This window comes from Pelodiscus sinensis, chromosome 24 (genome assembly GCF_049634645.1).
Source record: "Pelodiscus sinensis isolate JC-2024 chromosome 24, ASM4963464v1, whole genome shotgun sequence".
Lineage (NCBI taxonomy): Eukaryota > Metazoa > Chordata > Testudines > Trionychidae > Pelodiscus > Pelodiscus sinensis.
In genome coordinates this window covers 17,490,292-17,732,921 of record NC_134734.1, presented here as the reverse complement: position 1 = coordinate 17,732,921, position 242,630 = coordinate 17,490,292, and the positions used below count along the sequence as shown (strand labels likewise).

At 52.3% G+C, this 242,630-nt stretch overlaps 4 protein-coding genes across 7 annotated transcripts; 2 read left to right on the top strand and 2 right to left on the bottom strand.

The window, feature by feature from the left end:
• Positions 1 to 33,119: 33,119 nt before the first annotated feature.
• On the bottom strand, positions 33,120 to 55,975 carry NES (nestin). Its single transcript, XM_075908384.1, has 4 exons — positions 55,079 to 55,975; positions 44,865 to 44,989; positions 41,617 to 41,690; positions 33,120 to 39,546 (listed from the first exon to the last, which is right to left on the bottom strand). The coding sequence occupies exons 1-4, from the start codon at positions 55,880 to 55,882 to the stop codon at positions 35,282 to 35,284; spliced, it is 5,268 nt and encodes a 1,755-aa protein (XP_075764499.1). The 5' UTR covers positions 55,883 to 55,975; the 3' UTR covers positions 33,120 to 35,281.
• A 31,864-nt stretch (positions 55,976 to 87,839) lies between these two features.
• Positions 87,840 to 154,172, top strand: BCAN (brevican). The gene is made up of 15 exons (XM_006113895.4): positions 87,840 to 87,962; positions 88,661 to 88,801; positions 106,138 to 106,224; positions 111,096 to 111,488; positions 116,478 to 116,652; positions 119,363 to 119,490; positions 122,576 to 122,869; positions 124,047 to 124,469; positions 127,663 to 128,985; positions 140,236 to 140,343; positions 143,204 to 143,362; positions 145,905 to 145,987; positions 148,990 to 149,134; positions 151,316 to 151,498; positions 153,714 to 154,172. The coding sequence occupies exons 3-15, from the start codon at positions 106,146 to 106,148 to the stop codon at positions 153,737 to 153,739; spliced, it is 3,519 nt and encodes a 1,172-aa protein (XP_006113957.2). The 5' UTR covers positions 87,840 to 87,962; positions 88,661 to 88,801; positions 106,138 to 106,145; the 3' UTR covers positions 153,740 to 154,172.
• Positions 154,173 to 154,710: 538 nt separating this feature from the next.
• Positions 154,711 to 186,812, bottom strand: HAPLN2 (hyaluronan and proteoglycan link protein 2). Of its 3 annotated transcripts, XM_075907012.1 has the most exons (9): positions 186,589 to 186,812; positions 172,147 to 172,212; positions 170,501 to 170,611; positions 164,778 to 164,822; positions 162,236 to 162,349; positions 161,234 to 161,587; positions 158,445 to 158,561; positions 157,235 to 157,420; positions 154,711 to 156,204 (listed from the first exon to the last, which is right to left on the bottom strand). In XM_075907012.1, the coding sequence occupies exons 5-9, from the start codon at positions 162,321 to 162,323 to the stop codon at positions 155,921 to 155,923; spliced, it is 1,029 nt and encodes a 342-aa protein (XP_075763127.1). In that variant the 5' UTR covers positions 162,324 to 162,349; positions 164,778 to 164,822; positions 170,501 to 170,611; positions 172,147 to 172,212; positions 186,589 to 186,812; the 3' UTR covers positions 154,711 to 155,920. The 3 variants fall into 3 exon arrangements, with proteins under 3 accessions (XP_075763127.1, XP_075763128.1, XP_075763126.1); XM_075907013.1 differs by lacking the exon at positions 172,147 to 172,212; XM_075907011.1 differs by lacking the exon at positions 186,589 to 186,812 and having other exon boundaries at positions 172,147 to 173,161.
• RHBG (Rh family B glycoprotein) lies at positions 186,808 to 233,422 on the top strand. 2 transcript variants are annotated; one of them, XM_075907009.1, is made up of 10 exons: positions 186,808 to 187,074; positions 206,251 to 206,437; positions 207,782 to 207,932; positions 209,660 to 209,807; positions 211,971 to 212,137; positions 214,242 to 214,379; positions 217,633 to 217,766; positions 221,418 to 221,539; positions 223,827 to 223,900; positions 225,013 to 227,053. In XM_075907009.1, the coding sequence occupies exons 1-10, from the start codon at positions 186,885 to 186,887 to the stop codon at positions 225,085 to 225,087; spliced, it is 1,386 nt and encodes a 461-aa protein (XP_075763124.1). In that variant the 5' UTR covers positions 186,808 to 186,884; the 3' UTR covers positions 225,088 to 227,053. The 2 variants fall into 2 exon arrangements, with proteins under 2 accessions (XP_075763124.1, XP_075763125.1); XM_075907010.1 differs by lacking the exons at positions 223,827 to 223,900; positions 225,013 to 227,053 and adding an exon at positions 231,178 to 233,422.
• The last annotated feature ends 9,208 nt before the right edge of the window (positions 233,423 to 242,630 follow it).

Here is a 242,630-nt window from a genome sequence, read left to right as displayed (position 1 = left end):
AACAAACTGCAGCTTTAAAGCGAAACCCAGAAGGATCTCCCAGGGAGAGGCACTAGGTCAGATCTTTTAAAGGAGATCGGGGAGGAGGAGGCTAAGGAGGAAGGAGGTGATGATGGCGGAGAGATAGATGTGTAGCTTTTTATTTCAATTTAAAGTGAATTTAGTGATGTTGTGTTACACCGTTGTGGGTAAAACTTAACAAACAACAATTACTCTTGCAGCACCGTAGAGGCTAACAAACATTGTAGAAGCGACGAGGAGTCCTGTGGCACCTTATAGACTAACTGAAGTGTTGGAGCATAAGCTTTCGTGGGCAAAGACCCACTTCGTCAGATGCAGGAGATTGTAGATGGTACCATGAGCTTTCGTAGGCACAACCCACTTCTTCAGATGAGGGCCGGCTCGAGCCTTTCATGCGCCCCGGGCAGTGGGTGCGCGACGCATGTGCGGCTCCGCCCCCAGGCGCACAGTGCATGCATGGCTCCGCCCACGGCGCTGCGCCCTTTAGAATTGCCATCAGGTGCCATGTGGGCCCCGGACACGCGACGCCTGATGGCAGCTCTATGGGGTGCCGCACGGCCCCTGGCCCCGTGCGCATGGCACCCCTTACAGCTGCCATCAGGTACCCCCCATAGGTTGGCGCCCCGGACAGCTGCCTGGCTAGCTCCCCCCTTAATCCGGCCCTGCTTCAGATGAATGGAGTTATTAAAGGACCAGTTTCGAAATAAATAAGGGATGGGGGAGGAGAGAGAAGGGGAAAAAAGGGAAGAAATAGTCAATTAGGGTATGTCTACGCCACAAAGTTAGTTCGAACTAACTTTCCTAGGCGCTACACTAGCGCTCCGTTAGTTCGAATTTAATTCGAACTAACGGAGCGCTTAGTTCGAACTAGGAAAACCTCATTTTACGAGGATTAACGCCTAGTTCGAACTAGCTAGTTCAAATTAAGGGGTGTGTAGCCCCTTAATTCGAACTAGTGGGAGGCTAGCCCTCCCCAGGTTTCCCTGGTGGCCACTCTGGCCAACACCAGGGAAACTCCTCTGCCCCCCTCCCGGCCCCGGACCCTTTAAAGGGGCACGGGCTGGCTACGGTGCCCATGCCAGGTGCAAGCCTGCCAGCACCCAGCCAGCAGACCCTGCACCTGGCACAGATCGAGCCAACCACTCGATGCCCCCCAGCCCTCCCCCTCTTCCCGGGACCAGGCTGGCGGCTCCTGGGAGCTTGCCCGGGACCGCAAGAGGCGGGCACCCGCCTGGGCTAGTGCGGACATCGTGGACCTCGTCCACGATCTCCACACTAGGCACAGGAAAGTGGCCGGCTAGGGCAGGAGAGCTGCCAGCCTGGCCACCCAGGAGCAGGTTTGCATGAAAATCAAGGTGGTCCACTGAGACCCCCGACCCTGAGCCCTGAGCTTAGAATGGCCGTACTGGGTCAGACCAAAGGTCCATCTAGCCCAGTAGCCTGTCTGCCGACAGTGGCCAACACTAGGTACCCTGGAGGGGATTGACCAAAGACAATGACCAAGCCATTTGTCTCATGCCATCCCTCTCCAGCCTTCCACAAACAGAGGCCAGGGACACCATTTCTACCCCCTGGCTAATACCACTCCATGGACCCAACCTCCATGACTTTATCTCACTTCTCTTTAAACTCTGCTATAGTTCTAGCCTTCACAGCCTCCTGCAGCAAGGAGTTCCACGGGTTGACTATTTGCTTGGTGAAGAACAACTTTCTGTTGTTAGTTTGAAGCCTGCTACCTATTCATTTCATCTGGTGTCCTCGGGTACGTCTAGGCTACAGGCTTCTGTTGACAGAAGTTTTGTCGACAGATACTGTCGACAAAACTTCTGTCGACAAAGCGCGTCTACACTACATTGAGTTCTGTCGACAAAGCAAGCTGCTTTGTCGACATGGTAGTGTAGACGCAAAGGACAGTTTACATTCAATAACACCTTCTGTCGACAGAAACTCTGTCGACAGAAGGCGTTATGCCTCGTAAAATGAGGTTTACCAGCGTCGACAAAACTGCTGAGTTCTGTCGACGTTATGTCGACAGAACTCAGCGGTAGTGTAGACGCAGGTATAGTTTTCTCGACAAAAGTCCACTTTTGTCGACAAAACTCTGTAGTCTAGACACACCCCTCTAGTCCTTCTATTATGGGAACTAATGAAGAACTTTTCTTTATGCACCCTCTCCACACCACTCATGCTTTTATAGACCTCTATCATATCCCCCCTCAGTCTCCTCTTTTCTAAGCTGAAAAGTCCCAGTCTCTTTTGCCTCTCTTCATATGGGACCTGTTCCAAACCCCTCATCATTTTAGTTGCCCTCCCCTCTCCCAGCCTCTCTCTTCCCCTCTCCCACCTCCTTTTCCCAGTCTCCCCGAGTTTTGTTCAATAAAGAGAGTTTCTATTTTTGAACACACGTGTCCTTTATTTTGTACTTGAGGAAGGGGGGCTAGGGAGGGGTAAGTGGAAGGAGGTGAGGGAGGAATGGGGTACGAGCCCCCAGTGGGGAGGACTGGGCTGGCTCTGCGGGCTCCTCGGGGAGGAAGCTCTCCTGAAGCCCCTCGATTGACCCCCCTTCCGGAAGGCAGCCTGCGGCAAGTGCAGCCGGGCTGATGGCCGAGTGCTGTGATGTGCCGAGTGTGGGCATTCAGGGCACTCCAAGCCAGGACTGCTTTGCTGACCCTCATGGAGTTAGACAAGCGAGCGGGGAACCCCTGAGAACTGTCTGTCGGGGGTGGGGGTCGGGTCCCTTTAAGCACAGCCCTCGGCTAGCCTGAGACAGCAGCTCCACGCTCTAAGTCCTAACCTGATGCCCTGCCGGCACTGCTTCCGGCCATCCTTAACCCCGGTTCAGGGTCCACTCAATGTGGACATGCTAGTTCGAATTAGCAAAATGCTAATTCGAACTAGTTTTTAGGTCTAGATGCACTAGTTCAAATTAGCTTAGTTCGAATTAACTAATTCGAATTAAGTTAGTTCGAATTAGTGCTGTAGTGTAGACATACCCTAAGATACTTAATACATACTTATCCTTTCTAACCACTGATGAATTTCTTTTGCTATAATCCTGCCATCACACCACACACAAATGATAAACTGAAGTCATTGGGCCACAGAAGGGAATGGATCCCATCTGAACCAGGTAGAAAGAAGCACGTTTGCGCACAACGCACAGTTAGCCAGTGGAACTCACTGCCACAGGATATTGCTAAGAACCTAGCAGGCTGCAGAAAAGCTTGGGCACTTATATGGCTAATGAGAGCATCCAGGGTTAGAACAGCGAGGGTGTGAAACATAACCGAGAGCTTGGTGCTCCTTGGCAGAGCGGTGTCAAGGGACCTCAGTGTCAAAGGCCCCCAGGGATCTTCCTTCTCCATTTCCAGACCATCAATCAACCTCTCGCTAATGTGTTTTAGAAAGAAACTTCCCCGGAGGAGGAGGGGGTAGTTGCACAATTGCCCCAGGGGAGTTTCTTGCACCTTCCTCCGAAGCAGCTGGCCCCAAAGTTTTCCAGACTTGCCTAGTGATTTCTGAGGGGCCGCCTTGTGACATCTGACAATGCCAAGCGCCTCCTCTCGGAAACCCTGGCTCCCTTTATGGTGGTTTTAAGTTGGGGGCACCCAAAAATGATCAGGCATTTGGAGATGCTAGGCCCAGGATCCTGGCCACTGTGGCGGAGCTGAGGGGCTTTGATGTGTCTCATGGGAAGGAAAATCAGGAGAAAAGCAAGTGACTTGTCTTTGCTCCTACAGCCCCTCCCCATCCTGCTCACCGTCCCTCATTCCTTATCGAAATGTCCCCTCCATCTCTGATTGGCGACGGCTTCCATCGCCTACAGGCAGAGCTGTCCCGTCCATAGGACGAATCGGGGTGGCCGCCCCAGACCCTGCACTTTTGGGGGCCCCCTGGTGGCTGCCCCAACCGTCCTATGTTTGAGAGGTACTTGGGGGATTACAGGTTCTTGGCATGGGGCAGAAGCAGGGGTGGGGCGTGGTGCCAGGGGGCCCTCTGCACTCTGTTTTACTGCAGTGACAGGAAGCAGACAGCCCCAGCCCTCGGGATGGAGTGAGGGTAGGGTGGGGCCTGTGCTGGGGGGGGTTTGCCCTGGGCTCCATGGGGGGAGTTGCCCCAGATCCCCTTCGGGACAGCCCTGCCTACTGGTTACTTTTTCAAACAGGTCCTTTCATGCTCCCCCCGCCCCACTGCCCCTCAATCTCCCTGCCAAGCCCCCTCCTTAGCTTCCAAACCGCTCCTTAGCCCTCTCCCTGGCCAGGAAGCCCGAGGGAAGCCGTAACAGTGGTTAGACAGGGGTGTCCTTGCTCTCCATCTGTCAGTCTCTCTCTCGCTTCACATTTTGCTTGGAAGCGCTTTGGGGCGGGGACCGACTTTCTGTCTGCGTCCGTGCAGCGCCTAGCACGTCGTGGGCCTGATCCGTGACTCAGGCCCCCCTGATCGACCACGGGCCTGATCCGTGACTCAGGCCCCCCGATTGACCAAACCACGACGGCGAGGGGGTCGTGGGGGATTCAGACAGGCTGCGCTCATCTGGCAGCCGCCCCAGCAGCTGTAAATTGGACCCCCCCTCCGGGGAAAGGGAGATGATGAATCTCTATTTCCTGACACTCCTGATCTGAAATCCAACCCAGCCCCGCAGTTGTCAGCCAACTGGCCCCTTCTCCCATTTGCTAAATGGGGCAGCGGGGCGGGGAGAGGGCTGGAATCCGTCCGCTGGGATGCTTCTGCCGGCTTGTGATATATGGCAAGGGGGCTGGGAATGCCATTACCCGCCCCATCCCCCAGCCTCCCCTGGCAGGGCTGAGCTGGGCTGTAAAGCCCAATTGTTACTGGGATGTGAGAGGATGGGGTTACTCACCGCATGGGTATTGCACAGTGCATGCCAGAAATCCCATAAAAATCCACTTCCCCCCTGACATTTCTGGGGGTCAGTTCCTCTCATTGGGGTTCGGAGACGCAGCTGAGTTTGGGGGGTTTGGAGATGCAGCCTTCTGCATCACCGGAGGAGAGGCAGCCCCCCAGCTCCCCAAACGTATTTAGGGGCCCAACTCCCATAGGAGTTAGGCGCCTAAGTATTTTCAAAGTTCTGGGCCAATGGGCTTTAGTGGCGAGGGAATTGGCTTCATTTTCAGAAAAACTGGGTTCTAGTCCTGTTTTTGCCACTGATTTGCTGGGTGCCCTTGGACCCTCTCTCACTCTGTGCCTCAGTTTCCCCCTCTCTGCCTTGTCTGTTTAGACACTGAGTTTTTCTGGGACTGTCATCCTGCTGTCCCGGATTAAACATGAACCTGGCCTGCTGGACCTCATTTGGCTGTGCGTTCTCACTCAGTCTCCACCGCTCTCCTTCACTTCCCGTCCTAAACTGTGCGGCGGTTCAGAGTCATGTTGCAGAGACATCTCGGGCCACGGTGCTGGGGGCTGTGCTCAGCTAAATCACAGAAGACACTTGGGCTACATCTAGACTGGCATGATTTTCCGGAAATGCTTTTAACGGAAAAGTTTTCCGTTAAAAGCATTTTCAGAAAAGAGCATCTAGATTGGCACGGACGCGTTTCTGCAAAAGCACTTTTTAAGGAAAAGCGTCCGTGGCCAATCTAGACGCGCTTTTCTGCAAAAAAGCCCCGATTGCCATTTTCGTGATCGGGGCTTTTTTGCTCAAAACAAATCTGAGTTGTCTACACTGGCCCTTTTGCACAAAAGTTTTGCGCAAGAGGGACTTTTGCCCGAATGGGAGCAGCATAGTATTTCCGCAAAAAGCACTGATTTCTTACAGTAGGAAGTCAGTGCTTTTGCGGAAATTCAAGCGGCCAGTGTAGACAGCTGGCAAGTTTTTCCGGAAAAGCGGATGATTTTCCGGAAAAACTGGCCAGTCTAGACACAGCCTTGAAGTTTGGCCAGTGGGTGCCCCCTCACATTTGAGGCATGGAAGCTGGCCTGCCCTGGGTCATCCGTGAGACCTTCTGCACTAACACCCTGGCCTGCCCCCACTTGAGCGAAGGGAGCAGCTCCCCTAGGCATCAGCAGTAGTAGGCTCCCTATCTTCTGTCTGTACCTGCTGCAGCACTCAGCCAGCATGCGCTGGGTTCTCCGGAACTAACTGAGGTTCACCGAGATGCTCAGGGATCCTGCTCCACCCTGAAAAGCACAGTCCTCAATACCGCTCGGCTAAGGGGGTGATGCCAGGGGGCCGACGTCTTATTTATCTCATGCCACCTGTGTGTGTGTGTAGTGGGGGGCGGGGGGGGGCGGGGTGCAGAGAACAGCTGAATGGCTAGGAAGGAAAAGCAAGAGCTTTGTCTCAGCTTCCTCTGGCAGATGCTGCGGCCGCTGAGTCAGTTCCCTGCATAGAAATCTCCGGCTGCTCCCTGCCCCATGTCAGTTTCACATCTAACCCATCTCAGGCCTGGCCTGGTTAACCCTTCGGATGCTGCGCCGGGGTCACCACCCGACTGCCATTCCGGGTTCGCTTCAAAGCCGTTCACATCTGGCAGAGATGATCCAGCCTTTGCCCTGCACCGGGCCCCCCAGGGCCTCTGTCATGGTGCATGATAACCAGGGGGCATGGACCACCCGCCTCTCGCCCCCTTCTTGCTCTGCCACTGGGGAATCGGCTCCATGCCTGGCGTAGGGGTAGGGGGCCGCCCAGCTGTTGCACACGGCAGTGGTGGGTCCGGTGCCTTGTGCCTCGGCCCAGCAAACTCAAGCCACTGCCCCGGGCCTGCGCTGTCTGTCTCGAGTCGGATTCACTCTCCCAGCCGCGTGTGCGGAGGGAGGCTGCTGCACCTGGCCCATCCCGGGAGGGAGGACAAGGGCTCCGGAGCCACATTCCCTTTTGTCCCATCCCGGCCCCACGTGGCGCCTGCTCCCTGACCTCTGGGCGGCAGCCCCACCCCAGACTCTGGGAACCGTCAGACCCGGGGGAGAGGGGAGCAATCAAAGGGCACCAACTGTCCTGTTATCCGCCTCTCCCCCCACCCGCCTCACTTCTCCAGCTGGCCCAGATCATCTGCAGCGACTGATGGACAAATGCGACCGAGCCGGGCACTGAGAGAGACAAGAACAGCATGGGGGGAGGTGGGAGGGGGAGGACAGGACAGCCCAAGATAGCTGGAGCCCAACATGCTCCAGCCATGCCCCCCAGACACCGCTTAAGTCCATGCTGGTGCAGGGCCCTTGTGCCATCTGGGACCCCCGCTAGCCCAGAGGAGGGGACCATTTAAGGCTCCTTCACACTGCCACAGGGCCTTGAAGTGTAAGAGATTCAGGACAAAGGGAGGGAGAGTCGGGACTCCAGGTCACTAAGCCCAGCTCTTGGGAGGAGCAGAGCGGGTGGGTAGAACAAGGAACCGGGAAGCTGGAGATAAGCAGACCTGCTATTCATCTTCCATGGCTCTGGGTGTGAACGCCACGGAAATCATTCAGAGTCGCTCTGGATTGACCACCCGAGAAAGCGGAACCTGGTCGGGAGACGCCAGCACCGGATTTACCTGTTTAAGACTTGAAGGTCTCATTTGGGGGGTGGCTTGTTTTAGTGCCGGGGATCGGGCACTAACCTCCCAGGGCCTTTCGGGGGGCTGCCGTCAGAGACTGGGGTTGATTCCCTCAGGCAGGGTGCAGACGGCAGAATAAGAAGCAAGATCAAATCCAGGTGTCATTGATACCTGCAGTGCACAGGGACCCAGCCCACTGCCAGATGTGGGGGGGGGGGGGGGAGGAGGCGGAATGAGCTACTTGGCCAGATGTCAGGATTCTGAAAGTTCCAACAGCTGCCAAAGCTCCTTGGGTCAGAGCCTCTTAACCTTTGTGGGCGTGAGCAGCGGGGATCAAATTCATTGCCTGTAAGCTCTGTACCTGCAGGAGTCCCAGGGCCGGCCTTACCCATATGCCGAATACACAGCTGGGTAGGGCATCAGAAAATTTGGGGCACCCCTAGGTTTCAATGTCCATCCAGCTGCCTCTTCCTGCCCCTGTTCTGTGGCTGCGGCAGCCCGGGGAGTCTAAATCCAGAGAGGATCTAGTACTATTAGCAAAGAGCTATTAGCAAAACCCTGAACGTGTGAAACAGCCATTCAAGGGGCAATGAGGCCAATTGACAAGCATGTGCCGGGTAGACACGGTCAGTTTCTGAATTGACTGTGTTAGTCGACAGGACGTGAGTTTAAATTCGGCATTAAAGCTATTTCATTGGTGTGTGGCTGAAGATGATAAAACCACAGCTCTAAAAAATCATTCCTCCCCCTAGCTGCCATCAGGCACAGGGCATCAGTTTAATAGTGCTGCATAGGGCCCCATAAATCCTAACGACAGACCTGGGTAGTCATTGTGCTGGAAGTTGAAACTCCTCTAGTCCCAGCTCCGTGCCTCAGTTTCCCTTCCTCTCCCTTTATTAGCCTTGTGTATATAGTGTAAGTAGGGGGCAGGGACTGTCTCCCCTCGTGTCTGTGTAGCACCTACCACAACCTGGTTTTGGTTAGGTGCTATTGTAACACAACCAATTATAATCCCACCATGCACTACATCCATGGGGGCAATACATTAAAATTCTAATAATATATAATGATATAGTCCCATCCTCAAACTTCAGGGTGTTAATGGAAGGTCAGGAGGAAACGGCAATAAATTATAATTCATCCTATGGGGGCAGTTTCCTCCTGACCTTTCATTAATGCCCTGAAGCTTGAGGATAGGTAGCCTGGGTAGTTTTGAATCCTAACTTGCATGGTGCAGGCACAGCTTTTATTCACACAATCCTTAATATTATGGTATGTTTAGAGAATAAGAATAAGCATTCTGGGTCAGACCAATAGTCCATTTGCCCAGTACCCTGTCTTCCTACAGGGGACAGTACCTGGTGCCCCAGCAGGAAGGAACAGAACAGGGAATTATCAAGTGATCCCTCCCTGATTGCTCATTCCCAGCTTCTGATAGAGGTTAGGGACATCTTTTCTGCCCATTCTAATAGCCATGGATGAACCTACCCTGCATGAATTTATCTAGATCTTTTTTGAACCCTGTTATAGACTTGGTCTTTACAATATCCTGTGGCAAGGAGTTCCACAGGTTGAGTAAGCATTTTGTGAAACATGATTATGTGTTCTAAACAAAACCATCCTGGGATCTGAGCAACATGGGAAGTCCAGGTGGACCCCTGCACTGACCTCATCGCGTCAGATTCTGTCTCCCACGCCAGCAGCTCAGAGGGGCTGTCAAAGGCTCTGTAAGGGGCAAAGGGGAAAAATTCTCCCGCTGCAGAGAACAGGGCCACCAGGGGAGCTCGCTCATTAAATCAGTAGCTTTTAAACCTGCGATCTTCAGACTCCCCCAGGAGTCCCCAAAATATGTCTAAGGTTTCCCAAGAGATGTGCACTTCCATTCCAAATGCTGTAGGGGCCTGCAAATGAAAGAGACCTGGAGAGCCACTGGTTTAACCCCTCTTTAACCCATGTCTGTGCTCCCCCTCCCCCAAATTTGGGCCACCCAGCCTGTCCCAGCCTGTGGGATAATATAGAGCAGCCTCCGGGCTGCTATAACTTACACTGTGCTCCGCATGGCCCCTGGGAACAGCCACAGAGCAGTGCTCATCAGCCACACCCCCGAGACACCCCATTTGTGGGTTGCTGGGAGCAGAGCCCTTCTGCCAGCTCCGTATGGGTCTGGGGTGCCCTCTGCGGTATGAGGATTCTCAAGGGCTTCTTCCCACCCCCTGCATGGCTGGAGCGGCCTCCGCATTGCTGAGAGCCAGACTCCAAGACTCGCTGCTGCCAAAGCGCCGTGCCCCATAGAATGGGGAGGGCAATGGGGGAGGACGGAGGATTCCAGGGGGCTTGGCTGCAGCCAGGGGATGATGTCATTTTTTCTCAGGCTTGGGATGAGAGCTGCTGTTTCCCTCGTTAATTACCGACTTGACGGAGAGTGGTTGACCGCAGGCCAAGGTAAGGGGGCAGGCGGCAGGGGGAGCCGCATGATGTCATTCCTTTGCCGCCTCCCCCTCCCCCCGCTAATTAAAATGAGACCTTTTGGGAGGCTAGGAAGAAAGTTAATAGAGAAGGGCTCATCAGCGGCTCTTGCATTATTTGGGTTTTCCAGCAGCAGCAGCTGCTGCAACCGCTCGGTGGCTACTTGGGGAAAACTGGATGCACCCCCCTGCGCCGGAGAAACTGCCTGGGACCCTGAGATGCAGCAGCCCCGGCTGGGGTGGGGCATGGTGGCTGTTTATACAGGGCTCGCGCAGCACGAGGGGGCTGCTTCCTAGCTTTGTGGTGCCGTCAAGCTTGTTTTCTACTCCCCAGCCGTAGCTGCACCATACTGCCTTTCACCCTCCCACTGATCCATTATCTGCCTGCAGCTTTCCCATCCGTGTCTTCCTTGCACCCCGAACGGCCACACCAGGTCAGACCAAAGGTCCATCCAGCTCAGTGTCCTGTCTTCCCACAGTGGCCAATTCCAGACACCCCAGAGGGAATGAACAGAGCAGGGAATCATTAAGTGATCTCTCCCCTATCGCGCATTCCCAGCTTCTGACAAACAGAGGCCAGGGACTCCATCACTACCCATCCTGGCTAATCGCCATGGATGGACCTAACCTCCCTGAATTCATCTAGCTCTTTCTTGAACCCTGTTATAGTCTTGGCCTTCACAACATCCTCTGGCGAGGAGTTCCACAGGCTGACTGTGCATTGGGTGAAGACATGCTGCCCTTTGTTTGTTTGAAACCTGCTGCCTGTTAATTTCATCTGGCAACCCCTTGTTCTTGTGTTATGGGAACAAGTCAATAACTTTTCCTTGTTGACTTTCTCCACACCAGTCATGATTTGATAGACCTCTCTCCTATTCGCCGCTGGTTGTCTCTTTTCCAAGCTGAAAAGTCCCAGTCTTATTAATCTCTCAGCATATGGAAGCCGTTCCAAACCCTTCATCATTTTTGTTGCCCTTTTCTGAACTTTTTCCAATGCCAATTTATCTTTTTCGAGCTGAGGCAACCACATCTGCAGGCACTCTGAGATGTGGGCGGGCTGTGGATTTAGACAGAGACAATACGCTATTCTCTGTCTTATTCTCCATCCTTTTCTTCATGATCCCTCTACTCTGCATCCTCCCCCCCACACACACTCTCCCCGGCTTCCGTTCCTGCTCTTAGCAAGCTCCAGGCAGCTCCTAGCCCGGGGGCCCCTTCTGCTGTTATGTGTCCTGGCGTTCTCTTCTTTGGAAATGGCTATTCACAGAGGCCAGGGTCAGGCTGGGTCCTAGGCGGGCTCATTCCAGCCTGATTCCCAGGATCTCTTCCTAGATGGAAAAGGTTTGCAGGGAGCAGGGTCATTCTTCACATGCTGGTAGCACCTCGAGGCTCCATCTGTGAGCCGGGCCCCAGCGTGCCAGGTGCTGCACAGTCTAAGGAAGGAAGTCGCAGGCTAACAATTTGTTTTTCCTATGCGGCGCCACTGTCAGTCCTGAATCCATTGTCCATGTGGGGTGCTTTCCAGAGTAGTTTAATGAGATCCATTTTCTCTTCTCAACAACCCCTTCATTGGCAGAGAGCGGGCAGGGAAACTGAGGCAGAGAATTCACTCCCCCGCCCCCCCAAAAAATCACACTGGGCCTTGCTACCTCTTGTTTCCCCCTTTCTTAATATCATCCTCACTCACTTACAGTTTCAACTTCTGTCCTAATTAACCCTCTGCCTTTGGGTTTATCGCTTCCAGAAAGTCCCGTACACACGTCTCCCCTCAGAACCACCCGTGAGCCACACAGTAGAAATATCTAGTTGTTTAAAGCTGATCCTACACCCGCCCCTGCTTGGATCCCGCCCCCTCCCCCCCCTCGGCTCTGTTAAATGCACTGGCCTGCTGCAGCCATTAAGCACAATCTGCAACGGGGGATGTGCTGTCTAATGGGTAGAAATCAACATTAGGAGCCAGGATGTCTGGATTTTATATTCCCTGCTCTGCTGACCTTGGCCAAGTTGTTGTGCCTCAGTTTCCCCATGTGGAAAAGGGGCCAAGAGGTCCCTACCCCCTCTGCTTAGCTCGTTGGTGAACAGAAAGTTCCATGAGACCTTTCTGCAGAAGGGCAAGGTGGATTTTATATTCCCTGCTCTGCTGACCTTGGCCAAGTTGTTGTGCCTCAGTTTCCCCATGTGGAAAAGGGGCCAAAGGGTCCCTACCCCCTCTGCTTAGCTCATTGGTGAACAGAAAATTCCATGAGACCTTTCTGCAGAAGGGCAAGGTGTCATGTATCCTCCTATCCAACAGGGCTGTGCTCACCAGCCTGGTATCATTAAAATCCATCAGGTTACTCATGCTTCCAGGGGTGAGGCGGAAATCAATTAGCTCCTACACAGGGTGGCAAGGAGGGGGTGGGGTGGGTTTTCCTATTTAATCTCTATCCGAATGAAGAAGGGCATTTGCCAGCAAGAGCTGGCCAGGCCTGGAGAAGAGTTATAGGACTGGGCGAGGCTGCCTCGGTTTCCCAATTGCTTCTCCTTGTACATGAGCATCACAGAGCCAGAGACCCATTAGGGGGAGGGTGTTGCTGGAATATTCTGTGCTCTGGTTACTGCTGGCCAACTCTACCCCGAGGGGTCTGTGCTGACTTATGCCAGGGGCTTCCTTAGCTCCCAAGGAGCAGCCCTGACTTGGCTGGGCAGGAAGACCGGACGTGGCCCTATGGCAGAGGTTTCTTGGGGGGCTGGAGGGAAGGGGTGAAGGGCCTGGGATCCCACCACCCCTGGCCTGTGCTGTGAAATCCAGCAGCAGCGTCTTGGCATGCAGGAGCGGCAGCCGACATGGCTGGTTTTGGTGTAACACGAGCCGTCGTTGGCCAGAAACTCCCCTCGGTTACTCCCGATCCCCCCCCTCCCCTCGCTCCGTGGGTCCCCCCCTGCATCCCAACTCTGACGGATGGCTCCAAACACACATTCCAGCCGCTGCCCCCTCCTCCAGCTGACAAATTTAATCTGCCTCCGGTCAAAGGTCCCACCGTCTGCATTCTGGGGCTAGAGCAGGAAAATCCCAGGTTGCTTTTTTCAGACACGTGCTGGCAACAGCTGCCAAGGTCGGGGCGCAGGGGTCTGCACTGAACAGGAGTATTGCAGAACAGCTGGTGCTGCCTGGAAAGGGTCCTGAGTAAGGGGAGATCTTATTATAGACTATAGAGAGCTGCCTTTCCTGGCTCCGACATGGGTTATTCTCAGCCGTGTCTGTGGGGCACGTGCCCAGCCAGGGAAGCACTGAGGCAGGGGGCTGGGGGTGCAGGCAGAAGGAGGGCTGAGTGCCAAGCTGGAGCTGGGAACCAATGAACACAGAATGTAGGCTGGATAGAATTTCTCCCCATCCTGATTTCCAGGGGCATGGGCAGTTCTCAAATGACGCAGGCCCAGGGGTATGCATCAGTGTTCCCTGTAACTTGAGCACCTGGACAGTCTCCCCCTCCCACCCCAGAGAGATTCAGGTGCTGCCCAGATGATTTGAGGAGCACCCACAGCCACTCACATCTAGCAACATGTGTGTCTACGGGTGGTGCACATCTGCACATGCCTTGGTGCACCCGACAAAATGTATTCCGCACATGGGTGGAAACTGTTCGTGGGAACACTGGGGTGTGTGTGTCAGACTGGTGTCATCAGGGTAGGACATGGCTGTGACACAATACAACGGGATTGCGACAGGAGGGGACATACCAGGAGGACTGGGGGGTGACATGATGACACACAGAAAGGCAGCCACCGGGCCTCACCGCCCCATGGGGCAGGAGCACCATCGGACGGGTTGGCACCATCGGACGGGATGGCTCCCTGTGGGAGGGTGATAAACCAACTCAGGGACTAGGCCGCCCCCTTGTGGCGGGGTGTGGCACAGCAGGGTCTCCCACTCACCATACCTGGCTGACAGCCACTCCCGTCCCGCCACTGTCTGGTCATTGTGGCTTGACCCAGCCACTTGGTGGCTTCACGTCCTACCCCTTCTGGGGTAAACTGAGTCCTGTATGGCAGGAGCAGCACCCCAGATCTTCTGCCAACTTTGGAGTCACGCTTCCTTTCTCGCCTGTGACTTCCACCCTCCCTTTGTCCGCAACCTCTTGTCCATCTTATACCCCAGGTTCCAGATAAAGATCTGTCTACTCAGGCCCCCTGCTTCCTCTCTGACCTGTCTCTAGGCCTTTCCATCACCCCCTACCTGGCACACTGCTCCACAGAGCCCCAGAGGAAAATCCAGCAATCCCAGGGAACAAAGCACACAGACCAGACCTGGGCCAGGCCGACCTGCCCCAAGGAAGCGCTGACAGTCTCTGGCTGTTCTCTGATGGCAGCCAAGCCTTCTTCCGAGGGCTTAGTGTGAGGTCCTGTCCTAGCCTCCTCCCATTCACCCCCTATTGAGCTTGGAGTCCCCCACTCCCTTTTAGCCCCTCTCTGCAGGCCGGTGAAGCAGGCTGCGGCTAAGGGACCCCACAGTCTGTCATTAACCCTGTGATGGATGGGAGGGGTGCTGTCCGCTTAATAGCCTGAGGTTCTGTGGTGCTGGTTCAAAATCATCCCACCGCTGCCACCATGTCAAGACTGTCCCCCACTTTGGCACTTTGAGTGCAGAAGTTGAGGGCCCTGCAAGAGACCTTAAAAATATCTTGCAGAGGAGCAGGGCCACAGTGCGGTCATGCTGCGCTGGCCAGTCAAGGTATCCTGAGACCTTCAGGACAAGGTAGGGCAGCCCACAATGTCGGGGGGGGGGGGGTCAGAGCTGGGTTACCATGTGGCGATGTGGCACATTGATGTGGCTGCCTGGTGTCGCTATTTGCTGGCATTCCCTGGTACCCTGAGGGGATGTAACCAAAGCTGTCATGCTGGGGATGGCTCAGGATTGGAGTGCTGGAAAACCCCTTGAAAATGGCCTGTTTTTTGCAGTGTTTCCTCTAATTATTTCAATATGTGTGCAGAATAAATGTTGTTTGGTGCACCGATGCAGATGTGGATGTGCACCACCTTAGAAACCCAGGCTGCCAGCTGTGGGTACTCTGCTAATTAGCTGTGTGGCAGTGGACTCTCTCCTGGGTGGCCGCCCAAGTGCTCAGCTGACAAGCAATATTGCCAGCAACTGTTTCAAGGTCTGAGCTCCCAGGAACCATGCTTGGTGCCTTGCCCACGTGGCCTCTCTCAGTACAAGGCAGAAAGCTGAGGCCCCATAGCTAGCGCCATTGGACCCTGACCTCAGGCATAGGGTCCGGAAGAGACTTGCCCAAGCTCACCCAGTAAGCCAGAGCTAGGATGAGACTCCAGGGCTGAGTGCTCTATCCACTAGGCCACACTGCTGCCATGTGTTTTGCTTAGCTGATCCCTTCTTTCTGCTACCACTGAAGCTGAATGGAAATCCCCTAACATGGCTTCATAGGGTGAACTCCTAGCTCCAGAGAAGTTTTGGGAATTTTCAGCAGGGTTACGATTTCACCCATCAGGGCCACAGGGGCCGTGCGAGAGCTTTTCATTACAGGCTCTCCTCCCATCACTTAATGATTCATTCATGATCCTCCATCACTGCGTGAGAGGACAAAGAGCTCCGTCAACCTGTGGAACTCCTTGCCAGAGGATGTGGTGAAGACTAGGACTTTAACAGGGTTTAAAAAAGAGATAGACAAATTCATGGAGGTTATGTCCATCAATGGTTATTAGCCAGGATGGGTAGGAACGGTGTCCCTAGCCTCTGTTTATCTGGAAATGGATAACAGGAGAAGGATCACGTGAGGATTACCTGTTGTGTTTACTTCCTCTGGGGCATTTGTCATTGGCCACTGTTGGCAGACAGGACACTGGGCTAGAAGGACCTTTGGTCTTACTCAGTATGGCCATTCTTATGTACTTATGCTCTCTCTCCTGTATTTTGAAGTTGAGGAAACTGAGGCACAGAGAAGAAAAAAAAAATGACTTGCCCGGTGCTGTGCAGTGAGCTAGCACCGGAAGCACTTCTCCTACTCCCCCTGCTTCTCTAACCACCCAACCACGCTCCCTTCCCAAGTCAGGCCTGGCATCCAGGACTCCCAGATCCACTCTACCCATGAAATGGGGCTAGAAGAAGGGATCTGGATTCCCATCTGCCCCTGCTCTAGCCGGGAGGCTCCCCGTCCTCGCCCCTCCATTTGGAAAAAAGCAGCCAAAGGACTGAATTGAGAGAAAAAAAAATAAAGTGGCTGGGTTTTTGGGTTACTATTATTTGTATCGATTCTTCCCCTTGCTGCACATTCCTGCAGGGCCACGAGACGCCGCCAGCGCATTCTGCGTTTCCTCGCATTCCAGCCAGGGCCTTCCATTGTCTGCGGGAACACAGAGACGCTTTTGGAGCCCGGACAAAGCGCTGGCGCATAAATAGAAGGGTGACATACACGCATGATGCATGCAAAAAAAAATTGGTCAGTTTCATTCAGTTGCATCAGGGCCTGAGCGGAGCAGCTTATATTTAGCATCCCCTGGGAGACGGGGGCTTTTTTGGTTGGCGGGCGCGGGTGATAAGATATTTTTTGGTCCTTCCCTTATAAGGCTCATGTATATGGGGAGCCATGCAGGGTGAGGTCACCCGGCTGAGGTCATCCTAGCCCCCCCCCCACTTCCCTATTGGCCCCACAGCCAGGCTTTGTCTAGCCTCCAATGGAGCAGCCATCTCAGCCCAGCCGAAAAGGAAACAAACCCCTTAATTGTCTGGCTGGGAGCCAAAGGGCTGCAGAAAGACACAGAGCAGCGAGAGGCAGCTGTCTGTGGGCCCTTAAAGGGGCAGCATGAAGGCAAGCTTGCTTCCTTGGGGTCTGTAGGGGGCCGCAGTGTGGACGCTTCCCACATCAATGGAAGGGGTTTCATTAGTCTGCCTCCCTTAGGAGCCGTAAGTTGGAGGATGGGAAGCATTTGGCCATTGACCTAACTGCATCCATGCTAGGGATGGGATAGCGTAGCCGATGAACCGATAAGCAAAAGCTTATAAGTGAATGCTATAGACCAGTGGTCTCCAACCTTTTGACACCCAAGATCACTTTTTAAATGACAGACCAAGCCAAGATCTACCGCCCCGCCCCTTCCTTGAAGCCCCGCTCTCTCTCTTCTCCTCCTCTCCATCACTTGCTATCCCCAATCCTTATACTGCTACTTTAAAAAAAAAATTCCCACCATTTCTCGCAGCTACTCACCTGTGCTGTTGCTCGGTGAGTAGCTGCTCCTCAAATGAGGAAATCTAATGTAAATGTACTGCGCAGGCGCGCAGTTCAGAGAGGGCTCAAGAGCTACTCTTAGAGCCTCCGAGATCTACTGGTAGATTGCGATCTACTGGTTGGTGATCATGGCTATAGACTATACACATTCCCCCCCCGCCCCCCTTTGCCAGTACACTTTTTAGCAGGCTGGCCAGCAGCCCAGCTCAATCCCAGCTTGCACTGGGTCCGGGACCTACCGCTGCTGCGGCTCTCCATGTAAAGTGTATTAGGAGCCAAGCAGGCAGCCTGGCTCAGTTCCGGCTTGTACAAGGTCCAGGAGCTCAGCCCCTTACCCCCTGGACAGGGCCTGCCCAGGGACTATAGAACAGTCGACTAACCGATAAGAATTCATGAGGTTCATCGACTATTCAATGAGCTGATATTTAACATCCCTAATCTACGCTCGAGGCGTGACGTTTCCCACAGGGCTGAGTGCCGTGATGGTGGGGGGCAGGGGGTCTTGATCTACTTTTTAAGTGTGGACCAAGCCACCGGGAAGGGCTTGCTTAGAGCAGCGGGTTTCTAACTTTTTTTCTCGCAAGCCAGTTGAAGAAAATCATTGCTGCCACGACCCAACAGAATTTGACTGGAGCACGAGCTTCTGGAGAAGGGCTGAGAGCTTTGGGGTGTAGTTGGGGGCTCTGGCTTTGAGGGTGGGCAGGGCTGGGGCAGGAGGGTCAGCTCCCGGTCAGCGGTGCAGCGGTGGGGGCTAAGGCAGCTTCCTGCCTCTCCTGGCACCACAGACCATGCTGCCCCCAGAAGCAGCCTGCAGCAGGTTCCAGCCAGTGGGGGTACGGAGCTCGTGCTCAGGGCAGGGGCACTGTGTGGAGCCCTGGGCGTTCCCCACCACCAGCTAGGAGCCGGGACTGCTGCCTGCGGCTTCTGGGGTGCACCAGGACAGGTAGGGAGCTGCCTTAGCTCCCCCACTGCTCACCTGATCCCCCTGCAGCAATAAGACCCAGAGCCGGACATTCCACCCCCCAGTCCTGGAGCTCTGTCTCTAGTTTGAAATCCACTGGCCTATGTGAAAAGTGGCGCTGGTGTAAATAGAGTGTGAGTTACCGCCTTAGCCCCGAGCCCCGAGGAGGGAGAGTTCTCCCGAGAGGCCTCGCATCGACCAGTGTTACTTTGGTTTGTTTCGTGCAGGTGGAGAGTGCTGGAAATATTCACCCTCTGCGTGTGCACAGTTGTGCGAGGGAGGCGGCATTTGTGACTGGGCTAGTGCGTGCGTGCGAGAGAGACCGCCTCCGAGTGACGACACAGGAGTGCCTGTGGACATAAGCAACTGGGAGACTGCGTGACTGTGCGCTTGTGTGGACTGGCCTGGGACAGCGTGGGTGGGTGCGACAGGGTGTAGTAATCCGTGTGTGGTAATCCAACTGTGCTCCCGTGTTGGATCTGTGTGACTCTGCGCCCAGCGTGCAAAGGTGGGTGTGTGAGAACTGTCACAATCTGGGAACGTGTGTGCATAGGAGTGTGTGTGTCCCTTGGAGAGTGGACAACCCCAATTCTCTGTCCTAAACGTACCATTCCTCCCCCCTCCCCCCGAAAGAACCGAGAGTCCCCACAATTGGATTACATGTGCTCCACTGACTAGATTTAACAAGGCCGGATAATTACTGCTAAAGGACGGGGCTTAGATGAGAGCTGCTGACTTCTTGTCAGTTACAAGTTTGGGGTTTGTTTTGAGTTTCTTTCAGCGGCTTCTGGAGACAGCCTGGGTGCCCGGTGTCAGGTGCGGAAAGAGCCGCTGTTGGGTCTTATTTCACCCTTCCCAGAAATAGATCTCCAAGTGCTTTGACAAGGAGGCTGATCGAATTATCCCCATTTCACAGATGGGCTAGCGGGGAGTGCCTGGAATAGAGGGGTATGGGAGAGGGACACGTTCAAGGTGGTGGGTATAAGAGGCAAGGGCCTGCCCCCCTCAGACTCCGCCCCCCAGAATGCCTACTGTATGCCTAGTAGGGGTGGAGCATTTCTGCCCCCAAGCGCCTGCCTCTGGGGTCGGGGAAGCTTGGATCGTGCATCTCCCTCCTTCCCCATGGAGATACAGGTAAGGAGGCGGGGCTTGGTTCCTATGGGGGCGGGGCCTAGGCAGAAGGGGCGGGGTTGGGGGCTAGCTTGCGCCAGCCCTACCTTCACCTACTGCCCACAGGTACACAGCATGATTGAGTGGGATATGGAAGGCTGCCCAGAGCCCCTGGGGTGTGACCTCCGTGCCGCCTGCAAGCTCTGCGTCACTGGCCTAAGGCTCAGGGTGCACAACACCTCAGGGGAAAATCACGAGGCCTAGGCGGTATCCCCTGCGCTGCCTCGCAAAGCCCGAAAGGAAGAAAGCAAAGGAGCTGAAGGGGGAGGTGGCCCTGGGGAACCTAGAGCAAAAAAGAGGCACCAATTCCGGGGGAAATGAAACACATTCCTGGCTGCCCCAGTGTTGACAAAGTGGGGGGCAGATGGTGTAAGTGGAGCTGCATCTCCCAGGAGAGGGGGACCAGCAATCGAAGGGATCCCTGAATTGGGGGTGGCTGGTACCTCGAGGTGAAGAACAGACAAGAGGGGTGGGGCGGATGTGGCTGGCAACCAACATGAGCCAAGAAATTCAGCATGGTCCTCTGGGCCACGAGTGCATTGCTACTGCTGCAGCTGGTGCTTCCTGGCCCCCAAGGGGGCGTGGTTGAGCAGGCAGGGGGCGTGGCTAGTTTTCCATCTAAGGGCACACGTCCTTCTACACACGGAAAGCACGCTACAATACGCAGAATCCCTTCCCTCACCACAAGCACATTTCCTCAGCAGATCTCAATGCTCTTTACAAACAGGTCGGTCTCATCACCTGCCCTTTTCTGGATGAGGAAACCGAGGCACTGAGCAGGCATGTGAGGTGACCAAGGTCACCCAGCAGGCCAGTGGCAGAGCCGGGACTAGAAGCTGAGTCCAAAAGCATAAAATCGTTACCCACAAAGGATGCAAGTAGCACAAAGATGGGGGGTGGGGTGGAAAATAGAGACGAGGGCAGGTTGCTGGTTCAGTGGGATTTGGATCGACGGGGCTGCAAGCCAACAATGTGTGTTCCGAGCCAGCCAGATGCAGAATGAAACATCTAGGAACAAAAGAGCGCAGGCCCCGCTGCCAGGAAGAGGGCTCGCTCCCGGGAGGCGGCGATGCTGAAAACGACTCAGGCGTCCTGGCAGATTATCAGCTGACCCCGAGCTAGGAGCTGGGAGGTTATGTTACCACCATGCTTGGCCCAGGTGACAATGCCATTGGAAACCTCTCTCCAGTCCTGGCATCCACCATTCAAGAAGGATGTTGATACACGGGGGAGGGTTCAGAGGCTAGCCAGTCCCCCCGGCTCAGACCACTAGACCCCACTTCCCTAGCAGAGCTGGGCCTAGAATCCAGACTCCCAGTCTGCTGGCTCAAACCCCTAAGCTCTGTTGCATGTTGGGGCAGGATATCTGCAAGCGATGAGAGGTGAGATAAGTTCGTTTCTGCTTTCAGGGATTGAAGAAGCCTGGTTTTCAGGCAATGCTGGGCCATCAACCCAGCTAGATCCCTTGAAGGCATCTCAAGCGCCCCAGATCAGTAGCTGCTGGGGTAAATCTTGGCCTGGCAGCCTGGCTGGCCAGCTTGTGCTGCCCAAAGGTGGCCGGTTTTTGCCTTCTGTGGCCGGTGAGGTGCCAAGTGCCGAAGGCAGGTTCATGGCTGGTGCCATGGGTGGCGGGTGAAGTCCCAGCTGAGGAAGGCGAGCCGAAGTCCCGCCCCTTCCCACCCAACCCTACCTGGCTGGGCAGTGTAGGCAGTTTTGGAAAAGCAATGCCTTCCCTTGCCAATATCACCCGCTGCCCATGGCCGGCTGGAAGCATGGGGACCCGCAGGGAGGGGTAAGGCAGGCAGGGGCCCCTGGGACCAGGGGACAGCGGTGTCAGGGCAGAGCCATAGGATGGTCCAGGCCCTATGCTTTGGGGGGCCGTCTCAACCGTCCTGCAGGCAGGTCCCAGGGCAGCCTGGGAGGGCTACCTGGGGGCCTGGTGTGGGGCAGCAGCAGGGGTCAGCCCCCCTCCCGCACTCACTACGGTGGCGGGAGCTCCAGGGACCCGACACCTCCTCCCAGCCTGCTGCGCCGGCTTCCCCACAGCAGGAAACAGAGCGCCCCCGCTCCCGGTTGAGAAGTGGGGTGCAGCAGGCTGGAAGAGGGCGGCAGCGTGCAGCGGAGTAGGCTGCCCTGTCACTCTGGCTCCTGCCACAGCGGGGAGTGTACGGCGGGGGCCCTGCTGCTGCCGTACGCCGGGCCGCCCCGGTCATCCCCTGGCTCCCGTTGCTCGGGGGAGGGGCTTCGGGGAAGTGGGAGGGACAAGGGCAGCAAGGGGCGGGGCAGAGAAGGGAGAGAGCGGGGGCAAGGCATGGAGGGCCCTGGGGAACTGGAGGGGGGGGGGGTCCCTTCAGGACAGCCCTGTGGCAGGAAATCGCCAGGGGCTGTTTTTTCCACCTTTCTGCCCCGTTGACCCTCCACGGCCTCCGCGAGACGCGCTATGAACCGTGGCCCTGCAGCCAGACATCGGCGTGACCTCCTGCTCTCAGGCGTCCGGACAGCAGCCAGCAGCCAGAAACCCAGCGGGGCTCGCGGAGGGCCAGCTTGTGACTCAATGCAGGCCGTGTGCCTGAATAAACGGCCGAGGGCTCATTTGTAACTCTCATCCTCACGCTTTGGTCCCCATCCCAAAAAGCGAGTTTGCCCTTAAAAGGAAACGGCGGCTTCTTCCCGGGGCTGCAAAGGCTGGCAAAATATTAGCCCTTCTCAGCCTTTGACTCCAGCGTTGCCCACAACAGCTGGAAGGAGCTGTTGTTGGTTTAGGCCTCTGGCTGCCTCCAAACTAAATTACAAGCGTGGGCAAGGAGGGGGAGAGACAGCCGGGCAGCGGGCAGGCGGCCAAGGTTGACAGCAGCCAGGCACTGCCTGTGCCCCTCGTGGGACGGGGAGACTGGCCGAGGGATCTGCTAGGATGGGGCACAGGCTGGAGAAGTCAAAATGTGGAGGTTGGAGAGAGGCTCATCTGAAAACTGGACCTGTGGGCCGAGCTGCGGACTGGAAGTCAGGATTCTGGGTTCTTTAGCCAGCTCCGGGTGCGCGGTGTGGTCTAGGGGTTACAGCAAGCAGGCTGGACTCTTGACATCTTTCTTCTGCTCTGCCGGGCTCACCTTGGGCAAGTCCCAGCTGTGCCGAATGCCTCAGTTTCCCCGTGACGACACGGAGGGCGCTCGTCTGTTAACCATCCTAAAACCGGACGGCGGCGCCTTGTAAGATTTGATGCTCAGACGCCAGGGGCCAATCCAATCGGGCACGTTGACTGGCGTCGGATGGGAAGGACTCGTTTCGGTTGCCCAGGGCTTTTCGGCCACCGGAGCCTCGTGTTCTTGCTTCATTCCCTGCCCCTTCACTAGTGTCCTCAAGAAAACAGGCACTTTGCCTGGCTCGCTGAAAGGACTGCTCCCTGCAGGGTCAGATTTTCAAAGGCTCCACGCCCCATGGCACAGTCACCGCGGCGTCTGCTCTGCTCGGACCCCGTGCCCCATCTGCCTCCTACAAAGCAAAGACTAATCCCCCAAGGGCAGGGCCTTCTGGGCACACCCCAGATCCACCCCCATGCCAGGAACTGGGAGCCAAGGGTAGGGCAGGGCAGAGGTTCCCTTCCCCTCCAGCATGGAGAACAGCCTGGACAAAGACAGGGGGATCTGTGGTCAACTCACAACCCAACTGGGAGGGTCCTGGGTGATGCCCACACATCGGTTCCCGCTAGGGGGCGCACCAGTGCACACAAAGAATTTGAATCCCGCCCACTTCCTCAGCAGAGCCCCACAGCGGCCCCCCCCATCCTGGAAGGTGAGCTGGTGGTGGTGGGTCGATGGGGGGCCAGGGCCAGATGGTAGCTGCTCAGCTGCTCAGCTGCTCTTGGGGTGCTGGAGCTGGACCCGGGCTGGGGTGCAGCTGCTCCTGGGACCAGTGTCCCCTGCATCCCTGTTTCCCCTGCTTCTCCCCTCACTGTTCCCTTCAGCCCCCTGCTGGCTCCCCACTTGTTGCTGCTCCACCTCCAGCCCCCCACTCCCTGCAAAGCCTGGGGGCTGGCAGCAGCTTCCCTCTGCCCCAGACACAGCCTCACAGCAGCCCCTCGGGGAGCAGCCCCTGCCCTGCACACAGGCTGCCCCGGGAGCAGCGCTCCCTGCGGGGCGGGGGGGGGGGGGGGACAGGTCTCCCCTTCTCCCCATGACGGGGGTGGGGCGTTGCGTGGGAGCTGGGGTCCCAGCAAGGGGGGCCAGGCTGGGGTGTCGGCGCTGGGAGAGTCTCTTGGGGAGCAGCGCCACCGGTGGGACACGTCTCAACAAGCGCCCATGAACTCAATAGCGGTGCCCCAGACAAATCTCACTCCACTCACGGATGGAAAATCCTAGAGGGAACTCGGGCCCTCACGGGCCCCTCTCCGCACATCTGGGACCCGGGCACCACCCCAGCCCATGCGTGCGGGTGCCCATCAAGCCGTCGCGCCCGTGGGGACCACCCGGCCTGCCAATGACTCAGCTCTCTCCTGCTGGCTGCCCTCTTCCCCTGGCACAAAGAGCTCCATTCTCCGCCCATGCCGGGGTGGATTTTTCATGGCATCCACCACCCTGTGTGTGGCGGCTTAGCAGATAATGTACAAAGGCCCGATTGATGGGATCATACCCAAGGCTTGGCAGTTCCAGCCCTGGCGTGCCAGTGGGATGCAGGCGTGAGGGGTTGGCGCCGCAAAGAAAACAGCTCTGGGCTCAAGGGGGCCAGACACTGCAGGGCCATCCCCCGAATCTGCCACAGACTGCCTGTGTGATCTTTGGGCATGTCACTTAAAAATAAATCCCATCGTGCCTCAGTTTCCTCCTCCTGCAGAATAGGGGAAACGAACTCTGAGCCACCCTTTTGCACAAGGGGCTTCGCCCCTCGAGCCTGCCACAGACTGCCTGTGTGATCTTCGGGCATGTCACTTAAAAATAAATCCCATCGTGCCTCAGTTTCCCCCTGCTGTAGAATAGGGGAAACGAACTCTGAGCTACCCTTATGCACAAGGGGCTTCGCCCCTCGAGTCTGCCACAGACTGCCTGTGTGATCTTCGGGTATGTCACTTAAAAATAAAATCCCATTCTGCCTCAGTTTCCCCCTGCTGTAGAATAGGGAAAACAAACTCTGAGCCACCCTTTTGCACAAGGGTCTTTGATAGAGTCAGGGCCGCCCCTCAAATCTGGTGCCAACCCTTCCATAAAACCTGGCCTTGTGCCATCCACTCGGCATCCAGGCAGGAGTTTACCAGCCACCCTTGAAGATCTGTGAGGCAGCCACATGCACTAATAACCCAGGGCGCCACTGTCACAAACCGTTCTGCAAAAGATTTTGTTTTCCCCATGCTGCAGGAGGGGGAAACTGAGGCACAGTGGGATTATTTTTTTAAGTGACATGACCGAAACTCATGCAGGCCGTCTGTGGCAGAGCTGGAAGCTGAACCAAGCAGCCCCAAGCACATCTCCACTGCGCAGAGGGGAAAACTGAGGCCTGGGGCAGTGGAAGGCAACATCTTTCAAACACATGTGCCACTTGCTTAGTCGCCTGAATCCAACCCCTCACTGGGCTGAGCACCTTCAGGTTCCCTTAAGTGCCTCATTCCTGGGATCGCCAGCCACGTCTTCGCCTCTCTGCACTGGGCACAGCAGGCCCCTGGTGACCAGATCATTTCAATCGTGTCCTGCGAGGCGCCCGCCCTCAGCTGTTAGAGGGGCTCCAACTGCCCTCCATGTATTTCTAGTTGCTGGACTCACCGCGGGAGCCCTGTCCTGCTGTGACAAAGCAGGGAGTGTATTCGCTCCGTTCGCCTTGTTACGTTGCATGTGATTTCTACTGTCCTGTAGTAACCCTGTTCGTGTGCCTCAGTTTCCCAAGGCACTGAACCAATAGCTAGATGGCAATGGGAAGCTCGGGGTGACAGTCTTCCTCACCTACACTGATGCTTTCTGTAATCTGAATTGTGTGTGTGTGTGTGTGCGCGTGCACGAGACACACACACCCACACACACTGACTGACCTACCAACCAACCAGGGGGGGAGGGATAGCTCAGTGGTTTGAGTATTGGCCCAGGGCTGCCCAGGGGATTCAGGAGGCCTGGGGCAAAGCAATTTCGGGGGCCCCTTCCTGGAACTCCCTGTCTCAGACTGCAGACATTCTCATGGGGGGGGGGCCCAGGGTCTGGGGCAAATTGCCCCACTTGCCCCCCCCCCCGGTGGCCCTGCATTGGCCCCAGGGTTGTGAGTTCAATCCTTGAGGGGGCAATTTAGGGATCTGGGGTAAATCTGCCAGGGATGGTACTTGGTCCTGCCATGAGAGCAGAGGACTGGACTAGATGACCTCTCAAGGTCCCTTCCAGCTCTATGAGATAGGTATCTGTGTTCCTCCCCCTGGGGAGCTGGGGAGCTGGACACGGCTGGCTGTAGGGGAGACAGGCTGCTGTGTGTGTGTGGGGGGGGGTCCGTGAGGCTTGCTGGCTTAGGGTGCAGGGACGGGCCTTAGGGGCCCCCATTTCCCCAAGATGGATTGTACCAATTATTTCTGTGCTGACAAGTCTGTTCTATGCTGTGTCCCTGCTGTTCTCCCTGCCGGCTGAGAGCCGTGGACGGGGGTGCAGGGCCTGGTGACTCCTCACCCCTCAGTTCTCCCTGCCGGCTGAGAGCCGTGGACGGGGGTGCAGGGCCTGGTGACTCCTCACCCCTCAGTGACACCTGCCCCCCATTAAAGAAAGTGACGCTTTGCTCCCGGCTGCTGCCCTGCAGTCTGGGGTCCACCCCACGGATGCCTACTCCCCTCTAGCCACCTGGGCAGTTCCTTTCTGTCCCTGGGGGCAGGCCACTGTCTGTACAGCCCCCCTCTCCGCCCAGCCTCAGGCTGGTGCTAAAATCAGCATGTAGATCTTACGGATCAGGCTTTGTCACCCTCTGTCTCTGTCCCCTGCCCCCTAGCCTCAGAATCCTGCCCCAGCCTGAGCCTAGCTCTCTGGTCAGCTGCTTTTTGGAGCTGCAGCTTGGGTGGTCTCCCAAGGAGCGATTTGAATGCTGCCCAACTGATTAGCAGAGCGCCCACAACTGGCAGCAGGTGGTGGTGCACATCCACACCTGCTTTGGTGCACAAACAACATTTATTCTGCACAGGGATGAAAAAACTTAGGGGGAAAGCTTGCCCAAGACTCAGGGATACGTGCCATGCCAGCCTCTCCGCTCGTGTGGATGTGTAAGGACGTTTGCTGAGCAAGCCTGGGCAGGAGGATACCCGCCGCCAGCTCCTGGTGTGGCCTCAGAATTCACTGAGCCAGGGAGAACGAAAAAGCGGTAGAACCTTCCTTCCTGTGAGTGATCTCTCTCCCATTATCTGAGCCTCTCTCTGACATTAATAAAGCCACCGTCCCGCCTCCGCTACGGGGAAGGAAACATCACAATTGCCATTTTATAGCGGAGGGAAACTGAGGCAAGGCACGGAAAAGGGCCTGGCCAGGAGTCCCCCAGCAAGTCAGCAGCTGAGCCAGGAATAAAACCCAGGAGTTCTGCGGGACTGCAGAGACGCTGGCTAACCCGGGTGACTCTGGGATAACGGTGGCAGACACTGGGTGCCCCAACTGCCAGCTTGGAGGGGCGGCGGTTCAATCCCCTCCTCCAGGAGATTGTGGCAGGATGTGACCCTCCCCGCCCACAGCTGCAGTCTCCCGTGGCTGGCTTGCAGGAGGAAATGGTGCAAGCCACCGCTGGGGAGAAAGCCTCTGGGAATATATTGCAGGGACCATGGGAGGAGCAGCAGGGGAGGGATAGCGTGGAGGATAGCCCTGTCCCCTGGGGTGTGGTGGGCGGAGCTGGAGGCAGGTTCATCCACCCAGCACACAGCTCCCAAGGCCCAGCTGTTCATGGTATTTAGGTGCCTACCTCCCACTGAAGGCACCTGAAGCCGCTGGGAGATCTAGGCATGAGTCAGTTTCCCAGCGCGAGGTAGCTAAACCGGGCTTTGTGTGGGCCCTTGGCTCCCACGGCACAGCTGGATCACAGGCACAGCTGGATCCCAGGGATCCTACAATTGGGATGCTGATGGGAGTGGAGAGGCAGACACTGCACCAGCTGCCGGCCAGAGGCAGTGTTCTCTGGAAGCTGGGTGCTTGTGGGGCCGCTCAGGAGAGGGTCCAATTAGGGATGTGAACGTTAACTGGTTAACCAGTGAGGGGGCAGGAAGCAGCCCCTGCCCATGGCAGTTTAATCAGTTCACTAATGAAATTTTACATCCCTAATTCCAGTGCCACCCAGCAGATTAGCAGAGCGCCCACAGCTAGGTTTTTGTGTTTCTGCGGGTGGTGCACATCCGCACATGCCTTGGCGCACCTAAAATTTATTCCGCACATAGATGGAAAAAAAGCCACATAGGGTGGAAAAGCTGAGCGGGAACGTTGGCCCTGACCCAGTCTCTCTTCTTCTGCGCCCTCCCCTCCTGCAGCATCATCTTATCTCTTGCCAGGGGCCTGGCGGCGTGGAGAGGAAGGAATGGAAGCTCAGTTGTCTTCCTCTTAAAATACATCCCCGCTCATAGGGGAGTTGCATCAGCCCATCCCAGATGGCCCATCTTGCAGGCAGCCGGCCAGGCGCCCTTTCCCGGTCTCCCTAGAAAGAGCAGCTGCCTTCTGCTGTCTCATGGCTAAATGCGCCCGTCGCGGCGCCTGCCAACAGCTGGTTTTGGAATCTCACGCCCGCCAGGCTTGGCTGACTTTGCGTTCGATGACACCGAGGGTGATTCTGCCGGAATCGGTTCAGCTCAGGGATCAGGGAGGGAGCTTCCAGGTCCAAGCGGCCCCCCTTGATCAGTAGAGGGAATCGACAACATAGCTGAGAGCTTCTCAAAGGATTCCCTGGCCTCACCCCAGAGCGGTGGGACCTTCAACGCTGCTATTCTACAGCAAGGAAACAGTGGCCTGGCTTCTCACTTACTGTCTGGCAGGCGTCTACGGCCTGGGGACCAGATCCGGCCCCCAGCTTGCCTGGATCTGGCTCAGGGCTGGTCCACAACATTTAGTCACCTGAGGCAGGGAGCCCCATGCCCCCTCTCTTGGGCCAAAACTTTGAAAGCTCTCAATTCTCTGGGTCCTAGTGGCGCCCCCCCCTCTCCCTCCCCCGGTCTGGCAACTGAGGCGGCCGTCTGAGTTTGTCTCATGATAAGGCCAGCCCTGATCTGGCTCCCAAAGCTCAGGGCTCCCCCCTCCAGCACTGGGAAGCTGGGGTGCCAGCCCTGTGGTCCCCCTCCTGCCCAGATCCTGCACCCCCACTCTGCTCCTTCACCCTCCCAGGACCACCAACCCCCTCACCCACTCTGTCACCCTCCCTCCTGCCCAGACCCCGTACCCCAGGCCTGCTTCCTAATATCTCCCTCCCGCACACTGCACCCCTCAGTTTTGGGCCACAAATATCTACTGGCCTGCCCCCACCCGCCGGCTCTGGTTTGTTTTGCTTCTCACCTATGTACAGCCCCTGACTGATTTTTCTGTGGGTCAGCGGCCCCCGACCCGAAAAAGTTCCTCACCTCTGCACTATGGGCTTGTCTACATGGGCAGCGACTTTGGATTTAACTCCACGATTAACTCCAAATGCGCTTCATTGGCTTGGGGAGCGAGGGGGACGTTAATGCCAGGCGGGGGCCAGATCCCGAGCTGCGACCTGCCTCCCGAAGACCCTGCTATTAGCTGCATGAGCTGCACGGTCTCTCTCCTGGTTCCCTGACGGAAACCTGGTTCAGTGCCTTGCCCGCCGCCCCACCTCCGAGCGGGTTCAAGTCCCTGTTCTAGCACATGCTTCCAGCATGAGCCGGGGCATGTCATAGGCAGCCCACAGGAATCAGGCCCCTTAATACATTTGAGGATCCGGGCTTTAATTGCGCCGTGCCTCAGTTTCCCATCTATAAAAGGGGGAGGCTGGCTGGGTGTTGGGGTGGGGGGATGGAGTGAGTCACTGCAGCAGAAGCCAGGATGGATCAGCTGGATGGATGGAGCGTACCATTCCCTCTTCTGCTGTGGGGGAGGTTACAAGGAGGGCAGAACTCTTAGTGGGGCGATGGCCTCTGGGCAGGGGATGTTTTCCTGGTTTTCGGGCCAATGCAATGAGCGCACGAAGAGGGTGTAATCCACCTACTCCTCCTTCTCCTGCCCCGGCATGGATCTGCTCAGGCGCTGGCCCGCTGCAATAACACATACCCGGGGCGTCGGGCCAGGTGTCTTGCTCTGCCCGCTCTCACCTGGGCTCACTATAGCCACTGCCCCAGCCTCCCTACGTGCAGAACAGCTCTTGGCCTGCCTGTAAATCCCACCGGCCCTGAGAAATTAAGCCGAGTCTCGGAATTGTAGCATCCCAAAGGGATGGTCCTCTTGGCCGGTGAGGACAGGACGAGAAGCAAAGGGCTTAAACTGCAGCAAGGGAGGTTTAGGCAGGACGTTAGGAAAAACGTCCTACCTGTCCGGGTGGATAAGCACTGGAATAAATTGCCCAGGGAGGTTGTGGAATCCCCATCTCTGGAGATTTTTAAGAGCAGGTTGGATAGACCTCAGGGATGGTCTAGATCAGTGTTTCTCTACCTTTTTTCTTTATAAAGTACCCCTTTAAAAATTATAAGTACCCCCAGAGCCAGGCACCCGCATCCCCCCCTCTAACCCAATGCACCCACCCCTCCCCCAGAGCCAGGCACCCGTATCCCCCCCTCTAACCCAATGCACCCACCCCTCCCCCAGAGCCAAGCACCCGTATCCCCCCCCTCTAACCCAATGCACCCACCCCTCCCCCAGAGCCAGGCACCCGTATCCCCCCCTCTAACCTAATGCACCCACCCCTCCCCCAGAGCCAGGCACCCGTATCCCCCCCTAACCCAATGCACCCACCCCTCCCCCAGAGCCAGGCACCCGTATCCCCCCCCTCTAACCCAATGCACCCACCCCTCCCCCAGAGCCAGGCACCCGTATCCCCCCCCTCTAACCCAATGCACCCACCCCTCCCCCAGAGCCAGGCACCCGCATCCCCCCCCCTCTAACCCAATGCACCCATCCCTCCCCCAGAGCCAGGCACCCGTATCCCCCCCTCTAACCCAATGCACCCACCCCTCCCCCAGAGCCAGGCACCCGTATGCCCCCCCTCTAACCCAATGCACCCACCCCTCCCCCAGAGCCAGGCACCCGCATCCCCCCCCTCTAATCCAATGCACCCATCCCTCCCCCAGAGCCAGGCACCCGTATCCCCCCCCCTAACCCAATGCACCCACCCCTCCCCCAGAGCCAGGCACCCGTATCCCCCCCTCTAACCCAATGCACCCATCCCTCCCCCAGAGCCAGGCACCCGCATCCCCCCCTCTAACCCAATGCACCCACCCCTCCCCCAGAGCCAGGCACCCGTATCCCCCCCTCTAACTCAATGCACCCACCCCTCCCCCAGAGCCAAGCACCCGTATCCCCCCCTCTAACCCAATGCACCCACCCCTCCTTCAGAGCCAGGTACCCACCAGCCCTCCCCCCCCCACTCTAACCCAATGCACCCATCCCTCCCCCAGAGCCAGGTACCCCCTGCCCTCCCCCCCCCCCCCGCTCTAACCCAATGCCCATCCTCTCCCCCAGAGTCAGGCACCCCTAGCCCCCCCCCCGCTTTAATCCAGTGCCCCTCCCCCAGAGCCAGGCACCAGATGTATGGTAACCCTGCTTTTGAAGTGCCTGCTCCAGCCACCCAGCCCTGCCTTGGTGGCTTGTCTGCAGGGAGCCAGTGTCCCGACAGCACCGGGCTCGCCGCATGAGCCTGTGCACTCCCACCCCAGCCCGGCGCCCCCCCTAGCATGATGCCGCCCCTCACTACACCACTGATGCGGGAGAGTCCTTTAGAGCAAAGCATACTGTGCCGCTTCACCGTCTTTTCGCTCCTCTCCGCAGCGCACGGGGCAGGGGCGATGGGGATGCCTTGTACTGAGCTGCTGGTGGGGGTGGGGGTAATGCGCATCTCCAGGTTCAGCCGCCCTCCCCTCTGGAGCACCCCGGGGAGGCTGCCGGAGAGGAAACGAACTAGGAGAAGCGGCCGTGAAAGTGATTTTTTTTCTCCCCACCCAAACCCGCCCCCCAACTTGGAACTGCCCTTGGTCTCACCGGAGCTGCGTCCACAGCCACAGAGCAGCTGTTAACGTCTGGGCGTGTGGCTCCGACACATTCCACCGCCCTCTCCCCGATCCCCTTTGCAGGGCAAAATCCCGGACATTTTTTGCCAAATTTCACTTGTGTTGAGGTACCCCCCCCCTGACTTCTCTTGCGTACCCCTAAGGGGTACGCCTACCACTAGTTGAGAAACTGGTCTAGACAGTGCTTGGTCCTACCATGCGGGAAGAGACTGGACTTGACCTCTCGAGGTCCCTTCCAGCTCTAGCATTCTAGGATTGTGCAGGGATGTCAAAACCCACCCCGTTGCCTCTGCTTCCTCAACACAGTAAATGTCTCAGGACTGTGGAGGTGGCTGAACAGTGGCTGCTGCGAGAGGGGATGTGGCGGAAGGATTACTAAGACTCTCAGGAGCTGTCTCTTGCAGATCAAAAGAGCGAGATGACTTCACCCCAGATGTTAGTCACGCTCCATTCAAACTCTGCGGTGCTTTTCCCAGGCCTCTTAGCACAGAGAAGGGAATCCCAGTTTCTTTTCCTCCCTGCCCACACAGAACAGCTTTTCCTCTTGCTGGGCTGGTGATGATGCCACAGACTCGTTTGTGACTTTCACTCCACTTCGCCAGCAGCAGTTTTACTGAGGGTTTGTCTAGGCTAGAGTTTTCGCTGCTCTTTTAGCTCAATGAATTGATTGCCATGTAACTCAACTTTAGCTTACTGCAAATCATTATGGTTGGCACCCTTTTCCGGAAAAGGGATGCTAATGAGACACTTCGGAATTGCAGATGCCGCGTGGGATTTAAATATCCCCCGCGGCATTTGCATGAACATGGCTGCCGCTTTTTTCCAGCTCAGGGTTTTGCCGGAGAAAAGCGCCAGTCTAGACGGGATCTTGCGGAAAATAAACCCTTTTCCGGAAGATCCCTTATTCCCGGAGAAAAGCGCCAGTCTAGACAGAATCTTGCGGAAAATAAACCCTTTTCCAGAAGATCCCTTATTCCTACTTTCAAGTAGGAATAAGGAATCTTGCGGAAAAGGGTTTATTTTCCACAAGATCCCGTCTAGACTGGCGCTTTTCTCCGGCAAAACCCCGAGCCGGAAAAAAGCGGCAGCCATGTTCATGCAAATGCCGCAGGGGATATTTAAATCCCCCGCGGCATCTGCAATTCCGAAGTGTCTCATTAGCATCCTTTTTCCGGAAAAGGGTGCCAATGTAGACACAGCCTATTTGTATGGTACCAGTGCCCAGTCATGGGGTAGGACCGGTCGTCTTCTAATTTTTTCCATCCAGGTGTGGAATACATTTTGTTATGTGCACCAAGGCATGTGCAGATGTGCACCACCTGGAGAAACACATGCTGTGGGCGCTCTGCTCATCAGCTGGGTGGCATTGGAATCTTTCCTGGAGGGCTGCCCAAGCACTCTGCTTACAGGGAATTCTAGCCAAGACCTCGGGGCACTAGGTGCTGTATAAACACTGAATAAAAAAACCCAAACCCTGCTCCAGAGAAGTCACCAATCCAGCCACGCTTCAAATGTGCGCAGTTAAGGCTCAGCCTCTGTCCTCTGGAACAAATATTTGTGCCGTGTCTGGATGAGCTAAGCAGCTTGGGATATTGCTCTGAAATGACATGGGACAGGTGGCCAATGAGAAGGCAAGACACTGAATCATTGAGGTGGGAAGAAAATTGCTTTATTAAATTACAGACGAGGCACAGAATACATTGTGCAACTCATCCGGCACATCCCAGACGGCTTCACGAGCTTAGAAGACACGGCAGCCGAGCAGAAAGTTCAGTGGGAGAGGCAGGTTGACACATCCGCTTCAAAGCTGTTTGTCAGGATTCAAAGCAACCAGAATGCATGCGGACGCCCAGACAGGAGTCTGTTCATCTTTGGGTTACACTGTGTCATCTTCACACACCTTCCAGAACCGACAACAGCCCTGCACGCTCACTAATTGCTCCGCACGGGGAAGAGGAATAAAAAAGATCTCATTCTTGGATCAGGAATAGCAGTGAAGGAGTTAGACAAAGTCCACAAGAATATTTCCCTTCGTGGGTGAAGAATCAGAGTGGCCACCATCCGTTCATAATTGGTGGGATGGAAGGATGTTAGGAGGTGGTTTCTTCCAGGGTCTTTGTTAGATCAACCGGAGGGGAGGTAATGAACCATTTTGAACCTCTGGCTTGCTCTGATGGAGCAATGGCCCACATCAACCTGTGGAACTCCCTGCCAAAGGATGTTGTGGAGGCCAGGACTTTAGCAGGGTTCAAAAAAGAGCTAAATAAATTCATGGAGGATAGGGCCATGGCTGTTAGCTAGGATGGGCAGGAATGGTGTCCCTAGCCTTTGTTTGTCAGAAGCTGGGTGACAGGGAATGGATCAATTGATGGTTCCCTGTTTTGTTCATTCCCTTTGGGGCACCTGCCATCAGCCACTGTTGGAAGACAGGGCACTGGCCTAGATGGACCTTTGGTCTGACTCAGCTTGGCCGTTCTTATGTTGCTATCCACCCACTGGCGATGTGGTCCATCGACTTCAAAGGTGTGGGATATGCGACCGAGGACCCAACCCTGTGTGTCAATGTGCAGACCTCACCAGCATGCAATGTGTCCTCTCCCCCCGCAAGGCAGACAGGGCATAGCTGATCGCTGCCGATAAGGGGTTCAGCTCTATAGATCTAGCAAGGCGTTATGAACCAGGAGGCACAAGCCCTAGAAAGAGTTTGCCTTCAAGCTCAGCTGAGTTCCTGACCTCCTCCCTCCCTCCCTCAAACTAGTGGCAAAGACACAAGTGGTTGTCTCGGCTGTAGTCTGTATTGTTGTCTTGGCCACTACCCAACTACAACTGCTGGGAACACTCTTTTTGGCATCGTCTGTTTCAAGGGGAAAAAAGGACCCTGTGGGAAAAAGCCCTATTTTACTCTGCATGGTGATTTCTCTCGGGCTGGTGCATTTCACGTCTAAAGTTGGAAGTAGAGAAGACATCCCCCGCTCAGAGGAGACCTTCCTTGCTCTATGAGGAGAGCTGTCCTAAAGAGGTGTCAGCCAGACGTGGCGGGCGAAAACTCAGTAACCACTGAAAGTGCGGTGAGCATATATTTCACCGTGGATCGAGGTCATCTTCCCCATTCACAAGCTACCAGCCCGTCGCCGTTTAGATGGAAAGAAAAGGCATTGAAGGTCTCAGAAAGCCACACAATGTAAATGAAACACCTCGGTACGCAAAGCAGACAAACGAACCCGACGACTGAAGTTAAAAAGCCACAGAGGATGAAAAATGCTCCTAAGACTTGCTTGTGTAATGGGGACTTTCCATGCATGTGAAGTATCCTTACGGAGTGCTAGAAAGGGGCTGTAGTATAATTGAAAGCCACGTCCAATGTGAAATTTGTTGTATGAAAAAAATAATTAGAACCCCCTTCCCTGGCTGGAGCATTCCTCCCGATCCTAAATTGCTCTTAAAAGGCTGAATTTTCCCAGTTACTTTCCATGAACTTTGTACCCCACCGGGACACAACTGAACCCTAAGTCTTGGAGTCTCTTTTGCTACATTCTACAGGACACTGGGGTTTAATTCTCAAGTGTTTAAAAAGAAAATCCAAATAAGCGTGTTAAAAATCATTTAAAAAATGGTGTTAGGAGGGTAAACTTTCTACATGCTGCTTCTGATTGTCAACAGAAAATTGCCTACCATACGTTTAGAAGAGGGCCAGCTATTAGAGGAGAACAGGGGTGAAGATCCCTCATCTGCCCTACAATTATATGGTTTCATTTGAGCAGAAGTAACAGCTGTAATGTGTCTGTGGTTAGAGTGTCTTCCATATCCCTTCAGTCTTCTTCTGAAGACCAGGATTCTTGTTCATCTTTGAGCTGGAATTTCAGATGCTGGCTGGGTCCCAGGTGAAAGGCATCATCTCCGAAAGGGGATAAGACAGAGATGGTTTGACCCTCAAGGTCCTGTCTTTGCATGCAAGTGCTCTGCATTATGTCAGCGAATTTGCTGTTGTCGGTTTCACTGGAGACCTGAGCTTTCTTGGAGTGTTCTTCTCCAGGTCTGTGGCCTTCTTCATAGTCTGGCGTTTGCAATGGGCTCTGGCTTCGCAGAGTTTCGGAGAGGGGTTCCTCTTCATGGAATTCCTGGATGAAGGGGACCTTCCCAAAGAATTCCTCCCCTGAAGAGCTCATCTCATGCTCTCTGGATTTTGCACAGTCGTTCTGATCGGCTACTAGCTGCAGGTCGGCGATCCCATTCAATATCTGCTCTTCATGCAGCCCATTCAGTTCCCCGTTGGTGTTGCTCTCCGTCCAAATGTGGCTGGATATTGTCAGGTCCTTGGCATGCGGTGAGGAGGTCACAAGAGTCTCCTGCAAAGCCTCAGTCTCACTCGTCTCGGATAACGCAGGAGAGGAGTCGCCGCCGCCTCTCCCAACCTCCTGAGTCTGGTTGGACGCTTCACCCCCACCTGGAGCCGGCTGTTCCCCTTCAGCATGCAGCTCTGAAAGCCTCACACCCAACATCAGCTCTTGGTTAAACTCCAGAGCTTGCTCTACAATCTCCAGAATGTCTGAGTCTTTCATGACCTCTGCCGGAATCTTTGCTACCACCTCCACGGCGTGGTCCATGCCGCTTTGATTCACCTCTGGAGCATCCTTTGGCTGTCCGGGGTCAACTCCTTCGCTGAGTTCTGGATCAGAAGCCGGATGAGATTGGGTGACGTTGGGGGACTCCTCATCCTCGGAGGAAAGAGGGCTGCTGGAATTTGGGCTTCCTTTCGGGCTAAGAGGCAGCTGCCCTTCCAAACCAGCGTCTCCTAGGTCAGCCGTGCTGCTCAACGGAGAAACCTTCTGAGCCTCTTCAGGTTGTAGGTCACCTGACTCGATAGCATCCAGCGTACCGTCGCTCTCTGTTTGAGCACCACCTGAAATGCTACGGCAGCCGTTTTCTTCTGTTGGGAAATCACCATCCTTTTCCGGCTCCCAGGTGAAATCTGAGCTGCGGGGCTCACTCTCCTCTTGAGGAAACCCTCTCCCCTCGCTTTCTTTGCCGGTGTCGCGCTCCTGTTCGAAGGTCCCTTCAGCCTCCTCCTCCGATTGAGCAGCGAAGAGCCGTTCCTCCCTTGGCCTTTCAGACAGCGCCGGGTGCATTTTTGGATCTGCTCTGGGCAGATTCGAGGTTCCGACATCGCTTTCTTCAAAGTCCTCCAGAACCTCGGCTTCCTCCAAACGGGGTGTCTTTTGGGCGGGTGCCGAAACCATGAAATAACCTTCTACCGCTGCCCTCTCTGGTGTGCCTGCCAATGCCGTGTCAGATGCATCCTCCTCGTGGCTTTCCTCCTCTTGGGAGCTTGTGGGTGTGGCCCTGCCCTCTAACTGTCCTTCGTCCTCTGGAGGAACCTCAGGGCTTTCGGGGGCTGGCGATGCATCTCCACCAGCATCACTTACTGGAGGCTGTTGATTGGCCGTGGCTTCGTCCAGCATCTCCTTTTCATAGAAGCGCAGGGGTGTGCTGTCTGGCAGCGTTTCCTCCAACATAATCCTCTTGCCACTTTCCAATTCCTCCTCCATCCCTTCTGCTGTCTGGGAGGCATTAGGGGAGACATCTTCCAGGGAGTCCTCAGATTCCGAAGAGCCGTCTGGTGCCTTGGAAGCCACGTTTATGTTCTCTGGCCTTTCAGGTTCTTCACGGAGTTCTCCCTCCACAACCCCCCCATCATCTACCTTTACCTTCATCTCCCAAGCCTCCTCCAGCACCTTGGTCTGCTCATCATTGGTTTCATGGCCCGGGGAGTCTCCAAGCTGCAAAGTAGATTGGCTCTGGATGTCCTCTGGCTCTATTTCACTGCTGTCATGGTCTTCTTCCATCAGCTCCGTGCCAGGACTGGTCTCCTGCTCTGCTTTGCTGTCTAGCATCGGATGCGCACTGCCTATAAAGTGACCGGCATCATCATCTTCCATTGTTTCTTCCATCTCTGTACCCAAACTGCCCTTTATCTGCTCCCCTTCACTTTCTGTTTCTCCAGTGCTGGTCATTAAAGTGTCCGTCCATGCTGGCTCTTGCAGAGCGATGTCAGCTGTTTCCTCCATCTCTGGATGTCCCACCCCATCTTCCGGACCCTCCCCTTCCTGTGCCTTCGGCAGTTGGCTTTGATAGTCCTCCTCTTCTACTCTTTCCTCTTTGCCCAGGGACTCCGGTCTCTGACCATTCTCCAGATCCTCATCCATCAGCATAATGTCTTGCTCAAAGCCATTCTCTTCCAGATCCCCATCCTCGTCCTCCAAGGTGTCCTTCTCCTGCTTTAAGTTCTCATCTCTCAGGGTGTTCTCATCTGCGCTGAGATCCTCGTATCCCATAGTTTCCACGTCCAGCTTTCCTTTGTGTCCTTCACTGTCCTCTCTTCTGTCCATGGTCTCATCCACTAGGATGTTTTCTTCAGCCTTTGACATCATCTCATCCCCAAGGATGGCCTCTTTGAGGCTCCGATCTTTCCTGTCCTCCTCTCCTACTGCTGCCTCAGCCTCGGGAAGCAACATTTCCTCCTCCTCAAACTTGTCCTGCTCAGCTCCACCACGATGTTGTTCTTGGTGGCTTTCCACGACCAAAGTCGGTTGACTTTCCATGGGAAAAGCTTGAGTCACTTGTATTTCCGTGTGCAGAAACTCACTTCCCTGCCTCTCTGCTTGGAAGTTGCATTCTTCCGTCTCTCCAGAAAGGTTCCAGAGTTCTCGCCTTTCCTCGTCTTCTGACGGATGCCACGCGGCTAGGCTCCCCCCCTCCAGGTCTTCTTCTCCTCGGTCAGGCTCTTCCAAATTCCCTTCTGCAACAGCGAGGTTGCCAGGGCCACAGATGCCAGCCTCCCCGCTCTTTCCCTCTGCCCCCGATAACACCAGCTCGCCTTCGTTTAATGGGCTTCCCGGCTCCGTGCCGTTGCAAACCGCGGCTGGCTCCCCATGCATTTCTGTGCTCTGTGATCTTGATGTCTCCTCTTTTTCACTCTCATGCTGCTCCCAAAAGCTGACTTCTTCCTGGGTCTCTATTTCAGGCCTTCCCTTGGTGGCTAGATTGTCAGGGATCCTTGCTTCACTCTGCATGATGGAAGGACTTGACTGAGACCCGTCTCCGTCCTGTTGAGAGGAGCTTTTCACAGCCGGGAACTTCTGCAGGTCTCCTTCACTGGTCGCCTCTTCAAAATTGTCCTCTAGGCCACCTTCCATTTCATCTGTGGGCGCAGAGCCCTTGGCTACCTCGAGCTGCTCTGCTGGATGACTGGCTTCTATCTGGCTGACATGCTCAGTCGCCTGTCCTTCTTCCAATCCCACCGTGCCAGGAGAAGCAGCTAGCCCGGAAGCCTCTTCCAGGCGACTCATGTCATAAGAATGCACGTCATTCGGGGCCCTAGCTACTTCAGGAGAGCTGGAGTCGGAGCGATCTATTACTTCCTTCAGTGCATCCTCCAAGGCTTCATTGACCACCTGGCCGGGACAAAGTGATTTCTTGGGAGCCAGCTTGCCAGGTGGTTCTTCGCTGGGATCTTTCTCAACCTCTTTCCCGGCTTCCTCCTGACATTCATCTTCCTGATCAATCTCTGCTATTCCCACCTGGCTCGCAGCTGGATTCTCACCTTCTGCTCCCGGGCTCCTGCCTTCCGTGTCTGAATCGGACCCTCCCAGCGGCTGTGGCTCCGTCACCGCGGAGCGCATGGAGTCCAGCCTCTCCAATGGCTCCTGGGAGAAAGAGTTGGCCACTCTCTTTACTTCAGCAGCTGCGATCGCCTCTTCAGGGTGAGATGAGTCCTGCAGGTTGGGGATTGAGTTGCCAGGGGCCGTGGTATCCCTCACAGCATGGGAGCTTTTCAGGAGCGGGGACTGAAGGACGGAGTTTATTTTCTGGAACTCTTTAGCAGCAGGGCCGTCGCTCTTGGTCAGCCCGGCGGCAGCTCGTAGCTGGGGGGAATCGTTCGGGTTTCTTGATAGCGGTGCCTTGCTCTCTCCCTTCTGGAAGGTGGTGGGGCTCAGTCTGTGGTCCCAGGAAACCAGTCTCCTGCTCTCCGGCGTCATGGCTTGGAGTTTGCTGGTACTCACTTCCAGCTTGGCATCTGTGAAGAGTACAGAGGAAAACAAGCCTCATGAGTATCCAGAAGGATATCACCCAGGAGAAAACACCAGCTACGCAAGGGCTAAAGATCTAGCAAAGAAAAGCAGACCAGGAACTGAGATCTGGAGGCTGAAGTCAGACCAATTCCAATGATAAGCCTAAAAAATGAGGGTGATTAACTGTCGCGACAGACTATCAAAGAAGTGGTGTATCTGCCATCCCTGAATGTTTCCTGGCTAAGACTGGCTCTCGTCCTGGAAAGATGCTTCAGTCAAATGCATGACTCCATACAGAGTCATAGAACACTAGAACTGGAAGGGACCTTGAGAGGTCAAGTCCAGTCCCCTGCCCTCACGGAAGGACCAAGCACTGTCTAGATCAGTGGTCTCCAACCTTTTTACACCCAAGATCACTTTTTAAGTCTCAGAACAGGCGAAGATCTACTGCCCCGCCCCTTCCTTGAAGCCCCGCCTACATTAGATGAGGAAATCTAATGTAAATGTACTGCGCAGGTGCACAGTTCAGAGAGGGCTCAACAGCTACTCTTAGAGCCCCTGAGATCTACCGGTAGATCGCGATCTACTGGTTGGTGACCACGGGTCTAGATCATCCCTGATAGATGTCTGTCCAGCCTGCTCTTAAATATCTCCAGAGATTCTACAACCTACGAAGGCAATTTATTCCAGTGCTTAACCTCCCTGACAGGAAGTTTTTCCGAATGTCCAACCTGAATCTCCCTTGCTGCAATTTAAGCTCATTGCTTCTTGTCCTGTCCTCGAAGGTCAAGGAGAACAATTTTTTCCTCTCCTCCTTGTCAGACCCTTTTAGGTCCTTGAAAGCTGCTCTCACGTCCCCCTCTCAGTCTTCTCTTCTCCAGACTAAACAAAGCCAATTCTTTCAGTCTTCCCTCACAGGTCATGTTTTTAGACCTTTAATCATTTTTGTTGCTTTTCTCTGGACCTTCTCCAGTTTCTCCACATCTTTCCTGAAATGGGATGCCCAGAACTGGACACAATACTCTGACTGAGGCCTAATCAGCACAGAGCAGAGCGCTGATTTTCTTACCTAGAGCTGCAGCTGCCTTATGCCACAGGGAAATGGTCTAATTTTGATATAGCGTCTTTCCTCTAAGCGGTGGGTGAAATTCACACGCCCTCCCCCAGCAGTGGGCCCACACAGCTCAAGTCTCAGCTTAACTGAGTGGTGGAAAAGACTCTGGAAACAGGGTACCGGGATCCATTGTGCCCCATGTGCCTCCAGGAATCACCCAACATTGGACTGCAGTCATCTCTGGGGTGGAACACAGCAGCTGTGTGACAGCGCACCAGAACGGTACTCAAGCTGTTAATGATGGGAGGGGAGGAGGAAGAGCCAAACTCTATCTCCCTTGCAAGTCTATTGACATTTAACAGGGGTGTGCAGTTGCAGTCAAAGCAAAATATCATTATTGGGGGAAGCAGTTATGGTCATTTTTCTATACACAAGGAAGATGACTATCCTAATCCACAGGGGCAGATGAGAGTTTTGCGGGGCCCAGGGCAGCACAATTTCGTGCATACGCCACGGCCACAGCCAACAGGTAGTAGCATGTGCACGGGGCCTTTTGAAGCACGGGACCTGGGGCAGATGCCTCACTCGCCCTGCCCTATATCCGCCGCTGCTAATCCACCTCCAGGAATATGCTGGCAGCTTCCTGCTTCACAATAACTGAAAACAAAATGGCATAAGATCTTTTCAAGATCTGAATGATGCCTCTTCGGGGTGTTTAGAATTCACTCTGCAATTTTCCCTCTAGGCTATGTCTAGACTGTTGGCTTCTTTCAGAAGAAGCTTTTCCGGAAGAAATTTTCCAACGTCTTCCAAAAAAGAGTGTCCACACAGCAAAAGCACATTGAAAAAGCGATCTGCTTTTTCAACAGGTGGTGTCCACACTGCATGGACAGTGTCTCACATGTCAGCTGTGATTATGGTGGGTGGAATGGCCACCAGGGCACCTGTGCTTTTTCCTCTTTCCTCTTCTTGCGAAAGAACTCCCTCTTCCCGGTCCACACAAACCTTTTTTCCATCTTACCTCTGAAGCCATTGGCCAGTTTGTACTCTGCTGGAGGCATCTGCAGCCTGCTGCTCTCCGCTTCCAGGAGCGTCCTGCAAGGATCAATCAGATGCCGTATTGTTTACACAGATGGCGCCCAGCAGCTCCCCAAAGCCCCACCAGAGACCAGGGCCCCATTGTGCCAGGTGCTATATGTAGACACTGTGAGGGCGATCACTGGCTTGCATACATTGTACTCTACACACCCCTTTGTACACTTGGGCGGTGGGGAGGAGGTGCTGTCAACTCTTCAGCCATCCCAGGGATGTGGGGCAGGGTTCCCCCTAAGCTGAGCGCTTGGGCGGCCACCCAGGAGAGATTCCAGTGCCACCCAGCTGATTAGCAGAGCCCCCACTGCCGGCAGTCGGTGTTTCTATGGATGGTGCACACCTGCACATGCATTGGTGCATATAACAACATTTATTCTGCACATGGACGGAAAAAAATTAGAGGGAACATTGGTGTGGATTCAGCAATCAGAAGCAGTCAATAGCAGTAGAACCTTCCTGCCCTTCCAGAAAAATAAGTACGGAGCTTGTCTTAAGGAGGAAAAACCATCGGGCGGGTATGGGGGTGGGACTGGGAGTGTCCAATACAGAATTGCCCAGACACCACTAAAATTCAAAGGGATGCGGGGTGAACCATTCCATTCCAGCGTTGCTCCCTTTTATCCGGGAAGAAACTGAAGCCCACAGAGGGCCAGTAACTGGGGGACGTTGAGTGAGCGGAGGGGCTGCAAAGAGAACAAAGTAAACTGAGGCAGGGGTCGGCAGCCCTCTCCCTGCTGCTGTCTGTTCTATTGGCTGTCTGCGTGTGGCCTCCCAGCCTGGCCTTGGCCTTAGATGCTTCTGAAGAAGGAGGAACTCAAAAAACCCTCAGCGCGGAAGAGCAGTGCGCCACACAAGGAAACTGAGGCACACGGTGGCTTCGTGATTCGGGCAAGGTCACACGCGGAGCCAGACATTGCACCCGGGCTCCAGCATGAAGGCTCTCACCACTAGCCCATCCTTCCTGCTCACTAGAGCATGCCCTTTTGCTGCTCCCCTCCCCCAGATTTTACGTGCCAGGTTGGGAGCTGAAGGGACCTTCTTACAGGGACCTTGAACCCAGCAGCTTTTCTGGAGGGACACACTGGGTAATGCTGCATTCGCTTCGCTGCTCCCTTTTTCCTTTGCAAAGGAGAGCCCTTCCTTCCAACCACCCGCTCCCCTGCCCCCTGTTCGTCCCCCGCCCTCCCAGACCTGCACACAACACTTCCCTGCTCGGCTTCCAGGGGGACGGAGGCGCAGGCCCTCGATGACATAATGCCGAGTCCCGAGGGGCTCCCCCTCTCCACAGAAGATGCTATTCTCATGCTAATCCCTCCCCCCAACTCGACTTTTGTCTGGGAGCCATCTGGATAGGAAGGGGGGGCGGGAATGTAGCTGGGCAGCAGGTTCCCAGGGACTGTCCTTTGGGGAGGGAGGGAGAAGAGAAATGGACAAGAAAGCCCCAAGGCGCCAAATCCCACGTTTTATTTATTTATTAATCCCTTTGCAAAAGAGGCTTTTCCAAACAAAACAAAACAAAACACCCGAGCTCCGGTGAGGTCGGGCGGCTCCGTATCCGCTCACGCTGCATTCTCATCCCCGGGGGGAGTTTCTTTTCCACAAGGCAAAAGTATCTAAGGACACGGGAGCATTTTTTCAGTATGATCATAGATGGTGCGGAATGTTTACCTTGACATTCCCCCACCTTTCCACGCCCCCACGGCCTGCGGGGATAGGCTTGTTCCAATGTCAGGATATGCAGTAGGAGGAGGCAGTGAGGCCTTGTGGATAGAACCCTGGGTCGGGACTCAGGAGATGTAGATTCTAGTTCCTGCTCTGCGAGGTGATCAGGGGCAAGTCATTTTTCCTCCCTGTGCCTTAACGTCCCCATCTGTCAAATAAGGTTACTTTATACAAATGAAAAGGTCTAGGAATTGCTATTGGGGTTAGCTTCTGATCAGTGTTGACACCAATGTTCCCTCGAATCGTTTCCATGCATGTGTGGAATAATTGTGGTATGTGCACCGTGAATGTGCACCACCAGTAGGAACAAAAACCTAGCTGGGAGCAATCTGCTAATCACAGGAGCCTGTGATCCTCTACTTCCTTACCCACCTGATTCCTGACACCGCCTGGCCAGCTGCAGAAAGGGGCAGAGAGCAGCAAAAAACACGTGCCGCGCCACACACGTCCTTGCTGAGCTGTCTCAGCCGTCAGAGCTTGCTGGCCATGTTAACGAGCCGTGTACTCGTTAGCAGGTGGCACAGCCTTTCGACCGCACAGCAACGAGAGGAAAGCTGGTGGGAAGCAAACCGGCTTTGGCCCACCCCCAAATCCGTTCTCTGCCAAGAGCTGGCTCCACTCTTCACCCAGCTCCCCCCACCCTGAGCCCACACACTCGGGCTGGGCCAAAGCATCCTCCAGGGAGGTGAAGATTTCAAGAGTGGGAGATCCCTGAAGACCAGGAAGATGGGCTGGGAGACGGGTGCGCTGAGGACGGTTTGGGGGGCCACCCCAGGCCCGCATTTTTGGGGAGCCCGTGGCTGCAGCACCAACCGCCCTATGGGGAAAAGGGCAAGGGGGCAGAGTGGAGGAGGAGCAAGGCAGGGTTTGGGGAAGGGGTGGAGCGGGGGCAGGGCCTGATGCGAGGGGGTGTGTGGGTGAGGGTCAGCACAGGCTTTGATGGCGCCCCCTATTAATCCACCCACTCTGCTCCCTGCAGCATGGCGCCCCCTAGTGCCATGCTGGGGTGTTGTGGTCAGCAGGGGCTCCAATGGGAGAGCGTCCCCTACAGAGCCACCCACACTGCTCCCTGCAGCACAGTGCCCCCTATTGCCACGCTGCGGTGTTGTGGTCAGCATGGGCTCCAATGGGAGAGCGCCCCCTACAGAGCCACCCACTCTGCTCCCTGCAGCACAGTGCCCCCTAGTGCCACGCTGCGGTGTTGTGGTCAGCATGGGCTCCAATGGGAGAGCGCCCCCTACAGAGCCACCCACCCTGCTCCCTGCAGCACAGCGCCCCCTAGTGCCACGCTGGGTTATTGTGGTCAGCCCAGGCTCCAAAGGGAGAGCGCCCCTTACTGAGCCGCCTGCACGAGTCTCTGCAGTACAGCGGCCCCTAGTGCCATGCTCTGGGATGTTTTGGTCAGCCCGGGCTCTGAGGAGGGCACTGCCAGGGGCTGAGGAGGGAATGACTCACCTGTACGTTGCCACCTCCAGGCTGAGGGACATCTTCAGGTGCATGAGCTGCTGTCTCTCCTCCAGGACGTGAGCAATCTGGACTCTCAGGGCCTCTTTCTCCTGCTCCAGAGACTCCAGGGCCAGCTGGGAATGACAAGCAGGAGACAGCCAGGGTCAGGATGCGGGCAGGTGACCCCAGCAGCACCCACCAGCTCCAAAGACCGAAGCCTCCCTTTGCAGCCACTACCAAAGAGCTGCTCACTTGGGATCTAAGGAACCCACCCAGCTCCCCTTCCGGCAGTGCCTGGGCCTCCCACTCTGCAATGCCCTTAGCGCCCCTCCCTGCCGTGGGAGCCAGGGCTATGCGGCTGACGCCAGTGGGCAAAGGGGAACAGAGGTGTGGGGAGGTGAAGGGACATGCCCAAGGTCACACAGGGAGTCTGTGGCAAAGCAAGGACTTCCACTCAGCTCTCCTTGGATGCTAGGCTACCGCCCCCACTGCTGCCCCAGACTTCTTGGGGTGCTCTGAGGAAGCACTTAGCAATGGCGCCGGGACTCGGCACCCTCCATCTTCGGCCCAGGGCCACCTGGCAATAGGAGGAGGCGGCACATTGGGACCTTCCTCCTGACTGCAGGGGTGCTATAGGGACCCCATCCAGCCCACCCACAGTCCTAGAAGCCAAGGCCAGAAGGGACCCCTGTGATCAGCTGGCTGGTGGATAGCATGGCCCAGAGACTTGCCCCAAAGTATTCCCTAGGGCAGATCTAGATGAGTTGAGGTACCCCTTTGGACGATCTCTGTGCACACCCTCAGGGTTACAGGTACTCCTGGCTGGGATCCCCCCCCCCCAAGAAAACAGTGTAGTCTAGTAAATAAAGGCATCTACCTGGGATGTCACAGAACTGGGATTGTTCTGCTGTTGATTTGCAGTGGGGCCTCCTCGAAGCCCCTCCACTCCCCTGTGCCTCAGTTTCCCCAGCTGTACAATGCGAGGGGAGGCTAATTCTACTCATATGCCCCTTGTGGAATGTGCTTGGTGATCTCCAGACACCAGGCGCGAGGGATAATTTATTATTACAAAAGCCACGGGCTGTGGCGGGTGAGGGGTTCAGGCTGATAAGGTGCATTACGGCATTCTCCCGGACGTGGGGTGCAGGCCTGGGAGAAGAATCTGTGGGGTGGGGAATGTTGAAACTGTCTTTTGTAGCCACCCAGGGCTAATTAGCATCTAAATCAGAAGGCAGGGAGTGAAAGGATCAAAAGGTCAGTTCGGCTCCGTGCATGCCTCACTGGGCGGCTTGGCGCCTGGCGACACTCATGGGAGACCGCGAGGAAACAGGACTAAAGAGTCCGGAGAAACACAAAGGCCTTCTCCTCAAGCGTCCCCAGGTCAGGATGGGGTTCCCCCAGCTTAGATCTCTAGTGTGGGGGAGTCATTCCCCCATCTCAGGTAATTTACCCAGCCTCCGGCTGTGTAGTATCAGAGCAATTTACACTCATGAATGAATTCTTCCCTCCACACTGGAGTCTTGCAATATCTCATTTCATAGCTGTGAAATTGAAGTGCAGAGAGACAAGTTTAGAAAGCAACTTTGGTGCGGAAAGACACTAATCCCTGGCTCCCAACTGGTGCGTCTCCTCCAGAGATCTCTGAGCACTTGACAAAGGAGGTCAGTGTCACAATCCCCATTTTACAGATGGGGGAAACTGAGGCACGGGTCAGGACCGTGACTTGACCAAAGACCCTCAGCAGCATTAAAATGGGACCCAGGTGTGCTGGTTTCTTGAAGGGTGCCTCTACACTGCACCGTAGATTGAAAGAAGATCCGCGATTTGAACTATGCAAATGGCACATCTTATTTCAATATTATTCTGACATAGCTTATTTTGAAATTTGGCGCAGTCTGCCCAGCACTTATTTTGAAATAAATCGCTATTCTGAAATGTCCTTTACTCCTCGTGGTATGAGGTTTACAGGGACATTGGATTAGCGAGCCCGTTATAGTTCGAAATAATGGGTGCACTCAAAAGATGCGGAGTAGCTATTTCGGGACACCTCTGGTATCCCAAAATAGTGCTGCAGTGCAGACGTAGCCAAAGTGCCCAAACCCGGAGAGACATTAGCAGGTACTAAACTTGGGTGATAATTCCCTGTCACCCCAATCGATTAGCTACCCAGACAAACTTTGCAGGGCTGTATCAGACTCACTTTGCCTTGCAGGTAACAGTGCACCCCAGTTCCTGAACCCCATGAAAAAGCATCCCTCTGGAGCCCCCATCACTGGACACTCACAGCAATTAACCAAACTCCTTCTCCAAAGAGAGAGTGCGCACACCGATTCAACCTCACCTGTGGCTTAATATTACAGCATGAGATCTCTGTGATAAAACAAAGATTGTTGTACGTGTTACTGAGAAAGGGCCGTGGAAACAGAGCTGGTGACAATAAAATACAAGTGTATCACGTTTCTAAGAGGATAAACGTAACTTTAGGAAGCTCCACTCCTTCGCAAAAGGGCTTTGAGGGAGAGGAAACTGCTCTAGTGAGAGTTTGATTTCTGATTTGACTAAAAAAAAAAAGTCACAGATTTTTCATGCGTGACTCAGCCCGCAGTGCTCCTCGGGGAAATGGATAACAAATCCCTTTTTGTTTCTCTTATTTTCCCCCAAACTCACAGTTTGGACCCAGAAGTGAGACAACCCCGCTGTGGTTATATTTGTCTACCCTGGGAAGATTTGGCACCAAAAGTGCTGTCGACATGCAAACGTCACCAAAAGTGAAAACCAGTTTTTCTGCCTCTGATTGTTGACATTTCACGGCCACATTGCTAGCACCCCTGTCGACTGATAGAGCAAAGCATTGTGGGAAGGCATCCCACAGTGCAGTGCTCTGGGAAGCAGAGCTGATCCCTGCGCTTCTTGGGATCCCTCGTATCTCTGTGAGCTCTCCCTGCTGAGGAATATCAAAGCAGCATAGCCGTCTCTCCAGCCCCTCCCCCTGCAGCAGCAGTCTGCCTGCTGCTGTGTTCCCAGCAGGGCAGAACAGGAGCATGCCAATGATTTGCTTTTTATTTGTTCCCCACATGGAGCAGCTCACTCAGCTGTGAGATGCTTCCTGGAGTTTTGAAAGGGGAGGGGCACATGCCTGCAGGGCAGCAGAGATCACAAAACACTGAGTGCAGCCATCAGGGCAGGCATTGTGGGATACTGGGGGAAGCCAGTTCTCTTGACAAAACAAACAGCAGAGTCCTCACTGGCTCTTTGTCAACAATGAAGGGAAGGAAAAGACAAAAGTCTCTCATGGGTCTGGAATTTCTTTTGTCGCCAAAACTGGTTGTTTTTCCCAACAAAAGTGCCATTGCAGTGTAAACACTCTCAGTGTTTTTCACCCAAAGGCAGGTTTTGGTGACAAAACATGCCAGTATAGACAAGACCAGAGTCTTCCCATGCTAATTTCACATTCTTCCCTCAGAGAAATCTGGCTTTTGCTGTTGACTTCCATGCAAATAGAGTTTCCTCTGTGTTGGTTTCCCAAAGTTTAATTTAGAGTTGATGCAACCCCCGGTGACCTATGCCTCCAGCTAGTAGAAGCTGCAACTGGATGAGAGGGACAGATCACTCCAAATCACCTTGTTACACTTATTCCCTCTGATGCATCTGGGGTGGCTATCATCAAAGACAGGATACTGGGCAAGATGGACCTTGTGTCTGACCATTATGTTCTTATAGCTACCGTCCCAGTACCGACCCAGTATGGCCGTTCTTATGTTCCCTCTTGTCTGGAAAAAAGCCCTTTTTTATCCAGTGTTTGGCCACAGACTTCACAGCATAACGCCAGGACGTCACCATAATTCCTCAGACAGCATCAGTACATAATTTCGCAATGATATTAGTGACCAGTGTGTCTCCAGCTTTCATTTGATACCTTGCATAGCACTTTCTGGGTAAACGCGGGGTGTGTGGTGGGTGTAGCGAGTTTGTCAGGCCTGATATGAGTAGTGAGCATCATTGGGTCTGTGTGTCCCACAGACTCTCCCGAGGCCCAAGCCTTTGCACTGTCCCTGCATTTCTACGTAGACGCATCTGCGCATCCCCCTAGGAACCTAAGTGCCTTCAAACAACCAACCCATCTAGGTTAAGTGACTTGCCCTAGGCCACATGGGAAATCAGTGGGGGTATGTCTACACTAGCCTCCTAGTTCGAACTAGGGAGGCTAATGTAGGCATTCGAAGTTGCAAATCAAGCCCGGGATTTAAATATCCTGGGCTTCATTTGCATCTTGCCGGGCACCGCCATTTTTAAATCCCCCTTAGTCCGAACTCCATACCCGTGGCTACACATGGCACGGAGTAGGTTGTTCAAATTAGGATCTCTAATTCGAACTACTGGTACACCTCGTTCCACGAGGAGTAACGGTAGTTCGAATTAGAGATCCTAATTCGAACCTAATTCGAACTACCTACTCTGTGCTGTGTGTAGTTGCAGGCATGGAGTTCGGACTAAGGGGGATTTAAAAATGGCGGCGCCCGGCAAGGTGCAAATGAAGCCCGGGATATTTAAATCCCGGGCTTGATTTGCAACTTCGAATGCCTACATTAGCCTCCCGAGTTCGAACTAGGGGGCTAGTGTAGACATACCCTTGCAGAGCAGAGAATGGAAACCAGGGAGCTAGGGCACCACCGCGGCACCATCCTTCCACCTGGGGCTGGGTTCTCTCCCTTCTCCCTGGATGTTTTCATACTCAGCCTTCCAGGCCTTTCCTTTCCCTGCCAACTCGAGGCCCTACCGCGAGTCACAGCCATCGACACAGCTGTCCTTAGAGAGGAAGCCCAGAGTGTAGCTAGGCAGAGCTGCTGCCAAGATAGTTTGCAGCCGTGCAGTCTATGGTCTCAAGCACAGGGGAGGCTGCGCTGGCAGACATCAAAGGAGGCTGGTGTAATTTTGTCCATTTGTCAGGTGGAGAAACTGAGGCACAGAATGAGAAAGTGACTTGCCTGTGGTTAGGTTGGTGAATGGCAGAGCTGGGAATACAAGCCAGGAGTCCCGGCCTCTCCCCCCCCCCCCCCCCCGTATTCCACTGGCAAATCCAAGCACCTTCTGGGAAAAATGTGTTATGGGAGTGGGAGGAATAAAAGCCATTTCCATTATGAACCCTGCAAAATATAAACAACTCCAAAGTTTGGACCACCCCCAGGTTATATACACAGTGTGAGAGGCAGCCCTGCCCCCAAAGAGCTTCCAGTGGACAGAGGCAAGAGCTGGGGAAACTGAGGCACCGAGCCAGTGACAGAGCTGGGTGTAGGTGTTTCGGTGCCTGTGGTAGCCAGACCTTTCAGTCTCAGTGCCTGCAGCCAGGGCCGTCCCTGGAGGAGGCGGGGCCTGAGGCAAATCCTCCAGTAATTTAGGCCCAGGGCAACCCCACTGCTGCAGGCCCCGCCCTGCTCCTGCTCCATTCTGCCCCACCCCTTCTCCAAGCCCTGCCCCGGCCCTGCCTTGCATCCTTGCCCAAAGCCCCCTCCCCTGAGCAACACGAGCGAGGGGCTTTACCGGGGGCCTGGAGCAGGGTGGCAGCAGGGGCCACCGCCTTCCCCCTCACCATGGTTTGGGAGGCAGCCTGCTCCACCCCACACTCATCTCCCAGCTCTCCGTGCTCCGCTTCCCCATGGGACCCGGGGTGCTCTGCTTCCTCCAGTTGGTGAATCTGACCGAGCACCGTGGGCTGGGAGAGGGTGGCAGAGTGGAGCAGGGGGCTGGCGTCTGGGCTGCCCTGAGCGGTCCTACGGACGGGATGGTTCTGCCTGCAGCTGCTGGAGCTCCTGTGCCCTGAAACATCTCCAGCGAGCCCCCAGCTCAGTTCCCCCCTGCTCTGCCTCCAACAGCTGCTTCCCATGTGCCGCTTTGCTTGCACTAGACTAGGCCCTCCTGCGCGCCCTGGGAGGCAGTTTGCAGGCGAGCGGCTGGTCCAAAGCCAAGTTCTCCTCTCACATTTCTCCCCATCCTCTCCCAGCCTTTTGCCCAGACAGGAAATCATCACTCAGCCTCCCTTCCCGAGGGATGGGAACGAGAGGACCATAACTCAGCACTATGAGCAATTTTCCCTCCCCAAATCAATGGGGCACAGAAGAGATTTGCTGCCTGGTTTAATCAGGTTCTGCCCCAAGAGTGAAACTGACCAGGCTGCTGGATCCAGTATCACTGAGACTGACAGCTTGCCCATGGGTGTCGGGGCAAAACACAGAGCCTCTGGTTTCCTGCTCAGCATTAGAAAGAAAAGTACTATTGCAGGAGATTTAGGAGCACCTGAAATAAATTCACCCATGGATTAGGGGCAGGAAGAAGAGGTGTGAAGGATGAAAGTGAAGAAAGAAAGAAAGAAAGAAAGAAAGAAAGAAAGAAAGAAAGAAAGAAAGAAAGAAAGGCCGTGTCCAGACTCAGGGGTTTTTTCGGGAAAAGTAGCCTTTTCCCGAAAAAACTTCCCCTGCGTCCAGACTCAAGCCGTGTTCTTTCGAAATTATTTCGAAAGAACGCGGCTTTTCTTTCAATGGCGGTAAAGCTCGTTTCACGAGGAAGAACGCCTTCCTTCGAAAGTTCCTCTTTCGAAGGAAGGCGTTCTTCAATGTAAAGAGGCCGTCTTCGAAAGAGAGCATCCAGACTCGCTGGGTGCTCTCTTTCGAAAAAGCGGATTTCTCTTTCGAAAGATCCGCCTGCAGTCTAGACGCGATCTTTCGAAAGAGGCTCTTTCAAAAGATGCTTTCGAAAGAGCCTCTTTCGAAAGAAGCCTGCAGTCTAGACATAGCGAAAGAAAGAAAGAAAGAAAGAAAGAAAGAAAGAAAGAAAGAAAGAAAGAAAGAAAGAAAATTGTGAAAATGAAAAAGTAAAAAAACCAGAAGAGAAGGATGAGTGTGAATGAAAAAGGACAGAACAAGATAAGAGAAAGACATGGATTGTTGTGCTAAGTGGCTGAGGAAGTTGGTCTGAATTACTTCTCTGGGGAGGGGTTCAGGTATGTTTTGGGGGCCCCAGAGATCCCCCTGGGGAGATGAGAGTGAGGAGGGTAGAAATCCGCTACTACAAACCCAACAGGATGAAGGCTATAACCCCCCCCCCCCCAAGCCAGCTTCCCCCTTTGCTCTGTTCTAACCCCATTCCTCAGGCATGAAACCGCCTCCCAGCCCTGATCTCTTTTGATTCCTCTAACACAACCAGGCTGAAGGCGGCAGGGGGTGGGGTGAATTCCTGGCTGTTCACATCAGCAGCCCTGGTAAAATTTAGCCCTGAACTTTCACAGCATTCCTCGACCCTTTTCCGTGCTGATAAAACCCAGCGACATCCCTGCCCCATTGAATTATTTTTGCAGCTGTTCAGAGGCAACGGGACAAAGCCATCTGAGATTTCTGCCCTTCCTTAGTCCCATTTGGCTCCCTGGCCCTCAGTTACCTGAACCAAACAGCTGTTGGGACAACTGGGACTATGAGATGATGGGGGCACATAGAGGCCATGGGCAACTCAATCTCTTTTCTAAATGAGGACTGGGCTCTTTTGACAGGTCTCATTTTGCAGCATTCTCCACTGGGGTGCAGGAGATCAAAGAGATCAAAGAGCTGAGCCAGTTCTTGGTTGCAGTGGCGTGAATCGGGAGAAACTCCATGGAAGTCCACAGGGGTTACTCCGGATTTACCCCAGTGTATCTGAGATGCGAATCCGACCCCACTCGCCGAATAGCTACTCCCGCTTTACACGGATGTGAGATCACAGTCTAGCCCTGGCTCTGTGAAAGGCAGTAGAATCCCTGCAGAGTTACACAAGTCAATTCGAAACCACCATTTGGCTTACAAACCGGAAAGGAACCCGCCTGAAATCCTTGCAGGCCAAACACACCTGAGAGCGTTGAGGCGGCTAGAAATCTGCTCCAAGAGTTGAATTTTGGAAATGGCCCCAGAGATTCAGCCAGCGACCTTGCCCCAAAGCCTGATGTGTTAGGCCCAGTTCGGATCCCAGTTCATAGAAGAGTAGGGTTGGAAGCGACCCCGGGAGGGCTTTAAGTCCAACCACCTGCTCCAACGTGGACCAATACCAAATAAATCAGCCCCTCTGAGACTTTAAAACCTCTAGGGATGGAGATTCCACCCCCTCTCTAGGGAACTCATCCCTGGGCTTCACCCTCCCTCCCCCCGCAGGGAATTCATTTTTCAAAATATCCAACCTAGACCTCCCCCACTGCAACTTGAGACCATTGCTCCTTGTTCTGCCATCTGTCGCCACTGAGAACAGCCTCTCTCCATCCTTTCTGGAACTCCCTTCAGGTAGCTGAAGGCTGCTCTCAAATTCCCCCTCCCTCTTCTCTTCCTCAGCCTAAATAAGCCCAGTTCCCTCATCCTCTCCGCATCACTCATGTGTTCCAGCCCCCTCATCATTTTTGTTGCCTTCTGCTGGACCCTCTCCAGTTTGTCCACGTCCTTTCTGTAGTGGAGAGCCCCAAACTGGTTGTTACACCGGGATCAATGCAACAGCCTCATTCCTGCTCTCTAGCCAGTCAGATTTTGGCTCCCGCTCCAATACCCCAGAAACCTGAGATTCTCCCTGCCTCCTGGAGCTTCCTTTGCTTCACAGAGGTTTCGTGGTGGGAGGAATTTTTTTTCTCGACAGCAGCTCTAAGCGCTTGGCACATCTCCCGTTTCAGAAAGCCTGGAAAACCGATCCCTCCGGTCTGGACCCTCTGTCTCATTCCGAAAGGGGTGAACCCAATAACGGGGAGCAAGGTCTGTTCCGGGGTGTGAGAGCTTCACTCCCCCAGGGCGGTGACGAGGGGCGGACGGACAGAAGGACGGGACTGATCAGCGGCGTCTGTGAACAAGGCAGTGCGGGGTGCACAGGCTCCGCAGTGATGCTGACTCATTTAGGGTCCCACTCCCGGTGGATGGGGGTGAGCCAAGGTTTTCACGCAGGCTGCATAATGCCCCTGTCGGGTTCGCAGTTCCGTTAAACGTCTCCCTCGCCCCAGATACGGAGAGCCGCAAAGCTGGGGCGGGGCAGGGGGCTTGTCTCTGATTCCAGGACTTGCTGGGAGTCCCCTCCCCATGCTGAACAAGTCCCATGTTCACACCCTAAGCAAGCCCTGATGCCTGGCTGAATTGATCGCTTGCTCTTGATTTCAGAGCTCCACCGACTGCGTCCCGTTCCCAGCTCCATCAGACCCAGGCCGGGCACCTGAACTGGACCCCAGGGAGTTAAGTTTCATAGTCCCACTGTGAGGGAAGGAGAAGCAGAAGCACAGAAGGGGCAGGACTTGCAGAGAGGGCCAGGTGCAGCACCCCACAGTCTAGGCCTCCAGGCCTGTCCCTTAGCCACCGACCCACACATCCTGCCCTAAGCTGGTGCAAAGTGCTGATCACCAGGGCTGGTTTTGCAGCTGAGGCATGGAGAGGTGGGGGTAGAACCCAGGAGTCCTGGCTCCCAATCCCCCCCGGCCCTAACCCAGGGGTGGGAAACATACAGCCTGGGGGCTGGATACGGCCCCCAGCTTGCCTGCATCTGGCCCCTGAGGCTCAGGGCTCCCCCCAGCATTGGGGAACTGGTGCTCCTGCCTGGCATCCCACCTCCTGCTTAGACCCTGCACCCCACTCTGCTCCTGCACCTTCCCTCCAGCCCTGCCCTCCCACCCCCGGCTTGCTCCTGCAGCCTCCCACTCTCCCAGACTCCCCAATCCCCCTCCACTCCTGCACCCTCCCTCCCGCCCGCCCAGACCCAGGATGGAACAGAACGCTTCCCTCCCACACACCGAACTCCTCATTTTGGCCCCACCCCAGAGCCTGCCCCCCCCCCCCAACATTTACTAGCCTGGCCCCCAGGCTCTGTTGTGCAAAGGGAATGTAGAAGCTTTTTTGCTTCTCCCTTTTGTGTGGCCCCCGACTGATTTTTCTGTGGGTCAGTGGCCCCCGATCCAAAAAAGGTTCCCCACTCCTGCTCTAACCACTAGACAACATTCCCTTTCCCTGCAGGAGAGCCCAGGAGTCCTGTCTCCCGCGCCCCCTGGATCTAACCCCTGGAGAGCTGTCCCAGCCCCCGATGGGGTGTGGAGGGGACCTGCAGTCTCCCTGATTCTAATGCTTTACAGAGCGCTCCTGCGCCAGGACCTGATCCTGGGCACACCAAGCTGCCTGTCGGAAGTGAATGGCTCTGCAAGCCCCACTGTGTTTCCACCGCCCGCCTGCCCGCCTGCCCCCCTGACCCACCTGGAACTTCTCAGCCTCCCCTCTCTGGTCCTGCCACTGCCTGGAGAGGTTCTCTTCCAGCATCCCCTTCCGAGCTTTCAGCCCAGCCAGCTCCTTCTCCAGTTGCTGCAACTGCAGCTGGTTCTGCCGGTTGCCTTCCACCGCCTTCCAGAGGTTCTCCTTGGCCTGGCAGAAGGAGCTCTCCAGCTGGGAGACCTCGCTCTTGTAGGTCTCCACCGCTCCTCTCCAGATCTCCGAGAGCCTCTTGGAATAGTCCTCCACCTCCACGGGCTGGAAAGCCACCGGCACGGCGCGGAAGCTCTCCAGGCTCTGGGAGAAGCTCGCCAGCTCCTGCTCCAGCCCAGCTTTCTCCTCCTCGTGAACTTCCACCAGCACCTCCACTTCTTTCTCCAGCTGGGCGGCCTTCTCCCTCAGCCAGATCTGAGCCCGTCTCTCCTCCTCCAGCTCCTTCTTGCTCAGGGCCAGCTGCCGTTTGGCTTCTTCCTGGGCCGCCCGCTCCTTCTGGCAGCGGGTCTTCACGTGCTCGATCTCCTCCGACAGGTTGTCCCTGGCCAGCTCCGCCGCGTGCTTCTCTCTGAAGGCGTCGTCCAAGGTCGCCCTCAAGGTGCTCAGCTCCTCCTCATACTTGCCCCGCCAGGAGCTCTCCACCGGGCTGTCCTTGGCGCTCTGGATCTCCGCTCTCAGCAGCTCGTTCTCCTCTTCCAGGAACTTGACCCGGGCCAAGTAGGCTTCCAGGCGCTTGTTGAGGTCCCACATCTGGAGGGATTCCTCCCCGAGGGCTCGGGCGGCCAGGAAGACCTCCATGCTGTGGTCCACACTGAGGCACTGCTTGCCAAGAACGGGGGCTGCTGGCCGGAGCGGAAAAGCCAGGAGCAAGTGGCCGGGAAGGGAACAGAGCGGAGCTATTCATACTCCCGGCTACAGAGTGGGAGGCCCTTGAGAGTCAGCGAAGGGGGGTTAACCCTTCACTGGCTCCGCCGCAGAGCAGCAAGCTGGACAGAGCTGGCTGGGGAGGGCGAAAAATCCTTTTGGTGCTTGGGAGGGAGTTATTTTAACCACTGATGGAGAGGGGCAAGCCAGGCCCCAGCTCTGATTTCACTGCCAGGGTATCCCAGGCAGGAGAGAAGGCTCAGGAGGAGGGGGGGGGGGGGGAGGAAAATCAATATGAAAAGAGGCAATGCACAAAGCAGTGGGTGTGAGTCAGGACCCGGGGGTGCCTATGTGCAAGCCCCCTCTGTGCCTGCTTCCCCTCCCACCCTTCGATTGGCTTGTCTGCTTAGGCGGCATGTTCTCTGGAGCAGGGAAGGTCTCTCTCGTGATGTGTACGTACAGCGCCTAGCACACCGGCGCCCCGATCACAGGCGCTAGACTAACGCTAATCACCATAACCGGTTACTTATGCCTCTGTCAGTTCCCTTAATCCGCTGTCCGCTAGAGGCCAGGAGCAATTGAAACTCACCCCTCGGCAGAGGAGTTGATAGGAGATGTGGACACCGCTGACTCCCCATTAAAGGCTGGGATACTGGTGGCCTTGCCTGGGGTCTTTTCACATGGCTCAGTGGCGGATTTGGTTAGTGGGGCCCTGGGCTCAGTTTACATTTTGGGCCCCCCTCTCCCGGACCCCGCCAAGAGAAAGAACCTTCACTCTTTCTGCCCCCTCTCCCATTTTTCATTCTTTTTTCTTCCTCTTCCTCTTCTATTAGAAGTGTAACCCCCAAGGAGATTGCTTGGATTCCCGGGGCCTTGTCTGCTGGCAGCTCAGGGAGAGGCTCTGAGTTTGCCTTGGCTCCCCCTCCCTACCAGGGCCAGAGTCTGCCCGGCAACCCATGGGGAGTGAGATGCCCCCCAGGGGGAAGGAGAGACCATTGTTGGAGGAGTCTGGAGCCAGCCAGGGAAAGGGGAGGACTGACTGTGTGGGAGCTAGTAAGCCCCAGGCCTGCAGGCAGGGATCCCCCTGAGAACTGGCCTCTAGGGACCTGAAGGCAGGATCCCTCCGCTGGGTTTATGTCTCCCCTGTTGATTCCCAGTTGTGGAGTTTGCTGGGAGGCTTCCCCAGCCAGGCTGAGTAGGCTCCAGCTCCCTGGGTGAGAGGAGTCACCACATGGTGAGCTCGGCTCTAGCAGCAAGTTCAGGGCTGCTGCCTGCTGGGTGGGTCTGAATGCTGGGAGGCTGTAGTTTTGAATTTTGGTGCAGTTGTGTGGTCTGCATCTTGAGCCCTGCACCCCTTCGCGGGGAGGGGAAATTCTGGGACTGAAGCAGCCTATTTCCTGCGTGAAGAGGACCCCTGTGAGAAGAGAGCAGCCCTTTGCAGTGACGGAGTCATCTCTCAACCTGAGGCTCATTCATGGAGTGTGTAAGTGCACCAATTTTTAGTTAGTAAGTCAGGGAATTTGTTTGGGGATTTTATTACCTGCAGCATATTAAACTGTGGAGGGATTTACCATCTTCTCCCATTTGTGAGTCCTTTGGGCTGTACTGGACCTAGTCAGCCCCACTGCTAAACCACTGCAGAGAAGGATTGTGTGGTCAACAGTCATCAAGGGCCCCAACAAAGTACGCGTACCAACAGGACACTAACCTCACAGTCGCTGGGCACCGGTGACCCTAAAAATAGTGTTTTACCCTGTTCTGTTCTAATTGTCTCCTGTTTAATATCATTGTGTTTATTATAGTGCATGTGTTTGTGTTATTTTCTGGGAGTCTCCAACTATCTGGCAAATATGTGGGGATTATCCTGGGCTAGAATTTTCCTCCCAAGCTGCCCTGGTGACCCTGCTAGGAAGGAGTGAGGGGGGTGGAGGCACCGCCAAGTACATCAATCAGAAAGAATAAAATTGAGTAGGTGGCGGGATCCAGAAGAACCCAGACCGATCCATCCGAACCTGAAAGGAGATTGGCTCTAAAAGAAGGTAACCAGGTGGAGAGGGGGCGCTACAGAAGTAATAAGAAGTAAATGAAAATCAAGGGAGGTGCTTGGATCGTTTTATAGTCCGACTTTTTTTTTTTTTCACAGACCACTTGAAAATTGCAGAGTGGTGGACGGCTTAATGGCCTTTCCAAATGTTCTTTGTCCCATTCGCTGACTTTTGGACAGTTCTTTGGATAAGAGCAGTTTAAACCACGCCCCCCCCCCATAATCTCCATGGCCGCGGAGGACAGCGTCAGGTGCCCCAAGCTACATCTACACTGAATTTTCTCGAGAAAAAAATATGCGAACGAGGGACTCATTTGCACGAGTCACTATCTCATTTGCATATTTTCTGCCGATCCATTTTTGCGCTAGGGGTTTTTGCGCAAACATGACCAGTGTGGACTTTTTCTTTTTGCACAACCCCCCCCCTTTTTTCCACAAGATCCTTATGCCCCCCAAAAGGAGGTCTACCGATCTTGCGGGAAAAGGGGGTTTTGCGCAAAAAGAAAACAGCCACACTGCTCCTTTTTTGCGCAAAAAATCCTAGCGCAAAAACGGGTCGGCAGAAAATATGCAGATGAGATTGCGACTCATGCAAATGAGTCCCTCATTAGCATATTTTTGCGGAGAAAACTGGCAGTGTAGACGTAGCCTCTGTGGCCCTGCTGGAGAAGTGGGCATGTGCTCTACCTAAAAATGAGGGGGGGGGGCACAGATCCATCGGCCACCTGAGTGCCCCCCTTTTCCGCCCCGGGCTTCCCAGCCCCTCTCCCCCTCACCCACAGGCAGCAGCAGGGACACAGGCTGGAAGGTGTCAGAGGAGCATGGACAGCGGCCAGGGAGAAGCGACGCTTTTCGCCGGCCGGCTGTGCAGCTGCCCTGGGCTCCTCTGATACCTTCCAGCCTGGGTTCACACTGCTCGCCGCCTCCCGTTGGCTCTCCTGAGGCTGCAGCCTGCAGGTGAGGCTCCCTGCTCTCCTGCTCCCACGCAGCCCTCTCTGTAGAGCAGTGGTCCCCAACGTGGTGCCCGTGGGTGCCAAGGTGCCCACAGGGCCATTTCAGTGTGCCTGCCAAGTGATCAGGGCTGGCCCCACCCCCCGGCGCGCGGAGCATGGGCAGCCCTGCCCCTGGGTGCACAGAGCATGAGTAGCCCCCCCAGCTGGGTGTGCAGCACAGGGGTGGCACCGGCCCCTGGTGCGCAGCACATGGGCGGTGGCGGCCCTGCCCCCGGGCGTGCGGCACATGGGATGTTCCAGACCTGGGCGCACGGCATATGGGCAGCCCCCTGCCCTGGGCGCACGGCGCAGGAGCGCATAGTGCATGGGTGGCCCCAGCTCCATGTGTGTATGTGTGTGTCCCCGCCTCCGTGCGCCCGGTGCATGAGCGGCCCGGCCTCCAGGCGCCCAGCAACCCCAAAAGGTTGGGGACCACTGCTGTAGAGGGACTGGCTCTCCCCACCCACAGAGCAGCTGCATCCTGCATGGTGGGGGTGGGGGTGCTGGACCTGGTGCTGGACTGCCCAGCCCCACAGGGCCCCATGTCACTAAGGGGGCCCTGTGCCAGAGCCCGGTATGTTTCCTTGTAAATCCGTCCCTGCCTGGGCTTGTTACAGTGAAATTAAAGGGAGAAAAAGTCAGGGGGAAGTTCTCAGCAGAAGTGTTAGGATTCAGTTGATGCCTATCTCACAAAATCCTTAATGCTGGAAACCAGGCTGAGAACCCAGCAAACTCATGTTACACAGGGCTCTGGAAAAGGAATGAATCATGTGTCCCTCCTCCGGAGATAAAGAGAAAAACAATATCCAGGGAAACAAAAGTGGGAGGAAATTCAGACACATTTTCCAAGTTGTTCCCTTCATTTATTTATCTTTTAAAATCAACGTTTCAATTCATTTTGAATTCTTTTTGAAATTAAAAAGATTGCCAGGGGAAAACTTCAAAGTTCTTATCAATGATTTTCCTGATTTTTTTTCCCAAAAGTCTCCTGTTTCATTCAGCCCAACCAATAGCAAATCCGTCTCCTTCTCAGATACTTTTATGGCCTCGTTGCCACAATGCTTAAGATGTTTATATCTGCACAACACCTCTCTGAGGCAGCGCACTGGGGTTACCTCTATTGCATAGATGGGGAAACCGAGGCACAGAACGACTACGTGACTTGGCCAGGCCCACACAGGGATACCAAATCTCCCAAGACCTAGGCTAGGAATCCAGGCATAGGACCACCCTCCTTGTTAATTTGGCTCCAATCTCTATACTTAGCCCTGGGTTGAATTCCTGCTTTTGCTACTAGCTCACTAGCCTCTCCATGCCTCAGTTTCCCCACCTGTAAAGGGAGGACAACGTGAGCTGCTAGACAAGCTAGGGCAAACCGGTAAAGTTTTTGAGAGATGTAAATTCCTATGCATCCTGATTCTTCCCCCAACTCAAAAAAATCTTTATAGCCGAAAAAATGCATTTGGCTTGCAAACCACACAGGGGATTCTTCTCCCGATAAAGCTGGATCTCTGGATATTGTTCTTGAGCACCTTCCCCTCCAAATGTCCAGCCAGCCCTGGGACTCTCCGCTCTGCACTGCCAAGTCTCTCTGTGACTTAGAGCCACGCTGGCTAGAAAGAGCGCTGCGGAGCCTTTGAAATTCTAGTCTTGCCTGTGCCGCCTGGGGCCTCTGGAGCGGAGAGCCCCTCCCCCCACCAGCCCCCCACTTCCCAAGGCGACAGAGAGAGGCCTCTTACAACAAGGAACTCCCCAGCCCTCAGGATCCTAGAGCGTTTGCCTGTCTCCGGGCCCACGGAGATCAAAGGGGGTTGCTTGGAAACAGTCGTTGGGAGTGGTGGGGAGAGGTAGGGGGAAAGAAAGAAAGAAAGAAAGAAAGAAAGAAAGAAAGAAAGAAAGAAAGAAAGAAAGAAAGAAAGAAAGAAGAGAGGTAGGAAGGGGAAAGAGAAAATAAAATTGTGAGAATGAAAAAGAAAAAAACAGAAGAGAAGGATGAGTGTGAATGAAAAAGGACAGAACAAGGGCTTAAACTGCAGCAAGGGAGGTTTAGGTTGGACATTAGGAAAAACTTCCTAACTGTCCGGGTGGTCAAACACTGGAATAAATTGCCCAGGGAGGTTGTGGAATCCCCATCTCTGGAGATATTTCAGAGTAGGTTAGATAACTGTCTATCAGGGATGGTCTAGACAGTATTTGGTCCTGCCATGAGGGCAGGGGACTGGACTCTATGACCTCTCGAGGTCCCTTCCAGTCCTGAAGCAAAATGCAGGACAATGTAGCACTTTAAAGACTAACAAGATGGTTTATTAGATGATGAGCTTTCGTGGGCCAGACCCACTTCCTCAGATTTCGTGGGTCTGGCCCACGAAAGCTCATCATCTAATAAACCATCTTGTTAGTCTTTAAAGTGCTACATTGTCCTGCATTTTGCTTCAGCTACCCCAGACTCACACGGCTACATTTCTATCACTATTCTTCCAGTCCTAGTATTCTATGATTCTATAAGAATGAAAAGAGAAAGAACTGGATTGTGCTAGGTGGCTGAGGAAGTTGGTCTGAATTACTTCTCTGGGGAGGGGTTCAGGTGTGTTTTGGGGGCCCCAGAGATCTCCCTGGGGAGATGAGAGTGAGGAGGGTAGAAATCCGCTACTACAAACCCACAGGATGAAGGCTATAACCCCCCCCCCAAGCCAGCTTCCCCTTCGCTCTGTTCTAACCCCATTCCCGATTGCGGTAGAATCCTCACTCTGCCCTGCCGGGCCAGGCTGGCGTAAACCAGCTCCCATCTCACCTCCCTGTGCTTACCTTGCCTTCATGCCATGCCGCGCTCTCCCTCCCAGCCACCGCCTGCTTCTTCAGACCCTGTCTCCTCAGCCGTGGCGCTGGCAGCAGCAGAGTCTGGGACGCACGGAGGTGCCAGAAAGAACCTGGCAGACTGTGCTCCCGGGAACACCCAACGTTGCCGCTACGAGCACCCAAGCAGAGGCGCCAACGGCAGTGTGAGCCGGGGCAGCCCAGCTTGCCACGGGACGGCGTTCCCTAGGGGAGGGAGGCGGATGCCGCTGGGAGAGCCGCAGCTGTAGATGGGTGAAAATGGTCCCTTCTGTCCTGGGGCCTGGAGCATGGCGAGCGACGTGCGTTGGGATTATTCGGGAGGTCTCTGCACAGTAGAGATGGGAGAATCTTGGCCTGTACTGTCTCAGGCAAACCAGGCATGACCTAGGGGTGGGCGAGATACGGTCCACAGGCCGAACCCAGCCCACCAAGCCTGGGCCGCAGCCCACCTTGCTGGGACCCTCAGGGATGGAGCCATTTTGGGCCTGGGGCTTCTGGCAGGGAGCCTTTTAGGTAAGGGCCTCCTGGCCAGAGCCTGTCTCTGGCACCCCACCTTCTCCTGCCCCCCAAACCCTTACCTCAGGCCACCACCCCATTTCACCCAAACTCCCTCTCAGACTCCACGCCCTCTCCTGCACCCCAGTCACCTACCCTGAGCTCCCTTCTGCACCCAAGCTCCACCCCAGCCCCCTCCATAGAAAAGCGCTGCCCTTGACCAATTTCCAAAATCTATTGCCCGCCCTTGACCTAGGGCCTCCTGGCCCGGTGCTGACATGGCTAGATTGCAAACTGCTGGTGCACTTGAAGCAAGAGGGGCGGGGGTTAGCGTCTCATCCATCCATGGTAAAAGCCTGTCCCTGCCCATTCTGGGCATCCCAGCCACATCCAGGGCTGCACTGAGGCATGGGCGAGCCAGGCAGCTGCCCAGGGCGCCAACCGATGGGGGGCACCTGATGGCAGATGTAAGGGGCATGCGGCGTCCCTTATAGCTGCCATCAGGCGCCGCGCGCCCAGCTCCCGCCACGCCGGCCCTATCCCCATCCCCGTGGCGCCGGCCAGCAGAGCCCTTCCCCCCATGGCTGCAGGGCCCTGCACGGCCCGGCGCATGTGCCAGCAGTGCTGGCCGGGCCAGGCTGGGCAGTACATGCACCGTGCTCACCAGTGGGCAGGCCCCGGGCAGCACGCCAGAGGCCGTGGCAGGCCCGTGCATGCGCCGTGTGCCCACGGTCGGCGCTGCGTGCCTGGGTCCGGGGTGCCAAAAGGGCTCGAGCCAGTCCTGGCCACATCCAGCTGCAAATTCCTCTCCTTCCAGATGTTCCACTTCTGGTAGCACCAAGACAGAATCTAGCGTTATCAGGAAATTAGACCAGTCTACACGGCTCTTTGAAAACCAGGAAGAAATGGTGGTTTTTGGCAACCAAGAACATGAAGTTTTACCCCACATTTTCTCAAAACATTCCAGGTTTCATGCGCCAAAAACCAACCCATGGGTTTTGTTTTTCAACTAGTTCATTTTGCTGAAAACAGAAAAGTAGCACGTTTTCAGTTTTGCCAAGTCTGGAGGATTCTGTTAGATGTCCCACAGATATTTCCATACGCTTCAGAGGGGTAGCCGAGTTAGTCTGTAACAGGAAAAACTTAAAAAACAACAGTCTAGTACCGTGGTCCTCAACACGGTGCCCACGGGCGCCATGGTGCCCGCGGGGGCATTTGTATGCGCCCGCCAAGTGCTCGGGGCTGGCCTGGCCCCGGGCACATGGCACACGGTGAGCGCCGGCCCCGGGAGCGCCGTGGATTGGCCGCCCATGCTCTGGGCGCAGGGTGCTTGCAGGGGGCGCCGGCCCCGGGTGTGCGGCGCTTGGGGGGGAGAGCGCTGGCCCCGGGCACGCGGCGCTTGGCGGGGGGAGCGCCGGCCCCGGGTGCGTGGCTATGGGGGGGCCCTGCCCCCGGGCATGCGACTATGGGAGGGGGCCGCCCCCGGGCGTGCAAGTGTCCCCGCCCCCTGGCGCCCGGCGGGCGAACGGCCACGCCCCCTGGCGCCCGGCAACCTCAAATGGTTGGGGACCACTGGTCTAGTAGCACCTTAAAGACTAACAAAACATGTGGATGGCATCATGAGCTTTAGGGGGGAAAAATCCACTTTTTCAGATGACTCATTTGAGGAAGTGGGTTTTCCCCCCAAAAGCTCATGATGCCAGCTACATGTTTTGTTAGTCTTTAAGGTGCTACTAGACTATTTGGGTTTTTTAGATATTTCCATATCAGTCAAACTCTCTAAATCCCCTCCCACAGCAAATGCAGCCCATTGACAATTTCACAGCCGTGAACCAATTGCAGAACCCGTTGGGAGGTGTGTCTGCCAATCCCCCATGGTGAAGATTCAAGAACACCCAAATTGGCATATGGAGTCTGGAAAGAGAAGCTTTGGGTCCTTGCTTTCCCATTGGCAATCAACACCGCCCTCTGCTGGGACGGATAAGGCAAAGCAGCAGACAGCGCTGCTGGAAGAACCCACCAACCACTTAAAACTCGCATTATTTCAAAATAACTCACGTTAATTCGAAATAACAAGGTGAGCGTCCACACAGCAAGCCCATTATTTTGAAATTATTTCGAAATAACTGGCTTCTTCTTCCGGAATAATAAACCCTCATTCCACGAGGAATAACGCCTGTTTTTGAATTTCGGAATCGCGGTAGTGTGGACCCTCCACTGCTGCTATTTGGAAATAGCAGCTCCCCAGGGCCATTCAAAGGAATTCCTCCCCAGTGCTTCCTGGGGCTCTAAATCGAGGTAGCGTGTCCCCATTAGGGGAGCCTGCCTTGGAAAAATTTTGAGTCTTCCCTGTAAGGTGGACGTGCTATTTTGAAATAGTTATTTTGGGAATTATTATTCCAAAAATAATTGATTTTGAAATACCCTTGGGCTACATCTACATTGCGCTCTCTTGTGCAAGAACATATGCAAATGAGCAGCAGCGATGAATATTGCCGTGCCTCATTTGCATACTTAACGAGCCACCATTTTTGCGCAAGGAGCTTTTGCACAAGAAGGAGCTGTCTACACCGCTCCTTCTTGCGCAAAACCCCCTTCTAGTGCAAGAGCCGTTCTGCCTGAAAAGAAGCAGTAGAACGACTCTTGTGCAAGAGGGGGTTTTTGCACAAGAAGGAGCAGCGTAGACTGCTCCTTCTTGTGCAAAAGCCCCTTGCGCAAAAATGGTGGCTCATTAAGTATGCAAATGAGGCACGGCAATATTCATCACCGCGGCTCATTTGCATATGTTCTTGCACAAGAGAGCGCAATGTAGACGTAATCCGGGCAGCCTGCTCCACCCCACTGCCCTGCACCACCCTCTCCCAGACCTGCTCCCACGCCACCCTCTCTTCACCCAGCTGCACCCAGCGTGCTCCACTTCTTGCTGCCCATGGAGAAGCAAGGCACATGGTGCAGCAGGCCAGGAGCAATGTGTCCTCTATTCTTTCCATCCATGTGCGGATTTTTTTTTCCATTCTTGTGTGGAATAAATTTTGTTCTGTGCACCAAGGCATGTGTGAATGTGAACCACCAGGAGAAACACAAAGCTAGTTAATCAGATGGGTGCCACTGGAATCTCTCCTGAGCAGCCACACAAGCCCCCAGCTTACAGGGAACATCAGCCGGAAGGGCGGCATGGCAGGGCAGAGCAGGCTTCTGGGTGGCTCCAGCTCCCAGTGCCTGAGTGGTGAGTGTGTGGGGACCCCTGCTGCTGCTGCACCAATCCTCCGTATATCCCCAGATGGTGTTGCTTAGGGGAGAGGGTGGAGTGAGGATGGAACGGGGGCAGAGTTTGGGGAGGGGAGTTTGGTGGATGGGTGCAGCTTGCAATGGGTCGTTTCTCCAGGCCCTGCCCCTGGGGCACTGTGGGGGGGAGTGCTGCCCCATATCCCCCCTTGGGACAGTCCATGTAAACCTGAAGGACATGGTGTCTCACCAAGATTTGTAGCATGCTCGCCTCAAAAAAATTAGAGAAATGAAAATGACCCTCCCCACAAAACTCTTGTTTGATCAGGGGATGAAGCCCAAACCTGGGTACTAACTCCATGCTGGCTCCACAGCTGTTCAAACATCTGGATTTGCGCCCTGGTCTCCCATCAGGTTGCATCTAGAGTCCATTATTTGCTGACGTGCTTTACAATTGAACTAAAGTCTCCAGCCGCACTCAGGCACTGCACATACATATGCTGAGAGACAGTCCCTGGCCCAAAGAGCGTTCAGCCTGAGGAGACAGAGTATGTGGGGGAAACTGAGGCACGGGGCGGGGATGCCGCAAGCGGAACCAGTGATTTCTGACAGGTGAACTGCCCAGTCCAATTTTTTAAATGGTCTAAAATGATCACGTTTTGCCATTTCTCGCTGATTGCAGCTTCTTAGAATAGCGAAATAAACATGAAAAGATCGTGACGCGCTTTGAGATCTACGGATGAAAAGTGCTAAGAGCTAGGGAATTTTATGCTTGTTTTGTCGTTGGTGAATGTCACCCAATACACCTCATTCATTCACTCTGCAGATCTCTTGGGGCTGTTCTCAAAGCATCCCATCTTAGCCACGCTACACAACTTTCTCTCTCTTAGTTCAGCGGCATTATCCGCTGTCTGGTTCCTCCAGCTTTTCTTTTTTTGGTCCACCTCCCCCGTTTCACTCCCCCCACGCCCAACTTTGCAGCAGCCTTCTGCTGCCAAGTGATCCAAAGAGACCGGCCTGGAAGGAGAACAGAATTTCAGGAAACCAGCAGCGATTCCTACCAAGAAAAGTTTGAATCTTTTCTCCTGGCTAAAGTACGGGCCTCTCCAGCAGGAGCAAGAGGAAAGTACACAGCACGCCAGCATCCCTGATAGTGACGGAAGGGGAACAGCAAGCAACAAACAGAGTTGGTAGACCCCACCCGATTTCTGAACCCCTCTACTCCCAGAACCCTATGTCCTGAGCCCCTTCATATACCCCAACCCTGACTCCTAGACCCCTGACACTCACAGCCCCTTGCCCTGATTCCTGCAACCCCCATATCCCATCCCCTATCCTGAGCCCCCTGCGCTCCATCCCACATGTAAATTTCTTACAGGTACTGTCACATTGGACCCCTCCAACTCCCTGTACTGAGCCTCCCATGACGCGGCAGCGGTGGGGAGAAGAGGGTAATACAACAGTACCTGTAAGAAATGTAAATTACTTTCACCCTTGCCTGGCTTCAAGAAGAGGAGGCTATAACAGGTAGGGTGTCATAGTTCACAAACTTTGGGAAGCTAGCAGGTCCATGGGGACACTGTGCCCCTCCGGTACCGGACTTGACTCATTTTTCAGTCTGATCTCTGTCCCTGAATTAATTCTGTTTGAACCAGTGCAAACCTTCCAGACAGGGCATCCCATCTTCACTTTAAAATGGCCTGGAATGGAAAATCCACCCCAGTCCTTGGCGTGCTGTTCCCACGATTAATTGCCCTCCCGCTTCAAAACCTGCACCTTAACGTGCCTAGCTCTCTGGCTTCCAGCGGGGGGATCCGGGGAGGCCTTTGGCTGCTCGACGGAAGGGTCTGTTTTTAAATAGCAGCCCCCGCCGAGGGCAATTAGAGGCTGCGTCCAGTCATCCCTTCGCCTTCTCAGCATTACAATAAACAGAGTCAGCTGCTTGGGCCTGGCGCAGTAAGGTCGGTTTCCCAGTCCCTTATTCATTCTCACAGCTCTTCTCCGAGACCTCTCTCAGTTATCCGTATCCTGCTGGTTCCGGTGATCGAGTGGCGGCACCGCCCTTTTAGGCTGCTTTGATGGCATCAAGGAGCCTTCCAATTGGTTGAAAACAGTCCCCTCCCCACCATGCAGGGGTCCTCATTGGCTGGTGCAGTGGAGGCGGGATGGGGGGGCGTGGCTGGAGAGAGTGTGCTGCATTGGGGCTATTCTCTTCCTAGGAGCCATCTCTGAAATGTACAAAGCCAGTCCCTGGATGGGTTTCCGCTTCCGTGCCCTTGGGCAGAGGCAGCCTCAGGGAAGGATCCTCTTTAAATAGGGCAAAGACTTTTCCCTGCAACACCCAACCTGCTCCCTTGAGAAAATGTTTCTCTGGGCACCCCCTGCTCCCTGGCCACGCTCCTTCCAGCCGCTTGAATTTCTACCAAATCTCCTGCCAGACATCCTGTCTGGCTGCCCGGCTCCCTCTCCACCCCCACCCCTCCAGTTTCTGGTCTCTTTCAGTGAGTCAGTCTGGAAATGCCATTAAGCGATAGGGATGGCTCTGACCAGCACAAAGGGCCTGGAATTCATCTCCGGCGCTCCAGATGTCAAGAGAGGGGTCTGTGCAGTGCTTTCGAGGAGGAAGATCAGGGGCAGGAGAGACGGAAGGCGGGGGACAGGACTGTGGAAGCAAAATGCAATAGCTGGCATGCACCGAGGGTGGCTGGCTCAGGTGACATACAACAAGAGGCTCTGCCTTTCGCTGCTGGTTCAACTTCCGCCCGAGGCAATGAGCCTGGGGACTTCCCAGAGACAATCCCTTCAGTCCCCAGCTCTTCCCATCCAGAGATCTCAAAGCACTTCCCAAAGGAGGACAAATATGACCGCCGCCCCTCTGTCACAGAGGGGGAAACCGAGGCACAGAGCAGGGGGTGACTCCCCGCAAGGTCACCCAGCAGCAGAGTTGGAAAGAGACCCAGATTTTCCAGCTCCCTGACCAGAATGCTATCCCCTGGGCCCAGGGATTGCCTGCTCTGCCAAAGACAAGAGACAATGGGCGGAGAAAGGCAGATGGGGTCAGCTACTCAGTGACCGATGGGAGTCTCCCCCCAGCTAACACACTGGGCAGATGAAGTGAATTGACCATGGTCACTCCAGGAATCTGTTGCGGAGCTGGGATCTGAACCCGGCTCTCCCAGCCTTGTGCCTGCAGCAATAAAAGGGGCCAATAACTCAGCCTTCCTCTGGCATGTCGATTCAGATTGTAACTTGGTTGGGGTTGGGGCAGGGACTGTCTCTAACGCTGTTTGGGACAACGGGCCCCAATGCCAGTCAGGGCTTCTGGGTGTTTGCTTCGGGCCAATAATAACAGCGCAGGGCCTGATGCTGATCCAAATGGAGTGACTCCCGTTTACATTAACTGAGGACCCAGCTTGCCTTGAGAGCAGGACATAAACCGGATTATGGCAACGAGCGGGTGCAGAGAAGGAGTCTCCCGTTTGCTCTATGAAGTATTCAGCGAGGAATGTAACCCCGTGGCCAGCCGCCTCTGCCAGGGGCTGACATCATGTGGCTTCCTCGGAAAGGCGAGCGGAGCTTTGGATGTGGAGCCATTGATCGTGAGGCCAGGGGCGCACAGAGACAGGCCGCCCGAGGCAGCAAGTTACACAGACAACTGACAGAGATGCAGCTTAAGTCTCTTCTGTCCTCATGCCAGCTCGAGTCTGTTCCACTAGGCATGTTCGTAAACCAGGCATGCAGCTGGGGGGGGCCGATTGCCCAAGGTATTTAGGCACCTAACTCCTAAGGGAGTTAGGCTCCTGTCTTTGAGGATCTCAGGCTGAGCTCCCTATTTCACACCCCTGGAGTTATCTGCATCTCTTAGCTGCAGAAGTCCTTCCCAAACGCAGGTCCCCACTTTGCTAGCATGGATTTTGAAACACAGCCACTTGGCCCTACAACACGGACAGGCTAAGCAAACAAGGAGGTGGAGGGGAAACTGAGTCAAAGGAGGCTGGCAGGGCAGGGGCAGAGCCAAGATGGGAACCCAGGTCTCAAAGCAGTAAGTGCTGTATCCTCTCCTGCCCAGACTTAGTGACTCCCCGCTTACACCAGCAGAGGGGCGAGTGCAATTAGCCCCCAGTGGGTTCTTTACATCCACACTTTTGCTGTTGGTCGGAGCGCTTTGATCCCCCTGCCCTGCAGTTTGTGGGGTCAGTTACACCTCGGCTAAGCCGCCCTTGAGCCGTTACATTGATGCCAAGGTGCAGGGCAGGGCAAATCGGGCTCCGGGCGTGGCAGGGGCATCCTGTTACCCAGCGAGTAATGGGAGGGAACAGAATCCTTCTCCCTCCTTTCCTCTGTTTCATCCAAGCACCCGGGGGCCCTGTTAGGAGGCAGGTTTTACCCACATTTCACAGATGGCGCTGCCCAAGAGGTGATGGAGACGGCAGACTGCGAGCCGCCTTGTCTACCAACCCACACGCACAGACTCAAAAGCACCACACGCTCCGCAATTCTGATCCTTGCCCTCCCCATATCCTTGGCTGCGCAGGGACCCTGCCTCATGGAGGGGCTCTGGACCGCATGCTCCTGGAGTAGTAGGCTGTTATCCTCTATGGGCCAGCAGTGCGGGACACAGAACGCTTTGCAAGCATGGGAAGCGGGTCAGCCTATAACCCCATCCTACACTTTACCTCCCCCAAGTGGTCGCTCCACATAAGCAGTTCAGGAATCTCCTCCAAGTACAGGGGTGGGCAGTAATTTTTGAGGGGGGGCACTCCAAGAATTTGGTAAGTGGTCGAGGGTTGCACCCTTCCATGATATTCATGGGGGTCTGGGATGGAGGTTGGGTGCAAAAGGGAATTTGCGATAAGCAATTGGGGGCTAAGATCTGGGAGGGAGTTTAGGCGAAGGGGGGGATTGTGACTTGGGCAGGAGACTGGGGTGCAGAGGGGGTGCAGGGTCTGGGAGGGGAGTGTGACCTGGGGTAGGGGTGCAGGAATTTGGGTTGTGACCTGGGGCAGAGATTTGGAGTGCAGGGTGCGGGAGAAGATTCTGGCCTAGCGGAGGGGAGTAGGAGGAGGGGGTGCAAGGCCTGGGAGGAGGCTGTGACCTGAGGAGGGGCGTAGGAGGGGATGCAGTGTCTGGGGAGGTGTATGGGGGCTGAAGCAGGGATACAGAAGGTTTGGGTTACACGGGGTAAGGGTGCAAGAGAGGGGCAGAGATTGGGGGAGGGAGGGGCTGGGGTGCCAGTAGCAGGCTCTGGCTGGGAGATCTTACCTGGGTGGCTCCCAGCCAGCAGCCCAGCAGGTTCCTTAGCCAGGGTCCCTGCCTTCCAAACCCCTGTACATGCTCAGAGCAGCTGCAGGGGCCATGTACGCTGCTCTGAATGCAACGCTGTGAGCCCAGGGGATGGGAGGGAGGGATACGTCACATGCTGCCTGCCCTGCCAACAGGCAGCTGCTATTGGCTGGAAACTGGCCAATGGGAGCAATGTGGGTGGGGGCAGTGTGAGAAGCCTCTTGTTCCCTCCCCAGGCGCTCAGCATTCAGAAACCCACACATGGCCCCACGGCTGCCTTTACTGAGTGCTGAGTGGAGGTGGGGGCAGGCAGGGAGCTGAGACCCTTGTGGGCCAGATTCGACCCACAGACCATATTTTGTCCTAGTATAATTTGCTCGGGGGGTTAGTATTTCAGTGCAAGTGGTACAAGATTGTCCTTTGCTGGCAGAAGGACCAGGGTTCAGATCCTGCTGTGGGCTCAAGTGGAAGCAGTTACACAAGCAATTTCACATTTTATTTTTTAGATCGGGGCAATTTTGTTTTTGACACGAGCCAGACGTGTCAGCTCAGAGACACGCTGCAATATGAATCTGTGCCGTGCGAGGCAAACAGCGGCACATTCTTCATCCTCCCTGTGGTCTACTTCTTATGCCATCTCCCCTTGGCTGAACCATTCCATGGGGCTGCAGACAGCTCTGAGGTGGGCAGAGTTAAGGTTACACTGCAGGTATGGGGAGACAACTTGGCATTTAACTTGGCAGTTGGAATAATTGTCTCTCCCAGGCCTGGCCAGCTCTGTCTTTACCCAAGTAACTTTCCAAGTTTTTTTTATTTTTAAAATAAACTCCCATTTTCCCCTTCTCTAGAAATTCTGGTGACACACCAGCTGGGCACTTTCATAAGTGCAGCCACACTGATTCAGACCAAAGGCCCATCTAGCTCAATCGCCTGTCTTCTGACAGTGGCCAATGCCAGGTGCCCCAGAGGGAATGAACAGAGCAGGGAACCTTCAAGTAATCCATCCTCTGTCCCCCATTCCCAGTTTCTGGCAAACAGAGGCTGCGGACACCATCCCTGTCTATCCCGGCTAATAGCCATTGATGGACCTAACCTCCAGGAATTTATTTGAACCATGCTATAGTCTTGGCCTTCACAACATCCTGTGGCAAGGAGTTCCACAAGTTGACCTGCCTCACCAAAGGCTGTGCAAAAGCCTGCAGTTGGGCATCTTGGCTAGCAGGAGGTATCCAGGAAGTAGTGAATATACGGAGAGTTGCAGCACATTTTCTCAGGGGCTATCTCAGGGCTGGCATAAAGGGACATCTGGGTGGAAAGGCCAGAGCCTCCAAGAGTTTTAGAAGCCTGAATAGTTTTGAGGCTCTGGATCAGTGTCACTAGCGACGGGCCTGTGTGTGCTGGGTTGATATTGCTCAGAAAGGATTGTGCAGTCTCACACACACACACACACTTACAGGACACACTAAGCTACCCCAATTCCGTGGTGCTTCACACCCTCATTTTGTGCTGGCGTAAATGATTTCCCAAGGTAGAAAGGGATGGGAAATTCAGGCCTTGAATATTCCTCTCTGCCACCAGGAGGCCCCAGACTCTCACAGCTGAGCGAGCAGACCCGCAGCAGGGTTGTATCAATTTCTGCCTAGGCGGTAGATCAGTCTCTCTGGCCTCTCCTCCACTGCCCCTCTTCCTTTGCTGCTTTCCTGGGCCCTTTCTCCTTGCTTCTCTCCACTTCGCTTTCTGCAAGTCCCCTGCCAGAGAACGACCCAGACTCTTAAGAGCTGGACCATTACACGGAGGTTCAAATCCCCCTTTGGGATAAAGGGTGAGAGAGACCCAGCTGATCCCAAAACCCAGCTGGCAAAGGAACACGGACAAATGCTTCACCACCTGCAATGACCCCTGGGCTTTCCCTGCCTGGAGGGGCCAGGGAACCCAGTGTTCCCTGTAAGCTGCCTGCTTGGGTGGCTGCTCAGGAGAGAATCAAATGCCACCCAGCCAATTAGCAGAGCACCAGCTGCATGTGTTTTTCTGGGTGGTGCACATTCACATGTGCCTGGGTGCACCGAACAAAATTTATTCTGCACCTGGATGGGAAAATGAGAGGGAACACTGACAGGGACCCACAGGCTGGGTGTGGTAGGGGAAGCTGAGAGCAGGGGATGTTTTATGGGAGGCCAGGAGTCTGGTGCCTGCTACAGATCCACGGGGGAGACAACAACATGCACTTAGATGCTGTGCCTGCCATAGAAACTGAAGGCCAGATCCAACCCTTGGCACCAGTGGTCAATGCACCTGCTTACCCCACGACTAGATTGGGGCACCAGGGGCTGATTCTCCATCAGCCTGCAGCTTGTTTACATCGGTGCAAGATGGGTGTGATTTTACACCCACTGTGGTCCTTTACTTGATTCTCTTGCTGCTCAGCAGTGTAAAGGCATCTTAAAAAGGGACCATTTGTAGGCCTGAGAATCCCCCTCTCCTCCGCCCCACAGGCCCAAGTGGCATGGATCAGGCCTACAGGCCCTGCTCCCAGCCCCTGGCGTGAGGCAGACCGCAGGGGTGGCTGGAGCGTATGGCCCTATGGGCAGTCACCACTTTGCAAGGGGCAGGAAGCACAACACCAGGCCCACGATGCAGGGAAAGGGCATCTCAGACCCCCCGTTCCACCTGCCAAGGGTTTGCTCAGCAGCTGGGAGTCTGGGCTGACCGAGGCCGAGGAGCGAGGAGTTATTTCACCCCAGCCCCCAGCGTGCTGGTTTCATGTTGGGGCGCAGCGGCACTGGCACTGGGAGGTCTGTTTTCACTCCTCCTTCCCCTGCTGGAGAATGGCTGACTCATTGCACCAGCCCAGGGCTGCTTAACCTTCTAGGTGGGGCCTGGAGCAGAGCAACGCTGAGCCGACCCCGTGAGGCAGGTCAGAATCCTTACCTCCCGCTTTTTCTACGTGGGGAAACTGAGGCACAGCGACTTGCCCCGGCTCACCCCAGGAGCCCGTGGCCAAGCCAGGCATCTGCATCCAGCTATCCCGGGCCCGATCCCCAGCAGGAACGAGGCAGCTCCGTGCCGTTGTGAAGCCAACGCGGCTGCTATGATGGGCGCCAGCCAAGGAGCTGGCCTGGCATTCCAAGGGGCCGCGCTTGGCAGGGGCGCTGCGGACGTGGAGCTGAGCAGGGGCCGAGGGAACAGAGAGGAAGGGTTCGCGAGCCAGCGATCTCGGCCAGCAGGCGGCCCCTTTTCAGCTGCTCGGTGAAAGCTCCAATTCAGCGGAGAGAGGAGGGGGCATGGGACAGACCCTACCCCTGTGTAGCTGTGTCTGGGGAGCGAACCACTCTGGGGCAGGCCTGGGCAGGCGGATGTGAATCCTGCAGAGGGGTTCTGGTGGCCGTGGGTTGCTGCAGCTGCGCCGGGGGCTCTGTACAGCCATGAGTCCCAGTGAAGACCACAGAGGGGTCTGGAGTCACCTATGTCCATGCAGCCCCCTCCGGAGGGGACATGCGCTTTGCAGGGGACGCCTCACCATGCTGGGTCAGCTGGGCACGATGCTGGGGGTGTAGGTGCGGTGGGAACCTCACAGGGCCAAGATGGGGGTGGCAGGGAGAGAAGGGACTTGCCATGGGTGAGGTGGTGGTGGGGGAGCTGAATTTCTGAGGAGGATCAGAGCAGCTTGGTGTTGGGGGGGGAGTTGGGCGGAGTGCGTAGGGAACGGGGAGGCTTCCCAAATGTGAGACCTTGCCAATATCAAAATGTCTTTCCCCATCTCCGGCGCTTCCCCATCTCCAGGTGAGCCAAGCCCTCTGCAGAGAAGACCCACCGCATCTCAGAGAGGCAAGGGAAACTGAGGCATGGTTGTGCATAAAATTCCTTTCCAAAGAAAATCCAAAGCCCAACTACTGCATTGCTCACACAATTTTCCCCCAGGGGAGAGAAAGCCAGACCCAAGGACAGCCACTCCAGCAGAGAGAGCAGTGACCTCAGGCCAGCAGCGTAACTCCACAGGGACTTGAACCTCCCCAGCTCGGGGACAGCAGTGTAAAACTGGAGGGAAGGGGGTTCACACTGGCATGACTGAGGCCTGCTTTTAAATTAAATTAAAGGAGATTGCCTATCTCCTAGAACTGGAAGGGACCTTGAAAGATCATCAAGTCCAGCCCCCTGCCTTCATAGCAGAACCAAATACCATCCCTGACAAATTTTTGCCCCAAATGGCCTCTGCAAGGATTGAACTCACAACCCTGGGTTTAGCAGGCCAATGCACAAACCACTGAGATATCCCTCCCTCCTTGACATCCTGATTGACAACTCCTTTGAGATCCGTTAGTCACCGTGTTCTTAATCTGTCAAACTCGTGACTGAGGTTTCAGCATAGATCTCAAGGGCAAGAGCAATTCGGGGCAGACACTTCCACTAGGCATCGCTGCCGCTGCATCACTGTAGCGTTCAAGTGAAAGCGCCTCCGTGCTGAGGGAAGAGCGAGCGAGACCTCTCCCCTTGGCGCCGTTAATCTGCCTCCCCGAGAAGAATCCTAGACCTTTAAGGGACCTCCAGAGGTCATCCCGTCCAGTCCCTGCCCTCACGGCAGGACCAAGCACCATCTAACGTAGATCATCCCCAATAAACGTCTGACCAACCCGGGGGATGGGCAATCGTTTTTGATGGGGGGCCACTCCAAGATTTTGGAAAGTGGTCAGGGGCCACACTTCTCTGTGGAGGGGGCGTGGGGTCTAGGATGGAGGGTGGGTGCAAAAGGGCACACAGGGTAAGGGACTGGGGTGCAGGAGACGGTGTGACGTCTGAGAGGGAGTTTGGGTGAGGGACGGGGTTGTGACCTGGCTCAGAGGATTGGGGTGCAGGCTAAGGGAGGGTGTATGGGGGTACAGGGCTGGGAGGGAGTGGTGACGTGGTGCAGAGGGTTTGGATGGTGACCTGGGGGAGGGAATTGGGGTGCAGGAGGGGCAGAGGTGCCAGAGGCAGGCTCTGGCTGGGAGGCACTTACTTAAGCATCTCCCGGCCAGCAGCCCTGCAGCGCCCAAAGGCAGGCTTGGCTCCCTGCCTACTTCAGCCCCAGACCACTTGAAAATGCAGGCTCCTCCCCCCATGTGGCTCTCAGCTTCAGAAGAGGAGAGAGGCTTGTGCTGCCCCACCCCTTGCCCCAGGCCAATCACTCTGCTCCTGTTGGCTGGCTGTTTCCGGCCAATGGGAGCTTAGAGATTGGCTGGGGTCAGTTCCTATTGGCCAGTTGTTTCGGGCCGATAGGAGCTGAGGATTGGACGGGGTGCAGGGAGCTCACATGACGTTTCCCTTTCCCTCTCCGCATGGAATAGCCCTGCACTTAAAACAGCAGCTGCTGCGTTTTAACCACCCTGGCAGTCTTGCCAGGGGAGGGGGAGAAAGGGGGCCTGTCAAGACACAGGGAGCCTAGTCCCCACTTACTCCACTCTCCTGCAAGGAGTTACAAGCCCCCTTTGTACTCCCTGGGCTCCAGGGCCATGTAGGATCCTTGCTGGCTACTGGTGTCAGTTAGAGCAGCCTCAGGGCTGCTCTAACATTACACTGTGCTCTTTGAGAGCAGACAGTAGCTATAGCGCCATGTGCGTCAGCCATGCCCCCAATCCCCTCCTCTTACACCAGCTTCGCCCTGGCCAGATAGGCCCCCCACAAGCAAGAGTGATTCTCAGGAGGATGTTTCCAGCCCCTTGGCTTTCCCTTTGTGCCTCTATCGGCACAGGGGTGAATTTAACCCCAGAGAAGCAAAAAAGCCAGGAGTCAGGGCCAAGCAGGGAACATTTGCTACCAATTATGGTTTAACATCCCTTGCTGAACACGCAGTTCAGGTTTCCCATCTTTTGAGCGTTTTGCCACAAATGTACCGACTCAGGATGTGATCTCATGACTTGAGCTGAGCAGAGACGGGCTGGGTTGGGGCTTGGATGGGAGACCTGCTGGTCGTTGCTGATTCAGGAGATGGCAGAGAATCAGTGCAGAATGAACAGGCCACTGTGGAGGTTTCTTATTTGGGCGGGGTTGGGAGAGGGAGAAAGCTGGATGTCAGGTGAGATGCAATCCCAAGTCACCGGCCACTTGTGGATGGGACTGTGAAATGTGGCTTTGTGGCTCTGTTGCATTCGGGGAATCACAGGCTGCAAACTCCCTGTCCGGTTTCAACTGGACACGGTATTTTCTTCCCTCCCTTCCTGTCCTAATGTCTTGGGCAGTGTTGCTGCACAGCAGTTCAAAAGCTGCCATGCCCCAGAGGTGGCTGCATTTCAGAAGCTCCCTGTACAGCATTGCTGTAGGATGTTCAGCAACTACCACCCTCCACTCCAGAGGTGGCTGCATTTCAGAAGCTCCCTGTACAGCATTGCTGTAGGATGTTCAGCAACTACCACCCTCCATTCCAGAGGTGGCTGCATTTCAGAAGCTCCCTGTACAGCATTGCTGTAGGATGTTCAGCAACTACCACCCTCCACTCCAGAGGTGGCTGCATTTCAGAAGCTCCCTGTACAGCATTGCTGTAGGATGTTCAGCAACTACCACCCTCCACTCCAGAGGTGGCCGCATTTCATTGCTTTTGGAGTGATCCTTGAGTGGTGTTGTGTGATGTTCAACAGCTGCCGTGTTCCTCCACAGGGATGTGTGAAACAACGTCTTATACACACATATCCCTTGCCTATCTGTCTGGGGCAGTGTTCCCTCTAATGTTTCTCATCCATGTGCAGAATAAATTTTATGTGCACCAAATTTTGGTATGTGCAGATGTGCACCACCTGTAGAAACACATGGTGCCGGCTATGGGTGCTCTGTTAATCAGCTGCGTGGCATGTGAATCTTTCCTGGGTGGCCACCCAAGCACTCCGCTTACAGGGAACCCTGGTCCACGGTGTTTAATGCTTCTTTAGCACTTTGAGATCAGCAGATGTTGCAGGAGCTTAGGGTACAATCATCATCATCAGATGAAAACGGAGGCCAGCAATTAACTTATATGGTAGGAAAACCCTTCCAACTCTGGGGGGAAAAACCAGAGAGCTGCCAAAGGAACTGGTAGAATTGCTGGCCTGGCGAATATTCCAGGCCAGAATAGACACACATCTATTTCGGATGGGTTAGGAAAATATTAAGTTGCTTTCGCTGTGACTCAGGATGGGGACAGAATTAGACTTAACATGTGCTGGTCTAGCTAGACTCATGCTGGTAGCATCCTTGGCCCTAAAAGAGAGGGGCTGCAGGAGAAAAAGGAGCTCATCTGTGTCAGAAAAGGAGATAAGTGAAGTGGTAATTTCCAACTGGCAAGGAAAGATGGCAGCATCTTCCAACCTCCACCCACTCCAGGGTATTTTCCACTTCCTTCCCTGATCTGCACAGGAGGCAAGGTCTAGTCACGGTAGAGAGATGGGACATTTCTAAGGGATACCAATAGTGAAAGGTTGGGGCTAAAATTGATTAACCCCAGAGATGGGGTGACCCCCCAAAAAGCTTTGCAGGTTCATGTCAGTTTAGCTGAACTGTTCTGATTAAAAAGAGCCTCCCCTCTCCCCCAGTGCCCCCAGAATTGGGGAAAAAAATCTTAGCGTTTTGTTTGGACATTTTCTAAACAAAATGTTTTGATTTTGGGGGGGAGGGGGGGGGAGGCTCAAAGCAGTTATTTGGTTCAATATTTCCTTTCATTGAATTTTTAAACCCCAAAGAAAAGGGTTAACATCAAACCAAAATGTCCCAAAATGTGACCTGAAAAAGGGTTTTGTTGTTGTTGTTGCCTGATTCATCAAAAATTGTGAAAAATAGTCTCTTTGACCTGAAACATTTTTCCCCCCTGGAATTGCCAGCGATTGAAAAAAAAATCCATTATTTGCACCAATTTAAATGAAAATCCTCATGCTTCAGGGCAAAACCCTGGCTGGGGTCAGGAAGATTCATCCCCTATTGGCTAACTATTGTCCCATCTGGTGGTTTTGCAGTGGTCCCTTAAAGATGACAGTGGTTGCCACTGGAGACAAAACGGACTATTGCCTGATCCAGAAGGCTGAATCCTTGGTCCGTATGCTGCTATTTGCTTTGATCCAAGACACGTTTGCTGGAAATTGAGCTTCTGTACAGCTCTGGATGCAAACCACACCCTTGGGTTTATTTTTAGAGCTGGTTAAAAAAAAAAGGAATTTCCATTCAATGATTAAGCCCTGGTTTGGGTTGAAATCTCAACATTTTTTGCAAAGTGAAATATGCCAACAGGGTTTTTATATGCTACATACAACATAACATCAATGAAAGTCCATAATAGATTCTAACATATAATTTAAATATGGAAGACGATGGTGAACTTGAACGTTAGATGCAAGCCACATTGGGGAGTGCTGGAAGAGTGTGGGGTAACATCTCAGGGGGAGTGTCTGACAAGTATAGGCTGCTGACATTACACAGCCTAACAGTTTGGGCTCCAACAGTGCTGTATGGCACAGTGTCACCAGTGATAAAGTACACTCAGTGCTTGCAGGCGTTTGAGAGGCGCCGTGCAAAGAGTTACACAAAGGGACAGATTCCAGAATGGAAGTATGAGGATGCAAGTCAAAGTCCATGATGTGGCTTAGAAAATCTGGGAAGTGGACTGGGATGTTTTGGAGGTATGGGGAGAAAGAGGATGAATGAAGGACAGCTGTGAATTCATTTGGGCAGAAGAGGGTGGGAAGAGAGAGCCCAAGGATGACAGAGAAAATGATGCCTGGACTTCATCAAAGGTGGTAAGCAGGTGGGACGGACGAAGTGGCAGTGCACAGTCAACCTGTGGAACTCCTTGCCAGAGGATGTTGTGAAGGCCAGGCCTATAACAGGATTAAAAAAACCCTAGATAAATTCATAGAGGTTAGGTCCATCAATAGCGATTAGCCAGAATGGGAAGGGGTGGTGTCCTTCCTTTGCCTCTGTTTGTCTGAAGCTGGGAATGGGCAAAGGGAGGGATCACTTGATTCCCTCCGGGGCACCTGGCATTGGCCGCTGTTGGCAGACAGGACACTGGGCTAGATGGATCTTTGGTCTGACCCAGCCTGGCTGTTCTTATCCCCAGTTGATGGGAAAAAGGGACTATGAATAAGAACATAGAATATATTCTACCCTATATTCTATCATAAAAGTCCAAATAACAGTCAAAACCAAACAATTTCACCTTCTGAAGGGAAAAAGTTTTAGGCCTTTCCTGCGGGGCATGTCAGTGAAATCAGTATGTTTCCATGAAAAGTTCTGATTTTGTCAAATCACCATTTTCCGGCAGAAAATTTTCAACCACCTTGGTTTATTTTACTCTCCGTTTTTTGAACCCCGGCCTCTAATTGCGACAGGTGGCCTCTCCAGGTTTATGGTGTTACACAAAACTTTCTAGCAGACCCTTTCACCATGATAACCGTTAATCTTTCGAGTGGTGAAGACACGACCTTTTGCCTCTCGCTAACTCCCCGATCCGAGGAAGCAATAGCACTGGGCATTTCATTAATTAAATTGCCTCAGCCTGTAAATGGAATAACAACGAATGAAATGCCAGCATCGGTCATTGACTGCCCAGTTACTTTTCTGTGACTATAATGTCTAGATCAGGGCTACTCAACTTTGGAAGCCCTGGGGGCCACAATGATAGTCACAGCACATGCTGAGGGCCGCAACTTAAGTGTGGCAGCATATACATGCAAATATGTATGCAAATATATGCAAATTGCTTCTTTCACACTGACAGGCACGGCTACAAAGATTAAGGCAAAACTACACAACACACAGGCCCCATTTAACTCAGTTCTGCTGATATTAATAAAATGTAATATTGACCCGATTTCTACCCATAGGACAGCACTTTTAATGGGCAATGACAGTCCAGGAATTTAACTACTAAAACACATATCAACAGAAGACCATTATATTGTCTACTTTTTTGTTTTGGCTCCCATCCGCGGGCCACATGTTGAGCCCTGCGTAAACCCAAACTGCACCGCAGGCCGCAAACAAACGGGCCGCAGGCTGCATGTGGCCTGCGGGCCATGTGTTGAGTAGCCCTCATCTAGATCTTATACACTGAGATCTACACAGAAAAAACCAAAGTGCTTTAAAAGGGAAAGACAGACAGGTAAACTGAGGCAAAGGACTTGCCTAAGGTCACAAAGTACATCAGTGGCAGAGCTGATAATAGGCTCTAAGTCACCTGAGTCCCTCGATGGCTTGCTAACCCGTAGGCCACATTGCTTTCTGATATCACTGTCTCTCTTGGGACAGGCATTAGGTGTTTTAATTAAAGCTTCAGCTTCCGGAGTCAAGGGATTATGCGGGACTCTCAACTTGCTTTCATAAAAATATGAGATCTGGCCACCCCTGAGAATTCAAACACAGATTCATAGATGGCCAGGAGGGCCCATTGTGGTCTGACCTACTGAGCACAAGCCGTCCAATTCATTCTTGTTTGACCTAGGATGGGGCATTCACCACAGCCCATGGTGAGCAGTTCCAATGGATAATTACCCCCATGCCTGGTTACTAGAGATAACTCTGTGCTTTCTTCCACCTTCGCAAATTGCCCCTTCTGAGAAGCAGGTCAGCCCAGAAGAGCTGGTTGGACCATTCATTGTGACCATTGGGCTTAAATCTCATCTCACGCCACCGAATTCAGAGTTACTCCTCGTTTGCAGTGGTGTAAACGGCAGGGGTTGATCTGGATTTGCTAGTCAGTGAATTCTTTTTTTCTTTTTCCCAAAGAATTTCCAGCTTGTGGACTGTCTAGGGACTTGTTTGCTTCTCTGACTTAGGCCTTTGGTTCCTCATTGGCTTCTGTCAGGGCCGTTCCCCACTCTGGCACTCCAAGTGCAGAAGATGGGGGCCGGCAAGAGAGCTCCAAAACCTTGCCTCTACAGGCACTGGTTACAAAAACTTCCCTTCAGAATCCTAATATACAGATTTTTGGGAACTGCTGCCACCATCAAATGTTTTTTTCCCTAAAACCAGGGATGAACACTTGAAATCATCCCCAAGGATACCCCCAAGCTCTTTTGCCCCAAAAGAGCTTGCAAAAAAGAAGAGAAAAACAAGTTGCAGTGTCTGGTAGCTGACCCCTCAGTCAGAGGCCTGCAGATACACACACGCAGACCTTCCAGGACACAAGAATCAAATCATCACCTTCAAAGAAGAGATTTTTATTACAAAGCAAAAGATAAACTTGATAAAGCAAACTTGGTTGCTAGATGTTACAGAGCAACCGAGGAAACCGAATTAAAACAGAGAAAAAAAACTCTGGTACAATACTTAGATAGTAAATGGGAGGGGAGGCATAGAATCACACAGAGAAGTTCAAACCAAACCGCAAAATAAAGAAAAATTACCCTGAATGCGACTGGATTCACATTTCCCTGTTATTTGCTTCTTATTTTCTCTTTGTTCAGTTCACTCCCATGTCCTGGATTCTGTGGAGGGGCATGGTAGTCCTGCCTGGATTTAAATGATTTTGTCTCTCTCAACTCCTGGTTTAACTCTGTCACACAAGGAAAGCAGGCAGGGAACCAATATCCAATTCAAAATTTCAACCCTCTATCTCGATTGGTTCTCTCTGCCCTCTGGGCAACATCTTTGCTAGGTGCCTGAGTTAACCCCTGAGTCACAAGTTGCTGATCAGCACTCCTCCTGCTCATGGCAGCTTCTTTGCTAATTTCTGGTGTGCGGCCAGTCGGCCCAAAGTCCATATCCCTCCTCCCCCCTCCCAACTGCAAGGCTGAAATATTAAATAGGAGGATGACAAATCATACCACGTTTTGATGCATTGTCAATGGCACTGAACTCCACGAACATTTGGGGGAGCCACGAACATTTTCATATGCATGTGGCAACTCTCACAGTAGTCACATAGGCTATGTCTAGACTGCAAGCCTCTTTCGAAAGAGGCTCTTTCGAAAGCATCTTTCGAAAGAGCCTCTTTCGAAAGAGAGCGTCTAGACTGCACGGAGAAATTTCGAAAAAGCGGCTTGCTTTTTCGAAAGAAAGCATCCAGTGAGTCTGGATGCTCTCTTTTGAAGAAGCCCTATTTACATTGAAGAACGCCTTCTTTCGAAAGAGGAACTTTCGAAAGAAGGCGTTCTTCCTCGTAAATTGAGGTTTACCGCCATCGAAAGAAAAGCCGCGTTCTTTCGAATTAATTTCGAAAGAAAGCGGCTTGAGTCTGGACGCAGGGGAAGTTTTTTCGAAAAAAGGCTACTTTTTTCGAAAAAACCCCTGAGTCTGGACACAGCCATACAAACAGTGGCATGATTAGCAGGTCCTTAGAGGCTGAGACACAATTGTGTTCAGTGTGGCATGTACCCATGGTGAGAGACATCTCCTTCCTGACAAAGCTCACCCAATCAAAGCAGACAAAGGGTGGGAGGAGAAGTGATTGAGGGTCACTCTGATCCAGACTGTCAGTTCAGGTACCTTTGCCACAGAATTATTTCTACCATTTTACAGATGGGGAAATTGAGGCATGAAGTGATTACTAGACTTGCCCAAGGGCATACAGGGAATCTGTGGCAGAGGCCAGAATTGAACCCAAACTTTCCTTATCCTGACTGCTAACTACAAGTCCATCCTCCTTGATCCTGCTAGTGGTACTCAGTGTTTTTATTGGTGAAGCAGATTTTTCTTTCTTTGGTTTTTTTTTCTGCCTCCCCTCTCTTTTAAAGCCGGGGCTGCCCCATTGGAGTGGAATCTCTCTTTTCCAGGCAGCATCGGCACAGATGGCTTTTTCACAGTTGCAGGACTGTCGCCAGACAGTTCTGCTCTCTCTGGAGGGTAAGGCTGATGCATGCCCTACGTGTCTGGACTAGACACTGGCAAGTCACAGGCGCTCCATCAAATCAAGCTATGGCTGCTTAATGTGCCATCCCGTCTGCTACCCTTCCCGCCACAAGGTCACCTCTCGCCAGGTTCTGCCTGCTTCCACCTTGCTGAAGTGTGGGCCGGTGGTTAGCCTGAGAGCTCAGATCTATGTACAATGCCTTGCTTCCCGACAGACTTCCCTGATGAGGTTGGGCAAGTCATTTTGGTCCCTCGCCTCAGTTTCCCTATCTGTACAATGCGGATGACACTGTGCTCCCTTTCAAGGACAGACCTCAATCCAAGGTACTTACATGGCTGTCACTCACTCAGCAGTGCAGCACTGTCGCTCTGGGGCACAACACAACAGCTCTTTGCGGTACGGCTACACTGCAACGCTATTTCGGGATACCGGATGCGGTTATTCAGGAGGGCTCAGGATTTACTGGCTCCGTCGAAGAGGATAACCAGAAGGCTGCTTGTGTGTGTGCTCAGTGACGTGGGCCGTGTCGACTTGTGCATTTCGTCTCCACAGCAGACCCCAAGAGAGCCCCCAAAGATCACAAACCAGATAAGGCTCGAAGGTGCCCGGCCAGGCTTATTGTTAAGTGAAGTACAGTCATAGTTGTCAGTAGACTCTGCCGAACCACTACGCAGATGTACCCTGTAACAATGGAATGACTCAATCCGTGGGAAATTTCCTCCTACGTCGGACAAAGACTGTCCCCCCCAAAACACCACTTTATATACAGGAACAAACCAATCACACCTCACTGCTGACATATCACGTTGCCACCCTCTGATGCTTGTTAGATGCCACCTATCGCCCTGTTCCTCGTGGTTTGATTAGATTGTCTCTATCCATCATGCTGTTATTTTAGACCAGGGATGGGCAAAGGGGCCTCCACGGGCCAGATCTGGCCCGCCAAGCAGGTGGATCCGTCGGCCCATGGAGGTCCTGCTGCTCCCCCACCCCAGGTCCTAATTGGCCTGGGGGCGGGGAAGCGGACGAAACCTCCTCCTGCTCTGCCAGGAGCATGTGGCACTTTGAAGCACTGCACACGGCTCTTAGGGCAGGGGAGAGAGCGGAGGAGGCTTTGCACACTCCCCCGCCCTCGGGCCAATCAGGACCTGGGGGCAGGGGGAGCTGCGTGAAGCTTCCTTGGCTCTGCCTCGGCCCTGCAAGGAGCCTGTGGCACTTCAAAGCACCACAGGCTCCTTGTAGGGTGGGAGGAAGCTTCACATGCTTCCCTGCTCCCAGGCCCTGATTGGCCTGGGGGTAGGGGAGCATGCCAAGCCTCTTCCAGGACGTGGGTGCCTAGTGGGAAGGGAGGTCAAAGAAGCTGCCCCACCCCCAGACCAATCATGGTCTGCGGGTGAGGTAGCCCCGCCCCTTCCTGTTTAGGTCCCACCCCTTCCACAGTGGCCCCCAGGCAAAAATTATTGCCCACCCCTGTTTTAGACCCTTTCCCGAACCTGGGTCTGTATCTGCGGAGAGTGGGTACCACGGCCTCTTGTAATGAGCTGGTGTTACCATGTGCTTTCCGATGTACCAATTACTGTTCTGCCGTCAGTACCTAGCACCAATTACTGGTCTACACTTGGATCTTGTACCAACCAGTGTTTTGCACTCTCAGCCTTGTTCATGCCAAGTTCTGTGATCAGGGGCCCACCTCTTGCTCACAGCTTAGCTTAGCTTTATGTTAGCCATGCTTGGTCTGTTGTTAGCTAGGCCTCAGAGCCTGCCTTCCTCTTACTCCACCAAAGAATCCCGAAATAGCGACCCTGCGTCTTCACAGCAAGCCCGTTATTTCGGGCTCGCTATTCCGACATCACCATAAACCTCATTCTACGAGGAGTAAGGGACATTTTGGAATAGCGCTTTATTTCAAAATTTAAGACAGCACCAAATGACAAAATAAGCCATTTCGAAATAGCATCGAAACACGCAACGCAATTTGCATCGCTCCAACTGCGTATCTTATTTCACGTTACGGTGCAGTGTAGACACACCCTGACCGAGCACAGCACCACCGCACAGAGATCCTTCACCTAGCATCAAAATGCCACCACTTCTGGGGTGGAACCTGGCAGCTGTTTCACTGGATCCTGCCAGCACCGATAACTACTACTAGACCTTTGTATACTCAATTCTTCGAATGATCAATGATCGATTCCTTTCAGGAGTGGCTGCTTTTTGTAAATTCACTGGTGCAATTGTGCAAGGGGCCCTTCTGCTGCTGCCCTCTGGCCAAAGGCCATGTGAGAGAGATCTGGTTGTAGAACATCTGCAGAAGGTAACACTCTTCCAGTAACTTTTATCCTCTTCTAAAGTGATACCAAGCTGGTCACAAACTAAGCACAACTTTACGCCTTTTGTGACTTCCATGAAGTCCAATTGCCTCCAAAAGTGAGTGTTCCAGTGATCAGGACAGCTCGGTTCTATTCCTGGTTCTGCTGCTCACCTTCATGTGTCAGTATAGTCCCTAGCAAACCGGGGCTTAATCTCAGTTTGGACCTGTCAGTGTGATCAGAATCCCTTTGCATAACCAACGGCAGAATTTGTCTCTACCACTGCTGACATGCAGCTAGCTCTGGGGTAGAAGCTGCAGCCAGCTGGCACAGAGCACTGACATTGTGGGTTAGAAGAGATTCCCAGGAAGGCCAAACTCCCCTCTTAGGAGAAACGCCCCAAGATACTTCACGTCCTTGTAGAACAGACAGGAGCCTGATCTTTAAAATGCTCATCGGGGCATGTCCAGCAAAACCATTCACCAGAGATGGAGCAATCACTCTGCTTTGTCAGGATTTGAACCTGTGTCTGCTGGGTGCTTGGAAGATTGAGTCTTTGCTCCTCAGCACAAGCAAATCTCACTGAACCCCTAGAGGGGGGAGGGAGGGAACATTTTTTGGGCCAGGGCTGCTGACCCACAGAAAAATCCATCGGGGGCTAAACATAAGTGAGAAGCAAAAAACCCAAACACAAAAACAAACCCAAACCCTCACTGATGTGACCCCCAATGGAGAAGAAGAGAGACACTCCCCACCTTCCCCTCACACACCAGAGCCTGGGGGGCCCAGCTTAGTAGATTTTGTGGGCTCCAGCCCTGCAGAGGGGCAGCACACGCTCCCCAATGCTGGGGAGAGCCCTGAGTGTCTGGGGCTGAATCCAGGCAAGCTGGGGGCTGCATCAGGTCCCTGGGCTTTAGATGCCTCACCCCTGCCTATGAATTCTAATGGAGCAATTCCTGATTTACTCCCCACAGTCAGTTCACCATTTGAGCAGCTAAGCTGACAATGTGGCATAAATCTTCATCCAGGATTTCCAAGCATGAATGGACCCTTTTGTGATCTGATTAGGTCCTTCTCCTCTTCTTCCTCTTTTCCCAGATGGGTAAACTGAGTCACGGAGGGTTCCACTCAAGGCCTGGAAGGAAGCAGGTTCACACGAGGGAAAAGCTACTTAAACTTTTATGCACAGAAGGCCTCAAGGCAGCCTCCTAGAAGGTACAGGCATTTGGGAACAGTCAGGCTGACAGATCCAGGTTCATTGTCTTTCCCTATCTGGCTCCCTTATGCTTCGGGCAGGTCTACATTTGAGCCGGCAGCTGTGACTCCCAGCTCGTGTGGACACCGATGTGTCCGCAGCAGGATGGGGAACTGCTCAGACCAGCTGCCTCAAATACAACCCTGGCTGGCTCAACAGGCGGCTGGCACGAACCACCAGAGACCTATAGGCAGGGATGTTTATCGGAGCTGGGAATTTCACTTTCCAGTGCAAATGCAGATGTGCTCTTAGATTGGCAGCTCTCATTTTTTGGGTCCCATACAAATTTGTAACACGGGACCTCTCCCCCACACATACCACAAGCTGCAGCCTGGGCCAGAACCCCCACAGCTCAGTAAAGTGCACCCTCCCCCAATGTGGGGTGTTGGGAAGGGACTGTCTTTCTGTCCTGTGTTTGTACAGCACCTTGCACGCCGGGTGCCTATCCCAGGCAACCCAGTAACCCACACTCCAAAGAACAAGGTGAACAGGATTTTGTTCCCCACCCTGCGCCGCAGATGCCAGGTGCCTATCGGAGCTGCCGTCTGCTATTAAAGAAGCGGCGTTAAGCGAGGGGGAGGGGGAACCCCATCCGGTCCGTGCTTGTCACTAACTTTGCTGTCCCTCACTGCAGCCAAAGGCTACGCCGCCTGATTGCGTCCCAGGATATTGGAGAGACAAGGCGAGTGAGGTCAGATCTTTTCTTGGACCAACTTCTATTGGGGAGACAGGGGAAAGCTTCCAAGCCACTGGGATCCATCCGGCCTCCCCCAACAGTCACAAAGACTCTGGGTAATTTACATGACAAAGCCGCAGCCACGGTGGCTCACAAATAGCACCCCTCTCTCCTGTCCCTTTGTGCTTTCAGCCAAAGGCTGGAAATAACTCAATCTGGGGTCCAAACTGCCCCCACTCTCCTGAAAGGGAGACTGTGGGGGTGGGCTGTGCATTTCTGTGTGATGCACAGTGGTGCATTCAAGGCATCGATCAACATCTGTGCTGCTAGCTACGGCAGGTAGCCATGCGTGGGCTTACTTAAACCCGCGTATGTGCAATGAGGAGCCGATCGGGGTAAGGGGACTAGACGGGGAGGTGGAGGGGGGGACACATCCTACTTTTCTCCTTAGCACTTTGGATTGCAAACTCAGGGGCAGCAGCAAGTTTTGGTGCATTGGGTTAAACATGTGCCCAGCTGCAATTTTCCCCTCTCTTTTCTCTTCTTGGGATATTCTGCTGGGTTTTGCCAGTCGCAGAGGGGGAGGGGGGAATTTTGCCAACACAGCATTGAATTAGAGAGCCATTTGTCAAGCTATGTCATTTCTTGGCACTCTTTTTTTTAAAGGGGGGGGGAATAAAAGGAGGAGGGAGGTGGGGGGGGGGGGGGGGCGTGTGCACATCAGGGAGCTTGTTTCAAACTGGCTTCTGCCTTGCCTTCTGCCTGAGCTCCTGGTTGTATATTTGATCTGTGCTCTCTTTTGGAATAACTGCAGTTCACCTCTGCATTGGCCCACTGCAAGACCCAGCCCAGTTCGGGAGGAAAACTTCTCACTCTCCGGCTGCCTTCCCAAGATCCGCACCCACCCGCCTCCCCGGAATTTTCACCCTTCCACTCGGCTGCCTTCTCAGGAGAGGTGAGTGAATGACTTTGATGTCGCTGCTTCCTTCTGGGGAAACAGAAAATTGCTGCACTTGGACTCTGATTTCTTCTGGATTCTTTCGAGGCTGGTCCTTTCCTAGCCGGGCTGAGTAGCAGCTACTCTCTGAACATTCCCATTGATGTACTGGGGCTACGGGGCTCCCCAGTGTTAAAAAAGCGCTCGCCGTTTGGCCCTGGGGTATCTTTTTCCAAGTGCGACTAGATGTATTGTTCTTTCTCCCTCTTTTTTAATGACTCCTAGTAAGAGGAAAGCAGAGACAGGGAATTAGGAGCCAGCCTATTGCAGAGTTGGCCAGGCAGATCTATTTCCTAGTGCAAACAATTTTTTGGGGGGAGAGGGGGGGATGACATGTGTGTTGCAATCCACGCATGAAAGGACCTGCTGTGACTATCCCACCTGCAGCAGGCACAGAATCAAAGAGGGATGCCCGTCTCTCCAGCTGGGCTATTTCATGTGGGCTGATGGGGATTTGTCCTTGGGTCTGGGATGCTCCAGAGTTTCTCTCTCCCGGCTGAACATTTTCATTTGCAGGCGAGCATGTCTATTAATAGAGCATCTCGTCCTTTCTATTATGTGTGCGACTTCTCCCGCCCTCTTGCTCCTTCACCGCTCCGGCCCTGCATATGAGCGTGGTGGGGGGAGGGAGTTTTAATTATTTTTATTTCCCGATTTTTTAAGTTGCTCAGAAGAGGGAATTTAGCACCGGCCAGCGATCTTGCATGAACGGCCGCGGAGCTTGGACCTTGCTGTTTGCCCTTAGAGGGCAGGTATCGGCAGGGCAAGCATGTGCTAGCCTCCTTCTGCTAATGCAGATTGGAGCTCTGCCCCGGCCAGACTGTCTATAATGAAGCAGGAACAGCAAGGAGGCCTGTGGCCCCTTTTAGAGAGTAACAGATTTATTAGGGCCTCAGCTGTCGGGGGTTCAATAAAACTCGCTCCCGGGGCTTTTCGCTGAGACTGTCAATGATTTGGGGGGAGGGATGTTCTAAGAGCGGGTAGCTTTCCTAAGAAGGACGGGCTAGCGGTGCCGGCACTGGGCTGGGATTCAGGAGACCTGGTTTTTTGTATGTGACCTTGGGCAATTCACTCCAGCCACCTTGTGCCTCAGTTCCTCCCCTGTAAAATGGGAGACAGGGCTGCTCCCCAGGGGTGCAGGGAGGGTAAACACCCGCATGGCTGCAGCGGAGAGGCCAACTGAGCACCGGGTGAGCTTGCTTGGGGGGTTTGACACAGGGGTTCTTTGGTCTGTGCTATGCAGCGGGTCGGTGGGAAGGAATCGAACGGCCTGGAAATCCATAAGATGCTCTTTGCATCCCCTCTGCAGCAGAAGCCTGGTGTGTTTTCTAGAGAGCAGCTTTGCAGGGAACTGAGTTGGGAGAAGGGGGCTGACTTAGCTCCATCCATTTGCAAAGCAAAACCCAGCAGTTTCCTGAGTGGGTCCCACGGAGAAGCACAGAAGAGCAGCCGTATCCAAGCCCATATAGCGCGTCAGTTGCAATGACACCCCCGCAGCTGCTAGCTCATGACTAACCCACCCCAGGCAGGGCAACAATGTTTATGGTCTGTGATGCAGCCAGCCGGAACTACCCTTCAAACACACCCTATGCCCTGTGGAGCTAACAGACCTGACCAGTGTTCCCTGTAAGCTGAGCGTTTGAACGACCACCCAGGAGACATTCAAATGCCACCAGGCTGATTAGCACAGCACCTACCGCTTCCCACAGCACATGTGTTTCTATTGGTGGTGCACATCTACACATGCCTTCGTGCACCAAACAAAATTTATTCCACACATGAGTGGAAAAAGTTAGAGGGAACATTGGGCCTGATCCTCAGCCTGTTGAAATCCATGGCAGCTTTGCCAGGGAGCGCTGCAGAATCAAGCTTTCTGCTCCAATAGGACGGTGTTCCTGACGGCACGTCTCCGCTTAAACAGCTTCCCAGTGTAATGCTCATGCTACCTATGTCCATGGAGGGGTTTTCCCCTCAGTGCCAGCAATACTGCCTCTGAGAGGTGACAGCCAGAGCATAAGGAGAATTTTTCCGTAGACCTAGAGTGGTCTACACCAGGGGTTAGCTATGATGATGGACGTCCCAGTACAAACCAGCTCTCTGTTTCCAAACTGGTGAGGGAATTAAGACCTTTAATTACATCTCCTTTTCCCCCCTGTGGTTAATTGTAGGGATGTGAAAGTGTAACCGTGTACACAATTACATGCAGGCTCCCGGTATGTGTGGGGAGTGGCTTAAAAACCAGCTCCCTGTGCGCACCAGGTCCCTGAGAGCCGACTGCTGCCCCCATGTATACAGCAGTTATCTGGTTACGTAATTAAACACATTTTAACATCCCCAGTTAATTGATGACTATTTGTCTTGCTACAAAAGTTTTTGCTCTTTTTGAAACTGTCTCCCTGTTTTAGGATCAAATCCCTCCTTTTGTTCAGAGCACTTAAAAGCACAGCCATCACATAGGAAGAGATAGGCCCCGTCCTGCAGCGCAGGCAGGCTAAATAGGTGAGGGGAAACTGAGGCACACTGAGACATGACTCCCCCCAGGTTAACGACAGAGCCAGGAGTAGAACCCAACTCCCATCCCAATGATCTGGGGCTACTAACTAAATGCTACCTGGCCTACTGCAAGGAGATTTTGTTAAGATGGAGGAAACTCAGTCCATCCCAGGGAGAAGCCAGTTTGGAACAGAACTTTCCCCCAGTGTGTGGTATCCCGGGATCTAGGCTTTGGGTTCTTGTACTGCGCTGGCCACTGCAACATCTGGGCACCTGCCAGCTGTGGATTAAGCAACAGCCCTCCCTGGAGGTTGGTTTCGTCTCCCCGCACAGGTCCCCTCCCCGCTTTTGGCTCAGACCGACTGCGGAGTTACCACGCTAGGCCTGCAGCCTGCAGTTAGGGGGCTGCCGTGGAACAGGATCAGTCCCTGTCCAGTCTGGTTTTTAATGACCCAAGCACTAGGGGATGCCAGCTCTTCCCTGGAGCATTCAGTGCCTTGTTCCTAATCTGGTCCTTGTTCCTTCCCAGACAGCTGAGGCAGAAAGGAACCCACCCCATGGGTGTACCCTTCCTGCCACAGTGCTGGGGGCCAACCCCCTCTCTCTAGCCACCTGCCTACGGCTGGGGGTTAGAGACATGATGCGGAGTCAGCACGATGCTAGATCTCTGATCCTGTGCACACACCCCTCTCCCGCCTCTCTACTCCCATGGAAGCTACTTGCGGGAAATACAGGGTCAGTTCCCGATTTCAATTTTTTTTTTAACGTCCACGGCCTGTTTTGGAAGCGCTGCCCCTGAAAGGGCTAAACCATCCCCGCCAGAGAGAGACGTTAAGCAGCAAGCGAAGAGGGAAAGGGGGATTTTCTAGCCAAGATGTGTAAGGAGGTATCCAGGTGCGAAACAGAGGGACACCGGGCTGCGGTGGAGAAGGCTCTTGCACCAGCAGTGTGGAAGGGGAGGTGACAGCTGGGACGAGGTGATGGGACTGAAAGACGCTAGTGAAGGAACTAAGACAAAGGGGCTGCCCGTGAGCTTTGGCCTGGGAAAAGTAGGGTGGTGGGTTCAAATCTTACCACCCACCCTGGAAGCAGCTGAACAGCCAACGCCAGCTGCTGCAGAGCTGGAGCTGGTTCTAGCATTCGGAAGGCGGGATACCGGACTTCTTCCTACTCCAGTGCTTTGAAACCAGCCAAGAACACCCAACCAAAAATGGGAACCTGCCGCTTTTCCTTCTTGCAGTCAGAGGTTCCCTGAATCTTTATGCCAAGCAGCGGGAAGGGTGGAAAACTGGGCACTGATTTGTGGCTGTTCCACATATTTCAGAAGCTCTCTGGACTTGTATAAGTGACTCCAGTTTTCTGTCTGCTTCTTAGTGCATTTGTAAAGACGGATAGCCTGGCCTAGAGGAGTAGGAGGCAGGATGCTTAAGTTCCCTTTCCACTGAAGATGGTCTAGTAGTTAGACTGGGGCCGACAGGAAATCCGGATTCCTTGGTTAAATTCCCAGGGAACATATCAAGAGTGGGAGGAACCAATAGGACTCCTGGGTTTTATTCCCAGTTCTGGGAGGGGAATGCTGTCTAGTGGTTAGAGTGGAATGGCAGTCAGAACTCCAGAGCTCTCTCCTATGCTATGTCTAGATTACGGAGTTTTTCCGGGATACCTAGGGAACGCGTCTGCTCTTCCGACATTTTTTGAGGAAGAGCAGACGCGTTCTTTCGGAAGCCCTGTCTTCTTCGCTTCACAAGGAAGAAGAGCTTTCTGAAAGAGGAGGTTTTTCCAAAAGTTGGCCCACTGTAGACGGGCCAAATTTCGGAAAAGCCTCTTCCGAAAAAAAAATCGGAAAAAAAGCAGCAGTCTAGACATAACCCTAGTTTTGCTACTGTGTATTGATGGGCAACTCCCCCCCCCCCTCCCCGCAGCAGTGTGTGCCTCAGTTTCCCCTTCTGGTGAAATGAGAATTCATACAATGCTTTGAGAGGAATAAAAGCAAACGATAGGAGTATAGTCTAAATGCTCTCCTGAGCTGCCTTGTTGATACCAAGTACCACACACTGCAGCGGGTGGGGGGAGAGGGGAAGAAGGGGGGAAAGGAGTGCAGAGTTGAACTTGCTCATTCCAGAAAGACACAGGCATAAGAACTTCTTAATGTATTTTAAATCACAAACTCGGGTATCAGGCCAAGTTCCAGTCTGGATAATGATGTTCTGCCTGATTAAATGCTGCCAGAGGCTTTAATGGGATGTGGTTTCCTTCTTCACTTCCTCCCTGAAATGGTTCTGTTTGTGCAGTTATATGAGGCCACTGTGCTCCAACCCAGAAGTGGCTGCATTTCAGCACTCTTCTATTTGCATATAGCTCTGCCCAGCACCCAGACACTTGCGAGACACAACAGGGATGAGAGTTATGACTTCAAGCTTCCTGTGTTGTCGCTGGACTAAGGCATTCCCTGCTTTTATCCCAGCATACCCCAAGCCCCTTTCTGCTGAAGACATGTCTGAGAAGGGTCACACTGTGCTCCCTCATCTTTACTGAGTTAATGCAACAAACTCCTGTTGCTCTCTGCTAGAGGGTCACAGGACTGCGCAGTTCCATGCCCAGTTTGGTAGCTCTGTGACCACAGGTGAGTCCCATTCCCATTCTGTGCCTCAGTTTCTTCCTCTTCAAAATGGAGCTAATACTCCTTTAGCTCCCTGGGTTGTTATGGGGATGCCCTCTCAAATCCCAAGCGCATATTCATGGATTCATGTGGGAGACTGTCTTTATAGTCATTTCCCCCGGCAGGAAGAAGACCCATTTCTGCTGCCAAGGAGTAGTATTCCGGGGCTCTTAGAAAACTGCTCCAAGCACTTGAACCAAAAGCAGTATTTCTCAATCTGGGGCCAATATCCTGCTCGCAGCCCAATCAGCACACAGAACTGCCGCCCATGCAAAAAAATTGCTCAGAGATTTCTGGAACAAGATCTAGCACATAAACCGGGGGCATAGAAAACTTGGTTACGCTCCCCAGCATAGCAGGGAGCCTGTGAAGTAATAATCAGCAGGCCTAGCTCTTCTAGAGAGCTTCCCATCTCTAAGCACTTTGCAAAGATCAGCAGCATTATTCCCCACTGTCCAGACAGGGAAACTGAGGCACAGAGTGATGAGGTGTCTTGCCCAAGGTCACCCTGCAGACCAGTGGCAGAGTCAGGATTAGAACACCTGTCTCCTGTTTCTATTCGGCAGCTGCGCCCACTAGGCAAGCTGATATAAAGCAGCAGGATTTTAGCCTCTGTGTGTGTGTGCATGCGCATATTTTTATGGACATATGCATCTATGTGGGCAGTTGTGTCCCTGTAGGTGTATACATGCATGTGTATATGCTTAGGGTGTGTGTTTATGTATGTAAGTGTACACACTGGGGTGAAAGTAACTTAAATTTCTTACGGGTACTGTCCTATTGCAACCTCCCTTGTAGTCCCCTAAGACAGTACCTATAAGAAATTTAAGTATGGGATGGAATGTGGAGGGCCCAGGACAGAAGGTCGATGTGTGTGTGGGGCTGGGGGTGCAGGAGTCAGAGCGGGGGCTCATGACAAGGAATGGGGGGTGCAGGAGTCAGAGTAGGAGTTTGGGAGGCATGAGGGGGCTTAGTGTAAGTAATGGGGGACTCAGGGCAGGAATAGGGTGTGTGGAAGGGGCCTCAGGGCAGGGGGTTGGGGATGTGTGGGGGTGCTCAGGACTGAGAATGCAGCCCCCCCGAGTACCAGCCTTCTGAATCCCAGGGCTGGAGCCTGTATGTGCTGTAGCAGCCAGTTGCTTACTGGTGCTCCGTACCGGGGTGACCGGCTTACTTCCACCGGTCGCACACACCCAAATGGTGAAGGACGTGGGCGTATGCATGCAGTTGTACAGTGTGTGTGTGTGTGTGTGTGTGTGTGGGAGGACCACGGGTGTGCTTCCACGGGACTGTGCATATCAGTGTGAACAAGCATGTGAAGGAGATCTTCCCATGCTGCCGTTAGCCCCTCCCCTCCCACAGACTGCATCCTGGCTTTCCCCCTTCCTTCACTCTCCAGGCTGACTCTCTTTGCCCTTCACCAGCCCAACGCTCCCAACCCGGAGGCCCCCGCAGGGCTGACTCAGCACAGAGAGAGCCAGGTGAGAGAGAAGGCGCTGCTGACATCCTGTCCCGAGCAAACGGACCCTTCCCAGGCTGGACGTCTCACAAATATCCAGGAAATCTTGACTCTGTTAGGATCTGCAAGTCAGCAGTAGCTAGGGGGCCCCAACTGAGATCGGGACCCCCTTGTACCGGGGGCTTTACGTGGCCACAAGACAGTGGCTGCCCTGAAGAGCTTGCAAGTGAATGAAGGCAAAGAATGGGAGGGGAAACTGAGGCAGAGAAGGACTGAGATTTGCCCAAGGACACCCTGCAGATCAATGACAGAGCGGGGAACAGAACCTCACTACAGCCAGCCCCCTTCCGCTGCCATAAAGAATCCTTTATGTAAATGCAAACCAGACCCCAACGGCCCACTAGTTGAGATTTACACCTAGCGGGATTCCCATGGTCACGGAGCACTCGCCGCTCCCGTTGACTTCTATCAGGATTGTAGGAATGCACCACACACCCGGAAAGCGTGTGCCATGTCCTCCTTCCTTCCCTTTGTGAGGGAGAACAGCCTACCACTGCTGCCAGTGAACGGAGCTCTTCCTTTAGCTCACATGACTGAGAGCTGCCCCGTGAGTGTGAATGCTCTGGCTGCTGGGTTCCATCCCCGCTAGCGCTGCAGGGGGCGCTGTGACAGGTGCTCAGCACTGCCGAGCCATCCGGTGGCTTCGGTAGGCCACTGAATAGGGAGCAGGTGCAACTTTGGCCTAAGCAGTTTGCTCAAGGTCACAGCCAGCCAGGGACAGAGGACCCTCCACTGCACTCAGGAGCCCCTTGCGGGGGGTAAAAGCCCCCTCCCTTCGAATCCCTCTTGTGCAAGGGGCCTCCATGGCTTTTGGGGAGCTGGCCCGCAAGCTCTGCTCCCAGCAGCCTGCAGAGGGGGTGGACTGGGGACTAGGTCAGATTACTTGGTTCTCTGAACATTCGCTGGTTCCCGGGGGGAAGGGGTGGCGAAGGCAAGTGAAGCGTAAGTTTGGGCAGCCTCTGGGCTGCTGTAACGGACACCAGGGACCGGGCAGAGCCCTGCCGAGCACCAGCATGAAGGGAAAAAGCCTTTAAACAGGCTGACAATGAGGCCACCGCTCTCCGACTGGGAGGTAGCCCGGTCTAGTGGGCGGAGCACGGGACTGCCTGAGAGTCAGGAGACCCGGGTGTGTTCTCAGTTCTGCCCCAACTTGCTGCAGGACTGTGGGCTAATTTGTTCCCGTCTCCTTGTCCCAGTTTCCCTCCTGCCCTCTGTTTGTGCAAACAGAGAGTCTTGAGGCGCTGTAAACGTACAGCACCTAGCACCGGTCCTGGCTCGTGCTTCCAGGAGCTATTACAAGAGCAACAGCACTTGTGTGAGCTGACTGCTGGACCTCCGGGAGCTCCCTGACCGCGTTTCAGAATGGAAACCTCAGCTCTCCCCGCCCATCGGGTTTATTCCTCTTCTATAAGCTCACCCTGGGCTCCGGTTCATAGTGCCCACACTATCAGCCCTCCTGGGCCATCTCTGGAGTGGCGGGTGCACGCCATTGCTCTCGTGGCCTAAGTGGGACAGGTCGCCCGTGGCTAGCGTGGCCTTGAGCGACAAGCCCAACTCGGTGGGGTGCGTGCCGGTTCCGGGAGGCGACGTGCGTCTGGCCAAGCCCACGCCCTTTGCTCTCTCGACAGCGCTGGATCTCAGCGGGCATCCCCTGCTCTCTGAGCCAGTGACTCGGAGCGGCAGCCGTTGGCTTTTGAAACACAGGCCCTCCGCCAGCCGGATCCGAGCCGCTGGGTCCTGGGAGCGGCAGACTCCTCTGCTGAATGCAAGCGGAGAGGAAGGAAGCAAGATGTGCCGGCGGATGGGGGGAAAGGAAGTCCATGGAGATGGAGCTGTCAGAGGGCGACACCTGCCCCGCTGGAACAGAGAGCTCCACTGTCCACCCCTGTGGGGTAACCCACAAGGCCCTAAGTCACCGGCTGGAGAAGCTGACTCCCTCCTGTTCCGGCTCCTTGAGGCTGCTGCCAAGTTTCTTTTTGCCGTCAAGGCGGCTCCCGGATGCTGCCATCACATTCTGCCCCCCTTGGTGCATCCCACACTGGAAATTCCCTCCCTGCCCCCAGCCCAGTGCCGGACAGAGGAGCTGTAACATTGGCAGGTGGAACTGAACCTGGGACCTCAGGAGCTTAGTGCGTGAGCCTCTACAGCTTGAGCGTCAAGCCAGCTGGCTGGCTGCTCAGGCTGAAGCCCGGATTCGTTCTTCTCTCTCTTCGTGGTCTTGGCGCCACTAAAGGGGCTGTGCCCCACACCCGGCAGGCGCGTGGATTAGAGCCAGCTCTGCTTTCTGAGAAGAACAGAGGAGACCAGTAGCCCAGTGGATAGAGGGATACCGAAAACCTGAGTTCTCTCAGTAGCTCTCCTGGCCCTGCTATGTGCCTCAGTTTCCCCTCTCGGTAAGATGGAGATAGTGAAGCAGCCCTCCTTGGGCAAGTCTGTGTAGTCTGGGGCTGGAAAGCACTCCCTAAGAACTGGGGATTGGTCAGTGGGCCACAGAGAAAGGACCCAGCCCTCCAGCGGACACCCTCACGGCCTCCTACTCATGCTGTGGGTACTTCCACCCCCCTACGAGTAGGTGTACGACTCCTGTTGCACACTCCACCCATACTACAAGCGCCTGCTTTGCTAACAACTGGCTGTCTCCCCAAGCTGGGTGGCTCATCCCCAGCTGCACCGTAGACGCCCCCGTAGGCACAACCAGCTGTCCAGGGGCGTGGGTGGAAAATTCACCAGCCAGACCACGCACCCCTGGGAAAGGCTCTTTCTTCCCAGTGGATGCTTTCCGGGGGGAAATGGGCTGCCTGCAGCGTTTTTTTCTTCCCCCCCAAGCCAAATTTGAATATGAAAGAATCCTGATGAGGCTGGACTGGAACGTTTCCGTTTTTCCCGGAGAGAGGAGTTCTTGGTTTTAAACAGGCATCTGTCTATTCCAGCGACGGGCAACCGAGGCGCGTGAGGGGCCGCGGGAGTGGCCCTGCGTCATCTCAGGGGGCTGCAAGGCTGGGGTCACCAAGATGGCCTCCCGGAACGGGGCGGTTTTCCTCACTGCGCTTGAGTCCTTAGAATGGGCCCATGGAGCTGTAGGCGCACTGGGATTGGCTGCAGAGATAGCCCCCGGTGCTCACCTTCAATGTTGTGCATAACCCGCCTGCACCCTCTTTCATGCGCTCTGGCTTGGGGGTCACTTTAGCACCACCAGCAGGAAAAAACCCCATGTGGATGGAAACCAGAGGAATTGTGGGCCCCATATAGAATCCCGATGGGCGGCGTGCAGTCCTCCACTTGTAGGTTGCCGACCCCTGGTCTAGTCTGGTGGGAGGCGCGAGATCAGGCAAGTCATCAGTTGCCAGCCCAGGAAAGGGGAGGATTCATATAAACCAGCCCCTTCTGTTTGCCCCGGGCAGCTGGAATTTTAAGGCAACGGGGCAGGACGTGCTTCGAAGATACCATGGGAGCTCTCGTCAGGCTGCGTGGAAAGGGCAGGCTGGTCTTTGCAAAGCCGAGCAGCCGTCCTCGGACAGCCTGTCCGGGCATGTGTGTATGCCCACGGGAGTGCACGCATGTGGGTGCATGGGCAAGCGTGTAGGCCCTGGCGGTGTGCACAGAAGCAGCCGCACGTGAGGGCACATGCATGGGGGAGAGGAGGTGCGTGCCGACGTGCGATTCTGCACCCGCGGGTGCGCAGGCCGGTGCACGTGTGGGGCAGACGCTGTGGATGCCTGTTGAAAGGGGGACTTCTCTTCCCCTCCTCCTTGGAAACGGGCCAGGGTCGGGAGGTGCTGCTGCTGACTCACTCTGCAGCCAAGTCCCTGGAAAGCCACCTCCTGTCTCTTCTTTGCTCTGGTTTCCTGCAGGCTGACAATGCACCTTGTGATCCAGGATGACTAATCCTCACATGGTGTGTGTGTGGGGGGGGAGGGCCTTGAATGAGGGGCAGAGCAGGTGACCCTCCAACAAGGAGAGAAGCTGCTGAGAAGGAAGGAACTGGCTCGGGGCAGTGGAGGGGCAGGAGAGGGGCTGAAGAAATGAGGGTCAAGGAGGAGTTGGCAAAGCTGGGGACAAGCCAAGCAGCTGCCAGACTCCTCTGCTTCCAGCCTGCCGGGGCCCCGGCATCTCATCACACACTGGCGGGGCGAAGAGGAGCAGCTATGTCCAGCCAGTGCCCTCAAACTTCCCCACGCTGCTGCTAAGAGCCAGCCTGGAGCCTTCCTGCTGGTTCCAGTGCTGCCCAGGGATGGGAGAGGCATGCCCCAGGGTTGAATTCTTGATCCATGGGCCACAGATCTAAGATACCGGAGCCTGACTTTATGCCCCCTGGGGACATCATTCAGACGGGGAAGAGGTGACCCTGGGCAATGTTCCCTCTCTAGTTTTCCATCCCTGTGCAGAATACATTTTGTTGTGTGCACCGAGGCATGTTCAGATGTGCACCACTGGCAGAAACACCAGCTGTGGGAGTCGGTGGGTGCTCTGCTAATCAGTTGGGCGGCAGCTAAATCTCTCCAGGGCGGCCGCCCCAGCGTTCCGCCTATAGGGAACACGGACCCTGGATTAGTCCTTCCCTATGTGCCCCACATCTAAGATACTTACCTGATCCATCACAAGCTGTGGTGTATTTATCCTCACAACAGCTCTAGGAGGTGCTGTTCTTCCCATTGTTTCTTCAGGGAGACTAAGTAAGGGTATGTCTACACTACAAAGTTAGTTCGAACTAACGGACGTTAGTTCGAACTAACTTTAATAGGTGCTACACTAGCGCTCCGCTAGTTCGAATTTGAATCGAACTAGCGGAGCGCTTAGTTCGAACTAGGTAAACCTCATTTTACGAGGACTAACGCCTAGTTCGAACTAGCTAGTTCGAACTAAGGGCTGTGTAGCCCTTTAGTTCGAACTAGTGGGAGGCTAGCCCTCCCCAGGTTTCCCTGGTGGCCACTCTGGCCAACACCAGGGAAACTCTATGCCCCCCTCCCAGCCCCGGACCCCTTAAAGGGGCACGGGCTGGCTACGGTGCCCGTGCCAGGTGCAAGCCTGCCAGCACCCAGCTAGCAGACCCTGCACCTGGCACGGCACAGAGCCACCCACCCGATGCCCCCCAGCCCACCCCCTCTTGCCGGGACCAGGCTGGCGGCTCCCGGGAGCTTGCCCTGGACCGCAAGAGGCGGGCACCTTCCTGGGCTAGTGCGGACATCGTGGACCTCGTCCACGATCTCCGCACTAGGCACAGAAAAGTGGCCGTCTAGGGCAGGAGAGCTGCCAGCCTGGCCACCCAGGACCAGGTGTGCATGAAAATCAAGGGGGTCCACTGAGACCCCCAACACTGAGCCCTGAGCTTACAATGGCCGTACTGGGTCAGACCAAAGGTCCATCTAGCCCAGTAGCCTGTCTGCCGACAGCGGCCAACCCTAGGGACCCTGGAGGGGATGGACCGAAGACAATGACCAAGCCATTTGTCTCGTGCCATCCCTCTCCAGCCTTCCACAAACTTTGGGCAGGGACACCACTCCTACCCTCTGGCTAATAGGACTCCATTGACCCAACCTCCATCACTTTATCTCACTTCCCTTTAAACTCTGTTCTAGTTCTAGCCTTCACAGCCTCCTGCAGCAAGGAGTTCCACAGGTTAACTATTTGCTTTGTCAACAACAACAACTTTCTCTTACTAGTTTCAAGCCTGCTACCCATTCCTTTCCTTTGGTGTCCTCTAGTCCTTCTTTATGGGAACTCATGAAGAACTTTTATGAATGCACCCTCTCCACCCAACCCCTGCTTTTAGAGACCTCTATCCTGTCCCCCCTCCGTCTCCTCTTTTCTAAGCTGAACAGTCCCAGTCTCTGTAGCCTTTCTTCATCTGGGACCTGTTCCCAACCCCTGATCATGTTAGTTGCCCTCCCCTCTTCCAGCCTTTCTCTTCCCCTCTCCCACCTCCTTTTCCCAGTCTCCCCCAGTTTTGTTCAATAAAGACAGAGTCAATGTTGGAAGAAACGTTATCTTTATTTTGTACATCAATAAGAAGGGGGGCTAGGGAAGGGTAAGTGGAAGGAGGTGAGGGAGGAATGGGGTACGAGCCCCCAATGGGGAGGACTGGGCTGGCTCTGCGGGCTTCTGGGGGTGGAAGCTCTCCTGCAGCCCCCCAATTACTCCCTCTCCCCAGATGGCAGCCTGCGGCAAGTGCAGCCGGGCTGATGGCCGAGTGGTGTGATGTGCCCAGTGTGGGCACTCAGGGCACTCCAAGCCAGAACTTCTTTGCAAGCGGGGCACCCCTTAGAACTGTGTGTCCGGGGTGGGGGTCGGGACCCTTTAAGCGCAGCCCTCGGCTAGCCTGAGACAGCATCTCCATGCTCTAAGTCCTCCTTTTATGCCCTGCTGGCACTGCTTCCGGCCATCCTTAAGCCCTGTTCAGAGTCCACTCAATGTGGACTTACTAGTTCGAACTAGCAAAACGCTAGTTCGAACTAGTTTTTAGTTCTAGATGCGTTAGTTCGAACTAGCTTAGTTCGAATTAACTAATTCGAACTAAGTTAGTTCGAACTAACTTTGTAGTGTAGACATACCCTGACCTACCCAAGGCCGTTGAGAGGGTCTGTGGCAGAGCAGGGAATGCCATCCCAGCCCTGACTCTCCAGTGCTTTATCCGCAGCATCAGCCTCCCTCTCCCTGCTGGCTGCAGAGAGCGATGAAGCTGGACTGAGCCAGGCGGTCAGCAGAGAGGGGAAATCACACGGCAGGGCCAGCATCAGCCCTCGGAAAACGTCTTCGAGATGTATTCATCGGGAGCCGCAGGGGAGACGGGGAGGTCTCTTTGTGCCAAGTGGCGCTGAGAAAAGGCCGGGGATATAATAAGTTCTTTGGTCCGCGCTCGGCATTCACAGCCTGTGAGCAGAGAACCTCTAGCGTGAGCAGAATTTCAAAGGCCGGCCCTGTCAGGCCTCTCCCTGCAAAGGCTGTGAAATCCATTTGAAGCTCCCTTCCCCCGCCACTCCCGTGGCTCTAGCTACTGTCTGGGGCACACAAAGTTCTGGGGCACACACGCTACGCAGTGAACCCCCTCTCGGGTTCGGACCCCCAAAAGAAGTCCGGCCGTCCTGAGCTCACGGCGTGAGGGGTTGCTTCCCACTCTCCATGGAGCTGGGAGATTTTGGCTTCGTTTTGCGGGGCTCTCTGGTTGTTGCCAAAGGCCAGTCATCCTGGGCGGGGAAGGGGGTATTAGGCACAGTCCAGAACCGAGCCCCTGCATCCAAACCCCCTTCTCCCGGCCTCGGGAGAGTTGCAGAACTTGGCAAGCGCCAGCGCCAGTTTTACAGCAGCACCGCCAGACCCAGATTCTCATTCACGCCGTCGGCCCCTGAACGCTAATTTAGATCCTTTTAACCCCCCATTCTCCCCGCCACACACACACTCTGCCAGAGATGAGTAGAAAGGTCCTTAGTGCACATTGGATCCCCGGTGTTCCCCTCCAGGACCCTGGCTTCAGTCAATGCACAGAAAGGCGGGTGCTCTGGGAACAAACCGGGGTGATGTAGCAAAGGTGGCTGTTTGCAGAGCCATTGGATGATTCAGGGTGGTCGCCCTCTCAGGGCCTCCGCGCTTTAGGGGAACGTGGGGTTGGGTAGCAGCAGCACAGCTGGCCCTGCTCCGCTCTGCCTGCTCCTGGCATCCCTCGGGGAGGGCGTCGGGGGCTTTGGGGACGGGGCAGAGCCAGGGGCAGAGACAGGAGGATCCCGGGCCTTGCGGCCCCTAGGGACGTTGTCTGTAGGATCATTTCTTGCAGAAGCTGAAGCTGTGCAGTTGTAACCTACACACCTACTGCATGTGGTGCACTGGCCCATGGAGCGGCCCTGAGACCACATACAGAGAGAAGGAGTCCCCTCTATGGCCTTAGCGGAGCACCAGCTGGCTTTTAACTCAAGCGATAGAGGCGCATGCACTAAGCACAAGGGGTGCCAGGTTTGGTTCCGCCTGTTGGCGTTACACAGCGAATAAGGCAAGGGATGATGTCCCAGATAAAACCCTTCTAGCTGCCCTGTAGAACTGGGTTCTATCCCTGCCTCTCCTCTCCAGTTCTCATGTGCTGAAGGGCAAACTCCCAGCTTACAACTGAGGTGTTCTCCTTTTGTAGAGGCTAGACCCAAGTTGCCGGGGGCCAGATCTGCAGACCCATTGCAGGCGCACAACGGCAGCCAACACTGAGAGGACATGCACTGTGCCCCTGTGATTGTACAGCACCGTGCACAACGGTGACCCAGTCTGGGACCGGGGCTCCTGTGGGCTAGGGCAGTGCACGATATTTGCAATAACGAATGCTAAGTACACCGAAAACAAGCAAAACCAACAAGCTGGCCCCTCCTTTCGGCACCTGACAGACAGTTTTGTGCCTCAGCTCACCAGTTACAGAACAGCTCAAAGGAGGCCAGATTTGTGAGGCTCGATCCGTTATCAAAAGGGAAACATGTAGGGTCTGTCTAAACTGCAGTGTAAGCCTGGGGTGAGGAGGCTTAGGGTCTTATGTCACCCCCAGGCAGGAATGGTTGAACCCTGAGTCTCAACCGGGGGCTGCAGCTTCTACACCAGCAATGGGCAATCCAGGCTAATGAGTGGCCACGTGAGTGGCCTCCTTCATTTCAGTGGCTCACTAGTTGGGCGTAACCAAGACGTTCTACCAGGAGGGTCGCTTTGCTCACTATACTTGTGCACCTAGAATGTGCGGGGGGTGCTGACTGCACCGTAGCAGCGCTGTGATTGGCTGCAGAGGGAGTGCCGGGTGTGCACAACACTGACTGTGAGCAAGCCACACACCCCTCACTTTGCTTGCCCTGGCTCCACGGGTGGGTCACTTTAGTAACACTGGTAGGGGAAAAAAATGACGTAAATGGAAACCAGCAGAATCGGGCAACAGTCAACACAATGTCTCACTGGCCTCATGTAGAACTCCAATGGCTCTAGCGTTGCCAGGTGTCTGGTATTGACCCGGACAGTCCGGTGTTTTTGCCTCCTGTCTGGTAAAAATTTTTTTTTCCCCAGCCAGAAGGCAAAAATACCGGACACCTGGCAACCCTACGACACACTCAGAAACTGGGCCCGGCCTCCGGACACCCCCTGGGCTCTGGCCCCCCCTCCCCCCGGCCCTCCTGCTTACTTGGTTCCGCAGGGAAGCTCCCTTCTGGCTCGATCAAAAAAAAAAGATGGCCACTGGCAAAAAAATGCAATGTCTCCCCTGGGTCTTAGTGCTCAACCTCTCCTCTTCCTCTCCCTAGTCTGACTCTGCACGCAATTAAAGGGGCCATACTGTTTTTATTTATTTATTTATTTATTTTTTGCTTAATAACTCTTGGGGGTCCTTCCCCCCCCAACAACTTTGGTCTCCCTCCCCCTTTTTTCCCCCCCTCAACAGAATTTTTCTGGTGGTTTTTTTTTGGGGGGGTGGGGGATGTTCCGTATTTTTTCTGAAACCATCTGGTAACCCTAAATGGGTCGCAGGCAGCCCTTGGGCCACGGTTGCCCACCATGGCCTTATTCAGGCCCGAGTCCCACCTCCCAAATCCCAGACTGTCCAGCACCCTCCCAGAGCCCAGCCCCTCCCGCCCTTGTCTTGTGGTGCACTGTGGGAAATCTTGACTCACCACCAAAGCTGAGTGTGCAGAGAGCAGAGAACGTCAGCCCATGGGATTGTGGGATACTCTGGGTTGACTCTGACTGCACAGGGCAGTGTCTATAGTGCATAGCAATAGGACTTGAACCCTGGGTCCCGGCTTGACTCAGGCTCGGATCCTCTCCTGCTTTTGGGTCCGGGGGCCCTAGAACTGAGCCATGTGTGTAGATGGAAAAGAGTTCGGCTGGAGCCTGAGCTTATACTGCAATAGATATTCACCATGGCTTGGGGGATTGATACACCTGTATTCAGTGCTGAATTTAGGCGGTGGGTGGTCAATGACACATGGGACGAGGATGATCTTGATTAACTTTCCCCTTCTCTGAGGCTACGTCTACACTGCGGCAGGTTTTTGGAAGAGGAAATGCAAATGGAGGGCTCATTTGCAAATCTCGCGCTCTCATTTACATATTCTCCTCCGATCCTTTTTGAGGAAGAGGTTTCTGTGATAAAAAGCTCTGTGTCGACGGGGCCATTTGTCGGAAAAAACCCATTTTGCGCAAGTGCCCTTATTCCTCAAAAAGTTTACAGGCTCTTGCACACAAAAGGGGTTTTTCCGACAAACGGCCCCGTCGACACAGAGCTTTTTATTGCAGAAACCTCTTCCACAAAAGGGATCGGAGGAGAATATGCAAATGAGAGCGCGAGATTTGCAAATGAGCCCTCCATTTGCATTTCCTCTTCCGAAAAACTGCCGCAGTGTAGACATAGCCTGAGTGAGCAGGAAGTCTGTGGAAAATATACTGATTATTTCATGACAGACGGTATCATGATGGACACACACACCAGGGGGCTGAATTAAGGTTACATGGGCAACCTTAACTCTGGCCTTTATAGAAGGTATTTATGTATGCAAATGTATCTTTTTCCAGTCCCTCCTTCACCCTGAATAATTCTTATTGTAAAACCCAGGTATTTTCCAGTAAAAATTGAAAATGAAGGGGCTTACTCACTCCTCTTATGTTTTTCCTCCCTCCCAGGTGGAGTGATGACCGACACCATGCTGCTGCTCTGGGTATTTGCCCGCCTTGCTTTTACAGATGCATTTATCTCTGGGGACAGTACAGGTAATGCCAGTACCCTCTGAGCCAGTTGGCAGGCAGCTTTGCAGGGACTGTACATGAAAACTGTTCAACACTGGTTTGAGAGGCAGTAGGACTGCATAGGACACCGGGCTGCCCCTCTAGAGACCTGGGTTCTAGTCCCAGCTTTGCCTCTTCCCCCTCAGCTTGGGCCAGTAACTTCTGTTTAGTATGTCTCGTCTCATTGGGTCCCAGGCAGTGATCTGTCCCCTACTATGGGCGCACACAGAGCCCAGCACAATGAAACCCTGGTCTTGCTCTGGGTAGGTCTCTAGGGAGCACGTCTACACTAGGAAGCTATTTTGAAATAACTCCCGAAATGATAATTTCGAACTAGAGTGTCCACACTACGGGGAAGCCTCGAAATTAGTCCGAGGCAGGCTCTGTTCATGTGGACACACTGCCTCGACTTAGAGCCCCGGGAAGCACCGGGGAGTCTTTGGTCTGAATGACGCCGAGGAGTTGTTATTTCGAAATAGCGGCACCCGAGCGTCCACACTACCGCTATTTCGAAATGAGCGTCACTCCCTGTGGAAAGCAGGAGTTGTTATGTGGAAGTAACTAGCCCCTTCTTTTGAAATGACGGGCTTGGTAGCGGGGTAACTCCCTAGTGTAGACCAGGGCTAGGTCAGGGGGTCTCAATTCCCCCCCCCCCCCCATGCTGTAAACACTTCACAGCCCACCTGTGCTACTCTAAATGGCTGTTCCAGGCTTTTCCATGCAGCAAGCAGGGCAATTGGCCATGGGCAGGACCGTTCCTAAGCCGGGGGAGGGCACGGTACCCAGGGAACCCACCCCCACCCTGTACGCCACTGCCTTGCCCCCACTCCCTGTTCTGTCCCCTTGCCTGGGAGGCCCGGTGTGGGGCAGCACTAGGGGTTGCCTGGGAGGCCCGGTGTGGGGCAGCACTAGAGGTTGCCTGGGAGGCCCGGTGTGGGGCAGCACTAGGGGTTGCCTGGGAGGCCTGGTGTGGAGCAGCACTAGGGGTTGCCTGGGAGGCCCGGTGTGGGGCAGCACTAGGGGTTGCCTGGGAGGCCCGGTGTGGGGCAGCACTAGGGGTTGCCTGGGAGGCCCGGTGTGGGGCGGCACTAGGGGTTGCCTGGGAGGCCCGGTGTGGGGCGGCACTAGGGGTTGCCTGGGAGGCCCGGTGTGGGGCGGCACTAGAGGTTGCCTGGGAGGCCCGGTGTGGGGCGGCACTAGGGGTTGCCTGGGAGGCCCGGTGTGGGGCGGCACTAGGGGCTGCCTGGGAGGCCCGGTGTGGGGCGGCACTAGGGGTTGCCTGGGAGGCCCGGTGTGGAGCAGCACTAGGGGTTGCCTGGGAGGCCCGGTGTGGGGCGGCACTAGGGGTTGCCTGGGAGGCCCGGTGTGGGGCGGCACTAGGGGTTGCCTGGGAGGCCCGGTGTGGGGCGGCACTAGGGGCTGCCTGGGAGGCCCGGTGTGGGGCGGCACTAGGGGTTGCCTGGGAGGCCCGGTGTGGAGCAGCACTAGGGGTTGCCTGGGAGGCCCGGTGTGGGGCGGCACTAGGGGTTGCCTGGGAGGCCCGGTGTGGGGCGGCACTAGGGGTTGCCTGGGAGGCCCGGTGTGGGGCGGCACTAGGGGTTGCCTGGGAGGCCCGGTGTGGAGCGGCACTAGGGGTTGCCTGGGAGGCCCGGTGTGGAGCGGCACTAGGGGTTGCCTGGGAGGCCCGGTGTGGGGCGGCACTAGGGGTTGCCTGGGAGGCCCGGTGTGGAGCGGCACTAGGGGTTGCCTGGGAGGCCCGGTGTGGAGCGGCACTAGGGGTTGCCTGGGAGGCCCGGTGTGGGGCGGCACTAGGGGTTGCCTGGGAGGCCTGGTTTGGGGTGGCATTAGGGGTTGACACCCCCCCCCCCCATGATGTCAGTGGGAGCCAGAGCAACCTGGCAGCCTGCTGTGCCTACCGCCCACCTCCCACGGCATTCTGCAGAGCGCAGCGGGCAGGGAGATGGTGGAGCAGAGCAGGCTGCTGGGTTCCTCCTGCTCCTAAAGCTGCACTGAGTGCAGGGGTGGGTGGGGGGTGACTTCTGCTAGCACCTCGTGCCAGGCTGCCCTGGCCCTGTGGGTCCCGTTCATAGGACTGTTGTAGTGGCCACGGTGGGGTACCCTAAAGCGTGTGACCCGAGGCTGCCAACCCGAACCATCCACACACGGATGGGAAAAAATGAGAGGGATCATTAACACCGAGCAACACAGGACAATTACCTCCCCTGCCTCACAAACAGCACCTGTTTGCACCCCTCTCCCAATACTTTTAGCCTTTTCCATGACTGTACCACGTTGTCCAATCATTGTTAGTGACCCCACCCCCACCGCTCAGCTCCTTTCCAGCAGCTTGCTTGTTAGTCCCCATTCTGTGGTTGGTCTCAGTTTTTAGCCTTACATTCACTGTTCCCACTAACGTGTGGAATAAATTTTGTTCTATGCACCAAGGCATGTGCACCACCCACAGAAACACCTCCTGCCGGCTGTGGGTGCTCTGCCAATCAGCTGGGCAGCATTGGAATCGCTCCTGGGCAGCCGCCCAAGCACTTAGTTTACAGAGAACCCTGCTGGGCCCGTGCAGAGCCAAGCCCCCAAGAGACAGGAAATGCCAGAAAATGTCCTACTGGGTCATATTCATCCTGAGACCATGTTTAATGACATGATCGTACGCTCCCAGCCTCCGCCACAGCACACAGAATGGAGGGTGCTCTGGGGATGTGGCTGAGGGGTCCATGGGAGCCCTGTTGGGGCAGAGTTGGGAGGGGCGCAGAGGAAGAGAGAGGGACGGTCTCACTGTTCTTGCAGTTGAATGTTGTCTTGCAGGCAGACAGCCACCGTCGACCTGGAGAGGCAAGCTGTGTGTGGGAGGCCTAACTCCATGCTCCTGGAAGGGGGCGGAGCCTCATCAAGAAGGGGCGGGGTCAAAGGCAGTCAGCCCTTAGCCCCGCCCAGAGAGCTCCAGGCCCCTTTGAAACGCCGGGTCCCTGTGCAGTTGCTCCCTTTAACCTCCCCGATTGGCAGGCCTGGATTCGATCCTTCCGAATTCCCACGTGATGCAGGGCAAGGTGCTTCAATCAAAGGGGGCTGATTGGCACGCCTCCTTTTCTGAGTGCCTGGCTTGAGGCCCAAGGGTGCGACTGGCAGCTGTCCTCAGCGGGAGCGGGGCTTTGACCGTACGATGCTAAGATGGGGATAACAGCACCCTGTCCCTGCATGGGGGTGGCGGTGAAAACAGAGTGACCCCTGAGCCTCTGACTGGGCAGGGCTGAGTAATCACCCGTGAAGCTGTGCTGCTGCGCATCTTAGAGAGGTCACTGCTGCCTGCCCTGCCCCCGCACAGGCAGCGGCCAGATGCTCTGGAGCCCCTTGTTCTTCGTGGCTGCCTGTTATTGAAACAGGCAGCTCCCATTGGCCGGTTTCTGGCCAGAAACTGGCCAATGGGACTGTGCTGCCAGCAGGAATAGCTCCTAAAGCTTTCCCTCTTCCTTTCCGGACTCACAGTTTTTAAAGAAAAACCACCCTGCAGCTGCGTTTCTGAGCTCCCTGCAGCATCCGTGGGCTGGATCCGGTGGCTTAGTGGGCTGGATCCGGCCTGTGGGCTGTATTTTGTCCAGGCCTGGATTAGCTGCTCACCAAGCGAGCCCCGTCCATTCTGCAAGCAGGGGCAGGGAGAGGAAAAGCAGGTGATCATGTGATTACAGACTAGCACCATGCATATGCCCACGTGGGCCCAATCACGGTTGCACGGGCCAAGAGCATTCCGGCAGTTCCCAACCTTGGAGGGCTTGACTTTGCAACATGAATGTTTGTTTTGTTTGTAATTAATCAGAAAGAATAAGGGGCAAATCCTGAAATGAGTGAGGGACTCTGGGATTAGAGACCGGTGGCCAAATCCAAGCGTGAAGCCAACGGAGTCACATCAAGGGTGAATTTGGCCCAGAGGTCGGTTTCCGGAGCACGTTTTAGTTAGGTCTCTATGGATACCTCCACCCTGCAACTCAAGGCGCGTTCTCAACTTGGGTTAGCTAACTTGGGTTTTAACAGAGACCCCACAAGTCAGCTCTCAATGTGGGTAGCCGCTCAGATTAAAAACCCCAGGGTTTGTACAGCGCCAAGCGCATGTCTGACTCGGTGCAAAGGTAATAGAACTAAAAATAACAAGATGAGGGAACGTGGGGTTGAACTTGCACTGTGAACTAGACTGGCCATGGTCTCACTGCTCTTTTAACGCTACTTGGGAACTAACCCAACACCCCCACTTGCACTCACAGCAGTCAGATCACAACTCCGATGGTGTCAGTGTGGTTTTAAACCAAGGAAGGTTCAAGCTGACAGATGTCACATTGAAATCCAGATCCAAGAGGGATTCACAGGCTGTTAAAATTGCCGAGGAATCAAATGGGGGTGAAGAGACAGCAAAGCAGCAATTTATGGAGAAACTTGCCAAAAATTGCAGTGCACTGGCATGTGTGAGTATGCGACTGGACAGAATCAATGGACATATGTGTGTTGTTTGTGGCCGTACCTCAACCAATGGAATTGGTGAGTGTGTGTGTGTGTGTGTGTACCACTGGTGGCACAAGTGTGCGCATCCATGTGCGTGTATGTTACCAGTGACCTCTAATGGATGGAATCGTTACTGCCTATTTGTGTGTCATGGCCCCTATACTGCGCAAAGCTAATGGGGCGTCTCCTTTCGCTCAGGCAGCAGGAGCTTGTGCTGGTGGAGCAGGGCAAGCCAAGTGCTATCCCCACAGAAGACAGGCAGCCACAATGTGGCTAAGCCATGGATGGCTGCCAGGAGTATGCAGGCCCTGCCTCGAGCGTCTGTTGACCTTTTGTTTCCCTCTCTCTTCCAGATGACCTCAAGGCTCTGAGCGTCTCCATCGCCAAACACCCTCCTATCCGGGCAGTGCTGTCGGGCACCCTCACCATCCCTTGCCACGTCACCTACGTGCGTCCCCTGGCCACCTCCAGCACGGCAGGGCGCCGGGCAGTGCTGGGGGCGCCCCGGGTCAAATGGACCTTCGTCTCAGAGGGGAAGGAGGCTGAGATCCTGGTGGCCCGGGGGCAGAAGGTAAAGGTGAGCGAAGGCTACCGCCACCGTGTCTCCTTGCCCTTCTACCCGGCCTCGCCCACTGATGCCACGTTGGTGCTGAGCGAGCTCCGGTCCAACGACTCTGGGATCTACCGCTGTGACGTGCAGCACGGCATAGAGGACGGGCATGACCTCGTGCAGGTGAAGGTCAAAGGTAAGAATGCCCTGACCCTACTATCCATGGTTAGCCGACAGCACGTGTAAGACACCTCCTGTGTGGAGCTTCTCCCGCTCTCCTTGGCTGGGTCAAGACAAGAGTCTGACAGAGGCTTGTGTCTTTTAATTAAGGGTTGGCCACATCATGCCACACCTCTATGCAAATGGTTAGTGGTGGGGATCAAACTGGGAACCCCTGGTTGTAAGGGCAATACCTCAGGCTATGTCTAGACTGCAGGCTTCCATCAGAAGAAGCTTTTCTGGAAGAGATCTTCCAAAAAAACTTCTTCCGAAAGACAGCATCCACATTGCCAAAGCACATCGAAAAAGTGATCTGCTTTTTCGACAGATAGCGTCCACACTGAATGGACGCTATCTCGCATATAAGCTGTGATTACTATGGGCGGAATGGCCACCAAGGCATCTTGGCTTTTTCCTCTTTCTTCTTCTTGCGAAAGAACTCCCTTTTCCACATCCACACACGCCTCTTTGCAAAAGAGCTCTTTCACAAAAAGGCTTCTTCCTTGTTGAAAGAGGTTTACCAATGCCGGAAAACCCCCTCAGTTCTTTCGATTTTTTTTCAAAAGGACGCGATTGCAGTGTGGACGTAATTGAAGTTTTTTTTGGAAAACCCGCCGTTTTTCCAAAAAAACACTGTAGTGTAGACATACTCCCAAAAGCTCGTCTCTGTTAGCGACTGCTATAATAGTGTTATTACTAGAAGATTTACCCCACATTGCTCGGGTCCTTAACTCAATTATTTTTTGTTTTTCTACATTTAAATCATTGCTCTGGGGTGGGGCCGGGGATGGGGGATTCAGGATATAGGCTGCCCTGGGGAGAGAGGGGACTACCTTAGCCCTCTCCCAGCGCAGCAGCTAGGGGCCAGATGAGAAGCGCCTCTCCATGGCCGCTGCAGCCCCAGCAGGAACATTCGGGGATGGGTGCATGTCTCCCACCTGGGGGACAGACAGACACACAGACAAACTCTCTCAAATATATCGTAGATAGCTGTTCCTTTCTGAACTCCTGTCCCCAGCTGGCCCAATGGGGTTATACTGTCCCAGTCCCCATCTCTGGCCCCTTGCTGCCCGTCTGTGGTCATTATATAGTATAATGGTCCTTGCTTTCCATACCATATCCCCTGCTGGCCATTCTATCGCAGAGCTCTTCCTTTCGATTTTATGAGAACCAATCCCATTCTAGGCACATCCCATTGTCCTGGCACAACCAACCTCTGACCTTTCTTTAAGTTATAAGAGGAAGTTTGAGACCAAATATGATGGTCTTACCGTTTAGGAGGAGTTCTTCCACAAATTAATGCACAGACGGATAGACAGAGATATGTTTCTAACATATATAGATAGATATTATATTACTACATCTTGTTATGCCTTGCTTGACTTGGCTTTCTTCATCTAGACGCTACATCGTTAACCCCACTTCCGCTTGCCTCCAGATCTGTAAACATAACTTCCCACTCACACCGCACATCCTCTGCTGACCTCCGGTGGTTGATCAGCTAAAGGATAGCAGCCTACTATAACTGCTGCTTCTTAGAATCATAGAATCATAGGGCTGGAAGAGACCTCAGGAGTCCCCCTGCCCAGGAATCCCAACTAAATCAACCCAGCCAGGGCTTTGTCAAGCTGAGACTTAAAAACTTCTACGGATGGAGATTCCACCCCCTCCCTAGGGAACCCAGCCCAGCGCTTCACCACCCTCCTAGTGAAATAGTTTTTCCTAATATCCAACCTAGACCTCCCCCGCTGTAATTTGAGACCATTGCTCCTTGTTCTGCCATCCATCACCACTGCGAACAGCCTCTATCCATCCTCTCTGGAACCCCCCTTCAGGTCCAACCTGTTGGAGTTGCTCTTTTTGATGATGCAGTAGCTATCTGGGCTATGTTGCAGGGCGTTTAGGGTTCAATTGCCGATGACTCCCCATTAGTCATTTCATGGAGTGGCCTTAAACGAATATTTGTATTAATTGCCAGGGCTGTGGGAAAGTTTCTGTTAGATCATTATTATTAATGTCCCTTTGATTTCCCTGGCTAAACCAGACAAAATCCTTAATGTGCTCTAAGTCTATAGAATATTTCTCCCGGTTTCAGTTGAACACTTCCCTCTCCTCTCTCTCTCTCTCACACACATATATATTCAAGTGTCAGTCCTATAAGATTGTCAGTTTCCTCCCACCCATGAGACAGATTGCATTGCTTATGGGAAAAGCCCCTGGCAAAGTCCAGCTGGCAACACATCCTCTCCTCTCCTGCCTCTCTGCCCCTCCGCATTGTTTTCCGCCTTTCTGCAAAACCGGCAAGATGCCCGATTTCTCCCATTTGTTTTAGAAATGTTTCCGGCTCCTCTGAGTCCTCGCTTGACACTGCCAGACATGCAATTTACACCGGAGTGAGGGCAGCTTGGTTTAAGGGAAGATTTCCTCTGCAATTTAATCTGTGGTTCTTTAGTGCAGGGAAAGCATGGTCTTCTGGTTTGAGCTTAGAGCCAGGAGCTAGGACTCCTGCCATGTGTTCCTAACTTGCTGGGTGACACTGGGGCCATCTTTGTGCCTCAGTTTCTCCATCTGTAAAGGGCGGGAGGTGACTATCGATACCTGCCCAGCATAGGGGGAAGCTGGGAGTGCTAGTTTCCATCAAGATCATTGCGCAAAAGGGCAAAACTATGCATACTATGCATACTCGGGATCTTTTTCAGGGGGATAAGGCAACACGCCACATTTATTGAACATCCATAGATCAATCAATACTTAGCATATGCATATGACACATTACACTCATGCACTCTCACACACACACAACCACACTCCATCTTGTTGTTAACAAAAGTTGCTCCCCCTAACTGCACTGGCCAGGTGAGTTAGATGGGGGAGGGGTGGAGCCGGGCTTCTGCCCATCCAGATCGATGCTCCCATGTTAACAAGACGAAAACCCGGGGTCCCGCTGCAAGATGCCTCCTATTTATCCCTCTCATGCAGCCAATTAGTCATCACCCCGCCTTTCTTAATGCTGCTTCAAAGAGAGTTCTTCCAAGGGCAGGCACTTGCTGCTTGACTCCCAAGGTGTCTGTCTGTCCAGTCTTCTTAATGAGCTCACTTGGCAGGTATTGTCTTGGGTCTGGCTCCCAGACCCTCTCCACCCTTGCAACTGCTGCTGGAGGTGCTCCCCTTTCACACCTCATTCATTTCAACAGGGCAATCAAGGAAAGGGGAGAGCTCAAAAGACATTTTTTCTTACAAGATCTATATATCTTAATACAAAATTATAGGAGAAATGTTCCAGAGATTCTATAAGAACACTTAAAGATATATCTAAAAGGACAAGATCTTAATACAAAATATAATATTACAGGGATTTCTCCACACTTACGCAGCATTTTTCATAGAATCATAGGACTGGAAGGGGCCTCCAGAAGTCATCAAGTCCTATGTCCTGCACTCATAGCAGGACCAAGCACCATCTAGACCAGTGTTTCGCAACCTTTTTTTTATAAAGTACCTCTTTGAAAAAATTATAAGGACCCCCCCAGTACCTATAGCTTTCAGACACTTAATTTTTTTTCTACCATTGCAACACATTTGTTTAAACAACTTAATTGTAGCTGAGCAGGCGATAACATGTTTGGGTGTAAAAAGTACAAAAATTATAAAGAGCTGTAAAACTTAAAACAAAAAATCAGTTTCTCCACATTTCAGCTGTGCTGACATACCCCCCCCCCCCCCGACTTCTCTTGAGTACCCCTAAGGATACTCGTACCATTGGTTGAGAAACACTGATCTAGACCATCCCTGACAGGTGTTGGTCTAATCTGCTTTTAAATATCTCCAGTGATGGAGATTCCACAACCTCCCTGGGTAATTTATTCCAGTGTTAAACCACCCTAACAGATAGAAAGTTTGTCCTAATGTCCAACCTAAATCTCCCCTGCTGCAATTTAAGCCCATTGCTTCTTCTCCTATCCGCAGAGGCCAAGGAGAACAATTTTTCTCCCTCTTCCATGTAGCACCTTTTTAGAAAAAGCGGCGAGGAGTCCTGTGGCACCTTATCGACTAACTGAAGTGTAGAAGCATAAGCTTTCACGGGCAAAGACCCACTTCGTCAGATGCAAGTGGGTCTCCTGCATCTGACGAAATGGGTCTTTGCCCACGAAAGCTTATGCTTCTACACTTCAGTTAGTTGATAAGGTGCCACTGGACTCCTCGCCGCTTTTGCAGATTCAGAATAACACGGCTACCCCTCTGATACTTGACACCTTTTTAGGTACTTGAAAACTGCTCTCATGTCCCCTCTCAGTCATCTCTTTTCCAAACTAAACAACCCCAATTCTTTCATCCTCAACGGTCATGTTCTCCAGACCTTTCATCATTTTTGTTGCTCTTCTCCGGACCCTCTTCAATTTCTCCACATCTTTCCTGAAATGTGGTGCCCAGAACTGCTCCCCAATGCTCCAACTGAGGCCTAATCAGTGCAGAGTAGAGCAGAGAATGCTTCTTTCTCCTTTCTCTCTCACACACACACATATGAGGGTGATGTAGGCGTCACAGGGTGAAGTTCTATGCAGAAGGCCGCACCAGATGATCACAATGGTCCTTTCTGGCTTGAAGGTTTTGCATAAGATCCTATGGTCGGGCATATCAGGCGCTATGGTTAGGCAGAGCAGGCTGCTGTTACATGCTGCAAGCTAAAAGATTGCTGGGGTTAGGACTCAGGGGTGCTTCCCTGTTCTTAGCCACTTCCTTTTGCAGACATAACTCTGACACTTCCCAGGGATACAGTGGTCTACTGCAAATACCTCCTGTCTGCTGTTGGTGCCGGGGCCCGGATCCATTATGTATTGCGACAGCTCCATAGTTGGCTCCGGTTGATGGGAATTGTATTGTACTGTAGCTCTCTGCTGCCCTGGGATTAATGGGGTACCTGTGGTGGCAAAGACATTTAGATGCTGTTTCTCACTCTGTCCTCTAGGGGTGGTGTTCCTTTACCGGGAGGGCTCCACACGCTACGCTTACACCTTTGCCAAGGCTCAGGAGGCCTGTGCCAGGATAGGGGCACAGATCGCCACCCCTGAACAGCTGTATGCTGCTTATCTCAGTGGCTACGAGCAATGCGACGCAGGCTGGATTGCGGACCAGACGGTCAGGTGGGCAACTCACACGGTGGTGAGATTCTCAAGTGGCTGCAGCACTCACATGACACATGGTTTGCCTCTGGAACTCACTGCCACTGGATATTAAGGACATGAATAATGATGAGTTCCAGTATGGGGCAGTCCACTTCCCCTGTACGAAAATGGAATGCTTCACGTACCATTGCTACATGAGAGATTAATAAGACTAGGACTTTTCAACTTGGAAAAGAGAAAATTAAGGGGGAATATGATAGAGAACTGTAAAATCATGACTGGCGTAGAAAAGTGAATAAAGAAGAATTATTTAATCCTTTTCATAATACAAAAACTAGGGGTCACAAAAAAAAGAGGGGGATAGAGAAGAAGACAAAGAATATCTTATTGCCTCTGTGTAAATCTATGGTACATCCACATCTTAAATACTGTGTTCAGATGTGGTGGTCACATCTAAAAAAAATATCTTAGCATTGAAAAAAGTTCAGAAAAGGGCAAGATAAATGATTAGGGGGTTTGGAACGACCCTGCTTATTTCAAACTAATCAGCAGAGCATCCATACTACCAACCCCGTTATTTCAAAATAATGGAGTGGTTATTTAGAAATCTGTACTCTTTCCTCCGGGAATAACATTAATTTTGACATAGTTATTTTGAAATAGTGTTAGTATAGACACACCAGTGCTGCTATTTCAAAATAACTACTCCCTTCAGTAATTCGAGGTACTTACTCCCCAGTGCTTCCTGGGGTTCTAAGTCAAGGTAGCGCATCCATATTAAGGGAGCCTTCCCCGGGCTAATTTTGAGGTTTTCCCATAGTGTGGACACACTATTTCAATTTTGTTACTTTGGAAGTTATTAAATCGATTTTAGTTATTTCAAAATAGCTTCCTAGTGTAGACATGCCCTACGGGGGAATATGATAAAGGTCTATAAAATCATAACTGGTGTGGAGAAAGTGAATAAGGAAAAGTTATTTACTTGTTCCCATAACATAAGAACAAGGGGTCACCAAATGAAATAATGGACAGCAGGTTTTAAACAAACAAAAGAAATTATTTTTCATGTAACACACAGTCAACCTGTGGAACTCCTTGCCAGAGGATGTTGTGAAAGTCAGGACTTTAACAGGATTAAAAAAATAGCTAGATAAATTCCTGGAGGAGCAATGGTTGTTAGCCAGGATGGGTAGGAATGGTGTCTCTAGCCTCTGTTTGTCAAACGTTGGGAATGGGTGACGGGAGTGGGATCACTTGTTGACTTCCTATTCTGTTCCGTCCCTCTGGGAGCACCTAGTATTGGTCACTGTCAGAAGATAGGACCCTGGGCTAGATGGGCCTTTGGTTTGACCCCATCTGGCCATTCTTATGTTCTCATTGCATAGTGATGATAATGACGTGTTCCAATAGTGCGTGGAGAGCCCCGTTCTGGATTGGTATCCCATTGTGCTAGGCCCTGCACACACATGTAATGAAAAGGTGACCATGTGCCAGAGAACTTCTGCTCTATGTCAATGCCCATGGCTGTATTCAAAACAAGGCTTGGCGAACTTTTCTCCAAATTAAACCCTGATTAGATCAGATTGGAATTTTCTACCCGCAAAAATCCCAAAGCGGATTGGAAGTTGGGGGGACTCTTGGACACCCATTGGTGCCCTACAGGAAGGAGTCTGGAGCCTGGAGATTGCCAGCAAACAACAGGAGATCCTGCCCTCCTTGCCCTTCCCGTGTAGCTAACTGGCACAGCTGGTTGGCTTGCAGGAGACTCCTGGAAAGGGAAAGCTTGAAAACCACTGCGCTAGGATCCCACTTTCAACCCATGGCTGTCAAAGACTCCCATTGATTTTAAGGAGCTTCCGAGCAGAGTGGCTGGGTACCTAGCCAGCGGGCCCTACATGGGCTAACGTTTCCAGAAGCAGCCACTGATGTGGAGTGCCTGGGTTGCCTCACATTTGATTTAGAAAGTGCTGGTTGCAACTAGGGATGTAACAGTGTAGTCGATTAATCGATAAGCAAAAGCGTATCGGTGAATGCTATAGACTACATGCATTTCCCTCCCCCTGCCCTTGCCAGTAAATTTTTTAGCAGGCTGGCCAGCAGCTTGGCTCAGTTCTGGATCCTGCCGGGTCCAGAACCTACCTCTGCAGTAGCTCTGCATTTAAAGTGTATTAGGAGCTAGGTAGACAGGCAGCCTGGCTCAGTTCTGGGTCCAGGAGCTCAGACCCCCCTTAGACAGGGGCTCTGCTACCCCGCACTGCTGCCTCTGTATCAGAGGCAGCAGCACTGGGTGACAGGCAGACGGTCCAGAAGGGGAGCTGATTTTTAAACTGGCTCCCTTCGTGGACCAGCTACCTCCTGGTGCTCTGCACTGCTGCCTCTAATACAGCAACTGCCGTCCCCATCCCTGAGGACTATAGAATAGTCGACTAACCGATAAAAAAATATGAGGTTACTCGACTATTCATTGAACTGATATTTAACATCCCTATTTCCAACGGGAGCTGCCGGTACTCAGTGCTTCTGGAAAAGAAGCCCATTGAGGGGACTTGAAGGAAGTGTCCCCAAAAAAAGGGGGCATCTGAAAATCAGTGTCCACTTGGGGAGGGCCTCTTTGCCAGCCTCACCTAAGTCCTCTGCTGGGGGCCGCCCAAGAGTTGGGGAGCAGCATCTGACCATCTGACTCCCCTTTTCTCTGCGGGAAATCAATACCAGTGTTTTCTCATTCCAGGTACCCCATCCAGACCCCTCGTGAGGCTTGTTATGGAGACATGGATGGGCTCCCGGGCGTCCGAAACTACGGCGTAGTGGACCCAGAAGATGTGTATGATGTGTACTGTTACGTTGAAGATCTGCATGGTAATTATGATGCAGAAGTACATTGTGTCCACCTTAATGGCCATGCTGGATCAATCCAGCCCAGTTCCCTGCCTTTGATAGCAGTCAGTACAGGGTTAGTATAGTACAAAGCTCAATAAAGGAACAAGCCACCACATGGCTTGGCTTTGGCCCCGCAGCCTTGCCGTAGCTTTGAAGAAACTCCCTCGCTGGATCCTGGATGCATGTCAATTGTAACTCACTCAGTACGGGCCTGATCTACTGAGGTTCTGAGCACCCTTTGTTCCCATTGACTTCAACAGGCCTGGAGGAGAACTGAGACTTCAGTTCCAGCTACTGGAAAACATCCTGGTTGCATGCTGAGAATCTGCCGCAAGTGACCAAAGCAGATGCCAAAAGTTCTTTCTCTATCTAACCTGGTTTCCAGGAGATACGGGATAGGGTTAGGACATATCCCATGTCCAAGATTTTGGGACTCTGTTCCGTTTTCTGGTCCATCTCTTGATTAAGGTCTGGGAGATGCCTTGAATTGTTGGGAAAACTGTCCTCTATCTAGACACATGCCACAGGGCCGGAATATACAATGTAGGCTGGGGATTTGAGTGGAGGGGATTTGACATCAGAAGGAGGGTTCCAAGGACGATGGGGAGAGTCTGATCTCATTGGTGACAGATGGCAGAATGAGGAACAATGGTCTCGGGTTACAGTGGAGGAGATCCAGGTTAGATATTAGGAAAAACTATTTCCCTAGGAGCATGGTGAAGCACTGGGATGGGTTCCCTAGGGAGGGGGTGGAATCTCCATCCCTAGAGGTTTTTATGTCCCAGCTCAACAAAGCCCTGGCTGGGATGATTTAGTTGGGTTGGTCCTGCTTTGGGCAGGGGGCTGGACTCGTGGACCTCCTGAGGTCTCTTCCAGCCCTGGGGTTCTATGATTTTGCCATGTGTTCTGGTCGACTGTGAACACAAAGTTCATACTCTTTGTTTTGTGCTTACCTCCTAAACTCATAGATAACCCTGGATGATAAACATATTATCTGACCTTATGGAAGCACGTTCTAGTCTTTGGTGGAATATCCCAGTCTCTGTTGCAGGGTGCAATGTCTCACTCTATAGCTTAAGAACAGTCATACTGGGTCAGACGAAAGGTCCATCTAGCCCAGTATCCTGTCTTCTGACAGTGGCTAATGCCAGATGCCCCAGAGGAAGTGAACAGAACAGGGAATCATCACATGATCCCTCTCCTGTCATCCATTTCTGGCCTCTGACAAACAGAGGCTAGGGACACCAATCCTACTCATTCTGGCTAAGAAGTATTGATGGACTTAACCTGCATGAATTTATCTAGTTCTTTTCTGAATCCTGTTAAAGTCCTTGTCTTTACAACATCCTCTGGCAAGGAGTTCCACAGGTTGACTGTGCACTGCATGAAAAAAACCCTCCTTTTGTTTTTTTAAACCTGCTCCCTATTAATTTCATTTGGTGACCCCCTAGTTCTCTTGTTATGGGAACAAGTAAATCATTTTTCCTCATTCACTTTTTCCATACCTGTCATGATTTTATAGACCTGTCTCATATCCCCCTTAAGTCTCCTCTCTTCTAAGCTGAAAAGTCCCAGTCTTTTAAATCTCTCTACATATGGTACCCATTCCAAACCCCTAATCATTTCTGTTACCCTTTTCTGAACCTTTTCCAATGCCAGTATAGATGAGGCGACCACATCTGTTGCCAGGGTCGCAGACAAGATGTGGGTATACCATAGATTTATACAGAGGCAATAAGATATTCTCTGTCTTATTCTCTATCTCTTTTTAAATGATTCCTACCCTTCTGTTTGCTTTTTTGACTGCTGCTGCCCACTGCGTTGATATTTTCAGAGAACTCCCTACAGTGACTCCAAGCTTTCTCTTGAAAGGTTATAGCTAAATTAGTCCCCATCAGTTTGGATTCAGTGTGCGTGTCACAAGCCTGGAAGGTCACGTTGGTTTGTTGAATGTCTATGGAAATGGCTTAAATTACTGGTACATAGACTCATGGGGTGTGTCTACACAGCACCCTATACTCGAAATAAGACACACAATTGGCGCTATGCCAACTGCGTATCTTATTTTGATTGAATATCAAAATAGCATCTCTTGAAATCTGGCGCATCTCCACAGCGCCACATTTCGAAATAAAGCGCTATTTCAAGACATCCCTTAACCCTTGTGGAATGAAGGTTACAGGGATGCCGAAACAGCGCATCCGCTATTTCAAGACCTATCTCAAAATAGCAGGCGCATTCAAAAGATGCAGGGCAGCTATTCTGGGATGCTTCCGGTATCCCGAAATAGCCCCGCTGTGTAGACGTACCCAGAGGGTTGGAAGAGACTTAGGAGTCATCAAGTCCAACTCCCTGCTCAAAGCAGGACCAACCCCAACTAAATCATCCCAGCCAGCGCTTTGTCAAGCCAGGACTTAAAAACCTCTGGGGATGGAGATTCCATCTGTGACGACGCGTTGGGATTTTCCCGTCTCCTGCACCCCTGAAATGGCACAAACAGACTCCACCAGCCAGTAGAATAGAGGGAGTTTATTGCTTCTCCAGGATACAGCACAGCACAGATGTAATCTGGTTACAGGAACTGGGACTAGGAGGCCTCAGTGCCCCCCCTTGAGATGGGGGGTGGCTGGGCCCCTAAATCCCAGCGCCCTCCCTAGCTCCTTCTCCCCTGCTTCCCAGACAGAAACTAACTATCTCTCTTCCAGCCCTGCCCCCCAGCCAGGGGCAGCATTCCACCTTCCTTTGTTTCTCTCCCTGGGGGATAGCTGGTCAGACAGGTTTGGAGCCCCCTTTGCATAATGACTCACCCCCTGCCCTGCTGGGTCGTGCTACAGACAGCAGAGGTCGCCCACAGTCCCAGCAAGGTACCCCCACTATGTCACACCATCCTAGGGAACCCATCCCAGTGCTCCCCCAGCCTCCTAGTGCCCCACTCGAATGTGGGCCCTACAGCCATAGGAAACAATAAGAAATGGGAGTGGAGGGAAGGCCAAAAGACCCCTCTTTCCTGGGCTGGCTGAGACCCTCTTGGCTCTGATTCCTTCCCCTCCATCTGTGTTTGCAGGAGAACTCTTTTTCGGGACAGCCCCAGACAAATTCACCCTGGAGGAGGCCAAGGCGCACTGTCAGGAGCTGGGAGCAGAGATAGCGACACCGGGCCAGATGTATGCCGCCTGGAATGAAGGACTGGACCACTGCAGCTCAGGCTGGCTGGCTGACGGCAGTGTCCGCTACCCCATTGTCACCCCCCGGGAACGGTGCGGCGGGAGCCTGCCGGGAGTCAAAACCATCTTCCTGTTCCGGAACCAGACTGGATTCCCTGATGCCCAGAGCAGATACGATGTGTATTGCTTTCGAGGTAAAGGCTCCATTGCCAGGGTTGCAGACAAATTTGCCAGCAAGGCCAGAAAGACCTTGGGGTGAAATTTTCCCCCCTCCCACCATGCTGAGGGGCCAGTGTTAGGTCTAGGGCCCTGCTCAGATATGGGTTTAAATGGGATTTCAGGGGTGCATTGGCACCGGCACACCGCCACCAACCTCGATCCTGGGCTCAAATTCTCCTCCGCAGGTGACTTGTGCTACATGCGAATGCACCATAATAGAACAGGGGGTAGGGTTGCCAGGTGTCTTGTATTGACCTGGACAGTCCGGTATTTGCGCCTCCTGTCCGGTAAAAAAAATTCAGAAAATACCAGACACCTAAATGTTCAGTATTTTCTGATTTTTTTCATAGCCAGGAGGTGAAAATACCAGACACCTGGAAACCCTAGCGCCTGGGCCCAGTACCCGGCCTCCCCCTCCGGGGCCCTGACACCCTCACTCACGGACACTATGTTTATCTGGTTCCACAGGGAAGCTAAGTTCTGGCTTGAACAAGACCACAAAATGGCTGCTGGCAAAAAGCCTAAAGACCAAGAGGAAGCAATGACTTCCCTGGGTCTTAGTGCTCCTATCCCTATTCTGACTCTGCACTCGCTCTGAAAGGGGCCATGCTGTTTTATTTTTATTTATGTATTTATTTATTTATTAATAAGTCTCAAAGTCCTTTTCTTTTGCTCAAAAAGTTTGGTCTCCCCCCCCACTTTTTTTTTCGTCAACAGATTTTTTTTCCCTGGTGTTTTTTTTTGGGGGGGGGCGTTCGATATTTTTGGTTCAACCATCTGTCATCCCTAACAGCCGTGTCCTGTCTGATATAGATGTACACGTCTATGGCTTTGTTCTGTCAGGAAAGCAGCTCGTGAAGAGACAGACCCTGTATATGTTGCTCACAGTATCTGAGGGGATATTTCCGTAGCTGCTGAGGGCCCGATTTTGCAGAGGCGCTGAGCTCCCACATCTGGCTTTTGCCTCCGCTTGAAGAAACTCCATGGGAGTCACTGGAGCTCACCAGGGTGAATCCGGCTCACCCTTTCTGCCTCACTTCAACCACGTGGAGGGTGGTCCTGCTTGGGAAGGGTGTGGCTTGGCAGGGGCCTCTGTCCGAGGCCTACAGGACAGGCCAAGGCAGTAATCTCCCATTCTCTTTTTGCCCACAGAAGAGACAGACTCTTTCACCGAGTCACCAGAAAAACACCGAGCCACTGTTCCCGAGGGCCTCAAGGAGATTGTGACAGTGACAGAACAGATGGAGGAGCTGCAGCTACCCACAGCGGAAGTGGAGAATGAGTCGAGAGGGGCCATCTACACTATCCCTCTTTTTCAGGCCACAACTGACGCTGAGATGCCAAGGCCAAGCAGTGTCCCCGAAGAAGCCCCTATTCCTGTCTCCCAGGGATCCCCACTAAATAATTCCATCACCTCCGATCTAGGACTTCACTTGCCACCACAATCCCCCGAGAGCCCGGCCAGTCCTGAGGCAGGTCTGATGAGCTATGGAGCAAAACCAGGGAGCCCAGCGTCTCCACATGAGGATGGGAGAAAAGGGGGAAGTAGAAATTGCACAGAGCCACCCAGGAATGGTAGGTGTGATCAAGGACTGGTTTGTAGGGTGATGTCTGGAAAGGAGTCACAAATGCAGCGTTGAAGGCATGTGCCCAAAACTCTAGAGTCCCATCGGGCTTTGTTGACAAGAAGCCAAACCGATTTGGATGCCCGCTTTATATTGAGAGTTGCGCACCTTTGGCAATCGTGGGTGAATCCAGTGGCTCATGTCAGTTGGACCCATTGTCAGCACCTCTCCTGATATTTTCACTGGCCATATTGATGGGGAGAGCTGGTTGAAGAACCAGTAGAACAAAAGATAATGTTCATTTTGGGATTTTTTTTATCTGTTTCTTTGAAACCTCAATGAAATGCTCTGAAATGTTTCCATCCTGGGGGAATCAAAAAACTAAAAAACATTTGTCAGACACATTCAGCTTCTTTTTCCTCCTGGTTGAAATTACATGAAAAATCCAATTGTACCAAATTCCCATTCGCTTGAACTAGAGTCGGGCTTAGGGAAAGTCATGGCAGGTTGGGAACTTGGATCCAAGATGGTTGCTGGCTACTTCCTGTCTTCCTCATTGAATGCAATAAAAGGGGCAAAAAGAGAGGGGGGAAATCACATAGGGATGAAAAGTGAAATGTGCGCCCAGAGCCAGTTCATTTTGTAGTTCTGGCAACAAAGGACTCGGGACCAGCTCCTTCACCTGGTGTAAGTGGCCTCACTCAATTCATTTAAATGGGAGATGACACCATCTGGTTTATAATTCCGACAAATCACTGTTAAAATGGAGTTAACATTGATGGTAGGGGAGCAAAACATGGAGAGGGGATGGTCTAGTGCAGGCCTGGGCCACATACAGCCTGCGGGCCGCTTCCGGCCTTCCAAGCCACCAGATCCAGCTCATTGAAGCATTGGGGAGCCCCAGGCAGGCTCCCCTGCTTGCGCTGCAGCACCACATGCCGCTCAGAAACGTGGTTGCAGGGCACTTTCTCTTTATGAGTCCGGAGAGGAGTGGCGAAGATTCAGACTCTGCTCCTGTCTCCAGCACAATCCCATTGGCCGATTTCTGGACAGAAACTGGCCAATGGGAGCTGCCCCTTTGAATAACAGGCAGCCAGGAAGCACAACCCTCCTGCTCAGTTACTCACTCAAGCACATGGCTGAGGAGGCAGAAACATTTTAAGCTCTGCAAGACTTTAGCTCTGCAAGTAGGCTGGTAGGCTGGTTTAGCTGCTGACTGGTAAGACTCCTGTCCAGAACCTGCCTCTGGCACCCCAGTCCCTTCCTTCCCCAACCCTCTGCCCCCCGCTCCTGCCATGCTACTCCACATGCACCCATACCTGCTCCCGGATCTGGCACCCCAATCTCCTGCTTGAGATCACAGTCCCCTCCTATCCTAGGTCACATGCCAAAACCCTGCACCCTAGATCCCTGCCCTAGGTCACAACTGCCTCCTTCACTCAAACTCCCCCCCCGACTCCATTCTCCCTCCTGCACCCCAATCCCTTACCCCAAGCTCCCTTCTGTACCGAACCTCTATCCCAGACGCCTCACCTCCTCCATTAATGCCATGGAAGAGTGCAGCCTTGACCACCTTCCAAAATCTTGTAGTGGCCCCCATCAAAAACTATTGCCCACCCCTGGTCTAGTAGTTTGGGCGACAGCCTGGGTTACAGGAAAACTGGATTAAATTCCCTTTTCTGCACAAACTCTCTGGCTATGTCTAGACTGGCATGATTTTCCGGAAATGCTTTTAACAGAAAAGTTTTCCGTTAAAAGCATTTTTGGAAAAACGCATCTAGATTGGCACGGACACTTTTCCACAAAAGCACTTTTTGTGGAAAAATGTCCGTGGCCAATCTAGACGTGCTTTTGCGCAAAAAAGCCCTGATCGCCGTTTTCGCGATCGGGGCTTTTTTGTGCAAAACAAATCTCAGCTCTCTACACTGGCCCTTTTGTGCAAAAGTTTTGCGCAAAAGGGACTTTTGCCCGAACGGGAGCAGCATAGTATTTCCGCAAAAAGCACTGATTTCTTACAGTAGGAAGTCAGTGCTTTTGCGGAAATTCAAGCGGCCATTGTAGACAGCTGGCAAGTTTTTCCGGAAAAGCGGCTGATTTTCTGGAAAAACTGGCCAGTCTAGACACAGCCTCTGTGTAAATTTGGTGAAGTCAGTTTGCCTCTTGTGCTTCAGTGTTGCCCTCTCACAGGGTTGTTGTAAGATGGGAGCTGCTCACATAGAATGGTAAGATATCTAAGATAGATACAGTGTGGATGAGCAATTTAAGGGCAAATGTTACAGAGAGGCTGTGATTATTAATGACATTTTTCTTCCAAAATGGCAGTTTGAATTGAAAAGCCTGGTTTCAAAATATGAAAAGCCTGGCTTTGTCATGGTGAATCATTTTATGGTGTTAGCAGAAGTGTTGTAAGCAAGACACGAGAAGTCATTCTTCCCCTCTACTCTGCACTGATTAGGCCTCAGTTGGAGTATTGTGTCCAGTTCTGGGTACCACATTTCAGGAAAGATGTGGAGAAATTGGAGAAGGTCCAGAGAAGAGCAACAAAAATGATTAAAGGTCTAGAGAACAAGAGCTATGGAGGGAAGACTGAAAGAATTGAGTTAGTTTAGTCTAGAAAAGAGAAGACTGAGAGGGGACGAGATAGTAGCTATTAAGAACCTAAATGGGTATGACAAGGAGGAGAGGAAAAAATTGTTCTCCTTAGACCTCTGATGATCAGACAAGAAGCAATGAGCTTAAACTGCAGCAAGGGAAGTTGAGGTTGGACATTAGGAAAAACTTCTTAACTGTCAGGGTGGTTAAGCACTGGAATAAATTGCCAAGGGCGGTTGTGGAATCTCCATCGCTGGAGCCGGTTAGACAAACATCTGTCAGGGATGATCTAAATGGTGCTTGGCATTGCTGTCAGGGCAGGGGTTTGGACCTGATGATCCTTCGAGGTTCCTTCTTTTAGTCTATGAGTCTGTGATTTCATCTCAAGTGTCAATGCTGAAATATTTCATTCTGACTTTGCCGCTCTAAAATGTTTTGTTCCTCAAGGAGTTTTGCTATTTCAGCTTTTTGCAGAACGGGAACGTAATTTGAAATGTTGCCGTTTTCCCCGTGGGATGACCCCCCCCCCGTCTTTTCCAAGCAGCTCTGATTGTACTGCAGGTGGCAGTGGGTGGTTTGAGCACTGACTTTTTTTCATTTGAATTTTGCAGAGGAAGAGCATGGAACTGATCTGGTGCAAATCTTGAGGTCTTCATTGGAGGGAGAGAACGTGACGGCTGCCATAGAGGAGACAACCCACAGCAGCCAGCAGAGATCAGATGGGGTGCCGAAACTAGTTCATCCCACTGCAGTGTTTGTGGGAGAGCCATGGTCCAGGGCCTTCCACGCACAGGTAGACATGACTGATGGAGACTTGACCACCAGCCCTACGCATGTGCCAGCAGAAATCTCAACGAAACTAGCCGGATCCAGCGATGCGCTCCATCCCAATGTGTCTCATGGTCCCATTGGGTCGCACCCTGCGCCCGGAGAGGAAGCCACAGTAGAAGGCAGTACTGCTGATGTCTTTGAGGCTCATCTCCCGGGAGTAAGCGGTGAAGTGGATTTCATCCCTGGTTCCAGGAAGGTGGATGTGCTGGAGCCGCCGGCTCGCAACACCAGCTCCAGGGTCATGGAGGAGGACTCTGGGGTGCCAGAGCCCTCTCCTACAGCTGCAGTTTCTGCTGCCCCCACTGCAGGGTGGGAGGGAGAAGATCCCAAACAACCAGGCCTGGAGGCCGGTGATGGAGAGCTTTCTACGTACCGTACCCTGACCTACACTTCCTCACCGAGTAGGCTTGTTTCTGGATTGAGCAGCACACGCTTCCCTGACCCGGGCAGACACCTGGGTGCTGCTGAAGATGCAGAGCTATCTGGAGAGGCAGCTCTGGCTACAGCATGGCCAGAAGGCACCCCAGTGATTCAGGATACCCTGCTCTCGGTGCCCCCTGGTTTGGGAACGTCCCACCTCCAGGAGAGCGAGGAACACTCGGGTTCTACTTGGCTTCCGCTGCCCGCCGCCACCCGCTCCCTGGTGGAGGACACAGGCTCTGTCTCCCGACCTGAGGGGACGGTGACTGTTTCACACACAGAAGCAGGCCAGGTCCATACCGCACTGCCCCCCGGTGGGGAATCTCCAGCCGAGAACGACACCCAGATGGTGGGACGTGAGTTGGTGGTGCCGCCTGACTCCAGCGTGCGCGGCCCCATCACCTCTGAGGAGGAGGAGACGGATGAAGAGCAAATTGTTCCCTCCGCTACCATGACAACGGCAGCCTTATCCCCCACGGGTACTCCCGGAGAACTAGAAAGGGACGGGTGTTCGTCTGCCCCCAAGGACGGTCTCACCTCCCTCCCTGCAGATGTCTCCAAAGAAGCATCGGGCCCGGCATTGGAGGGGATCCCTTTCACAGATGCCCCTTTGACCGCCACCCGCCCTCTCCCCGTCCTGCCAACAGACAGCGCCAGCCTGGGAGCGGGGGTGAACATTTCAGGTAACTTGTACGGCTGTGCTGCCTGGGCCCTCTGGGCGGTCTTATACACTGGCCTCTCGCACTAAAAACCGTTCTTTCACACTGTGCTTTCCTCTGTCTGTCCATTTGTCTGTCTGTCTCTCACACACACCCTCTTCAGCTGGATCAGGGAAGTTTAACGTTCCGGAGAAGCACATATTTGTCAAACAAATTGGTCTCGATTGCGCATGCACTTTAAATCTCTGCTACTTCTATGAAGTGTTTTAACGAGTGTTTCAATGAAAAAAACAAAACAAAACAAAACGAAGTACTATGACTAACCACGGTACTAATAAAGTGAATTAAAAGCTTTCTAGAACAAAACCACCTTGGCTAGATCTGTGCTTCCCTTTGTCTTTCGGTCCGTTGCCGTGTGTCTTATTGCAATTTTCCTCATATGTGTGTGTGTGTCTCCCACTGATGAACTAATTCTCTTTAGAATCTAAGAACTATGGGTCAGATTAGAAATCCCATAGATCTAGTAGGCCAGAGGCTATGTCTACACTACAAAGTTTTTGCGGAAAATCGGCTGTTTTTCCACAAAAACTCGTGGAGAGTCCACACTGCATTCGCGTTCTTTCGACAATAAATTGACAGTAAATCAAAAGAACAGAGGAGTTTTCGTGCAATTGGTATTCCTCTTTCTACAAGGAAAAAGCCTTTTTGCGAAAGAGTGCTTTCACAAAAAAGCATGCGTGGACAGGGAAGAGGCATTTTTTGCGCAAAAAGAGGAACGAGGAAAAAGCACAGGTGCCCTGGTGGTCATTCTGTGCACACCTTACTTTTGAGAGAGCATCCATGCAGTCTGGATGCAATCTTGTGCAAAATTGCATCGCTTTTTCGATGCGCTTTTGCAGTGTAGACGTGCTCTTACGCAATACGTTTTTGAGGAAGATCTCTTCTGACAAAAGCGTCTTGTGCAAAAAGCCTGCAGTCTAGATGTAGCCTTGATTCTCATTTACCTTGAGGCTCCAATACAGCTAGGTCTGCGTTGTTCTCATGCCATAGCTACCATCTTGGCAGATGCTTCAGGGACTGAATCAAGACCTGCAGAGCTTAGAAGCCTGGACTGCTACTAGAGCAGGCCAGAAATTGGTTTTCCCATCCCATGAGGAGTTCCAGCATGACAGTGGAAATTTTCTCTGTCCTGAATTGGGATGAAAAGTTAAAATCTTGAATGTTTTTTGTAAACTGACACTCTGGGGAAAAAAATCAGTTTGGGTCAATGGAAACAGTTTGATCATTTTTAAAAGTTTCATGTGGATTTTGACCGTATGCCCCCTTTTCAACTTTTTTTTTTTAAGTATACATGGAGTTAAATTAAATTTTGAAAGAAAAAATGTTTGAACTGAAAAAAACTTTTCATTTAGAAAATGCCAAAATGGGATGTTTCTTTTCCCACTTTTATTAAAGCCAGGACATTCATTGAAATTGACTCTTTCCCATGAACAGTTTCAGTTTTGATGAAATCGGTGAGTTTTGGTGAAAAAAATACGTAGTCAAAAATTCCCGACCAGCCTTGTGTCTTGGGGCTAAGGTTCTCTAGCTGAGGGGTGTAATAGATTCCGCTCCTCTATGAGTTAGCAAAGAGGTCCACCTGGAATCTATCCTCTCCAATGGATTATGTCTAGATATTCCCATCAGGGACCAGGACAAGAATAGCATGAATTTTTTTATCTAATACATTTTTTTCATTGAACAGTGCAGATTCAGCAATGCTACAATGTTGGCAGATTCATGCGAAAAAGGAAACCAAATCCCCAAAATCCACAGCGTCCTGTTCTGTTTTGAAATGAAACATTTTGGCATTTTGGTTCAAAACAACTTTTTGTTTAAAAAATTCCTTTAAGGGTATTGACGTTAAAAAAAAATGCTCCAAATTCGAGCAAATCATTTTGCTTTAGGTTGACTCAAATGTTTCATGTGATTCCCCCCTCCCAAATTTTAAGTTTATCTGCTGTTTTGAAATTTCTGATTTTCAGTTAAATTCGAGACAATTATTTCCTTGATTTTTTCAGAATTGTCAGTGTCCCGAAAAATCTGTCATTTACCCAATTTCCTCTGGTGTACAACTTGCAAAAAAGACACACTCCCTTTCCAGAGAGCTTACAACCAAATAAAAAAAGTTATAATGGAGATTGCCTATCTCCTAGAACTGGAAGGGACCTTGAAAAGTCATCAAGGTCCAGTCCCCTGACTTCTCAGCAGGACCAAGGACCAAGTACCATCCCTGATGAATTTTTGCCCCAAATGGCCTCTGTAAGGATTGAACTCACAATCCTGAGTTTAGCAGGCTGATGCGCAAACCACTGAGCTATCCCTCAGTGGTTTGAGGAGTACTCTTAATTAAACCACCAAACAATGTTGCAATAACCAGGGCTGGCTCACAACATTTTGGCACCTGAGGCGGGGAGCTCAAAAGACCCCCCCATGTCCCCTTTTCTCCTGCCTGCCTGTTATGTCTCTTGTGCCCTCCTTCCTCCAGCACAGCGCTCCACCATCTCTGCATCTAGAGCAGAGAGAACACATCTGCACCCGCAGCAGACACAATTTTCTACACTGTGGGTCCTACTGGTGCCCCCCCCCCCCACACTCTGGCACCTGAGGCGGCCGCCTCAGTTCGCCTCATGGTAAGGCCAGCCCTGGCAAAACCATTGCAGTAGTGAATGAAGAATTAAATGTAATTATGGCCACCCATAGGCTACGTTTCCTTGGCACATTTCATATGAAAGAGAATGCCTTTTGCAGTATAACATTGTGGGTCCCCGATGAATCAAAGAGAAGGGCACCCCCTGCTGTCTCAAAAACACCACGTCCTAAGCAGACATCTCCCATCTAGTCACCCACCTCACCTGACCCAGCTCAGTTTATCAGCTGCTATGGCACAGTTCATTTAGATCACGGGGGGGGGAGGGACACGGAGGAGGGGAGAGGTAAATAAGGACCTTTCTTCACAAGGAAATTTCAAGAGATCTACTCCCTCTCCTAATCAGCCACCAGTGAGCTGAGCTTTTCCTTTTTAATCTCCTCTCTCAAGGCTTGACACCTGCCATTGGTATAACAGGGTGGGGCTTTCACTAACCCATTTTGGTCAGTGCATGGTTTGTGTACACCATCACAGGAGGCTCTTCAGTCCAGCAGAGTAAAGTTTACCATGATTCCGTGGCTGGAAATTGAAGATAGACAAATTAAGACTAGAAATAAGGGGTGTGATGCATTCTATATTACTGCAAACTTTTAAATCAAGATTGGATCTAAAAGATATGCTCTGTATCCAACAGGAATTAATTCAGACCTATGTTATGCGAGTCAGACTTAGGTCAGGTCTACATTTATCCCGAGATTGATGTTCCAGAGATCAACCTTCCAGGGTTCGATTTAGCAGGTCTAGTAAGGACCTGCTAAATCAACCGTCGATGGCGCCCCTATCAACCCCACTACCCCATGGGGTCTCAAGGAGTAAGGGAAGAGGTTTCTCCCATTGATCCCTGGTTATGTCTAGACTATGGAGTTTTTTGAAAAACTCCACCATGTCCAGGGAACGCATCTGCTCTTCTGACATTTTTTGCAGAAGAGCAGATGCGCTCTTTCGGATGCCCTGTCTTCCTCATTTCACGAGGAAGAAGGGCTCTTCCAAAAGAGGAGGTTTTTCCAAAATTTGACCCAGTGTAGGTGGGCCAAATTTGGGAAAAGCCTCTTCCAAAAAAACAACCAGAAAAAGGTACGCAAATTGCAAAGCGCAATTTGTGTACCTTTTTCCAAAAAAAGTGGCAGTCTAGACATAGCCTTCCACAGTGGGGGCACCACAGAAATTAGACTTAAGGTAGGTCAACTCCAGCTACACTATTCTTGTAGCTGCAGTTGCATATCTTAAATCAATTTTCTCACAAAATGCAGACCTGGTCTTAGATGGTCATAGTGGTCCCTTCTTGCTTTGCAATTTGTCAATCTATATGAATGTATGAAATTATGCTTGTGTTGGTGATCTGAGTTAGCGTTTGTGTACATGGAGAGTTATTCTGATGAACTATTCCTAACTGATTCCATGTCTTCATGCTCTTTTTCTGGAATTAGAGTGCCTTCTCTTGAATTAGTTTAATCTACTTCCAAAATCAATAGCATCCTTATTCCAGAATAAAAGGGTCTAAATCAGCAGTTGTTAATCAACAATAATTAAGTGGTTTAAATTCACAGCCTATCTTATTCTAGATTAATTTTCATGATTAAAGTTTTCCATTTAAAGCATTTTCGGAAAAGAGCATCTAGATTGGCACGGACACTTTTCTGCAAAAGCACTTTTTGCGGAAAAGCGTCCGTGGCCAATCTAGACGCGCTTTTGCGCAAAAAACCCCCGATCACCATTTTCACGATCGGGGCTTTTTGGCGCAAAACAAATCTCAGCTGTCTACACTGGCCCTTTTGCGCAAAAGGGACTTTTGCCTGAATGGGAGCAGCATAGTATTTCCGCAAGAAGCACTGATTTCTTACAGTAGGAAGTCAGTGCTTTTGCGGAAATTCAAGTGGCCAGTGTAGACAGCTGGCAAATTTTTCTGGAAAAGCGGCTGATTTTCTGGAAAAACTGGCCAGTCTAGACACAGCCCTAATGTGTGTGCAATTACTCAGGTATAAAAGTGCCTTACAGCAGGATACGGGTTTAAGTATCCCCATTAGGAGAACTGTACTTCTTTCTACTGCTGTCGCTAGGATGGGACCACTTGGGTGTGTAAACAAAGCCGTAGGAATTAGAGGGCTGCGTTATACAAGCTTCCAACTGTCTGAATCCACACCAATGTTCCCTCTAAGCTTTTTCCATCCATGTGCGGAATAAATTGTATGTGCACTGAGGCATGTGTTCATGTGCACCACCAGTAGAAACTAAAACCTGGCAGTGTGCACTCTGCTAATCACCTGGGTGGCATTTGAAACTCTTCTGAGTGGCTGCACAAGCGCACAGCTTACAGGGCACACTGGTTCACATCCAGAGATGATCACATCTTCCATCACCCACCAGCTTCGTGCTTGTAATAAGCCTATATACCTAAATTCTGCAAGGTCCCAGACTTCCAGGCCATTGGGTTGGACCTGACCCCTGGACATCAGCCTTCCCTCCCCCCGGCCTGAGCATTCTCCTGATGTGCAGGATAAAATTTCCTGCCGTCTGCAAACACCAAGGACATATCTGGCATGTGCTGAGTTTGTGCTGGCTTAGGCCGATGCCTGGTACCCCGACAGAAGGAGCTGTTCTGCCGACGTAGGAATGCTGCTTCCCTGGACAACATTAGCTCTGCTGACAAAAGGAATTTTGCCGGCATGACTATGTCAGCTCACAGTGGGCTATATTTATTTTGCCAGCAACATTTGCAGTGCAGATCAGGGTCAACTGGAGAGGGGTTTTGTGTGTGTGTATATGTGTGTGTGTGTGTGTGTGTGTAGCTTCCAGGAAGCCTCACTGGGCACCAAGAGAAATTTGGACTGCAGGTGAAGGCACGTTTCCTGTTGCTGAGAGCAGAGCTGTCTCGCGGAGGGAAATATCCCTTTTAGGAGCCCAGACAAAGCACTCCGGATCCTCAGACATGGGCTGTGTTTGGGTGGGACTGGAGGACTTCCTGGCTCCTTTCCCTCTTTAAGAAACTCACAGAGGACCCACTCAGAAACTCCCCCGAACCACAATCTTGCAATGCTCCCTGCAGAAAACTAGAGATGGCTCCGCCACGAATCCGTGTGATCTCCCAAAGCCCAGTCGGATGAAAGCAAACACTGTCGTGGTGATAAATACCGTATGCGCTGCATTTTTTCCTCCTCTTTAATCTCTGCCCCGAGGTTGAAGGCAGAGAAGCTGTCTTTATGGGTGAGCACACTGATTTTAGGCACCAAAAGCCCATGGCGGAGCCAGGCCTAAGATCACACATCGAGTCTGCAGCATGGGATGAAATGCAGCACTCCTGGGTCCCAGCCTAGCAGCCTCTAACCACGGAGCCATCCTTCCATACTTCATGCAGCTCCCAGTATTCGCCACTACAGGTGCTTTGGAGGAAGATGCAAGACCCTCTGCTGTAGCTAGATTTGCGGGAGACAGCCCGCCTAAGCCCTGGCAGAGATGCTCTTAAGCCTACAGGAGGTTTATACTTTATATCTATTCCAAATCTCTGTGTTTTTTTTTAAGTATTTACTTTTCTAAGTCTGGCTCTTTTTGTTATCCGCACAAACATCCCAAACCTCTTGGACTCCTGCTAAGTTCTTGCCCTCAGTGACATCTCACCGTAAAGAGCACGTTGATCTGCTTGGAAAGTCTGGTGCTTTGCTAGCAAGTGGGAAGGCCGGTGCGGAAGTTGTGGTCTTTGCCGATGGCTTGGGAGACCTGTGTTCGAGTCCATACTCTACCACTGACTTGGGTAGCTTGTTTAGCTTCTCTAAGGCCCATCTCCGTCAGAGGGATAACAGCAATGTTCTGCCTCCCAGGGTGCTGTGAGGACAAGTACATTAAAGATTAGTGAGATGCTACAGTGATGGGAGACAGAGAAGTACCTGGTTGCATTGTGGTGAGCTGGACCAAGACCCTATGGCGCTAGGTGCTGTACAAACACAGACCAAAAATACAGTCCTTCCTCCAAAGAGCTTGCAACCTAAGTATGAGACCGTGAGTGTGAGGAGGCAGGGGGAGAACACAAAGAAGCGATAAGGGAATAGGTGTCCACCTGATAGTGGGCAGTTCAGCGGCTGCCTATCGAGACAGAATTGTGTCTTGTTATTTAAGCGGATAGCAACAGCTGCGAGATCGCGGGGCCTTCAGAGGCCTGGCTGCAGAAAGATTAGAGCCAGGCAGGGAACCTGACTTCCCAAAGAAAAATCAGTCGGGGGCCGCACACAAGTGAGAAACAACAACAAAAAAACCCAAAACCAAACACAGCTCTTCAGTGATGTGGCCTCGGACCGAGAAGCAGAAAGACATCCCCCCACATTCCCCTCGCACACCAGAGCCTACAGGGTCCCAGGCTAGTAGATTTTGTGTGCTCCAGCCCAGCTCTGGGGCAGCAGGGTGGGCTCCCCAATGCTGGGGGGCCCCCCTGAGCCTTGGGGGCTGGATCCAGGCAAGCTGGGGACCACATCCAGCCGCAGGGTCTGAGGTTCGCCACCCCGGACTAGCAGGCAATATGGTGAAAATAGCAGGTCCATTCCCAAGGCTGTGAGTGACCCACAGGAAAAATAAACCAAGAACAGCTACAGATAAAGAAGTTAAATGAATGAATTAAGGACAGGAGGCAGGAAGTATTCAATCCAACGCTGGCGTCTGGCTGGAAGTGTGGTCTAGTGGGTAGAACAAAACTGTAGGCATCAGGACAGTGGAGTCTTGAAGTTCAAATATATTAAGGCTAAAGTGTTCCCTTGGGAGCAGCTATGGGAGGCAGTTTTGCCTAGTGGATAGGACAGTAGCCAGAGACCCTGTCTTCGGCCTGGCTCTACCAGTAACATGGCTCAAGAGCCTATCTCTCTCTCAGTGTCATCATCCGTAACCCAGGGATGATGGCAGGTTTGCCAAGGAAGAGCTGGGTATTTGAGCTCAGGAATGCGATTGCAGGACACTATGGGTGACATTTTCAAAGGCAAATGAAGGATTTGGACACCCATTTGCCGCTGCAAAGCCTAGCCGGCCTGTTCAGAACGCTGCACGCCCCCTAACTAACCCTCAAAAGACACCCCCCTTCCCCGATCAGTAACCTTAGCAGAATTTGATTTTTAATTTTGAACACTTGTTTATTTGGAAGCTTTTTTCCCCAGTTTTTAAGCGATTTAGATGTTTGCAGTGACTTAATTTTGTGCTTTGTTTTTCAGGTTTTATTGATTAACATTTTTACAGTTACAGGAAGTTATGGGAGGGTCCAGCAATGTGGGCGAAGGGGGGGAGGAGATCAGATAATGACTATGGCAGTAAGTGTTGAGATTCAAAACGCTAGAGACTTATAATCATTAAAACACAAATTCTCAACATCACACGCCCAAAATATACAAAGTGCATCCCCTTGCATCAAACTCTGATAGGTTCTCAAGCCGCACTTGGCTTTCCTTTGCCTCGCTGTGAGTTTCTTGAGCAACGGATGGAAGTATTTTTCCATCCCTCTGGGTGTGTACGGTAGGGATGTTAAATTTCGATCATTGGGCTAATCGAATAGTTGATGCAATTTGCATCGACTATTCGATTAGTCGATAAGGGCACCTCTGTCTTTGAAAGGCGAAAGCGCTGTGGGGAGCACAGGGCCAGTAGGGGATTTGGTAATCCCCTGCTGACCTGGTGCTCCCCGTGGCGTTTCAAAGTGGCAGTGCCACATGGAGCCCGGCGTCACAGGGGGAGTCCCCAGCTGACACCAGGCTCCATGCAGTACTGCCACTTTGAAACGCCGTGGGGAGCCCGGTGGGGGACTCCCTGCAGGTCCCGGGCTGCATGCGGCATTTCAAAGCGGCAACGCTGCGTGGAGCCCGGGGTCTGGCCCCAGGCTCCATGCGGCACTGCCACTTTGAAGCACTCCTCCTCCTCCTTGCTGCCTCTTTCTGATAGCATTTGCTTATCAGAGAGCCAACTAGTCGTTCACACCCCTAGTCTACGGTACAACTGACACATCGACATTTATCAATACAAATCAAATCCTGCTTTATAAACAGGGAACCTGACGCACAGAATACAGGACGACCCCGGCTTACCAACAGTGTGCGTTCCAAACGTTTGTTTGTAAGCGGGTGGCTGGGAGCCCGGAACGCATTTTCCCATAGAAACAAAGTTATAAATGGTAGGTTGGTTCCCAGGCTAGCCCCACAGAGGCTTATTTAACCCGGGAAGTACCGTGTATTTGCCATGCAAAATAGCCTCCATCGTTTTTTTATTTAATCTTGCGTGCTCATGCTTGAGGAAAGGCAGGGGTAATTAGACGGGGATGAAGAGATAGGTGGTGAGTCTGAAGGGGGCTTTTGGGCATTCCCTGGTTACCACCCCCCTCTTCCCTGCGGGTTCTGCACCTCCCCATCCCCAAGCTGTTCCCCTCCTGCCGTGGGCTGGCCTAGCTCCGGCTCACAAGGCAGTGGCGAGCAGACCAAGCACAAGCCAGAGGACTTCAGAAGTGCAGCGGCGGCCATGCAGCCAGCGGCTGGAGAAAAACAGCGGTTTCCCCTTCAATGTGCCGCTTCTCTCCAGCTGCGTGGCCACCCCTGCTCCTCCAGTCCTCCAGCCAGGATTTGCGCTGCTCACCACCATCTCCACCCGTTCCCTGGGGCTGCCGGTGAGCGTTCGTTCACATGTGCATACGTTGTAGCTCGGAGAGCCCCAGCTCTGTGTATGTCTACGCAGCAAAGTTATTTCAAAATAACAGCCGGTATTTCGAAATCGCTTTCCTAGCCTCTATACAAACCAACTGCTATTTTGAAATTAATTCAAAATAGCGGAGGGCTTATTTCGAAATTGGTAAACCTCATTCCACGAGGAATAGCGCTAATTCCGAAATTGCTATTTTGAAATAAGCACTGTGTAGATGCTTATTTCAAAATAGGGGGCCTCCAGCCCTTCCCAGGGTGCCCTGCTGGCCGCCCTGGCCACACGATAACTTCTGACCTGATGCCCTGCCGAAACCAGTTCCGGCTGGCCGTAAATGCGATTCAGCGTCCAATCAGTGTGGACATGCTATTTCGAAATAACAAAAAGCTATTTTGAAATGCATTTTGTGTGTAGACTCATTCTTTCGAAATAAGTTATTTTGAAATACTTATTTTTGAAATTAGATATTTTGAAATAACTCTGTAGTGTAGACATACCTGAAGGTATACAAGGCTCCAGTAATAGCAGAGCTGGGAAAGGGACTCATTTACTGGGGGGCTAGTGCTTGGATCTCCCAAGGATATTCACAGCCCATGTACTTCTCTGTCCCCGGATGAGTCTGACTCTTAGATCAGTCCAGTCTGTCCGGAGGGGACCCACCTCCAGAAAACACCCCGATTCCTTAGGAGACAGCCGCCCATCCCTGAGATGTGTATCACCACCCCTTCCCTCGTGGGTTCTCCGACATGCCTACCCAATCTGTGCGAACAGAACGTGCAGTAGATCCTCTTGCACAGTAAGAGTGCACTTTTGCCTCTGAGGCCACCCAACGGGTCTCCAGCAGTGTCCAGCATGAGCTTGCACAAAGACAGTGCTTTCAGCTGGCTTTGCCAAATGATTGAACACCCTTCCCCAGCACGTAATGTCTGTCGGGGTTGTTTGAAAGGTCAAAACTGTGTCCATGCAGAGCTCAGGTCTGTCCCACAGCTGGAACCATGTCCGGGAGCGCTCACCGCGTCTGGGGGCTGTTGTATGCGGGTCTCTCAACAGAGGTCCTGCTCTCGGAGGCTGTTCTCAGTGGCGGCAGAAGACAGAACGAGGAGCAATGGTTTTATGTTGCAGTGGGAGAGATCTAGGTTGGATATTAGGAAAAACTATCTCCCTAGGAGGGTGGTGAAGCACTGGAATGGGTTCCCTAGGGATGTGGTGGAATCTCCATCCCTAGAGGTTTTTAAGTCCTGGCTTGGCCAAGGCCTGGCTGGGCTGATTTAGTTGGAGTTGGTCCTGCTTTAGGCCGGGGGCTGGACTCGATGACTCCTGAGGTCTCTCTTCCTGCCCTAGATTCTCCGATTCTGTAATTCCCGGGGCAGATGGAACCTTAAACACTGGTGCTGCCTCTTTCCCCGCCACGGATCCCACAACTTGGGGGATGGTTCGTGCACACTGAGCTCTCCAAAAGGGTCGGGGCACTTGGTATTTTGCCCCACGAGGCTGGCTGGTTGCGCTGCATCTCTTGCGGGCCTGAGGCCTAAACTAAACAGGCCGCCTTCTGGTTTAAGATCTGACACAGAGCCAGGACTTTAGAGACGTGCGCAGGTCTTGGGAGCGGGGGGTGGAGGTGGATTCTGCTTCCTCCCCACACTTGAGAGGGAACGGGGGGAAGCGAGGGCGGCAGATTGCAGGGCTGGAGTCCACCTCGATTTACATTGCATGCTGGGCATCCCTTCTCCTGAGATTAGGCACCAGCAGGAGAGAGGGCTGCCGGCTGTCTCCATGCTTCTGGCTCCTAGACTCCATCACTAGCCTCTGGAGCCGTCTGGAAGAGTTACAGCCAAGCCTGAGCTCACGGAGTTCTGTTCAGCCCAGAAGTGCTCCCGGTACGAAGGCCACCTGGGACCCCAGCTGCTGGCTTCACTCTCTGCATGTGCTTTCAGGTGACTGCATCCCAAACCCTTGTATGAACGGAGGGACCTGCAGCGAAGAAAGAGACCGCGTCAGCTGCATATGTCTGCCAGGCTATGGAGGAGTCACCTGTGAAACAGGCGAGTTCAGATGGGCACCACAAACACAGCCAGAAAGGCTGGTGTATTATAAGGAAATCATATTACAGGGCAGCCGAGGGGTGTATGTGTGTGTGTGTGCAAAGGGGGCAGTTGTTCTGGGGCCTGGTAATTTAAAAGGGCTGTGGGCTATGGGCCCCTTAATTTGCCACTGGAGCCCCCCGTGGCATGGTCTAGGGGCACTTGGCTGGGGGAGGCACAGTGTAGGTAGGTGGTGTGAAGGGCTGGCTGCTCTTAACCCCTTCCTTTCTGCTCCAGGCATCGCCCCTTCTGGGGTGGAGCCAACACACACACACCCAATTTCCCAGGGCTTCGCGAAGACTTTTGGCTGCCCTGTCATATTATAACAAGCCCACAGCTTATCTAGGCTGCAAATTGTGCCAACCCCCCAAAAAAGAGTTAAGGACCTGCGTAACACCAGGTACATCTGCCGATAATATAATACTAGGGGGCTGAGTCCTCTGCTTGCTACGCTCACCAACCCCCCCGTCTCTGGCTGCTTTCGCTTCCCTGAGAGGGGCTGTTGAGGTGATGATGTCATTCCGTCATCTGGCAGGAACATTCTGTTGTCCGTCAGGAAAAGCTTTTTTAAATAGAGAGAGATTAATATAATATAATAGGCTGTGTCCAGACTCAGGGTTTTTTTCGGGAAAAGTAGCCTTTTCCCGAAAAAACTTCCCCTGCGTCCAGACTCAAGCCGCGTTCTTTCGAAATTATTTCGAAAGAACGCGGCTTTTCTTTCGATGGCGGTAAACCTCATTTCACGAGGAAGAACGCCTTCTTTCGAAAGTTCCTCTTTCGAAAGAAGGCGTTCTTCAATGTAAATAGGGCTTCCTCGAAAGAGAGCATCCAGACTCGCTGGGTGCTCTCTTTCGAAAAAGCGGCTTGCTCTTTCGAAAGATCCGCCTGCAGTCTAGACGCGATCTTTCGAAAGAGGCTCTTTCGAAAGATGCTTTCGAAAGAGCCTCTTTCGAAAGAAGCCTGCAGTCTAGACATAGCCCTACAGAAAAACTAAAAAGGGAAAATAGAAACATTTCATTCAAAAAAAAGTACAGAAAAGACTGTTACAAGGAGGAGGGAGAAAAACGATTCTCATTGGCCTTTGAGGATAGGACAAGAAGCAATGGGCTTAAATTGCAGCAAGGGAGGTTTAGGTTGGACATTAGGAAAAACTTCCTGTCTGGGTGGTGAAACACTGGAATAAGTTGCTTAGAGAGGTTGTGGAATCTCCATCTCTGGAGATATTTAAGAGCAGTTTAGGGAGGCACCGGTCAGGGACGGTTTATGGTGCTTGGTCCTGCCTTGATGCAGGGGCGGCCCGTGAACTTAGGCCGACTAGGCGGTCGCCTAGGGCGCCGCTAGCCCAGGCGTCCGATGATGACGTCACAGAGAGCCTGGGCGCCCTGTGGTTACATCATGGCCATTGACGGCCATGCAGGTGGGGGCGCCAATCGCACCTTCCGCCTGGGGCGCCAGGCCGCTTCTGCCTTGATGACCTCTCAAAGTCCCTTCCATTTCTAGTGTTCTATGATTCTATGAAAACTGTCAAAATGGGCTATTCTGACATGATCGGAACCTTTTCTCTCCAGATTTCTTCCTAAACGAAATTCCAGCTTAGCAAAGGGTTCTCTGAGTAGTTTAGTGCAAACCTCAGTGGCTCAGGGGCTCCCAGCTGGTACTGCAGCAGCACTGGCGGCCAGAGCCCTGGGTCCTTTAAATTGCCGCTGGAGCACTGTGCGCTCCGGGCGGTTCTGAGGGCTGGCTGCCCTTTGCTGCACCCCTGCCACCCAAGCCCTCCACACCGTGCCCAGGAGCCTGCACAAGTTGTCAGCCCCCCCTAGGCTCCACATTTCTCCAAGAGTCACACGACACAGACCCGCAGTGCTAGTGACACACACTGAAACCCCTCAAACTGGTGCAAGCCCGTAAAAAGAATGTGAAGGTGTCTTTGCAGCAGGGCAAAGTGTACTCCTTAATGAGACAACAGAACCAGCTGTTCAGATAATTAAGGTCCCTTAGAGCAAGGAAAGGCAATCCAGTAAGCCATCATGCAAGATCCAAGGTTGGAGAGAAGCAAGAAGAAAAGTGTTAGAAAGACAATGAACGGCGAAGAGCTATCATACCTCATTCTCCATTGCTTTCTACCTCAGCTGGCCATTTACACCAGAGCAATTGCTTTTCTGATCTGGTGTAAATGACTGAGCAAGGTGCAATGCAATGGAGAATCAGGCCCGTACAACGCAATCGAAAATTGGGCAGCTGGAATTTTTTCTCTTCCGAGATGACGCTGGAATTCATTTGCATTTACGTTAACATCCCTTTGCCCTGTTCTGGAAGAGAAATACAGTCAGACTCGCTTGAAAGGCTTTTTACATAGTCCCAGGCGGGTAAAAGAAGCACAGCACAACTGAAAGAATCAAGTCTTTGAACTCAAGGGGAGTTGTAAAATTGCAGTTGATGGAGATGGGAGATCCACCGTACCTTGCGCGGTGTATGTTTCGAGGATCCAGAGTCACACCAGATGCGAATCTGATTCAAACCAAAACGTAAGGCCATGTCCTCAGCTAGTGGGAACTGGGTCCATTAACTTCATCCAGTTGACACCTGCTGAACCTCTGGGCCATGGTTCATAATAATGCAAAGTCCTGGTCGACCGAAACCTGTTCTGGGAAGTGGATTCTAGAACGAGGTTTACTCTTGATCAAGTTTCTTTCGGAAGGAGCATCAGCTGAGCGTAGCTGTCCGGTCTCGATACCAATGCTTCTCTCACTTCTCCCGTCATCTCCTCCCTGTCTCCTCTCATTGTCTCTCCTGCTTTTTCCCCTTGTTCCTCTCCCTCCAGATCTGGAGAAGTGCAGCTCGGGCTGGGACAACTTCCAGGGGTCCTGCTACAAACATTTCTCCACCCGAAGAAGTTGGGAGGATGCGGAAACTCAGTGCAGGCGCTACGGGGGCCACCTGGCCAACATCATGACGCCGGAAGAGCAGGACTTCATCAACAGTAAGCAGCCTTGCCTTCCGAGATGGGGAGCCAGGCATCACTAGAATCATGGGGGGAGAGGGGGGCTTCAAAATCAGGAGAGTTTAAAACATAATACATGTGAGCTATTTTTGATGTGCCTTCGGGCTCCAGAAGCTAAAGAATATGCCAATGCTGCATTTCAAACTGTTGCAGCCGGCATAGGCACTGAGTTTTTCTTTTTCTCCAGTTTTTCTTTGCCTGCCCTTTCCCAAGGCCCTGCCCTCACTCTGTTTCTTCCCACCCTTGCTCCGACCCCTAGGCTCCGCCCTCCTCAAGCTCCTCCCCCAGCTGCCAAGTCACAGTGGGACTCAGGCTCTGATCCTCCACCCCCAGCAGGATCCTAGGTGCCCTGTGTGTTTGCTAACCTGAGTCAAACTGATTTCTGTGTGGACGGAACGGGGGGAAGGAGGCTCGATACCAGAGTGAGAGCCCAGCCTGAGGGTGCCGTGTGGACAGACCTTACACATTTTCAAGCTTTTCTCTGCAACCTGGGCGATTAGACCCTTTCCTTTGTTTCCTCGTGAAAGCTGGGGGCTTGTGTAGCTGAGCAAGTGACTTCAGGATAAAATAGGGTCTCAATTTACACCGCAGTAGCCTGCCATGCCCCGTGCCCATCTAGAACCTCCTGCCATGCCCTGAAAATTCCCTGGTGCACTTTATTCTATTCCCATTCCAAGCAGGCAGGGCTGCCGTTAGGGAGACACCGAATATGCAGCTGCAGGGGACACCACTACATGTGGTACACCAGGTGCTGCCAGGCGCTCGACTGGGCACGAGGCTGGTGGTGGAATCCCGGGGCTGGCAGCAGTCGGGAGCCCACATATAGTGTGGGGGGTGCTGCATCACTCCCCTGGTCTCCTGCCTATGGCTTCGTGCCCTGCCCCTGCCTCCCACCCCGGCAGCTCTGAGTTCAGCCCCTTCCCTATGGAGTGGCCGTTCCTCCTTTCCCTTCCCCTGCCTCCCTGCATAGGGCACCATGAACTGTAAGGACAGCCCTGAAAGCAGGGAACTCCCTCTGCAGCGTGGGAACCCTTCTCCCCTCCCCATCACAGCATTCCCCACTGTGAGTCTTGTGGCTTCCTGGCCTCCTACCGTGAGACATTAGCTAAGCCATAGGGGTGGCAGTAACAACCTGGACACAACCGAGAGAGCTGCTCTGTAGGCGTTTGTGGGGGCGGGGGAGGGTGGGTGCACGCAGACTTCTGCATGGGCACTGGCGCACCCACCTCTGGGATGTGCACACATATGCCTGTGGGTGCATGCAGGTGGGTGGGGAAGGGTCTCAGTGAAAGTGGCAGCAGACACAGAGAGATGCCAATGCATTCAGCAAAGGCTGGAGGAAAAACAAGCAACAAGCATGCAAAAGCATGGATGATAGATAGATAGATGGGATGGTGGGGATAGAGTGGGGGAGGAGTGTATGGGAATAGATAGATAGATAGATAGATAGATAGATAGATAGATAGATAGATAGATAAATGGAGGAGGGGTATATGGGGATGGATAGAAAGATAGACAGACAGATAGATAGATGGTGTGGGGGGATAGATAGATAGATAGATAGATAGATAGATAGATAGATAGATAGATAGATAGATAGATAGATAGATAGATAGATAGATAGATAGATAGATAGACGGGGAGGGGTGTGTGGCGATAGATAGATAGATAGATAGATAGATAGATAGATAGATAGATAGATAGATAGATAGATAGATAGATAGATAGATAGATAGATAGATGGATGGTGTGAGGGGATAGATAGACAGACAGATAGATAGATAGCTTGGGGGGATAGATAGATAGACGGGGGGAGGGTGTATGGGGATGGATAGATAGACAAACAGACAGACAGATAGATAAATAGATAGATAGATAGCTAGATAGATAGATATGCGGTTTAAGAAAAGCAATTAGCAATTATGAAAATCCCAGGGAGGGAAAGAAAGACCAAGGGCCGGGATGAGAAAGGGCAGAGGACCAGCGAGAAAGCAGATGCTGTCGTGGGCAGAAAGCGATGCAGGGCAGGAGAAGGGATGGGAAAGGGGGAGCGAGGTGCTGCAGGTTGCTGCCGTCACTTGCCGGGTGAGCACGGGGCACGGGGCCTGCCCAGAGCGAGGGAGCCGGGCCGCTTGGCATGTGGAACAGGAGGAGGGGGAAGTAGATGGAGTCTGCTGCCCTCTCCTGGAAGGACCCATTGAAGCGAAATCCCTTGGGCTCAGCTGAGGGACACCCTGCTATGAAATCAGCCCCCAGCCCGGATGGCTCGGCATTCTCCTGCTTCATCCACACCCCACGGGCAGTCAGCCTGCCTCCCAGAGCGTCTCTGAATGTCCCAGGCTGAGCACCAGGGCCCAGAGCGGAGGCAGCCACCCCGTGGCCAGGGAATTCCCTCCTTTCCCACTGGGGAGGCTCTTGCCCCTCCCGCTGAGGCGAGACGGGACACGGCGCCGATCCGGTCTGCCTGTCCCTGGTGGCTGAATTCTCCCGGCTCTAACCACAACTCCCTGTTGCTTTCCAGCTCAGTATAAGGAATATCAGTGGATCGGCCTGAACGACCGAACCATCGAAGGCGATTTTCAGTGGTCCGACGGGAGCCCGGTGGTAAGTCACCGTCCGTCTGTGCTCGAGGGTGCCAAGGCCCCTTTCCGTTAGCGCAGGAGAGGTTAGCGGAGTTGGCCCAGGCTCAGGCAAACTGAGGCTGGCTTGGGGTGGCCCATGCGGAATCCTACACAGCAAAGAGGAAAGTACCCCCTCCCTCCTCATCAATGGCCTGTTTGTTCTTCACAGTCACTCGGAAAATATTCCCCAGCTGTGGGTGGGAATCAGACCCTGAAGCCAGTGGGAATCAGATGACGGGTCGTGCCCCAGGAAGGGGCGGGGGGTGGAATGTCGGGCGCTGGGGCTCGTTGCTGCAGGGGGATCAGGTGAGCAGCGGGGGGGCTTAGGCAGCTCCTTGCCTGTCCTGGCACCGCAGACTGCACTGCGCCCCACAAGTGGCCGGCAGCAGGTTCCTAGGTGGTGATGGTGGGGTGCATGCAGGGCTCCCTGAATTGCCCCTGCCCTGAGCACTAGCTCTGCACTGTCATTGGCCGAGAACCTGCTGCTGGCTGCTTCTGGGGGCAGCATGGTCTGCGGTGCCAGGAGAGGCATGGAGCTGTCTAGCCCCCCCCCCCACACACACACACTCTGCTGCACCACTCACCAGGAGTCGCTCAGGGTAAGCCCCTCCTGCCCCAGCCCTGCCCCCCAAAGCCGGAGCCCCCTCCTATGCCCCAAAGCTCCCATCCTCAGCCCCACCCTGGAGCCCACACACTAGTCACATTCTATTGGGTCGCGGCATCAGCGATTTTCTTCAGCTGGGTCATGAGAAAAAAAGTTTGAAACCCGCCGCATGAAGTGATCCTTTGCATTAGCAGGCAGCTACTTACGAGTATCACTGCCCTGCCAGGCAGGCTGCAGATTAGAGCCAAACGGGGAGACCTCTAACGCAACCCTAAGCGTGGTCTCCGTGACTCAGACACTGGCATGTTTCTTCTCTGCGTCAGTGCTGCTGTGGGCACCCGGCTACTGCAGGGAGCTCTGCATGAAGGGTTCCCGGCTGTCGTTAAGGGCCAGGGGACTTCTGCATAGCTCCATTCAGCACTGCGCTGACTTAGGAATCGATCTCTGATCTTCAAAAGTGAGTTAGGCACATGGGAGCCTGACTCCCATTGACTGACAAAAAAATCCAGGCCCGGGTCTTTACATGCTCAGCACCAGTGTCCCCCCTCATTTTTCCCAGCCACGTGAGGAATAAATTTTGTTGCATGCACCAAAGCCTGTGTGGATGTGCACCACCAGGAGAAACACCTGCTACTGGCGGAGGGAGCTCTGCAAATCAGCTGGGCAACAGTGGAATCTCTGCTGTGTGGCCGCCCAAGCGCTCAGCTTACAGGGAACCCTGCTCAGCACTCACGATAGGGATCAGATGCAAACCACAATTCCTATTTCTCTCTGTGTGTGCATATGTAAGAGCGAGATTATTCAATGCTCTCAATGGGAGCTAAGCCAGATGAATACCTGACCCCAGTTTTTGGTGCTGAAACCTTGCAAGAATTCTTGGCCTGAAACCCTCATGTTTTGTTTTCTTCCAAAGCAGAGGAGCAGCTAATTCAAATTAAATTCCCGCTATGCATTTCAGGGGGATGTAGTATTCTTTCCTTTTTGTTGCTGTGTGCTGTTTACCCTTCCACCCCAGAGGCAGCTGCACCTAAGGGAAGGGTGTGGAGATGTTCAGGTTACTGCTGGATGTCCTGAAGGTTTTCAATACAGGGTGAACCTTTCTAGTCCGGCACACTCTGGCCCAGCAATATCCATGGTCCAACATGATGTTAGTTAGCTGGATGTCCATTTATCATGGGTGCCAAGTTTCCCACAGTCCCATAAAGCAGTGGTTTTCAAACTTGGTTTCTCATGACCCAGTCAAAGAAAATTGTTGATGCCTGAGACCCAATATAATTTGACCAGCATGTGGGCTGTGGGGTGGGGCTGAGAATGGGAGCTTTGGGGTGTAGGGAAGGGCTCCAGCTTTGTGGAGTCAGGCTGGGGCAGGAAGGGCTTACCTTGAGCGGCTCCTGGTCAGCGGGGGGGGGGGGGGGGAGGGGGGGCTAAAGCAGCTTCCTGCCTCTCCTGGCACCAGAGATCATGATGCTCCCAGAAGCATCCAGAGGCAGGTTCCCAGCCAATGGGAGTGCGAAGCTAGTGCTCAGGGCAGGGGCGTGCTCTGTGCACGCTCCTCCCTCTGCACTGAGGAGCCAGGCCTGCCGCCAGCTGCTTCTGGGGCGCAGCGCAGTCTGGACAGGCAGGGCGCTGCCTTAGCACCCCCTCTGTTCACCTGATCCCCTGCAGCAACGAGACCCAGCGCCCGACATTCCACCCCCCTGCGCTGGCACGACCCGTCGTTTGAAAACCACTGGCATAAAGTTTGTTCACAGCCACCCAGTCCTGGCTCCCAGGGTTCTGTGCTGTTCTTGAGCTCCAGTTTACCCCAAAATGTCTTCTAAGAGCCCAGCAAGCAGGGGACATGCTGGAAATGCTGCTGGACAATAGTGATCTCCAGCGGTTCAGCAAATTCTCTGTTGCGGCACCGGTCAGGTCCTGAGGTTGCCGGACTAGAGAGGTTTAACCTGTAGTAAGCTTGAGTCAGCCCTAGGATCGCTTCCGGAGCAGGCCTGCTGGTTGTTAACCTTTAGCGCTGCCACGGAGGCTACGACACGCTCAACCCAACCCAGGGCGCAGGATGGACCTTGGAAGAGCTTTCTCACGTGGCGCAGTGCGTTCTCCATCATGTGGGGACTTGCGGGAAAGACTGGCAGCTTCTCGCTAAAGGACACCGTCCAGCGCACTCAGACGTTGTGTGTCCAGGATGCCAGAATGCCATTCTCTGACGGTCTCACCCGATGATCAGAACAGGCCTTAAACCACCCCCCCACATCTATCCATCTCCCAGGCCCGGGCCCATCTCCTACCTCTAATGGCATGTGGGTGACCCTTTTATGCTGGAGCTGTAGGTTTTTATGCCGGATATTCCCCGCTGTGTTCACTCACTCCTCTTTTCTTGGCAGCTCTATGAGAACTGGCACCTCGGGCAGCCGGACAGTTACTTCCTGTCTGGAGAAAACTGTGTGGTCATAGTGTGGCATGACGGGGGCCAGTGGAGTGACGTGCCTTGTAACTATCACCTGTCCTACACCTGTAAAATGGGTCTAGGTAAGTGTCTGACCTACCACCTCCTCCTCTGAGGCCAGCTTCTGCTTTGAGAGCTGGAGAGTTGAAAAGGAACGGCCCACTGAGGCAGGGGTTGGAACCTCCATCCCAAGAGGTTTTCAAGTCCCAGATTGACAAAGCCTTGGCTGGCATGATTGAGTTGGGGCTGGTCCTACTTTGAGCAGGGGGTTGGATTCAATGACCTCCAGAGAGCTCTTCCAGTCCTAGGATTCTATGATTCGATGGAAAATGGGCCCCATGTCCAAAACAGACATTGGAATTGTCCGTTTTTGATGACATTTTTCAGGTTTTCATTAAAAAAATTGAATTTTTGTTAGTTTTTGGTAACAACCCCTCCACCCACCCATAACTCAACTAATTGGCCAGGCAGGCAATGGATTTCATTTTGCCAACTGTTTTTGCCCAAACGACCAGAGGGTTTGGGGGTTTGGTTGCCAAAAACACACCTTTGTTCCCCCAAAAATACATTTGCTGCTGAGAACGAACGTTTTTAGGTTTGGATTTTAACGCAGGGTGGGAGGGTGGAAACATTGTGAAAAAAACAAAACAAAAAACTTTTCATGTAGCTTTTTCACATAACCCCCCCAACTTTCCAACTGCCTGAACATGCTGGAAGCAATTCCTTCCAAAGTTACACTGACTAACTTCGAACTCAGACACCTGGCTCTCTATTGTGCTGCATCTTCTCATAAGCCCTTCCATTCATCCAAAGTGTTACTAGTCACCCTGGGAACATTTTACAGCCATTGTGTGGTAGGGTCAATATTAGGGTCGGTATTAGGTGCAGTGGAGTGGAGAATCAAGGGAGTCTCTTTGGTTCGAGTTAATTGTTACACTTCGTGGAATGAGGTGTAACAGTTAACTCGAACTAAAGACTTAGTTCGAGTTAACGTTTGACTGCCGCGTGTAGCGGCGGGCAGTTAGTTCGAACTAGGGGGATTTAAAAATGGCGCCCGGATGGGAAGATGCAAATAAAGCCCGGGATATTTAAATTCCGGGCTTCATTTGCCACTTCGAATGTCTACATTAGCCTCCTTAGTTCAAACTAGGGGGCTAGTGTAGACATACCCTCATAGGTCATGTTCTTTAGACCTTTAATCATTCTTGTTGCTCTTCTCTGGCCTTTTTCCAATTTGTCCACATCTTTCCACAAATGTGGTGCCCAAAGCTGGACACAATATTCCATGGCTGTGTCTATACTGCACCTGTTTTGCGCAAGAAATATGCAAATGAGGCTAAGCATGGAATATCGCAGAGCCTCATTTGCATAATTAATGAGCACCCACTTTTTGCGCAAGAGCCGTTCTTCCAGAAAAACATGCAGAAGAACGGCTTTTGCGCAAGATCGGGGTTTTCCTCAAAAAGGAGCAAAATAGACGGCTCCTTTTTGCGCAAAAGCCTCTTGCCAAAAAGCAGGCGCTCATTAATTATGCAAAAGAGGCTCGGTGATATTCCATGCTTAGCTGCATTTGCATATTTCTTGTGCAAAATGGGTGAAGTATAGACAGAGCCCGTCTGAGGCCTAATCAGTGCAGAGTAGAGTGGAAGAATGACTTTGTGTGTCTTGCTTACAACACTCCTGCTAACCAATCGCAGAATCATGTTTACTTTTTTTTTTTTTTTGCAACTGTGTCACACTGTTGACTCATATTTAGCTTGTGATCCACTCTGACCCCTAGATCCCTTTCTGCAGGACTCCTTCCAGGGTAGTCATTTATGCCCCTTGAGCAACTGCTAGCAGGTAGCAGTAGCGGGCTGTTATCCTCTGTGTGGACTGACCATGAAAAGAGAACAAGGAGACATTTCCTCAAGCAAGCTACAAAGAAAACTGAGTGGAAATGATACAAGCACTAAATGTGACTGATAAATAGACTGGGATAAGAAAAAAAACTGCCAAAAATGTAGGCTAAAATTCCCCCTCCCCCTTTTTTTGTGTGTGGAAATAAGAAATGCTGGTTAAAAGTTTTAGTGAAATTTTGAAAATACCCTCCCATCTCTAATGACTCTAGGTTTTCAGGGGCAACAGGAGTGGGATTATTTTACAGTGGGCATACTTAGTGTGTGTGTGTGTGTGTGTGTGTGATGTCACCGGGGGGGGGGGGTGACCAACGTCTCAGCCTACAGGATCTTAACCCTTTCTCTCCCTCTCCCTCGTTCCCTCAGTGTCTTGCGCCCCTCCGCCCGAGATAGCGAACGCCCACTGGTTTGGCAAACCAAAGCAACGCTATGAGATCAACTCCATCGTACGGTACCGGTGTCTGGATGGTTTCACCCAGCGCCACTCACCCGTGGTTCGGTGCCAGGAGGACGGCCGGTGGGAGCAGCCGCAGCTCAGCTGTGAGCCGAGTGAGTGCTGACGAACAAAGGGCTAAAGTCCTGCCCATGGCAGGCCTTTCGTTTCAATTATATGGGGATCTGGCCCATTGGCAGCAAGTCAGTGGACATCAGTTGAGGACATGGTCCCTAGGAGCCTCTCATGGCTGGAACATGAGTTCCTTTCACCATTGTGGGCGGAAGGCGGGTGTCTGCATTGCTCATGGCCCCCAAAGGCCAGGTGATCACAATAGACGCCCAGGCCATACACGATTGGCTCAGCTCTTTCTTAGCGGAGATGCTAAGAAGGATCATTGAGTTGCCATGTTCTAGTGTGTGACGTCATGGCCGGCAGGCATCAGGAAGGGGTCTGCTTCCCCTGGGTCCTTTAAAATCCCTTTGATGCTCATCGGGAGCTTGCCATGTACAGATAAAACACCAGAGGCTGGAGGTGGGATACAGAATTGAATGGATCAGCTGTGGGAGGAGGTAGACGGGGAGCTGGTATGGTCTGCTATAGGATGGCAGCAGGGCTGTTTCTACCAGATCGGATGCTCTACACAGCCCGAGCACCTGCATCCAGCCGGTATGTGCTCCAGGACCATGGGGGCAAGAGCTGTGTGTTTGTGTATGTGGCGGGGGGTTGAGGGGGGAGGCAGGAGCAGGTCAGAGAGGCAGCAGGAGGCTGGGGCCGGCCACTGAAACCAGAGCCGCCACATTCACAGTACACAGCTGCGTAGGGCACCATGAAATTTGGGGCAATTTGATGACCCACGTTTTGTGGCACCCTATATAATTGCATATTTTGCGTATTGATAGGGATGGCCCTGGATGGCTGTTGGGGGTGAACTTGGCTAAACAGTAGTTGTGACAATGGGTGAAGCTAACCCAAACCAAGCAAAAATGCCTCTGGGCATGTATTTTGTCAGCTGTGCAGCAGGAAGTGACATTTACGTGAGCAGCCTAGAGCAAGGATTTGGCGTGGCATTGGGTGATCTGCAAGAAACTTGCGAGAACCGAAGCAAAAGCAAATAATTGATCTCATCTGTGCATCTTCGAAAATCCTAGCTTGTGACTGACAGCTCCAGGAAATGCTCACATGAGCTTGAGATGGGATAAAACCGAGCCTTCACGAGCTCATGAACGCCCAGCCCAATGGGCTAGCAAAAGGGCTACAGAGACAATTCTGGGTTGTGTAAAGAGGACGAGAGAGTAGGAGCAAGGGGAGGCGATTTTACCCCTGTGCACACTAGCATTGGTGAGACCAATCTCGGAATACTGAGCCCAGATCTGCATCCCCAGTTTTAAAAAAAGTTGAAAAACTGGGAAGGATACAGAGAAGCACCACAAAAATAATTTGAGGTCTGGAAAAAGAAATCTTATGGTGGGAGACTTAAAGCCTTTAATCTGGTTAGCTGGCCAAAAAGAGGATCAAGAGGTGACTTGATTATAGTGTCTAAAGGCTTGTCTTCACTTATCCTGAGATTGACACTTCAGGGATCCATCTCTCAGGATTCGATTTAGAGGGTCTAGTAAGAACCTGCTAAATCAACCACTGATGGCATCGACCCCGGTACTCCATCAGGTCACGAGGAATAAGGGAAGTCAATGGGAGAGTTTCTCCCATTGACCACCCGTAGTGGGGACATCACCAGTGTTCTTCCTAAACTGCGTGGCAGCACAGCCCTACAGCTGATTAATCAGCCCGCCCAGACAGTCAGCTCCATGCACGGAGCTCTGAGCCTCTGACTAGGCAGGGCTGACTAATTGGCTGCAGGGCTGTGCAGCTGTGCAGTTTAGAGGATACAATGGACACCACAGAAATTCAATCTAAGCCCTTCTCATAGCTGGAGATGTGTATCTGAGGTTGACTTTCTCCCATAGTGTAGACCTGGCTTAAGTATCTTATACCGTGTAAAACACCATGCACCAAAGGGGTTTTTAATCTAGTGGGGAGTGGCAGAATAAGAACCAATGGCTGAAGTTAAAACCAGAGACATCCAAACTGAAAATCAGGCCCACATTTTTACCAAAGAGCATGGCTGCCCACTGGAATAAACTACCAAGGACGTGGTGGGATCTTTAGGTCCTGATGTCTTCACAGCAAGACTGGCCGCCTTTCTAGAAGATACTTGAGTCAAACCCAGGAGGGCAGACTACATGATCTAATGGTTCCTTTTAGTCTATGAAACCAAGCCGGACATGCATTTGATTGATGTTTCCTCTCCTTGTCTATTTCTCCATGAAGGACTGGGCCAAACCCTCGATGAGTGAGGATGAACCCAACATGGAAGACATCCCATCCCAGAACAATGGGGTCAATTCTCAATGGAAACAGAACTGGGATTTTTGTTTTGGTTTTTTTTGTAAAACAGCCTGAAAACCAGCAGGAAAAGCACCGAAGCCTTCCTCCCTTTCACGTTTTTTGTGTATAAAGAATTTCTAATGACTAAAGATTCCCTTTAAAAAAAAAAAAGTCAACAGCAACATAAAATGTAACTGTTCACACTGGGCACAGAGTATTATTTTTTTCCGAGGCCACCTCTTATGCTGCGGTTGATATTCAACCCAATATCCTGACGGAGGAGACTGCTGCATTTTTCATGGCAGGTCCCATGCACAAACCTGTGCTTGCTTTTGGTGCTCCTATTCCTCCTTGGCACGCAGTGGTGGCTAACACAGGCGTTGACTTTTGTTTTCGACAGCAAGCGCTCCTCTCTGCCTCCTCTTACTCATGCAAGCAGGGGGTGGAGCTTGGGGAGAAGAGGCCAAGCAGAGGCGAGGCTCTGGGGAGTGTTGGTGGGCAGAGCCTTGTGGGAACAGAGTGGGTGCGGGGAAGTTGGTGGCTGGGACCGGCTGGAAAACGGGCATGAAGAAGGCTATGCCAGAATCTTTCAGCTGTAGACAGCTGGCAAAGGATCAACCCGCCCTAAGTGAACTCTGGGAAAGTCTCAATCTGGGCCCGCTCTTGCACTGGAGGGTCATTTCTCCTAAATGTAATGAGGCCTCAGATTGAGCATGGAAGCTGGATAGCGCAAGGTGCCTGCAACCTGCAGCGCAGGCGTCTCTGGCCCCACGCTAGTGGCTACTTCACAAAGTTAGCCAGTCTGTTATAGGATTGTGCTTTGGTTGCCACACTAGGTACAACTTGTCTTCTAGCTCTGAAAGTCCACGGTTCAAGGCTTGGATTGTGTCACCCTGTGGCTAAAATGCATCCCCTGGCAGGCTGGTTTTAGGGTGGATTTACCATCATTTTATTAATTTGCATGGACAAAATTAGTCAAACTCATTGCTTTCCTGCCTTTAATTTACACTGAATGGCTTCTTCATGGGGAAAGCTTGACTGGTGTTGGAGTTAAAAACAACAACAAAAAACAGAACTTTGTGAACACAGTGTAGTGAGCTAGCTGAAGGTCTGATTACACTGCTGCCCTCTGTTGGAATGGAATCGGAATGGGTCAACTGTGTGTCATAGCCCCTATACTGCTGCGGAGTAAGGAGATTCTCTTTTAGCTCAAGTGGCAGGGACTGTGTTTTGCAAAGCCGAGGGATCAGAGCTGTGGACCTGCTATTGCTGTGAATTTTCACAAGCATGAGTATATTGAGAGCTGGGAAATTCTTTATCTCCAGGCGTAATGAACCCTGGTTGGAAATAGGTGAGTAATGGATACAAAATACCATTTTTTTGTTAGCCTTAAACTAAAACCTCTACAGTTACTGGTTATTCCTCCAAGAGGTTCAGAGACCTCACTGGAGCAGGCCATGGGATTATTACTGGGTCCCAAAGATTTTTGTCTTCTCCTGACAACTCCAAATAGCAGCTAAGACACAGCAGGGGCCAAAACCTATGAAAGCAAAATCCCCAAGAAGTTCTGAGGTTGGGAGCTTTGCTGCTTCATTGTTGCTTGCTCTCTGTGCTGAATTCACCCCTGGGCAAGAGGATCAATATCAATGTTCCCTCTAATCCTTTCCATCCATGTGTAGAATAAATGTTTTTATGTGCACCAACGCACGTGTGGATGTGCACCACCAGTAGAAACACAAAACCTATCTGGGCGGCATTTGAATTTCTCTTAAGCGGCTGCTCAAGTGCATAGCTAACTTGGAACAATGGTCAGAATCCAGCCTGGGAACCACGTAAGCCTGCAAAGGTCAGTGCTTAAGTGGCCTACAGGCCCTACGCCCAGAGTTCGAATGTTGTGTGACAGTAGATTCCTCTATCCCCAGAACAAAGGCAAGCAGCCATCTGTCTCTCCCTGCCCGCATTCCTGGACGATGGAGTAGGATTCTAGTCTTCATGGACCGTCCAGTCAGTCCTTGGTCTGACAATGAAGCGCTTGGCTGAGCGAGTGCTGGTGTGTTGTGCTGCCTGAGACCCACTGGGAAAGAGAAAAGCACCCGGGAGACAGATCTCCCTCCACCCGGCACCCCAACACCCTCCTCCCCCCCCCAGCCCTATTTCACCGAGAAGCAGTAGGTCCCGTACGTCCTCTGCTCTTTGTTGGGGAAGCCGAAGCTCCGGACGCCGGGGTCCGGAAGGCCCCCGCAATGGGCGCGTGGGGTGGTGATGGGGTAGCGCACGCTGCCGTCCGCCAGCCAGCCCCCATCGCACCGGTCCAGCTGGACGAACTTCCATGCTGAGTAGAGCTGCCCGACATTGGCAAGGGTGGCCCCTTGGTTGCGGCAAGCCTGCCCTGCCTCTTTGAAGTTCAGGTGGCCCTGGATGAAATAGACCTGGCCTGGGGAGAGAGGAGGGGAGGGATGAGGGTCAGGGTGTAACCCACCCACACAGCTCCTGGGTGTGTACTAGGCCAGTGGTTTTCAGACGACAGGCCACGCCCCAGGACTGGGGGGTGGAATGTCCGGCGCTGGGTCTCCTTGCTGCAGGGGGATCAGGTGAGCAATGGAGGTGTTAAGGCAGCTCCCTGCCCATCCTGGCACCGCAGACTGTGCTGTGCCCCAGAAGCGGCCAGTAGCAGGTCTAGCTCCTAGGTGTGGCCGGGGTGGGGGAGAGCACCCAGGGCTCCATTCACTGCCCCAGCCCTGAGCACTAGATCCACACTCACACTCTCATTGCCTGGGAACCTGCTGCCAGCTGCTTCTGGGGGCAGCATGGTCTGCGGCGATAGGAGAGGCAGGAAGCTGCCTTAGCCCCCCCGCTGCACCACTGACCCGGAGCTGCTCACGGTAAGCCCCTCCTGCACCAGCCCTGCCCCCGCCCAAAGCTGGAGTCTCCTACAGCCCAAAGCTCCCATCCTCAGCCCCACCCTGGAGGCCACACACCAGTCACATGATGTTGGGTCGCGGCATCAGCGATTTTCTTCAACTGGGTCATGAGAAAAGTTTGAAAACCAGTGAGCTAGATGACTTAGGGTGCGTCTACCCAGCAGCCTTCCCTCGAAATAAGCTACGCGATTTGCATAGCTTATTTCGAGGTAACTTCAAAATACCTTATTTTGAAATTTGGCGCTGTCTATGCAGAGCCAAATTTCAAAATAAAATGCTATTCCGACAAGTCCCTTAACCCTTGTGGAACGAGGGTTACAAGGATGCTGGAATAGCATGCCCGTTATTTCAAAATCCATGGCTGCTGTCCCCCGACCTTCCCAAACTCCGCCCTTGAGCAGACGTTTGATAGGCTGACCCAGAAAGGGAGAAGGAGGGGGGACAAGACCAGACGGATGAGTGAGCTTGACTCAGGACAGACGCGGGGACCAGGCTAGCGGAGTCTTTCGTCACACACAGCAGCCGCGCTCCCTCAGGACGTACCCCTCACCGCTGAGGTGAAGCAGAAGGCATCGAACCGGTCCTTCTGCTTGTCTTTGGCCCCATAGGTCCGGATTCCTGGGAGGAGGAGATGCCCCCCGCAGGGCTCGCGAGGGTTAATAATGGGGTAGTGGACAGTCCCGTCAAGAAGCCAGCCTGCATTGCACCAGTCCAGCCCTTCGGTCCACGCTGCGGGTTAATGGGAGAAAAGTAACAGGCAAGCTCAGCACATTGTGGGCAGCAGTGCATAGGAACCAGGTAGGTCTGATACCTTAATAACAGGCCTGGTTCTCCCTCGGCCTGTATCTTGCGCAGGGGAGAGGGTTCTATTCCCAGCTCCTGCTGCAAGTGTGGTCCAGGAATTAGAGGAATGGCTGGGGATTCCAGTCTCCTGGCTTATCATCCCAGCTGTGGGGTGGCAGAATGTGGCTTAGTGGTTTGAAAAGAGGGGATTGGAGAGGCAGGACTCCTGGGTCCTATTCCCAGATCTGATGGTGGCTGTAACAATTACCCTGTTGTTTCAGATCTTTCCAGGCAAGCATTTGTAAGCCAGGTAAAACATCCCACAGCAATACAGAGATAAACATTGGTTTATCTAGAGCAGGGTTCTCAAACTTTTTAGCCCATTGTGCTCAATGCAGACCTTTCTGCGGACCACCACCCAGCCATCCATGATGATAAAATGGGTGCAGAGAGGGTAGGACTGCACGGTCTAGTTGGGTGCAGGAGGGCAGTAGAGATACAGGATCTGGGCATTAAAGGGATGGGGGGCACTTATCTGGCTCCACACACACTGCCGCTCCCAGGCACTGCCCCCACTGCTCCTATTGGCTGTGATTCCGGCCAATGGGAGCAGCAGAGAAAGCCTCCAGGCAAAGGGTTTCCTGCGCTGACGTCATTCCCCCAGCTGGAGGCAGGGGGAGCGGCAGTGCACAGATCCACTTCCTTCCCCTGTAAGCTGGATCCAACCCATGAGACTTGAGCCCTGGGGAAGCCATTGCTGGTGTTCCAACCTTGCGAGGAAGGTGGGGAATTTGGGGGTGCAGGGCTGGAGCACTGGCACAGGCTCCCTGCTGCAGAGACAGCGAGCTCCGAGCCTGCGGCCCACCTGCAAGACAGCAGTCCACAGACCACCCTTTGAGACCCACTGATCTAGAGCAAAGTCTGTGAATTGGCCACTGAAGGAGGCTGGCGAAACAGAGAGGCTGGTTACCTGCGTAGAGCTGCTGGTAAGTAGCCAGCCTGGAGTCCTGATCCTCACAAGCCTGCTTAGCCTCAAAGTAGTTGAACTTGTAGCGTCCCTGGCTGGTCTGGTAGGGGAAGACGACACCTGGGTGATTGGGACAATAGGGGAGTGAGTCCATATTCTGGGAGCAGACAGTGACGTGAGAATCTCGGTGCAGTGTGCTGGCCTCTGCGCCCCTCCCCCCCACATTTTTCCAGTTAAAAAATGCAGTTTTGACGCCATCAAAATTGGCAGGAACTAGTCGACTGCGACAGCATTTTCCAAGACACAATTGGTGTCGCCTTTCTCGTTTCCATACAGCGGGAAGCCGTTTCCCTGCAACTTTCTCCTTTCGCTTTATGCCCACTCTTCTTACATTCGATTATTTAGATATACGTGGGAGTGTGTCTATTTTTTTTTTTTAATTTTCCCCGTGCCTCCTGGTCAGGGTGGGAAAGGGGCCGCGGCCGCCGGGGATGGCATTCTGGGAGGCGGATTGGGAGGCGGCAGGTGGGGGGGTGGCGGCTACCTGTCTTTCTGTGTGTCTGTCGACGAGTCCATTTGTTCAAGAACTCCTCCTAAGCCGTAAGAGCTAGGACCACCAAATTTGTTACGAAGCTTCCTCTTCTAACTTAAAGCAAGGCCAGGGGTTGGTTGTGCCAGGAAAATGGGATGTGCCTGGAATCTGATAGTTTTCCATAACATGGAAAGGGAGGAGGGAGAGAGGAGGGACGCAATCCTCACAGTCACCACTGGGGGCAGCGAGTGCAGGGATCAGCTAAGCTGCAGTGACCACTGGGGGCAGCCGCACCACCAGTGGAGTGGCCAGCTGGGGATGGGGCTCACTATCTTGCCTGTCACTGGTAAGTGATCTCCCTGGCTAAAACCCTGCCCCACCATTATGCCCCCCAAGCACCACTGGGGCAGCCAGCCCAGCCCCAGCAGCCCCACACCAGACCTACCAGCAGCCCCCTACTTCCTTCATCATTGGGCTGCCCAGTGTGGTGGCACCGGCACAGCTGTCCCGTCTTCCCGCTGGCCCGGGGGAGGCCTACACTGCCCCTCCCGCCCCCCCACCCCAGGGAATGCCGAGGTGGGAGGCTTGCACAACCCCGCCTTTTTCCCAGGCCCTCCAGGGCTGGGAGGCACCATCATGTGAGGACTGTGGACAGTTCTCTGAAAACTTCCACACAGTGTGCAGTGGCGGTCAAAAAGGCCAATAGGATGCTAGGAATTATTAAGAAAGGGATAGAAAATAAGACCCAGAATATCTTACTGCCCCTGTATAAAACTATGGTACGCCCACATCTTAAATACTGTGTACAGATGTGGTCTCCTCACCTCAAAAAAGATATTTTGGCCTTGGAAAGGGTTCAGAAAAGGGCAACTAAAATGATTAGGGGTTTGGAACGGGTCCCATATGAGGAGAGGTTAAAGCGACTGGGACTTTTCAGTTTAGAAAAGAGGAGACTGAGGGGGGATATGATAGAGGTCTATAAAATCAGGAGTGGTGTGGAGAGGGCCGATAAAGAAAAGTTATTTATTAGTCCCTATAATAGAAGAACTAGAGGACACCGAATGAAATTAATGGGGAGCAGGTTTAAAACTAATAAAAGAAAGTTCTTCACACAGCGCATAGTCAACCTGTGGAACTCCTTGCCAGAGGAGGCTGTGAAGGCTAGGACTAGAACAGAGTTTAAAGAGAAGCTAGATAATTTCATGGAGGTTAGGTCCAGAAAAGGCTATTAGCCAGGGGATAAAATGGTGTCCTTGGCCTCTGTTGGCAGAAGCTGGAGAGGGATGGCAGGAGACAAATCGCTTGATCATTGTCTTCGGTCCACCCTCTCTGGGGCACCTGGTGCTGGCCACTGTCGGCAGACAGGCTACTGGGCTGGATGGACCTTTGGGCTGACCCAGTAGGGCCGTTCTTATGTTCTGTGTGACTCCCCCTTCCCACTGGACCTGAGGGAGACCTGTGTGGCCCCAACACTGGGCTGGGTCCCCTCCCCATTACCCAGTTCCAGGCCAGCTCCACTGCCCAAACTCTGGGCCAGGCCTCCCCCAACCTTCCTGGAATGCCCCCCACCAAGCACTGAGCCCCCACAAGCCCTGTAACTCCGGGCCGGCCCAGGGTGTACCAGCGGGAGGCTCCACATTTTTGATCCGGAACAGAAACTCCGTTCGAAATTCCGGAATTCGCTCTGGGACAGTGATTCTGTTTCCCGGCCAGACCTGCTGGCCTCCGGTGACACTCTCACGACATTGTTCTGTTACAGCCAGGCATGGAAGGCTTATGGGATCAGAGAGCCAGAGCAAGAGAGCCCATGCCCTGGAGAGCTCGCAGGCTGACTATGCAGAGGGTGGGTGGGGAAACTGAGGCACAACGAGGGGGCGGTGGCTTCTTCAAGGTCACACAGCTGGGAGATAGGGAGGAGCAGCTTCAGGGACTCCCTAAGTAATGAAGGATCCAGCTCACCCATAGAAGAAGGACCCGGGGATAGAGGGGAAGGGAGTGACCCAGGGATTTTAAAATCCCCTCCCTCGTGCGCTCCCACCAGGGGACACAGCTCCCTCTGTCTCTTCCCAAGGGCCCCCAACCAGAGGATGCAGTTCCCCCCAACTCCCCCTGAGGGATCCCAGCCAGGGACACAGCTCGTCCTGCTCCCCACCCTCCCCCAGGGCTCCCATCAGAAGAGGGTCTCTCCCCTAAAGGGAGAGGGAGCCATTGCTGGCAGGAGAGGGACCCTGACCAGGCCGCTGAGGGGGCCAGGACTTACCCTCCAGCTGCAGCGTCAGCGACACGCTCTCGTCCTCCAGCCCGTTGACCAGCTGGCAGCGGTAGCGCCCCTCGTCCTCCAGCGCCACGCCGGCGATGGTGAGGGAGGCGTCGTTGCGGTGGCCCCGCCTCAGCCGGGCCCGCCCCCCCAGCGGCCCGTAGGCCTTGTGCTGCACCCCGTTGGTGATGAGGATGACGCTCTCCAGCAGGCCGGCCGGCTCCACCTTGCTCCATTTCACCTTGTAGTGGGGGGGCCGCGCCCGCAGGACGCAGGGCAGGGTGACCGTGGCCCCGCGCTGGGCCTGCACCACCTCATGGAGGGGCTCCAGCAAGTACTGCAGGCGCGGGGTGGGGGCTGGGAGGAGACACCGGCGGGAGAAGGAGGGTGGAACCCCAACCTTGCTTGCGGCTGCCCCAAATACTCCTGGGACATCCCAGTCCTGCTCCTCGCTCTGCAATCCCGACTCACAGCTCCCCCTGCTATTCCAGCCCAGCACCCCCCGTCCTGCCCAGGCCTCTCAGCCCTGACTCACGGACCCCCAGCTATTGCAGCCCTGAGCCCCCAGACCCCTCAGCCCCGACTCACAGCCCCCCCTGCAATTCCAGCCCTGATCCCCTAGCCCCGCCCAACCCCCTCAGTCTCGACTCACAGCCCCCCCTGCTATTCCGACCCCGAGCTCCCCCGATACCCCGCAGTTCTGACTCATGGCCCATCCTACTCTCCCAGTCTGGAGGTCCCTTTCCACGTGCCCTGCTCCTGCTCTCAGCCCCAGCCTGCTTCCTCCCTTATTACTCCAGCTCTGACTGTCCCACACACGCCTCAGAATGGCCTCCTGCTGTTCCCACCCACCCCCCTTCTGTGACCATGCCCCTCAGCTTAAACTGCTCCGTAGTAAGGCAGATGGCAGGGGCCTAGCAAGAGTCCAACGGCCCCGTGCTGGAAAGGGGAGCAGGGGAAAGGAGCTGGCAGGGTCTTTGGGAGGAAGAGAACATGGCTACCCACCTGGATCCCCACTCCTCCTCTGGTAAATAGCGAACGCAGCAGGCAGAGAAGGGAGGCAGACTGAAACCAGCAGCAGCAGCTGGTGCATCCTGAGACGTGAGGCCAGAAACGGGCCTGGGGAAGGAATGAGATTTGGTTCTAGCAGGCAGGGTGGTGCTGTAGCGTCGTCAAGTCCTTTTGCTCCCGTCGCGATTTAGAAGAACTTCGGCTGGGTTAGAATTGAGGGAGAGTTGTTGCAAGCAGCCAGAGCATTTGCTCACAGGGAGTCCATGACACCACAGTGAGTGGCAGTCACCTCTCCGACTAGCAGCTTAAACATGGGGCAATCCTTGTCCCCCCCCTTTTATAATCGGAGCAATGATGGGCCAGAAGGGACCGCAAGAGGTCAACAAGTCCAGCCGCCTGCACTGAGACAGGACCGAATCACCCTAGCTTAGACCATCCCTGACAGGCATTTGTCCAGCCTGTGCTGAAAACCTTCCAGACATGGGCTGTCTACACCGGCGGGTTCTTGCGCAAGAACAGGATCCCTTGCCTTGCGCAAGATAAGGGATCTTTCGGAAAAGACTTTATTTTCTGAAAGATCCCCGTCTAGACTGGCGCTTTTTTCCAGCAAAGCTCCGAGCCAGAAAAAAAGCGGCAGCCATGTTTATGCAAATGAAGCGCAGGGGATTTAAATCCCCGCTTCATTTGCAATTGCGATGTGTCTAATTTGCATCCCTTTTATGGAAAAGGGATTCAGTCTAGACACAGCCATTGACTCTTGAGGTCTCTTCCAACTCTGATCTTCTATGATTCTACTTAATATATCAGTATCAGGTCTCACCTCCATCTTCTCTCGAGCCTAAACATGCCCAGTTTTTGCAGACTTTCCTGACAGGTCAGGATTCCCCCCCCCCCCCAATCCTTCTACTAGATGCTTTTTGTTTTTTTGCGTTTTGTTGTTGACTTTCTCCAACTTACCTGCATCTTTCCTAAAGTATGAGGCCTAGAATTGGACACAGTACCCCAGCCACAGCCTGAACAGTTCCACACAGACTCGGACAATGGTCTTCTGTGTCTAACACGTGTGACAAACCCAAACTAGCTGGCTGTCACACTCTAACGGAGGGCTGATATACAGAGCATTGCTTAAACAGTTTTCTATTCCCTGAATGAACTCTTAGAGCCTGCTGCCACGTAATTAAGGCAGATAGACACCTGTGGCTAATTATTAGCTGGCCTGAAGGAGCCCGCTAATCAGACACCTGCAGGCAAATAAAGCCAGGAGAGCTGCTACACAAGGTTTCCCCAGGTAAGGAAGGGGAAGGAGAAGAGGGACAGACTGAGAGGAGGAAGTGTGTTTGTGGAGAAACTGGGAAGGGAAAGATTCAGTGAGCTACCAGAGGAAAGGTGCTAAGGGAGCATTGGGGGAAGCGGCCCAGGGAAAAGGCTGTTGTCTTGGGGCTAACGGGAAAAACCTCAGAATTGGGTTTGTTTAGTTTAGAAAAGAGAAGGCTAAGGGGGAACATGATAGCTGTTTTCAGGTATCTAAAAGGGTGTCATAAGGAGGAGGGAGAAAACTTGTTCATCTTGGCCTCTGAGAATAGAGCAAGAAGCAAGGGGCTTAAACTGCAGCAAGGGAGGTTTAGGTTGGACATTAGGAAAAAGTTCCTGACTGTCAGGGTGGTCAAACACTGGAATAAATTGCCCAGGAAGGTTGTGGCATCCCCATCTCTGGAGATATTTAAGAGTAGGTTAGATAAATGTCTATCAGGGATGGTCTAGACAGTATTTGGTCCTGCCATGAGGGCAGGGGGCTGGACTCGATGACCTCTTGAGGTCCCTTCCAGTCCTAGTATTCTATGATTCTGTGATTGTATGATTTTCCACTGCCTAAGGTCCCAAGGCTGGAACCCGCAGGAGTGGTCAGGCCTGGGTTTCCCCTCAACCTCCCCGCACTGCAGAAAGAACTAATTCTGAGAAAAGGGGGTCCAGGAATTACAGTGGGATCTCCCCCTCCCCATTCATTGACTTTGCCAATGATGGAAAATGGCTCAATAAGCTGTAACCCTGACCTCTAGAAAAACACAGGAGGCAGCATAGCATGGTCGCAGCGAGCCTCTGAGGCACGTAATAACCACCTCCGGAGCACAGGACCCACAGCCAGAACTTTGCCACACATGCGATGCTCCAGGTAGTCCACCCCACAAGGACTTTTCAGCCACTGTGTTGCACTGTTGACTCGCATTCCATGTGTGTTCCACGCTCACCCCCAGATCCTGTTCAGCAGGACGGCTGCCTAGCCAATTACTCTCCATGGTCAGGTGATACGTTTGATTATTTTTTTTCCCTTCCTAAATGAAGCACTTTGCACGGATCTTCCCTGAGTTTCAGCACTGCAGGAGAGCCAGGGGTGGAATAGAACCAACCATGGTTTGAGTGTATGTGTTATTGGCTGGTGCTGCACCAAGCCCAGAGGGCACTGATTGGGCCCCAGGAGTTATTGTTTCATTCATAATAATGGTTAATAACAGGATGTGAGTTTCTCTCTAATACTCACTCTGTTGTGCTCCCCGGGGGTCACCTGCCACTTCTTACTCCAGTGCTGTGGAGAGACATAGGATTCAATGCAGCCGGCCCATGGGTTCCCCACTCACCTCCCACTGGGCTCTTGTATGAAGAGCAAAAGGCCATGCGGGAGGCTGACCCACTCCAGGCGAAACAGGAACTGGCCTGCGTGCCCACCCAAGGCTCAAAGCAAACCCACAACAGGCTTGCGTGCTTGAGGTTCTCCCACTGCCAATCCATGCCAGGTGGCCAGACCAGTCGTACAAGGCTCTTGTGGTCTCCGTCCCTTCCCTCCCAGCTCCCCATCTTGTTCCAGTGCTGGGCAGAGCCCTGCGCATTCCTAGAATCATAGAATTGGAAGGGACCTCGAGAGGTCATCGAATCTAGTCCCCCGCCCTCACGGCAGAACTAAGCACCATCTAGAGCAGGGGTCTCCTACCTTTTTAAGCACAAAATCACTTCTTGAATTTTTAAGCGAAATCCAGGATGTCCCTCAAAACCAAACGCCCTTGCCCCGCCTCCTTCCTGCCCCTTCTCTGAGGCCCCGCCCCTGCTCACTCCCTCCTCCCTCCCCCATCTCACTCGCTTTTAACAGGCTGGGGGCCGGGGTTCGGAATGCAGGCTCCAGCTGGGCACTGCTTACCACAGGTGGCTTCTGAGTGGTGGTGCAGGGGGCTAAGACAGGCTCACCCCTGCCGTGACCTTGCACCACTCCCAAAGCAGTCGGAAAACTCGCTCCATCCTTGCATCCCTCTGCTCTGTGCAGATGGGGTACAGGGTGGAAGGAGGGACACTCTGACATCAGCAACTCCCCTCCCCTTCCTTCTGTGCCCTGCACAGCACGCTGCAGGCTCCAGAGCAGGGGGGGCAGACAAAGTGCCAGCACTTGACAGCCTCCCTGCCAAAACTTTCAGGATCACCTATCAGAGATTCCAAGATCTACCAATAGATCCCAATCTGCTGGTCGGTGACCACTGATCTAGATCATCCCAGATAGATGTTTGTCTAGCCTGCTCTTAAATATCTCCAGTGATGGAGATTCCTCAACCTCCTTAGGTAATTTATTCCAGTGGTTAACCATCCTGACAATTAGAAAGTTTTTCCTAATGTTCAACCTAAAATTCCCTTCCTGCAATTGAAGCCCATTGCTTCTCATCCTGTCATCAGAGGTTAAAGAGAATAATTTTTCTTCCTCCTCCTTTTTAGGTATTTGAAAGCTGCTATCATGTCGCCTCTCAGTCTTCTTTTTTCAAACTAAACAAACCCAATTCTTTCAGTCTTTCCTTGCAGGTCATGTTTTCAAGAACCTTTCATAATTTTGTTTGCTCTTCTCTGGACCCTCTCCAATTTCTCCACATCTTTCCTGAAATATGGTGCCCAGAACTAGATACAAAGCTCCAATTGAGGCTTAATCAGCACAGTGCAGAGCAGAAGAATTACTTCTTGTGTCTTGCTCACAACACTCCTGTTAATACATCCACAAATCATGCATTAAATCATGTTTGCTTTATTTGCAACAGTGTCACACTGTTGGCTCATATTTAGTTTGTAGTACACGATGACCCCTAGATTCCTCTCTGCAGTCCTTCCTAGACAGTCACTTCTCATTCTGTATGTGTGAAACTAATTGGTCCTTCCTAAGTGGAGTACTTTGGATTTCTCCTTATTAAACTTCATCCTATTTCCCTCAGACCATTTCTGTGGTTTGTCCAAATCGTTTTGAATTATGACCCTCTCCTTCAAAGCACTTACAATCCCTCTCACCTTGGTATCATCTGCAAACTTTATAAGCCTACTCTCTATGTCAATAGCTAAAATGTTGATTAAGATATTGAATAGAACTGGTCCCAAAACTGACCCCTGAAAACCCTCACTTGTTACGCCCTTCCAGCATGACTGTGAACCATTAATAACTACTCTCTAAGGAGCATTATTGGATGCCTATTCAAGCTGTCCCTGACATCTTAGTAGGACATGTCCAGGTGGCTGGTTTCAACTAGAGCAGGGGAAAATTTTTGGCCAAACTTTTCTGTGCCAGCAAATGCAGATTTGGGTCAACCTAAACATTTCGTGTCTCGGCGCTGAATTTGCTTTGGCCATAAAAAATAAAAACCAAAAGAATTTTTTTACCAAACCACACAATTTGATCTTTTTCAGTTCGAAACAACTTTTTGTTTGGACAGTTATTTGAAAAATTCTAACAGGCTCATAGATGGAATGTTTTATTTGTTCCAAAACAATTCTGACCACCCAATTTTTCTTTTCAACCCAGACAGAGAACTGAAAAACAGTTCTTCACAGGGATCATATTCCAAGATCCCTGTTTAGGCAACTTCCCTAGAGATTTTGGAAGTTTGCTCCAAATTCTGCCTCAATATCTCTCTGTGCCCCCAATTAACCCCAATAATCCCTGTTATGAAGGGTTCCATTAATGAACAAATAATTTGCACATTTCTAGCATCTCCTCACGCAGCGATGTCAAAGTACTTTACAAAGAATTAAGCCTCATGATTTTTCAAAGTAGGGCTACTCTGGGGGTCCCACCATGCTGTGCCGTGGGCAGGGACTGCTCCAGCCAGGCAGCCAAAGTCCTGCCCCCCACACCCTGCTGGTTAACTGGTAAGAATGCCAGTAAGGGTGTTACACTTTTACATCCCTATTTCAAAGGGGCTATAGGGCCACCAATACTACTGGCTGCCAATGGAATTTATGCACCTTATTTTCTTGAAAGCCTCTCCTAATCCCATACTGTGAATTTTAGCAGCCTCTATGTTACAGACAGTAAGGCTACGTCTAGACTACAAGCCTCTTTCGAAAGAGAGCATCTAGAGTACAAGCAGATTTTTCGAAAAAGCAAGCGCTTTTTCCAAAGAGAGTCTAGACGCTGTCTTTTGAAAAAGCACAGTTTGCATTCAGTAGCGCCTTTTTCCGAAAGAGTGCTTTCAAAAAAAGACGTTATTCCGCATAAATTGAGGTTTACCGCAATCGAAAAAAGTGCCGCATTGTTTCAATTAACTTTCGAAAGAACGTGGCTGCAGTCTAGACTCAGGTGATGTTTTTTTGAAAAAACCCTGTAGTCTAGACCAGTGGTCTCCAAAGTGGGGTGCGTGGAGAAAGCTTTGCGCGCTCCCCCACCCTCAGGTCTTAAATGGCCTGGGGGCAGGGAAGCAGACGAAGCCTACTTCCATCCTGCTCGCAGGGTGGGGGGGCGAGCGAAGGAGGCATCACGCGCTCCCCCGGCCAATCAGGGCCTCGGGGTGAGGGAGCTGCATGAAGCTTCCTTCACTCTGCTCTGGCCCTGCAAGGAGCCCGCAGCACTTCAAAGTGCCACGTGCTCCTTGCAGGGCAGGGGGAAGCTTCCCGCACTTCCCCACCCCCAGGCCCTGATTGGCCTCGGGGTGTGGGAGCATGCTAAGCCTCTTCCAGGGCATGGATGCCTAGTGGGAAGAGGGGACAAAGGGGCTCCCCCACCCCTTCCCGTTTAGGCTCTGCCCCTTTTGGGGTGGCCTGGGGCTACTTCAAAAATGCCAAGTCCACCCCTGCTATAGAACATCTCACTGCCCTGCCATACCTCCGGCTCTACACTAACGTATGAGGTATGGCTCCCGAACGTATGAGCCATACCTCCTTTGGGTAGGAACGACGCGAAACCAACACAAACTGCATCGTCCTGTGGATTTTGCGTGGGTTGATTCTCTAGGGCAGGGGCGGGAAACCGGTTTTGGGGCCGGGGGCCGCTGACCCACAGAAAAATCAGTTGGGGGCCGCGCAAAAATGAGACGCTCCCATCTCAGAAGCAGAAAGTCACCCCCCCACACACACACATACGCCCTTCGTACACCAGAGCCTTGTGGAGTCTGGGCTAGTAGATTTTGTGGGGCCTTCCGAGGCTCCAGGCCGTGGCCAAAACGGAGGGGTTCAGGGCATGGGAGGGGGCTGCCAGGAAGCAGGCTTGGGGCATGGGGTCTGGGCGGGAGCAAGGCTGCAGGAGCAGAGTGGGGGTGCGGGGGTTGGGCAATGGGGGGAGTTTACCTGGCAGTTCCCATGATTATGGCTAATTGGAGCAGTGTGGGGGGAGGAAGCTAGTGTTGGGCGGGGGAGGAACAGGCAGTGCTTTGCTGTGCCAGCTGGGGGGGAGGGAGAGCAGCAGCCCGGGGAGCTGCTTCCTCCCCCCCACACCCAAGACAGAGTCCATGGGTCAGACCCGGCTCTGGTTTGTCTGATTCCAGTTCGCAAGGCTTGGGGCACCCCCTGCACAACAGGGAGCCAATATTGGTGCTCCAGCCCCACGAGAGGCAACTCGGGGAGGCAGGGGGGAAGGACTGGGGAGTTGAAGCACCAGCGCGGACTCCCCAATGCTGGGCGGGGAGAGCCCTGAGCCCTAGATCCGGAGAACCCAGAGCCCTGAGCTGGAGAACCTGGGCCTTAGGTTCCTCACCCCTGCTCTAGGGGGTTAAACAAGTTTCTGGAGTCCTAGGGACTGGTGGTTGGAAGGTCTGTGTCTTTCTGTTCCATGGATGTACAGCACCAAGCGCCATGGGATTCTGGCCTGCAGGTAGGGCTCCGAGGTGCTACCACGATGGGACACCCAGAACCAGGCCCCACGGAGAAAGAGTTGACCAGCTACATAGACAAGCCAGGAGTGGGGGAGCAACCAGTGAAGGGAAGTGACTGAGCCAAGGATCAATTAGCAGGCCAGCGTCCTACCCACTAGACACTCCTGCCCTGCCTATTGAGTTTTCTGATCCTTCTTCTCACGTTGCCTATGAACCGCCCCCACCGTTAGATCCCTTTGGGGATAGCAGGAGAGAGAGGATGGAGAGGCAAAGGAGTTTGATGTGTGGCTGGGAGGGTGAAGTTAAATGAAACTCAGCCCCTGCCCTCTACAGCTGACCAGAAGGACAACTGGCTGAGCTCCCACTAGCTCACAGTAACCGGCATTATAAGGCTGAAGATTTTGACTCCGCTGCCTCTGACTAGTTACAGCAACAGCGAGAGGTCTGAAGCCAGACTGGGGACCCATGGAGCTGTACAGACACCACCTTTTACAGATGGGGGGTGGGAGGGGAGACCCTCAGGTTGGCATCTGAGATGAGATGACCCACATCTGTCCTCTCCCATGCCAGAGCCGCAACGCTCGACTGTGCTGCCCGGCAGACACCCCCCTCTTGTTTCTCACCCCCTCGGACTCAAACAGGGATTGCAATCCGTGATCATGAGCTTGCATCCGACTCACGAGCCACGCTCCATCTTTGGGATGCGGCTGCACCAGCCCCCTCTCTCGCCGGCAGAGCCCTGCGCAGATACACAATACGTGGAGTCCCACGCCAGGCGCAAAGGCGGCAAATAAAACAACCACATCGGCATCCAGGAACGCAGATGCCTGTGACTATAAAGCAGATGTCTGGGGATTTGCAGGGATTTACCTACCAGCTCCGGGGCCGGTCCTGTACCTGATACGTTCACAGGAAAATCACCCACACACCTACCGCACCTCTCCGAACCGGGCTGGGAAAAACAAAGCAATCCTTTGCGCGCTTTCCTCCGCTGCCTGCCGCTGCACTGCACACCCGCCTGGGCCAGACTGCTGGCATGGGGGTGACTCAGAACCCCATTACACATCTGGCATGACGCATGATTGCAAAAACCCAGTCCCATCTCCATCACAATCGTCCCATTGTTGGGCAGGGGAGGAATGGGAAAGACCCAACTTGCCGTTGCAGTGCCGGGGGGCTCATTGGCAGAGGCGGCTCCTGGCTCCTTCCACGGCTAGTGGGCACGTCTCCTGGCATCGGGCATCATGGGCTGCGAGAGGCCCTGCCTGCGCTGAGAGAGGAGAGAAAAGAACCGGAGAATGACGTCTGCTGGGGGAGATGTGGCCGCAGCGCTCTCTGGACAGCATCAGAAGTGTCTTGATCCCAAATGGGTTGTGTACCTTCCTTTTCCCCTATCTCTCTCAATCCCTCCCTCCAGCACCAGATCAGTAAACAGTTGTCTGTCTGTCTTTCCCCCTTTCATGAGAAAGGAGGAAGCACAATTTCCCATTGTGAGCATCTTTCCCTTTATTGTTCTGTACAGCAGAACAGAGTGGTCCCAACGAACAAGCCTGTCTTTATTTGCAGCCGCAGTGTCGGAGGAATTCAGAGTAGATGTCAACGCCATTCCGACCCACATCTCCTCCGAACCCAATCCAAAGCCCATTGGAGCCCGTGGAAAGACTGCCGTGCGCTCTCGACATACGTTGCTCCAGGGAAAGTCAATTTCTCCCACAGTGTATCTGGCCACTGCCCCTTCCAGCAGCCAAAATCTGACAGCTCCGATTTAAGGAGGAACCTTCCCTATTGCACCAGGTGGATGGTCTGCTGTTGCCACATTCGTTATTGGAATCCCCTTCCTGGCCGCTGTACTACTGATCAGCTGATCCTCCTGAAACATGAGAGTTGGTCATCCCCAAAATGCTATTTTAGAGCTACAAATACCCTCCTCCCAAAACTGGCTGGCAGCATTTGGTTGAAACTGCACCCACAATATGTTAGTAAGGATTGCACCAGATGGGAATGGTTAATGGGTTCTGATCAGGGCCGGTCCTTACCAATTGGTGGCCAACGGTGACCGCCCGGCTTGCCCGTAGGGTTGCTAGATGGTTTCAAAAAAGAAGAAGAAAAAAAGGGGGCTGGGGAGTAACCAGGGAAACCAGGGGGAGGATTCGGGAGGTTGAGCCAAAATCCAAAATGCAGTCACGGCCCACCCCTAAGACCGGCTCTGTTGGTGGTCCCTTGAAAATGGCCCCTAAGACCGGCTCTGGTTCTGATGACCCACTGGTGCAGGTGCCCAGTTAACACAACTGGAAATAAGAGAGGTGAGACTAGAGTTCGGAGATGAGAGGATCTAGGGGGTGGGTTGAGCCATCCTGAGGAAGGAATCCAAGCAGCAGGCAACCCTAGGATGTCACAAAGCACCTGCTGATCTAGGATCCTCTATAGCACCCATCAGAGTGTTCTACCTAGCTCCACTGCTCGTGGTCCAGCTTTCCAGCGGGTATAAAATAGTGCGGCTCCCACTGATGTCATTGGAGATACATCGATTTACGCCCACTGGAGAAGGGCCCATTGACCGCAGTGCAGCTGTGCCCATTTACACCAGCAGAGGGCTGTGTTCATCACAGAGCTGTCATCAGCATCTCAAGCATGGCACTGCTGGAAGCACAAAACCATGCTACACAGCAGCAGCAGCCTTGGTAGGCAGCTGGAGACTTGAAGCAAAGCCAGAAGAACCAGAGACTTGAGGCATCTGAAATCTCCATCTGGGAAGCTCTTCATGCAACCCTGCCTTAAGGTTCTTCCACCTGTACATCCACTAACCTGCTATGTGCCATCAAGTGCCAGCAATGCCCCTCTGCCATGTATATTGGCTGAACCGGACCGTCTCTGTGCCAAAGGATAAATGGACACAAATCAGACATCAAGAAAGGTAACACACATCAACCTGTAGGAGAACATGTTAACCTCCCTGGACGTTTTCTAACATTAGAAAAGTTAGATGTCTGCAAGTTACCAGGGCCTGATAGAATACCCAAGGAGGTGATAGAGGAGGTAGCTGAGCCTTTCGCTACCATTTTTGGAACGTCATGGGAGTCAGGAGAGATTCCAGAAGACTGGAAAAGGGCAAATATAGTGCCCATCTATAAAAAAGGAAATAAGAATAACCCAGGAAACTACAGACCAGTCAAGTTTAACTTCTGTGCTAGGGAAGGTAATGGAGCAAGTAATTAAGGAATCCATCTGCAAACATCTGGAAGATAATAAGGTGATAAGTAACAGCCAGCATGGATTTGTATAGAACAAATCATGTCAAACCAATCTGATAGCTTTCTTTGTTAGGATATCAAGCCTTGTGGATAAGGGAGGACGTGATATACCTAGATGTCAGTAAGGCATTTGACACGGTCTCGCCTGACTTTCTTATCAATAAACTAGGGAAATGCAACCTAGATGGGACTGCTATAAGGTGGGTGCATAACTGGCTAGATAACCATTCTCAGAGAGTAGTTATTAATGGTTCACAATCATGCTGGAAGGGCATAAGTGCTGAGGTTCCACAGGGGTCTGTTTTGGGACCGGTTCTGTTCAATATCTTCTTCAACTATTTAGATGATGGCATAGAGAGAACGCTTATTAGGTTTGCAGATCACACCAAGCTCAGAGGGGTTGCAAGTGCTTTGGAGGATAGGGTCAACATTCAAAATGATCTGGACAAACTAGAGAAATAGTCTAAGGTAAATAGAATGAAGTTTAATAAGGACAAATGCAAAGTACTCTACTTAGGGAAGAACAATCAGTTTCACTCATACAGAATGGGAAATGACTGTCTAGGAAGGAGTCCTGCAGAAAGGGATCTAGAGGTCATAGTAGACCACAAGCTAAATATGAGCGAACAGTGTGACACTGTTGCAAAAAAAGCAAACATGATGCTGGGATGCATTAACAGGAGTATTGTGAATAAGTAGGATTGCCAGATGGCTTAACACAAAATACCAAACACACCCACCCCCACCCCAAGAAAACCACCAGGGAAAAAAAATCTGTTGAGAGGAAAAAAAGGGGGGAGACTAAAGTTGTAGAGCAAAAAAAAAAAAAAAAAAGCACGCTGCGCTCAGCTTCCGTCTGAGGAAAACAGGAAATACCAGACATTTTACATGTCTGGTATTTTCTGGATTTTTTTTTACCAGATGTGTGATGCGAATACCGGACTGTCGGAGTAAATACCGGACACCTGGCAACCCTATGAACAAGACATGAGAAGTCATTCTTCCTCTCTATTCTGCACCGATTAGGCCTCAGTTGGAGTATTGCATCCAGTTCTGGGTGCCACATTTCAGGAAAGATGTGGAGAAACTGGAGAAGATCCAGAAAAGAGCAACAAAAATGATTGAAGGTCTAGAAAACATGAGCTATGAGGGAAGACTAAAAGAATTGGGCTTGTTTAGTTTAGAAAAGAGAAGACTGAGAGGGGACACGATAGCGGTTTTCAAGTATCTAAAAGGGTAGGACAAGAAGCAATGGGAGGTTTAGGTTGGTCATTAGGAAAAACTTCCTATTAGGGTGGTTAAACATTAGAATAAATTGCCAAGGGGGGTTGTGGAATGTCCATCATTGGAGATAGGTTAGACAGACACCTGTCAGGGTTGATCTAGACAGTGCTTGGTCCTGCTATGAGGGCAGGGGACTGGACTCAATGACCTCTTGAGGTCCCTTCCAGTTCTATGGGAATCCTCTGAACTGTCATTCATGTTAAAATTCGACACTCTCCGGGGGGGCGGATTGAACAAAGACCCCCACTATCTTACCCATTACCAGGATAGCTTCCCCAATTATCACCTCTAATACCATTAGCTCACAGACATCTAACTTTCCCCACCTCTAATATCATTAATTCACAGACACTTACCTTCCTTCCTCCCCCCCCCCCCCCCGCATACCCCTTCTGTTCTGAAATGTGATTTGTCCTTTTCATATGTGTTCATTTTTTTAAATTGTATCCTTTGGTATATATGGTTGTGACTATTTTCTTCCACTATTTGATCTGAGGAAGTGGGTCTGGCCCATGAAAGCTCATCACCTAATAAACCATCTTGTTAGTCTTTAAAGTGCTACATAGTCCTGCATTTTGCTTCAGCTACCCCAGACTAACACGGCTACATTTCTATTACTGTCTTCCAGTTCTATGATTCTATGATTCAGTAATGGATTTGAAAGAGGCATCCTTCTACAAAAAGATTTCAAAACCTGATTGCAAAGGGGAACAGCCGAACTACAATTAATTTGCAAACTGAATACAATCAAATTAGGACTGAATAAGGATTTATGAGTGGTGATCCCACTAAAAAGATAATTTCCCCTCTTGATATTCACATCTCCTCATCAGCTGCTGGGAATGAGCCACTTTGCACCTCATTAACACTGGTCCTAAGCTTGATAAGTAATTTCTTTCTTTCTTTTGTTGTATGTGTGTGTGTGTGTATATATATATATCCTTGCCTCTGTAATGCCCACTCCAATTCATCTGATAAAGTGGGTTTTACCCATGAAAGCTTACTCCCTTATAAATCTGTTGAGTCTTTCTTATGTCTCTACTATGAACCCTAAATCCCTTTCAACAGTACTCCTTCCTAGACAGTCACTTCCCGTTCTGTGTGTGTGAAACTAGTTGTTCCTTCCTAAGTGGAGTACTTTGCATTTGTCCTTATTAAACTTCATCCTGTTAACCTCAGACCATTTCTCTAGGGTTATTTCTCAGAGGGTTATTTCGAAATAAGTTATTTTGGAATAAGCTAATTCCTCTTCACAAGCAGGAATTGTTATTTTGAAATAACGAACCCATTATTTTGAAATAACAGGCTTGGTAGTGTGGACACTCGCCTTTTTATTTCAGAATAACTCCCTAGTGTACACACGCCCTCAGGACTCCTCGTTTTTCCTGACTTCAGTGTTGGTTAAAGATTTTAAAAGAAAAAGATTGCGAGCTTGAATACAAATTTCCCATTTTCATTACATCATTCTGATTTTCTCAAAATGCTCCATCTTTTCATTATTATTGTATTATGTATTAGTATGGAGGTAGCACCTAGAAGCCCCAGTCAGGGACCAGCACCTGATGGCACTAGATGCTATACAGCCACAGAACAAAGATGTTCTCTACACCGAGGGCTTCCAATCTTTCCAAGCAAACGGTTGCTGCTGGTTTTGGGTGGGGCGGGAGCTGTTTTTATTTCGGGTTTGGCTAGTTCCCTCTCCAGTGTCCAATTTTAATTGAAAAAAAAACAACAAATGGTCTGGTAGCACTTTATAGACTAACAAAACATGTAGATGGTATTATAAGCTTTCATGGGCACAGCCCACTTCTTCAGATGACTGAAGTAGGGGATATGAAAACTCAAAATAAATAGGAGAAGGGAATTGGGGGGAGGGAGGGTAGAGAAAGATGCTCTGTCTCCCACCCCTCTTCCTGTTTGCTGGAGAATGGGTGTTAGACCAAAGCAGATAAAAGTCAAAATGGGTAGCTTTATCCCAGGGTAAGATTTTTTTTTTAATTAAGGCTTTTGGAAACTCACAATTTCAAATGTTTTATTTTACAAGGCAGGGGGGTGGTGCAAGGAGAAGCAGATTAAAAATGTTCACAGATAGTTTTGAAAAATGAAAAAAACCCAAACAAACAGCCACCCAATACAAATGGCTAAACCCAGCAGCAACAAAGCTGGGTTCAGAAACCATGAAGTCTGTGGATTTTCAAAGCAATTTGGGGCAGCTCCATTTTGGGGGCAGTCCAATGAAAAAGCCATGAGAAGGGCCTGATTTTTAGAGAGTCTGAAGGACCCATCCTCTGACAGCCACGCTTCTTTCACGTGTCTCAGCTGGGCACTGGAAATCACCAGTGACTTTTGGACTAACTGGCCGGGTTAGTCAGAAATCCCTCATGATCCCAAAAGAGAGACAATTGGGAATGGGCAGGGCTGGGTGAGGGCAATCCGGGGTCCTAGACAGACTATGATGCTGGTCCCCCGCATGGCACAGCCCTTCTTTCAAGGCAGTTGTCCTGGGAAATATGTCAGGGAGCTTAGTAAATGCTGCCAGCTGTCCCGTTCTACAGTCCCTGGGTTTATGTACCTCAGAGACAGCAATACCAGGCCCCATAATGTGGTTCTGACCCCACATTAGAGCAGTGATTTTCAAACAATGGGGAGCAACCCAGTCCTGGGTGGTGGAAGGTCGGGCCCTGGGTCTCGTGGCTGCAGGGGGATCAGGTGAGCAATGGGGGAGCTAAAGCAGCTTCCTGCCTGTCCTGGCATCACAGACTGCGCTGTGCCCCAGAAATGGCTGGCAGCAGACCCAGCTCCTACGAGTGGGGGGAGCGCACAGGATTCCCCACACTGCCCCTGCCCTGAGCACTAGCTCCACATGCCCATTGGCAGGGATGCTTCTGGGGTGCAGCTTCTGGGGTGCCAGGAGAGGCAAGAAGTTGCCTTAGACCCCCCGCTGCACCGCTGACTGGGAGCCGCTCAAAGTTAGTCCCTCCTGCCCCAGCCTTGACCTCCCCGAAAGCCAGAGTCTCCCCCCCTGCAGCCCAAACAGGGGCAGCTCGTGACTATAGGCCGACTCGGCTGTTGCCTAGGCGCTGCCTTCAATGGGGTGCCCGGGGCGCCCAATGATGACATCACTCCGTTGACGGCCGTGCAGGCGAGGGCGCCGATCGCGCATTCCGCCTGGGGTGCCAGCTGCCGCAGCCAGCCTCGGACCACTCCTGAGCCCAAAGCTCCCAGCCTCAGCCCCACCCCGGAACCCGCATTCTGGTCAAATTCTGTTGGGTCGTAGCATCCGTGATTTTCTTCAACTGGGTCATGAGAAAAAAAGTTTGAAAACCGCTGGGCTGGAGCATCAGCAGCATGCGGCCAGTGCCTCTCCAACACGGAAACAAAATCTGGGGATCCATCCCCCCCAAAAGCCACGTCCCTACCCCTCTGTGCACACGGGACTCTCGTCCCACGGTCTCCAACCAGAACGCATAGGCATAGCTCTGCTTCGGTAACATGCCCGCCTCATTTTGGCCAGAGCCTGATCTCGAGGCCTCTGAAGTCGACGGAAAGGCTCCCTAGGCTTCGGATTGGGCCCTCACTCACAACACCTCCCTCCGGCTAAGGCTGGGGACGATCGTCCATCTCTGAAAGGAGATGCAAGAAAAACAACCGGGACACAATGAGGCTGTGTTCTGGGGATGTGGCATGGAGCTGGGCTTTTTCATTCAGCCCTCTTCTCCCTCCCTCCTCTCCCAGCCTCCCGTACCCCTGCCCTGAAGATCCATCTCCAGGGAAGAAAGAAATGTACATCTCCGAGGAAACACAGGACAAGCAGCAGTTTGTCTCTGGTAGCAAGGGACAAAGAGAGCCCAGCCTCTCCGTGACACTGAAAACAAGCTTCTCCTCCGGCCTGGATGAAAACAAATCTCTCAGCCACAGTCTCATGGGCTCGAATGGCCCTTTACACTGATGGGCTATTGGAATTCACAGTCGCACCCACTTGAAGGCCTCTTCATGCTGCCAGGCCATGCAAAGGAACCTGCTGCCAAATACGAGGGAAAGAAAATCATTTTGGAGGGGTCTTTTTTGGAAAAGGTCCTTGGGAAAAGACATTTCCCTCCGAAATCTCAATTTCAACAAAACAGCCATTCTCCCCCAGACTCCCAAAAAGCCACACATCAGAACGGCCACTGTAGACCAAGACCAAATACCAAAGGTCCATCTAGCCCAGTGTCCTGTCTTCCAGCAGTGGCCAATGCCAGCTACCCCAGAGGGAATTAACAGGACAGGAAGCCATCAAGTGATCCCTCCCCGTCGCCAATTCCCAGCCTCTGACAGAGGGTAGGGACACCATCTATGTTCATCCTGCTCATTAATGGACCTGTCCTCCATGAATTTATCTAGCTCTTTTTTGAATCCTGTTAAGCCTGGCCTTTGCAACATCCTCTGGCAAGGAGTTCCACAGGTTGACTGTGTGTTGTGTGAAGAAATACTTCCTTTTGTTTGTTTTAAACTTGCTACCCATTAATTGTATTTGGTGACCCCTAGTTCAATACTTGTGCAGAACTCTCTGAGTTACTTATCTAGCCCCTACCAACATAACCCCCACACCCTGAAATATCAACGTATTTATCATAGACTCATAGAACTGGAAGGGACCTCAAGAGGTCACCAAGTTGAGCCCCCTGCCCTCAAAGCAGGACCAAGCACCATCTAGATCATCCCTGACAGGTGTCTATCTAACCTGCTCTTAAATATCTCCAGTGATGGAGATTCCACAACCTCCCTAGGCAATTTATTCCAGTGTTTAACCACCCTGGCAGTTAGGGAGTTTTTCCTAATGTCCAACCTAAACCTCCCTTGCTGCAGTTTAAGCCCATTGCTTCTTGTCCTAAGAGGAAGGGGCAATGGCTCTATCCGCCAAGGAGTTTCTCTGAATTCTTTGCATTGAATTGAACACTAGCACATGAGCCTTCTGATTTTCCAACAGCACATTAAGCGTGGGGCAAGTTCTTCTTACCTGCGTCTCATCTTTCCCCATATGACTCACCTCTGACGGCGTGGCTCACTCTTCATGGCCCAGTCCTCTCCAGGAGCCTGCCAGCTAGGTGCCTGTGAGGGCATGTCTACACTAGCAAAGTATTTCGGAATAACTAAAATCGAAGTAATAACTCCCAAAATAATCGAAATCGAAATAGTGTGGCCACACTAAGGGGAAGCCTAGAATTTAGTCTGAGGCAGGCTCCGTTAATGTGGACGCGTTACCTTGACTAAGAGCCCAAGAAGCACTGGAGCGTAATTAGCTCGATTTATTCTGGGGAGTTGTTATTTCGAAATAGCAGCAGGGGAGTGTCCACACTACCTCTCTTGAAATCAGCATTATTCCCCGAGGAAAGCAGGAGTACAGATTTCGAAATAAGTGGCCTGTTGTTTCGAAATATCAAGCTTGGCGGTGTGGACGGTGTGCTTATTCATTCAACCTAAAGGGGGGTTATTTCAAAATAAAGGCCTTTTGTAATCCAGGGCTTGCCATAGAGGGAACTTTGATAGCATGAACGTAACATCTACGGGTGGAACCAAACTTGGCACCTCTGGATCTTAGTGCATGAATATATACTACTGCATGAGCGGAAAGCCAGCTCACTGTCAGCTAAGGCTGTAAAGCAGACTCATTCTTCTCTGTAAGTTGCCTTAGTGCCACTGGGAGGGTTGGGGGGTTATTGTAGGCCCACCTGCTTCTTTCCTTCAGTTCCACCAGCTCAGGGTGACTTTTACCAACAGGGAAGGAACAAAATCAGTGACCTAGAACCGAAGGGCCCCTGATCCCATCACAAGTCCCTTACGGCATCCAGCCCTTTCTAGTTTCTTTAAGTTCTAGCCAAACCCAGGGCAGGAGAACTGGACAAAACTCAGCTAATTTCTCCCGGCTCAGACAAAAATAAGCAACCACTTTCGCTCCAAGGGAGTTCATCAGCGCAGCTCCATCAGCTTCAGCCCAGTGCGGATGGACCCCCTTGGAGCATCTGTCCCTAGCGGTGAGAAGGCAAACAATCCAATGGCAAGAACTTGCTTCTTATTTGCACGAGACCCCCACTTTGGCAGCGCAGAAGAGCTTGTGAGGAGCAGACATGTAATTTCTGACCCCCACAAGTCCTCTTTATGCTTTTAAGGGACCTCAGTGTAACTATGAACTGGTGCCAATATTTGCATTAGATAAGCAGCCAGTTCTGGGGCTAGATTTCATTAAAGAACTCCTGGTTTGTTGATTGCATAATGTTTTGATTGGCTTAAAAAAACAGATGAAGCATGAAGATAAATGGATTCAGCTCTTTGGCTTAATAATTAATTGGGTAATTGCTCTGTTTGAGGTCACTTGAGTTTTATCTGGGTCAACCAGCTGGGGTAAGAAGCCAGATTCTCATTTACCCTGAGGTCTCTTTACACCTTGCTGGCTGTGTAAGGGGCCTTCAGCGGACGTCTCTAGAGCAATGTGAGTAAACCTGAGAACACATATTTCCTCCACTGGCCAAATCAAAATGAAATTTTGCCCAGAGCGCCATGCGAGGTGAACTCAGCTTTAGTTGTAGTTAGCTGCCAGGGAGTGTGTGGGAAAGTGTCTTTAACTGGCTTCCTTTTATTTTATTTTTCCACTTTGGTTGGGTATGTCTAGACTGCAAAAGAAGATCAGCAGGAGAATCATAGAATACTAGAACTGGAAGGGACCTTGAGAGGTCATCAGGTCCAGTCCTCTGCCCTCACAGCAGGACCAAGCACCAGATCATCCCTCATAGATGTCTCTCTAACCTACTCTTAAATATCTCCAGTGATGGAGATTCCACAACCTCCCTCAGCAATGTATTCCAGTGTTTAACCACCTTGACAGGAAGTTTTTTCCTAATGTCCAACCTAAACTGCCCTTGCTGCACTTTAAGCCCATTGATTCTTGTCCTATCCTCAGAGGACAAGGAGAACAATTTTTCTTCCTCCTCCTTGTAACAACCCTTCTAGGTACATGTAAACTGCTCTCATGTCCCTTCTCAGTCTTCTCTTTTCAAACTAAACAAACCCAATTCTTTGTCTTCCCTCATAGGTCATGTTTTCTAGACCTTTCATAATTTTTGTTGCTCTTCTTTTTCCAATTTCTCCACATCTTTCCTGAAATGTGGTTCCCACAACTGGACACAATACTCTTGTTCAGCGCAGAGTAGAGCAGAAGACTGATTTTTCACGTCTTGCTCACAACACTCCTGTCAATGCATCCCAGAATCATGTTTGGGGTTTTTTTTGCAACAGTGTCACATGGTTGACTCAGACTTAGCTTGTGGTCCACTATGACCCCTAGATTGCTTTCTGCAGTTCTCCTTTCTACACAGTCACTTCCCAATCTGTATGTGTGAAACTGATTGTTCCTCTCGAGCTAGAGTGTGTCTAGACTGCACCTAGAGCTCAAAATAAGCTTCTCAATTTGAGCTACACAAATTGTGTAGGTTATTTTGAGTTAATTTCGAAATAGCTTATTTTGAAATTTGGCACTGTCCACGCAGCACTTATTTTGAAATAAATCGCTATTCTGAAACGTCCCTGACTCCTCGTGGGATGAGGCTAACAGGGATGTCAGCATAGCGAGCCTGTTATATTTTGAAATAACAGGTGTGCTCTAAATAGCGTTGAAAGTGGAGCACTTTGCATTTCTCCTTATTAAACTTCATCCTGTTTACCTCAGAGCAGCGAGTCTCAGAGCTTGGGTCGATGTAGACATTCCACTCAAGCTGGCGGCTGGGCTTTGAAACCTGGCAAGGAAGGTAGGTCTCAGCTGGAGCAGGAACATCTGTATTGCTTATTTTAGCTCCATCAGGTGAGCCGGAGTCAGCCAACCTGGGGCTGAGGCTTGCTGAAGCGGGGGATTTGATATTTATTTTTGCAGTAGAGACAAACCCGGCTTTATTTGGACTTCGGGCCTGTGGGAAAGACTGGGCCGGACCCTGAGTTAGTACTAACTGAGTTTGGCTCAGTCAAGCCACGTCGATTTACAGCAGCTAGGGAGCAGGCCTAGAAGGTGGCTTTCAAAAGTTCTTTCTTGTGACCCAGTGGGAAAAATTATTTAAGCCCGCAACCCAATCATTATATTTTTTAGAGGTCCCCCCGGAGAGCTCCCCAGTGGCTTCTGAGGAGCTCCTCCCCCCCCCGCCACCACCACCACCACCACAGAGCTCCCCATGGGGAATTCCTCCTCCCTCCATGGAGCTCGAGCTGCCAACCCAGTGCCCACGTCCTTTCATTGTGACCCTAAGTTTGGGAATCACTGGCTTAGAATATTGAGTGGACTATGGTCTTGATCCTCCTTTTCCTTGCTCTGGGTTAACACAAGGCTGACATCGCTGGCGTTAAAGTTCGCTTGGTGGCAGAATTGTCTTTGTGTGCAGCCCTGAAATTAAAACCAAGATAAGGGATCCATTGTGCTCGGGGCAGTAGAGACATTCCCTGCCCCTATAAAGCTAATAATACTTGTCTCCTCTAGGCTGCGTTGAGACTGCTTTTTTTTTCCAAAAAAACCTCTTCCGAAAAAAGGATCGGAAAAAGATATGCAAATGAAGCACGCAGACATGCTAATCAGTGTTTCATTTGCATTTCCGTTTTTGTCATTTGCATTTCCTCTTTCAGAAGAGGAAAGCAGTCTAGACACAGCCCTAGAAAGGGCTTTTGTAAGCAGTAGATCTCAAGGCACTTCTTAGTAACACACTTGTAAGGCAGATCAATTAGCCCCATGGTGCAGGGAACAAAACTAAGGCACAGATAGGGTTTCCAGGAGTCTGGTATTGGCCGGGACAGTCCAGTGTTTGCAGATTCTGTCCAGTAAAAAAAGACAGAAATTACTGGACACTGTGCCCCTGCCACGTCTGGTGGAGGCGGGGGGAAGCACGGGGATTTAAAGGTGTAGTGACTCTTTTTATTTTGGTGCAGCTATTTTTTTTCTGCTCAACAACTTAGGTCCCCGTTTTTTGCTCAGCCAATTTTTTTCCTGTCATGTTCGGTATTTTTTTGGAAATGATCTGGCAACCCTAGGCACAGAGATGCTAAGGGACTTGCCCAGCATCACCTAAAGAGTTTGCAGCAAAGTAGAGAATTGAACCCAGCTCTATCCATGGTCAAGACCACAGCCCAAAGCATTGGGCAGACCTAACACTGGGCTGTGTTAAGACAGATGCAGGCTAAGTAAAATTAAGCAACACTGAAGATGAGTGACTCATGGGTGAGGAGCAAACAATATGTTCATTCCACTTTCTTCTGTTTTTTTTTTAAGTTAAATTCGGATCTCTTTCACACAGCTGCAAATAGTTCCTGCTACCTTCAGTAGTATGACCTTGGTGTAACTGAGCTCAGAATCTAACTCAGTGCCTAAAAAAAATAGTGCCCACGTCACTTTCCAAAAGGCTGTTTTAGTTTATTCAGCGTCAGTTCATTTCTCCTCCTCTGCTTTCTCGACTTTTGGATTTCGCACTGTCTCTGTGCGCTACAAACACCTCTCAGCAAATGCAGATGCAGAGGGAAAAAAAATGAAATCACACTCCATGTTCCCCACTCCCACTGCCTGCCCGCCCATAGAGATGTGTGAAAGAATTTATAAACACTACAAGCTTTATTGTAAGCACAGAATTTATAAACAGTACAAGCTGACACAGCTTCTCTTCCCCCAGCTGGGAGACCAAACTTTCCTTTCCAGATATTTGACAGCCTGGAACTGGGCAAAAAAATTCAGTTCCTTCCAACTTTTTTCTATGAAAAGGTCTGATTCGGTGACACTGAAATGTTTTGAGAATAAACATCAAATTCACCAAATCATTTGTTTTGACTCAGAAGCAAAACAAAACAAAAATGAGAAAAAAACAAAACATTTTGCTTGGGGGACATTTTTTGAAAATGAGACTATTGGATGTTTTTGGTTTGAAACCACTTTTTGTGGAGAACTTTCATTCAAATTTGCCGCTCAGAAGCAAAACATTTAAAACCCTGTTTTAAAATACCCTTCAAAAATTCAAAAAAATTATTTTCGGTTGAATCCAAAACATTTTGGGAGGGATTTTTGAGAATTGCTAGCAAATAAAAACATTCATTTTTCAACTAGCGCTATTCTACTGATGCCCAATTCATTAAACCTCAGAGGTACCCAAATCCATTGAATCTAGACAAAAAATACTTTACAATTGAGTTAAGATTAAGAGTATGTGTCAGTAATTTAAAGCTTAAAAGCACTTTAGATATGTGGTAAGTATCCCCAAACCATACACTGTAAATTTGAGACATTCAGAGATAAAAGATACATCTAAAAGAAATTGAGAGATTTTATAGTAAGAAATGTACAACGAAGGTAACCAAACAACCTTAATTCTGCCTTGCAATAATATCATGCAATAAACATATGACTACAAGAAAGACTTTTTAATAATTTAATAATTTTTAATAATTTTAACAACTGCTTTTTAAAAGAAAGATTTACTTTTTGCTATATTTTCTTCCCTCATAACATCATTATGAAACCATGTTAATAACATCTTAATTGTGCATGCCAAGCAATCTACCAATGAGAACTCTTGACACCACTGACCAGTCCCATACAGCTGGGTCATTACAACCGATAGAATTGTTACATGCAAATTAGTTTTTGAGGAAGGGTGGTGATTGGTTGAATATGTCACAATGACCCCACCTAAGACTTACCTGCACTGAGCCTGTCTTGTCATAAAAATTAGATATAACAATTCAGATACATTACAAGCCAGTTCATCCAATTTACCCGGTTAATATATTCAAGTGTTATTCTGTTAACATTTGGGCCAAAGAAACTGACACAGATACTAAATTTTTCCAAGACCAAACTAACAAATGGATTTATTTGTAAATTCTCAGAAAATTCATTCCATGCTCAAAGAGTAAGCACTGTAAATATAGGGAGGATAAACTGTGTTTTTCATACAGAAGAAAAAGGTTGAAGCTCTGCTTTATGGGAAATACAGAACTCAGCTTTCATTGTTGAGTCACCATCGACATCTTCATAACACTAGAAACCAATTCATCAGCTGTGTCTAACCTAATCCATCTAATCTATAATCTAGCCCGAAATTTTATGGATCTAATCTCTTCAGTCTCAAATGTCTAGAAATTAGCACACTGTGGACACATAGGGTATGTCTACACTACCCTCCTAGTTCGAACTAGGAGGGTAATGTATGCATACCGCACTTGCTAATGAAGCCCGGGATTTGAATTTCCCGGGCTTCATTAGCATAAGCGGGGAGCAGCCATTTTTAAATCCCCGCTGCTTCAAACCCCGTGCAGCGCGGCTACACGGGGCTCGAACTAGGTAGTTCGGACTAGGGTGCCTATTCCGAACTACCGGTACACCTCGTTTCACGAGGAGTAACGGTAGTTCGGAATAGGCACCTAGTCCGAACTACCTAGTTCGAGCCCCGTGTAGCCGCGCTGCACGGGGTTCGAAGCAGCGGGGATTTAAAAATGGCGGCTCCCCGCTTATGCTAATGAAGCCCGGGAAATTCAAATCCCGGGCTTCATTAGCAAGTGCGGTATGCATACATTACCCCGCTAGTTCGAACTAGCGGGGTAGTGTAGACATACCCTAAAAGAAATAAATACTTCCAATAGCAAATTTAACCCATCTAATCTACAATCTAAAATAATCCAGTAGATATATAACCATATACAGGCAGTCCCCGGGTTATGTACAAGATAGGGACTGTAGGTTTGTTCTTAAGTTGAATTTGTATGTAAGTCGGAACTGGTACATATTGTAGGGGAAACTCTAGCCAAACATTTCTCCAGAGCTGTTTTATTCTCCCACACCTCACTTCCCTCAGTCCTTTATTCTCAAACTGAGGTGTCTGCTGAGAAAAGCCTCTCCACGTCTCCCTGGTCTGCTGGGGGGGGTGTGGGGGGGTGCTAGCTTCGCGTCTCCCTGGTTTGCTGGGGGGAAGCAGCTAGTGCAGGGTTGCCTCACCCCGTTTGTAAGTAGGGATCCGATGTAAGTCGGATCCATGTAACCCGGGGACTGCCTGTACAATCTAATCCATCTATGTTTTAATATAATTCAATCTATCTACTCTCTAATTCAATGGATAGTACAAAATAGACCAATCTGGAAGACCTGGAGTCTAGGCTTGGGTCTGCCATTGGTCTGTTGAATAAACTTGGGCAAATGAGAGCACTGTTCCATGCTCAGTTTCCCTATCTATAAAATGGTGATAACACTACAGACCTCCTTTGTAAAGTGCTTTGAGAACTACTCAGGAAAAGCACAAGATAACAATGCTACCGACTGTTTCTTGTATTACGCTTTTCATCAGCATGTCTCAAATTGCTTCACAACCTTCAATGTTTTTATCTGCACAATACTCCTGTATGGTAGGGAAGCAAGAAGTAGGTCTTATTATTGATCTAATCTGTGCTACAACCTAATCCATCCAGTCTAATCCATTGAATCCACCATCTCATGGAATCCAGGTCTCCCACCATGCTAGCGCTAGGATCTGCATTTAAATCGCGATCTGCATGCCACAGTTGTGCTGAACTCAATTAATTGGTCTCTGATTCCCAATAGACTGAGTTGCTGTCATGATGTGGGCCAGATCCTCTGCTGGTGTAAAGCAATGTGACTCCACTGCCTGCCATGGAGTTACAACTGATTCACACCACCCAAGGATTTAGCTCTAGGAATTCATACCTGGTGCTACAGTCCCTGAGCCATTGTGGTTGGCAAAGCTGGCAGGTCACATTCCTCTGATCCTGCCTCAACAGACAGTGCCTTGCAAGCATGCAGTAACTGACCCAGGAGCAAATATTTTCTCATCCTCTAGCAGTGCACAGTTTCAGTGGGAGGGATCCAGCTGGCAACTCATTGACCCGTGGGCGGGGCTTTCTATAAGCAATTAACAAAAGGGCTGAAACTTGTTCACTTCCCGTGGTTGGAAGATCAGTTTCATTTTCATCTCTTCCCCCTCCGTGCTTCTTCTCGGCAGCATGTCCAGCCATGCAACTCGCCTCCGGCTGAAACTCCCAGCAATATGCTGCCTCCTCCAGCTCGTCACCATCATCCTCTTCGCTGTTTTCGTCCGTTACGATCAAGAGACCAGCGCCAGGCTGTGGCACGAGGAGCTGACGCGCCACAACAAAAGCAACCGGGACAACGAGTTTTACTTCCGCTACCCGAGTGAGTACAGCCCGTTCACACACACCGCTCCTTCTTCCACGGCCCACCCATGTCACTGCTTTGTGCCACACGTCCCTAAGGGCAGAAGCCATCAGTAGGAGGGGACCCCAGCCATTTACATGGCCCCTCTCTGTAATGTAGGAAGCTCATCTCAAGGGGGTGATGCCCACAGTCACTGAAACCCCAGAGGAGAGAACCGCCGTCGTCTTGGTGGACCTCTAGGATTGAACGAGGGGCCGCCAGTCCTAAAACACGAATCTCTACAACTGGGTGCTGCATCAGACTCGCAGCCCATCTACGGTTGGGGTTCAAAACTGCAGCCCATCCCTGGGGCCGTCCTAAGGGGCTGTGTCTAGAATGGCAAGTTTTTCCACAAAATCATGGGATTGTGCGGAAAAACTTGCCAGCTACCTACACCGGCCACTTGAATTTCCGGAAAAGCACTGACTATCTCATGTAAAATCATCAGTGCTTTTCCAGAAATACTATGCTGCTCCCATTCGGGCAAAAGTCTTTTTCCGAAAGACTTTTGTGCAAAAGGGCCAGTGTAGACAGCATAGTATTGTTTTCCGCAAAAAAGCCCCGACTGCGAAAATGGCGATTGGGGCTTTTTTGCGGAAAACCGCGTCTAGATTGGCCACGGACGCTTTTCCGCAAAAAGTGCTTTTGCGGAAAAGCATCCTGCCAATCTAGACGTGCTTTTCCGAAAATGCTTTTAACGGAAAACTTTTCTGTTAAAAGCATTTTCGGAAAATCATGCCAGTGTAGACGTAGCCAGGACGTATGGGGCATGATGCAGCACTATGAAACTGGTGTCCCTGTGTCTGATGGAAGCCTGTGGGAGGCGGGAACCTGATTTTTTAGAGATGGGATTTTATAGTCTCTGTCCACACACGAATGACATATTCTTACAGCAAATTTTAAACTACAGCCCTGTCGGCTAACACAGTGATTTCAGAAACTGACAGTGTCTACCTGGGGTTGTCACATGGCTGCGAATGGCTCCATTCCCACTTGAATGGCTCTTTCACAGATTCAGTGTTCCGCGAAATGCTCCGGCCGGCTTTGTAACTTCAAAGTTAACTAGATCCTCTCCAGAGTTAGACTCCCCAGGCTGCAAGAGCCACAGAGCAGGGATAGGAAGTGGCAGGTGGGTGGACATTAAGACCCAGAGGTGCCCCGCATTTTCAGGTGCCCTACTCAGCTGCACATTCTGCATATGGGTAAGGATGGCCTTGCCCATGCCTGGAGTCTCTGAGCCCTTTCTATGTACAATCAACAGCTGGAGCAGCATTCTTGGTGGCTCAGGCACAGAGGGAGACATGTACACTACAGGTCCAGGGGATCTGGCCAGCGGATGAGACTTTGGGTACGTCTAGACTACATGCCTCCGTCGACGGAGGCATGTAGATTAGCCAGATCGGCAGAGGGAAATGAAGCCGCGATTAAAATAATCGCGGCTTCATTTAAATTTAAATGGCTGCCCCGCTCTGCCGATCAGCTGTTTGTCGGCAGATCGGGACAGTCTGGACGTTCCCCTGTCGACAGAAAACCCTTTTGTCGACCGCCCCGTTATGCCTCGTGGGATGAGGTTTACCGGGGCGGTCGACAAAAGGGTTTTCTGTCGACAGGGGAACGTCCAGACTGCCCCGATCTGCCGACAAACAGCTGATCGGCAGAGCGGGGCAGCCATTTAAATTTAAATGAAGCCGCAATTATTTTAATCGCGGCTTCATTTCCCTCTGCCGATCTGGCTAATCTACATGCCTCCATCGACGGAGGCATGTAGTCTAGACGTACCCTTTCAGGGGAAAGTTAAGAACTTAGCAGTGCCCCAAAAAGGTGCTTGCTGCCGGGTACCATCTTGGCTTTAATTCTTGGTGCAGAAAGTTTGCGCATAGCAGGGGAGGTGCTAGCGAAGCCAGTGCCGGGCACATGGGTTGAAACACACATGGCTTATTACCTTCCTGAGCGTGGCACTCAGGGGAGTCAGTGGGCAATGCCTCTGTAAGGCAAAACCTGATCTCTGCTTCTAATTCAGAGCTGGCCTCCGGGAAGGGAGCGTCTGTGCGACACGGCACCCCGACAGACCAGCAGATTTTGGGGGCTCATTTAGAACCTAAAGCCCGAAAGATGCAGTTGATTCCCAGGGGAGCAAAGGGGGGCCCAGCTCTGTGCACCAAGCAGTGGAGTGACACTGGGTTGAGATGGCTCTGTGGGGACCTGCACTTCAGCAGCAAACATAGCACTAGCCAGTGCTGGTGGGTGAAGAGTCAAGGGCCCGTCAGGGAGGTGTCAGGCTGCACAAGGATTCGTGCATTCCTCGGTTAAGATCTGTTCTTACTGGGACAAACCAAACCAGCTTAAATGCCGGGGGTTGCAGGGAATCCTACTTGCAGCAGCGCAGGGGAAATTCGCTCCACTCAGCTGCATCAAAGAATAGTCTTCTAGTTCATAGAATCCTAGAGCTGGAAGGGACCTTGAGAGGTCATCAAGTCCAGTCCCCTGCCCTCATGGCAGGACCAAGCACCATCTAGAGCATCCCTGATGGGTGTCTGTCTAAGATGCTCTTAAATATCTCCAGTGATGGAGATCCCACAACCTCCCTAGGCAATTTATTCCAGTGTTTCACCACCCTGACAGTGAGGAAACTTTTCCTAATGTCCAACCTAAACCTCCCTTGCTGCAATTTAAGCCCATTGCTTCTTGTCCTATCTTCTGAGGTCAAGGAGAACAATTTTTCTCCCTCCCCCTTTCAACACCCTTTCAGATATTTGAAAACCGCTATCATGTCCCCTCTCAGTCTTCTCTTTTCTAAACTAAACAAGCCCAATTCTTTCAGTCTTCCCTCATCGGTCATGTTTTATAGACCTTAATCCTTTTTGTTGCTCTTCTCTGGACCCTCTCCAATTTCTCCACATCTCTGAAATGTGGTGCCCAGAACTGGACACGGTGCTCCAACTGAGGCCTCATCAGCACAGAGCAGAGCAGAAGAATGACGTCTCGTGTCTTGTTCACCGCACTCCTTTCATGCAGCCCAGCATCATGTTGGTGGCTTTTGCAGCAGTGTCACACTGTTGACTCGTATTTAGCTAGTGGTCCACTATGACCCACAGATTCCCTAGGCAGAAAACTGGATTGCAAGAGAACAGGGTTCTGACCCCTGCTTGGCCCCAAAACCCGTTGAATAAATCCCTTAGGATGTGCCTGTGCTGCAGCTTGCTTGCAGTATGTACACATGTTCCTGTGTCTGTGCTGCAGCTTGCTTGCAGTATGTACACATGTTCCTGTGTCTGTGCTGCAGCTTGCTTGCAGTATGTACACATGTTCCTGTGTCTGTGCTGCAGCTTGCTTGCTGTATGTACACATGTTCCTGTGTCTGTGCTGCAGCTTGCTTGCAGTATGTACACATGTTCCTGTGTCTGTGCTGCAGCTTGCTTGCTGTATGTACACATGTTCCTGTGTCTGTGCTGCAGCTTGCTTGCAGTATGTACACATGTTCCTGTGCCTGTGCTGCAGCTTGCTTGCAGTATGTACACATGTTCCTGTGCTAGCTTGGATGCCCCTAAGAATGGCGCTGTGGCAGCATGGGGCTTGTTGCTGGAGTGAGCATCTGGGAGCTTGTGCTGCTGCGGCTTCACTGCTGCTGGTACCTAGGCATGGCAGGTTAATGCTCGCCACAGTGCATCTGCACGTGCTCCCATCACGCCTCTGCCTGCAGCGTGGACGTACCTCCCACGGCGCACAGCGGCTGTGGGAATATCTACAATGGATCCAGGCTGTCCTGGATCAGTTGAGATGGGCTATAAAATTGCATGGAGATGTTTGGGCTAAGGCACAGGGCTTGGGTCTCAGAGCCAGGACTGCAGCCCACACCGGAACATCTGCACTGCAATTGTTAGCCCCGCTGCTTGGGCCAGCGGATCCAGACTCTAAGACTGGGTGCAGGGGAAGGGAAGGTTTATTGCAGAGACAGACCCTGGATTTCCCCTCTTCTCAGCTTCTTTGTCTATTTAGAGAGGAGAGGGCTTTGCTTGGCCCCAAACATTCTAGAGCAGTGGTTCCCAAACTTTTTGGAATCGTGCCCCCTTTTTGATTTTTTAAAAACCCTCATGCCCCCCTCCCCCTATAACAACAAAACTTGTTAAGCGCAAAAAAAAAAAAAAAAAGAAACTGACCGGAGCAGAAAAACAAAAATAGCAGCAAAACTTACCCAGACCCTCTTGGCTTTTAATAAACCTTCCCATACCTCCTATTCAATATGAAGGGAAATAAATTCAAGACTCTAGAATCCACAACTTTTTCACTAACATGACTACTTTTGGAATATTTCAATTACGATAATCTAGTTATTTACCAAATATTCCCCATACCCCCTTGACAAGCTTCTCGTAACCCCTGGGGGTACGCATACCCCAGGTTGGGAACCCCTGTTCTAGAGCAATGGTTCCCAACCTGTGGTCTGCAGACCCCTGGTGGTCCACAACAGTACTGAAGGGGGTCCCTGGGAAGTTTTAAAAGTTTATATCTTTTCTTTTCTTTTCCCCACAAGGGCGAAGGGGGGGAAAGGTCCATTAAATTTTAATACATTGAAAAAGGGTCCGTAAGCTCAAAAAGGTTGGGAACCACTGTTCTAGAGCAATGGTTCAAACCAGTGTCTCTCAACCTTTTTTTTATAAAGTACCTCTTTTAAAAAGAAATATATATATACCCCCTTTTTAAAAAAAATTATATGTACCCCCAATACCTACAGTTTTCAGACACACACATTTTTTCCTACCATTGCAGCACATTTGTTTAAACAACTTAATCGCAGCCGGGCAGGTGATGAAATTTTTGGGTGTAAAAAGTACAAAAAGAATAAAGCGCAGTAAAACTTAAAAGAAAAATTCAGTTTTCTCCAAATTTCAGTTGTGTTGACGTACCCCCCCAGACTTCTCTTGAGTACCACTGCAGGTACTTGTATCATGCAAGCAAGGTAGTAACCAGCTTCAACAGGCCTTTATTTAACAAAGGTGAAACCTCTTAACAAAGCTGCTGCTGCTCCCCTCTGTAGCTCTCACTCAGGCCTGGCCCATCTTCTCCCCCCTCCTTCCTGTTTCCTGTGCTTCCAGATTCCCAACAGCCAGTGCTCCCAGTTCTAATAATTACAAGCAGCATCTAAAACACCACAGTACCCGTCCCACTGGTTGAAAAACACTGCTTCAAACCACTGCAGAAAAAGCGAAGCCTGTACTCCACTTTGAAAATACTCAAACCAATTGCACGAATGCTGCAGAAATCCTGGGCCACAAGCCTTCGGGAGGAGTGTTAATATCCAGGAGGATGAGCCGTTGTTTGACTGTCGCTTGACGCTGAATCTCTCTTTTGCTAGTAATAACCTCACACCGTGCACGCTGTTCCTTTGTCAACATAACTAAGGCCTAGGCCAATAAAGGAGATCTTTGTACTGAGCTGTGTAGACAAAGGATTTCTATAACGAGCTGCTAAGGCGGCAGCATGGAGTAGGAGGTGGGTTGGTTTTCTAGCCCTGGATCTGTACTCACCTGCTGTATTGATCTTGGACAAGTCATATTGCTCTCTCTTCCCATGCCACCTTCCTGTGTATCTGAAATATGGGGCACTGCAAAAAAATAAATAGGGTTCTTAACTATAGGGGAGCCTGTAATGTAGTCTGCTGGCAAACATGTGTCTAAAACTGCAACTACCTGGGCTTCGTTAATGTCTACTGTGGTTTGCGGTCGCCTTATCAGTGACAGGATATTAGAAGATAGCTGAAGAGGAGCGCTGTGCAACTTGAAAGCTTGTCTCTTTTGCCAATGGAAAGTGGCCCAATAACAGATACTACCTCTCCCACCTTGTTTGCCCAAGGATGTTAAGTCTCGTTAAGAACGCGCCTTTTTTCTCCCAGAGCGAGCCAGGTCCATAAGGAAGTGGGTCTCTTGCACAGGCTGAACAAAACTGATCTTGCAGCACAGAGGCTGCAGAAATGGATCACGGAGGCACTGACTACACTGTGTTCTTTTTCCGGAAAAAGAGACGCAATTTGTCTACCTTTTTCTGCTTTTTTTTTTCCCAGAAGAAGATTTTCCGACATTTGGCCCATCTACATGGGGCCAAATGTGTGTGGGAGGGGGAAACCACCTCTTTCAGAAGATCCCTTATTCCTCATCAAATGAATACAGGGCTTCCGAAAGAATGCACCTGCTTTTTCACAGACATTCACCTCCCCCCCCCCCACCAACCTCCTTCTGTACTGAAATTTGATTTGTCCTTTTCACATGTTCATTTTTTTTTAAATTGTATCCTTTGGTATATATGGTTGTGACTATTTTCTTCCACGATTTGATCTGAGGAAGTGGGTCTGGTCCACGAAAGCTCATCATCTAATAAACCATCTTGTTAGTCTTTAAAGTGCTACATAGTCCTGTATTTTGCTTCAGCTATACCAGACTAACACGGCTACATTTCTATTACTATCCTGCTTTTTCAGAAACTGTTCAAGCAGATGCGTTCCCTGGACGTGACAGAGTTTTGCAGTCTAGACCAGTGGTCTCCAACCTTTTATACCCAAGATCACTTTTAAATGACAGACCAAGCCAAGAGCTACTGCCCCGCCCCTTCCGTGAAGCCCCACCCTCTCTATTCTCCTCCTCTCCATCACTTGCTATCCCCAATCCTTATACTGCTACTTTAAAAAAATATTCCCACCATTCCTCGCAGCTACTCACCTGTGCTGTTGCTCGGTGAGTAGCTGCTCCTCAAATGAGGAAATCTAATGTAAATGTACTGCGCAGGCGCGCAGTTCAGAGAGGGCTCAAAAGCTACTCTTAGAGCCTCCGAGATCTACCGGTAGATCGCGATCTACTGGTTGGTGACCACGGGTCTAGACATACCCTGACTGTGGTGTGTAACTAAGCCAACACATACGTGCAGGCCCTTTGCAGAAGGGTGGAGTCCCTTGGTGTGCTCCGGGGCTGCAATGTGTAGCAAAAGGTACCCTTTCATTCAACTGAGCCCAGCACAGTTTCCCTGGGCACAGCCCAAGAATAAGAATGATTTGCTTCTAACGAGTGGAGGGTAGGGGGTGCAATCCCTAGCGGAAGCTAGTTTTTATGGGTATGTCTAGATTACATGCCTCTGCCAACAGAGGCATATAAAATAGGCTACCCGACATAGTCAATGAAACCGGGATTTAAATATCCCTGGCTTCATTAAAATAAAAATGGCCGCCATGCTGTGCCGGCTCAGCTGATCGTCGGCCCAGCGCGTGAGTCAAGACACAGATCAGTCGACAGGGGAAGCCTTTGTCGACCGCTCCTGTAAACCTCATTTCACAAGGCATAAGGGAGCAGTCGACAAAGGCTTCCCCTGTCGACCGATCCGCATCTTGACTCACGCGCTGTGTCGATGATGAGCTGAGCCGGCACAGCGTGGCGGCCATTTTTATTTTAATGAAGCCGGGGATATTTAAATCCCCGCTTCATTGACTATGTCGGGTAGCCTATTTTACATGCCTCTGTCGGCAGAGGCATGTAGTCTAGACATACCCGGCGTTAGCATGCTAAAACCAGAGAGTGGCATGGGACCCAGGCAGGGCTGGCCTTACCATGAGGTGAACTGAGGCGGCCGCCTCAGGTGTCAGACTATGGGGAGGCGCCACTAGGACCCAGTGTAGAAAATTGTGTCTGCTGCTGTTAGGTCTCCTTTATTGGGGTAGGTAGCAGAGCAGTGCCATGAGAGGAGTAGAACAGGGAGAAGGCAGAATTGAGACCTTTCAAAGTTTTGGCCCCTGCAAGCGGGCATGGGGGCATCATTTGAGCTCCCTGCCTCGGGTGCCAAAATCAGGTGGGCCGGCCCTGGACCCAGGTTAGCCGCTCAGAGACAGACAGGCTAGTAGCTGCTCTTCTAGGTTCATTCTCAGAATAGCCAGGCCCCCAGCTTACCCGGCTGTTGCAGCTACTATGTTCAGAGCTCTGCTCCATGAGATGAAGCTCAAGTATGTCTCCAGTTGGGAATTCCCTACTCCCCCCCCCGGCCCAGCTCCCAGTGAGCTCTTCCCCTCGGGTTCATTTCGCGCACACGCTGCCTCAAGACACTCATTTCACTTTTACAGAGGGGAGCGCTGGGTTAGAGAGCAACACAGGGTTGTGCCCAAGTTCACACGAGTGGCACGTCTGGGAAGTCTGGTGTCTCCCCTGCTCTGACGGCCGGACAGGACTCCTGGGGAGATCAGGGGCAGGAGAAAAAGCCACCTGCATGGGTTGTCTGTGTGCAAACTTGAGGAGCCCTGCAGGGACAGGACCCAGCAGTGGGTAGGTGTGGGGTGCAGGCTACCCGGAGCTGTGGCACGAGGGGGCCGGCCAGGATCTTGCCTGATGCAGCAGGCGTTGTCGGCCTTGCTCTGCCTCCCCCTTGGCAATGTGAGGGGCTGGGCTGTCAATCAGCAGGCTCTGGCTTTGGCCCCAGCCCGTCGTGCCAGCCTGAGCCCTCCCCTCGTGGGCTGCAGAGCCTCACGCCCACCAGCCCTGTCCCTGCTTCCCCCCCTCTTCCCCCAGTGCTGCTGCAGCCACCGCTGGCTGCAGAGGAGGCGTTGGCAGCTGCTACTGTCCCCCATGCTCCGGCCGGCCGGGGAAAGACTGCGGCTGATTTTTCACCCACACATTCCCCCCCCAGGAGTGATGGCTGAGCTTGGGCTGGAGCCTGAATATGTGCACTGCTCCGGGGGGAAGGACGGAGGGAAATCAGCCGTAGCCTGGCTGGCCGGAGCACAGGGGAGGGAGGCCGGGGCAGCGCGCCGCTCCTGCCTTTCCCCAGCCAGTGGCAGCATAAATAGGCCCCATGGGGGGGACCGTGAGGGACTGGGGGAGGGGCGTTTGCACCCTTTGCACCCCTTCCCCTCCATGTACAGGCCTGCGATTTTTGTCAGCCGGATGTCCACTTTTCATGGGCGTGACCAAGTTTCCCGCGGTCCCATAAAGTTTGTTCACAGCCCCCGGTCGTAGTGCTCAGGGTTCTGCGCTGTTCTTTAGCTCTGATTGATCCCTACATGTCCTGTAGCAGCCCAGCAAGCGGCGGGAATGTGGGTCATGCACCTAGACAACAGTGACCTCCTCTGGTCCAGAAAATTCTCCTGTTCAGAACCGGTCAAGTCCTGAGAATGCGGGACTAGAGAGATTCAGCCTGGTTTTGCACACACCGCCTCTAACCCAACTGGCCTTTGGCCTCGGTTGGGGGCTCTGGTTGGTAGTAACCACTGCTCGGCCACGTGACACAAACATCTTGGTCGCTCATCAATCAGTCGGTCCAGGCCCCTAACCATTTTCATTGCCCTTTGAAGACAACTTTATTCTATGTTCCCATAGGCTGCCTGGCTGTCATCATGGGCCACTGTGGAATATACATACTGGGGGAAGTAGCTCTGTCATATGGAGGATTTCAATGTAGGTTTCCCTCCTGTTTGGAACGAAAACCCAACATTTTGAAATTCTCCATGGAGAGGAGTCAAACCCAGAAAAACCCAACAGCGCCCCCGGAGTTTTTCAACGTCGCAGGACTGGAAAAGCGAATGAAACATTGGTTGGAATTTTTTCTATCCAGATCTAATTGATACCCAGTGTGGATCGGTCACAAACGAACCCTGATCCACAACCACTTTATGGCTTAAGACCTGACCTGCAAAAGTCCAAGAGAGATTTTCTGTTGACTTCTACAGATCTCCATTGGGATCTCTGCATTATCGTTAGGGCCCTACCAAATTCACAGCCATGCAAAACGTGTCACGGACTGTGAAATCGGGCCTTTTGTGTGCTTTGACCCTGTACCATACAGATTTCATAGAGCAACCAGTGTTCCTTAAACTGGGGTTCCTGACCCCAAAGGGAGTTGCTGGCGGGTTCATAAATGTTATTTTAGGAGGGTCACAGCATTGCCACCTTTACTTCTGCACTGCCTCCAGAGCTGGGCAACTTGAGAGCAGTGGCTGTAATGCTGCCCGGGTGCCCAGCTCTGAAGGCAGCGCCCCACAACAGCAGCACAGAAGTCAGGGTGGCAACACCCTCCCCATATTGCCCTGACTGCTGTGCTGCTGTTTTCAGCACTAGGCACTCAGGCAGTGTCTAGACTGCATCCCTCTGTCGACAGAGGGATGCAAATCAAGCACGTCGAAATTCCTCATGAAGCGGGGATTTAAATAACCCGCGCTTCATTAGCATAAACATGGCCGCCGCTTTTTTTTCGAAACGGAGCTTTTTCGAAAAAAACCACAGCAGTCTAGACGCGGATCTGTCGAAAAACCCTTTTCCGACAGATCCTGTATTCCTCAAAAAATGAGGTTTACAGGATCTGTCGAAAAAGGGTTTATTTGTCAACAGAGCCGTGTCTAGACTGCTGTTTTTTTCCCGAAAAAGCTTCATTTTGAAAAAAAGCAGTGGCCATGTTTATGCTAATGAAGCGCGGGATATTTAAATTCCTGCTTCATTAGCAATTTCGACGTGCCTAATCTACATCTCTCTGTTGACAGAGGGATGCAGTCTAGACGCACCCTCAGAGAGCAGCAACTGCTGACTGAGGGCCCAGCTCTGCAGGCAGCAGTGCAGAAATAAGGGTGGCAACACCGTCCCATCCCATCCTTCCTTCTGTGCTGCTGCTGGCGGTAGTTCTGCCTTCTGAGCTGGGCTCCCAGCCAGCAGCCGCTGCTCTCCAGCTGCCCAGCTCTGAAGGCAGCACCACCACCAACAGCAGCACAGAAGTAAGGGTAGCAATATTGCAATCATGCCCTTCCCTCCCCTGCACAACTCCTTTGTGGGTCAGGACCCCAACAAGGACAACACCTTGCAATGGCAGATTGAAATATCTGAATTCATGACATTTACCATTTAAAAAAATCCTATGATTGTGACTTGACCAAAACAGGCCTCAAATTTAGTAGGGCCGGAATTAGAATTACTTTTTAGTACTATCCTCTGTAAATTATTCCTTAGAGGTATCACAGTGTTGCCCGCCCTCCCAGCTGGGACCCTAGAGCAAGACCCCAGAGTGCAAGGTGCTGCATCAGCCCAGAGTATAGAGCTTCCAATCAAAGTCCTATCTCATCGGTCATTTTTCACGGCAGAAGCTTCCTTCTCCGGTGCTGACAGCCGGGCAGAGGGCGAGAGGTCGCTGCGCTGCTGCGGTGTGCTCTTTGGAACGAGCGCTCTTGCAAAACACCAGCTCTGACCACACATGGAGATGGAAAGTCCCGTGACTCTTGTCGAGAGTCAGGATCATTAATCTTGATGTCCTGGTCAAATTGCTAAGGGCAGCCAGCGAAACCGCCTGGCAGCAGATTTGAAACAGGCACGGATCAGACACGGACAGGAATCCTGAAAACCAGCCCCACTGTCTTAGCTAGGAGAACGGCATGAAAGGAAAGGAAACGAAGGCTCCAAAGCAAGTGACAGGGGAATTAGGGGGGCAGTGTTGTTACAGCAGTGGCAGTCCCAGGATAAGAGAGACACAAGGTAGTGAGGCCACATCTTCAGGGGTGGGAGCTTGGGGGATCTGTTTTGGGTCGGGGGCCGCTGACCCACAGAAAAATCAGCCAAGGGGCTGCACAAAAGTGAAAAGCAAAAGAAAACAAAAAAAGCCACCTCACTGATATGATGCCCTACGGAGACACAGAAAGACAGTCCCCACATTCTAGGCTCAGACCCCACACTCTAAGCCCACTTCTTGGCAGTTCCCTCCCATGTACTGAACCCCTCATTTTGCCCCCACCTCAGAGCCGGGGGGGCAGGCTAATACATTGTGTGGCCCCCCTAGGCTCTGGGGTGGGGTCAAAATGAGGGGTTCAGTATGTGTGGGGTCTGAGCAGGAGGGAGGATGCAGGAGCGTTGGGGGCTGGATCCAGGTAAGTGAGGGGCTGGATCCGGACCCCGGGCTGAATATTTTACTGGATCAACTTCTGTTGCAGACAGAAACAAGCATTCAAGGGCTCTGCTTCAGGTGCGGGAACAGTGGCATGGCTGTAAACACGACCTTCAGGGTGGATGCTACAGGGGCGGCTCGTGACTGTAGGCCGACTTGGCCATCGCCTAGGGCGCCGCCTTCAACGGGGCACCTGATGATGATGTCATGGGGCGCTCGGAGTGCCCAATGACGACATCACTCCATTAATGGCCATGCAGGTGGGGGTACCGATCGTGTGTTTCGCCTGGGGCGCCAGCTGCTGCAGCCCGCCTCAGGCTGACCCTGATGCTACCTATGCCGATGGGACGGGAGGGTATTCCTGTCAGCACAGATAATCCACCTCACTGAGAGGCCGCAGCGATATCAACAGGATTTCTCTGAGCTCTGTGCTACTTGGGGACTTAGGTCAGCGTCCCGACGCCGCTTCGGGTGTGGATTTACACATGCAATTTTCTAGTGCGGACCAGGCCTTTGTTTTTATTGAATTCTGCACTGGAAAGCGACGTCGGCTTCGCCACTTTGCTCAGGTGCATGAGAAATCCACGAACGAACCCCCCACGTAGACAGTGCCAGGGGATGGATGGCGGATTGCTTGCGCCACTGAGAGAAACCCTCTCATCAGCGTAGGAGTGTCTAGGCCGGGGGTGGGCAATAATTTTTGCAGGTGGGGGCCACTTCACAAACTTTGGCTCATGATTGCAGGCTGGCTCCAGCCCCCTGGAAGGGGCGGGGCCTCGGGTAGAAGGGGCGGTTCCCTGTAGGCACTGCTCCCCCTGTGGGAGGGAAGAAACTTTGTCTGGCCGCACACCCCCAGGCCAATCGAGACCTGGAAGGGGGGGAGTGCGTAAATCATTCGCTGTTCACGGACCCTTGGCAGGGGGAGGGATCTGCCAGCTACTTGAACAGCAAATGACTTCACACGCTTCCCCCACCCCGACGTCTCGAGTGGCCTGAGAGTGGGGGAGTGGCAGGGCTTGGCAGGTCGGACCTGGCCCATGGGCCGTATCTTACCTACCCCTGGCCTAGGCTGAAACACAACAGTGGCTTCATGATGCTGTCACACTTTAAGGGTAGATAAGCCCTAAGTCTCTGATTTTTAGATACATCCAGGTCCATTTGGACCAGCTCGTCTGCTGGAGTAAATCAAGCTGTCTCCATTGACTTCTGAGATGTGAGAATCAGCAGTTACTTCTAAAAAAAGGTTGGCCTAATAAATTGCTCAGCGATATTGTATAGGGAGGCAGTGTTGCCTAGTGTACGGGGCTCAGGGCAGGCCCCCGGTCTGCTACTGACAGCTGTGAACTGCTCATCCAGAGCCACGCCTGACTTTCCTCCCCAGTCTTACCCACCTCCTCCTATTTTTCTGGATCAAGTGTCCTGCAGCAGGATCTTTCATTTGTATTTGGTTCCTCCCTCACCATGGGGATGTGAAAAGGGAAAGTTTAGGCTGGACTTCAGGAAAAACTTCCTAACTGTCAGGGTGGTTAAACACTGGAATAAATTGCCAAGGGAGGTTGTGAGATCTTCATCTCTGGAGATATTTAAGAGCAGGTGAGACAGACACCTGTCAGGGATGATAGATGGTGCTTGGTCCTGATGTGAGGGCAGGGGGCTGGACCTGAGGACCTCTTGAGGCCCCTTCCAGTTTGTGACGTAGTGTGGGTACCTTGCTGGTTGCTAGGCTTGGGCTGTGGGTGACCTCCACTGGCTGCTGTCTGTACCACCCTGATGGAACAAGGAGGTAACCTGTTCTACCGGTTACCTCCCAGGGAGAGGAACAAAGGAAGGTGGAATGCCGCCTCTGGCTGTGGGGCAGGGCCGGAAGGGATGGTTAGAGTGTCTGTCTGGGATCATGGAGGAGACAGCCTAGGGAAGGGGCTGGAATTTAGGGGCCCAGTCACCCCCATCTCAAGGGGGGCTGAGGCATCCTAGGCCTGCCCTGTAACCAGGTTACATCTGTGCTGTGCTGTATCCTGGAGAAGCAATAAACTCCCTCTATTCTACTGGCTGGTGGAGTCTGTTCATGCCACTATGGGGCTACGTCTACACTGGCATGATTTTCCGGAAATGCTTAAAACGGAACAGTTTTCCGTTATAAGTATTTCCGGAAAAAGCGCGTCTACATTGGCAGGATGCTTTTCCGGAAAAGCCCTTTTTCCGGAAAAGCATCCGTGGCCAATGTAGACGCGCTTTTCCGCAAAAAAGCCCCGATTGTCATTTTCGCGATCGGGGCTTTTTTGCGGAAAACACTACTGTGCTGGCTATACTGGCCCTTTTCCAGAACAGTTTTCCGGAAAAAGGACTTTTGCCCGAACGGGAGCAGCATAGTATTTCTGGGAAAGCAGCTGATTTCTTACAGTAGATTGTCAGTGCTTTTCCAGAAATTCAAGCGGCCAGTGTAGACAGCTGGCAAGTTATTCCGGAAAAGCGGCTGATTTTCTGGAATAAGTGGCCAGTGTAGACACAGCCTGGGGGTGCAGGAGACGGGGAAACCCCAACGCCCCATCACACAGTTCTAGTGCTCTCTGATTCTATGCTCCAGGGAGAAAACCAAAAGCTTGCAGGGAACCCTGCATCTTACCAGTCTTGGGAACTTTTGGGCTTTCTAGGACTCCCCTTACTGGGCGGATCGGCACACGACAGCCCACGATCCATGCCCATTCCTACGCAAGAGGAGGGCTGGGCTCTGGTGAAGGCCGCATTGGTGAAGGCATCCCTGCAGCTGGAGCGAGTCAGGCTGCCAGAGGCTGATGCTTAACAGGTTCTCCCTGTTTCACCTGCCAATTCGAACTCCACCCAGAGCTGAAAGCGAATTCCTCCTCCCCTCTCCGCTCTCTCCCCATTCAACACAGAGAGACCCGTACTTCCTGTCCGGAATGAATGGGGCCTGGCATAGATCTATGCTGTGCCACTGGCGTGTGAATGTTTCCTGCATCCATGCAAGGGGATTTTCTTGGTGGAGATAATCCGTCTCTCCAAGAGGCCATGGATAGATGGACAGGAGATTGCTTCTGTCCACCTACCTGCCTCATAGCAGGGGTCAGGCCAATGGAGGACAGCTTGAGGCTTGAGGGCCGCATGTGGCCCGTCAGGGTTCTATGTGTGGCCCACGAGACGTTTGCTTGACCGTTGCTCATGTGCAGGGTTGCCAGAGTCCGCTGGTGAAGGGAGGGGCGGGCGGATTGCACACAGCACTGACTGTGAGAGCCGTGCGCTCCCTCTGCAGCCAATCACGGTGCAGCTACAGTTCCATCGGCCCCCCCCCCACATTTTAGGCATGCAAGTGCAGTGAGCAATAGGACCCTGTCCCAGGATATTGTCTTGGTTACGACAATCTTGCAGCCCGCTGAGATGAAGAAAGTAGGCTTGCCAGATACCTTCACAAAAAATCCTGAACACAGCAGGGGAGAAAATTGTTTGAGAAAAAAAAAAAAAAAAGGATGCTGCGTCTTTAAATTCTCACCCGCTTCCTCTGCCTCCACCAGATGCAGCAGGGGGAAAATGGCCCCACCAGCCTTCCGTCCAAAAGAAACAGAAAATACTGGACATTTTACATGTCCGGTATTTTCAGGGGCTTTTTTGCCGGACAGAAGACGTAATTACTAGGCTGTCCGGGAGAAAACCGGACACCTGGCAACCCTAGGAACTTAAGGCCCAGCGGCTTCTCTCTTGTGTGCATCCCCCGACTGATTATTCTATAGGTCAGCGGCCCCTGACTCAAAAAGGGCTCCCCAACCCTGATTTCTACATGGCTGCTTACACAGCTCTGGCAGGGGAAGCAGGATCTTAACTGGTGTGTAATTAATCTACTTCCCCTTTAACACCGGCCAGAGCAGTGTAATGGGTAAAGAAGAACCGTCCAGGTGCCGTTCCACACCCATTTCACACCTGAGTAACCCACTCCCCAGGATGCGGGCTGACTCCTTGCTTTGTTCCTGCACCGCGCCACCGGCCTCACGAGCATGCGTCTGCAGAGTCTATATTTACAGAGTCGCTTTCGCTGCCTCGCACACAGGGGTGCGGCTGGAGGCCATTAGCAAGCGAGGCCCTGTACCTGTGATGTGCCAGCGCCGAGTGTTAGCTCCATATGCTGGCAGCAGCGAGGTGACGAGACGCAGGGCCAGGTGCTGTGCTGGCGTGAAGCGGCGACATCCCGTTGACTGCAGCGGAGCGAGGGCGGTTGACACCCGCCCAGGGGGTTAGCTCCTTTGGAACAAGGGGGGTGGCAAAGAACCTGGCAGAACCTGAGGGTGGTGAAGGCGGGGGGGGGGGGGGGGAGGCTCATTTCAGAGAACGCAGCAGGCCTTGCACTCGCATCGCTCTCTGGTTCGCGGCTGTAGACCCACGTCCCCTCCCCCAGGCATGTCAGTAACACTCCTTTCTACGCCCTCCGACTGCAGATGCCTTGATTCTCATTCCCACAAAGGCCCCTTTAGGCCGCTCCAGCCTCGTAAAAGGGGGCTCTCGCTGTCAGATCAGTGCGGAGGGACTTCAGCAGTGGGACTGAGAATCAGGCCCATCGTGCGTTGCACGAGCTTTGCACTGGTGCGAATGAAAACCGGAGAGGCCCGATAACCACTCGACCTTTGTACTCCTAGCTGCATTTGGCTCCCTGGTTTCAGAGCTCCCCGCATTTGGCTCCCAGGTTCCACTGTAGGTGTGGCAGGCCACGTTTCTGGCAATCGTTTACTCGGAGTCAGTGGGGACTGACACAGGGTGACTCCCCTTGGAGTTGTCCCCCCATGTGCCGATCATGCCCCTGATACCTGCTTTCCTACCCTCTGGGCGTCCCCACCACCTTGTCCTTCTGGACCAGAAGTTCGGGTCTCCCCTAGCCAAGGTACAGAGATGGGGTGACCAGCCTCCTAGAGGGCAAACAGACACTGACCCAGTTCAGCTTTGGAAGGGCTTAGGGAGCCCTAAGGAGCAGGAAGGCGGGTGTCAGTGGCATGATCAGCACACCGGGGGACAGCCTCAAGGGCATTTTGGTGATTCAACCCATCATCTGGATTCACAACCGAGAGAGCTGGAAAACAGCCCACATGGTCTAATGAGTACAGTAAGAGATGAAGAGTAATGAGAACTTAGTTTCCTTCCTAGCTCAGCCATTAACTTGCTGTCTGGCCTTCAGCAAATCTTGTCGCTGCTTTGTGCCTCAGTTTCCCCATTTGCAAAATGAAGGCAATGGCAACATTTTGGGGGTTCAAAAAATTATGGCTCAGGCCCCAGAAGAAATAATGAAATTGTGAGATATACAGCCCCACCCCCACACACACACCAAAAAACCCCACTCTAGGTTATTTCTATTTTCTGCCTGGTTTCTGAGCCTTCTAGAGGCACTTTGTGCCATGTGCACTTTCAAGCTTTTCTCCACCAATGCAAGGGCTTGGAGCAGTTTTGATTTCAACCTCCCACCCCACTAGCCTTGTGATAAAATCGTGAGAACTAGCAATGGTCTGTATCAATGCCTGCTGTTGTAAGGGGAGACATAGGCAGGGAATGTACTATGCGAAGGCTGGGAATTACTGTCTGTATCCCTGCAGGTTGTCTGTGGCCATGTACCTCTTCCAGTACAAAGCTGTTCATCATGCTTCTTATCAAAACTTAGGCTATGTCTAGGCTGCAGGCTTCTTTCAAAAGAAGCTGTTCCGGAAGAGATCTTCTGAAAAAATTTCTTCTGAAGGAGAGTATCCATATAGCCAAAGTGCATCGAAACAGCCTTCTGCTTTTTTGACAGATAGCATCCACACTGAATGGATGCTATCTCGCATGTCAGCTGTGATTACTATGGATGGAATGGTCACCAGGGCACCTGTGCTTTTTCTTCTTTCCTCTTCATGCAAAAGAACTCCCTCTTCCCCGTCCACAGACACCTTTTTCCGAAAGAGCTCTTTCGGAAAAAGGCTTCTTCCTCATAGAAAGAGGATTACCAATGCCGGAAAAAAAACCCTGTCCTTTCATGGGTTTTTTCCCCCGAAAGAACGCAATTGCAGTGTGGACGTAAGTGACTTTTTTTTCTGAAAAACCACCGTTTTTCCGAAAAAATGCTGTCGTGTAGACATGCCCTTTAGTTTCAGTAGTGCTAGCCAGCCTGCGGAATTCCAAAACACTTTACAAAACTGGGATCACCTGTCCCGCTCTCCCTCTTCCCTCTGCCACTGAAATGCAGCCAGCTCTGTGGGGGAGCACTGAGCTTCTGATGCTTTCCTTCAGAAAAAGGAATCATTTCTTCTTTGCAAGGTGAGGAGGGTGGGGAAAGGTGCTACAGCTGGAATTTGTCCAGGACACATCCCGGAGCTCTTGCAAAATGTGTCACAGGCTCTTCAATGTCAGGACTCGGCATTTTACATGTTACCTAAACCGCGGTGGAACAAAGCGGTGAGGCACACTGTCCCAGTGTTTGCGGAGCAGCCACCCAGCGGGGTCACTGGTCCATGGGCCAGGGCCAGAGAAAGGGCCCATATGACACATCAAGGTCGCTCGGCTGCTCTTGTGCTCCGGGCTGGTCTGGGTCCTCTGAAAGCAGAGAGGGAAAGAAAGGGTCCTGAGAAATGCTGAGCTCATTTGTGCTGAGATCATTATCTTAGCCCTGCAGTGTTTGTATAGCCTCAGGGGCAGATGCTCCGGCGCTTACTCCTGACAGAAGTTCAAAACCTTTTTGAAGTTCCAAAGCAGTCTCAAATTCAGTTTTTTTTTTTTTTAAGGAAACAAAAATTTTTGTGTGGATTTCCCCGCATCCTGGTTTGGAGGATTTATTTATTTTACCAAACTTAGATCAGTGTTTCTCAACCTTTTTTTTATAAAGTACCCCCTTAAAAAAATATAAGTATCCCCAGTACCTACAGTTTTCAGACACACACAATTTTTTTCTACCATTGCAACACATTCGTTTAAACAACTTAATTGTAGCCAAGTGGGAGATTAAATTTTTGGGTGTAAAAAGTACAAAAATAATCAAGCGCTGTAAAACTTACAACAAAAATTCAGTTTTCTCCACATTTCAGTTGTATTGACGTACCCCCCCAGACTTCTCTTGAGTTCCCCTAAGGGTACTCGTACCACTGGTTGAGAAACACTGTCCTAGAGCGTGTCAAAAATCAATCAACTCTTGAAGGTGTTTTTTTGGGGGGAGGGGGGAATAAACATTTAAGAAATGTTGTTGACGAGTACCTCCCCCCTCCCCGCCTGCCTCCTCCATGATCAAATCCATGTGCTATGTTTCCCCAGGTTTCCAGGATGTCCACACCATGATCTTCATCGGCTTCGGCTTCTTGATGACCTTCCTGAAACGTTACGGGTTTGGCAGCGTGGCCTTCAACTTCCTAATTGCAGCATTTGCTATCCAGTGGTCTACGCTGATCCAGGGTTTTTTCCACTCTTTCCACAATGGCAAGATTCACATCGGAATAGAGAGGTGAGCGACCGGCCACCAGGGGTCAGAGAGGAAGGGTGTCTGGGTGGAGGGGTATTCCCAGCTCTGACCCCGATTCTTTGTGTACCTGCGGGTAAATCTCTGTGCTTCAGCTCCGCACTGGTAAAAGTGGGAGAAGAGCCCGGCTCTGTCTCACAGAGGTTGCAAGGGTAAAGGTTCAGAGAAGCACAGATTCTGGGGGTGCTCCAGGGTTGGAGCACCCATGGAAAAAAATAGTGGGTGCACAGGACCCACCAGCAGCTCCATGGATCAACCCCTCCCACTACCCCTCATCGCCTTCCTGTCCTATACACTCAGCTGTTTAGAGATGTGCAAGAGGAGCGGGGGGAAGGGAGGAGCAAGGGTGAGGTGCACTCAGAGGAGGGGGCGGAACATGGTGGGAAGTGGCAGGGCAGGTGTGGGGCCTTGAGGAAGGGGTGGAGTAGGGCAGAGCCAGGGGCAAAGCAGGGTTCGAGCATCCACCAGGGAAATGAGGAAGTTGGTGCCAGCGACTCAGATATTTGGCAAGGTAGGGATCAAGCCCTACCATATCCATCTTTTCCTTTCGGTTCTAGCTCTAAGCCAGGAAGCTGGGCAGGTGTTCACATCCGAAATACTTGTGCTGAGAAGGCTGCAGTGTTGCCTCAGCCTGATTTGCTCATGTATCCAGCCCTCAAAAAAGGATTTGGCAGAGGAGGAGGAGGGGGGAGATCTAGGCTGAAATCCTGTGTCTGTTTGAGAGTCCCTGCGTGACCTTGTACTCTTTATGTCTCTGGGCTTCGGCTTCCCATCCGAGATGTAGGGTAAACAAGAGCTCATTTCTCCGGTCTGTTTAGACCGCAAGTTCTTTGGGGCAGAGAGCCTTTCCCTGTGTGTGTGGACAGCACCTAGCCTAGCACAATGTTCTCTGATCTCTGTTGAGGCTACAAGGAATAATGATAGGTCTTTTTTCACCCATTAGATCAAGGCTGTCAAGGACCAATAGATCATCTGGTCTCCTGCAGACTCACAAAACAGGTCAAGGAATTTCATAGATGCAAAACCCTTAAGCTAAGTTTTTAGCCCTTCCGGCCATTCAATAGATGAGCCTAGCATTTGTTTTCCAAAGTTTCCAGTCACACTTGCTTAACCGATTCGGTCATTCCTTCTTTGGATGTCTTTTATCCTGGGCATCCTTGTGAATGTTGCCAATTGTCTGTGCCCAATCTTCTCCATGCCCATTAAACAATCTGGAGGCTGAAATTCACCTAGGGAAAAGGGTTCATGCACCGTTGAAATCCAGAGGGAACTCTACCCGGGGTAACAATCCATTGCAACCTGTTCTACTTTCTTCCCTATTCCTCCTAGCATGATCAATGCTGATTTCTGCTCCGGAGCTGTCCTGATCTCCTTTGGGGCAGTTCTGGGCAAGACAAGCCCTGTCCAGCTGCTGCTGATGGCCCTGTTTGAAGTCACCCTCTTTGGTATTAATGAATACATCCTTCTCAGCCTCATTGGGGTAAGACACTTTTGATGGCTCTTTTGTTCCCCAGGGGAAGGAATGTTCTAAGGGGGGTGGCGTGGCCTCAGCAAATATCCATCTTGTTGTCAGATCAGTGGCTAAATAAATTGTTTAGATCCAAACAAAATGTTTAATTTGACTCAAAAATGTGATTATTTTCATTTTGTTTTGGAGTGGTTTTTATCCTTCTCTATTTTTGTTTTGATGACTCTACTATTGTGACAGACCCAGACCAGCTGGCTGCCGTATTCTAATGGAGGGAACCTGGGCTCTGGGTGAACTGTTTGCTCTTCCCTGGGGCCAATTAAAAGCTTGCCAGAAGCAGCAGGCTAATCTGGGCAACTGCAGCTCATGAAGCCTGCTGGGACTTGTTTATAAGGCCTCCCTGCAGGGCAGGCAGAGTAGCGCAAGATCTGAGTGTGAGAGGTGTTGTGAGTGAGAGCTGAGGAGTGCGAGTAAGGCAGAGGGCTACGGACAAGCAGGACAGACTTGTGCAGGTAGCAGAGGAAAGGTACTGGGAGAGGTTGTTTGGGGACATGGCCCAGGGAAGAAGCTGCTAGACTGGGAATAGAGGAACGCCTGCCTGTTGTCACTGCTTAAGAGTCCCTGGGCTGGAACCCAGAGAAGTGGGTGGGCCCAGGTTCCCCCCAACCCTCCCCACACCACTGCAGAGTCTGTCCCTGAGAGCGGGGACCAGACTATGGAGGGGTATCCCTCCAACCTGTGGACTAGATCAGTGTTTCTCAACCAGTGGTACGAGTACTCTCAGGGGTACTAGAGAGACGTCGGGGGGGAGGGGTTTACATCAACACAACTGAAATTTGGAGAAAACTGAATCTTTGTTTTATAGCACTTTATTATTGTTGTGCTTTTTACCCTCCCAAAATTTCATCGCCCGCCTGGCTACCATTAAGTTCTTTAAACAAATGTGTTGCCATAATAGAAAAAATTTGTGTGTGTCTGAAAACTGTAGCTACTGGGGGTGCTTATATCTTTTTTTTTAAAGGGGGTACTTTTTTTTTTTTTAAAAAGAGGTACTTTATAAAAAAAGGTTGAGAGACACTGGACTAGACGATCATGAGTACAGCTCAGCAGGATGTGGCTCTTGTCTTTAGAAAAGAAGAGGCCATGTGGAGGGTCACAGCAAGCCTCTAAGGCAAATACTGTCCTCCAGAAGCACAGTGTTCTCGGGGCACAACCGGAGCTTTGCCACACTGTGTTTGCCATCCAGCATTTTAAACTGTTTTAAAAATAAAATTCAAGGAAGCTTCCAAATGCAAAAGAGTTTTCAAGTTAAATGTGTAGATTTTGAAAGATTTTTTAGGGTCCCTCTTTTCCTCTCCCCACCCTCAACCCCATCAAAGCATTTAGCAAAACCAGCAGAAAACATTTCCAAATTGTCGATCTCCATTTCTTCGTTGAGAGCAGTTGGGCTGAAAACACACTGCCCAGAGGTAGGACAGACCAATGTTCCCTGTAAGCCGAGCGCTTGGGTGGCCACCCAGGAGAGATGCAAATGCCGCCCAGCTGATTAGCAGAGCGCCCACGGTGCCCACAACTGGCAGCATGTGTTTCTATAGGTGGTGCACATCTGCACATACCTTGGTGCATATAACAAATTTTTTTCCATATGTGGATGGAAAAAATTAGAGGGAACATTGGTACAGACTATATGGTCTCCTGCCCCCTTTTCACCATTATGCCTTGCTTCCTGTACCAACCAGGCAAAAGATGCTGGAGGCTCTATGACCATCCACACTTTTGGAGCTTACTTTGGATTGATGGTTTCTCGGGTTTTGTATCGGCCCCAGCTGGACAAAAGCAAACAGAGGGAAGGCTCTGTGTACCACTCAGATCTCTTTGCGATGATTGGTAAGGACTGGGAACACATGTATGTAGCTTAAGCCCCAGATGTGGGCAAAATAACATCAGAAGAATCCAAAACCCATGACTGTGATATTTTAGGAGCTTCAGGGGGTAGCCGAGTTAGTCCGTTATAGAAAAAAACAACAAATGGTCTGGTAGCACTTTATAGACTAATGAAACATTTAGCTGTTTCGTTAGTCTATAAAGTGCTACCAGACCATTTGTTGTGATATTTTAGGTGGCTTTATCAGGAGATTCCTTTGGCCCCAAATTTGGTTCAGATGGCCCCAAATTTGGACCATTAACCCTGTCCCAGTGTAACTTTACCCAGGATACCATCTGGGCCATTGAACGGCTGCTGAGACCACTTCTCCCTTAGTTCAGTTGTCTGAAAGTTGTTGATGTCATAAGCAGAGAGACTGAAGAAAGAGAGATGAAGTGGAGCCTCTGTCTCTTATATCAGCCTCCTCTCTTTGAGGATTACCCCAAATTGGCCGCTTAAACCAGTAGTAGCTCTTTAATGTGTGGCTAGAGGCTCCAATGTGTTTTTGTCTCTGAAGAACTGTTTTGGGCCTGCCTTTTTAGCTAGGGAACATGTTGCATCAATATTATACAGTAGAAACATATAACTTTACATACAATGCTGTTACACATATTTTACCAGGACAATAATGTTCAGCAGATTATGAGTTTTCAAATGATATCTCACAAGGATGTTTTGTACAAAATGTATTATAGTCTTGTAAAAGTAGTAACCGTAGTATTGACCATCACTTCCAAACAAGTCACAGCAAGTTTCAAAACAATGCAAGAAAGCATGTGTACTTCAGGGCACTGAGAAAAATCCTTTGTTAAATAGTAAACAACTCTCTCAATAAACATGCTCATCAGCAGTTCCATGAGATGAGATGAGAGAGAATTTGCATCAAACTAAACTTGACAATTTAATCAGAAAAGTGAATTTTGAGTCTTCCACGGTAGGTCTAGACTACAGGGTTTTGTCAACAAAAGTGGACTTTTGTCAACAAAATTATACCTGCGTCTACACTACCGCTGAGTTATGTTGGCATAACATCGACAGAACATGGCAGTTTTGTCGATGGCGGTAAACCTCATTCTACGAGGAATAACACCTTTTGTTGGCAGAGTTCTGTCGACAGAAGGCGTTATTGCATCTACACTGTCCTTGGTGTCTACACTCTCATGTCGACAAAGCAGCTTGCTTTGTCGACAGAACTGGATGTAGTCTAGACGCTCTTTGTTGACAGAAGCTTTGTCGACAGTATCTGTCAAAAAAGCCTCTGTTGACAAAAGCCTGTAGTCTAGATGTACCCCTAGAGTGAGTATTCGAACCTAAGTCTGAGTTTGAATTAAACTTAAATTTTCCCCTCAGAATTTTCCATTCATTTATATATATATTTGGTTGAAAAAATGAGAAACTTAACATTTTTGGTAAAAAAGATGTTTTGATTTAACCAAAATCCAGAACTAGTCTTTTGTTTTCTGTTTTTTTCAATGGAAAACAGGAAGGCTGTGTCTAGACTACATGCCTCTGTCGGCAGAGGCATGTAGATTAGACAGATCAGCAAAGGCAAATGAAGCCGCGATTTAAATGATCGCGGCTTCATTTACATTTACATGGCTGCCGCGCTGAGCTGACAAACAGCTGATCAGCTGTTTGTCGGCTCGCGCGCTAGTCTGGACATTCCCCCTGTCGACATCAAAGCCCTTTGTCGGCAGCCCCGTTATTCCTTGTGGAATGAGGTTTACCGGGGCTGCCGACAAAGGGCTTTGATGTCGACAGGGGGAACGTCCAGACTAGCGCGCGAGCCGACAAACAGCTGATCAGCTGTTTGTCGGCTCAGCGTGGCAGCCATGTAAATGTAAATGAAGCCGCGATCATTTAAATCGCGGCTTCATTCGCCTTTGCTGAACAAACAAATCTACATGCCTCTGCCGACAGAGGCATGTAGTGTAGACGTACCCGAACATTTCAAGAAAAACATTCAGGACCCTTTTCCTTTTGGTCAAAGACCTGTTTCCCATTGTTTTGACAAGAAGTGGCTTTTGACCAAAGTCAAAATGTTCACAGAACATTTTCCATCAGCGTGGGGAGAAATTCCCCACCTTCGAAATCTGCTTTCAACGCCGACTTTCCTTCCCACGCAGGAACAATCTATCTGTGGCTCTTCTGGCCAAGTTTTAACTCCGCGATCACAGCTCATGGTGACGATCAGCTGCGGACAGTCATGAACACGTACTTCTCGCTGGCGGCAAGCACCCTGGCCACCTTTGCCATCTCAGCCCTCGTCAATGAGGAAGGCAAACTGGACATGGTGAGACAACTCAGTGATGACTCTCTTCTTGCTGCTGCACCCCAGCATTGGGGGGGGGGGAAGGATGAGCCCCACTTTGGGGAGGCTAGCCCCCAGCCCTTCAAGCCCTGAATTCCCTCCACCCCCACCCCATAGCCAGCCCAATCCCTGGAGCACTGGACTGGCTGGAAGGAAGAGAGGGAGTAAGGGTAAATTCTGGGTTAGGGGAGTCTGAGCCTTCCTTGGCCTTTGATACCTACCACCATGGGTGTCCGGTATACTAGGCAAGGGAAGGTATTGCCTTCCCAAACCACCAGCCTCGCCCGGCACAGACTCCACCCCCAGAATGCCTACTGAGGGCGGAAAGGCTGGGGCCATGCACCGTCTCGCCTCCCTGTGATGCTGGGGGCATCTCCTGGGCAGAAGGTGCGGAGCTGGGGGCGGGGTTGGGGGCTTGCCTCCCCCAGCCGTACCGTCACCCACTGCCCATTCCCGCCACACATGCCCCCAAGTCTCCTGACAGCCACATTTCCCGGCTTCCAACAAGAATCTCAGGCTTTGGGGGCTCCAGGACGTATTCCCAGCGCTCTGTGCCTCACGACCTCCCAAGATTCACAAGAGGAAGGCTCCTTTTGGGCAGACCTGCCTCGCCCAGAGGGTGGGTGGGTACTGTGGTGAGCAGGTGGTACCAGGGATCACTATTCAGGGCACCCGTATGTTTCCCATTGTGGTCCACTGAGCCTCACGCTCTGGGCACCCGGCATGGGTGGCAGGTGAAGGCCCAGCCCCGCCCCTTCCACCTGAGGCTCCGCCCCTTCAGCAACTTTCCCCTGCCCATCCCCTTCCTGGCCACCTGGAAGGCTGGGGCTGCCATGCCGCAGTGGCTGAGCAGTGTAGGCAATGTAGATTGCCCCTGGCACCCAGCTCCCCACCCCTCTCATCGCTTGGGAGAGACCCCAGTCTTTCCCCCTCCTGACCGAGAGTTTTCCAGGCGACATTGCAATATTCCTAGCGGTCTGCCTCCTCAGACCCCTCGCCTCTGGAGAGAAAGCAACGAGCAGCAGCATCACCCCCACTTAATGTTCCCACCCAGCCCTCTCTAAGCAAGCACGTTTATTCATAAGGTAGCAGCATTACAGGGAAAACGTACTCAAAACAATACACTAAAGGGCTCATCAGAGGCCACCCCCAACCCCAACCTCAGGCTCCAGGAGGTGTCAGTCCCACAAAACCCCCAATCAGGATTTCCCCGTGGTTCCAGGTTCACACCTGGCTCAGATTCACAACCACCATGAACAGCTTTATACAGCTTGGGCTTTTCACCTTGGCCTTGTGCACCAGGCGATCAGCTGTCAGGGACCCTTTCTCCAGAGCAGAACTTCAACAGGCTGAGTTTAGGTGTAACCGGCGGTGGGAAATTTGCATTCCTCCCCCTTTCCTTTATTCTCCAGGAAAAACATTAAGAAGTTTCTCTTCTGAACGTCTATTCTTTGCTTGGCACATGGTTCAGCAGAGACCTTTCAAGCCCTTGGTCTCACATCTGTCACATGTCCTGCCCTTGAGAGGTTACAAGTGATCCCGGCCCACAATAAACACACAAGCCATTTGTTTAATACAAGAGAAACCAAAGAGAAATTTAATTCAATAAGGTCTCCCAAGGAGATTGTGGGAAAGTGTCAGCGGCAGCAAGGAAGCATGGTCCAGGAGTTAGGACACCTACCCTAAGGGCTTCATAGACCTTGGGTCTAGTCCCATCTCTGCCACAGACTCACTGTGCAGCCATTGGCAAGTCATCCACTCTGTGCCTCAGTTTCCCTCACTGTATAATGGGGGTAATAGCACTGCCCTATCTTCCAGAGAGATTGTGGGGCTAAAGTCTGGGAGGTGACCTGGTGGGGCCCCTGTAGATGCCATCAATAGTTAAGGTGGTGATGTTTCTCACCCTTCCAAGGTCCGTTTGAGCAGGCTTCCTCTTTCATGGGGCTGCCATTTTGAACTGCGCAACCCAGATTTAACTTTGCTTTCCCACTGGCTCGCCGTCCAACCTTTACCGTACCTGCCTAGCATCCGGCATGGGAGTCAGCCCTGAACTCCCCCCGTGCTCTCTCTCTCTCTCTTTCACCAGGTCCACATTCAGAACGCAGCCTTAGCTGGTGGGGTTGTGGTGGGGACGTCGGCCGAGATGATGCTGACGCCGTTCGGCGCCATGATCGCCGGGTGCCTCGCCGGCCTCGTTTCTACCCTGGGCTTCCGATTCCTCACGGTACATCAGGCTGGAGGCACCTACGCTGCAAGCCTCCGGGGGTGGCATGCTGCAGGGTGCAGCTCCGCCGGCCAGCGGAAAGCCGTGGCAGGCGGTGTCGATAGGGGAGGCTCTGCTTGGGGGCGTAGAAAGCTGTGTAGGGTTCACACCCCAGGACTTTCGCACAGGGGTGTCTTCATTCGGCTGGTCTAGGCAGCGCCTCACAGGCGGCACTGCTCCTCAGACCCCTGCTGAGGGCACGTCGTGCGCGTCCCCCTCACGCCACTGACAGGAGCGGGCCGGTGGAGGTGCCTTTGAAGTGACTGATCCTGCCGTAAGGCCTTTGTCTCCACAGCACCTCAAAGTGGGGGACGATTTCATTTCAGCCCACTGTGCCCGAGCTGGGGGTCAGTGAGACACAGGCCCCCTAGCTAGACCCTTGCCCTCCTGACATGCGGGAAAGGGGCTGGAGCGAGGCCCTGAAATGCCCGCGGGGCTCAGGAGAGGTTTCCTCTAGCTCAGAGACGTTGGAAGAGGCACCATGTGGCCTGCCGCCCTCGCTGCTCCCAGCATAGGACATGTAACGAGTAACCGCGAGTCCATACGCCACATCCCTGGCAGAGTAGAGGCCATGTAGCTATGAGCTGCAGCAAAAAGTAACCTGCATCCTGCGTGGCCAGTTCTATGGGCCCGTGGGGCCCAGGCACTAGGAATATTCCTGGGATGGGGCCTGGCTTCAGCAAAGTTCAGGGCTGGGTCTCTCCTGTAGCCCCGCCTGCTGCCCCCACTCGCTGCCCCCTGGTGCGTCCCCCCGGCCCCGCCTGCTGCCCCCGCTCGCTACACCCTGGTGCATCCCCCAGTGCCACCTGCTGCCCCCACTCGCTACCCCCTGGTGCGTCCCCTGGCCCCACCTGCTACTCCCACTCGCTACCCCCTGGTGTGTCCCCTGGCCCCGCCTGCTGCCCCCACTCGCTGCCCCCTGGTGTGTCCCCTGGCCCCGCCTGCTGCCCCCACTCGCTACCCCCTGGTGCGTCCCCTGGCCCCACCTGCTACTCCCACTCGCTACCCCCTGGTGCGTCCCCCCGGCCCCGCCTGCTGCCCCCACTCGCTGCCCCCTGGTGCGTCCCCCCGGCCCCGCCTGCTGCCCCCACTCGCTACCCCGTGGTGTGTCCCCCGGCCCCACCTGCTGCCCCCACTCGCTGCCCCCTGGTGTGTCCCCCGGCCCCTCCTGCTGCCCCCACTCGCTACCCCCTGGTGTGTCCCCCGGCCCCGCCTGCTGCCCCCACTCGCTACCCCGTGGTGTGTCCCCCGGCCCCTCCTGCTGCCCCCACTCGCTACCCCCTGGTGTGTCCCCCGGCCCCGCCTGCTGCCCCCACTCGCTACCCCCTGGTGTGTCCCCCGGCCCCGCCTGCTGCCCCCACTCGCTACCCCCTGGTGCATCCCCCGGCCTCGCCTGCTGCCCCCACTCGCTATCCCCTGGTGTGTCCCCCGGCCCCTCCTGCTGCCCCCACTCGCTACACCCTGGTGCGTCCCCCGGCCCCACCTCCTGCCCCCACTCGCTACACCCTGGTGCGTCCCCCGGCCCCACCTGCTGCCCCCACTCGCTACACCCTGGTGCATCCCCCGGCCCCACCTGCTGCCCCCACTCGCTACACCCTGGTGCGTCCCCCGGCCCCACCTGCTGCCCCCACTCGCTGCCCCCTGGTGCGTCCCCCGGCCCCTCCTGCTGCCCCCACTCGCTACCCCGTGGTGTGTCCCCCGGCCCCTCCTGCTGCCCCCACTCGCTGCCCCCTGGTGTGTCCCCCGGCCTCGCCTGCTGCCCCCACTCGCTACCCCCTGGTGCGTCCCCCGGCCCCGCCTGCTGCCCCCACTCGCTACCCCCGGTGCATCCCCCGGCCTCGCCTGCTGCCCCCACTCGCTACCCCCTGGTGCATCCCCCGGCCTCGCCTGCTGCCCCCACTCGCTACCCCCTGGTGTGTCCCCCGGCCCCTCCTGCTGCCCCCACTCGCTACCCCGTGGTGCATCCTCTGGCCCCACCTGCTACTCCCACTCGCTACCCCCTGGTGCGTCCCCCGGCCCCTCCTGCTGCCCCCACTCGCTGCCCCCTGGTGCCAGGCGATTAGCACAGCATGGCTCTAGTGACTTCCTGCTGCTCGCTCCATGCAGCTGCTGCTGGGGGGCAGTGTCTCCACATGCGCCCTCATGGCAGGCAGCCCACTGGGGCCCCCTGCCTAGGAGCCGCTGCCAGAGTGGGTGCACCCCTACCCCCGCACCTCCTCCCACAAACCCCTTCCAGAGCCCGTACCCCCATTCCTTCCCCACCCCCAAACTCCCTCCCAGAGCCTACCCTCTGCACCCCCTCTTGCACCCACACCTCCTGGCCCAGCCCCGAGCCTGCACCCAGCCCCCAAACTCCTTCCCACAGCCTGCACCCCTCCCCCATCCAAGCTCCCTCCCCGAGCCTGAGGCAGGTGGTGGGAGGGAGTTTCTGTGGGGGAGGGGTATGGGCTGGGAGTTCTGGGCACCCCCCCAAATTTCTGCAAACCCACCACCTCTGTCTGCGCCCGCACGGCACCGCGCAGGCGAAGGTGGCAGGCGGCGGTTCTGTCAGGAGGGAGGACGATGGGGTCAGGCTCCGGCAGCACATGCAGAGAACCGTGCGGGAAATGTTCTGGAAACACACCCGCGGGATTCAGGTCCCTCTTTCCTCCGCCTGCCTGAGACCGGCCTTGCCATCTACGCCGCTCTGCACCCCCACGCCGGGGGAGAGCTGCTGTGAGGAGCGGGCCGTGGGGACACACCTTTCCAGGGACCTAAGGCCCAGGGGCCAGGTGCGGCCCCCGACTTGCCTGTATCCAGACCCCGAGGCTCAGGGCTCCCCCTCACCCAGCAACGGGGAACCTGGTGCTCCAGCTGCCCCACCGTTCCACTGTGGGGCTGGAGCACAGAAAATCTACTAGCCTGGGCCCCCTCAGCCTCTGGTGTGTGAGGTGAATGTGGGTGGGGAGTGTCGTTCTCCTTCTCAGTCGGGGGCCACGTCAGGGAGGGTTCATTGGTGGGGTGGTTTCTCCCTTGTGTGCCCCCCCGACTGATTTTCCTGTGCCACCCCCGACCCAAAAACGGTTCCCCAGCCCTGCTTTACACAGGCCCCCTAGAATGTCTAAGCAGCACCGAGGAGCTTTTCTCCCCCCGAGATTGTCCCCCACGGCAGACCCTTTCCCAGAACGCGCCTCTGGCCCTTTGGATCCTCACCAGCCCTCTGTGCTCTCTGCAGCCCATCCTGGACTCCAGACTAAAAATACAGGACACCTGCGGGGTCCACAACCTCCATGGGATGCCGGGCGTCCTGGGTGCTCTCCTGGGAGCTTTGGTAGCCGGTCTGGCAACGCAGGACGTCTATGGGGACGGGTGAGAACCACTCCGTAATTCAGCTTCGCTCCCATGGCGGGGCGGGGCGGGGGGGGGGGTGATCCTTCATTCCCTCCCCCTCCCTCAGTGGAGTCCTTGATTTCTGTTGTGAATGGCACCCCACCCCGGGCCGGCGATGGAGTGAAACCTGCACAGCTCCATGCACACCTGGCATGCTGGGTTAATTGTCCTCTGCTCGCTCACTCCGTACGGCCCCTGCCAGGCTGAGAATCACTACACCGCTATTCCCCTAGGATAGCCTGGCTCCCGGCTGACCTGCGTATGGCCCCCGTGGCTCCCCTCCAGCATCGGGGAGCCAGTCTGGCACTTCAGCCCTATGGCTCCCCTCCCACCCAGACCCCGCATCCCCATTCTGCTCCCGCACCCGACTTCCCACCCATCCTTCCTACCCTCAGCCTGCTCCTGCACCCTACCACCCGCCCAGACACACCAACCCCCAACCTGCTCCTGTATCCCCACGTCCAGTCCCCACGCTTCCCAGCAGCTCCCTCCCACACACTGAATGCCTCATTTTGGCCCTACTCTGGGCAGTAGGGAGACCCATAAAATCTACTAGACTGGGCCTTCCTAGGAGCTGGTGTGCAAGGGAGCCGTTCTGCTTCTCAGTCAGGTATTTCTTCTGGTGGTGCACATCCGCACATGCCTCAGTGCAAAGAACAAAATGTATTCCACATCCAAATGGAAAAAATTAGAGAGAACATTGGTCAAAGCCTACAAGTCAAGACCCATGCTTTACAATGAGGCTTGAGAGCAATGGACTATTTTTAATATTGTCAATGGATAATACAGATGTTTACTGTACAGCATGTTTTCAGCTTTGCTCTATTTAAAATGTTGACAGTTACGGGAAGTTACAAGAGAGGACCTCAGGGCATCATTAGTTAATGAGCATAGATGCTGAGATGCATGAAGTTAAAGCGTTATAACTGAAGGTGCAAAGAGTCAATAACCCATGTCAAAATATGCAGGTCCATAGCCTCAAATCAAAGAACATAAGAACATAAAAATGGCTGCACTGGGTCAGAGCAAAGGTCCATCTAGCCCAGTAGCCTGTCTGCCAACAGTGGCCAGCATCAAGTGCCCCAGAGGGGGTGGACTGACGACAATGATCAAGTGATTTGTCTCCTGCCATCCTTCTCCAGCCTCTGACAAACAGAGGCCAGGGACACCATTTCTATCCCCTGGCTAATAGCCTTTTATGGACCTAACCTCCATGAAATTATCTAGCTTCTCTTTAAACTCTGTTCTAGTCCTAGCCTTCACAGCCTCCTCTGGCAAGGAGTTCCACAGGTTGACTACGCGCTGTGTGAAGAAGAACTTTCTTTTATTAGTTTTAAATCTGCTACCCATTAACTTCATTTGGTGTCCTCTAGTTCTTCTATTATAGGAACTTTTCTTTATTCACTCTCTCCACACCACTCATGATTTTATATACCTCTATCATATCCCCCCTCACTCTGCTCCTTTCTAAACTGAAAAGCCCCAGTCGCTTCATATGGGACCTGTTCCAAACCCCTAATCATTTCAGTTGCCCTTTTCTGAACCCTTTCTAGGGCCAAAATATCTAAAGGCTAAATCAGTTCTGACACCTCACTTTTCATACTTTGCCTAGCTGTCAATCCTTATCAATGGCAATACTTCTTGGGTCTGTGTGTGTGCTGCAGCTGAGATTTGCCAACACGGACAGATAAAAAATCAATCCTTTCAAGTCTGTCTATAGCGCTTTCCAACCCCCAACATGTCACTAACCCTAGCTATGCCTTGTAACATGACTCTGGGGAGATGGGATTTACTAATGCAGGTGTCACGGCTCAATTCCCCAACCAGACACTCTGAGTGCAGAGATGGGAAGCTGGTTAGTAGAATAAACTCTGTAAAACCTCTCTCTGACTCCCAGAGACAAACTTGTTTGATCTCAGTCCCCCTGAGATTCAAAAAGACACAGACTAATTTCTTGCTGCCGCCACCTAAGTAATTAAAAGAAAATATAAAATAAACCCTTTTCCAGGGAAGAGATCACTTGGGAATCCCCTTTCTAAGGCAAAGTTCTCCCCTCTGCCCCAACTTCTGTTTTGCTTGGAGTTGGGAAAACAAACAGAGAGAATCCACAGAGAAAAATGGTCTCTGCCAAGTAACTAGGCATGTAAACTTAAGGACACAACAATCAACCAATACCAGTTAATCAAAACAAAAAGGAAAACATTTTTATTATTGAAACAAAACTACTGATGCAAGCATAGTAAATGACTAGGTGTTAAATAACCATGGAGTGACAAACTCAGGAAAATCCCTGGTCTGTAATTCTTAGTTACAAAAAGAAAAACAAATAATCAGCTCAGGCATGATTTCCAAACCCCCAAACAAGGAAAATAATAAAACCGGATGGACTATCTAAATTTTTCCCTATTTACACGTTTCAAGAGGTCCATTCCTGGGAAAGCCCATCTCCTTCCATACGTGGAAGAAACTGCTCTGATCTAAAACAAAGAAGAGAGAAAAAAAAAACCCTCTCTCAGTTTGAAATTCCTATCTGCATTTCATTGGCTGAATGCCTTAGCCCCCTCCCTAGATGCATCTCCAGTTGTACCTCCCTTTCCTCACTCTTCAGGTAAGTTAGACTCTCCTGAGCAGCTCCTATTTATGACAGCATGCATTCGTAATGATGGGAAACTGGAACCTGCCCAGCGGATTGAGTAGACTGAGAGGAGAATTGATTTCACAGGCTCCCCTGTCTGTGCTGTAACCCCTCGGTCACTCACTCTCTAGTGAATGGGTTTAGGCTCAAACCACCATGCTCAGATGTAGTGCCTAATCCGACAACACAACTCTCTTTGGAACTTCGTTCTGAAAAAGGCCCGGTCAGCATCCCCTTCCACCCGTCTTTTCCCTCTCCTGGCTCCTCTGTGACCTGCTGGGACTAACATGTGCAAAACCAAGCATCTACCTGGAACATTTTCCAACATGCGCTTGCAGACCCAGTGATCACGTGGTTGGAACCACTGCCCCTCACAATCTGTGAATATTTAAGAGCCTCAGGGGCTAACTCCCGTGGGAGCCACACTGCTAACTCTTGTGGCACCCCGAGGCGGAGGCTGCGTGGAGTTGCTTCACGGCTGTTGCTCTAGCACCCCACATCCATGGACAATAAGTTATTCCTCCAGAAACTGAGGCATCTGATCCACACACACACACTCACCCCAGAAAGTCCCTGCTGGGGGACAAGCCATGAGTCCCAGAGGTTGAAGACTCTCTATAGCACCCCCAATCCTCCACTCCTCTAGCACTGCACCCTTTCTGCTGCGTGGGGACCCTTCTGTATCTAGTCAACCCTCTATGGTCATGTCTCTATGGCTGCATTCACTCTACGTTTTTTAGAACCTCATGAACCCCCCCCCCCCATCACTTGTCTTTGATGCTATCATTCACCTGGCCCATCAGCAGAGTTTGACCTTCGGCACTAGGAGAAGAGGTGCTGCAGCACAAGCTAATGGAGTAGCTCCATCAACTTCCAGCAGTAGTAGATTTTTACCCTTTTCAATGAGTCAGGCGCAAGATAGGGACAAAGACCCACCCCGGTCAGCGCAAGTTACAGGAGGCCCTGCACATACCTGGCTCTTGCCTGTCTTGCAGGATGGCTGACGTGTTCCCCTTAATCGCTGACGGAAGCCGGACAGCAACATACCAGGGAGCCTGCCAGTTCTTTGCATTACTCATCACGCTGGGGGTCGCAGTGGTCGGAGGAAGCCTCGTGGGTGAGCAGTGTGTCTGTGGGTGGGGCATGGTTTCATGGTGGTCAAACAAGTACAGCAACATCCCATGGCTTCAGGACCACAACAACAGCATTTTTGGTATACAGGCTGATCTTCTGAAATCCAGGACTTTATGCGCCAGCAACATCCGTGGTTCAGCCAGATCATGGATATTGCTGGCTCAGGGAGCTGCGGCAGCTCTGGCCAGGGTCAGGAGTGCAGCTAGCTGGTGGCAGTGGGGTGGGTGGTTGGGAGCCCCATCTGAACTGGGGCTGGTGCTCAGGTGTGGGGCCAACAGCTAGGAGGGGGAAATTGACCTCCCCTGGCCTGGCAAAATCCCTGGTTCTCTACCACTCTGGTCCCAAGGTTGCTGGGCCAGGGTAGTCCAACCTGTAATCAAATAGAAATGACTGATGTGCCAATAGCACAGGTCTCAGCAGGGGTCAGGACTTGACTGAGCTAAGCAGGACATGCACACCTAATGGCCTTTACCCTGAAGATTTTGCAGTCTAAATAGACAAGATAGAATCACTAGCCCCATTTTGCAGACAAGAGAACCAAGGCAGAGGCCGACTGAGGCCCAGAGCCTCAAAGAGATTTAGGGGCCTAAATTCTTTCCAGGATCTGGGCCTACAGTGACATGACAAAGGTAACCCAGGGAGTCTGTGGCAGAGGTGAGAATTGATCCTCGGTCCTCTGAGTCTCAGTCTAGTATTTTACTCTTATTCATTATTTACGCTGTGGCAGAGCTTTGGCGCTCCAATCACAGAGAGGCCTCCAAAGCAGTAGGTGTTGTACAGACACAGGGCATAAAGGCACTTACAATCTAACCCAGATCCCACCTTACTTCTCTTAGCCCTGGTCTACACTAGGGCTTTATTTCAAAATAACCCCTTTTAGGTCAAGTTTACAAGCGGTGCGTCCACACTACCAAGCCCATTGTTTCGAAATAACAGGCCGCTTCATTCAAAATCTGTACTCCTGTTTTCCTCAGGGACTAACGCTAATTTCGAAATAGTTGTTTTGAAATAGCGTTTAGTCAACCTGTGGAACTCCTTGCCAGAGGATGCTCTGGTGCTGCTATTTTGAATAACTACTCCCCAGAAGCTTCAGAGGGGTAGCTGAGTTCGTCTGTAACAGGAAAAACTTAATAAACAACAAATAGTCTGGTAGCACTTTAAAGACTCACAAAACATGTAGATGGGATCATGAGCTTTTGTGGGCACAGCCCACTTCTTCAGATGTCCCCAGAGCCATTCAAACTAATTACTCCCCAGTGCTTCCTGGGGCTCTAAGTCGAGGCAGGGTGCTCACATTAATGGCACCTGTCTCGGACTCATTTCAAGATTTCCCCATAACGAGGACACGCTCTTTCAATTGTGTTATTTCGGGAGTTCTTAAATCGATTTCCGTTATTTCGACATCGTTTCCCAGCGTAGACAAGCCCTTTGTAATACGTCTCTGCTAAAGCTAATGTTTGACATCCACATGCCTATGGTGCACAGATGAAGAGGGAAGGCTCTGCAGATATCTAGCATTGGCCCAGATTTAGGTGTGCCAGTTTTTAGGCAGGAGGGAATAAGTGTTTGGGAAGTGTTACAGAGTTGGTCGTGGTAAGCGGATGCTACAGGGGTCAGGAGAGCAATGAGGGGGGTGTGGCTCCATGCTCCTGGAAGGGGTGGAGCCTTGGATGGAAGGGGTGGGGCTAGGGGCTGGACCACACCACGCCCCCTCTTCGCTGCCAGACCTCTGAGCCACCCAGAGAATACGGTGCAGGGTTCTTCAGCACAGTGTATGGTGCTTCAGCAGTGACTTAAAGGGCCTAGGGTTCTTGTCCCAACAGTAGCCAGGAACCCGGGGCCCTTTAGAATCTCTGGGACCTGAAGCAATGGCCCCATTTGCCCCCCACTTTGACAGTCCTCCCATGGGTGGGAATTGCCCCTCTGTCCATATCTGGGATAGGCTCAATCATCACCAAGTGCCAGAGCTTTGTCTGGCCACTAGAGGTCGGCCTAAGCTCAGTCATCAGGAAATCAGTGGCCGTTCCCGCTCCTATCAGACCCAATACCTGGAGATACATTTTTCAAACTCAGGTGGCTGCAGTTCGGCACCCAAACTACAGCCTCCCAAATAAGTGTGCCTGACTCCAGGCTGGGACGGTCTCTCTCGGTGACTGACAGGGCCCTCCCTACCCATAGACCAACTCTGCTGCAGGGGGGTCAGACCCTCTGAAAACAAGAACACAGAACGGGTCACACTTCCCCGCCCACCCCTCCTTGTATGTTCCCAGGAGCTGGCTTGAAAATCAAGGCCTTGGGGGCCCCTCCGGATACTCAGTGCTTCGAAGACCAGCTCTACTGGGAGGTGAGCCCTTCCGTTTGTTTTCCTTCCCTACAGTAAAAAAGTCGTATGGTCCCTCAAGTAGCAGGGCTGGTCCCTGGGTTTAGTTTGAAGAGCTGTAGCAGACTGGGTGTCATAGAGGGGTTATTCCACTGTTGCACTCAGTGGCTTCTGCCCGGGTGGGCGCCTTGCAACCCTTGGTGCTGCACATGAGACCCAGCCTCTGCCCTAACTAGACAAAAAATGGTCATCTCCGTCTCAGAGGTGGACTGAGGCTCAGAAAGCCAACTTTTCCTGAACACACAGCCACTGCTTTAGCAAAGTCTCCACGGGGAGCACATGAAACCAGAGTCCTGCAGGATGTGCCTGAAGTCGCAGAGGAAATATATGGCATAAGTGGGATTTGAACTCTGGTTTTCTAAGTCCAAGGCAAAGACCAGCATTCTCTGTTAGTTGTGTGCTCATGTGGCCACACAGCAGAGATTCCAATGCTGCCTAGCTGAAAAGCAGAGCACCAACAGCTAGGTTTTTGTGTCTCGGAGTGGTGCACATTAACACGTGCCTCGGTGCACATAGAAAAATTTATTCTGCACGTGGATGGGAAAAAATCCATGGAAAAGATTAGTGGCAACATTTCCAGAGACTTAAATGAAAAATCAGGCATGACAGAGATGGTGGCTGGATGCCAGAAAGCTTTAAGTGGGTATGCTCAAGGGACAGGGGCAGGGGGAGAGGGGAAATAGGTGTACTTGTCCTGAAACTGTCACCAACATCCTGCCTAGGGCTCACTTTTTCCATAACAAGAAAAGAGTTTCCAGCCAGTGTTCCCTATAAGCTGGATGCTTGGGTGGACTCCCAGGAGAGATTCCAATGCCACAGAGCCGATTAGCAGAGCGCCCAGTGCTGGCAGCCTGTGTTTCTGCTGGTGGTGCACATATGCACATGCCTCAGTGCACAAAACAAAATTTATTCCATGCATGTACATGGGAAAAAATACCAGGAACATTGGTTACCATCACTGCTTGGATTCATGTCTCACAGCCAGCGTGTCCCTTCCACACAAGGTTTCTGATGCTCCCCAATTGCTCTGAGCAGGGAAATTCTCAGGGTCACCCTGTGTCTCTGGTTGCATCCAGGTCCCTGAGGATCATCACGATGGATACTTGCCGGCTGCAAATCCTGAGGACCCAGAGAGGAGCGCAAGCATCTAATGGGATTTCCTTCTCTAGCAAGGCTCTGCGTTGGCACCACCTGATTTAAGCCATCCAGTATGAGGGGAGATTTCCCCAGACTGGAAGGGGTCTTAGTGTAGACTTAGTCTGAGAGTAGCCTGAGTTTTGGGCAGAGATGTAGTTAGTGACCGGAAGAAGGAAACCGGGTTTGGGTCTCCACCCCATCTCATCTCCTCTCGCAAGGTGCATTATAGCTGCCTTCCCATGTATATTCCTTCTGGGACAGGACGGTCCCTGCCCATCCACCCTGTGCCTGGAACACAAAGCGAAGGGAAGCCCGGATCAATGTTCCCACCCTCGCCCCCATTCCGTCTCACTCGCTGTCCAGGCTCCTTCCGAGAGAAGAGGAAGGAGAGGCAGGTCAGAGGCTAGACTGAGAAATCTGGATTCAGTGGGTAGCTTGGACAGACACCCAATGTGGGACCAGGCCAGCCCTTCAAGGCTGATGAACACTACACACCAGCATCCCTGAAGTCTTGCAGCCTGGGTGGATTGTTCTTACTTCAGTTTAACAGCAGCTGATCTCACAACTGTTCCTAATTGGTGTAAGTGAAATCCACGAAAAGCATGCCAGCTGAAATGAACGTGCCCACCCAGCCGTGGGCACTGGGATAAAAACCACAGCTTGGGTTCAACCAGAGTAGCTCTGCCCCTCATCCCTCTGGTCCCCTGTTTCCCTTAGACTCCTAGGCTGCGTCTAGACTGGCATGATTTTCTGCCAATGCTTTTAACGGAAAAGTTTTTCCGTTAAAAGCATTTGTGGAAAAGAGCGTCTAGATTGGCATGGACGCTTTTGCACAAAAGCACTTTTTGCGGATAAGCGTCCATGCCAATCTAGACGCGGTTTTGCACAAGAGGGCATTTGCACAAGAGGGCTTTTTCCTGAGCGGGAGCAGCATAGTATTTGCGCAAGAACACTGACAATCTTACATGAGATCGTCAGTGCTCTTGCGCAAATTCAAGTGGCCAGTGTAGATAGCTGGCAAGTTTTTCTTTGCGGAAAAACTTGCCAGTCTAGACGCAGCCCTAGGGTTGGAAGAGACTTCAGGAGGTCAAGTCCAACCCCCTGCTCAAATCAGGACCAACCCCAACTAAACTAATTCAGCCAGGGCTTTGTCAAGCTGGGACTTAAACACCTCTAGGGATAGAGATTCAATTCCCTCCCTAGGGAACCCAGCCCAGTGCTTCCCCCCGTCTAGGGAAATAGTTTTTCCTAATATCCAACCTAGACCTCCCCCACTGCTACGTGAGACCATTGCTCCTCGTTCTGCCATCTGCCACCATGGAGAACAGCCTCTCTCCATCCTTTTTGGAACCCTCCTTCAGGTAGCTGAAGGCTGCTTTCAAATCCCCCCTCACTCTTCTCTTCTGCAGACTAAATAAGTCCAAATTCCTGCAGCCTCTGCTCATAGGTCATGTGCTCCAGCCCCCTAATCATTTTGGTTGCCTTCCGCTGGACTTTCTCCAATGCGTCCACATCATTTCTGTAAGGGGAGGGGGGCAGAATTAGATTCAGTACTCCAGATGTGATACTCCTTTCTCTGTATTAAAAACGAATCCTTTCTCAGCTGTTTGGAGCCCCAGGCAGGAACTGTTTCTCCCTATGTGACGGTCAGGGCTGTCCCTACTGATACACATATTATGCAGCTGCATGGGGCACCAAGAAATTCAGGACACCAAATTGCCCCACATTTCATGGCACCCTAGCAGCCGCATAGCGATCCACTGGCCAGCCCAATTCCCTGGCCAATCTGTGTGTTGTTCTGCTCAGTGCAGTGAGGTCCTGATCTCCCACGCTACTGTGAACGTAACCAGTCAGCCATGAAGTCTTGAAAGACGGGTCAAAAACTATATAGAATCATGAGCTTTCATGGGTAAAACCCACTTCCTCAGATGAGTTGGAGTGGAAATAACAGACTCCAAAATATATATAACAGCAAAAACATTTACCTGTCCATTGTAGGACCCTTGTTAATTAAGCTTCTTAAGTAGTCTCAGTGTATCCCATTCATAGCTTTTGATGTGAAAATGTGAATGTCAAAGGCAGGGGAAATTGGCTTTGTAGTGTGTTAACCAGTTAATGTCTTTATTCAAGCCCAGGGTAACAGTGTCAAATTTATGTTCGGCAGTCTCTCTCTGTAATAGGCTGGTGAAATTCCTTTGTAGGAGAATGGCTACTTTTAAATCCATGACTGAGTGCCCAGGGAGGTTAAAATGTTCCCCTACAGCAGTGGTCTCCAACCTTTTTACACCCAAGATCACTTTTTAAATGACAAACCAAGCCAAGATCCAGTGCCCCGCCCCTTCCTTGAAGCCCCACCCTCTCTCTTCTCCTCCTCTCCATCACTTGCTATCCCCAATCCTTATACTGCTACTTTAAAAAAAATTCCCACCATTCCTCGCAGCTACTCACCTGTGCTGTTGCTCGGTGAGTAGCTGCTCCTCAAATGAGGAAATCTAATGTAAATGTACTGCGCAGGCGCGCAGTTCAGAGAGGGCTCAAGAGCTACTCTTAGAGCCTCCGAGATCTACTGGTAGATTGCGATCTACTGGTTGGTGACCACAGCCCTACAGGTTTGATGGGTGTTACCCTTTCTCATGTCTGACTTCTGTCCATTTCTCCTTTGATGCAGAGACTGTTCAGTTCGGCCACTATACATGGCAGAGGGGCATTGCTGGCACTTGGAGGCATGGATCACATTGGAGGATGTGCAGTTGTATGAGCCCCTGATCTTGTGGCTGATGTGGTTAGGTCCTGTGATGGTGTCACTCTTATAGGTGTGCGGACAGAGTGGACACACCCGTGCAGTTTACATTACCTTTCCCATGCCAGTGTTTCTCGACTGGCCATATAGGGCTACTGCCGGGAGGAACACAAGCTGGTTTCAGGAGGTCTGCCAAGCTGGGCTGGCATTAGACTTGCTTGGGGCCAGGGTAGAAAGCCAAAGCCCCATTGCATGGGGCTGAATTCTAGGGCCCCGAGCCCTGGCATCTGGGGACTAAAGCTGAAGCTTGGGCAATTTAGCTTCAAAGTCCCTCCCCCCCCCCACTACCACCACCACCAGTGGGATGGGGTCCCGGACAACTGCCCTGTTTGTGACGCTCTAATGCTGATCCTGGCTTTTATATGCAGGAAAACTTGCGGCACAAGGGGGCCGTGGAGTTTTTACAGCATGTCAGGGCAGGAGATCGGAAAGAAAAAAGGATGAGACCCCCCCTGCTATGTGTAGCACCTTCATACTGGTGTAACTGCATCCACACTAGCGGTCCGCATTCTGGGATGCATTAGCCGAAGTGTGGTGAGCACGACACGAGACGTCATTCTTCCGCTCCACTCTGCGCTGATTAGGAGTACACAGCTGGAGTACTGTGTCCAGTTCTGGGCAATGCAATTCCAGAAAGAGGTGGAGAAACTGGAGAGGGTGCAGAAAAGGACAACAAAAGTGACTGAAGTTCTAGTAAACATGACTGATAAGGGAAGACTGAAAGAATTGGGTTTGTTTAGTCTGGAAAAGAGAAGACTGAGAGGGGACATGATAGTGGATTTCAAATACCTAAAAGGATGTTACTTTTAAGAAGGAGGGAGAAAATTGTTCTCTTTGGCCTCTGAGGATAGGACAAGAAGCAACAGGATTAAATTGCAGCAAGGGAGGTTTAAGTTGGACATTAGGAAAAACTTCCTACCTGTCAAGGTGGTGAAACACTAGAATAAATTGCCTAGGGAGGTTGTGGAATCTCCATCACTAAAGGTTTTTAAAGAGCAGATTAGACAGGAACCTGTCAGGATGGCCTAGATCACTGTTTCTTAACCTTTTTTTTTTATATATATATATAAAGTACCCTTTAAAAAAATTATAAGTACCCCCTTTAAAAAAATCTAAGTACCCCCAGCACTTACAGTTTTCAGACACACACTTTTTTTTTCTACCATTGCAACACATTTGTTTAAGCAACGTAATCGTAACCGGGCGGGCGATGAAGTTTTGGGGTATAAAAAGTACAAAAATAATAAAGCTCTGTAAAACTTAAAACAAAAATTCAGTTTTCTCCAAATTTCAGTTGTGTTGACGTACCCCACCCCCGACTTCTCTGGAGTACCCCTGAGGGTACTCGTACCATTGGTTGAGAAACATAGAGCTAGATGGAGCTTGGTCCTGCCATGAAAGGTAGGGACTAGACTTGACTTCTCAAGGGGCCTTCCAGCAGTAGAATTCTATGAGCCTGTACCAGCTTAGTTAGCAGTGTGTCTAGCAGGCCTTAGGCTGCACACTTTGGGGCTCATGGGATGTGTTGTTAAGTGTCATGTATAACATGGTTATTCATAAATCATTTATTTTTTTAAAAATGGACGGGACTGAGCAATACCACAAGGAAATCAATTAGTCTTTTATGAAGAACAATTCCATTCTTTGTTCCGGGAAAAACATGCCCATTGGGTGGGGTGTGAAAGACCTCACTTCTATTCCTTCCTCTGCTTGTGGATGATTTTGGGCAAGTCAATTCCCTGACCCATGCCTCAGTTTCCCTATTGATCCATCTGGGATTATGATCCCCTACCACTTAACGAAGTTCTTTGAGATCAATGGATGAAAATTGCAGAGTGTCATTAGAAAGTGCTGTGGGGAGTTAGGCTTGGTCATAAACAATAAAGTTCTGTGCTGAAGTTTTTGCACAATTTTTTTTTATTTCTCAGAATTTTTCAATGAAACAAAATCAGAAGCAAAACTCTCATGTGTTTCCCAACTCTTCCCCTTTTTCAGCCTTATCCGGGGTGGGGAGGAAAGGAAAAAATTCACACACATCCCAAAAAATGCAGCTGCACCAGACACAAGATTTGAGGAAATGAAACAACGTTCCGTTTTCATTTTTGCTCTCTTTTGTCAAAGAATTACAGTTAGAAGGGAAGGTTTCTTGAGGGGGGATTTTGCACTGCTTCTAGGGTGCACCAGAAATGTAGGTTTTACTTCTAAGCACCAGAGGGCGCTGTAGACCTGGGCACTGGTGGGATGTTTACACTGCACCCTTGGGATACACCTCCAGTGCAGCACGGGGCTTGTGGCAGTGAGTCATACAATCATAGAAATCCTAGGGCTGGAAGAGACCTCAGGAGTCATTGAGTCCAGCCCCCTGCCCAAAGCAGGACCAACCCAACTCAACCATCCCAGCCAGGGCTTTGTCAAGCCAGGCCTTAAAAACCTCTAGGGATGGAGATTCCACCATCTCCCTAAGGAACCCATCCCAGTACTTCCCTACCCTCCTAGGGACACAGCTTTTCCATCCAACCTAGACCTCCCCCACTGCAACTTGAGACCATTGCTCCTTGTTCTGCCATCTGCCACCACTGAGAACAGCCTCTCTCCATCCTCTTTAGAACCTCCCTTCAGGTAGCTGAAGGCTGCTCTCAAATCCCCCCTCATTCTTCTCTTGTGGAGACTACACAAGCCCAAATCCCTCAGCCCCCTCATAAGTCATGTGAGTCCCAGAGACCAGGTCCATCTCCGGTTTGCGCTGTGTGTAGTATAGCAGATAGTGCTACTTGGGCTTGTAATCCCACGGGACGCCGATGGGAGTTGGACACCTAAATACCTCATAGGGCATGTCTACACTAGGAAATTATTTTGAAATAATAACTCCCGAAATAATAATTTCAAACTAGCGAGTCCACACTCCGGGGAAGCCTTGAAATGAGTCCGAGGCAGGCTCCGTTAATGTGGACGCACTACCTCGACTTAGAGCCCCAGGAAACATGGGGGAGTAACGACTTTGAATGACCCTGGGGAGTAGCTGTTTTGAAACAGCAGCAGTGGCGCAGCTACACTACTGCTATTTTGAAAAAAAAAACCCTTTTCAAAATAAGTGTTATTCCACATGGAAAGCAGGCATTATTATTTCGAAATAATGGGCTTGGTAGTGTGGACACCCCACTTGTTATTTCGAAATAACTCCCTTGTGTAGACTAGGGCTCAGAGGGTCCGGGCCTCGGTGGCACAAGTGAGAGATGGAAATGAGGTGTAGGGGCGGGGGGGGGGGGGGGACACACACGCAATGAGACAGATTTTTCTACTGCAGCATCCGGAGTATGAGAAAGAGAGTTCCTCGCATCACCAGGAATGACAAGAGAAATCTCATGGATAAGTGACATGGAGCAACTCCTCCCAGCCCTGGCAGTGAAGGAGACAGCCCCATGAGACTTTGCAAGTCATCACCAGCGCAGAAGTAATACAAACGATCAAACCCCATCCTGGGTGGGTTGAACTTGTCCAGGCAGACTGCTGCAGCCTCGTCGCATTTCCTCTCCCCCTGTAATGTTTTCATCAAAAAACCTCAACACCCCGAACTCGGAACACTTTCAGCCCCAAATGGAACACACCTGCCACCCAGTGCGTGCAGAAAGCAAGATGCTCCCAGAAAATGTTTAATGTTTTCTCAAGCCCTGTTTCCCATAAGAATAATTTGATGGACAGTTTTTTCACCCGCCTTCTTGGGGGCAGGTCTGCCTTCTTACACCGTGCACAGCTACACTGTGATGGAAAACCCAGGGCACTGAGTATCAGAGCCCCACTCAATAGTTAAAAATAGCAGTGCAGACATTCCCCGTGGGGCTGTCCCCTGGGCTCTGAAACGCGAGTGACACCTTTTCCTTTCAAGTGTAGACGTACCCTTGGGCAACACTTGGGCTGCATCTGGCTGAACTGGAAGCCAGAATCTTTTTCCAGTAGAGGAGGCTCTGTGCCCATCTAGATTGCAGGGAAAGGATGCTGTGGGGAATGCAGGTCTCCACTGCATTGATCCCTCTCCTCCGCCCTTGCCTTATCCATTGGGACTTTGTTTCTCAGCAGGCCTCATCTCCTCTCTCTCCTGTATGTAGAGCTGATGTCTGGCTAGGGCAGGGGTGGGCAATAAGCCAGAGGCAGTTCACCGGGACTAGCCCTTGGCGGGCGGTGTCGGCGCTTTATTTACCTGTGTGTCCATAGGTATGGGCAGCTGCAGCTCCCATTGGCCATGGATCATTGTTCCCAGCCAATGGGAGCTATGAGAAGCAACATGAAGTGGGACCCACCTTCCCACAGCTCCCATTGGCCATGGGTCACTGTTCCCAGCCAATAGGAGCTACGAGAAGCAGCACGAACTGGGACCCGCCTTCCCACAGCTCCCATTGGCCATGGTTCACTGTTCCCAGCCAATGGGAGCTACGAGAAGCAGCATGAAGTGGCATCCGCCTTCCCACAGCTCTCATTGATGACGGATCGCTGTTCCCAGACAATGGGAGCTATGAGAACCAGCGAACCACGGCCAATGGGAGCTACAAGTGGCCGTACCTGTAGACTTGCAGGTAAATAAAGTGTCGGCATCCTGCCAGGAGCTAACCCTGGAGAACCGCATCCGGCCCGTGGGTTGGTTATTGCCCACCCCTTGGGTAGGGACATCTCTGCAGAGGATGGCTGGCTATTCACCCAGCTGCTATCTCCGCAGGCCACCTCCAACCAAAGGGGTGTCATGCTTCTCTCTGTGCCACAATTGCCCAGCTGAACTCAAGTGGAGTCTCTTCAGCCTTTGGCCACCCTGCCACCCACCTCACACGCTCTCCAGCCTGGCCCAAGACGTTCTCCCGGTCCATCTCTCCAAGCCCTTGTTTGAGACTCATCTCTGATGCCGGGTCAGTTCTGCCTCCCCCTGCCACCAGCTGGCCCCCTTCCCTTGTAAGGGTCTCGGTTCCCGGCCTCACACTGGCCATCGTGCCAGAGAGTTTCTCGGATTCTGCCGACCACACATCTTCCAGGTTGACCTCTGCTCTTGTCCTTGACCATCCTCCTCATAATGTGGGTCAAACCCATGCCGCTGGGCAGGGACCTGTCGAATAGGAATACAAACCACATAGCAAAGTGGAGTAGATTAGGACTCCTTTTAGCCCATGAGCCTCTTTCCAAAGTTGGCCAGCCCCAGCTGCTTCAGAGCAAGGTCCAACCCTCCTCCCCCCCCCCCCCTGCAGTGATGGCATGACCAGCCTCCGGATGCTTCATCCTGACCCTCATCCAGCACCACATGATTCAGACTCTGGCGCACGAGGGCTTTAATCCTTCTGCCCGTTATTTTTATTTGACTGTTCTTTACCAAGATAATCCTGGACCTCCTCATGAGCGGTATACAAGGGGCCAGTACCTTTTATGAATCCGGATAAACTCAATGCTGTCTTGTGGCAATGAGTTCCACAGGTGTCTCAAATGAAAAAGGAGCTAGAAACCAATAGCCAGCACAGCTCTTCTTTGTATTTCAAGGGTATCCCCACTTCAGAACCAGAATGTCTTCTCTCTCTTTAAGGCCCCGATTCTGTCAGCTGATCTGTATGCAACCTACTGGAGAGGCAAGCCTGCTGGAGTTGTGAAGGCAAAGAGCAGAAGAGACTGGAGTGGGAATATAAAGATTTGGGGCAAATATGGAATTTTTTCTTGCAGGTGGGGGATTTTGTTTTAGCAAAGACAAGGGTGTTTTCAGGCACCATCATTCCACCAGGAGATTCCCAGGTGGCTCTCCTACACTACAAAAAGCCGGAGAGAGCAATTCCAGCCGTGATAGAGCTGTGGGCGGGTATTAATTCCAGCACCTCCAACTGGTCTCTCTTGGGTACGTCTGCACAGCACTGTTATAACTGGCTTTGTTTCGAAATAACAAAGTGCACGTCTACACACAAGTCCAGCTGTGTGTCGGAGTCTTACTCCGACTCTCATAACCCTCATTTCACGAGGACTAAGGGAAGTCGGGGGAAGCGGGTTCTATTTCAAAATAAGTGCCCTTAGACGAGCCCACATTTGAAATAAGCTATTAGCGTGGCTCAAGTTGCGTAGCTTAGTTCGAGGTTAGCCCAGATGTGTAGATGCACCCTTAGGGCCAACAGAACACCAAGAGGTAGAGGGGGCAGAAAGGGGAAAGATTGATGTATTAACGACAGCCAGTTCAGACCTCTTTTTGCTCCCACCCCTAGCCCTGCCAGCCTGCTGCGTCTCGCTCACAGGCAACAACAGGAGTGGTTATTAAAGCCTGCAAGTTAGTACGGATGGGCTAGAGGATGGGTTCCCAAACTGGGAGGTGTGAAGAAATTCCAGGGGGGGTGCAAGGCGACCCAGCCTCCCTCCCCCCAAGTTTTGCTGCTATTTTTGTTTTTCGGCCCCGGTCAGTTCTTTTTTTTTTTGCTCAACAAGTTTTGCTGCTATTGGGGGGTGGGCGTGGGGTGTGAGGCTTTCTCAAAAATCAAAAAGGGAGCGTGATGCCGAAAAGTTTGGGCACCACTAGGCTAGAGGCTGAGCCCAGAAAGCCAGCTGGGATTGAACAGCTGGTGGACAGGTTTTGATGGGGATGTTTGGCCCCGACACACCCCAGATCTTGCAGGAAGACATACAATAGCGGAGGGAGAAGGTGGGGAGGAGCAGTTCTCTACTACTGTGATGCAGAATTTCTGAGTCGTTCTCCGGGCAGGCAGATTTCAGTCTTTACTTCTGGGTTTGAGGCTGGGCCCTGTTGCACTTGGAGCTGTCCACAGAGACTGGGAGATATCCTCTGCCCTGCACAGCTGATGACTAACTAGGCAAGACAGGCCAAGAAAACATCCGGAGAGGGTGCGCAGGCGGGGATGGGGGGGGTTGAAGGAGGAGGAAGCCCTATTAGTCTGTACATGCAAAAACAACAAGGAGTCCTGTGGCATCTTAAAGGCTAACAGACTTATTTGGGCACAAGCTTTCATGGGCAAAAATCCATTTCGTGAGCTGCATGGAGTAGCAATGTCCACTCCCGTCCTCTGGCAAAGTGGGTTTTTGCCCACGAAAGTTTGTGCCCGAATAAATCTGTTAGGGTATGTCTATACTAGCTCGTTCATTCGAGCTAGGTAGGCAAATGAGGCGACCGGAGTTGCCAATGAAGCCCGGGATTTAAATATCCTGGGCTTTATTTGCATGTTTCCATCTGGTCACATTTTGAAATTTCACTAGCCCGAACTCACTGCCGCACGGCTACACGCGGCAGTGAAATGTTAATTCGATCTAAGTCCTTAGTTCGAATTAACTGTTACTCCCCGTAGTATGCTATGGGGGGGGGAGGGAATGAGGAGTAACAGTTAATTCAAACTAAGGACTTAGTTCAAATTAATGTTTCACTGCCGCGTGTAGCCACGCGGCAGTGAGTTTGGGCTAGTGAAATTTCAAAATGCGACCGGACGGAAACATGCAAATAAAGCCTGGGATATTTTAATCCCGGGCTTCATTTGCAACTCCGGTTGCCTCATTTGCCTACCTAGCTCGAATTAACGAGCTAATGTAGACATACCCCCAGTCTTTAAGGTGCCACAGGACTCTTTGTTGTTTTTAAAGAAAACATTGTAACCTCCCTAAGACTTAGGCCCAGATCCTCAAAGGTATTTAGGCTCCTAACTCCCATGGGTTTCAATGGGAAGTTAGCACTTAAATACCCCCTGCCCCCAAAGCCCCTCCTGTAACCTGGACCTAAGTGATGTGCGCATGTCCAAAAGGAATATTCCCACAGGTCAGAAAACAGCCCCAAAACCCGCAAGGTCTTTGCCATTCTCTGCAGCATGGAGCTTGGGTCCTTTGCAGGTTTGACTAAATGCAGGAGACCCTCGCGATTTGCAGAGTCATGATTCGCGGTTCTGCGGATTCGTGGGTCTCCTGTCCCAGCCTGGGGGGAGGGCGGCAGGGGGCCAGGAGCGGCGGGGAACTCATAGCCTCTGCCAGGAGTCCTGGGGAATTCCTCGTGGCTCCTGGTCCCTGTGGAGAGTTCGGGAGCCGCAGGAAGCTCACTGCGGGGGCCAGAAGCTGCGGCTCCCAGTATTCACAAATTTCAGGAAAGCATCCACCGCCCATGGTGAGGGTTTCCTGTAGTGGGTTCTCTGTCACTGGGAGGCTTTAAAGCGAGAGTGAGGATTTCAGGAGCTCAGCCAGAGACTGCGGCTGGGAGCGAGCGGGCTACACCAGTGGTTTTCAAACGACAGGTCGCGAGCCAGGACCGGGGGGTGGAATGTCGGACATTGAGCCCCGTTGATGCAGGGAGATCAGCTGACCTGCGGGGGCCTGTCCTGGCACCACAGACTGCTCTGCCCCAGAAGAGGCCGGCAGCAGGCCCAGCTCCTAGTTTTGGGGTGGGGAGAGCGCACAGGGCTCTGCGCACTGCCCCTGCCCCGAGCACTAGGAACCTGCTGCTGGCTGCTTCTAGGAGCAGCGTGGTCTGCGGTGCCAGGAAGCTGCCTTAGCCCCCCTGCTGCACCGCCGACTGGGAGTAAGCCCCAGCCCTGACCCACACTAGAGCCCCCCCCCAACACCCCAAAGCTCCCATCCTCAGCCCCACCCCAGAGCCCACACTCCAGTCACATTCTGCTGGGTCACGGCATCGACAATTTTCTTCAACTGGGTCCTGAGAAAAAAAATTGTGGAACCCACTGGGCTCGATTGGGCAGCCTGTCAGGTGCAAAGGGGTGACATCTAGGTGTTTCTGAGAGAGCCAATGCCACGCGACTCCCAGGCTGACCGGGCCCTGCTCTCTCTGAAGGGCTCCAGCACCAGAGGGACTTTGTCCTTTCTCCCACGTTGCCCCTCGTGCTTGGGAGGAGCATCCCGTGGTCCCCCACCAACCTACATCCTTCCACCCGCTGCTTAACCCCCTCCTCAGCTCAGAGGCCTTGAAACACTCAGCGCCTGGTCCCTGTTGAGGTCACTGCCGACTACCGCTGTTTCCTTGTCCTCCCCCGCCTGTATCCGCCTGTTGTGTCTCTGCTTGTATGTCGCATGTAAACTCCTTTATGTGCAGTCTGGACAACTTTTCGCACGGGGGGGGGGGGGGGGAAGGGGAGGCTGGCCCTGCCATCTGGCCACTCTGGGGGGCTCTGATAAGCGTGTAGCTTAACACACACCGGCTGCGTCTAGACTGGCAGCTGCTTTTGCGGAAAAACTTGCCAGCTGTCTACACTGGCCGCTTGAATTTCCGCAAGAACACTGACTTCCTCCTATCTGAAATCAGTGCTTCTTGCGGAAAAGCGTCCGTGCCAGTCTAGACGCTCTTTCCCGCAAATGCTTTTAACGGAAAACTTTTCCGTTAAAAGCATTTGCGGAAAATCATGCCGGTCTAGACGTAGCCACCTGGTTTAAGACGTGAAAGGGATACGGGCTGGGTGGAGGAGAAAACAAACCACCAGAGCGATGAGGGAGGCTCTGATCCCCACGCCCACCCCCACCTGAACATCCCCCCAATGCCAGACTTGTTTGTCTTTGCAGCCACATTCCCACGGCCCTGATCCTCCCGTTGCTCACAAACCGGGCCCGACTCCCTGCTCCCTTCCTCCCTCAGCCCGGCTGCCATCGGCTCCCTCGCCTTCCCTAGTGCCAGGGAGAAAAGAGTCGGGCCCCCACAGTCTTTCGTTGCAGGGAGTGTGGCCGCGTTCTGATGGGCAACGGCGCCACTCGGAACCGGCCTCAGAGGGAGCCAGGCACGGCCTCTGTTAAGAGCCTCTTGCTTCCGCCAGCTTTCCACCCACTTGCCTGAGACGGCAGACACCCTTGGCTCTAAGGGAGGGCTAATTGCTAATTAGTGCGGGAGCGGCTCCCCCCCAGCCAAGGGGCCAGGGCTGTGAATTCCTCAGCTGCTGCTTGTAAATTGCAACAGGATCTTACTAACTAGCCCAGGCTAACACCAGCAGCTGGGGGCTCATCAGCAACCTCTTGATTAAATGGGGGCTCCCAGCATAGACTCTTCCACCCGGCTTGGCATATTACACCTAATGCAAGGGAAGGCAGGCCAGCTGGGCACCCCCTACCATGTGTCTGCCCGGAGGGATTAGCCGGGATACCTTGGCTCAGTACAGATAGAGCGCCCTGGCCCCCCAATAGAAGGGGATGATATCAGAGACAGACCCCGCACACCCTCTGAGCCAGTGGCTCTAGGGCATGCCAAGTCCAGGGCTGAGCAAGGTGTCCCATCTCTGGGGGGTTCCTAGAGTTAGAGCCAGAAAGGACTCCGAGATCTGACCCCTCGCGAAAACAGGCCATGGAATGTTACCCGGTTGCTCTTGACGAGCACACGCCTGCATCAAACTCTTTGTTCGGGTCAAAAGAGGTGTCCAGTGCATTCCGGCAGCCCCCTCTTGAAACCACAGTGAGTAGCGGGTGCTCTGTATCAGACCAATGAGGCTGTCGAGGGTTGGGGGTTTTTTTTGGAAAGGGGATACAGTTTTAAATGGGTCATTCCAACGCACCGGAGCCAGGCCACAGCTGAGATCTGGTTTAGATAGAGCCCTGAAAAGGGAAAATGGCCCCTTGTGACGGGCAGTTCTGGATTAGCCACAAGGCCCAAACGTCCCATGGATTTCCACGGGTGTTGGCCGCTTGTGAAGCCCCAAGTTACTGTGGCAGCAATATCCAGAAGCCCAGCGAAGTGTAGGGCGTCGTTGTGCGAGGCGCTGCACAGGAAATTTCTGCGTCCAATGTAAAGACGAGGGAAGGAAGGAAAGTCGGCAAATTGCAGATGGGGAAACTGAGGCACGGAGCGCGGCAACAACTTGTGTAAGGTCGTCTGGCCTCAGCATCCATAGCAGAGCCAGGAATTGAAGCTGGACTCCCACTCCTCACCCCCAGGGCAAGTGTTAGCTTTGCCTACAAGACCAGCCTTTTGAATATTGGACGCAGGTCTTGCTCAGATTTTACCCGGGGCTCGTTCCTCGTGTTCTCCCTCGAATGACCAACAAGGAGGCTGAAGGTGACTTGCTTCTGTGGTTCTACTGATGCTCCTTCCCCCCACCTCTCTGGAGGTCAATATGGCATATGCAAGAAAAGGGCGGGATGCTAAACAAAGAGGGCCAGGCCTGGACAGCGCTGGGCCTCTGGCAGAAGGAGCGTTGCAAGCTCGCCTTCTGGGCGCGTGCGAAGCAGCGAACCCAAGGAGACGGGCCCCATATGCTTCACACCTCGAGCGCCAGACTCTCGCGCTTGGTGTGTGCGTCTCTCAGCTCAGCGGACAGTCCCGCTGGAGCCGGGGGTGTGTGTCTCTCTGTAGGCCAGGTGTTTTCCAAATGGCCGGGGAGGAAGGGCTAAGAGAAAGGTGCCGGGATTCTTCCATTTGGATGGTAACAGAGCGGAGCAGAGCGGCGATGTGTTCCAGTGATTCAGGTGATGGCTTGGGACTGGAGAAACTTTGGTTCTAGTGCTGTCCAGTGTTCCCTGGAAGCTGAGCATTTGGGCGGCCACCCCGGAGAGATTCAAATGCTGCCCGACTGATTAGCAGCGTGCCCACAGCCGGCTGCAGGTGTTTCTACGAGTGGTGCACATCTGCACATGCTTTGGTGCATAGAACAAAATTTATTCTGCACACAGATGGGGACAAAAATGAGGGAACGCCGTCCCTGTCCATGACTTCTTGTTTTCCCTGAGCCTCTCTTCTATTTGCCTTCATTTCTCCTTCTGCTCCATCTCTTTTTAGGAGTTTTCCACACACTGTAGCACACTCCCCACCCTCCCTCCAAATATAAACCCAATACATTTATCTTGGGTTTTGTTTTCTAAATGAGCAGCCTGGTTGTTAGAGGAGCCAGGTGTTTCTAAAGGCACCAGCCTTTCCAGTCACCACTTTGGGGATCTAATTGTTGCCAGCACTCACAATTCTCTTGAACTGGGTGTTTTATTCACAGCGCCGGCTTCTGGAGTCATGTGATAGCATGAGACTTTTGGGGGGTGGTTCTTTTTTTTAAGTTAGTAAATCACAGGGTCATGAAGAAAAAACTTGACACACCTGAAGGCTCAGCAGCCAGAAGGCAAATGAAGAAAACTCAAACGGGATTATTTCAAAAAAAGGGTCGTGCTTTTAAAGTCAATCTTGTGATTTTTTTTTTTAAGCCCAACTCATGCTGCTAGATTGTTTGGGATTGACAGGGTGGCTGGGGTCACTCAGATCTGCTGAGGACATGGACTAAAACACCGAGGGACAGATTTAGTGGTGTTTTTTACAGTACCTACAAGAGTGTGAACAGCCAAATTCCAACTCCAGATGCTTTGCTCGAAGGGCCTAAGGGAGTTAGGTGCTCGGTGCCCAAATCCCGTGGCCATTTCATGGAGCCAGTGCCAGGGAAGGCTTCTGGAATGAGTGGCCCCAGATTTCCCCATTCCACAGAGCTGATTTCCCCTAGCCAGCAGGCTGCCAATGTGCCTGACCCTGAGCTGTGAGAATGAATCCACCTGGTGCGTTTCAGCCATACAGTGCCAAGAAGGGCAGAATCGTTACCCAGGGAAACTGAGGCACAGACGTGCCATGACTTGCCCCAGGTTGCTCTGCAGAGCTGTGAACAGAACCTGGGTCCCTCACGTCCCAGAATCATGCAGCTCCGATACTTTTTCTTTCTCATGCAATCCGCTCTCACGTCCTCTTCTCCCCCTCCGCCTCCCTCATCCCCTTCTTTTTCCCTTTTTGATCTCCACTCGGCAGGTTTCAAAAGCAACCTACTGGGCCTGGAAGAAAGGCTCTTCCAGCCAGATCATTGCTAAGCCCCAGACGTCCAGGGCCGGTGTGAAACTGACCTCCCTTCCCCCATCTCCATAGAAGCTGTTATGTTTTGTAATCGGATTAAGAGAACTCTCCCTCCCCCCCACCTCCAGCTCTGTCCCTTTTTCTAACCTTACCAGTTTGAGCCCAGCTACATAGATTGTTTAAATGAGTCAGTAGCCAGCCAAGCCCTAGCCTTCCCCCAATGGTGGTGGTGGATTTGGACAGCCAGTGCCTGAAAGGTTTAGTCAGTGAACAAATTGCTTCTCTGTAGGGGCTGTTTTTCTTCCCAGGTCGAACATAATGATGGCAGTTTGGGGAACAGATGGTGCAGCTAAGCAGTTAATCCAGGCAGCCCTGCTAACTCTGGGATCACGCACTTCGGTTGCTGCCCACAGGCCCAGAGACCTGTCCTAGAGCAGAGAGGTCAGCCAGACATTATAGGCAACGGGATTATAAATATTAGAGACAGGTCCAGGTTGAAGAATTCACTTCAGCTCTCAACCAGCCCCAGCTTCGGGATGTTCTCTGTCAGCCAAGCAGGAAGCAAAGTTGGCCTCTGGATCTGGGTCTTGTTTCTGACTAAGCCCCATCCTGTTGGGTTCCAGAGAGGCAGCTGAGTTGCCGCTCTGTGTCTGTTTCCCCATGTGAATGGGCTTTAAGAAGTCACTGTGAATGTCTACTACCCAGGCTTAATTCAGTTCTACGTGCTCCTTTGCAAGCCTCAGTTCTTGGAGAAGGCAGGGAAAATCTTTCTGGTGAAGGCCCAGTTCATTTCACCTTTCTGCCACAGACTCCCTGTCTGATTCTGGTCAAATCACCTAAACTGTCGTTGCATTTCTGCTTCAGCCAAATACAAAAGGAATGGGGTTAAGCAGACTATTAATTCTCCCAGGCAGGAATTATCTGTATCAGCGCAGGCTAGGAAGGAAGAATGAGGTTTCATGGAAAGTTTTCAGATTTCAGGCATGGTTTTTCTCCTGCATCAGGATGAAACCGAAGCATTGAGGTTTTGTCTGGGGAGGGGGAGGTATCCACCCTAGCCACTAGGGTGGAAACAGAAGGCAAAACTCTGCCTCTCCTATTCTGAGCACCAACTCCATTCTGTTCCAAAGGACCCAAGCTCATTTTTGTGGAAACCGATCTGCGGTGGAGAAAAGTTTTGGTTCCAACACATCTGCATTTTCCCACAGAAAACCATCATCCTGATCAGCTCTAGTTTGTGCAGCGCCTAGCACAGAGGGGCTCCGATGTTGGCAAAGGGAGTGAGAAACGAGTCTAAAAGCCTTTACCAATCAGCTCTTCACTTCTTGAATGAACCTGAAGTGTGGACAGGGAAACAAAGAGCCGTGATTGGCTTAAAAATCATGAGCTTTAAATATATATTACATAGAATCATAGAATACTAGGAATGGAAGAGACCTCGAGAGGTCATCGAGTCCAGTCCCCTGCTCTCATGGCAGGACCCGGTACTGTCTAAACCATCCCTGATAGACATTTATCTAACCTGCTCTTAATATCTCCAGGGATGGAGATTCCATAACTTCCCTAGGCAATTTATTCCAGTGTTTAATCATCTTGACAGTTAGGAACTTTTTCCTAATGTCCAACCTAAACTTCCCTTGCTGTAGTTTAAGCCCATTGCTTCTTGCTCTATCCTCAGAGGCTAGGATGAACAATTTTTCTCCCTCCTCCTTGTGACACTCTTTTAGATACCTGAAAACTGCTATCATGTCCCCTCTCAGTCTTTTCTTTTCCAAACTAAACAAGCCCAATGCTTTCAGCGTTCCTCGTAGGTCATGTTCTCTCGACCTTTAATCATTCTTGTTGCTCTTTTCTGGACCTTCTCCAATTTCTCCACATCTTTCTTGAAATGTGGTTCTCAGTACTGGACGCAATACTTCAACTGAGGCCTAATCAGTGCAGAGTAGAGTGGAAGAATGACTTTGCGTGTCTTGCTCACAACACTCCTGTTAATGCATCCTAGAATCATGTTT

Bases quoted from the DNA above. Each gene is read 5' to 3' on its own strand.
- NES (XM_075908384.1), bottom strand. From the start codon at position 55,882: ATGGAGGTCTTCCTGGCCGCCCGAGCCCTCGGGGAGGAATCCCTCCAG. The intron at 44,990-55,078 runs GTGGGTCAGGGG...TGTCATTCCCAG, and splicing joins GGGAGGCTGAGAAGTTCCAG to CTGGCCCTGGAGTCTCTGGA. The intron at 39,547-41,616 runs GTAAGATGGAAA...TACTCTTCACAG, and splicing joins ACTGGCCAATGGCTTCAGAG to ATGCCAAGCTGGAAGTGAGT.
- BCAN (XM_006113895.4), top strand. From the start codon at position 106,146: ATGACCGACACCATGCTGCTGCTCTGGGTATTTGCCCGCCTTGCTTTT. The intron at 106,225-111,095 runs GTAATGCCAGTA...TCTCTCTTCCAG, and splicing joins TATCTCTGGGGACAGTACAG to ATGACCTCAAGGCTCTGAGC. The intron at 111,489-116,477 runs GTAAGAATGCCC...TCTGTCCTCTAG, and splicing joins CGTGCAGGTGAAGGTCAAAG to GGGTGGTGTTCCTTTACCGG.
- HAPLN2 (XM_075907012.1), bottom strand. From the start codon at position 162,323: ATGCACCAGCTGCTGCTGCTGGTTTCAGTCTGCCTCCCTTCTCTGCCT. The intron at 161,588-162,235 runs GTGGGTAGCCAT...GTCTCCTCCCAG, and splicing joins GAGGAGGAGTGGGGATCCAG to CCCCCACCCCGCGCCTGCAG. The intron at 157,421-158,444 runs GTAACCAGCCTC...ATTAACCCGCAG, and splicing joins TTACCAGCAGCTCTACGCAG to CGTGGACCGAAGGGCTGGAC.
- RHBG (XM_075907009.1), top strand. From the start codon at position 186,885: ATGTCCAGCCATGCAACTCGCCTCCGGCTGAAACTCCCAGCAATATGC. The intron at 209,808-211,970 runs GTAAGGACTGGG...CTTCCCACGCAG, and splicing joins AGATCTCTTTGCGATGATTG to GAACAATCTATCTGTGGCTC. The intron at 214,380-217,632 runs GTACATCAGGCT...TGCTCTCTGCAG, and splicing joins TGGGCTTCCGATTCCTCACG to CCCATCCTGGACTCCAGACT.